Source organism: Aptenodytes patagonicus, chromosome 3 (assembly GCF_965638725.1).
Source record: "Aptenodytes patagonicus chromosome 3, bAptPat1.pri.cur, whole genome shotgun sequence".
Classification (NCBI taxonomy): Eukaryota; Metazoa; Chordata; class Aves; order Sphenisciformes; family Spheniscidae; genus Aptenodytes; species Aptenodytes patagonicus.
Window position 1 is genome coordinate 86,193,887 of NC_134951.1, and position 243,793 is coordinate 86,437,679.

The 243,793-nt window shown below is 40.8% G+C and overlaps 3 protein-coding genes across 3 annotated transcripts; 2 read left to right on the top strand and 1 right to left on the bottom strand.

Moving 5' to 3' along the window:
• The first annotated feature begins 8,910 nt into the window (after nt 1–8,910).
• NTPCR (nucleoside-triphosphatase, cancer-related) lies at nt 8,911–22,001 on the top strand. The gene is made up of 5 exons (XM_076334123.1): nt 8,911–9,012; nt 11,539–11,701; nt 12,790–12,886; nt 15,677–15,886; nt 20,680–22,001. Exons 1-5 carry the CDS (start codon nt 8,979–8,981, stop codon nt 20,746–20,748), a joined length of 573 nt encoding a protein of 190 aa, XP_076190238.1. The 5' UTR covers nt 8,911–8,978; the 3' UTR covers nt 20,749–22,001.
• Nucleotides 22,002–27,085: 5,084 nt separating this feature from the next.
• PCNX2 (pecanex 2) lies at nt 27,086–187,445 on the bottom strand. The gene is made up of 34 exons (XM_076334126.1): nt 187,293–187,445; nt 180,850–181,055; nt 178,117–178,234; nt 175,696–175,732; nt 173,524–174,813; nt 164,725–164,872; nt 164,411–164,556; nt 162,534–162,627; nt 149,441–149,576; nt 146,120–146,262; nt 144,638–144,791; nt 144,508–144,540; nt 136,708–136,879; nt 133,440–133,550; nt 131,840–131,931; nt 120,867–120,976; nt 118,550–118,646; nt 108,901–108,993; nt 108,220–108,370; nt 104,023–104,164; nt 99,145–99,322; nt 87,445–87,555; nt 82,623–82,750; nt 67,980–68,038; nt 65,382–65,597; nt 53,494–53,747; nt 48,987–49,220; nt 46,772–46,875; nt 39,111–39,255; nt 37,675–37,905; nt 37,051–37,325; nt 35,838–36,022; nt 30,805–31,253; nt 27,086–28,730 (listed from the first exon to the last, which is right to left on the bottom strand). The coding sequence occupies exons 1-34, from the start codon at nt 187,443–187,445 to the stop codon at nt 28,557–28,559; spliced, it is 6,369 nt and encodes a 2,122-aa protein (XP_076190241.1). The 3' UTR covers nt 27,086–28,556.
• Nucleotides 187,446–191,592: 4,147 nt separating this feature from the next.
• MAP3K21 (mitogen-activated protein kinase kinase kinase 21) lies at nt 191,593–242,797 on the top strand. Its single transcript, XM_076334122.1, has 11 exons — nt 191,593–192,331; nt 212,318–212,498; nt 217,543–217,691; nt 218,448–218,623; nt 230,053–230,293; nt 232,198–232,320; nt 234,974–235,090; nt 235,640–235,790; nt 236,865–236,959; nt 238,739–239,524; nt 240,590–242,797. The coding sequence occupies exons 1-11, from the start codon at nt 191,593–191,595 to the stop codon at nt 241,012–241,014; spliced, it is 3,183 nt and encodes a 1,060-aa protein (XP_076190237.1). The 3' UTR covers nt 241,015–242,797.
• Nucleotides 242,798–243,793: the final 996 nt, after the last annotated feature.

Here is a 243,793-nt window from a genome sequence, read left to right on the forward strand (position 1 = left end):
GGCCGGTCTTGTTTAATATCTTTATTGATGATCTGGATGAGGGCATTGAGTGCACCCTCAGTAAGTTTGCAGACGACACCAAGTTGGGTGGGAGTGTTGATCTGCTCGAGGGTAGGAAGGCTCTGCAGAGGGACCTGGACAGGCTGGATCGATGGGCCCAGGCCAACTGTATGAGGTTCAACAAGGCCAAGTGCCGGGTCCTGCACTTCGGCCACAACAACCCCATGCAGCGCTACAGGCTTGGGGAAGAGTGGCTGGAAAGCTGCCCAGCAGAGAAGGACCTGGGGGTGTTGGTCGACAGCCGGCTGAACATGAGCCGGCAGTGTGCCCAGGTGGCCAAGAAGGCCAATGGCATCCTGACCTGTGTCAGAAATAGTGTGGCCAGTAGGAGTAGGGAAGTGATCGTGCCCCTGTACTCGGCACTGGTGAGGCCGCACCTCGAATACTGTGTTCAGTTTTGGGCCCCTCACTACAAGAAGGACGTCGAGGTGCTGGAGCGTGTCCAGAGAAGGGCAACGAGGCTGGTGAGGGGTCTGGAGAACAAGTCTTATGAGGAGCGGCTGAGGGAACTGGGGTTGTTCAGCCTGGAGAAAAGGAGGCTGAGGGGAGACCTCATCGCTCCCTACAACTACCTGAAAGGAGGTTGTAGCGAGGTGGGTGTCGGTCTTTTCTCCGAAGTAACAAGCGATAGGACGAGAGGAAATGGCCTCAAGTTGCGGCAGGGGAGGTTTAGATTGGATGTAAGGAAAAATTTCTTTACTGAAAGAGTGGTGAAACATTGGAAGAGGCTGCCCAGGGAAGTGGTGGAGTCCCCATCCCTGGAGGTATTTAAAAGACGTGTAGATGAGGCGCTTAGGGACATGGTTTAGTGGGCATGGTGGTGTTGGGTTGACGGTTGGACTCGATGATCTTAGAGGTCTTTTCCAACCTCAATGATTCTATGATTCTATGATTCTATGATTCTACCCGCAAATCCAGCCACTGGGGCAGGACATTGGCTCCTTTTGCCCATTTATGAAAGACTGAAGTCAATTAACCCAGCAAGAGGTGGGATAGACTGTATTGCCTCCTGAAATGCTTTGTGGGGGCAGAAGAAAAGCTTGTCTGCTCACCTCATCTGTTCGGTTATGATTAAAGTCTTGTCTCCATGCACACAAAGGAGCACAGAGGCACGGTGGCAGGCAGGGGGACCCCAATAACCTCATCAGAGGCACCTGCCTCAGCTTCTCCAGAGCCATCACAGGAGGGGGATCAGGCCACAGCCAGAGTGTGGAACCCCTCAAGATGAGTCAATGGAAAACCTCTCCAGAACACCTTATAGACTGAGGGAGGTTACTGCCTGCAGGGGTATGAGACTCACCATGGGATGTAAGGGAAGAGCATTTTGGGATTGTACCAGCTTTATGGGATGTTCAGGGGATGAACCAAAGGTGGGGAAAAGGAGGGATCAAGGTGGTTTGGGGAGGAACAAGCATGGAAAAATAGAGGGATAAAAGGGGCCGGCTGTATGTAAACAGGTTGCTGGTCATCACTTTTATCTGTCCATGCCCTGCACCTGATCAGTGCAGTCTGTCCCATCTTCTTACTAAGCTCCATTTTAAAGTATTTTCTTGGGTGAAGGGACCCTCTATTCTGTGTGTCATTGTGTGAGTAAGGTCTAAGTGCCAGCAACTGGAGTCAGACTAGAGGTCATAGGGGCAACTGGAGAGACTGGAGGGAGTGAGGAGTCTAAGTTCCAGCAACTGGAGAGGGTACCATGAGTCATAAGGGCCACCGTCTCTAGGGTGCAAGCAATAGGAGAGATGGGAGCATATGGAGGTCTAATTGCCAGCAGCTGAAGTGAGGACCACAGGTCATAGTGACCTGTGTGTCTGGGGTGCCAGCAATCTCAGAGACCAGGGTGTGTGCATATTTTGTGGGTGCACATGTCAGTGTATGATCATTACTGAAGCTGGATTACCATGCAAGTAGGATAAAGAGGCTTGTGAACCGGATATCAAAGCAGCCACGAGTCTGGGCCAGATACTGGAAAGACCAGAGGGGCTGAAAGTTGGCTACTGGAGGAATCCGGTAGTCCAAGCCAGCTCCTGGAGAGACTGTGAAATCTGGGGGTCAGCTGAGAGACTCGTTTGCATTTATGTGTCTGTGCACAATGCAACTGGAAACAAGAGGATCCGGGGCCAGCTGCTGGACAGACTGAATGTCTACGGCCAGTTCCTGGAGGATCCATAGTGTGCCTGTCTGTGCGCACGCACGTGTGTGTGTGTGTGTACACAGGAGGGTCTGAGTAACAGCAACTGGAGTGGGGCTGCAAGCCTCACGGGCTTGTACATCCAGCTGCCAGCAACTGGGGAGAGTAGGAAATCCAGGAGCCAGCTACTGGATAGACTGAGTATCTAAGGCCAGCTTCTGGATGCATCCATATTGTATGTATGTGTGTATATGTATATAGGTATATTTTCTATTAAAGGGCTTTCACCCTGATCAGTCAGAAAGGGGAGCAGGATGAATCCATTGCTACTGTTTATGCTGTGTTTTCTGTTGGTGTTGATCTGCATGGCCAATCATTTGTGCATGTATATACATACACTGCGTGTGGGTGTGTGTCTATTGGGAATACGTGCTCAGTCTCACTACTGGTTGAATGGGGGAACACGGAGCAGCAGCAGCCTTTCCTCTCTCAAGCTACCAGATTCAGCAACTCCTAACAGCCTACATGACCGCTCCGTATTTGCCCTCTTCTGTGTGGATGCCAAAGAGACATGAAGGCCTTCCTGGAACATCTTTACACTTGTCCACCAGTATACTACAGGGCTTACCACTGCATCCTTTATGCATAAAAGCTGTTAATCAAAAAAGGAGCATCTCCAAGGAAAACAAATCTGAAAACTACATTCTTCTAAATACACATATATCTACAGCTTGTTGGACTGGCTTAGCTTTTCTTTGTATTCTCTTAACTATTCATGCCTGTTAACTTTGGATTTTTTTTGTTACTGCATTTAAGGAGATTAGGCCCCAGTGGGAGATAATTTGCTTCACTTTCCTGGGGTTTCTGTATTCACTTCATCCTGTGGTTTCTCTGATTGAACTGTCTTACAGGAATTACTGCTTGATGCACTTGTTCCAGTATAGCAGCTCATACCAAGCACTCTGCCAACTGTCACTCAAAGTAGTATAGAAATTCACTTATGTTCCTGCCTATGGAAACCAACAATCACAAGAATGACATTTTCTTGACAAAATTGTTACACCTTAAAAAACAGCAATTGAAAAATTTAGCAATACGATCAAATTTATCCTCTATTGCAATGAAGTTCTTCCTCAATTACAGGTTATTTCATTGACATCTAGCATGCAGCAGAATTCAGTTGAAATTTGAAATTTGCAGGTGAGTATCTATGTCAAAATAACAGATTAACATAGTAAATTTATTTTTATCATCCCATTACAAACCAAGCTGGATTTTTTTTTTTCAGAGTGAATGCTTCTTGTTATTTCTACTAAAAATATAAGAATACCATACAAAATGTCATGCAGTTTCAAGGACACTATTTTCTTTTTGAAGAAGCAGGAGGTGGGACATTACTGAAAAGAGCAAACGAGCAAGCTGTTTCATTGAGAATGGAAACAATGAAACCTGGTTTCGTATGGATCTATGCTATGGGTTGACCTCTATGTGGCTTCTCTCCTGCCTAATAAAGATTCTGTATATGCTGCATAATTTCCCTCAGACCATTAAAAGGGTCTTCCTCTTATATCCAGACGTGTGTGTTTAAAAAAATGTATAGCAACTTAGTAGATTTTTTACTTTTTCCTCTTTGCCAAACTGGCTGCGATTGCCCAGGAGGTTCAACATGCTATGCTGGTAGAGAGAGAGGACTACATTCTTTGAAGGTTGGTTGGTCTCTGTTTACAACAGTAAATTCAATTTCACAAATATTCTCCAACTTCCATATAGAGGGTATTTATAACATTTGATATAATTTATTTCTTATGTCTCTACTTCCAGGAAATACTTTCAGGAATTTCTTCTGTTCTGGGGAGCACAACCATTGAAGGATTTCTGCTGCATGAACCACACAGAAAAGATCCATAGATAAGTCACTGATAGAGGGAGTACCGCAGTTTTCATCTAGAGGAGGCCCTGCATGTAGCTAATGGCTTATCTCTCTGGGAAGTTTAAGATTAAAGACTGGCAGGCTGTAGATGCTCAATGCTTATTCTCAGACACCTGCTGACACCATGATTACTCCACAGGCAAAACAAAGTCAAGTCAGAAATACCATCACTAGTATCATTAGATGGCCAGTGGGATACAGCTAGGCCTACTATCTGTGAGTGGGAGCATTCTCTGCAAGTGAGAACAAGGACAAAATAAGGAACTCTCTAAAATTAAATCTCTTAAAAAACAAAGTGTATTTCCCTATCCTGACGTAAGCAAAATGCTGTACAAACTTGAGGTACCATGAATCAAAAAGGCAAGTTCTGTTGGAGAGCAAGAAAAGGGTTTCAACCTAACCATTCTCTCTCCCATGAGGGGAAAAAAAACCCCCAAACCTAACACCAGATAAACCAAGGGCTAAAACTGTAACAATGTGCTGAGCCTTCCTTGAGGCAGAGTGCTGAAATGTAAACTACTGCCCAGTTGAGGGTGCAGGTCAGAGATGGTAGATTACATTCTCATTCCTTCCAGTTTCTACTCTAGGGAATACCATAAATATCATAAATGACCTCGTTTCTTAGCCACTGGTCTGGAAACTTGCAGTTAATTAATTTTACGCCATTCAACATAAAGGTCTAGGACTCTACCCAAGTTTTTTTTTTTGTGAACATCCAGCAATAAATGCAGGCTTCCCCAGGCTTAGCTAACAGTTTGTAACAATGATTGGCAGCTCCTTCCAAGGTCTCCACAGGTCACTTAGAATCACAACCTGCCCCTGGTACTCCAGAGGGGGTCTTTTCCAGGCACCAGACTTTTGTAAATACCTCTTTCATGGCCCTGCCCAACCATACAGTTCAATTCAGCGTGAGTTGAATTTAACTGACCCTCACCTAGCAAAAACAGTGTAGGTAGTTGGACAGGAAAATATTGTGAGCTGGCAACCTTTTAGGAATAAATGACTACCAATTATTGGAAGAGGAAAAGCTGGATTTTTCTCTCCTCATCCTAAAAGGAGTAAACCCCATGTTGTCTATTTTCTTTTAGTTACCTACACTGCTAGGGTATGTGCTGTTTCTACTTATTTCAGCTAACCATCTTCAGCCAAGAATCCGAAAATCCCATGATCAGGAGAGCACACAGGCTGACTCCAAAGACTACTGGTTACAGCATACAGCTACAGAGAAGCCAACTTGCACGCTGCAGCTCATGCTTCTTGAACAATCTGCGTGTTCTGTGCAGTCACTAGATTACAGAATAAATACATCAAAGGGAACAAACCTAAATAGTAAATATTTGAAGAAATAAACATAAAACTTCCAATTCATTTAGCAAACATAAGGTCCTCTTAACAGCAAAACTCTACAAAAGCACAACTGGCATAACTACTTCCTGGTTTTGGTGCATTTAAATGGCTTCAACCTAGACAGAGCATCCAGAAGGAGATAACATTTCCTGGTACAAATTACAATGGAAATCAAAGTGGAATGCTAACTAATTTAAGCCCTGATGCTGCAACTGCTTTCCTAATACATTTGTTTGCAAGGCCAAGGTTTTAGCCACACAGTGAAATAACTGTCAGAGTCCTCTATCTGAAAACGGGATGAAATGGTTCTTAGACTACAGTACCAGAAGTCAGGCGTTCTGTCAAACAGTAGTGATAGCCCTAAAATTCTCCACATGCACTTCTGGAAATGAAAGGTTGATTTATAAAACCTAGTAAAACTCTATGTCGAACAAAACAACATTGTCTGGGTCTCTTTACGTGGCCTGCCTGGGCGACCAGCCAATAGACTGAAATAGTTTAATATTATATAGAAAACCTACCTGTAAAATCAATCACAGTAAGCTCTGCGCAGGAAGTTGAGGGCAAGGGTGAAGTAGCCAGTTATAAAGCATTGTTCTTGTGTTAATAGTCTAGTAAATATGTAGTTCTTCTCTGGTTCTTTCTTTAGATTAAAGATGCCTGACAAACATGCACGGGAAGCCGTAAGTTAACATCACAATTTCATTGCTCCTGAAAAAAATGCAAAACAAAGTACTGGAATGTAAACTATGAAAATGCAGTTTTCATTTTAGATGACGTTTAGATGACATAACAAAGACATAGCTGTCTTTGTTACCTCTCTACCCTCCTACCTCCCAAGAGGCATGACAGAGTTGTCAAGGTTTTTTTATTGAGTATTTAAGCATGAAACATGTTTCACAATACTCATGTGAAATGAGGAGTAAAAGTCATTATGTTTGAGAGAAAGGTAAATTAATTAAATGTGGTCATCGGTGAAAGCAGAGAATAGGCAAACAAGAATTTGGAGTCATGATCTCCCCTCCGAAATGACCTCTGGCCAGATCCAGTGAAGTAGTTAGGCCAAAGAAAGGTACAGATGTTCTAACCATGATACAAACAATCCCTGGTCTGCTCGTAAGTAACACTTAAAATTTGCTTCTGATGACTCCCCAAATTTTACGTAAAACAGAAGTGTACTGATCATATGTAATATATCCAGTGACTGTGCAATGCTGTTGAGGGCAGAAACTAGATCTTCCCTCTTCCCTCCTCTATATTAACATCTTAACTGTGCTCTGTCTGGCCGAATCAGCTTGAATTTGTGGCTGTGCCATGTCTCAGCCTTAACAGGAAAAGCCTGTGAATTTGGTTATAAGGATACTCTCCTGGCAAATGGACAATATGGATTTTAACTCCCTTAACTTGAGGCTGCAGTTGAAGAGGATACGTTTCCTACTACCTGACTAAATGGTAGCCTATTGCATAAAGCAGAAACGCTTCACCTGCAATTACAGAGCAGCTGTAAAAGCTTCTGGTTTATAAATCCCAGCTAAAGAGAAATACTCTACCATCCTGAAACATTGCACCAGATTTAGGGGTTGGGAGTGTTTCTAAGCATCTTCCCCAGGTTTCCTACTGGCAAGCTATACTAGTTCTGATCGCCTCTGTGAGACACCTTCCTTTCCCTCCATACTGTCTTGGGATCCTAGGCATCATCTCTGGTTCTGCATGCCACCCGAGGGACCAAATGCATAATTTATTAACCCCACCTCTTAACATCTCTTTGTTGCAAATTCTTCTTCTGAAAGTGGTGATGATAATTTCTACCTCACAAGCTGACCCTTAACTGGAGCGTAACTGGAGACTGAAAGAGACTTTTGCTTTCCTCAGAAGCCAGAAGCGCAGTGGTACAAGGTACTCTTATGCAGTGAAATAGCTGATTGCATCCCTCACACTTTTAGATGACCCACTGTTCTACACAGACCCTGCTACTAGCTGACCTGAAAGTATTGCGTATTTAAAGATGCAGAATCACTAAATAGAAGGTTGCTTTTCATCCTGCTAAGAATATAAAACAATACAAGCAAGAGTGGCCGTATGCGATGTACACATCAAGAACATTTCGTTCAATTTATGGAAATACCTGTCTATTGTGATGTACACACTACCTGCTGATCTACACATTTCATCTGGCTGAAAAGGATATTCATTATCTTTGTGAAAATGATTAATAACCTTTAAATCCATTGGGAATTACTGAAAATGAAAGCCAGACAAAGATGTGCTGAACCCGAAGAGAACCATTCTAGCTGAAGCAAGCAACAACCAGGATGCATCCCTTTCATAGCTCGGTATTTCTGGGTAACCATTTTGGTGCTTACGGCCAGGCAGGGACTGATACACCTCGGTGGCACCGCCTCACCCAGACTTCTGCCTGTGCACTGCAGCCCTCCACTCAAAAATCCTTTTCCCTGCTCTCTTACAGCTCTCCATCGCCCGAGTCTAAACAAATAAGGAGGCAACATGCATAAGGTATGTTGGGATGCGGAGAGATGTCTGTCAACGTCTTTGTTAAGCCTGCCAAACCTTTCATTTCTGACCCAATTCGCTCAGATTTGTAACAACCCCCTAGTTGTATATGAACCCCCTAGCTACATTTGCTGTCTGCATCGAGATGTCAGACAACCTGTTTGTCTTTTAATTGACTGGTTTGCTGCATCCTGGAGCACGTTGTTTACTGAAACGGGTAGAAAGCTCTAGGGAGAGCTTTCTTAACATACTCAAGAAATTAAATAGGCCAAGCTGACTGGACAAAGACAATGGTGACCCGCATTTAGGAAATTGTTTTTTCCCCTCTCCCCTAACCTTAAATAATGCCCATCTTCTGGGAAGTACCACGGCAGGGGCCCACCCCTGGGCCGCGCCTCCGAGGCCGCCACAGGCCGGGAAGGGCCCGTCCCTCGGCGTCAACCGCCCGAGCCCTCTGGCCGCAGGGGCTCCCGCCCTCGGGGCGGGAAGACCCCGGCCCGCCGCCGGACACCGGCTGCCCGGAGGGGCTTTGGAGAAATCCCCGCCCGGAGGTTTCCACGGGAGAAGCCGGGCTCCCCTCAGCAGCTGCCAGGGCTTGCGCGCCAACCCCCGCCTGGTTGCTGCCGCCGCCCGACACCCTTCCGGGACCGGCCGATTAAAATCGCGCGTCGGCCGCTGCGATTCAAGACCACAAGAACCGCCACGTCAGGCACCGCCGGACAGGGCCTCGGGGCGGGCACCTCCTGGGGCGCCGCTGTGAGGGGGGCCGGCGGCAGAGCTCCGCGCCGCTTTACCGCGGCTCCCTGCGAAGCACCGCGCCGCTGCCACCGCTCCCCCGCGGGCAGGAGGCGGAGGCGGAGGCGGAGGCGGTGCGGGGCCGGGCCAGGGGCGGAGCGAGGGGGCGTGGGGCGCGGCGTTCTCACCAGCCGCGCCGCGCCGCGTCGCGTCGCGTCGCGTCGGGTAGGGGAGAGGGCGGAGTGCGGTCTGTGGCCCCCCGCCATGTCCAAGCACGTTTTTCTCACGGGACCCCCAGGTAACGGGGGCAGGAGGAGCTTGGGGAGCGGGGCGAGGGGAGGCGGCGCGGCCGCTGGGGCCTGGCTCGGCCTGGCCTGGCCTAGGCAGCCGCCCTGCGCAGGGTCGGCGGGGCTGGGAAGCGCTTAGAGCCAGGGGAAGGCACCTGCTGGCGGGCCCCAGCGCCGGCCCAGGGTGTGAGGGAGCCCCGGGAGCATCTCCTGCTGCGGCCGTGCCCGGCAGCTGCCTGCGAGGTAACCCCGCTGCCGGCGTGCAGGCCTGTAGCTGCTCCCCGCCCCGGCTGTCGCCTGTTGAGGTCAGAGCTGCTGCGTTCATTAAATTGTTCCTAATGAAAGTCCATTTTAGCTCTCGGTCTAGTCCCATCTCATGTACGTTTCCAGACACTACTGCTTTGTCCCCGGCTCCTGCCCTGCAGTTCAGTGTTAGGGGAGTGGGGGTGGGGAAACTGGACAACTAATCCTGCTTCAGTTAAACTGCAGCCATTAATAATTTCTGAGTGCTCATCTTTTCTGTAACTTAATTGTAGTGATTTAGCACTTCCAACCTGAGTAATGTGCAGTTATAGGTAATAATTGGTATCCCAGATGGGCAGGCCTTGATTGAAGAAGCAGTGGAGTAGTTTATCATGGTAGGGGAATCTGATTATTGTGAAGGTAGAGTGGTGTAGAGTATGAGGGTTGAACTATAAGGTTGATAAAGAAATAAACCAGCTATGACTGCAAAGCTTTCTTTTGTGGTCTGGAAGTAAAGCGGTGGGCCTAATTCTCTTTTTTGTGAAACTTTTGCAGATACCTGTCTTGTCTGAAATTAATTTAAAATGCTACTGCTAGACTGAGATAGCAATACCTTCCACCCACTTCGTTCTGTCTTTCCATCCACTGAATAAAGGCAACCCTCTGGGAGATGCAGAGGTTAGGCCTGCTCAGGCCTTGTCTCTGCTCATTTAACTGAAATTGGGTGTACTGTTTTGATTAGCTAAATGTATAACTTTAAGCTTTCTTAAACTTAGTTTGAATTGTTTTAGTTTTCTTTGGCAATTTACTGAATGAAGGTAACCAAATTAGAGATAGTAAATCTACTTAGCCAAATTAGTATAAATTCACTTACAGAGACAAGGCCCTGGAAAGATGGTAGATATTGATGGTGCCACATTTGTCATTTTGTTGTTGTTCAAATGCCAGGAATCCCTTTGGCTTCAATTTTGAAAAGTTTGCTTAATAGTTTGACTAGGTGCCCTTGAAGCTATAGAGTATTTTGCCATTGATATTGACTGTTAAGAAAGTAGTTCCTCAATCTGCTTAAAATCGAAGGGAGGAATTTGGTATGTGCATGTTGAAATTATTTCTGTAGGCATCTTTAGGCACCTCGCATTTGGTCTGTATTCCTTGTCTCCAGGAATTTAAAGGTTTATTCTGCTGGATATTTTCTATTGTCTGATTTTCTTGACAACAATGATTAAAAATGAAATGATAACACTAAATTTTGTGAGAGGCAATAAAGTTGAGTTTAAAAGGAGATTGTCAAGGGATGTACTTGTACAATGGCAAAGGAGAAGAAATATCTCCTTTGTGGGAACTGAGAGGATGTCTGGAACATGGCCAACGTTCACATTGTAGAAAGTATATCAGACTGTGCTAGGAGACATCAGGTGGCGAGGGTTTTAAGGATCTGTCTTAGGGTAAGAAAATGGATTATAGGACCACAGGATAATTCATGTGAGAAGGGACTTCAGGAGGTGTAAAAGAGGGTCAGCTGTGAGGCCAGACCAGGTTGCTCAAGGCTTTATCCAGTCAGGTCTTGAAAACCTCAAAGGATGTGAAGGCTGTACAGCCTCTCTGGGCAACCTCTTCCAGGGCTTGCTTGTCCTCATGATAAAAAAACTTTTCCCTGTATCTAGTCAAAACCTCTCTTGCTTCAATTACCGTAAGAAGCGTGTTTCTGTTGTTGGAAACACTTTTTGCCATGTAAGACCTGATACCTCGGGGGCATTGAGTGCTTCCGATTTCTAGGACGTCAGTAGAAGTAGCGCGTCCTTTGTGCCAGTTAGGCTCCTCGTATTAGCAGTCAGTTTTGACCTTATGATCTAACAGGGGGATGAACTCAGCTCTGTTCTTAAAAAGTAGTGAATAGCAGTGGTAGAAAGGGAGATTCATCAGTCAGTCTTCTAGCTAGCTTGGGTATCAGTTGTGTAACAGTATGGCTCTCGTGTATTTACCTGTCTTGGGGCAAACTTTGTGGCCTGCATGCACACTCTCTAAGCTAACAAGTTTAGTGGTAGCCTGGGATATTTTTACCATTCTGTTGTGACTTCACTGTAGACATACTTCTTAAAGGCTAGTAAAACATTACAATGTTGGTCCAAGATGAACTTTCCTTTCCTACCATTTAAGAAAAAAAAAAAAAAATTTGCAAACTTAAAAAGTAATCAATGTTCCTGCTGAACCGAATCATTACTGCCGTTTTTAAAAATGGGCTTTTAGTAGAGAAGAAGATAATCCTGTGTGCTTTTTTCCCTCTTTATTTTTAGGGGTTGGAAAGACTACTTTGATCCAGAAAGTCACTCAAGCGCTAAAATCCTCGGGCATTCCCATTGATGGATTTTACACAGAGGAAGTTAGAGAAGGTGGCAGGAGAACAGGATTTGATGTTGTCACTTTGTCTGGAAAACGAGGACCTTTATCTAGAGTCAGGTACTGAGATTTTTAATAACTGCAAGTGGCTTATTGTTTTATGCTTCTGCTCCAGTCTGTCGGCATGTTAAATGCTCCTCCAGAAGGTGATTTCCAGCACACATATGGCTTTCATGGTCAGGTTCTTTGTTCAGTTCTCATGTCCTGGCTGAGACCTATATTATGTATGTAGACAGTGTCTCTATTGCGTAGTGAAGTATTGAAAATGTGCTAGAGAAGGGTGTTCTCTCTTACTGCCTATTTTATACCGGATAGAGAGGAAGCACTGCCGATCCTTTTATTGTGAGGCCAAGTCTCTTTGGGATACAGTAAGTAGCTTATTGTAGGCAGGGAGGAAGATTTTTTGTTTCCACCAGCTGATTTATGGAGACAGAAGTGGAAAATAAAAGGGAAATTGCATATAACATTGTTTTAAAGAGCCACTGACTGGCTCACAAAACCCACATGTGAATTTTAAGAAAAAGAGGGTTTTGGAGCCCCACTAAGAAGGGGAGCCTCTGAAGTGCAGTCTCTCCCAATTCACTAGACTTAGCTTTTCACGCATTGTGCAAAACTTAGTGTAGGTCCAGGTGTGACGTTAGCACCTCATTCAGACATAGTTGATCTGACTAAATAATTTGCATACTGCTAATAAAGGAGGTTCACCTAGGATAATGTGATGCAGCACATGCAAAATGAGTATTTTTCCAAGATTGTTTAAGGGTTTTGCAGCCCATACTGAGAATTGGGGTACTGCTGTCTGTAGTGTCGCATTACCAAACTCAAAGATCTGAACTGCAGGCATGTATTTTGATTTCAGTGTAAATACATCTGCTGGCTTTTAGATCCCATTGTCCTTCTGTACACTGTTCAAATTTGAGCTTACGTAGTTGTGAAGGTAGCTTATGGTATATTTATTATCTGAAAGTATGTTATCTACAATATGACTTAATGGATGGTTTACAGAGTTTCTTTCCTTTCCTTAGAAGAATTAAGGGGATTTGACTTATTAGGATAACTTCTCATAAATCCACTTGAAAAGACTGCAGTGAGTTCTCATTAAGCTCGTTACTTAGAAGGAATTGTGTATCTCTTTTTTTCAAATTCAGTTCTGATTCTTCTACTTCAAGACGTGAATATCGGGTCGGACAGTATGTTGTAGACCTTGTTTCATTTGAGCAGTTGGTTCTACCTATGCTGAGAAATGTGAGTATTCTGTGAAAGTTGCTGAAAAATGGATGCTTTATGTTAATGAGTGTTATTGGAAGGCCCTTCTAGAGCACTAGTTTTTGATATTAATAAATGGCCTGTTTCTTGGGTATCGCTGATTCTCACTGACTTTGGGATCAGGAAGCTGCAGTGGCAAATCTTGCTTGTTCTTTTGTGCTTACTGTGGTGTTGGAGAGATTGCAGTCCCCTCTTATTCTTGATCTGACATCGTCCTGTGAGCAGGACCTCCTTAGCCTGAGAGAGCCGATAGGAAGTTTCTTCCTACGTCACTGTCTTGCATATTGGAAGGCAAACAAAACGTATGAGTGGCTTACCGTGCAGAACTGAGTAGAGTCACTGGGTTGCTCCAAGAAAAAGGCTTTTGCTGCTGCTCTTCTTTACAGCCTTTTTTTCCCTCTTGCTCTGGTTCCCATCTTCTTCCAGTAGAAGCATTTGTTTCTTCAATCCAGTGGTTATTTTTGATTACAGCTGTATAAGTACCTGCAGGCTGCTAGGTTTTAACTGATAATAGCAGCCTGATAATTTGGGATTTAGCCTGCTGCACAAGGAGTGCTCTGATTGTGACAAGACTTTCCACACAGTCTTTTTCCTGTCCTCCTAACATTCTGTTACTGCCTTTTTCCTTCTCCTTCCTCCCTCCAACTCCAACCTTTCCCCTCTCCAAAATTGAACAAGCACACATCTGATATTGGCAATAACATATCACAAACAGTGTGCAGCAGCTGCTGAACTGTACTACTAAAAAAGTCCTATTGTGATTTTTCTACACTGCCAAAGCTCAAGGGGCCAAGGAAGAAGGGACTTCTTAATGAACTTCGAAAGAACAAAAAACCAAAGAGGTGCAAGGAGCAAAAATGAGATTGAGGGTCTGATTCTTGTTTTTGTCAAGGAACATTAAAGTCTGAGAGTAGGGAAGCAAAGATGTTGGTGGCGAGGGAGAAAGGAAGTATGAATAAAAAGGGACAATTTTTATATTTAATTTCACTGTAACTTGATTTACTATGTTAGTAAATAGAAGGATAGTTTAATGAAAAAGACTTCATTAAGCCAGTGCTGTACTCGGAATCCTTTTACTGCTGCATTAATGTGAAGTCCAGGAGAGATCTTGCTTGAAGGGTGTTAGCAGTGTTGAATTTTTCTGGTTGTTATATAGCTTTCTGCAAGTACAAGAGCATGAGGAGAAGAAGAAAAGGGGCCAGCAGGGTCGGACAGTGCATGACCCTGTTCTCATTGGAAGCACTGGTAATCAGTTTTGTGGGAATGTGGTCATGCATGTAGGTGGCACAAAATGGGAGAGGAGGAGAGTGCGGAAGATTATAGAACTGAAACAAGAAGAGACAAATGAAGAATGAGGGCAGGAGAGTCATAGGTATGGTCTGGTTTGATCAGAGCAGCATGGAGTAGGCATGTGCCCATTTAGTGTTGAGGACAGCTTCAGCTCTTAAGGCTTGGATCTTGTTCACTCCAGTGAGAACGGGGGTAGATCCTACAATGGATGATCTCTCTAGTTCTGGAAACTTTACCAGTCAGGACCGAGGATTTTTTTCAAAGCAAAATGCTCTGTTTCTCAATGTGTCACCTTGTGACTAGTATTGGCTTTTTAGCTCACTGATCTATAAAAGGATTTTAGATAAAATAGCTACTCAGCAGGGACGTAGTTTGAAAAGATTTTAGGATGCATGTTATACAGTTCTTCCACTTTCCCAGAAGCAAATACTTTGCCTTCACAAGGGAAAAGATTGCAATTTTTTTTCCTTTTTTTTTTTTAGGTTCTGTATAATATGGCTGGTATTGGTATATATTCATGGATCTACAGTGATGTTTTGACTTGAGCTGATTTCCTTCTCACTTCTATAAGTAATGGAGTACAGTTCTCAGTTACTTTTACCAAGAGAGAGTAGGCAGTGCGCTTCCTTTTCTCTTGAATAGTTCCTCTGCTTTCCGAGTTGCCTTTCCTTCCATGGCTCTCACCCATGTTCTCTCCTAGACTTCCCTGCTGCTGACGCCAGTCTGCAGCACGTTTACTGTTTGGCACAGTATTCATTTCATGAAAAAAGCAAAGAAACACAAATGTGGTTAATTGTTAGTGTGGTGCCTATCCTACGGTCCAGGGGGATGGCTAGGACTATAGAATAAGCTGTATCTTGACGAAGAAATGGAAGATGACTGTTCTGATGTGAAGGAGGCTTGGAAATGGCTTGGTTGTTATCCAGATAGTTTTGAAGATAGCTAGTTGTTCTGAGAGAAATGCTAGTTTTGACCCTCCTTTGACCCAGCTACAAGAGGAGGAACTTGCAAATCTAGATTTAATGCAAGTCTTTTTTTTAATACTTGTGTTGTGTGCATATTGATCTATTCTAAATGCATAATTTGATGGGAAGAATGAAGTTTTGAAAAACCGCTGTCCCTCAGATTGATTGAGAGCTGCTAGTAGGCAAAGTGCAGTTCTTAATTGTCAAATAGCTCATATGGGACCATTGTGAGAATTCTGCTTTGAAGGAAATATCCATAATATCCATTTTCCTATTGTAGTTGGTATTTATGCTGTATATATATTTTCATCTTTCCAAAAATCTGTGCTGAAATAGAAATGATAGATTTATAAGTCTGTCAGTTACCAGCAGCAGCTTTGACTCTCCCACTTTCCCCAGTATTACAATTGAATTGATTTCTTTTGGAGGTATTTCTTTTATTAGCATAGAAATTATTTCTGATGCTTGTTCTAAGTTCTGTGTTGTTTACGGCTCTTGATGCACTTTTCCACAGGTAAACCATGGCAGTGATGCAGACAAAAAAATTTGTGTCATAGATGAGATTGGTAAAATGGAACTCTTCAGCCAGGCTTTTATTCAAGCTGTTCGTCAAACGCTGACTGGCTCAGGGACTGTGGTGCTTGGAACTATTCCAATACCTAAGGGAAAGCCACTGGATCTTGTTGAAGAAATAAGAAGTAGGAAAGATGTTAAAGTGTTCAACGTGAGTAATATTTAATATCCTTAAAGAGCCTTCTGTTCTAGGTTGCTGGTTTGTATTTGGCTCTGTTTAAAAACTAATTGTTACTACCAATTGATAGCTGTGGGTAGCTTGTATGAAATAAGTTTTTTAGTTTCCATTTTATTCTTAATGGGCAGGTGTTCACCTTATTAAAAAAAAAAATCACATTTGGCACTTACTGTAGCAGTCTCGCACAGCTGGCTTTGCTTGTGAGGGGCTGTAGAAGTAATGATATAGTTGTTTTAAAAGGTTTTCTTGCTGTAGTATTATTGCCGTATAAGTATTCATTATTCCTAAGAGTTACATCTTTTAAAGTATGGTCAGATTTTTAATTTTTTTTTTCCAGACTGGCTTGCAGAAATAGTACCAGTAATCATATTCAAGGAAAAAAAGAGGCAGCAGTGGAGTTTGCAGAAATTATTTCTAGAAGACAGACACTTGTAAATGGAGTGTACTTTCTCTGGAGTCAGTGAACCAATTTTAGAATTCATTATGTTATTTTTACAGACATAATTTTCAGAATGTTAGGGCTTCAAAGTGCATTTCTGATCAGTTACAGGGAGGTTCTCAAAAATGTACCACAACAAAACATAGCCTGTTCACAGGAATACATGTGTGAGGTTTCCTTAACATCTGTAAGTGTCCTGGATGCTTCACAAAAACAAGCTAAATGCAGCCCCCGCTCCTTTGATTTCTTTTTCTGCTCAGTGGGTACTATTTGTAGTAGAGAATAAAGCTGTGTATCCAAAACTGAACTGTGCATCTCCATAAATTATAAATTCAGTAAGTGGGACGTAAACATCCTGGCTTACTAACAGGGGTAATATGCTATAGAGCAGTATACTGTTGCAGCCTGTTCTTTATCAGATGCACGTCACGGTGAGAATGCTTACTTTGTTTTCATCCAAGTGAATGAGGAAGGGAAAAAAACACTATCTCAACAACTTTATACTGAATGATCTTAATTACTGCAGAGAAAGCAAAGCCTCCATCTTCTTTTTTCCTCTTCAAAGTGAGATTAATAAAACTGCAGTGCTCAGAAAAGTTCCTCAGCTTTCTTTTAGTTGGCGAGCCCATCATCATCTTCAATTTCTGTTTTTTAAATTAAATGCCTGTTTAATTAAGTGCTAAAGCAATCCTAGGAGCAAAGATGAGAGAAGATTCCTTTCCTCACATAAGCATTCAACTCCTACTGTTCCTTTCAGAGATAAAACCCCAGGTTTCCCGCTGACAAGCTCATGTGTGTTAGTTGTCAGGCTACTGAACAGGGATGCGCGTGAATGTGAATTTTATGACTTGCTTTACAGTGGTAGGACTGGGGAAGAGGGAATGGAGAACGCCTCACTGAAAGTAACAGTCATTCAGTGCTTAGGCTGCAGTCACAGCAAGGCAATAGTGTGCGTTTGGTCCTCTCAGGAGGAAACAGAGGGCTAGAAAACAGCATTTGGCTTCTCAAGGAAGCTTTTGAGTCTTCCACTGTCTCTCTTTATCAGGTGATGTTCTGAGGGCATGTGCCACTCAGCCCCGGGTTGTTAGCTGTATCAGTCTGCTGATACATCTTTCTCTTAAGTACTGACTACAGCCACAAAAAGTCTTCCTGTAAATTTCAATGGAGCAGTGTTTTCTCTAGCTAAAAAAAACTTTACTAAAAAAATGAGCCATCCTGTTTATGCTGCTGAGATTAGGACATGCAGGTTTCTTTGTTTAAATAGAGTTCTCTGGTGAATCCGTTAGCCAAAAGCATGGGTGTGAAATGTTTGACAGACTGCAATAGTTCCCAGGTGGCAGAGACCTGCTATGCTAAAGTCTTGTGCAGGAGAGCATCTGTCTCGCTTGCTCCAGTGACATACTACGTGCTCTTTCCCAGCTAGTTAAAACGTGTGCATGAGCAGGAACAGAACCTGCCCATGGGGAGTCAGAGGTGTTACTAGCTGAAGTAAATACTGGATCACCAACTATGTTCTTCAAGGGCTGCGGCATGGGGAGAACCTGGAGTGCCCAAATAGCTCATGGTTAGTAATTTCTTACTAACTTTTATGGTGCCTGGAAGTGTGCAGAAGTAGGTGGCTACCTTCCAAAAAAGTTCTGCCTGCTTTGTCACTTAATATGGAGTTAGGCTGCATTCAAGTAACTCAGCAGAGTTTTCTCATCCTTCTCTTACTGTCGCAAGGACAGTTCTGATGTTTGACGCTAAGTGCATAGAGACAGCTGTTTCGGGTTTTACAGTCCCTTCTGTCTTGAAAGCATATTCAGTTGGTGTAAATGGGCCCAGATGCCCTAAAAGCAGTTGAGGACTTGTCTCAAATGTTTAATTTAGTATGTTTAGAGCACTTAATGATAGGAGCTCTGATATTTAACACGTTTCTTTCCATTGTTGCCCAATTCCATTTTGCTGAGAACTAAACTTTCCAGTGAAACTACAGAGGGTCTTTTTGCACCTGGGTCTGTGTAGTTTTGCAGACACGGTGTCATAAATAGGATCAGATTGTCCTTAGCAGCTGGCACACATTAATTTTCTCCCATTTTCCCATCTATTAATTTTGCTTCCATGAAACCTATTAGTGAAGTTTGGTTGCAATTGCCTTTTAAGAAAGAAAATAAATAGTTAAATGGATCAGAAGAAGAAAAGGTTCCATTTGAACAGACTGTACAAGAGGGGTTTCCTTGACAGTACCTTAACAGTTAGGGGAAGAAAGCTTTTGTCCTCTACTGTTGCCTGTGTGGAGTCTAGGTGTTAGTTTCCTCCAAATTGCCTAAATGCTTTGTATAAGCAGCATTTACAGTTATTTTCAACTCCCTGTCTAAAAATCTACCCATCTGTTTGTACATTCAGTACAGATACTGGGAGATTTGTTCTCTCTGGGAAAGCTGCCTGCACTGAATGTCTCCAGATCTTAAGACGAGACTTATATCTATCAAGCAGCCTTTGTAAAACAGTTGTGAAAATTTCCCAGCATTTGGCACTTTCTCTCTGCTGCTCTCACTGGACTTCTGGCATGTAGGTATGGATAACGGATAGATAAAACGTAGTATTGTTTTTGTTGGCTGTGAGACAGTGGGAAGAGCTATTAAATGTTCAGAAGGTCCTTTGAAAGTCAGGATATCAGGACACTTGCTGTGAGATTTAGAGTTTGGCTGATCTCTGCTCTGTGCCTTGTTTACCTTGGGGTCTCTCAATAGCCTTACTGAAGAGCAATTCCATTCTTTGTTGTCTTGCTCTCTTTGTTATTGTGGGGTTTTCTGTTTCTCTTATAATAGGCTTGGAATGATACTCAATAAAAACAGCAACATTTTCAGGCAGATCTTCCCTTTCTTTCCCTTTTTTTTTTTTTTAAAAGTAACTTTTTCATCAGTCCCATGTTTTGATCTGCTGTCTTGAATTCAAGTGGCATAGGTGAGACCACCGACTCTAGGTTTTACAGTGTTCGTTTCCAGCATTTGGATAGGATGTCTGTGACTGTAAATAGCAGTAGGCTCCTAGGGCCAAATTCTTCAGGTAGGACTGTCACCTATTTTAAAAAAAAAAAACAAAACAAAATACAAAACCCCAAAAAACCCGAACTTTCTCTGGTTCAGTATTGACTGTAGTACTGGAAGGGATACAAACCCTTGTGCTGAGATCTTAAATGCAGCTACAGGGAATGCAGTGAAACCTTGCTGGTAGAGAGTTTTATGCCATGCATAGTGTGGTGTCTCTCCTTCCTTGCCAAACAGCATTTCTCAAACTTTGTTAAAAATATGAATGCACTTACTTTTTTTTTTTTTTTTTTGGCCCATCTGTCTTTGCCTGATTTCTTCCTGCCCTCTCTGCAGGGATCTGAACAGTGGGGAAAATTTCTTCGGCTTTTTAAGATGAGGCTTTTGCTGACACTTCACAGTTGCTTGTTAACCCTTTCACCGCCTCAGCCATCTCCCCAGGTTTTGGTTGAGTTAGTAATGCATGGCACTGTGGGTCACTGGGCTCTGTATCAGGACCCAGTCTGTCAAGAAGGGGTAATTTACACCCCCCCACCCCCTGCCAGGTCTGTGCTTCATCATTGCTGCGCCTGGGAGCTGAGCTGACTAGCAAGTGCTAGCATTTGCTTGGCAGTTTACGGTAATCTGCACGTGCTGCAATGCAGATGGGCCCAGCAAAAGACAGGACACTGGTCTATATGGATTTTCACATGCACTGGTCTTAAAGCCCAGCATTTCCATGGACTGGTCAACCAAAGGCGTACCTCAGTGTGCTACAAAAGCCCCCCAGCTTTCTCAAGTAGTCTTATTTCTTTTTCAAGGTGTTTCTATCCTGCAATGCTAAGGTTTCTCAGAATATAGGCTTGCGCTGCTAAGCCTGTTTTAATTTTTTTCGTTGCAGATGTTTTTGACTAGGTCTGTCATCCTAATAAATACAGCCCTTTCAAGTACTGAAGGCATAAGAACTCCACTTTATAGTAGGAAAATTATATTTGGTAATTGAAAAGGATTTCTAGTAATGACAAAAGTACATGCTGGTTCTTCGAGTGATTCTTGTTAGTTATTTAAGCCCTGAATAGTACTGCAAAATACCACGGGTAATTAAATCAAAAAGATCACTGAATACTCAATTACAGATGCAGGTTTGTGGGTTTAGCTTATTGTGTTCTCAGCAGCAGCAGAAGGCAGGTGTTTGACACTCAACATTCCTTCACTGAGAAAGAAATGCATTTGAATTTCTGCTTTGTTTGTTTTTGAAGTAAACACTGATATAGAGGTTATTCATCAAATTACATCAGTTTTAATTTCTCTTTCTCTAGGTTAGTAAGGAAAACAGAAACAGCATTTTACAAGACATCTTGGCAGCTGTGGAATCCTGCAGAAAATGAAGACCTTTTCTTGCCTGTAAACACTAAAGCTTTTATTTTAACAAAACATTACAACATTTTGCGGATGTTTTAGAGTCTGTCCTTCCTGCTTTAGCCCCTGGAGGCTTTGCTGGAGCCTTCAGGGTAAGCAAGGTAAAGCTGGTAATACTCTAAAATGTGAAAACGAGATGGCAGAATTCTTGTTTATGTGGTTCACAAGCCAGTCCATTCAAAAAATTGAACGGATGCGTAGTTAACATCCAGTTCTAATCTGGGTATTTGGAAGTTAGGTGGTCTGACTCTGATCCTAGTTACACCATGTAAAAGCAATTAACTGTCAAATTTGTTTTGAGATCTTAGACCACGCCACACTCTGAAAGACTGCCTAGAGAGCAATTCAGTATCTGGAACTTAGCCCTGGTGTAACAGAACAGGACCCTGCCCAAAATCTATGTGTGCTCTACCTGGTTCACATAGAAATATCTTTGCTGTTGGTGAGCCAGCTTAGGTGTTTCCAGGTGTGTTTCAGCATGGCTGCTGATGATTCATGAGGTAGGAAGGAATAAGCAGATGCTCTTCCCCTAACCCCAGACACTCCTCTCTCCGGTTGCAGTATAAGAAGGGTTATCTAGAATTTCAAGGAAATTCCCTGTAGTCCCAAGTGATATTTACAGAATTCCACTTCAGGAGGAAAAATAACCAACTCTACCCTCTCCTAAGTGGCCCAGACAGTAGTTGATAAGAGGGCCATGTTTTGGGTTTATTTTCAAGTTTCTGATGGCAATCCTGCCTCGCACCCCCTTAAAAAGAATTATATATATAAATCTTCAAGTCCATGAAGTTCAGTCAAATCTTGACTTGTGTTTTTCATGCAGAGTTTATTAAGTCAGGATCTACTTAATACTGCATTTGTCTATATGGGTTTTACAATCTGTTATGTTTGTTGATACTTTTTGTTTGGGCGGGTTTTTCCCTTATTCAATTCTGTACGTGCTTAACGGTTAATGCTGAAATAAGAAGTGTTTGAGAGTATTAGACAATGTGTTTCCCTATGAGGTGTGCAAATGTATTCAGGAAAAGTGCTACCACTTAATCAGTTTTGCATGTTGTGAAAACAGAACTCCCTCCCAGGTACACACTTAGTTCATTGTATGATTTATAGTCATCTCTGGCTGTAAGAAGTTGCTAAGAATTCAGTCGTTTCTTAACTTTTTTCTGTTCAGTTCAACAACTGTTAAAATGAGCAAACTATTTAAAGGCATTTTCAAATATCATTTTAGTTATTTATTTCTGTAAAACTGACACCCAAAGTTGTCGGGGGCTGGATGGGGACAGGCATTTTTACAGGTGCCCTGAAAACCGCTGGGAGCATGGAGGGAATGTCCTTTCTCTTTCCTATATTCAGAACGAGGGTCTGGTACAAACATTGCCCCTCCACAGATGGTAGGAGGTACACGCCATGTTAAAGGATGCCGTGACTGTTCCCTGACTGCCCCGTTACGCTACCATTCTGCCCAAATCCATTTGGACGGTAGTATCGTCTTCATCATATTTGGGAAAAAGAGAATTCCTCTCAGGGTCCCCCTCCTTTGGGAACGTACAGCTCCTGGCTGCTTTTTGCAACGTAAGGCTGTGCCCTGAAGGTACCACTAATCCCTTAATTACCTCAGGCATCTTACTCAGACAAGGCACCTTATTAGAGGTGAAGGACTTGGGACCAAAGTAAACTTTTTCAGGGCGGTGTGCCATAGACTTTCGAACAGAAACCTCTCTGCACTTTTAAGTGTTGGATGTCCTACTGTTTCAATGTTAAGTCTCTTAAGCTGTAAAATACGCTGGAAAAGAATAGTTCTTTCAATGATTAAATAATTACCCGAAGTCTAGCAAGGTTTTAGTGGGAGTGCAGTTGAGTCTTAAATGAGGACTAGCCTTTAAAGCTAAATAAAATGGAGATATTTGACAGAAGCCGGGGAAGGGAGTTCCTTCAGGAGCGATGGCAGAGTTCAGTTTTCCAAATTCCAGTTCAGCCAGTATTGTCGGGAGTTCATCACTTAAAGCGGTATTTGTTCCTCATAGAAGTAGATACATTGCCCTGCATATAGTGCCATGATGCCTACTGTAGTCCCACCATTTAATAGACTGGAAAAAAAGAAAAAGGAATCATAACAACAAGCTTGGGGAACTTTAGACCAGTGCGCTTATAGTACTCTTAAGCGATTGTCTCATGGTGCAAGGAAGACCTTTTGTAGTGAGAGTAGTTAGTCACTGGAAGAACTTCCAAAATGGAGGTGGATTTTTCCTTCACTGGAACTGTGAGTGAAGTATCAGCCCTTTTAAATCAAAGGGTATTTTTACTGACATCAGTGGTTCTTGCTTTCTGCTACCTATCTCAACATTGGTGAGAGTCTTTAATTTGTTGTTCTTTTTTTAAGCCCATCTTCTCTCTGAGCTAGAGTGCTTTTCAAGAGAAATAAAGAGAAATTTTGTGGTCTGTGTTCAGCAGGAGATCCTAGATGACTGTAACAGTCATGTTTGGCCTTTAAATCTGAGACAGTCCTGAAGAAATGATTCACCTGTCTCAAATATACATTGAGTGAGAAAGTAATATTTCCAACTGAACTTAGTTTTTTATGACACCCTGTGTTTACTTTAGAGGTAAAAATTTATTGTCTGGTCTTGCAATAGTAAAATATTTGGAAGGGCTTGAGAGCACTGTAACAACAAACAGAGCATTCACAATTCCCCTGATAGGCTGATTTTACTAATAGCACACATTTGGTGAAAATAACCTCTGATATACCAGCAAGATTCCAGATGACAACATTAGTGCACCTGCAGGTTTTAATTGGTGCAAAAAAGGAGAGAATATGAGGTACTAGTTACTCTCTCAAAGCCTGAGAATCAAGGACGTTTTTGGCAGAGAGGCTTGTAATTCCAACATAAAATTGCGCACAGCATGGAATAAATAGGGCCTGCATTATTTATCATGCATTAGACAATTTTTGACTTGTAAAACTCTGATAAGGCTGAATGAGAGAGGTGAATCTTTAACACTGGACCTACTGCAAAGTTAATTATAAGTAATATGTCTGTGTTGCAGATTTAAGGATGTACAAGCACTAGTGAAACACTGTAATTAAATACCAGCTCCCAATCCAGGGAGTAATCTAAATATGGCAATTATTGGGTAGTTAAAAAATACGCATTGATGAGATGATTATTACGTGCTGGAGAATTTCACTGGTAATTCTTATCTTCTAAAATGAGCTGCACAAAATTCAGAATCTTTAACTTAAATTTCCCAGCAAGAGAAAGCAGTCAATTGGTGCGTTGGAGCCAAATGCAGATGACATTTCTTGCTTTATTCTAATAAATAGCTTTTAATAAAGCTGTGAGTGACATCGCAGAGACTCCTAAGAACTTAATAGTTTCAGAATGTCATTCGCAGATACTGAGAGTATCTGGCCGTCTTGTTGAGGGAAGAAGACTCGCACTGGTAAGTCCTTTTTGTTAACGTTTGCCTTAAATGCAGTGGATGCCAAGATTTTGTGTCTATGCAAATGAAGTGAGACTTTTCAACGAGAACTCCAGTTCCTCGCATAGAAGAAGTTTGTATGACACTTCAAAATGGAGGGAACAGCAGGACCTCCGGCATTTGTATTTTTGGATGAATGGAAACGAACTTCGTACATTGCGCCCGTGACTGTTTCCTACTTGCTTGCTGTGGTGGGAAACAGCTGGGCTGAAGGCCAGGCTGGGGGCTTGCCAGCGTACCTGGTGGATGCGAGCAGTTCAGCAGCCTCTGGCTGGCTTTGGTAAAATGTTACTAAAAGTCTTTTTACCAGATCTTCGGGCCACGTTTCACCCTTAGGAGTGTAGCACCTGGCTTTTACTGTATGATGTAAACAAGAGCCTATTAGTGAAAGGAAAGTTGAGGAAAACAAAATGGGAGGGGGGTAAGTATCCCACATCTAATGCAAGGGCTGAAGTACTGTGTGCTTGTCTTACCATATACTCATTATCCTCTTTCCTGTAGCCTGCTGTACTGTATGTGTTCCTCTCTGCTCTCTGGTTGTGAGGGCCCCGTTGAGCCAGTGTGGATAAAATCAATCCCGATGTTTCTTTTCAGCAATGGTGATGTTATCAGGGGTTAAGCTGGGGGGAGGCAGATAGGGCCTCCGTCTCTTCATCCCTTCTGACATTTCTGTGAAAGAACTGCATGTACCAAACGCTCTTGTGGATTGAGTGCTTGATTTCCTCAAAGGATGCATTCAGCTTGCTAGCGGGATGGGGGTGTCGCTGCTTTCAGGTTGTAGAAACAAGAAGGTTCTGGGCTGGCTGAACGAGCATCAGGCAGGCAGAAGCCTTCAGCCCCTGCTAAGTAAGTGGCCTCTGCAGCTCTGGAACAACTCAAGCGTAGCACCTGAATCTTCAAAACTGACACAAAATGGAACTGCATATAAAAGGTATTATGTGGTGGTGGTGGCCATCCTTCCTGCATCACAGCTGTGGTAAGAGATCAGACAGGTAATGTGGGCAAACTGTTCAGCCTGAGCAACTTCAGGGCCAAGTTTGAACAACAGCATTATGCATTGTGAAGCCTATCATCAGTGCCGCAGCTGGCTTAAAAGCGGTGAAAGTTGCTTTTGCTTTTCATTCAGACCCCAACAAGTGGGGTTCCTGAGGTGTCACAGGTACCTCCATCTTGCAGCTCTGAAGGACCTCGTGTGTGAGGTTAAGTATCAAGCTGGTTAGGTCTTTCAAGAGTAAAAGTATGGCTTAAAGCCTTTGTGTATCTGTAGGCACTGGTGCCGAGAATAGCATTCCTACAGACTCGGGTGCCTTTTGGTGCTCTGCAGAGCTGTTCTGAGCAGCTTACTGTTGAAATTAGGCCTTGTGTAAAGGTTAGGTACCTATTTGTTAGCTTTGTGTGCATCAGAGCCTTAAATGCATCTTCCGTCATGTACAGAGTAATTGGGTCTCTCTCTACCTCATGCAAAGATGGGGGGAGGTCTAAGATCTGTTCAATCAATACAACCTCATACGTAGTTCCAGGTTTTATTTCTAACCATCATGTCTAATTATTCTGTAGGATTGGTCCATATTTAAAAACACTGCATATAGCAGTAGTCTTATTAACAGCAGACTATCTCCAAAATTACGGAGAAATGTAACATGGGAGAGTTTGTGCTGTCATCTTCCATTTATTTTTTTTTTGTCTTTGTTACTGTTGTTAATGGTCACTCTTGGGTTTTTTCAACCTACTGTGCTGCAGTAACAACTTTAAGGCAAAATAAAACCTGCGTAAGACACGGCTGTGAAAAGGAACTCGTTTTTGAATCTTGCCTTGGCTGCTGCTCTGCCCTGCTTGTGCAAGATAGGACATGCCTTTTCTGGCAGCCACCCTGTGCAGCAGACGCCTGGGCTTCGTGGCACACTCCTGTCCTCAAGGAGTTATGCTCCGGGGGCCGGTGGCTTGAACTAAGTCAGGAACTGTGAGGCAGCTGCATTATCTTAGGGTGCAGTACCAGAGGCCATGGAGATGGTAGAGTCTCTTGCAGAAGATGCGGTGCTGCGGGAAGGTGGTGTTGCTGGGCCTCGGTCTGCGCTAAGCAGATACAGTGGCTTGCCGCTGGAAGGATTTGTGCAGCTGTTTCCCAATCTGGTTTAATATGCTTGAGTTGGATACATAGACTAATTTAGGTTGATTGGGACTACTGGAGTTACTTATTTTTGATGGAAATGAATTCAAACTTAAGTTAAAGATGTGAAAATTGGAGGCCTAAGTGAGGCTTAACTGAATACAGGAAAACTTAGTGGTTTCCGCTGCCGCCTGTTTGCCCTGTCTCTACACAAGGCAGGGTTTAGGAAGACAAAGCAGCGATGGTTTATCTTAGTAGACTACCATGCAAAAGCACCCAGGGCAAAAACGGGGCTGGTGGCTGTTAGTAAGAGCCCTCCACCTACCTGTATAACCTCCATCCTTCATTTGTAAGGAAGCACTTCATGAGCAGAGTGGTGGGAGGAGAGGTACAATCTGCCAGAAATGGTCAGAAGGGAGCAGCTGAATTCAGTTTCCTCTGCTGCATGACACCTGGATGCTGGAGGAGACATTAGTAGGGCCTAAACTGCACTGATGACCATGTGTCTCAGGGGGCTGTACATGAATACTCTGCTTGTGCCCTTGTGAACAAGAGCAGAATTTTGCCTAGGTTGTGCTGAGCTTTATAAATAATCAATTCATCAAGATCCGAAGTAAAAGAAAAACAGTAGCTTTCTCAATTTCAGAAGGCAGAAAGCAAGTGAAAACAATTCAAAAGAAAAAAAGAAAACCCAAAAACTGCTGCCACACAGAACATACTTGGATCATTTTATTTTCACTAGGTGTTATTTAGTTCTACTACTTATAATCTTAAGTGTGGCACAGTAGGAAGCTCAGAATGCAACTGTGTATCGCCTAACAGTAACGAGACTTAGCTACAGCATCTTGTTAAATCCTTCTTGTTAATTGGGACAGCCTGGCTGCACATTATTGTGTTGAGAATTAGAAACAATCTATGGTAGTTACAGTAAAGAGGAACAGCAAGACACTGATGGCTGCAATTTTTTTTAATTAAAAAAAAAAAATGAGCACACTGTGTGTGTGTGTGTTTAGATGCTATAGTAGAGGAAGGATTTGTTGTAGCCTTTTGGCTTCCAAAGTAGTCATGCATTCCTGTAAATCAGTGTTTCTCAAGCTTTGTGAAAGTGTGGCCTCTCTTTTCGCATCATCTGTCTTTATGCAACTGTTAAATTGGCAGCAGCTCGGTTTCTCTGGGGGAGGGAAATCAGAATGCTCTGTAATTACTGGCTACAAGCGTTTATGGTCACTGAGCTGTGTCCAGCAATTAAAGGTATTTAGCGGTTCCCTTCCTAATACAAACACTTCCAGACAATAATTGCAGCCTGCTTTGTACTTTCCTGTCCTCGAGGAGGATTCCCCTGCGCCCTTTTGCAACTCCCAAGGGGGCTGTTGCCTGGAATTGTAAACCAAACAGATAATACCTAAGAGCAGGTGTTTATGCAAAGCTGCTTTCTTTGCAAATAAATAGGATGCACCATATGCTTTGAAGGCTTTCCATGCACTGGATACTTTCTTTTCTCACACTTGACTTTTGTTAATCTGTGTAGCATGGCTTGTTCACACAGTATTTCAATATGGCTGCATGCAGTATATCAATCTGTGATGCTATGTTGCTATTCAGAATTACCACCTGCATAACATGTTAAATAAAAAAGAGATTTGCTGTTGGGGAAAAAAACCCACCCAGATTTAGCTCCAGTGTTACAGTACATGTTGTACTGTCCTTTTATGTATTCATCGCTTCTGTTCAAAGTTGCCTTTTGCTATATGTTACATATCAAATGCCAATTAGTTTGCATGCAATCAGCTGTTTGGTTATGGCAGGAAAGAGATGTCTTGTGTGCTTTTCATTGAGTTGTATTAATATTCCCACTGTATTCATTTGTGATTCCAACCATTCCAGGAGAAGGAACGTTAAACAGGTTGTATTCATTGTTCTAGATTTACAAGAACCTGAGATGAAGTGGCACTGTGTGTTTTGGTTGGTTTTTTTTTTTTTAGGACATCTTCCAACCCCTACCCATGCCAAGGCCTTTAGCTGAAGAACATCTGCCCCATGGTATTCTTGTGTAGAAGTTAGAAAAATAAACATTTGGAGGTTGCTTGTTACATTTGAAAGAACCTAAACCCACGTGCAGCTCCCTGACCTAACTCTGTCTTTATTTAATTGTAAGAAGCGCGTGGCCCTTGCACTAGGAATGCTCCTTTACTGCTCCTCAGACAGGCTTTGCTGAGAAGCGGTGTCTTCCAGGGCCATATCTTCTTGGCTGGCCCTTCTGCACTCCAGGTTCTGACTCATGAACATGGCATGGGCTGGACTTGCCTCTTGCCGCAGTCTAGGTTCTGTAGCATCGGTTGCTTCGCAGGTCTCGGTGAGTTGCTGGAAAGACAGAAGTCAACTAGTTTAGGAAATTTCTAAGTAACACTTCAGCTATTTTTTGAAGTGACAGGTGAAAAAAGTTAAAAATTGATTTAGGAATGTCATTCTGTGAAACTACATGGGATTCTTAACATGCATTATTCACAAGGGACTTCTGAAGAGGTACTTGTCACACTTTAACGCATAAATTTGGAAAGAAAAGCGGACCAGGAGCTAGAGGTTTAGTACCACAGATGTACATGTATAAAGAGCTGTAAAATAATTTGGACTGAAAAGGACTTCTGGAGGTCATCCAGCATCACTGCTGCTCCAGGCGGGGCTGACTTCTAAGAAGTTAAATGGGGTTGCTCTGGGGCTTGCTTTATACACCAAATTTTAAATCCAACTTACAAAGAAACCTTTTCATCAAAACCGGAATGCAGTTATCAGTCTGAAAATGTTATCTGCAGTGTCACCCCACTGTAAGGAATCCATTAGTATAAAAGCTTTCCAGAACTGTGCTGTGTTAACACTTAGCTAAAACACTTCCTCCTTACCACTTTCAATCAAATAGGCACCTGGACTCTGAGCAGTTACTTTGGCCAGGAGTCACCTCATCTAAATTTAAGCATGAAGTCTTAGTGTATCATCTAGGCTGTCAATGGTTGGCAGAGAGATAACCAGTGTCCTAGGGGAAGATTTCTTCCTGACAGCTGTAAGGATGAAGTGGATTGTCCTCTCCACTGAATCCAGAGGCCACACCAACAATCTCCCGAGACTTCATGCCCAAATTTTAGATGGCTTAAAGTTAGACGAGGTGAATCCTACCGTTAGTACTCAGTATTGCAGACTGGCTGAGTTCCTGCAAATTAGGCTATAAACTCTTGAGAGTTGGAATGATGCCTTGTCAATCAGCATGTTCAGCTGTACATGTAGTAATATTATTAATGCTCATTAGAGTAATGAAGCAGGATTGGACCCAGATGAGTAACGTTCAGTCAACTACTGTTGAAGTTCATGGCAAAACTCCAGGGAACTATACCATACATGGTATTTTTGGGTTGAGAACAAAATACACACAGGCTAAGGAGCTTTTTTCACTTGAGGTTTGGAGAATTCTTTGCAGATTAGGGAAGTTATACACAGCTCAGAATGATAGTAGCAGAAAAGTGTTTTGGACTTTCCGTATCCATAATCTTCCCCTGTTGCCAATTTGGTTTCCATTTTGACAGGCCAAATGCGAGTCTTTCTTAATTACGTTGTCACTCAACCTCTAGTTGCCGTCGCCATTTCTCTCTAGTCCATCTTCTCACGTTACTGCTCTGTAGTGCTGAGGTAAAAGTTCCAAAATTCAGGAAAGCAACTGATGGCAACCAAAGTTAAGTAAATATACTTAAGTAGACAATAAAACAATAACACTACTATGTGCATTGAATTTTCCAGGGAAGATGGGAATAGAACTGGGAGCCTACTGGGAAGAGGGCTGGAAGTTCTTTGTGTGTACTGTTTTGCTGTTAGAAAATGCTGAATCACAGGGCATGCAGGTTTCCTTTGGGAAATACTTCCTACAGACCTCCTTTGACTAGCCCTTTCAGCAACAAAGTTTTCAGGTCCTGGACTGAATTTCTGGTCAGAGAGAGGGACCGAACAAGCGCACTGTTCAGTGGGAACCGTTCCTCTTTGTACAAATAATTAAGTCCTGCATAAGCACGCAAGGAAGGAGCTATTTAGTCTCCTTATGATGGTACTCATCACCGGGGCTGCAGAAAATGGAGACCTAAGTCCCTGGTCTGAATGAAAGGAAGAGGGACTTTGCCCCACTTTGGGATTTCAGGTGCATGCTTAACAGGCAACCTGTCAATTACTTACAAATACATCACTCTCCTATCCCCACTAATAATAAACAGTCTCATTTTCATTGTGATGCAGCAAAATCCAAAACAAATACCAAAATCCTGACGTTGTTTTGGACAAGACTATTTTCTGACCGGTGGAGAAGGAAGAAACCAAACGGTGGTGAGGACAGTTCAGGAACCTGACAGGAGAGCAGTACAGTAGCTCACGCTTAGTACTGCTATTTTGGCTTCAGCCTTACCCGAGCTGCTTGACTTGCTGCTCTAGCAGATGGACCCATGGCAATATTCATACTGCTGGATGACTGCGTGTCACTGGTGTTACCTCCGTCTGCAGCTGAGAGCCCAGAAATCACCAAAGCGCTTGAAAAACTTCTCTTGCCGAACAGCAGGCTGAGAGTTGAGCTGGTAGAAGAGGCCAGGCTGGACCTGAGCATTGCTGCAGCTTGGTCCTGCACAGTCAGCTGGCCAGCAACAGGAACAGCAGGGGACTGGGAAAACACAGATGTTGCCGAGTTGTGGAATGACAGCTGACTACTAGAAAGCCTTTGGGCAATTTCGTGGGCAGATGTAGATGTTTGGATGAAAGGCTGGCGGCTTTCTACAATTGGTCCAGAGTGACTTGAAGCAGGGGGCCTTTGGTTTAAAGCAGTGTGTGCCTGGACGGACTGACTCCTGGGTTTTCTCCTGCCTTTAAAAGAAAGATTAATATACTTAAGTAAGTGGCATCCTGATGAACTCCATGCTATTGACAGTGTCCCAAGTGTACATATTACTATTGGCATATTACTACTGGTTTTATCAGCATAAGAATCCCAAGAACAACAGAAATAACAAATTGCCAAACCTATGAACCTTTCTGTGTTTTCCACTACAAGGGTTCTGGCTTTTGGTCAGAACAGCTCCAGTGGTTCTGCACTGAGTGAAAAGAGAGGAAAATGAGAAGACACCCCAAGGAAAGTGCTCTAATCACAGGCTCACACCTGTTCTCCCACATACATTTTAACCTGCCCAGTGAATGACTGAGCATAGTGTTGCTGTAACTCCACCCCCCTTTGACAACCACGCTAAAGTAGGGGATGTTGACTATCCACCTTAAATGGCTTGGTATAATTAAATGCAAAAATAAAACCAAAAAACCCCTGAGTGAAAACAATGGCACGTTAAAAAGAATTATTCCTGCATATGGGGAAAGAGAATTTGAGAATTCAACCAAGTGGAAGACTACAAGACAGTCAAGCCACAAGACAGTTTTTAAGGCTAATATTAAACTATATCTGAGCTCCAAGACTGATATTTACAGTGTATCACAGACTGAAAAGATGTGAACACCTCTAGGTAGGGTGGTCTATTGGAGGTCTGAATGAGACCCACACATAAAGCTCTTGCCCCGTTCTGTGAAGCGTCTCGATGCAGCCACTGTTGGATACACGGAGTAGATTAGATAAGCTATTCTGACGTGCCTAGACAACTTTTATCTTCCTGTATGTATACACCCACATTTTTAACATTTATATCAACCCCTTATGTCATTCAAACAAATAATTTCTGTATTTCTTATGCTGGCATATTTAAATAGGCATAGAATGAAAAATAAATCAACTTATTGGCCAGTGAACCCACCAGATACCTGCTTGCACCCAGGCACTCTGCAAATGGCATGCAGCGGGCTGGCACGCGCCACAGGCCCCGAAAGAGCTTACTGTTTCTGCAGACAGGCTCTAACCCAGGCTTATGCAGCAAATACCCAGTCACGCGAGTGCCTGCTTGGCTTTCTTGCTTTCCAGGAAACTCCAAACATTAACACAAGCTGGCATTTTGGTTTCCCAGCTATAGCTGTGGGGTAGAGAGTTGATGCCAGAAAATCTGTTGAGAGCCATCAACGCAGAAACAAGTTTTGCTGGTAGGCATTTCCAGGTTGTTGGTAATTTTTTTTGTTTTGTTTTTTTCCCCAATACCTGAACTATGGAGGGGAGAGAAGCACCGAAACTCCTCCAGATACTGAAATTTTGCAGACGTAAAGGAATATAAATCTCTTACTATCTTCTAGAAACATGACTGCTGAATTCATGAGGGTTCCAGCAATGCAGAATTTCGTATCCAAACTGTTTACATTATATAGCTGAAACACGCTGTTTTACATCCACAGACCTGCTTTCTCCAGAGGCTGGTTTCATTAGCCCCATTTTTCAGATGCTGAAGCAAAGAGAATGTAGGTAACTTGGCACGGAGTCAGATGGCAGAGCTGGGCCACAACCTAACTGGAGCTCTTTAGCTGGACTAAAACCTGGTTGGTTTGGCAAGCGCTGGACACTTTCGCACCCCACTTACAATGTATCTTTAGTTCTACTTTTATACTCCAAACAATAAAAAAATAATTTTCCTAAGCTGGCATGCAAAGCAGCATTCTCTGTAACAAGAGCCCCAGGATCTCTGCTTGAGAGCAGTGGGACAGATGCACGTGGCTCCTGTGTGCCACGTTGCCGGTGTCCTCTGCACTTCGGACGTGATCAATAGGGAGGGCACGCACCGTGATGGGGGTCAGGCCTGGCTGTCGCACCGGCAGCCGTGCGCACGTCTGGCCTCTGCAGGGATTCAGCTTCTTCAGACTCCGGGGTTTTGTTTAAGTGCTTTGGTTTCTACATCTGATGGTTATTTTAATGTGTTACCCTTTTTAAATAAAAGGGACTGACTGGAATTAAGAACAGAGGGGCTGTGGTGTGTTAAGTTTGCACAGGGGCTAACGTGGCCAAACATCTGTTTGTGATTTAAACTGCCAAGCTGACCCCTGTCCAAAAGTATTCTATATTCATCCCAAATGCAGTGGTTAGAGCATTGGACAGGAGACCACCCGTGTCTACACATAAATAACTCTGTCCTTGAAAACACTTAGGAAACAAAGGCTGTTCTATAAACTGCGTCATGAAATAAGGACACTTTGGGGGAGAACCCCACACATTTCCAACGCTCCCGATTTTGGTCGCACTTTTATATAGGGCTTTCATTGCATTTTGCAGACTCGGTGGCACCAGGCTGCAAAATGAAATATGAAAACATTAAATGCACTTGATTCATAGATTATGAGTCTGGAAGGGATTGCTGCGATCATCTAGTCTGCTGTGCTATATAGCATGGGCCACAGAACTTCCTGGAATTAATTCCTGTATGGTATTACTAATTACTGTGATTATTTTTAAGAAATGCATCCAATATCTCCAGTCACGGAGAATCCATCTTAACCCTTAGTCACTTGTTTCACTGTTTATTTACCCTCACTGTTAAAAATGTGCACTTGATTTAAAATCTGAATTTGTTTAGCTTTGGTATATCCAAGTCCGCTTGAATCAACTGTCTTTGGTCACCTTCTGTTGCCCAGGTAAGTACTTACAGACTATGATCAAAGCATCTTTTACAATATAAATTGTTTGAAAGCTCTTAATCTTTCGCTACAGGATGCATTTCCCAAATCTTTGATCATTTTTTGGCTCTTCTTTGAACTCCTTCCAAATTAAAAATGTCCTTTTTAAATTAGGGCACTAGGACTGTGCGTGGTAGGTCGACAGTGTCCTGAGCCAAAGTCAGATTGACAGACATGCATTACCCCGCTCACCCTATTCATTCCGCTTTTTTAACAACAGGCATAGCGTAAGTTCTTTCCCACTCCTCTGGTATTGCCTTAGCGTCCCGATACTTAACTGAAAATCAAACAGAGCTTGCTTTTTAACCAGCTCTCTTGAAGACCTTCCTGAATGAGAGTCATTTGGATTTGCTCAATTAAGCATATAGCTTTGATAGCCACTCTTTCATGTTCTTTGTAGCTGTTAGGATGGAAGAAACTACTTCATGATCCGATCATAGAAATAGATCATCTGCATTTTTCCCAATACAAACCAGACATTTCTTTTCTCATTTCTACATTATTGGCAACTCTGCCTTTCTATATAGTGAGGGATCGAGTCCACTGTTAGGATTTCTTTTGCTTCTAATACTCTTTAAAAATAAACAGCCACAAACCCACTTTCATCTTTTTGTCCCTAATGGTGCTAGCCAGAAACTTCTCCTTGTTTCATTCTCTTTCTCTCATCAACGGTCTCTCAGGACTGAATACTGATTTGCATTTGCTATTTTCCACTTCCTTGCATTTGTTGTGCATTTCTTCATTTAACCTCAAAGCCAGGTCGCTTTTCTTAACTAAGTGTGACCTTCTCTCTTGATTGTGGTTTTCTGGGCAGCCAATACGTTCTTTTAAACAACTCACAATTAACCTTCGTTCTTGTATGGCATGCTCAGGATCATTATTTTACAATTAAGTTTGCCATTCTGATTACTGCAGTGTCAAGTTATGAGTATGCACATGGGGATTCCTCTAACGCTAGACTCAATTAAAAGCAGCACTTATTTTATTCTTACAGCATGATTTACATTCAGGGCAAGATTTTCTCCAGCCCTGTCCATTACCTTTAATGATAGGTCAAAATGATCTAACGGGAAACAAACAAGTGTCGTACCCCTCTAGCTCTCTGCTTTAATTTATACAGTAATACCACAACTTGTTGAAAGGTTGAGTTAATTGGCTTTACATTACAAGTCCTGATCCCACAGCGATAGGTCTCACAGTGACCCGCTGCCAAACTTAACGTATATTTCCAATGTGAAGGCCAGTAGTTCTACCTTGTGAATATGTCTGAAGTACTGCTGCTGAATCCGTAATTTAGTATGAGAAGAGCTCAGCTGTTAGTTGACAGAATGATTGGCCACATTTAATTTTCTCCTGGTAACTGCTGTATGGACATAAGAAGTTACTTCCAATTTGTTTGTTCTCCACATGCGCTGCTGAACAGCCAAACCAATTCCTCAGATAAATTGTCATGGTCCTTCCATGATAATTAAGATTTTTGCATACTTTCACTTCTGCTGTTTCCTGCCAACAATAAGCGCAGGTTCATTGTGGTATGGGCTCCCTGCATCACACATGCAGACTCCCTCCCATCTGTATTTCTCATTCTGACATTGTTAGCGGCACCTCCAAAAGTTACACATTAAGGGGTTTGACAGTGGAACCTTTGGTGAATCACATTTGTCTTATGCCCTCCCAGTAAATACCTGGAACAATAGCAGGAAGCCATCTCCTACATGTGCTTGGTCATTAGGAAAGACAAAGCGCTCTCTTTCTAGAATTAGTTTTCCACTGTATATGAGCACGCCCCAAAAGTGTCTGCCTACGCGGCCCCTCAGGAGAAGACTACAGAAAAAGCCAAGTAAATTGTGCAAATACCTGCACGCTGGTGGACCTCTTGAGACGAAGCTTGCAACTGAGGAGTTCCATCTCTGGTGGGCTGCGAGCTACCGCTCTGACTTGAATTGCCTGTGGAATTGCTGCTAGACGAAGACCCCCCTCCACTATCCACCTCTTCAACATTACCTCTCTCGTGGTGAGCTGCATGGCAGTCCTTCCGCATTCTGTTTGCAGGAACAGATGCATGGTCAGCCATTTATTATGCATGAAAATTTGTGCCACCAATGTTAGGTGCCCTCAAAATGCATAATTGTACTCTCTCATACCACTGCAGATCTTTTGACATTTTATGAGATGACAAGGATGACGATGTGGTAAGCTTACTTGAAACAAAATTGTATACGACACAACCCAAATCTTTCCTTGCCTGTGTTAAGTGGTTTTGGAGCCCTGCAAGACCTGAGGACTCTCTATCTAATGTTACAGTGGTCTCTAAGGATCAACTTTTGCATGAGGTAACCAAGTAGCAAAGAAGAGGAATGGGCTGGAGGGAGCTCAGTGGGAATGAGCTGCATGGTGGGAAAGTAGCGTATTAAGCCATTAGATTTAATCTTGGCATTTTAGCATAGGTCTTAGCATGCAAGCTGGCTCCCGTAGTCTCTCCATGGTCCCCTGCCTCTCCTCAGCCACCGTGGCAATAGGGCAAGTGGAGGGAGTGAAACAAGTGAGTTATTGCTGTATGAACAGTGCATGTAGGAATGAGAGATGGAATGTGTCAGGTACTGATTATGCATACCTAGGGGAAGTCGGGCAGTGGATAGCAAGTACATTTTTAGATGTGTTTTGGTCAAGAACAATGACTTGGGGATGGTTATCTGTACTGCCAAAGCTTTAGAGCATAACCCACCAACACGTTTACTCATGTTCTGAGATGTCGCTGAGTTACAGAAAAGATACCCTTATTTACAAGGCATAAACAGTAAAATCCCCTGGAATAAGGGAAATGTCTGTAGTACTAACGGATTTGATAACGAATCTTGTTGAACGTGTAGAAAGCTTTGCGTAAAAGCCATGAATGAGTTAATGAATTTGCCTTCTGCTATATCTGTAGGGCTCTTTTGTATATTCGGAGTTATTTGCAATTAATTTTTTACTCATAGATAGCAGTATGGAATTACTCTCTTTTAACAGAAAATACAGTGGAGGTGAGACTGCAGGGTCTCTATCTGCGTAGCCAAAATTTAACACCTACCTTAACCATTTGGATCTGAACCACTTTTTAATGTTGTCCAAACTGACAGGTCCCCCCCAAATGTTCCTCAGTTGGCTGTGTGTCCCAAGGTACGAGGTGGTTAAAGGGGAAACGTACATTGGATATCCCAGTGGCTGATCACACGAAGAATTAATTAAGTTCCGCAAGACCTGTTTATTGTTCTGGATGCTTCCTCTCTCCGGGTTACGATTGCGTAAGAAAATCAGTTCCTGCTGCTGCCCCGCCCAGAGCCCTCTGACGCACTCCTTGTTGACCTACAGGTAGGTTAAAAACATGTGGATCGTGTGAAAACGTTTGCTACTTAAGATGCAGGACTACGTGATCTAGGTAGAACGGCAGTAGCTGCGTGTGCAAACACCTCATGTCTTTGCACCAACAGGTTTTATGAACTTTTGCAGCTACTCCCTGGTAAAGCCTGGAATGTTATTTCAGATACACAAACACATGGGTGCAAAATGGAAGTGAACTGAAGAGAGCTCTTTCAGCCTCCAATCCCTACTCCGATAACTACAATCAACCTCTCCTTTTGGCCAGATTACTCAGAAATAAGATTAGTTACCACAGCCCTAAATTAATGCAATAGTAGAAAGATGGTTTATGTACCTTGATAACCTTGAAGCTCAAGTAGCTTTTGTGGAGCATGATAACTTTATATTCATCTGCTCCTTCATCTACCACGTGTCTCAGGGTTAGCAGCTCCTCTCTGTTGGAGAGTACAGCGCTGCGCCAGGCTGGGTCCCCTTCGTGACAAATCACCACCTTTTCTTCAAAAGACTGGATTGCTTCATACAAAACTGCTGGGTCCTCATACTCATCTGGGCAGGTGAACTGGTCCTGGTAGTACAGGCAAAAGTATTGAAAAAGTCAGATATATTTGTGAAAACAGAAAAACTATTAACAATAAACAAAATCCTGTTTTTCAAACAGTTGCCAGCTGACCCCCCAAGTGACTTGCCATTTGATACAGCGTCTTTGGTGAGGTAGAACAATGAATTTAACAGTAATACAGAAAGGTAGGATTTTTGTTTTATTGTAACCTGTTCTGATCTCATGCCTCCACTGGACAAAGACGCTCGGAGAATGCCAGCTTATCTTTTTATAAAGTAGGAAACCACAGGAGGCAGAGCTTTTGGGTAAGCCGGAGGGAGATTGGAATCACCTGGGGCATTCCGCAGTTCTTGTGGAAATCCTTATTTTTATTCACGAAAAACCACGAACAAAAGCACAGACTGGGGATCCATCAGCAGATATCACAATATCACGTTACTACTTTAGCTGTCATGCAGCAACACGGCCAGCGATAACGTTCATAAAATTATTGTGTCAAATTATCAGATACTAATTCACAGCAGTTCCACTTCAGTTACATTCAGAACAATTATAAATATCATGTGTGATAAAAGCATATGATACTAAATCATAGTGTGCCAGAGCAAGAACAAAATCAACTCCAAGCTATACAGGGGTTGACCTGAAGAAATTGAAGCAACTTCAATGGAGGTGTGCCAGATTTTTACAACTGAAAACAGAACAGGGTCAGAAACCGCCTGACATAGTCAAACAAACAGCCGTGACACTAACTCTTCAAACCACTCCCCTCTCAGCTGTGTCTTTTAACGTATGGCAGCGTTACGTGTGTATTGCCATTCACGAAGGGATGGATAAATTAGCAATGAAATTAGTCTAATCAATGTATTTCTTTTCAATCTAGAAGCCATCTTTATAGTATCCACGCGAGTAAAACATGGCGTGACCGTCAGTTTTGTTTTGATGAAAAATGCAGGGTCAAGCTCTGCAATATGAATGGTTTCAAATGGGCAGCTAGGGGGTACAGAAAAGAAGATCAAGTGAATGCAAAATAAATAAGCGCCAAGCTTTTCCATTTTGGTTAAGGAAGTTTCTCAGAACAAGGCAACGAGTACTCCATTGCCTTCTCTTTTTTTTTTTTTCTTCGGACGGTTTCTAAGGTTTCCTGTGTTTCCCTAAGAAAACAGACGCAGTAGTAAAAGTTAAAAATAAAAATTAAAAAAAGACCCTACCTGGTGTAGCTTCAGAGACATTCGGATTGCCGGGGCAACAACCTTATGCAATAGATCCATGTCTGCAAAGACCCACTCATCTTTTGCCGCTATCCGAAAGTCTCCTTTGAACAGTGCATGGAGCCCATAAAGAAAAGAGTCCAAGCTGCAAGAGAAAGGCAGCAGTCACTCCCAGAAGTCATTCCCGTCTCACCAAGGCGGACCCCTGCCAGCCGCCGGCCACGTGCTGAGCTGCGCAGTGACGGGTGGCCCTCCGGTGCAGGGTGAGCTCCCGCGGTGGGTATAAAGCAGGGGTCGCATCGCGTCAGTCTAATGAGAAACCATTCCTCAGGGTAGGTGGTTCTCCTTCTGCTTGCACTGTAAACGACTGGCCACAAAACGAGTGTGGCACCTGGAACAAAGGATGTCCTAAGGATGGGTGGCTGGGTCACGGGGCGCCTCAGGGTGCTGCTTCTCTGCGGCTGTGCCAAAGAGACCAGGTCAAAGAGCGCCAGCCGCTCTGCAATCCCCGTGCAGGCAGCAGAAGCTGCTCCCTCATTTGAAAGTTTATTGATTGGCTCTGTTACTCTTAGCAGTTCTTCTTGCAAGGTAAAAATGAAAAAAAAACCAAAACAAAACCAGCTGTAAAAAATATTTTCAGCAAATCTGAGACTTTTGTCATGAAACTCAAGCCCAGATGTGAACATTAAACCAGATGTACTAAGAAGAATACTAAGTTTCAGGAACTGTTCAGCAAACCGGGTGAGAGCATGAATCAAATGAGAGGCATTTCATACTGAAGCAATGAGCCCTAAAGCAAATATGCACTGGGTTTCCTTTTTCTAATATAAGAAACTAGATGTAACCAGTTCTGCCTGACCTTGGATGATGGTTTGTCTGGACCTGAGATTTAAGCAAGAGGTAAAAGGTACAAAATTGAGTAGTTGTTAGGAAATGGTTGCACGAGGGCTTTGTGAAGGGAAACAACCAGCCTTCAGCTCCAACCTGCACCCCGAATCACGAGCTTCCCACAACGACACCACAACCACTTGTATAATGCTTATATACAGCAGGACTGCCGTCCTAATGCTGCTCTGAAGAAGCGATCTTGAAATTGAAGGAAACAGAACCATCTGTTAAAAACAGGCATCTCTTGCAAACCCACAGGACATGGTTTCAGCTACCTGCCAAGATTTTACTCACTCTTACAACAGTTGATTTTTTTCAGATTGTAAAGGCTCTGAGGAGAAGCTGCATTAAGATGTTAGCGGTTTTCATTACAACCCAGGCTTTCTCCAGAGAATGCATAATCTTTCCACATAACTGAGCTTTCTTAATTATTTTAGGAAAAGAAAAAAAATCTTTTGAATTTTTTCTCTTCTCCAAGAGAGGGAGAAGAGAGACTGGGAGACTGCTTGGCCTATCCTCAGCTCAGACACATTCTAATTTTGCCTTTGCTGGGTAGCATGTTTCAGAAATTAAAATGGAAAGATATATATGTTGTTACCAGAAAAACAGCTGGATACTAATTTTCTCCACGAAAGCACCGTGTAGTACAAATCAACTAATCAGTGGGACCAAGGCCAGTCAGGAAGGCAGGGCTGCTGTCGCTGTTGGGAACATGAAGAGCACGGGGAAGCTCTTGTGAATTCTTAACTGATTTGCATTTATTAGTACTAAGTTACATATTAAAACATGCCTATGTGAGACAGGCACTTACACTCAGATCTTCAAAACATTCAAGCACTGATTTCAATGGGAGTTATTATGTGTCTTCAAGGAGCGGGTCCTGATCCCCACTGACTTTCAATCATCTCCACAGTTTAGAAAACGGTAACATACCCAAATCCTGCTTAATAGCTAGGAAAGCCCTAGAATAAACCATTGGGGGGGGGGGGAAGGGGGGGAAATGGTGGGTGCAGCCAGTGTGGTGAAATATATGACTGTAATCTCCTTTGAAAAGGCTAGAAATCAGGGAGGGTCCTTCCACTCGCTCACCCACTAGACAACATCCAGCACACACAGCTAAATCCTTGCCCGGAAAAAACACTTCTGTATCTAAATATTCTTCCCAGGATGAAACTGAAAAAACTACCCTGAACTCTGCACTTAATGAGGATCTGTAGTATAGTATTTCCCCACGTAACACCCCCTGTATTTGCTCTGAAAAGTTGGCTGGGATGAAGGGAGGAGTAGGCAGGAGAGAGAACTGGTTTTTACATCATTAGAGGCCCTCAGAGCCAAACCCGAACACCAGAGCAGACAAAGAGTTTGCATTCACACCAGTGTCTTATAGACATCGGCACATGCTAAACAGGCTGCTGTGAACAGCAGTATCTGCTGAAAGCAAGGCCAGGGCTAGGAAAGCTATGCAAACTGCAGCTGAGCATCAGTGGAGGGAAGCACGTACAGCTCTCACTGTGCTTAGTTAGGGAAGACTCATCCGTTTCTCATCCCTCTGCATAATAAGTTCTCTAACCAGCATTTTTAAGATCATTTTTAAGACTGCTACAAGGAGCAAAGCAGTGGTGGCAGCAGTTGTGAGAAGCTGAGAGAGTCAATTATTTTATATATCGTATTTTCCACCAGAGAGGTCTGGAGGAGATTGCTGTATTCACAAAACCATGGATATCTTTTACTCTCCTGCCAATCGTAATGAGGCCTTTGGGTACATTCTGCCTATAATGTGACACTATCTCAAGCCATTACTTCTGTAACACGCAGCCCTTAATCCACATAAGATACAGCTGCTGTTATTCTTCCCATTGTTATGCTCTCTCCTGAAGACTCTAATGAGATTATAAGGAAGCTGTAAAGCCAACAGCTTTGATCTCAGGCCTGACTCAAGGTTGTCGCTGCTTTCTTGGCCCAGTTTTAACATACCTCAGTTAGTAATCTGCTGTAGTTACAGGCTCTTTCAAAATATTTTTAAAACTAGTTAAGGTAAATTCACATGCCAAAGAAACAACATTAATCAGGAGGAGACATAACTACTATTTCTGGCAACATTTCTAACCCTCTGAGCTAGGAACCCGAAAAGCTGCTGTCACAACTGCGAGCTATTTTAGAACAAGACTAGTAGGTGTGTGGGAACTGTCGGCCCCTCGAACGTGCAGAAAGGAGGGGATGAAGTAGCACCACAAATACCAGAGGGAGGGCAACAGAGCCAAAGCAAATACTCCCTCCTACTGCACTCCTTACGTTGCTCCAACAGCTGAAACTAAAAGCATTTGATGCAAGCCTGAAAACAGTACGGATGAAGACTAATGAGCTGGTGAATATATCTGTGTGTATTTTGCACACCAAACCCCATCCTCTGTCTGCAGTTTATTAAACCTTTCCCAATGTTAACTGTAGATTTGTTTAAGAAATAAAGAAACATGCATGCCTGTGAGCTGGTAGTGACCTGAATGTCATAGCTCACCTGAATGAAATATTTTCAATGGTAGCCCTTCAAAATTTGGTGTTTTAGATGATTGTTGTTGTGAGCTAAGAGTCAAACTTTTCTCTCCTGCTTCTACTCTGCTCTGGCAGACATAAAGCTGCACTATACGCTTGAACTCCCACTAGCAATGCAGCACCATCGGCAGCATTGTGGTGCCACGTCCCGTGCCCTCCACCCCTTTCCCCTCAGATGCGGGGCAGTGCGATGTGGTGCTCAGGAGGGAAGGGGCAAGCGGAGCCAGCTGCTTCCCTGGGCTTCAGTGTGAGCAGCGGTTCCTCCAGGCAGAGGCGTTCCTTGGAGTCACCCTCTGTCCACACTGAGTGATAACGCCCAGAGGGAGCTCAGGGGACCTGAGCATCCAGGCATGGTAGTGTTGGAACTATCTGATGAGAGATGCTTTATCAAGAGATTTTTCTGTTTTTCCAAATTTGAAATATATACTAAACATTTGTTTACTAGTAGGTCTAGTGGCTGGATAGGATTATTAAGTAATTTTTTACAAATACACACCTGAACACATCACTCTATTTGAATAAATGAATGGTAATGTCATGTCATTCTTCAAATTGCATTTTGTGCAGGATGCCTCCTAATGACAGTTTAAAAGAGCAAGTGATTTGCATAGCAATGTTCCGCCTTCTTAATGAATGCATTTATTGTGCAATCTAGTGTTAATGTTGGGTTTCTACTGACATTTACATGAACAGGTACACTGAATAATTATTTACATACATTATATAAGAGCATTTAAAGTCTTGGTTTACACAGTGACATTTACTGATTAATAGATTAGACAAAATCATGTGTAAATGAGTGCAAATTGATAGTTTACATACACAATGTAAACTTGAATCTCAATTCTGTAGTGCATAGCTCAGTGTAACATTACCTTTGCGTTACTATTTCTGCGCAGCAGTTGGATGACTGACACTCCTCCAGACACAGCAAGGGCTAGACTTAGTCCAGAAAGTTTCCTACTACCTGCACAGTTACCCCCGAAAACAAAACATGGACCACAGAGCACAGATTCTTGGCTAGTTTGCTCACGCTGGACATACCTGAAACCCTTCATAGAAATAAGCATGAGGAGGAGAAGACTACAATGCCTATCTGGCCATTACATCTCAAACTCATCATGAAACCTCTAGCAATGTTGTACACAAGATGCTTCGCAGCCAGAATTAACAGAAAGTCCTGAGATCAAGTTCAAGGTCATTTCTCAGTGCCTACCAGAGTAATCTAAGTCGTCTAAGTTTTTGTAGTCCAGCATTCGAGTGTGACAGAGCATGTGTTAGGAGCCCTGATCTCTTACAAAGCGAGCCAGCGCCCAACAGCCGGACATGCAGAACATCCCCCTCGTGCACACAGCTGGCTGTGGGATTGCCTGTTCTGACACCATCTCTGCAGAAAACTAAAACCCTCTTCAGCACCAGTAGGCTCCAGAAGGTGCCCAAAATATCATGACACCTTTTCAAGGGAAAGGACTGTGAGGCATCACCAATTCCTCCAGCTTCTGAGGACCTTAAGTACTTCTCCCCCATCTGACTGAATGCAGACCTGCAACAGCCTGAGAGCTGGGGGCGAGGACCAGCAAAAACGCTCTAAATCACCCTCCGTAAGAGCTGCTGTATCTCCATCAAACAGAGAGAGAGGGGAGGGAGACCTGCCTTCAGTGCCTAAAGTTAATCCTCAGGAACATCTCCTTCTGGCCTCAGCAGCGTTGCACGTGTTGGACAAAGTCGTCTTCCCCCTGGCATGCCATATAATTGCATTCCTATCGGAGTCTCGCTGACTTACTGCTTCTTTGTGTTTACCTAAGTTGTGAAGATCTGTGTGAAGCAGTAAACAATGTAGGTACAGTAAGAACTGCCCTCTGTGCTTGAAGTGAATGTATTTGGGGGATTTTTGTTGATAAAGGCCTTGATGTCAGGGGGTAGCGTACCCACCTTGCTCCTTAGTTAATAATTTCTACTAAACTGTTTTTGTCAATTAAAGTAAATGTATAAATTCTTTAAGACAAGAATAAATATGTTTCACCAAGCTAAAGTCATGTTTTGTAGCTGTAGCAATTTATCACTTGAATTGTGCTACTCAGATTCCTTCCCCCCCCCCCAAAAAAAAAATCTTTCTGACAGTTGAAATGTATTAAATGTAATTTAACCAGGTGGGTAAGTGACACAGTTTTTCCCAGTGAAACTTTTCTAGCAAAAGCTTTTGTGAAGTAGCACTGAAAAAGATACTGACAGAAGCTTCCACTTAATCCCTTTTATGTCACAAAATACATTTTAAAAAAATACAATGATTCAATACTGCCCTGGAGCACTTTCTTAATAAAAAGAAAATCGGGACTTAAAGATATAGGATTATACAGAATGGATTCAGAAAAACAGGGATAGAGCTGTGCAGTGCATATGACTACTGCATTTCTTCCCCTTCTACAGACCTTTTCTCCCCAAGAAAAGTATTTTTGAGTATGGAGCGTCCACTCCCCAAAAGAGAGAAACTAATTTGGTTCATTGGTAGTTTTCCAGATTTTAAAAAGACATGGTATAGCTGACTCCTGCAACTATTATTAAAATCTTTACAGAAGACTTTGCAAATAATTATTCTCAATATTCATACTTTCCATGTTAAGCTTTGGAAAGTCTCTGATAATATTATCTCTTTCCGTTAGCCACTGACCATGTAAGCCAATAAAAATAGGTGACATGTTATTGTATCTGTACTAGTGCCAAAACATTGTAATGAAGATTTTAAGATCCTGTGGAAAGTACATTCAATGTGATGACAGTTTTAGGAAGCCTTTGTGATATTTTTAGATGCATTTCTAATATTGCTGTGACATATCCATTGCAGCCCCACATCAAACTCACTTTAATCTTTTCTCAAAAAAAAAAAATCAACCATAAATGCACATCAACTTTTCTATCATGTCCCCAAACTCTAAAATTTGGATCATCAAAAAAATAGGGCAATTTTAGAAATATCGATGACTTACTAAACATCACACTAATTCAAGTGCATAGAAATAGAGGGAGAGGAAACTCAACCCAGAAGAATACTACAGGAAGGGAATGTGCAAAGACTAGCAGAAAAGAGATGATGAAAGAGACACTTTAGAAAGCAGAAAGAAGCAGCACACCAAGAAATAAGGCATGTGGGCCTTGAACATTTTGTGTGACTGAAAGAGGAAGACGTAAAAACAGACGTTACAAACGACTCAACAGATAACAAAGCTAGAATGAATATTTAAAGGACTGTTTTATCTTATAACAGAAAACGCATTCAAAATCGCACATACAGTCTTTGTTTGCTTGTTAGTAAGACAAATCCTCTCTAAGGACCGTGTTGATAGAGGGCTAGCTAGCTTTATTCACAGTTTTGTGCCAATACAGCAAGGTCACTTAGAGACTGTGTATTTACTAATCTTCTCTACTGTTACTAAACTCTTGTGAACACAGGGAGTTCAAATACATCTAATAAAAATCTAAAATTAGAAGAGAATTTAGACTTTAATAAAGTAAAGATTATTTCATTAATAAAATGCCTTATCTGTAAAATTAATTACTCAGGCTGAACACTTAGCACAGCATAAATGGTACTTGATAAGACCCAAACAACTCAGAACTCCTAGTGAAAATGGAAGAATCCTTAAGGAAAATGTAATGTGAAGAGCATATCCAGAAATAAACTTAACCAAGCATATTAAAATTAACCAGACTTTCTAGGAAGGACTGTTTTGAATGAATGAATGAATGAGTAAGGTAGACTGAGAACAGACAAAGCTGTGCTCTCAAGAGATGCCAGGTTCTCCCTTTCTCGATCACCAGAATGAAGTGGCACAAGGAACACGGAATACACCCCTGAGGAATACAGGACCCTTATGGATTTATTATTATTTAGCTAACTAGATATGAGAGTACTTAGAAGTTTCTTCCCCTTCTGGAGGAAGCCAGCATTACAGTAGCCAGGCCAGGCATGTGTGAACACAAGCAATAACTATTGGTGCCTATTCTTTCAATGCAAAATTCTGCTTTGCCCTATGAAATAAAGACTGATATTAGTTACTAAGCAAACTACCAAAGTAAAAGATGTCCAGGAATGGCAGAAAACAAGTTATTTTATGGAGGAAAGAGACTTTGTCTTTATCTACTCTTCTGCTGAGATTCCACGTGAAGTGAAAAAAGACAAACAGGTCTTTGCTTTAAAATGAGGAAAAAGAATTCCTAAAAATTACCTGATGGCCATATTGTGAGCTGCAGTTCCCAAAGCTCTTCGACCCAGTATGCACAAGGCAAAGGAAAGCGTCACTAGAGGAGAATCCTCATCGCTGTCCAGGTGCTACAAGGTTTTAAGAATAGCATGTTATTCCAGATGCAAATACCGCCTTTAAAAGCACTGCAATACTATAAATGGTAACATTCATAAAATTTGCTTGTAGCTGGACCTACACGCAAAAACATTCTTTGCAATTAAATAGAACAAGAGGAAGATCATTGCCATCAGAGGCTTTCTGCAAAGTGCAAGCTTATTTTGCCCACTGGCTAGAAACAGAACATTTCAATCTCAGGTGGCGAGATCCCAAGGGAGGGGAGCTTTTGTGGTGGTGGTGGGGTTGTGGGTTGGTTGGTTGGTTTGTTTGTTTTTCCAGATCTAACATTCTAAACCAGAGTGGATTCCTTATTGCTGAGACACACTGCAACTGGAGGCAGCCAAACCCCTTTTCATGGGACACAATGCATATGAAACTCCCCCCCAGATTCCAGAAGAACAATCTATTTGGAAAAATTGAGGGGAACACACTTTTAGTGAATAACAATATATATCTAAATTGTATACCATTGATGACACTGACCTCACGTTTTAACAAGCAGTCAAAACATTTCATTGACATTTACTAGCTCGGGAGAGTTTCTTTACTGAAGTTTTTGCAAAGAAAACCTTGCTATCAAGCAGGAGGAAAAACTGAAGCAACCCCTCATGAATGTGAATCTTTAGGGGAATACAGACTATTATTTCTGTCCATGCAACGGGTGATTTCTTACAGCCTTCTTTGACTCTAAAACTGAAGCCAATTATAATGGAGAATGTAGCTCTTTCTATAAAATACACTGATTTTCAGGGCTATGTGTACAGCAAAGCTTTTTTCACATCTCATCTCCCACATGAACTTTACCTCTATTAGTTAGTGAATTACAAAAACAGAGGTAAAAGAAGAAGATGTAAAAAATACACAAACGTGTGTGTGCACACTAGTGCAGGCCTTTTAAGTCTAACTCTGAAAAGTTTCAAGTCTATTGGTCATCCCTAAATCTATTATTCTATTTGAAAGTCTCAGCCACATAACAAGTGAAAAGGCATCATTTAACAGTGGCTTTCCCTGCACCGTGCAATTCTGTGTGTGTCAGAACTTGGGAGCTGAGACCTGGAGATGGGAAAGAGAAGAGATGAAATATTCCCAGTAGGAGGAGATAGTGGGGAAGGCTCAGAGGACAATTCAAGGAAAACAGTATCGATGTAATGATGTGCAGGGGAACTGGTGGAATGGTATTCAGGGTTAGAGACATGAGAAGGAACTGAAGTGGAGAAGAAACATTAAGATTCAGCGATGTTACGCCAGCTAAGGTCAGTGATAGCAAATGGGATGTGCACTCAGTGATCCTGAATGAAAAGTGCACAGATAACAGCGTGTGGTGGCCAGGAAAGATACACTTCTTGGTTTTTGCCATTATCAGCAATAATCAGAAAATTAAACCAAGGGAATATGCTCGTTTGAAACTGTATTCTCCCTCTGGGCTATTTTGAGCGTTCTATGGAAATACAGTAGTGCATTTCTGACAAATGATTGCTGACCATCAGTAATCTTAGTGGCTCAAAGCACGTGAATGCGTAGCTGTAAGCCTGCCCTTGACCTTCTAGAGCTGCGAGGTAATTTCACACAGTTTTGTGGCACGGTTCACACTTGAATTATGAGCTCTTAGAAGTGATGTATACTAGCACCGAGTTTGTTATGTACTTCTCTACCATTTGAAGACTGTACCCAAACACAGGCAAATGTTTGGAAAGGGTATCCAAACACTGGCAACACTGAAGGAATGATGACAGTCCCTGAACAGAGCCTGCTCCAGCATTACTTCTGCAAACACTTATTGTATCCATGCTTTTTAGACATGATGAAAATAACGGTATTGGAAGTGTGCACAATAAGGAATTGGTTCTGTGTTCAAAGACTAAACCTCCTTAAAACTTAGTTTTTGCACAAGGGTGGTCTCCAAAATACGTTTTTTCCATTCCACAAAACATATATTTTCCTTTTATGTTAAATCTGACTGCTTAAATGAAATAAATTTTATTGTATTAATCCTGAGCAAGCAAAAGAGTAACCATGCATCATTTAACTCCTATCCCAAGAATTAAAACTACTATTACTAAAAAAAAAAAAGCAAGCTTACCTCCACCCTTTTTCTAGCGCAGAACTGAATCCAGTCCAGATAAACACTGCAGAAACTAGCTCTTGTTATTCCTTGGAGACACGGAACATAATCTTCGTCTATGTTAATGTTAAACATTGCAAGGTCACGTTCAATATAATGCCACTTTGCATAAGGCTGCAGTATCTTTTGGATGGATTCATCTTTTATCCAGTCAAGGATTTTGGGAGAACTTGCTGTAAAGTATATTATACTCTGTTGACAAAAATGTGCAAACGTTAGTCACTGTCTCTGACTAAAGCAGATATGTTTTACACAGAAGAAAATAAATCAAATAGGACCACCCTAACTACCCATAATGGTATATATTTTTCCTCTTTTTTACAGCTTGGCATCATTGCTTCACAAAACTGTTCAAGTTATAAAGGCAATAATAATTGATATCTAAATAGCAGACAACAGAAAAAGAAGTAATATTTTTAATATCCTTCTGCCTTATAGGAAAATTAATACAAACAATAGACTATGATAAGAATACAGAGTTCCAGCATTCAAACAAGTTGATTACTGAATATTAGTGGGGTTCTAGAGTCTATCACCAAGAAGGTGATATCGATAAAAGTTCAGGCATATTTTGAGAAAATAGTAGTAGATGGTCACATGCTCAAAATAGGACTCTCTTTCCTCCGTGGACTTCCTTTTTCTGGGGGACGAAGCTTTCCTAATTCTTTAGCAAACAGTTCCACCACAATTTAACCACAAAGGTGACATGTGACAGATGTGTACAACACAAGTCTGAAACCCCCTGTTTTAATTGCTGTTTCTTCTCTGCATTTAGTAGCAACGCTATTTTTATTATTTGTCGATGAGGCCAGTAAAGAATAATGGATTATTTCTTATGTGTCAGGTTAAGAAGCTGATAACTGATGTAGCTGAGTTTGCGTTTAAAGCACTGAAGGAGGAGCAGCATTCAGCAGGAGCTCTTTTGCCAAATGCAGAAATACTAGAAAGCAGCAAGACTCGTATCTCATATCTGTGCCTTGGTTTCTAAGTTTAAGTTCTTCTAACTGTTGTGTCTGGAGCCATTAAAATAATAATAAATAAAATAAAATAATCTATCCGAACCAAATTTAGAGCATATTTGCAAAAGAATATGAAACTTAAGGAGAAGTTCCAGTGCTGCAAAGGAAAGTGGCATCAGCTGGAAAGTCCCATTATAATGTTTCATGATTATAATTTTTGTTTTAATAAAAGATATTCATTTAGAATTGAATTCCAAAGCAAACGAGGGGCAAGTGAACATGACTGAGGATGATGTAGCTCTACTTTACCCGTGCAATGGAAATATTATTAAGCAAATACATGTATAAAATGAGAATATGATGGATTAACAAAGACAGAAGCACCACCAGCCCTTTTAAAAATCCCAGATGCCCTCCACAGTTTATCTTTCAAATTGCCCAAAAATACACAAGCAAGAGGAAAAGTAAGCTCCAGAGGAAAAAGACAAGTCAGACAGATACAGACTAAGGATGGACCCTTAATTTCTTGGCATGTGGAGAACAATACACTCTTTAAAAAAGATTCACGCAGAAACAACAGAACTGAAAACACAGCACTCGGCGAATGCAGACTTCTTGAATACTAAGAGACGTTTAAATAAGAATATATTGAGAAGAGATGGAGGAGGCACAAGGGAAAAATATCACAGTAGTTGAGCAGGAAATGATTTCAAAACATATGCAGAAGGGCTACAGGAGCTGACCCACTTTATTTGTGGAGAATAAAAATCCTTTTATAAGAAGAAATATGGGCCTTTCTAGGCTGTCAATGAAACTGCAAATGAAATAAATACATTAGGAATAAGATGCTCAGTGCAACTCATTGTTTAAAAGACCAATATGGTAATTATTCTTGAAGGATAGGAGAACTGAAACAAAGCATACATTTTCTTTGTTGATCTTCAAAATACAATTTGCCTTTTTTGTTACTCTCACCTGTGTTTACAAAGAAGCAGATTCAGCTGGGGGAAAAAAAAATCAGACTCGCAATCAGACATAGAAACAGCAAAGACTTCTGCCACCTAATTAAATTCTGCTCTTAGCAGCTCTTCCTAGATATGTTTTGTGCACAAGTACATCCTCAGCTATATGGCAATTCAGAAATAATACCGTAAATATTTAAAATATTGTAAGCTACAAAGAATAAACTAGAAGCACTCCAAATGCTCAGTGCAATGGAAGCGCAGTTGCTGCCAAAACTCCAGTCTGTTTTCTGAGTTTGTGATTTCTGTGACCTGAATACTGCATTAGCTAGAGTTCTTCTTACAATTACTTTCCTACGCCATTAAAAAGAAAGTGGCAGGGCTTTAAAATGTTCACAGCGAAATTGCGCAGGGTCTGGACAGCTCACGATTCCCCCATAAGAAAGAGCTGGGGAAAGAATGAATTCTCACCTCTGCTTCTGATACTGTTTATCTGGAGGTAAGTACTAAATAAACAGGATGATAGCTGATCTGATACATAATAGAATCTTCTCACCTTCGGAGGCTGTAACTAAGGATTTTACCAAGTCTTATCAAAGCTCCTGTTTATGGAAGAAACTAATAGCTTGAAGAACAGGAGAAGAAAACCTCTATATAGCTTTCTTTTGGGAAGTGTCATTCTAAAGAAGGATCTCCTGAGCGTGCTCTCCCTTTGCTGAAGGGAGCCCCAGCCCAGGCTAATATCAAAGCTGCCAACAGGTATTATTATCTTCTGTTCATCCTTCCTGAAGAAGGGAAGTAGATTAAAGGACTGACACCTTTCTAAGAATGAAGATCTGTAAACGCAGCGTTACAGTACTCGCTCAACTAAATACAACCAAAGGGAGTTGATTTTCACACCTTCAAAGCCATAGGTGGTGGACATAACAAAGTCTGCATACTGTGGAGATGGAGCCACAGCATGCCTCAGTAGCATGGAGATCACTTAACCCACCTCCCTTTTACTCAAAACAGGATCAATTAACCACACCTGTATCATAGGGGACAAGCGCTTGTCTAAGCCACCTTACCTGTGTCAGCTGCTTCTCAGGTATGTCCAGAACCAGAAGCCCTAAACTACCTTTCAGTTAAGTTTTACTTCCCATGTGATGAACCTCACACGTTCCACAAGTCCTCTACATATTAGTTGACTTGAAGGCACTAAAAAAGTTCCAGTTTACAAAGCACATTCTTCACTGCTTTAAACTAATAAGCTGCTGATTTGATTGCAGCTTAGACTGGGATTTTTTTCAGTCTCATTTGCCATCAAAAGCTGAGTCATATATCAGCTTGCGTCAGTTCATGTTCAGGTGATTCAGGTTACCTTTTAAAGTAAAGTGAAGCAATTGTAGCAACATATTCACTTCAGTTTAAAGAAGGGGGTTTGGGGTTTTTTTAGTTTAGATACATTGCTTAGAAACAGTTTAATTTATAGCCACAAAACCCACTTCTAAAATGAAAAAGTCATGCTCACATGCAGTTTTGTTTCTAATTAGTTAATTAAACAAAGCAGGTTGGTTACCAGGCCCTACTGCCTGTAAAATTATTTATGAAATCCCAGTCTGCATTTTACAAAGTAATCGACTGCATGATCAAAGCAGCTTTGTGAGGCAATGATCTTGTTTTAACTGCATTGGCTCACTTGCAAAAAAAGGTGATTAATTTATTTACAACAGGTCTCTCTCTCAGGTTGACAGGATTTTTACAATTGCAGAGATGTAAGTAGAAAGGAGATGTCAGGGTGGTTAGGAGCTTTAGTGAGTGGCTTCATGGCAGTACCAATGGCACAGGAGGCAGCATTTGGTTCTTGTTGCTTCAGCAGAAGGCAATAAAGCTCAGCGATTTCTTAATTTGCTGGACTGGAAAGGCTTTGGCAAAGGATGAAGATGTCTTGCTAGACTATAAGGCTCAATTATTTTGACAAATTAATATCTGTGTGGTCATTGTGATCTTAGTAACAGTGCAAATATAGAAGTGATGCAAATGAATTGCTATTTAATCAATGGAATAAAACAACTTCAAATGTGTTGTAGTATATATGTAAAGCAGCAGGTAAGAAGGAGGTTTGCACTACTAAAAAAGTTTGAGAAACAGCTCTTCAGAGATTTCCCAAGAACTTTATGCTTGTTGATCTTTTTTTTTTGCCAGAAAAAACAGTGGAAAGGCCAAGTCAAGAAGAAATAACAAACTGTCAGTGAAGTTTTGCTTTGTAAGAATGCTTCCTCTGACTTTATTGCTAGAGGATGTTAACTCACCTTGATTTCTGCTTAAGCATGCCAGCAATTTTCTGTACTAACTGTAAGTATAAGTGGTCAGAATCAAATGTAGCAGAGGGAGATATGAATTAATCATCCCTATCTAACATCAAGTCAGTCTGACTGCCGGTAGTGCAAATAAATAAATATAAAGCCAAAAACTTCTAACACTATTTCTAATACACAGCCAGCATTCGTTCTTTTGGACAAACCTGCCTAGGAAAATAGTCCACTTTACCAAAGAGTTTACCTTTATATAGTATCTGATAAGTATTCTCCGCAGATCGAACACTTGCAGCATTGTTGCAGCGTTGTTATCAATGATGCTATATCCTTCCAGGATGTACTGGGTTCGTGTTATTTCCCATGTCAGCCATCGGAGGTTAAAGGCTGCATTACATGATAACAAGTGAGGCAAGTGCCCGGGCTTACAACAGCAGCAGCCTTCATTGTCTTCATCTCCTTCTGTTATAGCTTCCACTTCTCTCTGCTGGCAATATGTCCCTTGGCAGTGAGAAAAAGAGAGTATGCTGCCAGTTATTGGGGGAGGAGGAAACAAATTACTTCTTCCAAGCTGAAAAAGTATGATTGAAGGCTCTACGCACTTAGCAAAAATCTAATAGAAAGAGGTATGGCAACAAATTAGATGTGCCAATTGATCCACGCGCAGTAGCAAATAAAGAGCTGTACGTTATTTATTTACTATTACCTATAAAAGCCAAAAGGGCCCGATCTAACATTCTAGGCATTTGGTTCTGAGCTGAGCTAAACTACAGACCACAGCTTCTGCCTTAATAAAAACTCACCAGGAAGCAACACTAAAGAGTCTCGCTCCATCAGGCACATTAAGCAAATTGAACCAAGTCTCAGCCTGCTTCTTCAAATAACATACAGGATACAAACAAAGATTTTACAGTGTGTCAGACCACTTATAAAATCCGGGTTTTAGCAAACTACCTTGGAAGGCAGGTTCCAAAAATAATATCCAACGGGTTGTTCTCTCCCCCACCAGAGTAAAAGCTACTCCGGATCAAACATCTCTAATGAATATCATGAATCTCTAATGTATATCATGAGGACAGAACAGCTTTCTAATTAGCCTATTACACAGGCTTTAGATCAAAATAGAGTAAATCTTCCTGAAAAAGAGATGTTAACTCAAAAAGAAGTTATGAGGCAGATGCAGAAACAATAACATATCTGCTCTGCAGACTCTGCATTTCTGGCCTGTGCTGTGCACACCAGAAGGTCAAGCTGAGCCCTTCGGGATTTGGAATCTATGAAAATGTGATCTCTACACCATGTAGGGCACTACAAATCAAAACCAAGGTGGACACCCACGTGCTCCCCCCACTGTTCTCAAAATATATGAGTTATATATTCTTGATGCATGGATATTTTTAAAATTTACTCTCTGTGGGCTGTTGCTGAACTTACTCTCCACTGAATTTGTACATAAACCTTCTTTCAAGGCCATCATCTCCTATGATGCAAGTTACACATATGCCTCACATGGGCCTTCCGCCAGTGGTTCAGTATCACCCCACGAGAGAGCTGGCTCCATCAGCTTCCAAACGGAATCGATAGGAGAGGAAGGTGCTAGACACTGCGCTGCAGTTCAACAGCTATGAACCCCCCCTGCCAGGACCAACAGACCTGTTCCATTCTGTCACTGTAAATGGGAGAAGTTGGCTACGTTCATCATCTGAACATTGGACTGGGAAAGAATATAGCGTCAGCTCTAAACCCCCGCAGCTTGCCAGCACCCCGAAAGAGAGCCTGGAGCAAGGCAGCATCCCAAAGGCCTTTCTGTGGAGCGTCATGACAGTTGCTGTGCCCTCAGCTGACTACGCCAGTTCCATCACAACTGTCTGGTCAGCAAACTGAGGACCTTTAGCTTGTACCGATAGAAGTAGCACCCAGAATATTCCTCTCTCCACACCAAGAAAAGCCTTTCAAAATATAACAAAATATGTTAAAGTATTGGTTATCACCTTCTCTTTTTTTGCCTGTACACCTTCTAAAATTATCCAGCGAGCAAAAACATACAAGAAAAACAGATGAATAGAAAGATCTGAAGGAAACGTGTGAGAAAAAAAATGGGATTGTAGCCCTAAAAGATAGGGGGGAAAAAAGATCCAGTATATTCCAGTGTTCTCCGTTCAGTTTTCTGTAAGTGAAAACTTACACTGCGTACACCCAGTGTTGTTCACACACTGATGTGTGTTCCTCCTTGGACTTCAGCGATACACAATACGACAAATCATTAAATGTCTTCAAGTAACCCAAATATAAACATCTTTCCTTTCAAGACTGCCACAAAGTACAAAACATGACCTATCAAACTGACATTTCCAGTTGGACTGGACATGAACTGGACTGCTTCTGCTTCATATTTCACAGATTTCTACATGAATTAACACTTATTGCTCAACAGCAAAAAACCAGCAACTGCTCTGGGTCAGTGGATGCTTTTCCGAAGTCAAGTCAAAAGACATCGTACTCAAACTGAAGTAGGGAAAGGCAAATTCCTTTGTACATAGCTTGAAAAGAGTAAAATAACTACTCCATGCTGGTGCTGTTACTATTGCTATTATGTTTATTTTTTAAAGGTTAATGGTCTGTCAGTATTGAACTGAATTTAAGAGAAGATACCTCTTCATCCCAGGTGCTAAATTAAGTATTGCCAAATGTTTATAAGCGATGAAAAACACAAGCCTAACAAACAACTGCCACTGATCAACTTCCTTACAACTAAGGGAATTAAAGATGGCTTTGCTCAGTCTATGTAACTCTATTCTTAAATTATTTTTTTTCTCTTTTGGTATGGAAATATCACATTTCATTCCTATGGAATGCTGGCTATTTCTGTGTGCTTTCTGTATTATCTCTATTAATAAATATGAAATATTATTACTGGAGACTCTGTAATTACTAGTTTTCTTAAGCCATATATTTCGTAAAATATAGGGACTGAAGAGGCTGGCAAGGCAAGTAATAAGTGAATTCAAGAGACCCTCAATGTTTGAGGGAAGCTGTCATTGCATGCGTAACAAACAGAAGCAGCAGCCAGAACAACTATTTGCATTCTCAGCTAATTTGACAGGTAAAAATGTCTCCAAGTCATCTTTGCTAGGTAATTTTAATCAACTAAAGTGAAAATTATACTACAGTGGATGCAATCAACGTTGAACTTGGGGAGCGAGAGACATTCTAACTGGTATCATGTTATTACAAAAGCTCTGGGAACCAACCAAAGGAGCTCATGTGGTCATTTTGCAGATTTATTCCAAAGAATGAAATCAGGGCTATGCTCTGTCAACATCTGGCAAACATGCACTTACTTAACAAAAGCTGTTTGATGGACTCGGGTACTATCACCTTGAGGATTTGGTGTCTTGACAGCTTGCCGAGCCTCTGGGGTATCCCTGTTAAGTTTAAAGGTATAACTTGAGCCGTGGCAAGCGCTCTGACAGAACACCAAATCCCTATTCCTATCATCATGCTGCTGATTAATATTTCCAAATGACATCTAGTAAAGGCCTCAAGTCTGCACAGACAAAATGCAGGCTTGATGCTCAAGAACATGTTGGTTCCCCCCCAATTCTTGCAATCAGTTCTAGAACGGCTGCCAGTATTTTTCTCTCATCTTTAATTGAGTCTTACTTTAATCCATAATGCACTGGCTGGACTTCAATGCCACAGATTTGCATGTTACTGAGAAATTTCATATTACCAGTGCCTACATCAATCCTTTTTTGGTTCATTACTCTAGACACTGGTACTGCAAAGACTAAGACCATGTGCTCAGCTTTATGCATTGAGCCAAAAGGAACAAGTGACAGTAAATGAAGTTAAGCGTTTGTGTGCATCTTTTACAGAAGGGCGACCCTAAACTTTTGTGTCTATGTTATACGCTGATGATTAAAATGACAATTTTTATATTGCTTCTCAAAAAATTATCAAGTTCAAGCAACTCAGAATTATTCATAAAAACAAAGAGCAGGGAGCAGAGCGTGCACTTCAGTTCTGCAATATAATTAAGTGTAGTACCATTAAATATTAAAATCCAGGAAAATGTTTTCACTGGTAATTAGTCATTTTAAAATCTGAGGGAAAACAATTTTTTTTTCCCATTTCTTTCTGCGGTAGAAAGAAAATAAGTTCTCCCTCTTCGCTCAAGCTTAGTCATTCACTGTGACCTTTGCTAGTACAGATGAGACCGATTCATTTGTAAGATATCTAACACTGGATGGTTGCCAAAAATCCATCAATGCAAAAACACGTGCCAGCTGAACAAAGCAAGGTCAATCTACGAGAGCTCAGGAGAAAACCAGGGTGAGAACTTGGAGCTCTTTCTATATTCCTGATGCATCAGGATTTGAGGACTGACTTGTGCTCTGCCAGAGTGATTTGACATAAATGGAAATAAGAAAATTGAAACTGAAGACTGTAATCTCATTTCAAGAGGATAGATAAAATACACCTAAATTAATGACCACCCACCCTTCTAGAATTTAAGGCTGAAATCGAAGTGTGGTTTTGAATTTCATTTTGAAAACTCAGTGAGTGAAAAGAAAAGCATTTTTCAGTTCTGAAGGACCAGAAAGAAAATCCCGTAACACAACCACATACTTCTAGAAGCAGTTTTAATTTCCATAAAACACTTCAGTTTAACAGCACGTTCAGAATGGGAACTAATTATTGTGGCTGAAGATAGCGATACCTTTGAGCACTAAGGATTGCTGACATATAATAAGCAACTAGCGTGCAAATGTACATAGAAAGGGCTCACAGGGCTCATGCACTAACCCCACCCCAAAGACCTTAAGATGATCATAAATCACTCTCCTGCACTAGGCACTTCAAGCTTTAAACTCTGTGACCCCAACCACCAGTATTGGACTAGGGGATTTAACTAGGTGTTAAGTCTGAGAGATGGAGCTGGATATGGAGATGGGAGCCATGAAGATGGACTGAAGCCCAGGGTAACTCCTTTTGTAGGTCACGAGAGGTCTCTTCACTGACAGCTCCACAAACATGCCTGGTTGCTCACCATTTATTTGGCAAAATCATTCACATGAATATTTTACAAATAAATGCATTACAGTGGAAATATCTGACTCTGCTCCACCAAGCTCTGCTGCAAATCTGAGTATTCCCAAATTCTGATGGATAAGGCTCCTTCTCACCCGACCCACTTCTTTCCTGCTCAGGATAGCAGCTTAATAAGCAGCAAGTTATCATCCAGAAGCAGCACAAAGAGCATAATTATAGCCATTGAAAGGCCATCCTCTCCTGAAACAAGCATCAGCTATAGCTCTAGAAACACAGAAAAACAAATACTTCAAAAAGGAGTGAACTGAGCTCCCAAATGGAAATTCATGAACCCCAGAACTGGACACGTCCTGGAAACCAGCAACTGTTTTGGCTCCTTCCTGCTCTTTTCCTTGATGGAATTGGGATTAAGAACAGTAATTTATAGGCTCTGACAGTCTCAGGTTGTTTCAAAGAAAAATCTCAGGACTTAAAAAACAGTACCAATTCCTCAAACATCAAAGCTGTTAGTTATAAAACTGTGGTTTGGTTTTCAGCTGCTTCAGGCACTTATATGCCTGAAAAATAGTCTGGTTTTCAAACCAGATCAGTTGCTCTAATAACAGGCATCCCCTCTCCCCAGAAACCTTTCCTTTTCTTGGTCCACAGAGACACATTATGGAAGCCCAGGTGGAAGAAAGCGTTCTCTAAGGATGTTGGCTGTTAAACTTGCAGCTACCAAATACCACGAAAACCTCTCATGTCACCTCTTTTGGAATGCAATGCAAGACGCAACATTTTGTTTCTGGTAAAGACATTTTCTCAATAAAAAGGTTGCAGTGCATCTAACAACATTTTCCTTCCTTCCAGAAGTCTTCTCCAGTGTGCTCATCTATACATATAAAATTGTGGCAGGGAGGAAAGGGAAAAAAGACATCAAATACTTATTCTAGTCTGTGTTACAGAAACTATTTTAAGCCTATTTGAAATTCATAGATGGCTTCCACTGTTGGAGCATCACTGTACACCTATAAAGGCTTGTACATCACAGATTTCCTGCATTCAACATAAAGTAGCCTCTTCCCTGTTTCATGCCATTCTTCCCAATTAAATCACCAAGATTAAAGAAAACCCTTTGCATCCTTTCTGTTCATGCCTCTAATATTTCCGAGCAGTATGTGTCTCAGCCTTTGTTCTTTCCCACAAACAATGTACTTTTGGTTTTTAACCTTCTCTCCAAAGAGTTGTGTTAAAAATGGCTGCTTTTCTCTGAACTCCTTTTAATTTATCGATACCTTTTGATGGTCTGGTGCATGCACTGAGCATACCTCAAGTGTTGTCTCAGGAAAGACATGAAGGTGGGTGCTTCTATTTCCCAACAGCAAGAATTGATTTGTAAAAGCAAAAAGTGAAAGTTGCAACCACTTTTTAAATAAAGAATAATTCTTGCTAGTGCTACAGAGCCTTCAGACACAAAAATCAAACACCAATAAATATTTCTTACACTGGTAACGTACTTGCTACTGTAATAAAACTATACAGCGTACACACACACTGCAGAACTGAGTAACTGTCCTTATTTCTTAGACATCATTACTGTGCCTAAAGCTTATACCCTAAACTAGCAGCGTTCATACACCATTTTGTATGGGAAGTAAGCTAGCTAACACAGAGAAAGCCCCACGGGCGATCCCATGCTGCTGTCACAGCTGCCTTCCACTACGTACAATTACATCTGTGTCTGCTCTGTGCTTCTTTCCTTGATTCATCTAATGAAGTTCCAAGTGAAGTATGAATATTGCACGTGCAACATGCAGTAACAAAAAATCACAGCAGAGATTTAGAAGTTAATTACATGATTGAAGAATACCGGGCATGAGTTAGAAAACAGCTCCTCAAGATTTCAGCATCACCATCCATAAGTAATTTCTGCACATGTAATGCCTAACTGGATATTCTCCAAAAGACATTTTGTAGAAGCAGACTAAACAGGAAAATATTTTAAGTCTTCCTTGTTCTACAGGGAACACACGGGAGCTAGATATTTTGACATTCTTTCTGCTTGTTCCCTGATTGTGGGTTTTCCCTTGTCTCTTCCTTTCAAATTAAATGATACATTATGTATTTCTTCTGGCAGGCTGCTTTTAGCATATCGCTGTGGTCTAACACAGACAGTACAGTTCAGTTACCGAAGGGCTTGATTCCCCCACACCAACGTGCAGCTATCTGAAAGTTTTCACCTAGCCTGAGCTCATTACTATCCTCTCTTCGTTTTCGGTAAAGGAGGAGCTGAGCATCTCCTCTCAGTGCCTGGAGATATTGAGGCTCCCCCCTGCTTTACACACAGGATGAATGACACGATGGAGGCACATCCCCTCTCTGTCCATAGAAAGGGAGAGTGAAGAACTAATTCATACAAGGTACTTAATTTGAACAGGACTAAAGATGGATGAGAGGAATCCCAGCTTTGCTGTCTCTCTTCTTTCAGTCTGCTCAGTCTGTATCTTCTTACCCTGCCTGCAGGGGTTTGGTTGGTGGTTTGGTTTTTTTTTTCATTTAAAAGCTGAGCCAAATGCTTCTATTACATACAGTTAGAATGGCATCTGGATCAGTCATTTATAATGCCAACTATCTATGAGGCTGGACTGCAAACGGGAGTGGCAGTACCTCCCGCCCCCAGTACACTTAAATTCAGAAGACTCTTAACTCCTTCTTCGGGCACTACTGTGGCAGTATTGCCAGCACAGCTTTTCAGCTACCACAATGAGAAACACCCATAGGAAAATCCAGAGCTCCACGATGCAAATACTGGTTTTGGTTTACTCATAAACAGAAAACAGTCGCAGACACAGAGAACACTGTTGTGATTCACCCATTTCCAAAGCAAACATAGACTTCCTATTTAAGAAACAGCAGATTTTTAAGGCCCTCAATTAAAATTACTTGTTTGAAATTGAAGTCAAGCAGCCAAAGCTCAGAAATTACAGATTTCAAGTTCCTCCTCTAGCCCTTTTTTCCTCCTTGTGGGAAACCATTCTGTACAATGAAAGGAATCAGGGTCCCATGTGAAAAACCGTGCATGACCAGACAACTAAAAATAGGAATGTAAGATGCCCAAAGCAGAGAAAATGAGCCTAGTGCTTAACAACTGCCTCTTGACTTCGTAAACCACCAGGTTCTTCCAGGGCAGTTGCATACACTTTTGCCACTTATGCAGAAAAAAAATCCTCCTGTATTCAGCTGTACCCCACACCCGCCAGCTGCAAGATTTGAAATGGGGAAGAACGTGCCTAGCCCATGCAGGAGATGGCTCTTGGTGCTGCTGGGGGGCAGCCCGGTCTAACTTCCTGCCCTTGCAGGCAGCGATCCCGCTCAAAGGAAGGAGCAAAGAAAACCTTCCAAGGAAAAGTTTCAGCTCAGTCTCAGCTTTCACAGAGCTTTCTTGGGACAGCCCTTGGCCCGTCCCCTTATGCAGCTTCTGCCTTCAGGTCAGCCCTTCTGGCTCCTTTTACTCAGATTCAGTGTCCCAGTGCCTGGGCACCCTTGCGTAACCCCTATGGCCCCACCAGAGCTGGGCTCCTCGTTGACACAAGGATGAAACCTTTTACAGGAAGGGCATGATACTGCAGCACAGTTTATCTAAAGCACACCAGCCCTCATGGGTTACCTGGAGACATAAGCAACCCTCTGGCATCAGCACACCACCTCCGCAAGTCTCCGCTGGGCACACAGCAGACTATCTGCCCACACTTTGGAGTCCATGAAGCTTTTGTTATAGTCTGCATCAGGCAGATCCATCTTATCTGGCTTGCGCCTGGTTCCCTCTGGGCTCCTCTGTTCCTCCTACTCCATCCTTAAGGAGGCTTGTAATTCATGTGGTTTCTCTGGCACCCATTCTGCACGGTCCAGTGAGGTTCAACTCTCACATGGCACGTCAAATGCTACATGTTTGACCTGTTCTTTCCTCAGGTATGTTGCTTTATTCAATCCTACATGGCTTCTCTGTTCCACACCAAACAACGTAATAACAATACTCACACACTCCTATTTTCTCTTCCCGTAACATCTCCTCTACCCAGAGAAAATATTCTGAAAGCTGGAGAAACCTTCCTTATATACCATGTCTGTGAGGACACAAACTAACGACACATTTTCTCTTATTCTTGGAATGGCACCATCCAGTGGGTTCAAAGAGAACAGGGGGAGTCCATTTCCTTCCCATTTCCGTCCTTTCCCTCTCTTTCTAGTACTGGGGAGTCTCTTCTCCCAGTGATACTCTGAGGGTGAGGAGGAATAGGGGACCGGATTTGTACTGAAGATGAGATAATCTAGGTGAGATTCCAATTCCCATTTTCCCACTCCTCTCCTCCTCCTCCAGTACCTTGTGTGTGCTTTCCCAGTTCACAGTTTGCTGCCGCTCTCTTGGTCCAGGTCTTTTGAACACTCAGGTAAGTGTGCTGCTTTGCAGGCTGCCAGCCTCCTCCTGAGGAGCGTGAGAGACTGGGAAAGGGGATATTGGTGATGAGAACTCAGCTAGCTCTAAATGGCAACCCATGAAACACATGAGAGGCTGCTGGGCTCAGCCCCAGCTGAATTTGAAGACCTGCTGCAGCCAGCGGACATGTTGGATCTATTCACAAAGCGAACCAGCTACAGTACTAACACTGAACAGCGTTAGGCAATCTGCATGGAAAGGTCCCATTTAGTTACTTAAGCTGTGGTTTTAGGGAATACAGAGATGCCTTGACAGATGAAACACTGCAATTTTTGAGCTTTGCTCTCAGATCCAAATGCAAAATGGCACTCGCCTGGTAATGAACCATCCTGGCTTAAAGTCAAAGTAAGTCTTCCCAAACCACTTTGCAACAAAACTATCCAGTTGTTCACCATTCAACTTCCAATTCATTAAGCCTGTCTGCCAGGCCCCTGATCTTTTTATCCAGCTAGCACGTGGTTTGAGGATCCTCTCATATTTTTTCCTCTCTGTTTCCAAGATTTACTTTTCTTGAACTGCCTGGGGATGGTGATGATGGAGAGGGACCCAGCAGTAGGTGGCAACTGCATAAAGGAAAAAAACCACTCACAAAACTCATGTAATTTAAGCATGAAAGTGAGATTTCTTTCTTCTGTTTGTTTCAAATCCTAGAGAACTATTTTAACACAAAAGGATGATCAGCAAAGATAATTTTCCGAAATTAGAATGCAAGTTAATGGAAATGTACATGGTCCTGCTTACTCAAAATCCCAACAAATCTGAACAAAATGTCAACGTTGTCCATGATATGTCTCTTCTTTAACATACATAAATCCCTCCCAGAAGTCACTTTTCTTTTCAGATCTGCAGAAATGAATGAACTGTTTTTTGACTTCACAGAGTTCCATAAGGAATTATAACTGTGAGCAACCTAAGAGGAACCCAAAATGACAGGCTGACTAAAACTGTCCTCAGGGGGGAAAAAAAAAAAAAAAAGGCAATTATCTCAGCGATTTGCCAGCCTGTGAAACCAGTGATACTGTAACTAAGAGATTTGAACTGCCACAGTGTTTAACTGTTCTTGCAGAACAACATAAATCTGCATTTATGTGGCCCGGATTTGAAAGAAGTAATAGCAAATTCCAAATCTACCCAAAAAAAGCCTTCCACCTGTGGACTCTATAGGGTACTTAACCTCAGTACCTATCTCTGACACAGCAGCACCACTGCTTACCTTGGGGGCACACAAGGAGAAGAAAATACTTGCACAGATGTCTTTGAAGTTGAAGAAAGCCACACAGCCACGCATACATCATCATCATCAGGAACAACAAGAAATTATAAGGCTGATAAACAAATTCCTTCTCTTCCTTTCCAGTTGCTTTTTCTTACAATTTGCCTTTGTACTACCTTGAACAGGTATCTCTTCAGGTACAACAATACCGAGCTGTTTCAGGTATTTACTGTTTTCTACATAACTTTTCTTAAGATACAGGAGTGTTACCTTCATCCACACCATACAGGAAGGAAAATGAACATCAAGCATTTACCACAACCTGTTCAACATCCTACAGGGAGTCTGCCACAGAGTCGAGACTTGAGCCCACACATGTTATTTCCTAGTCTAATCCTCCCACACCTAAGTGCATTCAAAGAGCCGGTCTGTCTCCTATTTTCTCATACTCAAGTGTTGAAGAGTCGCCTTGATTATACAATCCTCTACACATTGCCCATTAGATGCTCAGCCCTTGAGCCTGGGAAGCTGTTTATTCTGGGATTTCAAAACCACCATCACCTGCAATTGCAAAGTGGTGTCTTTGAAAGGATACAAACCCAAACAATAAACCCAGGCAGCCAACATACGTAACATGTGGTTTTACTTTCATTTTTCTTCCCACTTTAGGGACAGCAACAGACAAAAGGACAGGAGTGTGACACTACAAGCAATGGGCCTCACAAAAGCCACACCACCGAGGAAAGGGATGCAATTGCCATTCCTTAAAAAGGAGTGTCCTGACAGAGGAATATACTGAACAGGAAGAAAGTGAGGTCCCTTCTTCAACTGAAGTCAGCACTTCCTAAATAAGAGAAATATGAAGCCCTGATCGACTTGCTTCTCCTCACCTGTTCTACTGTGATGGAGACCATCTCAGCACTGGCATCTTGCATTATCTGACACAGGATATTTTCCGTGGGAGGAGTCTTATGATATTTGGGTTGTTTTCCAAAGACAAGTTTTGGGGGTTTGAACAATTTCAAGAACAACTTTGGTTTTCATGGTTATGGAGGGAAAGAAATCATCTGAAAACATAACTAAGCATAACCTAAAAGATCTGTGAACCAAGCAAATAACTCAATATGCCTTCTTTCTGAGTCTTACGATACTGCAGAACATGACTCCAAATTTCTTAACAACTAGGTTTCAAAACATTGTCATTCAAATAATGATACAAAGAAGTACAGAGCTTTTAGACAGACAAAAAAATATCGGGGGGGGGGGGGGGGGGGGGGGGGGAGAGAGAGATATCCTTAAACTCTATGTCCTACTATAGAGTTGTGTTAGATTAAAAAGCCAGACAGGGTTTGTTGCTGTTTTTGTTGTTATTTAAATCATCAGGGATCCTTACCTCGAAATTCCAGCCCTCTGAGCTGAAAGGTGACAAGGCCATTTCCAATTTCGATCAAGTGCACAAAGGCATTTAAATAATCCGATGCCAGAATAAAACAGTCTCCTGTGTTGTAGTTTCCCCAGCGGCCCAGAATCAAATCTCCACAAAGAGACTCCTGCAGAGATCTTGTCAAATGCTCATAAAAAATGGAGTTGAGATTATTGTCATCATTTCCTACAACCAGAGCAGCACACATTTGTAAAGAATAAAATTTATAATACACTAAGCCATTCTGCATAAAATCCCATGTTCTTTTTTATTCCTGCATAAAGCTTCTTCCTCTAGCTGGATCATATCTTCCTGATACTTTATACGATCTACATTTCCTAGGTGGTTTTTAGCCCTTCAGAGATTCAGGCCTGAAACTTTTGTTTAATATGAACAATATTGTAAATAGAACATCAAATTAGTGATAACACATATTTCAGACTGAATCAAATCACCTCCATGTTTTACAACAGCAAGAATTTTTTGGCTCCACTGAAAGTCTCTGCAATGCTAAGCTAATGTCTATATATTGTTCTTAATTTTAAGAAACAAGAAATCATGATTGCTTCAGTATATAAGCTTAAATCTGAATATTATTTCTGAGATTTTTAAAGAACTCAGTCACACAGCTTCCAGTAATTTTGTTGGGATTTTTTTCTTTTAGTCCTCGATGAGGATACATATTTTAAAAGAATTCACTTAGTATATTGAGAAAGAATGAAACAAGGTTCATTCACCACTAGAATTGCTACCACTTCTTTAAAAATAGTAACTGTCCAATTACACACTGCTTGGACCAATCGTCCAGGTGAAAAACACCCCATCACAGTCTAAAAGCATCATCTCATAAAGGTCTATGGCATTTAACTGGATTAAAAGTAGCACTTTATGATGGTGATCTGTGAAAGGGAATGAACCTTTCACAAATGCTAACACAATGCCACATAATCCGACGTGGTGTTATCTTGTGCTTGTACCCTTTTACATAATACATGCTTGACATGAGAACTGCTTTTCTTTTCTATAATGCCTCAGTGTCTCACATTCAATACTTTTAAAATGCTGGTGCATGAATAGATATACATGTACAAACCAATATCTTGTAGGTGTATTTGTATACATGAGAGTGTATGTGGACACATATGTACAGTTACACATGCATATTTATGTATGTGTGTATTTAGGAGCAGATCTAACATGGAGAAAAAGAACCAGAGGATGACAGGCTATAGCTTCCCCTACAAATTGCTCCGCAATACAAGAGGAGTGGGCGTGTTACTACGCTGCTTTTCGTCACCATGGCCATTATGCATCCAGCCCTGGTACGTATGTATATGCAGGTGTGTAGACATATAGACATACTCAGCTATACACCTGCTGGAATATATTTGGTCAAAATCTAAATGAGTCATAAAATGAATCTTTTAAGCACACACACAAAAGGAATGTTTTGCTTGAGCTATGGGGTTTAAAACATAATTAACTTATTAGCATATATAATAATGCTAAAGGTTATTGCTATCAGGTGGCAGAACGGCCTTGGGAAACATCTTAACTCCCTGCCTTGAAATTATAAATAATGAAAGAGCACTATATATGCCTCAAACTGCTAATACCTCTCTCGCCTTCTTAGACACCATGGATTACACCCATTTCTGCTTGACGATGTGTATTTGTTCATGCTACTGATGTAATGGATAAAGATGGGGGGGGGAATAAAAATATAACAGCAATAATTACAATGCAAACTTATACCTCCACAATAGAAGCCCCTGACACCTCAGTGGCAAAATAAAATCAGCTGCAGAACACTTAAGCGGAAGAAACCCATATATGAAACCCTGGCCTCTCTCACTGGGACTGGGATTTGGCATGAAACACTGGTATCGGTTTCCCCTGGAAAGGGCTCTGTCCCCCCAGGTGCTGAAGAGCATCAGCTGAGGTACCACATGCTCTCCACGTCCACTGACTTGCCAAAAAATGCTCTCGCTTCCCAGTCTCACTGGAACCACTCGGTGCAGCCCAGGAAGGAACTTTACATTGCCATGGATCAGAGCTCATTTAATGCACCAATACCCAGAGGAGAAGCCCAACGTCTTTCCTACTTCTTTCTTTTACCTTCTCCTGCAAATTTCCCAATTTCCCTTCCCCCGCCCCCCTCCAAAAAGGTTTCTCTCCAGGGAAGAGGAGATACCTGTCGGCCCGAACTGCTCAGCAGTAGGGGCACTGTTAACCTGCTGCTTTTTTCCAAAACCTTTCCCTGCCCACAGCTGACCGTTGAGTCTAGCTAGGGTGTCTGCTGCATACTCCACACAAACAGCAATGTTCTCATTAACCAAGCAACTCGCAGCCCAGCAGCTATCTGATCAGCTACACATAACTGAAGAGCGAATTTACTTATCAAGTCACACGACTTAAACCGGTGCTCTGCTACATTTAAAACACTCTAGTTTGTTCACACAACGTTTAAACCCTTTGCATCTCTTCAGCTTCCCAGGCAAAACCTCAGCGGTGTAAATACATCACATTTTGCAAATCAAGAAAAACACCCAAACTCCGAGGCCATACCTGCATCCTTTTCGATCTGAATTGCCAGTCTGGTGTTGGAATGGTCCGATCTTTTGGTGCTGGAAATAAAGACATGTGGTACAGCCAATTCTTTTTTTAAAAAATAAGATTCTCTCAAAACCACATTTTTATTTTCTTTTTAACATATCTTCTCATTCTGTGTTTATATCATTATGCAGTTCACACTCTAATCCGTTCATCGGTTTACTTCAAGTAGACATATATAGTTATTTCAGTTCAGTTTTGCTATTGATATTGTAGCTTATCAGCACACAAAACAAAAGCGTCTGTGTCCCCTCCTCCTTTTCCTCAAACTCTTTCTTCCCCATTTTCCTTCTTGTGGGGCAGAGTCCATTCAAAATTTGGCATCTGATAATGCACAACACTACATACTTAAATAATTGAACTGGCTCCAGAAGCACAGCAGCCAGGTGCCACCAAAACAGTGAATAGAAAGAATATTAAATCAGTCTTTCTTCCCTTCTAAGCCTTAAGGGAAACAGCTGGATTCAAGGGGTTTTCTCTGTGTGAAAATATTTCTGTGGGTGTATAACACCGATGGAAAAACAACAACAAAAAGCCCCGCTTTACTTAGTTTCATATTTAGCTAGGCAGCAATGAGAGTGTCCCTGGTCATTCTTATTGCTTGAAAAAGAGTAAATTACAGGGTCTTAGGCCATACAGGCAGCAACCCTGTTGCCCTTAAGAATGACACATTCCCCACTCAGTATTTTCATTGTAGCAGTAGAATATAAATACCACAGGAAAAATGGAAAAATGGTCACAAAACAGAAAGCAACTAAAAGGTAGATTGGATTGAGCTTTATTCCTACCCGTAACAAAAGACACTAACAAAGTCTGAAAATAAGGAATGAGTAAATCACTGTGGGCAAGCACGTGTCCAACAGAAGGGAGTGGTTGTTGTGGTCACTAGGGATATTCAACCCCAGAAGTCCAAAGCATCTCCCAAGCACCCATCTCCCAAGCCTTCAGGGTACAAGTGAAAGCCTAACAGAAATCCTATAGTAAATGTAGATTTCCCTGAAATACTGCTCTGGCAGTGGTGCTTTAGGATTTCAGGACACTTCATTAAGAATATTGCCTCAAAAGTTTTGCCCTCAATCACTCGCCTTAGCAGAAGGTCTATCAATCAGATATGTAAATATTATAATTTCTTGGAAAATGGGGTTAAAGCAGAAAATGGGTAAAGACAAAGCTACTTGCCCCAAACGACAGTCAGCATAAGGTTACATGTGACAGTGGTGAAAGTCTCATCTCTTCAACAGCCTGCAAACGCAGGGGAAAAGTGCCAAGTTAATAGTCTCCTGGCACGGGAACCAAGGGAGACACCCAGGCATGGTCCTCATCATGTCCTTTGTCAAACTGTGATGAGGGCAGCATGGCCAGGTGGGATTGGCTTTGGTCTGGCTCATTAGGGTGGAGCACAGAGCATAGCGGAGATTTTGAACGGGCTGATGGTTGGCCAGTCAACTTAGCCTGAATTTAGCTACTCACTATGAGAACTTAGACACGCCCCGAGGAAGGCTGCGGCAAAGAGGGTATAAGTTATATGGGAGGCTTTCAAACAACTTAAATAACACTGAAAAAGGATGGTGTAAACCCAGGGTAACATTGTCTTTGAAGCACAGCAGAGACTCTCTGGGAGTCTGCATGTCCTCATCGCAGTATTGGCTCCCAGGATTCCGTGCGTCCATATACTTTATTTAAAAGGTTGGAAGTTTCTGAGCTGAAGCTATAAGCTCATGCTGAAGCCAACTGGGAGAAGGATGCCACTGACGTCCCTAACGTTAGAAAGCCTTTTCATCCACCCTCTACAGCCTCCCCAGAAAGCTATGGAAAACCAACCAACAGAAAAATTGCACACAGGCTTCCATGTAGTAGACAGAAGAGGAACAGAATTGCTTTACTTCTACTCCCTACCAGCAACTGACTTTTGCTTTAAAAAGGCATGTTCTATACTTTGCAAGAAATACAGTTGGAGGGAATATGAGTCTTAATTAGAATTATTTGTAATTAATATTAGTACATTATCTACATAGATTAACATTTTATTTGATGTATTATTTATCTTCCTGCCTCTGGTTGGCTCAGCTTATTGTAACCGCAATTTTCATTTCCTATGCAACAGAAAAAGGCAACAGGGGGGATGGCCTTCTAAGCAGTTCAGAATATAAAGAATGATTTTACTTCAAAAAGATTATCAGAATTCTTCTACCCTGATATACATCCACCTGCAATTGCAACATATGCAAGAGTAAGCATAAAGATTAGGTTATGGAATTCAATCAATTTTCTATTCTCAGCAGAGAAACGCTGCTGATTTCCAAATGCGTATCTTTTAAGATTATGAGACTCCTTATTAACTTTCAGTCCCTCTGAAATCAGTGTGGCAGTATGAGGTACAAGTCAAAACTATTCTTTACCCCAATTTTTTACCAACCTATAAAGTATTTCTGTTCTTCAGGCATATTGTGACCCATACAAATCAAGCCATACTTCAGAAAATTCTAATCTATAATAAGTAGGAAACCTTTTGCCCAGCATGCAGCTCTGGCTCCATTTCTCTCCCCCCCCCCCCCCTTTCTGAGAGAGAGAGAGAGAGAGAGAGAGAGAGAGAGAGAGAGAGAGAGAGAGAGAGAGAGAGATGCATGAAACAATCAGGGAAACTCAGGAGTGCTTCAGGACACTCAGACGGATAATGCAGCCTGACTGGGAATAAGGGAAGGAAACAGAACAGCTCTCACAAACAAAACAAAACCAGGCTCTGTTGCGGCTTTATCCTCCATTCCAAGCACGGTAACGATCGCTTAAGCAGCTAAAACACAGGCCTCAGGACGAGACAAGAAAGGATTTACCTTTTCAGACACTACCAGAAAAACTCAAATCTTTATACAGATACTTTGAAGTGCAATTTTTTTTTTTTTTTTTAAGACTGAGGGTAATAGATACAGTTTGTAAAGCAAACTTCTGTTCTGAAATTCAGTTCAATTGAACAAATTCCGTCAGGTAATCCATTTTGGACTTTAAAAATCTTCCACAATTATTAGTAACCAAAGCTATGTTTGTACTTTCTTGAAGGCAATGGCAATTTGCATGGCATTGAACTATAATACACTGTGCCTAAGAATCAAACCAGCGATGCCTTTACTTCTGGGCTTTTCGCTGTCAACTAGGACCTCTCAAGTGAACTACTGGGACTAATGGGTGATGTGGGCTTTCCTCCAGTGGTCTCGTGCTTTAAATTTGGTTGTTACCACTCATTCAAGGTGATAATTAGCTCAGTAATTGGATTTCTTCCTGAACTGCATTATTCTATGCAAAGCAAGTGCAGGTCCTTCGGCACTTGCCCTAGAGAGCAAGTGATTGTGTTTGAATGTCTTCAGTTAAGTCTTCGGCAATTTTAAAGTCAACATCCTGCTTAGTTCCTGAAATATCTCTCTCATGCTCTTTTAATCCAGCATTTACATGGGTACTGAGATAATCCACTGGTTTGCATAGCACTGTTCATGACATTAGAACTATCGCTTCCCTTTGCAAAAGGATGAAGTCACTTCCTATACGTCCCTTGTCCAAAAATACTGCCTTGTTTTTCAACCTGGAAAGACTTTCTTCTCCCACTTTACTCTCCCGATTTCCTTAGAAAGGTAGAAAAAAGACTGAGGGGGATTGAGGCAGCCTGGGGAACATACAGTGGATGGTAAGAATCAGGCAAATTGAGGGGGGGGCAGGGGGAGGGAGAAAGAAGATCATTGCTGTGCTTATTTCCAGAAGATGAAAATAAAATCGCAGCTGTTCTATCTGCCTTGCTGTTGCTGCGTTTTGCCCCAAAACACAAATTCAGGATTTCCAGGATTCCTGCTGTGAAGGAGGGGTCTCTACTTTGAAAGAGAACAAAACAAAGAAAAGCAGTTCCCCTCTGGGGGTGCAAGGGATGCCTTCCTAGGGTAGATGCAAAGTTCTTCTTTGTGTCCAATGAATTTTAATCCGTCTTTCCATGACATCTTACAGGCAACTCTAACAGAGAGAAACTTTACTGTGCTGCAGCCCTATGATTATTTATGGGAGTTTGGGGAAAAAAAAATCCTCAACATTTCTGTATGAAAGTCTTATGCTGCTGGCGCTATGAACGGAAGACTTAGCATTAAAAACACAGTAGTAGTAGGCTACGACAATGAAGCAGGAGGGAGGATGAGAAGATGGCAGAATAAGCAGGCATTCATGAATATTTGAAGGACACCAGAGGCAAAAACGATGGTGCTAATGGGAAGTGTGAGGATGCCCAAGTAGTTTTAAATCAATTTCATCTAAAATGCAGAATGATTTCAGTGCAGTTATAACAGCAAAGGCTGACAGCCCCTTTGTGCATAACCATGCCCAGGTTTTCTGGGCAGCTGCGTGGAAGACATGCCTTAGGTTTAACTCACGTTAATAAAGAAAGATCTCTTAAAAATGAAAACAATTTCTCCTTCCTGATCACTCGCTCCGATTTTTTATTTTTCATGCTTTCTTCCTCCCTTCCTTTCCTGACTGCTCCAGTGTTTCACCTAACAATAATAAAAAGTGGCTTTGATTGCATGCTAGGAAACTGAGGGAGGGCTAAGGTATAAAAAGTTCCAGTCGTTAAAGACAGTGCTGTTGAAGGATCCTTTTAAAACATAGGAAGATCTTATTATCAGTAATGTTTCTTTACTTTCTTAAAAAGGTTTTTATAATTCATTCTGAGAGCTTCTCGGGTTTGTTTTTTGGGGGGTTGTGGTTTGTTTGGTTTGGGGATTTTTTGTTTGTTTCTTTTTAGTTTGGTTTTTTTTGTTTTTTGTTTTTTTTTAAGTAGGTATAAAAATCAGAATTGCGGGCATTTGCTGAGATACTACTGAGCATGTTTATTTGGCATATTCTGAAGCCTTTCCTAAAGATGAGGTTTCTGTGCTCCTGCAGCAATAGGGATGCAAATGAAAGGTGTGAATTTGAGATCAAAAGCTGAGTGCCCAAACATGGATTAAATAGTCCACCTAAGTGCTCTGACATTCAAATGTTTAGCTGGGGAATTTACCTCTTATTTGTAAGCCAGGCCATTTAAGCATCTCTGTACTTTAAAACATTCACTAATGCTTTACCAAAATGTCATCGATATCCCCGCTTTTGTCTTACTTGCCTACCTTGCTACTTAATTTCTTTCCCCTTGTCTGAGTATGCCTTTTCTTTTACAAGGCATTCAGTCACTCTCTTTAGATATTTTATACTAAGCAATACAAGGAGCTTTATAAGTGGAAGGATTATGCCAACTGCAGAGAGATGTTCACGCTCACTCTTGTGTCGGTGAAAAAGGGCTGGGACCCTGACATTCCTGTAAGGATGGGGCTTAGCACAGGACCCGGCATCGCAGCTATACCTCACTGTCCGCAATTCATAGACATACTTTTAATTTAAAAGCAAAAGTGTTAATTGCGCACAAAAACACGCATCTGAAATACTGCAGGTGAGTGTTATTTTTCTGGTTTTCCCATCGTGAGCTAACGCAAACATTATAGGAAAGGTACTATGCTGTGCCCAGCTCTGGGTAAAGAGCTCTGCAGGACTAATTCACTTGGGCTCTGCACTGGCTGATGGGCCCATGAGTGAAGTGCCAAAAGCCTGAGAAACTGTAAGGACCTGGAGAGTAGAAAGGAGGTGATGAGAAATGTCCTGGTGAAGTTTTCACCAGAGAAAGAGAGCAAGATCAGACAGCAAAAAAAATTACCAAAATGTTGGGAGCTGCTTAAGCATATGATGCCAAGATGTTTACCTCCTTTACTCCACACAGAGAGATGAACCTTGTTTAAACATCATAAAAGGAGGAAAGGACAGCAAGGCATTTCAGAACTCATTCTTAATATTCTTTATTGCTGAGAACAAAGTGCTCTTATGCTTTTTCAGTGTGCAGTATTAAAATCACATATACTTAAGATATTTTAATTGTCACTTTTAGACTCAAGGTGACTACTTAAAAATTAAAATTAGGAGGTAGAGGATGGCAAGAAAGTATGAGGAAATACAAGAATAAGACAAAGACTGGTGAATGGTATCTTACAAAGAAAGCCTACATCAGAAATACTAGTTTAGTTCACTATAGGGTTTTTCCATATACATATTTCTCACCAAAAGATGAAGGAAGACAAAATGGAAGCTAACCAAGCGATTCCAGACTCGTAAACCTGTGAGTGCAGCATCAGTGATACTACACTGAAGAACAAGAAAAACCTGACTGCTACTGTGCAGTTGTACAAAATCCAATCTAAAACAGGAATAACTTTTAATACCTCTGTTTTTTACATTGCAAGGACTATTGAGTTTGTTAATCATTTACAGCAGTCATTATGGTAGTCTCTACAGTACTATTCAGACCGAAAAATTCTCCAACACATGGTTGAACTAGATGGTATTTTGAGAGCAAACACTGCTAGTCAAAGGATTAAAAAAAAAAAAAATCCCTCTAGCATTCATCCAGTATTTACCTTGTCCCAACTAGCACAAAGCTTCAGAGCCAATTCTCAGTGGCAATGGTGACATAATTCTGCATTTTGCATTACCTCAGAAGCGAGAGACATTTTACATTTTGCTCTTATAAGCCCTCAGGCAATTTGGGTCCAGTATATACCCTTGTACATCAGGAGACAATCAGGACTTGAGCAAGCTGTAGCATGAATTACTCCCTGCTGCTACCTGTATACAACTTATGTATCACCTCCATTAGAATGGTTACTCTTGCTGAATATCTCCTCTGTGATCTCAGCTTTCCCCCTGTCTTCACATCTTGACAAAAGTTGCTTGAGTAAGCATCTTCTTGAATGGAAGGTTTGAGTTTAGTGCTCCAAACCTCAGCTTGCCCCTAAAAGTTTGATTCAGTCATATCTAAAACAGGAGGTGATCTACATTATCCAAGAGAATGGGATGAAAGCTTGCTGAGAACACTTATTCTTATGGAAATTCAGTCAATCCATATCAACAGGTTTCCAATACTTGACATGACAGAAATTTCATGAGTTTACTTGATCTCATTAGATTTACATAATTTAGAAGCTAAGCATTAGACGAACAGCTTATAAAATTTTACTGCCACTGTATACCCACCCAAGCCCTCAAAATATTACATGCTTCCTATTTCTGATTTATGAGTCTGTTCTCATCCTTCTCTTATGTCCGGTTGCTGCCTTCCTTTCCAGATATCTTTAAAAGTCCTCTTCTATCATGCTCATGATTCTTTTCCTCTACAGGTCTGAGTTCCTGCTTATCGATGTCTGTTGCATTATCCTCTCAGATTTTTCACTGCACGCCTTTTCCTTTTGTGCCCATCCCTTTCCCTTTTCATTTATCCCGCTTGTGGTTTTGATCTCTGCTTGTGTTCCTGCCTGGCCTCAGCATGCATTCCCTCTCTGATGCCTCCCTTCTGTCCTCTTAGAATGATTCAGTGAATTGGAGTTGTGAATGCATCTTTAACTCGGCAGGGAACTACAGAGCACTGAATCAGAATGCACTCCCAATTAATTATCACACATATGGCTCCTATTCAATTAGCCTCAATTTGTTTTATTGACTGCCACAGGCAAAATTTGAGAAGAAGAGATGTTACCAGTTAAAAAGAGATACTGCCACACAGTTAAAATACATCTTTGAATTTTGTATAGCCTCCCTTGAGTGTGAAACTCTTGGCAACTCAGAAAACACTTATTTTAATATCAGATCTATTTGATTAAAGGTGCCTCGTTTTCCTCACCCATCCTTTCCCAGAAAGCCCTCACATTTTTCCAGTTCAGTGTGACTCCACACATGGAGTCAAGCGATGAGGTGAGGGCTGGGTTGGAGAGGAGACATGCATACCTCCGTGCTACAGCAAGTGGCCAAAGGGGCACACATGCACACAGGGTCACTTACTCCAGGAGAGATCACAGTTCAAGATGCTGAGGGAAATATAATTTCTAGTAGGGCTGCTTTTAGCCTGGGGCTTTACCTGACGCTACACCTCCGACACCTGAATGCTGTGGCTTTGTCACTCCTCAAAGCCCTACACACCTGCTGAAAGGGATTAAAGACTCCCAAACCAGGCAAGTGTTGCAGGTACAAGTCCATGGGCAGTACTGGTGGTGTGTGATGTGAAGATGTATAGCAGTTAGGTACTACAAGCAGGGAGGATACAGGGAATGGTCTTGAGAAGACAGTCAGATGAGTAAGTCTAATGAATAATATGTAACTTCAGAGGGTTCATGAAGAACTAAGGCTGAAGTACGGACAAAGATGTTCCTTGTTCTTCAAACTTTTTTTTTTGTTTTCTCTATTCTCTCCCCCAATACCAGAACTATGGCCACACATGCACCTGGAGAACAGGGTGCAACTTCCCAAAGACCAGTTTATACTCATTGTTTCAACAGAGGAGCATTTTTTTCCCAAAAAAATCACCTTTATTGGGAAATCTGCCAGTTATAAGAGAAGAGTGATCAAGGAAAAATAGCAGCAACTTGCTAACGTTTCAGCTTTTGCATCACTGCCAGCCAGGGAGTGCCACTACAGTCAGCAGGAATGCTGTACCCAAGGGCACCCAAGCCAGGCCTAAGCATCCCTCAGTCTAGGCTGGATGCTCAAGGATCTAAGTCCCTTTGAAGTCTCCAGAAAGACTCTCACCAAATTCCATGTGCTTTGTGAACAGGACCAGGCAGACCTCCTGATTTAGAGACAACACACCAAAAATTCAGACTAAAACCCATCCATTCATTGGTCCTATTCATTTTGACTTGTAAGTCCCAGGCACTAATAAGCGCCCATTTTGGTTTTGTCTACATGCTGATACTTATTTATACTATTTTGTTGAGTTCTAAATTAACTTAACACTCAATAAAAGCCTGGAGGAGCCCTGAGGCCAACTCAGTGAGGACTTCTCTTAAGAGAGCCAGGGTCATCAAAGGGGCTAGCATTCATAAAACTGAGTAATAGCTGATAACAAAGGAACTAGAACCTTCTAGAGAAACAGTTCAGAAGAAACTAAAACAATTGCAATGAACAGTAGAACTCATGGCTGCAATGTGGCTTTCATGCCAGGTGGCTGGAAGTATTCAGAAAAGTTTGAACCCTAAAGTAAGGAGAACCGGCAGTGACAGTAGTCAGAACATGACATTTCTGAAGTGATATGTGAGGAAATAAGGCAAACACTAACGCCTGTTGATTAGGGGAAAAAAGGTTCTCCTATGCTGAAGTTATGCTATAATTGTTGACGTCAGAGGTTAATGTACCTTTCTTTAAAGCATTCATTATAAATCAATGTCCAAGGCATTACCGAACTATAAACAGCTGCTGCAGCTGTTCCTCTGTAAACATCACCACTATGGAGGTCTAAGAACATGTGAAAAATCAAACATAGTAAAAAAAGCCTAAAAAAAGAAATCCAGCCCTAAAAAGGAGAACTTGAAAGGTCTGAACATGCAGCTCCCAAACAAGGCCCATGGACAGTTACGGCTGAATGACGTTTTGTGTTCGGAGCAGGGTTTTTAGCAGCTGTAACAGATAAGGACGCTCACAGGGAAACCAGATGCACTACGGTGTGTTAAAAATAAGCATTTAGAAGTGGAAGGCCTGTTATTTTATGAGAAAAAGGGAGGGAGCAGATGGGTACATTTCACAACTCCTTTTCCCACACACGTGCATAATGTGGGGTCAATCCGAATTACGTCTACACTGGGAAAACTCTTCCCATTCCACCTGCAGGCTGTCCATGACGGGCAGATTAAGTGAGCCGGTAGGAAAAGAGAAAATGCCAGCTGCACTAGATCTGAGGCAAGGCAGGTTTTCCTCACCCTCCGTTCCCAGCTGTATTAACCTTACGAGTGGCTATTTTCCAGACCACAATGACTGGAACAATAACACAGTGATACACTTTTTAAAAAGATGGAGAAAAGAAAGCCTTGCTCACATATTCTCAAACAGAGAGGTGTCCTGTAATGCCATTCTGAGATAACTGGCAATTTAATCACAGCCTCTTTAGAGACACCTAACAAATTCAGTTACACCACATAGTAATTCACTCCAGACCCTTCAAAGCAAATGCAAGCTGTGCCTTACCCAAAAATAGGCACTGAACCAGATGACCAAGAAAGAATAGAAACAAGGAGCAGGAGAGAGACGAGTGGCTTATAAGCAGTGAAATCTCCAGATTCCTGGTGGCAGTTTGCTGTTTGCGGGGACAAGTCACAGCTGCAGCAGAGAACAGGCTGCTCGATGTGATCCAGTGGTTAGACCCACTGGGGAATGAAAGTAAACTTCCTACTCTGTTCTGTCCATTGCTTTATCCAAGATACAAAGCAAGATAAGAGGAAGGGAGGAGGGGGGCAGAGTCAGGCTGCAGCGTGACAAAGTATTTAAGAAAACAAGCAAAGCAGAGGAACGGAACAACAGAGTTTGAACAAACACTTTATGCTTTAAAGTGCCTATACATTAAACAAGATTTACTGCTATTTCCTTTTCTCTCTCTGACATCTACAACCCAATCATTCCAACAGCTGTGAAAATAAAGACTAAAACAGGACTCTTCAAACTGGGAAGCAGGACCCAGGCTAATGGCAGGACAAAGCCAGTGTTGCATCAAACATTTTTTTTTTTTTTTTAAAAAAGAAAATTTCTCATAGTTGGACTCCCACGTGGCAACCAGCTTGTGAGCAGCAGGCCAGCTTTCTGATTTCACACCCCTCTCTTTTCAACAACGGCAGCAAAAGCTGTAAAAGAGTGGTTGCATGAGAAGTTGTTCTTTCTTACCTTCCTCATTGCCTTATTTTTTCTTCTTCTTAAAGTCACCCTTCCCTTTCCCCCCGAAAGATCCCTGACCTCAGTGATGTACTGGTGTACTAGACTCTGAAGGCAGTGAGTACCAAAGTGTACGCTATAAACAAACAGCATCTGATGATCGCAGGGAAGAACACCCGTGTTCTGTGCACACACTGCAAGAGCAAACAGGCACAGTATGATTCCAGAATTTTGAAGAGCTTGCTAGGAATTTCACAGTTTGCTTACTGTCAAAATGAATCTTTTTTTTTTTTTTTAACCCACTTGAGTTCCTCCATCTCCTTGAAAAAACAAACAAAACATCATCTTAATTTTCTAAGACTTTCAGCTCCAGCTCACATCATCTAGAGTGGCAGATGCCCAGTCAGAAACCTGAGGAATCAAACTCATCTTTAGCCAGCTGAAAAAGCGGGACTAAAAGAAACACTGGAAATGCAAGATGTGTATGTGCGCACTCAGGAAACCAGATAGAGACAACCAAACCGGCACTTTAAGGAACAGATGGAGCAGTTGCTCACCACTTGGGCTACTGGCCTAATAGCCCAGCTCTATTAATAAACGTGGTACTGTCTACTTACTGATGTCCAAAGCTTCAACTTTGGATTCACTTTACAGAAAATGAACCGGTTGGTTTTTCCCTCATCTAATTTCACACTGTTGGCCCAAATGAGTTTTCCTTAAGTGAAACAAAGAAAAAATGAAGTTTGCTTGACAGCAGTGAAGTGTGCATATACTGATGAACAGAAATGACACTCTAAGAAAGCAGCCTAATTTATGACTTGGAAGAAAAACAAAACCATGCTATTTTGGTATCTAGACTGCTTGTCAAAATTGTTTTTGGTTAGTCCAATTAAGAGGTTAAAGTATAAAAAATACAATCATGGAATTTACGACCTCTGTAATTTCATATAAACGTAAATGAGTTTTTGTGTAGCTAATATAAATGTGATAATTTAATGTAGTCATCAATGCAGTAAGGAAGTGTTTGAAAATGAATATGCAAAGCAGCCAAAACAAAAAAGCTATATAAAGCACACTGAAGGTAGCTTTCCCCTGGGCAAAAGTTCCTGTCAACAGGCAACGCGTATTGAAATAGCAAAAACATCTGCCAGTGCTTCTGTTTCATAGGAGTGTATCTCAGACTGCACTGTAGTGAACCTGTGACTTTCCATGAATACCCTGAGCTGAACTTAGCAAAAATAACTGTCAATGCACTCCAAAAAAGAAATCTACACCGACTTCTCCATCTGTTTGTTCTGTTTTGTCTTCCAGCACCTGAAAACTCAGTGCGTATCTGGCCATAGGGCACTGCAGCCCAAAAACAGTTCAGTGTAGGAGCCACAACAACTTTCCACTCCAGCTCAAGTTCCTGATCCTATTTAACTCCACAGCTCTGAAAGAAAGCAATCACGCCATCCCTTTGAATTTTTAGATGTTGAAGGGTCGAGATTTAAAGCAGTAAGGCAAGGCCCGTCTCACTTCATTCAATTATTTTAAGTATTTTGTAGAAAATTTCCCTGTTCTTAATACAAAATTACTCCCTTCCCTTGCATTTTTCTGTCATTTCACTGTGTCCCTTTAATGACTCATGAGTTTTTCAGTCCAATGCTCACTCGCTCTGCTCAGTTCTTCATGTGAGCAATGAAATACTGAAAAGGAAGCGAGGTAAAGGAGAATCAGAAGTGCTAGAGACAAAATGAATACAAATTTTAGCAGGAGTCATTACATGTGCATATTGTGGGATGCCACAGGTCCAGGCAAACATTTATTTCACTTTGATGACTATCTGAATCTTTTACAATGCTGTTTTCTACTTCTGAAAGGTTTTTGAGGGACAAGGTTGTGGGGTTTATGTTTTAAGAGAGAAGACCACAAAAGATTTTAGAATTTCTAACAAACAACAAAGCATGAATTTTTCACAAAGAGCCTAACTTGAGCATTCATGTTGAAGACAAAGTTGTAGTTGTAGTTACTGCTTATTTTCAAACCACCACCACTTATCCTTTCAAGTATTAAAAGGGTTAGATTTTTTGCACTCGGGGTTTTACAGTTTATGGATAAAATTATTAGTTTTGTTTTAAAGAGAAGTTGGTGCTAATCATTTTTTACTTCCCTTAGTGGGAGTCACAGATGGTCAGTACTGATGAAAACAAGATGCCCTTATTTAAGTATCACCCATCAAGCACCATCTTTTGACATTTCCTTTGAATATCTTCTGTTCATCTCGTCCCAAAAGCCTTTGACAAACCAAAAGCAAATGAAAATGGTCCCTCTATTTCCATCCGCAATAACCTACAGATACTACACTAACCTAGGTATATGGAAGTGATATGCCTACAGCTGAGTTTGATTCTCTAACCTGTACTTAGAAAAGAAGCCACATGCCTTCAAAATGCTCTGGTTGAAGAAAAATGCTGCAGATGTTCCATTCTCCACTTCCTACTTAATATGGTTCAAAGTTTCTGTCCAAAAATGAAATGCTCTCTATGGGATTAGTAGTAGCTTCCTGCCTTTCCACGACTCCCCTCAACTTCACTCCTATGAAATAATGAACCTGTTGACCCAGAAAAGATGTGAGAGAAAGAATTCTGTTAAGATCTGGCCCCAGCGTACAAAACTCAGCTACCCCCCCAAAAGGTTTCCACAAATTTCAGAAGCAAATACAAAGGCTCTTTATATGACTTGGCTTTGTTGGAGTAATTTCTTTATAGATGAGTACATATTCACTCACTGACACAAATCAAACTGAAACAAAAATAAAACTCTTCAAACTAATCACACCCTTTCTTCTAAAAGATGGAAAAATCAGTCACTGTAATTTCTAGTTTTGAATTCTTTTGAGGTGCCCAGATACATCAGTGGCACCGATACAAGAAGTGTGGTAAGTGTATAGCACTTCTCACCGGTCCAGCCAAGTCCTGATTTGGCCAATACAACTTTCACTTTGTGCCTCAAACCACTGTTCTGCAGCTGCAATAACTTACTCCAAGCCTGGTTACATTTTAGTAGGTGTTGAAGAGCTCACACTCTGCCCAGGGAACAGGGCTCAAAGGACCCCCCTTAGTCACTGAATCCAGCCCCTACAATTGCAGACCACTCATTCAACCCTTGCAAAACCTACCTCCATCTGGAAAGGGAAGTGTTTCCCTGTCTCCAGTACTCTTGTTGGGAGCCCATTAGATCCCAGCTACCAAGAGCTTTCAAATCCTACTGGGTAGAAGGAGCAGAAGCTCTTTATTGAATCTTTTCAATATTCTGCGTTTACGTCCTTGTCAAACTGAATGAATGGCAGCTAAAATCTGACAAAACCAACCAATTCTTAAGTCAAATTCCAAGATCAGATGTAGCAAGTAATGACAATGCACACTCATCATCACTTCACTATGAGAGTTACCTGCCACATCCCAAATGCTAACGTTTAATCAGGCTAGTATAAAATATATTAATGCAGCCTGACTTCTAGTACCAAAGGCTTCACAAATTTAGTTGCTAACACTAGCTAGCAAGACAAAAAAGGCTGACAACTGGGAGTTTTACTGATTTTTTTTTTTCCCCCCACAGCTTCATTACTGTATGTCTGTACAACAAATGCAACATGACACCTCATCTGTAACGTACCGATAATTGTTTAAATACATTTTCAGAAATAACCAAATAACCATGAAATAGTAAAACACCAGAATCAAGATTCAAAGATTAACCTCTCATGCCCTACAACAATTTAAGGATTATCTTCAGAAAGAAAAATACCTCCAGAAGTGAAACTAATGAGAGCAAAGCCTTTACAAATAGAAAGTGTAGAAAATTTTTGAATAGTCTTACTTGTAGTTTTTCTCCCAGAACTTGATCGGTCTTGCGTATGATGCGATAAAGATGACACTACCAAGAAATGGACTCAGCGGTGTAGAAAAGACTGAAGTGGCCAGAGTTTGAAAAAAAAGCATAGCAGAGTCTGAAAATTGTAAGTTAAGGTAACACAAATGATTTCTTCATACTTTTAAACCATTGTTGAGGCAGCTCTTCGAACTATGTATTTTTGCTTTTCTGTTGTTATTTATTTTACCAAAGAGGCAGTAAGGAAAGGAAAGGAAGGCAGGCAGTGCCAAATTGCCAATTACCAGCATGTAATTGGTGGCTCTTCAATGCTACACAGTTGTAATGGAGGTGACATGTCTGAACAGAGTGCGTTATTAGCAGGGTTACCCTGTGTAACCTCTGCCCAAGGACAGATCCTGAGCATAGGCAGAGCAGTAAGCGCCCTTTTCCAGCTACCTTAGTGTACCTTCTATAACACAAAGTGCCTTTCCAGAGTCTGACACACAGAGTTTAAAACACAAAAGTCCCAAAAAACTCACTTTCTTGGAAATTCTCAGTTCTCTCCACTGGAGTCTTGCTCCCAGTGTCCAGTATTTCATTCTGTGAGTTTCTGCTTATTTTGGAATGTTCTAGTATGTGGAGAAACAACTATGCCTCTATTAATCCAACCTGCTGGCTTAAAATCATGCTTTCATGTTAATTTTTACTGACAATTTAATACTCCATGCTGACTGAAAGGTAAAAAATGTTCAGCGTTTCATGCTTTTTGAAATATATAGGAAATTAGAAGGTGAGGACAGGGGAATAGTAAATATCACACAAACATCATAATGAATGCCTGAATCCATAGCTTACTTTAAATGTAAATTCATATTCCAGATTGCTGGAAAGCAAGTTAGGAGATAGACAAGGATACTGAAAAACATGCGAGTTGAAAGGAACATGATTAAAAAACCCAAGCAAATTAAATGTTAGGCTTTAATTCTTCATTAACTCATACCATGTCCATGAAATCTCAGGAAAAAAAGTTTCCAAGTTGGCATAAAAGAATAGTTGTCCTTCCTTACACCACTCTTAGGAGGAAGGTGCTAAATAAAGAAGTCATGGACTAAGGAGCAACTATCAAAGTACAACACTCAAGTGCATCCCAAACTAAAATTCAGGTCAAATCACCCAATAACCACAGTCCTTTAGCTTACCCTCTTACAATAATATCCTGTGTGTCCCACAGACTTTGAGGCTTCACAAAAACCCATTCTAACACATGTAGCATCATTCGTGGTACAGTATTTCCATAAAAAGGCCAGCTAGCCATGCTTTCAAAGCAATCTACAAAATCTAAAACCAAGTATTTGCCAAAAGATCTCTCTCAAATCCCTCAAACTTATTAAAAGAGAGTGATCTGGAACGGTGTCTTTGTGCATTAGTGAGCTTGCAAAATGAGCTGCCCTCAAGAGTCTCAAGTTCAAAAAGCAACAGAGAGGACAGAGCAGGAAGCAAGTGCATCAAAAAAAGTTAAACTGTCACATTACACTGTAGTCATAACCAGCACTGGCTGTGAAAGATGAACAAGTATTTACAAGTGTCAGATAAGGGAAGAAGGCATGGGAGCTGAGGAGACAAAGAGAACAAGGAGGACAGATAAGGACAGCAAATCAAGTTTTCTAAGGAGAGTTCTAATGTCATGACTGATTAAAAAATTGCCACCGCCATGAGTTAAGACATTTAGGACTCCACTGTGAACTGTTTGTGTCTAAGACATAATCAGTAGCAACAGTTTTATTTTTGCTAAAAGACATAATGTTCTACTATATGTACGCTGGAAGACATTTCCCATTTGACTTGCGAAGAGTGATTTTAATAAAGTGTTTCATATATGTAAGCGTGTCATGAGAGCAAATAACAGCACCCAACTCCCTTACATACACAGTTGATGTGTACAGTGGGCAATTATCTGTCATCAGGGTTTTTCTTTTATTTGATGTTACCTGATTTCCTTTTATTAGGTAATTTTTTGTTATACCAATGCTTTAATTATGTTTAAGTAGAAAATAAAAAAGAAGTACCAAAAACTTATAGGCATGTTTTCTTACTCTATGTCCCAAGCCAATTTGCCTGTGTACCACCTTTGTTAGGTTATACAGAGTAGAAGTGGAACTTGTTTCTCTGTGAATAACGGATTTTCTTTTTAATATGGCCTCAAAATTTGATTTTTAAGAAGAAATAACTAAAAACTATTCAACATGAAATAAAACATTTTATTTTGAGGACTAATGCTTGTAATTCAAAAATCTGTTTAAATTCCAACCAGTTTCAAAACAAGTAACTGACAGACTGACATTTTCAAAGTCTTCCATCCCCTTCTTTTAACACAAAACTATGCAGTAAGGCCAGTGCAAATCCTCTGTTTCCCAAAACCCACAGTTCTACTTGCAATTTCTATGGCCCAAAAACCATTTCTCCCAAGATGGGAGAACCGAGCATCACAGGGCTTCCTCTTCTGATAGATCTGTAACCCTGAAACAGCCAAAGCAGAAACTCTCATAAACAGGATAATCTGAACTACAAATGCTTTCTTTCCAAATCTCACTGTTCATTTATTACATAAAATCCTCCCTTGACTACAAACTACACTGACTTTCTCAGTGCACTGATAATTATAAACACATAACATTTTCTTACACATTTAAGCTCCGGGAAGTGAAGTTGCAGATCTCTCCTCAAGCCAGAAGCCCGTTCCCATTCCTCGTCTTTCTGGATTAGGAGGGACTTTGAGGGGTCACCTAGTCCATCTAGCAGCGACAAGGAAGGATCAGCTAAACCTATATGACTCCTGACAGATGTTTTTCTAAATTCCTGAAGATCTCTAATGGCGGAGGCTCTACAACCTCCCCCAGGCAAGGCTCCAAGCGTGTTGCCCTTCGTGCTCTGTGCACCGGAATCAAATACATTACAGCATGCAGAACTTCCCGTATCGCTGAGCTCTCTGGCGAAAGCTCACAGAGGCACTTTGAAATTTAAAAATTTATGTCTCGTTTGCAGAAGTGATTTAGGCAATTAAGAACCACAAATAATTAAACTCTCCAAAGAAATGGCAGGCTTAGTGCCTCTGCAAACTGCAACATGCATTCATCAGTACTGTTTGCAGGGTTATGGTAACAACAAATAAAAATACCATGCAGAAAGGCAAAGTTGTTGTTGTGGGAATAGTAACTTGGGCATTTAACCAGTATCTTAATTGCAACATTGCCTTAAAAGACAGATTTGCATTTACAAAGGATATTATAAATATAATAGAAAACTAGTCTAGATCGCTTTAGTAATAACTGTGTAAATAAACTAAATCCTGCTTAGTTAACTGCCTTCCATTTTGCAAAGCTTAATTGGTACTTTTACCAAGACTAAAGTTATCACTGCACAAAATATTCATGACCAAAGGGAAATCCGTTGAAATATAATCTCAGTTCTTAAGTGTTTTACTAAATAACCTTATATACACTTCTCCTGCAATTCATACCTACAACAGAGATGAAAATAATCTTTTATTGTGGAATTCTGTAATAATTTGCTACAAATCACCCAAAGTGCTCAGACAGATCACTATTTTCTTAATGTTTTCCTTTCATAAATAGACAATCTAAAGCTTTCCCTCAGGGAGTTATTTTGTCTGCAACTCCCTCTGTCCAAGGCTCTCATTTATACTTCCTATCTAGAAACATAAGCATAGTTAATCAATGCTGCATACGATCCAATATATCACAGTAAAGAGCAGAGGGAAGAAATCACTCAGGGGCTGGGGGGGAAACACTGTGGGATGAAAAGGACGAAGACTTCAGTGCATATATCTAACAAACAGTACAAAGTAAACTCTTCAGTAGGTCTGAACTAAAACCACTTTGTCAACTCTTCTTCCACAACTTTGGTTGGGAGGGAAGGAAGAAATGAAAAGTTAGTCTCTGAAAATGCTTTAGATGTCAATAAAGTTAAATTTGCTCAGCTAAAGTGGTTTATTTAATTTTTTATCTTTTTCCTGTATTAAATCAAGTTTCTAACTGAATTAGACTTTAAGCTGAAAAATTTTTGTTCCAAAAATCCAATATATATTTTTTAATCCTACAGACATTTGGCGGTCATTGCATTCTGTGTTTTACTCTCCATATCCACAAAACCAATGTTCACAGCCCTGGACCAGGCACTGAAACAGTCTGTTTCTGAAGGACTGCGAACATATATTGCTACTCATAAAACAGAGTAGAAATGTTAAAAAGGAGAATGCTTCTTAGCACCACAATGAAAAATGTACATTAAAATGTTAAAATCCAGCTGCTTCTGAAATGGAAAAAAATCAGGACAGTTGCAACAGAAACTGGCTCACTGAAACGAATTTGTATCTGAGATACCAACTAGAAGCAACTGAGAAAGGAACTAACATTTTAGAGCTCAGTCAGCCATATGTCCAGCACTTTACAAAACTAGCTTCTGCATACATAAAAGTCCACCCAAGTTGGAGCTAATATGTCAGTCACAATGTTTCTTTCTGGATGCACCAAAAGTCAGTGCTGAAGACCGTGGAAGTAAGCGATCTGCAGAATGTGGCTCGGTGGGAAGTCAGCAGGCATAAACAAACCAGTTTGAGTCAGAGTTTGGCTTCCCAGTTTCAGATCCCATGCAGCCAAGAAAGAGAGAAAACTGTATTTCTCAGGAGATGCTCCAAGCATTTTCACATTTTAAAATAAGTTACCTAGGAATTTTACACCTTGTTCAAACACTGTAAATAAATTACAGGAAGAGGAATTTAAGAATAAAGAAAAACAAATTTATAAAGGATATGAGGTATTGCAAAGAGCTGAGCAAAAACATGGAACGATGATCCCCAGGCAATCTGCCAGGGAGCAATGTATGTCATGATGAACTGCAACTTCTGCAGTAGGTCCCACAGCTGGAAAAAAAAAAAAAAAGAAAAACAAAAAACATGGTGACTTTTTAGGCACTGAGATAGTTTCAATACTAATATCTGAAACTGACACTTTTTAGAACTGTGCCCTGGAATGAAAGTGAGATAAATTATATTGTATTATTAGCTTTCATAGGCATTAAGACCTTACTTAATAAGGTACAAAAGTATATTCTTCATTTGAAATTCAAACTTGCAATGCGGTACGTTTTTAACCACCATACTGAGGTAGCTCCCAGATTACCTTTCTTCAAAAGTACGTCTGCTTTAATTAGAGAGTGGGGAAACGGGTTCTGATATTCGCTGCATATATCACACCGCCAGTCAGATGGTTACAGGAGAAGAGAGTCCAGGAGAAAGTGGATATAGTGAACAGAGGAAGCTCGATGTGTGACACATGTGGCTCTGCACATGGAAATCAGACTTATTTCTCAAGAGCACAACATTTTCATTTGTTGAATCAATGGGAGAAGCCATCACTATGTAAGCACATACTTGGCATTAACCATGTATTATAGCTGCATTTTCAAGATCAAACCATCCTACCATAAAAACGTTGCATTAATATGACTTTTTATTGTTGCGTGGTACAAATTGAAAAACACACTGAATTTACTTTTACCTCCTGTAAAATATGCTTGGTGCTGCAACTAGCAGTTTCTGATTCAAGAATGATGTGTACTTATTCCCTAGAATACATTTTTCTTCTGCCAGCTATCTTGGCATCAGGCCAAAACAGATCTTATGTCTCATCTGCATTGGGCCATCAGATTCATATTGCAGAGTAGGTTCCTGACAAACTGTCAGAAAAGATTTGGCCATCAACAGACATTAGTGCTCGACACACACACAAGCTGACAGTGAAACAGGAGTATATGAAATATTTCATGCTTATATAGCAAATATATGTTGAATTTCCTATAGTAAATTTTTTAATTGAGTTAATGAAAAATAAGACATTGCCAACATCCTGAAAGACACTGAGGCTATATCAATACTTGTACATGAAATGCCTCCAGGGAATGTTCCCAGGCACTGGTATTGTGTATGTTGCTAAATTGTTATAAAGGTCCCTAGGAAGGTTTTGGGTTAGCCCAGCTAGCACTCTTCCAAGCAATCCCCAGGCATCCTTTTGAATGAAAACCCTCCACGGTCCACTTCCAGGTGACAGTTCCATACCTCCACCCTGCCTACAGACTGGGAGAGTTTATTAGCATGGACACAAGCTTCCCCATGACAGCTGGCCTCAGGGACAGAGATGGTCCTAGGCACTCTTCATTTACTAGTATGTTGACAGTCAGAGAGGATGCACCTTCACTGGCTAACTCATTTCATCTGTCCTTAGGTTGCCACCCCCAAAGTAACACTTGGCCATCTGTATCCACATCAGCAATGCACCTAACAAGATGTTCCGTTGAGCTGCTGTATGAATTGCTGTAAATAACTGCAAATTAATTGGGAAGGAGGTAAGAATGACTGAGAGCGTTAATGTGTTTTGGCCTTTGTGCTACCAAACAATCGCGGAAGCAGCTGCTGTGTCATGCTAACTGCAGTTATAACTGATAAACCTTCCAGTTGAGATACAAGCAGTGCTTCACATGCTTTCTGTGCTCTGGCGTGACTCAAATTAGGAACAATACGCAAAATACAGATTATGTTAACTTTGCACAGGCATACTATTTAAAACCAGCAAAGCCCTGATAAAAACAAGCTGTTACGATCTCTTCAAGGCACAGCCTGGTTACCCCTACTTAGTTTAAGTATGAGAAATTCAGATCTTGTCAACTTTGTTTTCTCTCAAAAATACTACATGTGACTTGAAAACTACAACATTAGATTAAGTAAGCAAGTAAAACTGAACTGAAACTAGAACTGACTTTTATTTATTTGAACCCTGTTTAGCAGGCCGTGGGGTTGCTTTGTTTTGCTTAATTTTTATTTATCTGAAATGTCTGAATGAACAGCTGGAAGAAAAATTGTATCTGCTAAAAGATTTACGTGAAGGGCTGAAAAAGCTAATGACTCACATCTGAAACCTCAAAAATTCAAAACTGCAGCACAACCCAGCAAAGTTCTGCCTGTTACAGATTGAAATCACAAAGCCATAAATCACCCCAGCTGTGCTCAAAGCTCAGGGTTCATCAAAAGGTTTTCAAACCTCAAATAAAATTCAGGTTTTGCATTTGCTAGGAAACCAAATCCAGGAGGAGACCCTTCTGGCTTCTTGTTCCATTACATCGTTTTAATCATTCTTTAATATTTACATGTTCTTGCAAAACAGACCATGGAGCCCAAGTTCCCTGTTGCTTCTAACAAGTCCTACTACTTCTATGTTCACCACTGCTTGAACTTGCTGTTGTTTTTTTCAACACTTGCCCCTCGGCTAATGTTTCTACAAGACAAGCAATGGAACTTGTTTCCATTTGCAAGAACGTGAACGTAAGAAGAGCGCTCTAGTGAACCTCTCGGTTTTTGAGAGCCTTATGACACTGCACCTAAAGGCCTGGAAGTGTGTGATTTTCAAGCTACTGCTTTCATCAAGAGTTGTCAAGTGCCTCTATTACCTCTTAAATTACCGCTTCCAGGGCACATTCTGCAAAACATCTTAAGGGTAACGTACCATTAGCATTTTACATATCTAACTATACTTGTTAAAGGTGATGTCACCTAGCAACTACAATATAGAGATTTAGGAAAAGACGACTTGGCTTTACTTTTTCTCTTTTTTGTTTTGCTAGAAACATCTGAAAAAATATTGCTCCTTATGAGTTTTATTCAATTTACTACATACTTTCTCCTATATCTGACATAGGAACTCCAAGGATTCACAAAGCACTATTACTTTTCTCACAGAAAGAAACTGAAGCTGCTAAAAATTGCCTTCAGAAAAAGGAGGAAGCTGATCCTCAGAAACAGTCATGCTGTTTTTTCAACTACAACTAACTGCATTTCAGTCTTCAATGATCATAAGACACTAGCTTAAGAGGAAAACCTTCAACATCTTTTTTAAATTGTCAGAAACAATTAGGATGAGAAAGGGTTAGGAAAGACAAAGCCCATCTGTAGTTGAATCTGGTGAGGAAAGTGAAAGGCAACAGGAAGGACTTCTACAGGTATTATCAGCAGCAAAAGACAGACTGGGGAAAACACGGACCCGCTGCTGAATGGGGGCAGAGGACCTGGTGACAAAGGACATGGAGAAAGTCAAGGTACTCAATGCCTTCTTTGCCTTGGTCTTTACTGGTAAGACTTCAGGAATCGCAGGCCCTTGAGACCTGTGGGAAGGCACGGAGAAATGAAGACCCCCTAAGTAGCGAAGGGTTAATTAAGGGTACATTTAAGCAAACTAGACAAAAACCACTTCCATGGGACCTGATGGGACACCTCAGCCCTTCTGTGATTCTGTGAAATACACAGTTTATCCTCAGTAAAGTTTTGTTTGAATGAGGGTAATAACTTGTTCCTGAGGGTGTGAGGTATATTTTTTAACAGTGCTAGATACAAAGGAGGAACCTTCCCATCTAAAGTGAAAGCGTAAAAAAAAAAAACAAAAAACCCCCAAACCTGTGCTGAGTTTTAACCGTCTCTTTATAATGATTTCCTTAAACATGTATAAAAGATTAATTTTTCATTAAGACTTCTCCATCACAGTTTAGGATGATTTATAAAAGAGTATTTTTATTAAGCCTTCTTAGATCTTCAATGTTTTCTACAGCTCACTAAGCAGAAAAATGATATATTATTCAGGGGACATAAAGTTCTAATATTCCTAGATATTGTTACTCATGTGACAGTTTTGCACAGTAAACAGTTTTTAAGTCTTTGATAAAGAGTTTAAATTATCAGTATATTCAGTGAATTTAAACAAGCACATTCCCACTACTGTCAAGTGAAAGTGCAGAACATGCATCTTGCTGTCATCTTTATTTTATGTGGACACACACATTTTGTCATCTTAATCATCCTTAAGTCCTCTATGAGTTCTGAAGCCTCTACAGACCTCTGGCACATAAGCTAGTATTCTATATATCTGTAAACAAAGCAAAGGCAAAGACTTATCTTTTCAGGATTTCTTTTAAATCTGGTTATTCTTACTTAACCAAATTTAAGTAACACTACAAACTAGAAGTTAATGGAAATTAGTTAACATACATAAAAAAAAGATTTTGGAAGTCTGAAACATCACTAAAACGTGATCTCCTTTTCTCAGTTTGGTAGATTTCAATAAACTAGGCAGAGATTAACACCTGAATTTAAATGACACAATGTGAGATGGAGACTGCGTAATGCTTTCAGCTTTTGGCAGCCTTTCTATCTGTTTAGCATCTGTTGGGATTCTGTGTGGGCAGACTCCTTGGCAATACTGGGACTAAATAATGCATAAACATTAACATTTTCTTGCTAAGCTTGAATTTTGCTGTGTTTTAAAAAAGTATATCTACAAATTGGTTTTAAACAAAAATAACTGTCATATACATATGGCTAGATGCTCTACGTGCAACACAAAATTGAGAGATTAAGAAAGTTACATGCAGAAAGCAATTATTTCCCACTTTGAACAGGTATTTCTTTATATTCCTGTTTAGATCCTAAGAACTTGAGACAGATTTGAACTCAGACTCTCAGATGCTAGGTGGGTATTTAGTTTTTCACGTTAAGCTAATTCTGGTCAATTGGTAGCTCCAAGTCTTGGAAGTAAATTCTAATAGCTACTGGTAATTTCTTTTTTTTATATATCAATAAAAATTAAGATACATTAAGAGGTAAAAGTTGTGAGTATGTATGTGTTTATGGATATGAAATTAAACGTAGGTGGAATAATTTTATTCTAGTTCACGGCTTTGCTTTGCAAATCATTGACTTACTTTCTGGTTTTTATTTAATGCTATTGAAAACAAACTTCACCTATGAAATCCTACAAAACAAGATTTACTGGAAATATTAAAGCTTTTTAATGCTTATGTCTTAAGGCATTGTCACATTCTATTGGTGTATTTGAACAGCACTATGTTTGAATCTACAACAAATACTTTCCAGGCTGCCTTTATTTGCATCTGCTTACAGACATTTGAAGCCTTTATATTGTGGGATTTCAAGATCATTGTCTAATGCAACATATATAAGAGGATCAAAATACAATCAGTCCAAGGCTCTGATATCAAACCTCGGAGGAATACATTCCTGAAACACAGTGTTCAGCACTTAACATCGACAGTGTACAAAACAGGCACGTTTTAAACAATTTGAGTAACAAGCCTCAGAAGCCTTACATTTGAAATTAAATGTTAACCATCAGGCAGAAGTATGATGAGGATTATGACAATAAGATGATGATAAAACCTAATAGCCCTGGATCTGCTCATGGCAGAGGCTGCTTCTTCCAACACTGTTAGCTGACAGCAAGAGCCCAGGGAAGGAGCCTGTGGTACTGTAAGAAACGGTCTCCCATATCTCCCGAGGTGGGCAAAAAGGACAAGATCAGAGCTAATCAGCTTAATTTGCAGAGGGCCAGACAAGCAAAACAAATCAGCTGGAGCTGCACTGATCCAGCCTTTTCAGTGAAGCCTTCATAGGCATGGCTCCTGCCAAGACTGTATCTTCCCCAGCAATTTCCTTTACTAAAAGTGGACATAAAAAAATGCACAGAGTAAATTGTGTGCTGAAGTGCCAGATTCTCAAGATTTCTCTTTCAGTGCCTGCATCAACAGATACAGAACATGTCTCTATCAGCATGAAAGTACGTGAATATAGTCCTTAGTGCGTAGTGAGCCAGACTGAAGCCAGGGAGTGGGTGTACATCTCCCTGAGTGCATTTGTCCCATTCTAAAGGAAAAAACACACAAAAAAAGAGAGAAAATGCAATTTGGGAATAGTGTCAGGAATGAAATCTGACAAAGAGGTCAAAAGAGTTAAGGAGTCTATGGAAAATACCACTGGGATTATCCTGTCAAATATCAGATGTAGCCTTTGGTATTTTACTCAGCAGAAAGTGTCTTAACAGGGTTTATATGCCAAATATCAAAAGTTGAGGAAACAGCTGTGAGCCAAGAGGGTGCAGCTGATTAAGACATTGGATTTCAGTATGCACAAATGGCAAGAAATGGATTAAAATATGAATTAACGACTTAGTGCCAGAAGCTTTGAAGTGAAACATCAGATTTAGAGAAGGATGAAAAATCAGAAGGGGACAGGAAAAAGAATGAGGCTTTTGACTTATAAGTAGCACCTAAATCAATGGGACATGCCAACTAACCAAGAGTTTTATTGCCACAAAGGCAATAAAAAGATCCAATAGGTTAATTACTTGACTTCAACAAAGCACCAAGAAGGTCAATGCACTTGGTAGCACTTTCTCATAAAATGAAGGAAAATAAGATGACACGCATAATTTCTTTCCTGTCCAAGGGATTGTGTTGTGGATGTTGAAAGTTAAGCCTGATCAGCACAGGTCTGGCAGGTTGTTACAAACTGGCTGTCTCAGCTGGAGTTACTTTGACATAAATATCATCTTTCATAAATGTGTGACATTGGCTACTATGGCAGAAAGAAGTATACAGAAAGAGAAAAAAAAATCTTATAAGAAAATAAAAAATGCAGATTCCTTATTAGCTGGAAAATATATTCTGGGAAAGAAGAAAAAATATCAGAAAGGGAAATTGTATTCTTAAGTGAGCTCAGCAGGGGTAAGAGTACTTAGGCAAATGAATTCAGTGTTAATGAAGGCAAATTTAACAAGCTCTGCTTCTTTGATTATTTTTCCTCATGCATGAAGACAAATTCAGAACCCTCAGAGGACTTGACTATAAGAAAATATAAGGTGATTTCATATTTTAGTATTGCTAATTAGTTCATCCACACACACAAATTAAGAGGCCATTAAACTGCCTGCCAGTAGCATACAAGACACTGAAACAGACAAGAAGTTGTAGTCCTATACTTTAGAGGGTTAATGACACTGCGTCTTATCACTCCCATCAGGATCTTTGTAGTAGATAAGTGTGTAAGCTAGGGGTGGCTCTTTCTTTAGGGCTTAAAGGAAGCTACACAGATCTGGCAAAAATGCATATTCCAAAGCCAGTTATCACTTCTCAATTGAAAGAGTCGCTGGTAAAAGAACCAGTTTAACACAGTTTGGCATACAGGAATCTCCAACAGGCTGCTGGTTGCTCCCAGCATTGAAGAGACTGGCAAAAAAAAGCCACACCATTTTTTTTTTGTAGTAGCCAAGAGCACACTGCAGCCAGAAGCATCCACATTCGCACTACCAAGTTTTTTTGCTGTCTTTGCTCCTTCAGCTCAACATCAGCACCACCTGAGGTTCCAAAAGCAGTTCAGGGAGACACTATGACCCCTCTCCACCAGCAAGACTTAGAGGATGCCCATAGCACGGGAGGCAATGGAAAGCCACATCTTTAAGAGAACACAGAAAAAAAGCTGGGGACAAGCCTTGCCCTGAGCATCTTTGTTAACACTCAGCCAGTTCCAAACCGATATCCTCACTGTTTGAATGATTTGCATTGGTTTCTACTTCACACTTAACAATACCTGTTCATTCTTGACTCGAACAGTTGTTATTCCAGACATCCTTTAAAAGCAACTCACACATCTGCCAAGAAGGGCAGCGCTGGGCACATTCCTTTTTTTCTTTTTTTCTTTTTTTTTTTTTTTAATTGCACTGAAGAAAGATGGACTAGATGAGCTATGACATGCACTTAACCATCCATATGCTCTCCCTCTCATGTATGTGTTGTGTACATTGGGTTTTCCTCAGTTAAGTATTATGTCAGTAGACATCAGAAGGGTGGAAGAAAGGTCCATCTTTTCATCATTCCCAAATAGTTTACTCTTTCCATGCCCCCAAACTGGTTAATATTCCCACATTTTTTACCCTATTACAGAAAAAGTCTTAGAGTTTTTCCTACTGTTGGAAGTCTAGGAAGAAATCTCCTATGTCCTGTTATATATTCCATCTTTGTTGTGCCTATGAAGAATATGTTGTCAGTTATTTGTGGGTTTCCATTTTCAACGAATATGGACATTCTTATTAACCTTTGCACTGACACCATCTCCTAAAAAGTCCAGGGAGAACAACTGGCTCATTTGAAAAGTTTACACTGAGTCATGTAGACCAAGAAGACTGTCTCGATTATCCGGTTTGACTTCCTGTAAAGCATTACACCCACAATTTTTGAATGAGCAATCATATAATTTTAAAAGGCCACTCAGCTCTGATTTAAAGAATATAGACAATGGGAGTTTTGGACAAAAGAACCCCAGGCTGTAGCCAAGGAGACAAACTGGGCTGGCTACATGGAAAGTCTTCGCATAAGAAAGATGGAGAAGTCCTGTTCCGCTTGAACTGAAAGCTGCAATCATTCTTAAAAACAAGTAAGAAAGTCTTTCCTAAATGTTTATCTTGCTCCCTTCCCATGGCAATTTGAAAGACAAAACAGCACACTCTGCATATGCCTAACCAACTTCTAGCATTAAGTGTTCACATTCTGCAACTTGTCAAGATGTAAACAGCTAATGATTTTTTAAAAAGAAGTGAATTAACTGTGTCACATTAATAAGTCCTATGATGTTAAAAAGACCAAAAAATCCAGGTTGATTAAAAAAAACCGTCAGGAATAGAACTGAATAGACTCTCTTGTTCTCTGTGTTACCCCAGTGTGGGTGGCTTGGCTATTTGCAAACAGAGATAAAAATCCGTGAGCAGCGATTCGGACTTCCATGCCTCAACTTGTTCAGGGTGCAATATGCTCATTTGGAGCTTCTGATTTGACTAAATTACATTAAATCAACAGCACAATGGGGAAAATGAGGGAAGCACAATCAGTGAGATATTCAGAAATATTCTACCTAACATAATTAGCAAAGTTTTTTTCAACATAATCTGCTCCAAGAGTCACTAGTGCAGTTGTGAATGTCTGTTGAATTTAGATGCCTTCTTCCCCAGTGCCTGGCAGAAGAAAATAAATGCTTACTACGACAGTGCTTAGAGAGCATGCAAATATTTTTTTGTGGGGTAACCATGCTTAAAAATTACCATCACTATGACTAAGGCACAGCACTTCTAGTGTTCCCTAATTCAGATGGTGATAAGTTGACACTTTCAATGAGTAAGCAGAAATCAGCCATGACTGTGTAAGAAGTTCTACATAGCCAAAGGTGATGGTAATAAAAACAAAAACTGAAATAGTTTCTATTTTTAAAAATAGTTGCAAACATAAAAATGACTGAACTACAGACGGACAGAACCTGTGAAGACCCATAAAGCTTTTAGGAATAGAGGTGGATGCAGCTTGCTTAGGGCCTATAGTATGGAATAAACACACATCATCTTTATCCTCAAGTGACCATATCCTTTACTAAAGTTCCACAATATTGAGCTAATAAAAGCTGAGACCTTAATTAGGGTAAAGAAAACTTATGCCCTTTATGATTTGAAATTAATAGGACTTTAATTGATATCATCTGCAATACTGTTTTTCAGGTTGGCTTTAATAATCATTGTGTAACTGTGCATGTGATTTTGTAATATAAATGATTCAACCAATTAATTTCAATTTTTTAAAATGGAACAGGGACAAGTCCACTTGATAAACTAATGACCTGCAAAATTTCAGATATTATTAGATATGAAGGAGATGGAAGATCAATGCTAAAGCTACATTTTCAAAACATGTCTGTAGTACAAGCTTTCAGCCTAGCAGAGTAGTAGTTATTCTAGCAAACATCTCTACTTAATTTGGTATGCATCCTTCATTATCTCGGTCATATTGCAATCACTAGTCGTTCTACTGTAAACAGTAGCTTCAAACTAGCCAAGCAACTCCCCAAAAACACCACTGAAAAGCTTCTACATCTCTCTTCCAGAAACATGCAATAATCCACACCAGTATTTTGTGATACACTCACAAGGTCAACATCTTCAAAAGAGTTAATGAATAGCGAGACTTTCAATTCTGGGGTGCTAATTTTTTGATCCTGTAAAGAGATGTTTGGAGAATGAGTTTTAGGACTAAATAAGCCATTATCCAGACATAGGATGTCCACTGATGCACATCACTGACAATCTTCTCTGGAGATAGAAATGCACCCCTTACTCTAGGGAGCACAGTAATGCAACAAATACTGAAAACTACCACAGTGCTACCAACCTCTGCATCCGTTTCACTGCTCATCTTTCACTCCAAGGTAAGAAGCTTAAAAAATTACTCTAACCCTATTTTAGGATCACAGAGCATGGGGCGGGGGTTCCTTTTAAAGCAGGGCTTTCTGTCTCTTCTGCTCCTTTTCTTCTGCCCTCCCTCTCCAACCCTTGCCTCCTCACCCCAGCAGAGAGAAAGCAGAACAGGTCTGAGGGTTGAAGGCTTGAAGCAGGTGAAGCTCCTGCTGGAGTGTGGTCCAAGAGTTCAGAGAAAAGTGAGGGATCTCGGGCTCTTTCTGAGTAGGAGGGACCCTTACAGCAGCACAGAAATACACCAGGAAAAGCATTTACCTTCTGCTTCACTCTTTGCCTGAATGACTGGGAACTCCCAACACAGCACAAATGAACTGGGCCTTTCCTCAGGAAGCCTCAAACTTTCATGTCTTTCTCCTCTCAGAAATTAAGTGGTGCTAGCTGGGTCATATTCACACATGTAGTAGGAATATTTTAGAAAAAGAAACCGAGCAAATAAGCCTGACAAAAAAAAACCCAAAAAAACCCAAACACCACAAAAAAACCACCACCACAAACACACACCTCACCAGACTTACCACTGGACAAACTGAGACATATGTTATGGCAGTCAGGGACCAACAAGTTTAAAAACAAAACAAAATACAAAAGAATTAGTAAAAGCTTCAGGCAAGTCTTCAATACTTTCTCACGTTTTATCAAGGTATCAGTTAAACCTGCTTCTTTCAGTAGAACAGCATAGATAGCAAATCAAGACAGAATCTGATCTGACTGATACAGAAAGTTGTGGTGTTTTTGTTTTTTTTTAAAGCAAATTCAACTAGAGCACACTCCAAGAGTTAACAATGTAAAAGAGAGGAAGGAGCTCTGAGGTTAAGGTTAAGGGCAGCATCACAAGGATAACAGACTGAAAATAGGAAAAGAAAAATGTTAAGGCTGACATTAGGAAAACATTTATTATCAGGAGGATGATTAGATAATGGAATAATTTCCCAAAGGAAGTTGTTGAGTCAAACACTAGAGGCATTCAAAGGAAACCTAGATAAAAACACCAGGCGATTGATCTGGAGGGCAGTCCTGCACTAATGACCCAAGAGGCTCGCTCCAACTCATTGAGGATTCTTCTCTTGAAAACAACAATTCTGAACTTTCTATAGCAACACAAAGTAAATGCAAAACATTGCACAAAACCAGAGAAGACATTTACCTGGAACCTTGTTTTCAGCTCACAGATTTTTTCCTCTATAGTACCAATAATCTGTGTCTATATAGGCATTCATTACTTCCAGAAAATCCTACCACATATTGATCAGCACAGTGACACTGAGAAGATAAATAAAGCTATGAAACATATTTTCCAAAGAAATGGCATGAGCTATAAAACTTGCCTTATGAAACACGATGGACATCATGAAGAAATCCAGCAAGAAATTTTCTGAAATGTCTCTATAGTCAAATCGGAAGAAGATTACCGTAAAGCTCAAAGTAACAAACTGATTAATAGGATTACAGAATGAGGAGCGGAGGAGTTTCATCCCAGCAACTGTTATCAGGATAATATCACAGCTGTAAGAAAGGCAGAAAGAAAAACCTAATCAAGTCAAAGTCATAAAGCATTAAATTACGAAGCTGTTAAATACAAATAGCTGTACCAGATGTATTTTAGATTGCTATGTATATCTAAATCTACACATCTTATTGATTTCTGATATTAATCCTATGTTCTTTTAACAATCACATTTATTTGACCCATGTGCAACTTCATATTTTTCCTTTATCATTATCACACACTTGTAATCTGTAATAAAGAACGAACTCTGTATTAAAAACAGTAGCATTGACTATTAAAAACCAAGAATCTAGAAAGGATATTTTTATATCGCTCTTAAAATAAAATATCAATTTCGGAATTATCTTGGCACTTCCATTAATACATTACTGCAATTTGAAAAAAAGTCTTGAACCCACTCCAGATTTTTCTATTACTAGAAATTTCACTTGATGACAGAGTTTATAACTATTTTCCTGATTTCATTACACACAATGCCAAAATTCTGGATAGAAACACCCATAGACATGAAGTGCTTAAAATTCTTACCATTGATCTTGATTGGAAGGTCATCTATTCTATACAGTAATTACTTCATCAGATTAAAAGAAATTGTGTTGCATCTATGTGTTGTAAAATGCATGCAGTCTGCATTTTACACTCCCTTATTATATTCCAGAGCGTGAACTTAAGCTGAGAACTCTAAATAGTAAGTGACCACACAGAAAATAAAGAAGTCCAATCTTTAAAAATTAAAGTGCTTGCTGCTGTATCTCCAAGAAGATAACGTTCCTCTTTTAACTCTCCAGAAAACTACAGAGTTTTCTGTGTAAGAACAGAAAATACAGTTATATGAGAAGGAAAGATGGAGGTAACATGTTGGCACACCTTGAATTTAAAAAAAAACACTCCAGTCCCTGGATATATATCTGAAATTAGAGACTTGAGGTTGTTCACATTTTAAAGTTTTGTTTTTAAGATACTTTATAGAATTAGAAAGATGGTCTTGCTTGGACAGCAATTTTGATCTCTTGATAATACAGCCTCTTCTGGGGGTTAGGTCCTAGAAGGGTCTCAGACATTAATTTTTAGATCGCCTGGGTAAACGAGCACCTCCCTGAGATGCGACACAGTACTGGGCTGCAGACCATGAACACTTGCATGGTTCTGTATTTTATCCAACAACCACTAAAAAACACAGGAACAGGGTCAGGAGCAGGACTTGGAACACATGATTCCCCACTCCTATAAGAATTTCCTTACCACCAAAGCAGGAGGAATCAAGAGCAAACCTCCCATAGCCTCTGCCTTCCTGGTAAGTGCTTAACAGTTGGACTCTTGTTAAATGAAATGGGCAGCACTACCTTCTCCATCCAGGTTTTTAAAAGGAAGGAAATCAAAGCAGTATTTTGTGAAGTCAATCCTGATCACATACTGGGGATGCTGCAAAAACAGCTCTCAGGTCAAAACCTTTGGGTTTCTGGGTTCTAGTCAGGATAAGATAAGAAACAAGTGATTTATTCAGAAAGCTCTGGGCATGTTCAGAAGTATATCTCAAGCCTCCTAATGAACCTTCAGGTCAAATTCAGGAGTATTTAGTGATATTAGGTACCCTCAGGGTTTTCTGGCAGTTGAACAAGTATATTTGGAATGCAGTTTTGCACATTGACGCCCAAGAACCATACTGGATCTATTCCTGAAAAGACAACCCAAACCTAATAGACATGTACAAGTAACTCTGTTAATTGAGAGCCAGGTGACTTCTCGTAAGTAAATTAAGCACATTAACTTTTTGGGAGATGCATTGGTTTTTTGATGCAGGTGAAAATAGATGGGGACTTCAATGCATAATGAGTGACTCAAAGTAGGCCAGGTATTTGCAAAATGCATAGAAGGTTCTCTTCCATCCTGCTGCGAACCAGGAGAATACCCGCTGCTATGACTGACACTTGACAGGCCAGAAAGCTCTAAACAGGTTTTCATCATTCTAGCAAGGCTCATAAGTCAGTACCTTTCCAGGCTGATTTTATTTTATGTGGTATTTATTCAATATTGTGTATCTTCCATAATGCAGATGCAACATTATTTGAGTGCAGGTCATTCTGAAGGATCACCAGGACATCACTGTTGGAATAAAATGCCAAGCGGACCTTACTTCTCACCTTGTCAAAGCTGTTCTTTTCAATTTGCCCCAGATTTCTGAATGGAAAGCCTAGCGACTAAGCTAAATAGATTCTGAAGCCACTAGAAGCCGTCCCAGTGTGCCCTGTATGAACCGGTTGGATCTCACATTCTTCAGAAAGAAGAAAATTCTTGCAACATAGAGGAATTTTCACATGGAAAACTTACAGATCATAGAGCAAAAGGAAGACTTTTTCCTCACTGGATCTGTTAACATGTGGAAAATTTCACAAAAAATGACATTTTATAAAATAATGCTCTCAGGTGTAAAAAAAAATAATTTGCTCATTATCCCTCTTTTTTAAAGATACTGCCACAAAAGATGCTTTTCCTGGGGCCTTAACTCCCAGCAGAGAGAAAGCAAGAGAGAGAGAGAAGGGGGGCTTATTTCTGAAGCCTCTGTGGCAGGTAACACGGGCAGGCTTTTCAGCTTGTCAGCATGGGTCCCATTAATAGCCAGCACATCTGGGTCTGGAAAGCTCAAGCAAACTCCTGACTGTGAAGGAGCTGTTTTGCCTCCTTCAAGAAGCAAACCACTTCAGTCCTTTAAATCACAAAGCAAGATGAAGCTTCTTTAAAAAATACATTCAAATTGAGAAAAACTCCAAAATCAAATCACGCAAAACGTACCACCTCAGACACTTTCAGACACAGAGCGGGAAAGTGCCGCCTTCCCTTCTCTAAGGTACGATGTGGTCTGATCCTTGGGCGGTAAATAACTAAGGAATGTTCCAACAACAGAAAACGGATTTATGTATTAAAGCAGAGAAAGTACAACCCTCAGTAACACTGTATATGGAAGAAGCAAGGAGAATCCAGGATCCCTGACAGGCTTACAGAATTGAGGAGAAAGAGGTAGGATCTGAGGACGAGCGTTTTGCATATGGCATTTACATGGTAGCTGTAGAGGAAGCGTATTAAAGAGGAGTGCCAGAGAAGAAGGGATACTGCGAGTGTTGTGGATAGACCTCAATTACAAGAAAAAGGAGAAAACACAGGTTTTAAATCCAAGGTGATCACACAGACACAAGGGAGATGGGGAAGGAAAGGATTATCATGGTATTACCGTACAGGCCAAAAAATCCAAGGCAGACAAATGTAATTACTTTCTTTAATCTCAGGATTTCTGGGCGACTGACTCACTACTTCTGAACACCTGAGGAAGGTGATACTTCAAAGTGCAATCTATCTTGGAGGAATGACTATGTAAAACTAGCACCTTCCTAACCCTACATATTTGCTCTGTGGATGTATTCAGTCACGTCTGCTAACTAGTGACAAATGACGTTTTGATTACTTTTTAGTTCTTCCAGCCTTGCCGAACCAAATAGAGGGATGGGTGTGAACTCAGTTTCACCCTGGACAATACACCTAAACGCCTGAAGCACCTTGGCCTTAGCATCTCCCAAGTGCCTGGGGGAAACAGGTCAATGGGGAACTACACAGGCTATCTCTGAGTGACTGGTGAGAGTCTCTCTGGAAAAGTAGTTGCCTGAGAGGAACACGCAGAAAATTTGACTAACACCCTAGTCCTAGTTTCAGCCCCTAAAAGCAGGGACCACATTTTCCTTATAGTTGTGTAGTCCCTAAAGCCGTGTTGCTCTTCAAGAGAGATAAAATAATTAAAACAACATGCAATTTTTACATCAAAGTTCTTTAATATTTAAAGTTAAGAATCTAAATTATTATTAATACTGAGGAACTCCCCCCCTCCAGTAGTTTTTCCTGCTACTGGAACTTTCGTTCCTGAACACAGGCTGTTTCTTTGTTTTTATCATCTGCATCACTGTCATTCTGATAAAAAGACTGCAGAAACTCTGCTCACTGGGGATACTGCAGTCACTAAGCCTGCTGAATATCTGCAGTAGGCAAGTCACTGAACAAAATATTTACCATAAAAGGCTGTCTGCAAGGATCATACTGTGAAACCATGGATCAGCATCACCAGTTCTGCTTAACATCAGAGACATCAGACTTTGGAAAAACTTGTATCCCTACCTTTCTCAAACCACTCTTAATGCAGGACTACCCACCATTCTACACTGTTGAATATTTTATTCAGTCTTGCCTTAAAAGACTTGTGTGGTGAAGCTTCTGATAACTCCTTTGGGAGACTATGACATAGTCTTAAAAATCCTCAGTTAGGAAATGTTTCCTGATATCCAGCCTAGACTTCTCATTTTCATCTGATTAATTCTAGTTACCCCACTGTGTTCATGCCCATCAAACACCTGCAGCCTGGTATAGTGTGTCTTGCTTTTAATTGACATTTAGACATTCCATATGAATCTATATATAGCCCTTTAATCTTTTAATTTCTCTCTCTCTCACTGGAGTCATGTCTTAGAATGTGCTAAGGTAGTTTTGCTTTTTTCTTTCAGCAAAGCCAATGATTATTGTATACTGAACTAATAATGCACGAAAGCACACTGTGACAAGCAGACAGACTTATTTAAGAAACAAATTTCATTTCTCAATCTTCAGTCTAAAACCAAATATTCTACTAATCACATGCTTTGAGTTATAATCTACTTACTGTGTACCAAGCTTCTTGTATTTACTAATTGAGAAAGCATCAATGGTGAGGGCATTCAGTATTATAGCTGGATACAAAATGTATTTCTCAAAGCACTGAAGCCACACATAGAGCCTTTCAAACCACATCAAATGAGCAGCATCTGAAATAGAAATTCAGATAACAGATCATTTCATCAAATTATCAGCATTTTTTGCACTGCAATACCATAGAAGAAATGAGTTAGCTCACATTAATAAATATAATCAACCAACTAATTTATGAAACAATGGATAATTCTCTTGCAATAGAGAAATCATTCTGTTCTCTGAATTTAGAGAGTATCTGTTTTGCTGCTTATAACTGCACTCATGAGAAACGCTCAGAAACGATAAGAGATGGTACGTGCTAGATGGTAGTTTCTACATAATCCAATTACTAGTCACTATATTAAATAGCACTTTTAGTGATGTAATGACTCTGGAGAGGCCCTCTCTACCTCTGGCACTGACCTGGTGGATGACCTAGGGAACCCCATTTGAACTCTGTGCCTCTCCTTCCCCATCTTATAGTGACAAAACACTGTTCATTAGACTGCAAAACATCATTGACCTAATTGATAAATGAAATCTCCTTCGAGATCTAAAGACTGAAGAATCAACAGGAGCTAGAAACTGTCATAGAAGTTTTTCAAAACACTTAAACAGCCATTGTAAAAAGTATCTGCCAGGAACACGTCATTCACCAGTAAAGAATATCTTTTTTTGCAGTAGACTTTTTTAACAACATCACAGTGCTTAATATGAGTATTAAACAAGAACTGAATGCTCTGTGCAATTCAATTGCTATGAGAACTTAGGTGAACTGAGTGCAGAAATATTTGGGCACAGACAAAAATAATGTCTCTATTTTCAACTGAGCTCAGCTAGACAAGGTTATTGGAGAAACAGTGAATGCAAAAAGGCAGAACTTGGTATTGACTCAGAAATAACAATGCCAGCTACTGAATCTCCAATACTCTTCCCTGCAGAAATGAAAATAATTATGTATACACATCCCACCCTCCCACACACACCTTTTCAATGACAGGCAAAGACAACATGCTGAATCAACAGATTTGTATGTTCTACAGGCACAGTTGTATATTGTACAGGCTCAAAGAGAAAGATCTAAAAGCAATCCTTTCAAATTAGCTTTCAGTCATGCTTCACCAATACCTTAAGCTAAGGCAGAGCTCTTGCAAAAATCTGCTTTCAGAAAATATGATTAACTTCTGTTTCTTGTTATAATGTAAAAATATTTCCTCCTCTTATTACCTAAAGACCACCTCCTAAAAGTTCATACACGCAGCGAAATGTCCATGTTGGAACCTAGCTGTTATTCTCCGTTCCTCTCTCCTCCTCCTGAACTACAGATTGCTCTCAGAGCTCCACTCCAGAACTTCATCCAGCTGCCCAAAGCTGAGCTCTGTGTAAGAACTCAAGCTTGAATAAAGACATGTGCATATCAAGTAGACCAAAAAGAAGGTAGCTGCAGAAGCAGAGAGATGTGTGCAGACAATGCAGACAGAAGAAAAGAGCTCACATTCAGAGGGGGCGTAGGGAAAGATGTGGATGATTTGAAAATGGCTTACATGAATCTGTGGGGTATAAAAGCCATGGTGGGGAGGAAGGAGAAGAAAAAATAGTCTCTAGTGTTTCAGGGTTTCTTTCTCACTCAGTCCTGCCCTACTTTCTACATGTCCTACCATAAGCTCATACATCTTGACCTCAGCCTTTCTTCTTGCAGTCAGGTAAAACAATGACAAGTAATAAATGAGTTATCTAATAAATGAGTTATCTCATACAGGCATCATGAGAACTGGTCTGATAATTGCTATTCCGTGGAAGGCCTGAAAGTTTGAACAGCTCATCCAGAGTCTATGAAACAAAGCCAGGAATAAACTTGTGGAATTGTCACTACCGGCTGCTTGTCTAATTGCAAGCAATCATTTGTCTCCCCATAGCGCTACACTTGTCAAAAATTAGGAAGCTGAAAACGAAATTCTATGCAGTAAAAACGCCTCACAGACATCCTGTTTTGTGTACTTGTCCTTTCATTGTCCACGCCTGACAACTACAGGACACTGTCCTTTTCCAAGCTTCTCCTTCTATACAAACAGGGAACCTTTAAGTTCGGCTCCTACATTTTTCTTACAGGGTAGAAGAAAGAAGACAGCCTGTCAGACATATCTATCAAAGGGATTACATAACCTTTTCCTCAGCCTGTCTCATCTCAGAACATGATAAAAAGCCTCTGCAGCAGCCTAAGGGACTGAAAAATATATATACATATTTTTGACTCTTGTTTTCTAACACACAACACAGATACATTGCAATAATACTTAAGCCCCAAAGTGCGGAAATGGACTACATATAAAATGAGGACTGCAGAAGAAGGAAAAAGCCTGTTGCCTGCAGCAGGTAGCATGGGAAATGCAGCTGATCTCAATGCAGAAAGAAACCCATCTGTGGAGATCAGTCTGGCAGATCTCTACTCTCAACCTTTTCAAAAGCTGAATCATTGCATTTAGGAAAACAATGTTTTCTGACAAATGAAGACACACAATCAGGACAAGGGAAAGAAATCCTGCAGTAGTCTTTTATGATTAAGTGATGTAACGAACAATAAAACTTGGGTATTCATCAGAACTACTGATTATCAGGGGAAGGAAGCCCTGAACAATGTTTTCAGTCGGGCATGATCCTTAATAAGATTTATATTTCTACTACACTTTCCTTGGCGTATTGCAGTAAAAGTTAAAAGGCAACCTTCAATCAAGTCTCTTGGGTACTTTTTTCATACCCAAGCCTTGTTTGGAAAGTAATCATTGTGAAAAACATGATTTTTTTTTTAAAAAGATTTAAATCCTTAATGCATGGTTCTGCAGAGAGTGATCTGAACTCTTTTGTTGTCTAGTTGAAGAACAGACTAAAGTCCCTCAGCAGACTGTGTTCTGAACACTGTCTTCAAACACCTTAGGAACATATATTGAGAATGATTAAGGCACAGGCTCCATCAAGAAATGACAAGCAAGTTTTTGGCTGGTAGCAAAGGCAAGATGAGAGCTGGAGGGGGAAAAAAAAAAGCTATGCTTCTCAAAGTATACTGTCTGCTTGCAGAAATAACTGTTAGCAGAACAGGAAATCAGACCTCGACATAGTAAAATATTTACTGATACTCGCATGATTCAGGGCACTACCCGCTGAAGCCAGCGGACGTTAGCAAGAACAAATCTTCAAGAAAATTCCACAGTTCCTTTCAATTTTAATGTTTCTCTAAAAGTATTATGATGGAAATTAGAAAACTAGAAAAAAAGTAGAAAAGTAGTAAAAGTAGAAAAAATTTTGCCTCAATTTCATCAATCATTTAAGTTTTTAAATTATATTAAATGCCAATGTGTTAAGCATGAACTATAACATATCAAGCAACACAGCAAGTAACAGTACAGTAATGTAAAAGCAAAAGGCAGATCAGACAATGGCTTGTGAAAGGCCACTTAGGGCCAGTGAGATGATTAAGGGACAGGAGCATTTGACGTAGGAGGAGAGGCTGAGAGAGCTGGGATTGCTTAGCCTTGGGAAGAAAAGGCTCAGGGGGCATCTTATTAATTGGGGGCATTTTTGGGGTATAAATACCTGACGGGGAGGGTAAAGTTGATGGAGCCAGACTGTTCTCAGTAGTGCCCAGTGACAGGACAAAAGAAAAAACGGGCACAAACTGAAATTCCATTTCAACATAAGAAAAAAAAACCAACCAAACCCACCTTTCTTACTGTAAAGATGATCGAATGCTAGAACAGGTTGTCCAGAAGGGTTGTGGAGTCTCTATTCTTGAAGATATTCAAAACTGGAGACAGCCCTGCACAACCTGCTCTAGCTGACCCTGCTCTGAGCAGGGGCATTGGACTAGACAATCTCCAGAGGTGCCTGCCCAGCCTCAGCTCTTCTGTGCAGTGGTCTCAGGAGACAACTTCTACAGGTTCACAGATTTGCTGGTGACCGGGGGGAGGGAAAAATGGAAATGATGGGCTATGCATGCTATTCAAAAGAAGGAAATGTAAAGAATAATTTATTCTCCCTGCTCTGTTCCTTCTGGACTTTTTTTTTTTTTAAAAAAAAACCAAGACAAGCTGCAAATCATTGCATCCGTTGTTTAGAAAAGAATTTTATTACAAACCTCTCACTTCCCGTTGCTGGTGCTCTTTGCTTTTAAGTATGGGGTGGGAGATCCACAGCCAGGGGTGATGCTTGCGAAGCTGAGGAAGTATGTAATGTGTTACAAATCCCACAGTCCACGCTAAAGCAAACAAGACAATGCTGAGAAATGGCTGCGCCAAAAGAGAAAAAACAAAACATGGTTATAATTTGCAAACAACATTTTTATATAAAACTTTTTTTAACAGTTTTTAACAGTTCCTATAATTGTATTTTTGTGCAATTAATTTTTATTCCTATGTTCAAACTCTCTGACTCCACAGGTGGATATGGATTTTGAAATAAGTATTTTGCACACACAATTAACCAATTTTTTCCTCCCTAATTGGAAGGAAAAAGGCAAGTGATCAGGCTTATTCATTCTGTCACCCAGGTTCCAAATCATAAAAGAGCTGTGGATATGTAGAGGTTTAAGGAAAGAGATGTCAAATAAATAACACTGAAATTAATGCAAATATCCACAAACTAACTGCCTTGCACATAAAAAAAAAATGTTATCATGACCAGTAAATACATTTTCACTAAGTTCTCTTCCACAGTCTCTATTCTTTCCAGTTAAAGCACCCTGTGGTTTTGCATAAAAGAGATAATACCTTAGGGGGGAAAAAAAAAAAAGAAAAAAGAAAAAAGGACAGATACACACCCTTAATGATAGAAACACAGTACTGGCACTGACAGCAAATGACAGAACAGCAGCCACTGTGCAGACAATGAGATCCGATTTCAAGATTTCTTTCTGTGAAAATAATTATTTTATACAAAATTAGCAAGCCAATACTATTTTAACGAAGGTAAACGACTCTGTTCTCAATTACTCGCAGTCTGCATTGTGATAAGGCTAATCAGCACTCCATGATACAAAAGTATTTTCTCCACTCTGCTTTGGGAAATTATTTCTTCACAGTCTAGGTTCGTCAAAGTAATCACATTTAAATTCATCATGACTAATTTTAAATTACATTTTTAAATAATGTAGTTTTAGGATTGGAGAAATGAAAGCAATACATTTTCATACCGAGTCTGATTCTGTTTAAGGAATATAACTCTTTTACATTATGACTTTTTTATTTTTGGGAATCAAAATTCTGGTTCCGTTTCCTATTTGCAAGCATTAAGAATTCTTCAGATTCACTTTCTCTTGCATTACTGAAATGACTCATGCTTTTCTGTAATGTCTTCAGAGACACGAAGGTAATACATTTATTATGTTCTAAAGTGACATGTCCCATTCTCTGATTTTCTGTATCAGAAGCCAAATTTTGGCAAGATTTTATGGATTTCAGACAAGGCCTTTTTCTAGTGTCACTGAATGATAATGAAAGGACACATCTGCCTTTACATAAAGATCTATAACTAGGGTAGGAGTAATTTTGTTTCTAAAGATTGGAAAATATTAGTCTTTCCAGCCCATTTTTCTTGTGATTAAAATGTCATTCTCAGTAAACAAATAAACAAGATAGCTTGCAAGCTGTGTGATCTTCTGAATTGTTCTTCGGAGGTCACCCCAACGTCTTTGAGAGTAAATGAAAATCTTGTCTTAGATTTATGAGAGGGGCATTTAAGTTCAGCACTCAATACTACTGCTAAGTTATCAAATGAGTAACTATTTGAAGCTCTTGGTTTAGAAACTGACTTATGCTTCAATTCAAAGACATCTAGAAACAACATGTGAAATGCAACACTTTTGTTAGAATTGGAAGCTCATCTGCAATCTAGGGAGTCTTCATGTATCTCATCAGAGAAAAAAAAGAAAACTAAAATAATGATGGGATAGCAAACCTACGAATAAGGGAGATAAAAAGAAAGCAAGCAGAACAAATGAACAACAGAAGGGTTGCGAATTACAGGGGAAGCTAGTAGCAACCAGTTTATTTAGGCTGCCTATCACTCCCTGTTATGAAAGATGCTTCTTAGTAAAAGGTCATAAGCATCAGCACTTCCACTTACTGCAGCAGGCCTTTGAAATTCAGCAGGACTAAAAAGCCTTCAGGCTCAAGAAGTACTTTTGCTTTGTCCCAGGAAACTCCAATCTGGTTTAGCTGAATTCTCAAGCGATCACCACTGTTCTTCCCTTTCCCAGGCTGTTCAAGAGCACGTACCTCCAAAAGAACAGCACTCCCTCCCCTCCGAGAGCTGTGCCCTCTCCAGACAGCCCTGTACTCCGCATGGACTACAGGTAGGAAGGTGCAGGAGCAGAGCTAGGTCTTCCTAACTCTTCCCAACCATCTTTTTAAAACATAGCACTGCTGGCCTTGTTCCTTGCTTCTTGGCCACCATATACAACAGGAAACCTACAACATGAGGGTCCTCACAGGAAAGGCCTTCTCTTCCCTGAACAAACCTTTGATCCCTGCCTGTCCCCACAGGCCCCCTCTGTTCGGTTCAGACCTTCTCTCACTAGCAAGTTGTGTATCCATCTCTAACTCAAGTGGTTTTAGTATGTGGAGCAGTACTGAAAAATTGTAGTCAAAACCCTGATAAAGATTGATAAGGGAATTATTACCAATGCATGTAATAGAAATATATTTTTTTTAACTTTTCTAAATTTTTTAAAAGATGTTGCATACAAAATCTATGTAAAGCAGCAGTATTTAGCTTGTAAAATTCAGCATCTGAGAAAGTTAAGCAGTGCCAGATTTATATGGCACTATTTCAGCCTTTTTGTGAATACATACTATGAAAAGTCTTGATCAAGTATCATTTTCTGCACAGCTGAATCCAACTACTCAATAATCTAAAACAAGCTTATAAGAACAACAAACACACTCCAATCATATTTTCAAGCTCTTCTGTACATCCAGAAAGGATTACTATTAAAATGACTTATTTCTCTCACAGTCAGAAGAAGCTGCCATTTTAAGAACTACACCAAATATTAAGAATTTATCTGTGAAACCAGCAGAGGTCATAATAATGGACGTTTTGGAGAGAGGTGGCATCCTAACTTTCCATTCTGTGCCAGGTCGCCAAAGAGAATCTTTTCAAAAGATTACATTCAAAAGAGAATGTATTACACAGATTATATTGCACAGGACTGGTATTTCCAGTCACTAGAGATGAGCCTAGGGGTAGCATGCCGATGCTGAGGGCGAAATCAATAGCCCAGCCCAAGTGCATCTACCCCAATGCACGCAGCATGGGCGGCAAGCAGGAGGAGCTGGAAGCCATTGTGCAGCGGGAGAGATATGACTTAGTCGCCATCACAGAAACATGGTGGGGTGACTCTCACGACTGGAGTGCTGCAATGGATGGCTATAGACTCTTCAGAAGGGACAGGCGAGGAAGGAGAGGCGGTGGGGTGGCCCTGTATGTTAGGGAGTGTTTCGATTGCATAGAGCTCAACGACTGTGATGATGGTACGGTTGAGTGTTTATGGGTAAGGATGAGGGGGAAGGCCAACGAGGCAGATATCCTGCTGGGAGTCTGTTATAGACCACCCAACCAGGATGAAGGAGCGGATGAAGCGTTCTACAAGCGGCTGGCAGAAGTCTCTCAATCGCTAGCCCTTGTTCTCGTGGGGGACTTCAACTTCCCAGACGTCTGCTGGAAATACAACACGGCAGAGAGGAAGCAGTCTAGGAGGTTCCTGGAGCGTGTGGAAGACAACTTCCTGACACAGCTGGTAAGTGAGCCTACCAGGGGAGGTGCCTCGCTCGACCTGCTGTTTACTAACAGAGAAGGACTGGTGGGAGATGCGGTGGTCGGAGGCCGTCTTGGGCTTAGCGACCATGAAATGATAGAATTCTCGATCCTCAGTGAAGTAAGGAGGGGGGCCAGCAAAACCGCAACCATGGACTTCCGGAGGGAAGACTTTGGCCTGTTCAGGACGTTGGTTGAGAGAGTCCCTTGGGAGACGGTCCTGAAGGGCAAAGGGGTCCAGGAAGGCTGGACATTCTTCAAGAAGGAAGTCTTAAAGGCGCAGGAGCAGGCTGTCCCTGTACGCCGTAAGAAGAACGGGCGGGGAAGACGACCGGCCTGGCTGAACGGGGAGCTCTTGCTGGGACTCAGGAAAAAAAGGAGAGTTTACCGCTTGTGGAAGAAGGGGCAGGCGACTCAAGAAGAGTACAGGGATCTCGTTAGGTCGTGCAAAGAAGAAATGAGAAAGGCAAAAGCCCAGCTAGAACGCAATCTGGCCGCTGTCGTTAGAGACAACAAAAAATGTTTTTACAAATATATTAATGACAAGAAGAGAGCCAAGGAGAATCTCCATCCTTTATTGGATGCAGGGGGGAACATTGTCACCGAGGATGAGGAAAAGGCTGAGGTACTCAATGCCTTCTTTGCCTCAGTCTTTAACAGGCAGACCAGTTATCCTCAGGGTACTCGGCCCCCTGAGCTGGAAGACAGGGACGGCGAGCAGGATAAACCCCCCATAATCCAAGAGGAAGCAGTTAGTGACCTGCTATGCCACCTGGATGCTCACAAGTCTATGGGGCCAGATGGGATCCACCCGAGAGTGCTGAGAGAGCTGGTGGAGGAGCTCGCCAAGCCACTCTCCGTCATTTATCAGCAGTCCTGGTTAACGGGGGAGGTCCCAGACGACTGGAGGCTTGCCAATGTGACGCCCATCCACAGGAAGGGCCAGAAGGAGGATCCGGGGAACTACAGGCCTGTCAGCCTGACCTCGGTGCCGGGGAAGATTATGGAGCGGTTCATCTTGAGGGCGCTCACAAGGCATGTGTGGGACAACCAGGGGATCAGGCCCAGCCAGCACGGGTTCATGAGAGGCAGGTCCTGCTTGACCAACCTGATCTCCTTCTATGACCAGGTGACCCGCCTAGTGGATGAGGGAAAGGCTGTGGATGTGGTCTACCTGGACTTCAGTAGGGCCTTTGATACCGTCTCCCACAGCATTCTCCTAGAGAAGCTGGCGGCTCACGGCTTAGACAGGTGGACTCTGCGCTGGGTCAAAAACTGGCTGGATGGCCGGGCCCAGAGAGTTGTGGTGAATGGAGTTACATCCAGTTGATTTCACGAGCGGTGTTCCCCAGGGCTCAGTTTTGGGGCCGGTCTTGTTCAATATCTTTATCAATGATTTGGATGAGGGGATCGAGTGCTCCCTCAGTAAGTTTGCAGACGACACCAAGTTGGGCGGGAGTGTTGATCTGCTCGAGGGTAGGAAGGCTCTGCAGAGGGACCTGGACAGGCTGGATCGATGGGCCCAGGCCAACTGTATGAGGTTCAACAAGGACAAGTGCCGGGTCCTGCACTTCAGCCACAACAACCCCATGCAGCGCTACAGGCTTGGGGAAGAGTGGCTGGAAAGCTGCCCAGCAGAAAAGGACCTGGGGGTGCTGGTTGACAGCTGGCTGAACATGAGCTGGCAGTGTGCCCAGGCGGCCAAGAAGGCCAATGGCATCCTGGCCTGTGTCAGAAATAGTGTGGCCAGCGGGAGTAGGGAAGTGATCGTGCCCCTGTACTCGGCACTGGTGAGGCCGCACCTCGAATACTGTGTTCAGTTTTGGGCCCCTCACTACAAGAAGGACGTTGAGGTGCTGGAGCGTGTCCAGAGAAGGGCAACGAGGCTGGTGAGGGGTCTGGAGAACAAGTCTTATGAGGAGCGGCTGAGGGAACTGGGGTTGTTTAGCCTGGAGACAAGGAGGCTGAGGGGAGACCTCATCGCTCTCTACAACTACCTGAAAGGAGGTTGTAGCGAGGTGGGTGTCAGTCTCTTCTCCCAGGTAACAAGCGATAGGACAAGAGGAAATGGCCTCAAGTTGCGCCAGGGGAGGTTTAGATTGGATGTGAGGAAAAATTTCTTTACTGCAAGAGTGGTGAAACATTGGAACAGGCTGCCCAGGGAAGTGGTTGATTCCCCATCCCTGGAGGTATTTAAAAGACGTGTAGATGAGGCGCTTAGGGACATGGTTTAGTGGGCATGGTGGTGTTGGGTTGACGGTTAGACTCGATGATCTTAGAGGTCTTTTCCAACCTCAATGATTCTATGATTCTATGATTCCCACCTTTCCCATCTTTGAGTTTGCAAGTGTTCTTTTTAGGGTGCTCTCACTGCTTTTGACACATTAACAATCCCATACAGAAAAGGCCTATGTTTTTAAAGCAATGATTGTTATTCAGGTATTTAAAGACAAATCTGACAATTGCATTCCAACTCTGGCAACATCTAGAGTGTTTAAAATACCATATACGCCCAGGCTTGCCCTTTTGCCCTTGCACAGAACTGCTTCAAAATGTAAATGTAAATCCTCAGCTGCTGACTTGCGCAGCGGTCCCCACAGGAGCTCCTTCTTGATGTGGCAGACACTTTCAAACTTCTCAGGAAATTTGGGTTTTTCCTCTTCTAAAATAAAGCTGAGCAGTAGTTGCTTTTGTTTCATGTCATGGCATAGTGCTCAGGGCCCCCCAGGAAACAGCTGACCCTGGGCAGTTCTCTCTCTGACTGAGGGGGATTCAGAGCTGCCTTCCAGGAGAAAACCTTGGGTGTCCACCTACAGGCTGCTGTGGGTGGATCTGCGGCTTCCACCCTTCCTGCATAAGGCATCTAGCTCCTACAAAGCACATGCCTACCTTGGACACAACTCTGTTCCTCGTCCTGCATTTAGACCAAACTGTCTAAAGCAGGATTTTGGATTCCATTCCCAAGGCCAGGCACTTATGAACTGAATGTTGAATAGCCCTACAATGTGATGCTTGAGTCCTTCATTGCAATTGGTCCAATGTGGAAAAGTTAAGCTCTGATCACAGTTAAAATCTCTGCAGTAAGAGATAATCACTGTTAAGTTTGGGCTGAAAGCAGGTGCTCTTTTTTCTCCATTTTACACTCAAGGAAAAAAAAGAAACCCCAAACCAACATCGCTACATCTGATGCCTCGGAGATTTTAGAAGCAGAATATACTATAGTGGCACTTTTTTTTAATTATTATTTTCAATTATGCTTTTGGAGCTTTGTACAAATCCTTTTGCTAGCTATCTAAATGTTTGTATTAAAGGCCAGGAAGGAAGCTGAGTTTGAATGTAACACATTAGCACCCTCAGGCCACTGGTTAATCTAGTAATCAGCCATGTGGATGCCTATAGAAATTAATTATAATGGTAGGAAGCTCCATTCTCAAAGTTGAATGGTCAATTATCCATCACAGCTGCTTTATAATTCAGGCTTCCAAAGCTGGCAATTTTTACACAGCTATTCAAGCAAAGGAAAATAGAAAAGGTCATGTAACTAAACATTAGAGATGCTGTACTTATTATTCCTAACATCAATGCAAAGCCACTTCAGAATACAACACATCAATTTTCAGTATTAACTTCGTTTGATTTCAGCTCCTTGAGGAGGTGATTTGGTTCTGTACATCTCAGGATTTCTGATTAAAACTGGTCTTACTTAAACGGCATGTTATGTAGACCATATGTCTGTATATAGTCCAGGGCAAGGCTGGCTGTTGTGTCACATCCTGCCATCTCTTGCCACTGACAGGGAGTTAGGAATACCCTCCTCGCAGAGGACCACTCCAAGAGGAAAAAAAAAGAACTGCCACCATGAAATCTCCTTCAAATACTGACATATTGTTTCACCCAGTTTCTGAACTGTTTGAAGATCCCCTTGCAGAAGTTCTGGAAGCTATTTAAAATTGGCTTTTAAGAGTCAGCTGAGTCCTACATCCTAAACATGATTGCTGTTACTGAAGCAAGTCAGCTGAAACTGTGGCTTGATTGTGCTTCTCAAACTTGAGGCACATGCATTTTCTCCTGCCTCAATTCTTCCCTACTTGCTCTATTACCACTGCACTGTAAGATAGCAGTGGGAGTCTCCTGACAAACTGGTTAGTGTTTAATTGAGACAGAGGCACCAGATAACACAGGGGTTAGACAAAGAGCCTGCGTTAATCAGAAATTGCCCTCTTTCTTCAAGAGATCTCCCAGTGTGGAAGAATTAGCACTGCTAACTGACATTGTAAGCAAACACATTTGCTTATAGTTTTTATAGATTGAGGGAAGCCCGGACAGAGGGGGAAAAAAAAAAATGAAGGCAAAGAACTAGCAAGCTCCAGCAACACTGAAGGAAAGCAGCCTCTGTCTAAAAGCAGCAGCATGGAGTATCAAATGTACAGAGCAGAAAAGTGCCAATCCCCAAAACCAGGTACAACCTCGAAAGCAAAAGGTGCCAGGAATCCTACTTAATTAAATGCAAAAAAACACTGGCAAAACATGACAGGAATGAGACATGATGAAGAGAAGAACTGAAGTCCTATGTCTGGCCAGTCCCACCACAGTCCTCCCTGCGCTTCTGCATCTTCCGCCCCAGTGGCTCAAGGGCCTAAGTGCAGTTGAACCACATCGTAATTGTGTTAGTATAAGACATCAGATCACTGTCCACATTACTGACACAAAAATAGGTCGAGAGTCTGCAGCATGACTCCGTTTTGAAAATATAGCCAGGATTTTAGATATGAATTTGTTCATTCTTTTGTTTATTTTCAACATATTGAAGCCTTACTCAAGGTTTCCCTCTGCACTGTGAAGTGAAACCAGTTAAGTGGACAGCCGCAGTAACTGCTTCAGTCCCCTGGCAAGGCTCCATCTGCAGAACAGATGAGATCAGACTCTGTATTGCTCTAAGGGCACTATCAGCAAAAGGTACAAGTGGGATATAAATACAGGAGAATGAGAAGCTTTCCGTTACATCTGCCATACAGCGCCCATGTACAAGAATGGACTGACAATGAACTGTGGCAATAACCTACACACCAGAAATACCACAGAATATATCAAAACTTTAACATTTTGTTTTTCACTCTGTTACTAGCTGGACATTCATATTGCAGTGTGACCCTGTTGCAAACAGTTTAGTTTGCAAGAAACTGTAGCTCAATACAAGCAACAAGAAAGACATATTACTTAATCTTATGCGGGCCTTATTAGAGTAAGCAGTTTAAAATAACATTATACATGGTAGAAAATAATAATCTAAGCAGCAGCTTAGCAAAGAAAAGTAGAAAACATTGGTAGTGTGGGATCAACTCATGTGCTGAATGTAGGCTGTGTAACACCTTACAAAATCCTCAACAAATATGATAGAAGATGTACAGGAGAGATGCATCCCTTTGAAGGGACATCTGGAGGCCAGGCTAGCTACTGCACTAGCAACCTGTACCACGAGGCACCATGGACTCTCAGGTCATGTCTAAGGGTCAAAAAAAGGCAGTCTGTCTTCCAGGCACTCTCTGAACGCTCCTTGCTTCTGCAAGCATTCAGGAATTTAGGAATAATTGCCTAGATTGCAAATGCTCAGATGCAGGCATTAGGGATGTGATCAGGAAGAAGGGCTGTCTGACAGCCGGGAAGCAGGACAGTTCACGACTCTAAGAAATATCGAACACCCTTAATACTTTTGGAAACTTGATGATCTTCCACATGAACTCTTTATAAGATCAACCTCCCCTGAGTAACAGTTAGTGAGGTTTTTTTTATAGAAAAAGACACAAAAAAGAAGACGGGTCACTTTGGACCTTTAAGCTGAAGTGGGAAATAAGCTGACACAAACTTAGAGCTAAGTGCCAGACAGTAGAAAATAAACAGCCTGCCAAGCAAAGAGAGGATGAGACGGCAATGCTTGGCACCAGGCATGTACCTCCCTCTCTCATACTAGTCAAGTTTCACATGCTTCTTCCATCTCTAGGTGTCAAGTTTGGTCTGTGCTCCACCTGGCTTGGCTGGGGTGGAGGGCATACAATCAAGAGTACTTCCTGGCACAGAAAAAGGCATTCCTGAAAACCAGATCAACTCCTAGCCCTAGGAAAAAAAAAAAAAATTAATAAGGGCTGTTTTAAACACATTTAATTCTGTGGACCAAATCCTGTCCCCACCCAACAGAGACAGGGAGTTTGGCAGGACTGCTCACCTTTTTGAATCCTTGTTAAACAATCCAGCCTACCTTGTACACACACACCAGGTTGCCAGGCTGTTAAGTCTATGCATAGAACCTGCATTAGCTCTCTGAGTACCAGGATGAGATGCCTCATTCCCCAAGCTCTAAGAGTGCATTTCCTGTCAACCATATTAAGGAATCAATGTTGCCAAGTCCTTCAAAGGAACCCTTCAGAAAGGAAAATTGCAATATCCCCCTTCTCCCTTCCAGCCTCACTGGAAAGAGGATCTAGAATAACTTCTCTCAGTTTCCACCTGTGGATTTAAAGGAACAGAACAGAGATCCTCCCATTTTCTGTGCTTTTAGTAATTTAAATTACTAAATGAGAATATTTAAAATGTTCCTCAGTAGGTAAAATGGATGGGAGAAAGCTTTGAACAGAAAGTAGTGAAAGAAAAGGTTTTACCACTGATTCTCTCATCTTTTCTGGGAGTGGATCTGCTGATGAATCTTCAAATTGTTGACGTAGAAAGTGAGGGACATATTTGCATTGAATAAGGGACCTGTTTAAAAAAAAAAATCCTCGTTAGGATACTTCTGAACATGTCAAACAGATATGAATATTCCTGGGGGACAGAGGAGGAAAAACAGCCTCAGATTTCCTTCCTCATGTATGCGGTAGCTATCTTATCTCTGTATAGCTGGAGATTGACACAAACCAGCTCTACCTGCTATCAGGATAGAACTTCCTCGTCAAAATGTTAAGGAGTCTCAGCAGTCCGATCAATGTGACTCAGTCATTTAGAGGAATGAGCAGAGAGGGTACTGTTCCATTCATGCCCTTTATTAATGTTTCAGCTAAGCTGAAACCAATATGGGAGCTGTTTAGACCCACATTAGAAAGGCCAAAGAGCTATTTCTGTACAAACTGTACATTAATCCTCAGTTCAAGATTTATGCGCTACCTCCTCCTCCATCTTGAAGTTTATGCCACAGGCCATCCCTCAAATACTGTTTCCAATCTCCTTAACCTCCTTGAATTAAGTTCAGAGCTGTTTAAAAAAAATCTTAAACCTCTTTAAGGATTATGCATTTTTATCATGATTGCACAATAAACATTTGATGATGTTGTACACATATTCTTAATCTTAGGTTATTTAACAATAATTTCAGCTGCTGAAGATTCAATTAAGAAAGTTATGAAATCGGTAGCTAGATTTAAAAGTTAAGATGGATTTAATGGTTAAAGATAACTTCCTTAAAAAAAAAGTTTTAAGGAAAGACAAGTTTGTTTTATTAAAGAAATTAATGAACTGGTGTGTCCTTTCTGGGGAGTGGGAGAGAAGAATACATTTAAATTACTTCAAAATTGAAAGAGCTCACTCTTCCAAGCTGATTTGCAATTTACCTGTGTATATTTTACTCCAAGGCTGAACAAATCTCCCTAATACAGCACACAGCTTCACTTCCTTCCATACCCGAGTTCCATACTGTAACGGTCATTGAACTACACACTACCTGCACAAAGCTTGATCCAGGTCTAATTGACATCAGTGCCAGACACAGTAGGCTTTGGATAAAGTTCACGGCAATAAATATAAGCAGTTCTTGTTGCTTTGCCACATCAGAACCTAGTAATGTATAAATATCAGATTCCCTGAATCTTCTGGATGGTAAAGAAGGAATTTTTCAACTCTTTAGTAAGATTTACCGGGATGCCCATTTTCTACTAGTGGCCTATATCCTTTCCTTCTTCATCAGAATTTTTCTCCTTTTCCCAAGTTTCTCTCCTCAGATATAATCTTGAATGGCCTAAAAAGCCCTCCACGTCCCCCCTCTCTCCCCTGCATTACAGAATTGTGCGTCCAACCACCCTGTTACCATATGCCTATTACAATCTTCATGCACTGAAGAGCTTCACCTCAAGACATGCACAACACACCTCATGAATCAAAGGAGAACCCCTGGGTTTCCTCACAGGCCCTCTGCACTGTTCTAGGATAAGACTGAGCTGTCTGAAGCAGAATCCCAGATGGTATGGTGATACCAGCTGCACAAAACCTGTTTGCTTGCTTAATCCCACAGCACATACACAGATGCTCAGCTGCTTGTGGACCACCACAGGCCCCATGACTGCCATATAGCACAGTTCCCACACAGGAAAACTCACGTCTGCCACCTCTGAACTATGGATCTACAGGCCTCTCTCGCGTCACCTCAACCTGCAGATCACAACGTTGGGGACTTCTCCCCTGGACCTCCCTTGTTCTCAATGGCAGCTCTTAATACACACTACCTTTCCTCAGCTACCTTTAGCAGACTGTGTCAGAGCAGAAAAGGAAGGAATTGATCTCAAACAGAGGCATAGTCTACTGACAGTGACCCTCAGCAAGAGCTGGAATTGAGCCATCTTCCCAGCACATCAAATGCCCTTTCTCCTTGCCACGGTGCTACCCAAAGCACATTCTGCAACTCCAGTAGCCTGAGAGCCCCCTCAACTAAATTGCTATCCTCCAACATGGCAAGCACACAATTTCCCAGAGGGTGAAATCTGCTTCAGAGAATTTGGATAGTGCCGTTTAAAGAGCACCAGCCTTACTGGTAATCTGACTGCAGCATTTCATTTATTTACAGGACTGATACCAACCAGGCAGACATGGCGAGGAATTTCCACCTCACCACAGCACTTTCAGGAGACAGTCCCTGTGGTTCTGAAACCCAGGCATCACTCTGGTTGTGTGCTGTACACTGTAAGCAATAAATAACATTTGCAGCCAACTTACATCAGTACAGATGGGTCACTGCTTTGTCTGCTGAGGTGATAAGAAAGTGCAACTAGCAGACCACAGAAAGCAGAGAACAGCGCTGGAATGTGTTGTGTATCCCAGGGTTCCTGAACAGGAGGACAAAGCAGAGTATTTGTAAGTTAGGAATGGAAAACTTAATTTTCTTATTTTTCTCTCTCTCTCTTTTCTTTTTTTTTTTTTTAAAGTAAGCTAAGCCATACATGCAGTGTTAAACACATCTAAATTTGTACACTATCTACCAAGGACTGAAAATCCTTTTTCATATCAAAGTCTATTATTGTGAGAAAGACTGAGATTGGAGGCATGTTTTGTGATCTTATTATATAATTCCGCTATAATCAGCAATTAGCTAGGAAACCACATGAAAGGCAGGTTTTCTTTCCTCTTTAATGAAACACTAGAGGCAAATTCTCATTAAAATGAGATGCGAGTGAAATGAACTGCACTGTATTTGTCTAAACTCTAAATTGATATGTAGTTACTTGACCTGTAGCCAGATCACATACAACAAATGCCAACATCACCTAAATCAGGCAGTGGGGTACAGTTCTGGCACCTCGCTCCGAAATCTTTCTGCTGTTTTGTACATTACATCCAGGCCCTGCCTGGATAACGCAGTGGAGAGGGAGAGCTCGCCAATGTACATGACATCCCCAAGTAGGGAAAGAAGAGACAATTTACACTCTTGCCAGCACACTCTGGGTATAACCAAGATGAGAAACTGTCTCTGGGGGACTCAAACAGCTCAAATTGGCTAGAAATAATAAGAGAAAGAACATGAAGCTTAAGGAGCACTTATCAAGACCAGCTTCATCTGTGGAGTCCTCAGCTACAAATTAGGGATCCTAACACATACTTGCGAGTCCTGGCTGTAAAAGGACACAAATTTTGGCTGTGAAGGACACAGAAACTCAGTGGATCAGATCCATAGCCATTTCACTTATTAGGTTTGTTCAAAGCCTCCACACAACTTCTACCTGATCAAGTGAATGTGAGGTTACCAGATCCTGACATCAGAGTACTTTCTGGGTAGGTTTTGAGAGACAATGCTCGTAGGACCTGTGAAACTTTAAGCCTTGTTCATAGTATGAACAAGGCATTTTCTGCAGTATTTCGCTTGAAAAACTTCACAACTTGTACAGGACCAATATTTTCACAGAATAAAGTGGGTTTATTCATCTTATTTTGCCCAGTGATACGCGTGATTTCTTAGCAAAGCTGATTCACATTAAGAAAGATTTCATTTCTTTCAGGCGCCATGAATACCTGGGTAAAACAAACTAGTTTGCTGTTAAGGGACAAACCACCAGCTGCAATGTGAGGTTTCTTTGGAATTTAATGATGAAATTCCCATTATCCTAAGAACTGGTACACAGAAATGAAACTTTCATTCCAAGAATCACCTTCTCCTCATCATGCTACTAAACATCACAAAGATGAAAGAAAGAAGTGTCTAGTTCTATCAAACAATCCTACTTAAAACAGTCATTACCAACAAAAGAGAGAGTTACATGGTATTACTGAAAGAATCCAGCACCATGTTTGACAAGTTAAATGTTGCCATCCAATTCCACTCTTCATTTTGTTGTTCCTAGTTTTGGGGCCACATACATTTTGGGTTAACTTTTCCCATGCTTAGCCTCAGGTAAGAAATTCATAGTCTTCAAAATACTGAAGAAAACTAACTGGAGTCAAAATGTTCTGAAAATGGCTGAACCACAGCCCATCCAAATATCCATTGCATTTCCAGGGCAATACAACTGCGTACAGATCCACCCAGCAGCTTCTAGTGCGTGACTGCCCCTTTGCCCTGCAACTTATTTCAAAAGCAAAATACTATAAAGAGCCCAGCAATATACCTGAGTATTGAAATGTATCAGTAGCCAGTTTGAGAAATCATTTTGCCCTATTTCTACCGTAAAACTGCACATGGCTGATTCCTCATATTAATGTCTCAGGAACTCTTCCATATTTTCTGTATATTACACAGAGCTTCTGCATTTGGCTGGCCTGTGCTCCAGTTCCTAAGTGTCATTGTCCCCTCAAAGCTCAGCTGTCTGGGAGCCAGGAAGGCAGGCAGGACAGGCATCGATATTTGCTATGTGCCTAGAGAACAGGATTTTCCAGAATAATGCTACACAATGTTGCACAAAAGATGAGAATGAACAAAGGTGTCATTTCTCCAGCATCAGTGTGATGTACCCTGCTCCATTTTGTCATTTTCCTCCCCCACTAATGATGCCTGGTAGAGCTTTAAATTAAAAAGATGAAAAAAACCAATATAGCTGATAATTGGACAATGATTCTTCTCAGTGGGAAAACAGAAATGACAGGTTTTAGTCTTGGAAGCTGGTATTATCTGTCATACTAGACAGGGAGTTTGACTTCCTACTTTACCTCATTTGGTTGAGGTGACATGTAGTGCTTTCATATATAGTTTTGACTTTGATGCAGACACTCAAGTAGTCATTTTTAAAACAAGTGAAATGGACTTACAGGGTTAAGGATGAAAGTGATGAGTTACAACAGACCCAGTGGTCTGGGTGGTGGTGTTCCATTTCAACCACAGAATCGCCTAATCCCCAAACAACCCACTAAAAAGAAAGATAAAGGTGTCTTTGAACTTACAAGCCTTTTACCACTGGTAAAGGTGGGGAGGTAAATGTATTTTTAAAAAGTGGCGATGCTAGTTTTCTGTCCTACATTATTTATACTTTTTGCTTCTTTCTTCCTTTAAAAAAAAAAGCATGTAGCAAACTCTTATCTTTCAAAGATATGCTAAAATAAATCATATGTCCTACTCCAGAGACAAAAAGTGCTCTGAACACTGGTGTTTTGAAGGTGTTTGCATACTGACTGGCTTTTTAAATATGGAGACAAACTCCAGTTGTTCTTCACAAAGAACAGACATCATATAATTTTCCACTCTCTTGTGATTTCATCATTATTCAACCAATTTTTTTTTTTGGGGGGGGTCTTTCTCCTTACTTCCACTCCCCAGCTTCATCATGGATCTATGCTATTGCTCATATCAAACAATATGCAGGACAGCTGTTGACGGTCAGCCATTTCACATGTGTGATGGTAAATGGAAAGAACTACTATCATCCTATTTCTGAACATACAAAAACTTTCTGAATGAGACTGTAAAAGGGAATCCTTGTCCCGCCCCCAAAGGTATGAGAAAATGGTAACAACGACCTGTCCTCCACAAGGTTAACTATAAACTTAACTGTATTACCATGGATACTCATTTTCAGTGAACACTAACAACCAAGAAATGTGAATTACTCACGGGCTTCGCGTTACACTGGTTAGAGACAAATTCTAGGGAGAGATGCCCACCAGCCTTATCTTCCCATCATCCATGGAAAACAAAACATTACCTTCCTAGAAGAGCTCCAAAAACCTGACAAATGATAAGCTACCAGGATACAGATATCACTACCCATTCTGAGCAATGTTGTCTCTGTTTCTCTGCACTCCCAACTGTTATCTGTGACCATATTTTCATTGCTGAAATTTAAAATCCACAAGGATGGGACTGATGCAGGGGTATGCATGTGTGCGTGCACACCCCCTTACACAACAGGGTCCTGGTCTGTGATTAGAATTCCTTGGCTAGAGACTAAGATGAGCAACAACTTCAGGCATCGATTCTCATGTTTCACATAATGGTGAGTTTATCCTAAACAAGAAGTGCAGATTTCTACATTCCTATACAGTGACATACTTCTGTAAGAGTAACCCTGGGCCATATCAGATTCTGCAGACATAATTTACTTTTTCTGTTATATCTTGACAATAAGTTCATATTTTACACGCAGAAAACTAAGAGCATAACTATTGAAGTTATGACTAAAGTGCGAGTCTGACTATGGCTGCAAACCACTCACAGAAACATATGATATCTGACAATCCTCTCCAAAATTAACACTCCTAGCAGCTCTTGCTTGAACCTCAGGGGTCTCTAAATTGGAAAGTACATAAAATTGATGAGCTTTGTCTTCAAAACCTCCAACAGGGCTGGAAGTATTTTATGCGGTAGAAACAAAGCTGTCTAATAATCCTATACTTCAATTTTTCATCACTTACACGTCCGGGAATTCTGTCTATACACATGGGCCCATTCAGTGCTGTTTAGAAATTTATTTGGGCAGTCTTAGCAGATTGAGGGAGATGTATACTTGCAATTCCTTCCCATTATAAAACCTTAAGACAAATATTTCAAAATTATTAGTACACAGATGAAGCCTGCATTGTTAAAAACAGGAATCAAGAAGCATTGTTATTCTGATTAATGAGTTTAAAACTCATTAAACAACAAACCAAACTACATCAATGTGAGCTGAGAATGGTTTAAAATACACACAGGATTTTTAGAAACTGTCCATTGAATCAATAAATAAGTTACCAGAAAATACTTTCTTCAGGTATAAGGTAATGGAAACTATATAGCTTTCATTTAAAAAAATACGCACTTACACAGAGCTGGAGGAGGCAGCTGTGCCACATACGAACACATTCACATCAGTTCAACTTTTCTGACCCAAGTCCAAAATCTGAAATTTTTCCAGGCTGATTAAGATAAACCACAAGTTCCTTAAGCAGTTAAAAAAAAAAAAACACCAAAACCCACAACCAACACACAAACAAAAAAGCTGGATGACAAATAATTAACTGGTTCTGGATAAGTTTCAAGTCCAAACCAGCTGATTGGAACAGAAGGCAGAAGACGACTGACTGATTCCAGAAACCTTCGGGTATGTGCTCTTCTGCCCCACAGCAAAACATTGATGTGCTGGAATGCTAAAGACTGATATCAAGACAGCTAAATTCCAGACTGAATATTTGTGGAAGAAGTAGGAGGGCATACCTGGCTTTTTTTTTTAATATCTGTTAAATATTTGGGCACAGACCACAAAACAGATGGAGTGGGAGACAAAAATCAGCACATCAGGCAATTCTAGTCAAGTGAAAAAGATGGCATAGAAGTTGCCATGTCTCCAATCTAATGGATGTAATATCTGAAAATAAAAACACCTCCTCCAGAAAAAAAAAAGAGATAACCTTTTCATATATCAAAGCTAAGGTAGCTATTAGAGCTGCCAATTTCTGTTCAAGATTACAGGACTGAAGCTGAGATCAGAAGTAAAGCCAGGCTGAAATGAACACAGATAATTTTAAACTAAACTGTTACCCAATAGCTTCAAAAAAGTAGCTAGCTGAAAAATTGCTGCTATTAGATGTAACAATCCAAGGAACGACCAAGAGAGGTGATAAAACCATGTTTAGGATTTAGAGCTTTTTATTAAACAAAAGTAAATGAAATTCATAGAGGACCTGGAAAGAACTGGAATAAGGAGTGATGATATCATGGAACAGAGGTCTGGGAGATAAAGAAAATCTCAAAGCAAGCAGGAGAAACTCAGGTCTTTGTGCTTCAGAAGCTAAGACATTTATCTTCTCTCTTGTCTGAAATCAAGTTCACAGTATTGTTGTATGTAAGGCTGGATAAGCAGCTGCTGTCATATCACTCATGACAGGGATGTGTCATGGGACAAGATGTATGAAGAGATGTCTTACAGCACCTGAAAGCTGTAGCCAAACCACCTTTGCATCACTGGGATAACACGACCGTAAAACAAAAATCTATCCAGGTGACTTCACATCATTACCAGAGGGAACGACTTCTGTTCACCAGCTATGTCAGACAGCAACTTGAAAACCTGCTCCACTCACAATACGCTCCTTTGACTGACAACAGTAATGAACAGTGTCTTGTCCATCAGTCCTCAAGGCCTCAAACACACGGATGGAGACCTGGAATTCCAGCTATTTTGTGTTATGCAGTTTTCTGGAGAAATTATCTGTTATAATTTTAGATGCAATACCCTGTACTTTCTACTGTGAACAATTTTGGGTTTTCTTTTTTAATTTGACAACTTTAAACAAAAAGAAAACTGATCAGTCAGCAGTAGCACCACCAGAGGAGGTCCCAACAAACTGCAGACCCACAGTTCCTCCACACAAACAGCAAGCAAGGGCAAAGCTGCTGAGGAGCACTCTGAAGAGGGGAGCAGATCGCTTGGCCACAGCAGGTGGGACCCCTTCTCTTCTCAGTCGCCTCCAAACAACGTGTCCCTGTTCCTCCTCCAAGTGTCTGAGCCACACAACTCGAACACAGACCTCCCCATCATGCGATGAGTTTGTGCCTGGCTGCCTAACAGACCGACCCTTATTTTAGTTGTGTGGAAAGTGCATGTTTGGTCACACAACACCCTGCGTCTGCCAGGTGAGCTGTATGCAGCCACCCCGCAAAACACATCGTATGCTTCTGATCAAGTCCTGTGATGGGACATATAAGCAGCCTGCCTGCACGTTCACTGTTAGCACAAGACTAGAGATCTGTCCATCCTCTTCTAGGTGGTATGTGCATTTTAGCCGTGAGAGAGAAACATTGCTGATGGCAAAGATGCTGCAAGGTCATTCAGAAAGAGTGGCAGGGCCAGATGAACTCATTGGGCACGCCAAATTTTGTCTGCAGATCATAGGATGAACTCTCAAGCGAGAATACTGTACAATAATTTTCCTCAGGCAACTTATCTGAACAAAAATCAATTACAATTATTAAGTTAAACTAATGATAGGTCTATACCGCAGCTGCTTTTTCATAGAGACTCTCAGGTGGTTTTGTACAACATAATTCAACAGCAGAATCAGTCTGGACAAGTCACAGGATTTCAGCACAGGTCTATTTGTCTCAATTCTCAGAGCTTATATACAGATGTTGAAAGTTAACTTGAGTACTTACACTGTTTTGTGGACACCTCAAAACAATTGCTCAATTCTTACTTTTTAATTTTTCTAAAATTGGAGTTCTAGAGCAAAGAATTAATTGCTGTGAATTTGCTATTCTAAAATAATTTCAAAATTTGACTGCAACTAAATCAAACTATTGTACATACATATATAGTTCCTGTTCTAAAAATGAACAAGAAAAACTCACTTAAGAACACAGATCTATTATAAAATGAACATTGTTTATTTACTTTAACAAAAAAGAAAATCGTGGTAAATTAATTATTCTTCTAATGAACTCCTTCAGGAATATTATCTTTCCTTTTGGAATAATTAACATACACAGAGAAATGAGGCTAGACTATTTCACCCTGCAAGATAATAATTAGAACACAAGAACCACTTAAGGAAGGAGAGGCTCAAGCCTGATACCGCTGGAATGGGTCTTCAGCTTGGGCATTTGATGTGAGCAATTGTTCACCAGTAAAAAGCACACAACCACTTAGAGATCCATTCTCCCCTGCAATTTATTTCAGGAAATAGAAGTCTGCTAGTTACACCTGCTGAGCTCTAAGATGTTCTGCCAATAAACAAAGTTTACATTTGAGGATGCTACATTTCAGCCAAGAAATAAGCTTTGCAACCCAGAAATCCTGTGCCAGAGAGAGTCTACCATGTTTCCCTGCCCTGAATCTTTTTGATTGTGATGATTTTTTGACCTCCATAAATACTGAAAATTTTGCTCTGTTGGTTTTGCCAAACTGACTAAAATTGAAAAGAGTAAAATAAAAATAACAAATGAAAAATAGCTGTAGAGTGCAAGTGTGGAAGAGATGCCATTTCTATCTTACAGAAAACCGTGTACCTATCACCGTTGTGCAAACACCTCAATGAAACAGACTACAGCATTTGCTCAGTTTTGAGTTAAACTGCAATTTCTAGTGCACCAAAAATCCAAACCTTCATTTGATTAGGATCAGAAGTTGTTGCTCAATACATATCAAAACAGTTCTAGTTTCTTAGAGGAGTATTAGACCACCTTTCACAGTGGTCCCTATTCAGGATCAGATTCTTCTCTTACATTTAAGCCAATTCCTTACTCCTCCACCAACCAAAGAATAAGTCTGACAGAATCATTCTCTTGCAATGTTATAGACAACAGTCCAAAAGGGAAAAAAATCTCTGGACCTGACTGAAGAACAAGGAGGATTAACACAAGTGCTTATTTCATAACTTCTAGAAGAGAAAATGTATGAAATTTCAAGCACCCCAGTAGACTGAGATTATGAGCTGAAGCAAGTGGAATCATCTTTACATGCTTTAAATCAACCTCCTCAGAAGTGCCTTCACAAGAACAGTGCCATAAAAATTCAAATTAGCTGTAATTTCTGTGTGAACAGAAAGTCTGCACTTAATATTGGTAATTTACAACAGATATCTTGTAAATCTTCCACAGCACTCTACAACTTCAGGGTAGCATTAAAAGCATATTTCTAAGCAGTTTAAATTCTAATCCACAAGGAGATTGCTTATCTACAAAGACACCTGCGTGCTGTAATTTAAAGTATTATGCTGAGAAAGGAGTCTGTAGAATATTTTAAGAGGCTTTTCTTTAATACTGTTTATAAAACTATTTTTTAAAGTATCCATCACACAACTTCCCTACCCTTAACTAGTGAATCACCCTCTGCTAACCTTAGGGGAAAAAATGATCATTTCCCCAGATATTTGCCTGTTGAACAGTGGTTTAACTCAATTCCTTCCTTCCATATAGCTCTTTCCATTTTTCTCATTGTTTCTCCCCCGTTATAGATTTTTCTCACTCTGTTCATCCTTACAGAGAGCCACCTTCTCCATCCCAGGTGCAGTTTCCAAATCATTAACACAGCCGGAAAATAGTAGCAGGAATACTAGCTACTTTAGGAAACTGCATAAGAAGCAGTTAAGCTTTCTAGCATCACACAGCTAGGTCAGGCCAAACCAGTATAACTGATGGTATAACTGATAGTATAACTAAAGGGGGGTAGATTTAGACTAGATATAAGGAAGAAATTTTTTACACTGAGGGTGGTGAAACACTGGCACAGGTTGCCCAGAGAGGTGGTGGATGCCCCATCCCTGGAAACATTCAAGGTCAGGTTGGCCGGGGCTCTGAGCAACCTGCTCTAGTTAAAGACGTCCCTGCCCACAGCAGGCGGGTTGGACTAGATGACGTTTAGAGGTCCCTTCCAACCCAAACTATTCTATGATTCTATGATATACTGGGTGAGCCTGGTGACAGGAGATTCCCTGGGAGCACACCACATGTTCAAAGACTTTTAAAGTGTCTTAATGCAGCACTGCTCAGCAGCTGAGTTGCCATAATTTATCGTGTATGGACTCAAGCCACCCAGGGGCAAGATAAAATGGTGGCTTAACATTTTACCTTACTACTGGGAGTGGTTAAAAACACACACACAGCCAGCTCTGATCATCTGTGAGAGATCATTAAGGCATTATAATTGACCTTTTTTGATTTAAGGCTCCTATTCAAAATTTTAAGTGGAAAGTTGTTAAAAGCCATTATAGAAATGCTTATGTTCCTTAAAGATTCCCTCAAAGAAACATCTGATCACCCCTCTCATCTGTGTAAATCGCCAGCCTGGGTGTTGACAGGATACATCCTTGGCTGTTGTAGAACCTCATATTGGGATCTCTGTGTGTGCTATGCATGTGTAGCACCATAAAGCATCCTCTCACGTATGCCCGCAAGATGTCAAGAGCAGCTTGTAAATCACTGCACATCCTGGTGCACTCCTGCATGGGCACTGACAGCATCTAGCCTGTAATGAAACACTGTCCCTTAAAGGATAAATTTTATTACAAGTCTAAGATGAAATTCTGGTCTTGCTGTGGTCACTGAGAATTTTGCAGCAGACTTGAAGGCAGCCAAAATTTCATTGCTATTTTTTAAATAAAACAAAAAATGCAGAGGACATATATATTAACGGCAAAAAAATAAATGCTTTAGATTGAATATGGCTCAAAACGCAGCATCTGCCAAAAAACCAATATTGGGCATCCAAGGCAGCCAATCATTTTGCCAGCATATAGAGCCATGGCACACCCACATCCTGAGCACCATACGCAACTTACTCTCCATATCTGAAGGTCATAACGGAGTAAGAGAAGGCACAGAGTAGGGCGACTAACTTAGCTACTCCTGAGAGAGCAGCTGCTTTACAAGGAGACACTAGAAAGGCTGGGACTCTTCAGTTTAAAGAGAAGATGGCTGGGCGGGATATGACTGACGCCTACAAAACTGCGAAGGCAGCGGGTACGGCGAATGCAGAACAGTTCTTCCACAAGTCCTGCAATACTAGGCATAGGGAAGGCTTGGTGAAATTAGCAGATCAGTTTAAAACCAATGAAGGACAGCACTGCTTTGCACAGAGCACAGTGAACATGTGGAATTTGTTGGCACAAAGTTGTGGAGACAGACAGGACCAGAACATTCAGGAAGGAACTTGGCAAATTCATAGACAACAAGTCCACAGATACCAAATGAAATAATCAGGGACACACTTTCCGACATCCCTAATCCAACAATTGTGGATACTGGTGGAATATTAGGGAAAATAGTGGCAGTCATCTGGCTTGCATTAAATTCCTAAATTGCATTTCCGTGTGGATGCAGACACATTACTGGGTCAGATGGTCCACTGGTCTGCCCAGGCTGGACATTTAAGTTCTTAGGCATACTGTTATGAAGCAGCAACAAATTCCTTTATTTTTTTCCTTTGGAAATATGAACCTTACTAGGAATTTTGACCAAATTCAGCCTGGCTTATACAGGCCAATAGGAGTTGCAGCTTTTTAAGCCAAGGCTGCTGTTAGTCTTTGCAGGGGAAATTAAACGGATCATTTCAGACTGGTACATTTAAGAAGCAAACAGTCACAGGTATTAGACACACGTTTACTCCAGTATTTCTACTACAGTTTCAATATATTTCAGTGTAGCTAATAGGCAGAACCTGAAGCATGGCTTGTAAAGCTTATCTTGATAAACAACAATGACAACGTAGCACCAAACAATGCTGGTCTCCCTAGATTATATGAATTTTGAGCTTCAAATTTTGATTTTTTGCAGTGTTGTTTTTCTGGCTTACCTTCACTGCACTGAAGCAGAAAGCATATAGGACAATCAGAACCACAAAGCTTCGGGAAATGCTGTATAGCGCAGATATGAACCCAGCAGCAGCTAAAATACAGACATTACATGTTAGTTAATTTCTTCCTAAATGAGAACGTGCAATCAAAAGAAAAAAATGAAACAGCTCTTGCATCACAAGAGGTATAGAGATTAAAATCAGATATCACAAAACTGGTTGTTGAGAGAACACCTTCAGTGCCCCAAATAAGCTTACAAAACTGTTTACAGCTAAGACCGAAAGCCCGATGCCACTGTACTCCATGTGTTTTCCATTGGCCTGAGGTCCCACACTACTGCTTTTCGCACTGAACATTGTTTTGCCAAAATATCAGTATGCCTCTTCATGTTGCTACCAAGGAGGAATGAAGTGATCTACAAAACTGGCAATTTTCTAGTCAAACTCCATGTGGAATCTTCCTCCTTCCCTTTGCTCCTGAAACACAGGCTCTGGTATCATCCAAAAGCATCCTAACTTGCTCGGTCAACCATGATTTGCACCACATTAAGATACATGTATGAACTTAAAGGGAGAGAGAAGGATGCCAGCTGATCTCTTGCTATAACCTCCTTTGAGAGCTTCCAGAAGCAGGGTAGGAAAAACTGTCAGACAGAGTTAGGAGTTCAGCAGTATCAACAATGGAGACACAGGGGCTGCAAAACCATGCTCTAATTAGGGTTCAACATACACTGGAATCATCATTATTGACAGGATGAGGACTTTATCCATCACATTATTTCCTCCAGGTCTGCTATGGCATTTATGAGACAAAATCCAAAGAACACCCATATCATCTGTACTAGTTTTAACCACTTGCCAAAGGCTACACCTACAGTAGCAAGCAGAACTATACACTAAGCGTGGGTTTGTGGAATGAGAAGTGCTGAGGATCCATGATATACATGTTTGAAATGCCTTACTGCAGACTATCTCTAGTCTGGTCCTACAGACTGTATGCTCATTAGTGTTTGGAGTAAAAAAAGGAGGAAGTTTGTTTCTGATCCAAACTAAGATGACAGTGTAGATGCATCCCAATCTTCTCTGTTACTTAAGCTATAATGAGAAACAAAAACCACCACTACCAACAAAAAAAACGATGCATTGTCTCCCATGGGCCTTGTTTAATCTCTGACTGAAATAACACCAAAAAAAAAAAAAAAAAAAAAATCACACATCCAGTATCTTGTGAATATGCCTTACTACGGAACAATGCAAACATTTTTTAATTTTTATTTTTCAAATGGAGTTTTAACAGAATTTTTTTTTTTAAGTTTTTCTTTTTTATAAATATAGTAAAGATTCACATTGGACATGCCAGGAACGAGTTCTTTGATGCCAACCACATTCTGCAGCCTATAGCACAACTTGTATGCAACTTTTCAAAAGAAGAAAGAAATCTAATCAAGGGGGTCTTATTAGTATTCACCCCACTGTTATATGAATAACATTAGTTGTTTGAGCTTTAACACACAGTGTGCTTTAAAACATGCAATAATATACTCTAATCTAAGGTTATAAGCCCAGAAAGGGATAGCTCAGGCTGCAACTGGCTACTTACCAGAACCGCCAAAAAGCAGCATGTCTATTTGCTCCAAAAGATATATACAGAAGGTGTTGATTTGAGGGAAAAGACCAAGAAGAGAAATTGCAGGAAAGCAATATAAAAACACTAAAGAAAAAAAAAAAGGTATGTTAGAACACAGTCATACATCGCAATGTATGGAGAACAGAGAAACATGCATCATACCAGAATAAGAAATTTTTGCAATAAATTCTGAAGATTACTCAAGTGAGCATACCTTAACAATTACACTTAACAACGATTACACTTTCCTTCTCATGTATTCAAAATAAATTATGCTATTTTACATGTAAGAAACTATAAAGCTCAGGGGTTAACTTTAAGCTTTATTCTGGATAAAAGCAGCAGTAGAAAAAAACAGCATTATGTAGCCTCCTTACTGCTTCTCAAATACTTTCAAAGTTATATTTGTTCTATTTAAAGTACAGAAATTTTAATTTGCAGACTCCGGAACTTCCTCCTTGAATCTGAGATGGTTCAAGCACAATTTTTGACTTGGAAACTTTGGGTCTTTTGAGAAATGTAGAATGGTAACTCAGTGGCAATGTCACTGCAAGCATTTTGGAAGTTTAGAAAACTATTATTTTTTTAAAAATGATATATCTGAGTACTAGTCCATTTGCTGCGTAATAATACATACTTTTTCACAGGGAAAAGAAATATGCGTTATTTCAGTGAGAAATAGTCTTTTTGTTCTCCCCCTCCTGAACATAGCAGAGGATAACATTCACAGAGGCTTTCTTCCCCCGACAGAAGCTCAGTCATTGCTGAAAAGCAGGAGGCAGAGGACTTGCTATCACAAAATTTTGCCACCACCTGATATTTACTCTTCTGAGATGTCTGCCAAATAATGTCACTCACCTGTCTAATGCTTAAATGGTTTCATCACAAAAACTATCATACATTAAGTGTGTAACTACTTTTGTCACTAACCACACCTGTAGCACCTAATGACTGCAGTTGGCTCTGTCTGTGCATTTACTTGCACTATGTATGTTAATCTAGCAAAAAGGTCCGCTGAAATAAGGAATTCCAGATGAAAACCATAGTTAGAATGAATTAAAGCCATGATCCCCCAACTAATATGAATCAATAACAGAACCACCATCAATTTAAAATAAAAGAGAATCAGATCCTAAATAGATTGTTTGCAAAGAAATGGACCTGTCAAAAGCCACATTTCTTAAGTAATTAGGTTACGCATCTAACAAATTTCCACTGATTTTCTTTTATAACCTTGTTTCAAGACTTTTATGACAGTATGCTATGCAGCATCACACTAGTTCCTCGGTAAGTCCTTTCTATGATTTCCATCACTTTAGCTTCTTACCATAGTGAACATCTGAAACAGAAAAAACTTTTCCTTTCCTTGGTATTTGTAGTGTGTAGTCAAAAATCCCTCAATCTCCCAACATATCAACTCTGAATACTACAATAAATTATGAGTAAAATATAAATTAAAAAGTCACACTATGATGACAAACCAATAAAAAGTTATCAAAAATACCTAGCAAATGGGCAAAACCACAAAACAATAGCAACACTTCATTGGTATTCATCAGGGCCAACTTCCCTCCCAAAACAAATACTGCCCAAAACAATTCTATACCTTCAGTGCCTAAGGGAATCTGTACTCAAAGTGCAGCAAAATGCTGGAGGATGCCGACTGCCATGGCTTAGGGAAGTAGCTGCACTGTAAACACTTGCAAGGATTGACGGCAGCCAGAAGCTGGGACTCCCATAGAGACAAAGCAAGGAATTGCCAGAGCGCGGCACCACACATCACTTGAATACACCCACAGATGTGCCAGCTCCCACAGCTGGCAAAATAAGAACAGGGGACAAGCAGAGGGAAATGGTTTCTTCTCCCTCTCTGGTTAAACAGATGCCAAGTGGGGAGATGAGCCTGTATTTCCTCTCACCCCCACCCCCTCCAGGCTGTTTCAAGAACCTGCTCCACCATCTCTTTTGAGGCCAGCCAAAATTAGCACATTTATAACCACACTTTTTTTCTTATACTGGTTGCTATAGTTTTTCATTTCTCTCTATCCCAAGAGTCATTTAAGATTCTTGTTGAATTATTTATCAGCATTTTTACTGTTCACCTTTGACAGGCAGAGAAAATAAGATGTAAGAAGAAACTTTAATGAGACCAAAGGAAAGTAATGAAAGAAGCTAATGAAAATAAGTGAGATGCAGGTCTTCATTATTCCCCTGTTTCTAGTGAGAAGGAATGGGAGTCAATGAACCCATATAAAGGACCAGAAGGCTTTCCTAAAAATAGTATGCCTTTCAGGCAGCAATAGCCTGACTTGAGTATAGCAAAAAGCAAGTACAACGACTGCAGGTGAACAAAGACCTCAAAGGTCATACACTCTATATCACAATTTTTTCCTCTACTGCAGTAGGTTTTCCTGGTTCTAAATTCACAAACCAATGGGTTGCCTTTGGTACGCTACAACACAGCTCTTGGGAAGTTTTCACAACTTTTACAGTAACCTTTAACTTTTCTACTTCATACCTAACAGTGTTGCACTACTTGACTTGAGTCCAGTTTAGCACTTATATCTGTGACACAACTAGAGCAGCATCAGAGTTACGGACTGCAAGTGTGTAACAGGAATAAGTGTCCTGACAGAACAGGGTGTTTCCAGCTGTGGCCACTCCAAATTAGTGCCAAAGGACTATCAGTCCTGTTTTGGGGCAATACCTGAATGTCCTCAGCCACCTCAGGACATGATTCCAGAAGGAAACAGGTTGGAAGAGCTACTGCAGAGTGGCTGCTCCACACTAACTCATCACATGGACAGCAAGATTAAACTAAACCAAGAAAAAGCATGTTCTTCATGAGCGGAAGAATGTCCATCTGAGGGCTTGGCACAAATTAGCTTCCAGGCATTAAATTTAAAACTCAGCTTATTCTGCAGTAAGTGCTCCGCACAGACAAGCTCTTACAAAGATTAACTGCATTTCACAGATGATGTCTTTTGCTAATAACATCAGTGACTGTGAGTTTTCTATAGAGACTTTTCTACGAGCCTCATTTCATTAAGAACTCCTTTTACGTGAGGGAAGGTTGCCAGCTGCCCCCCACCCCCACCTTAAGTCATTCCAAATGTTTCTATCAATTTGACTTAGAGTTGTGCCTCCATAACATGCATTTGATTGCCAACATGGGAAAACAGAGACTTCCCTGGCTAACGCTTAATTCATTTCTACAGTCCTAGGAAAAATATTGACTCACCTATTGCATGGTCTCTGGCTGACTGGAGAGATCTAGGCGAAAAGAGCTTCAAGCCATACATGGTATAAACTGGAGGATTTGTGTCTTTAGATCCAGCATCTAGCAGCAAAATAAGGCCACACAATATACAAAAATATACAGGTCTGCTGTAGGTTATGATTTTATTGTGCCCCTGGGAAAAAAAGAAAAAAAAGAAAAAAAGTGGTATTTTATCTTCTCCAGAGATTTTCAAAAGGCACAAAAAGCAGTTAAGACTAACTCCAGCAATCATTTATGCTTTTGAAAATCTAACCTTCTGGACCTTTGAAAACACACTAATTGCACAAGTCGTCATTTTCTGTGGAGGGAAAAAAACCCTCAATCTGAACCTTTCTTTTCAATACAAAAAGATTTTTTTCTCTGTATTACTTTTATTTTAATGAATGTCTGCTTCAGGTAGCTTGGCTGTTTTTTTTTTTTACTTTATGAAATATAAAATTAATTTTTAATTGCATCCTGGAAGTAAAAAAAAAAAATAGTAGAGCACCTCCTACGTGCAGTGTGAGGCATGGAGATTGATTTTTTGCGCCAATACAATTCAATTTTTTTGGTTGATTTGAACCACTTGACAGCAAATCAGTGTCCCTCCTGGAAGGGTTGACACTCATCAGCAGTTTCTGGACTCTCTCTCTCATGCAGCAGTTTGAAATTATGATCCAAAGGAATTAATATGTGGAAGGATCCTTATCTTATGTCTTTCATACACATCTCTCACAAGATTGATTTGCACTAATCCTACAAAACACTGCTGTGGGGCTGTGGGCCAGGGAGAATAACAGACGCTTAAGAAAAATCTTGATAGTTCTCCTGGTAGCAAGCTTAAGGGTAAATAAGACATTCTAAGTGCTGGTAAGTCAAAAGATTCCTTTGTGTGTGAAAAGCCAGGAGCAAAGTGACAAGGATTCAAGTTTGCCTTGCATAAAGCTGCTGTGAAACTGTTCTTATTTGTAAAATGTAATTTAAGTGAGTAAAATAAAAGATCATTTCTTTTTTGAGTCTACTCACTAATTTGAAACAGTGGCCATATTTGTTTGGCTGCCAGCCAAGCTCGTATGTTAGCATTGCTATTAACTGATCTGTACTGTCTTTTGGGATCAATCAGTTAACAACGTGGCAGATTGCAGGGAACTAGTGGTCTTATATTGCACCTCACATCTATGGAATATGAATCAAGTCAGACTCACAAATCCTAGCTGTTCAATCAGAGTTTCAATTTTACTAATGCCTTTTTTTCTTTTTAAAATAGGACACATGCCCGTGAAAAAAAAATCAAAGGAGAATTAGAAAGATAAAAATCTGACTTAAAAAAAGATTCACTTAAAATACTACTTTCTGGCTGTTTTTAAACTTCAGTTCATTTATCTTAAATACGAGCTGTGCCTTAGGAAAAGAAACCAGTAAATATTGCATCTAAACAATTGCTTAATGATTTACATCCTGCTGTGCACTCCAGACCAAAGTCTATTTTATCGTGATGTTACATTCTTGACTTACCTCTTGAATTATGGAACCCAGGTTTTATCTTTGCATGATAATTATTTGAAGGCAGTTGGGTAAGACTGAGTCAATGACTGGAAGTCCAGACGTTTAGCTCCACATACCTTTCAGTTCCAAGCAGAACACTGACATACTCAATTAGGTTCACAGTGTATATTTAACTCTTACTTCTGAAGTAGTTCACAGTGTACTAGTTGAAGAACTGGCTGAAGGGTGGGGCTCAAAGGGTAGTAGCGAACAGGCCTACATCTGGCTGGCGACCAGTCACCAGCAGTGTTCCTCAGGGTTCAATTCTAGGGCCAGTTCTGGTCAATGTATTTATCGATGATCTGGATGCAGCAGTTGAATGCACCGTTAGCAAGTTTGCTGAGGATACCAAACTGGGAGGTGCTGTTGACTCTCTTGAGGGACAAGATGCCTTGCAGAGAGATCTAGATAGATTGCAGCATCGGGCTGTGATTAATGGGATGAAAATTAACAAGTCCAAATGCCGGATTCTGCACCTGGGACAGAGCAATGCCAAGCACAAGTATAAACTGGGAGAGGGGTGGCTGGAGAGCAGCCCTGCAGAAGGGGATCTGGGGGTGCTGGTCGACAGCAGGCTCAACGTGAGTCAGCAGTGTGCCCCGGCAGCCAAGAGGGCAAACAGCATCCTGGGGTGCATCAAACACAGCATAACCAGCCGGTCAAGAGAGGTGATTATCCCACTGTACTCAGCATTGGTGCGGCCTCATCTGGAGTGCTGTGTGCAGTTCTGGGCCCCACAATTTGAAAGGCATGTGAAGGTCCTTGAATGCATCCAGAGGAGGGCAACAACGCTGGTGAAAGGGCTGGAAGGAATGTCCTGTGAGGAGCAGCTAAGGACTTTGGGCTTCTCTAGTTTGGAGAGGAGGTGGCTGAGGGGCAACCTCATTGCTCTCTACAGCTTCCTGAGGAGGGGACGTGGAGAGGGAGCTGAGCTGAGCTCTTCTCCCTGGTACCCAGTGATAGGACACGTGGGAATGGTTCAAAGCTGCACCGGGGAAGGTTTAGACTGGACATTAGGAAGCATTTCTTTACCGAGAGGGTGGTCAAACCCTGGAACTTTGGTCAAACACTCTCTAGGCTTCCTAGAGAGGTGGTCGATGCCCCAAGCCTGTCAGCGTTTCAGAGGCATTGGGACAATGCCCTTGATAACATGCTTTAACTTTTGGTCAGCCCTGAAACAGTCAGGCAGTTGGACTAGATGATCGTCACAGGTCCCTTCCAACCGAAACAGTCTATTCTACTCTATTCTAAATAAATCACTCTTACCATGCTAGCAACAATAATGCTAGTTAGGATTGAGGAAGCAGCTTTCAAAGGCTGTCTGAGCAGCCTGCAAAACGTGAGCCAATACTACCTTCCCTATTCTTCAGGTGGCGGTGGTGTTCTGGTTTAACCCAGCAGGCAGCTAAACACCACACAGCCGTTCGCTCACTCCCCCCCGCAGTGGGATGGGGGACAGAATCGGGGAAAAAAGTAAAATTCCTGGGTTGAGATAAAGACAGTTTAATAGGACAGAAAAGGAAGGGGAAATAATAATAATAATAATGATAAAAGAATATACAAAGCAAGTGATGCACAATGCAATTGCTCACCACCAGCCAACCAATGCCCAGCCAGTCCCCGAGCAGCAGTCACCGTCCCCCGGCCAACTCCCCCCAGTTTATATACTGAGCATGATGTCACATGGTATGGAATATCCCTTTGGCCAGTTTGGGTCAGCTGTCCTGGCTGTGCCCCCTCCCAGCTTCTTGCTGGCAGGGCATGGGAAGCTGAAAAGTCCTTGACTAGTGTAAGCACTGCTCAGCAACAACTAAGACATCAGTGTGTTATCAACATTATTCTCATCCTAAATCCAAACCACAGCACTGTACCAGCTACTCGAAAGAAAATTAACTCCATCCCAGCCGAAACCAGGACAGGTGGGGAATGAGACAGAATCCCGAAAAGGAAATCTTGCCTACTATCGGATTGACAGGAGCAAAGCAATGCAGCAGTGATGCACTCGGAAGGACACTGGCTGCACAGCTGTTGCACCGTTTGGGATGTGCTCGAGCTGAATGAGCTTCCCAGAGCACAACAGAGACTCCAGTCCCCACATCTGGGGAACAGGTAACACAAGAAAGGAACTGCTGCGAGCGTTAGTGCTGTATTTCACTGTCATTTACATCCTTTGTGTGAGGGACATTATTTGGAACAGGATTGGTTTGAGGACAACAGCAGACACCTTCTAGGAGAGAGATCACTGGGACAGTGCATCACCTCATGAAAGCCACAGCCAGGGAATGGACATTACGTTTCCTCTTTTCAAGGTTTTTAAAACAAACAAAAAAAAGGGGCGAAGCCCTCTTGTGCCTGCCACTGACAGGCCAAGCTAGGCAGCCCTTCACCAAAATGGGCATGTGGCAGTGCAACTTATCAACAAGATATTTTAGATATTAAGGGCTCATTTTGTTCTACTAGACAAACTCATCAAATTTTGGCATGCAAAACTACTCCACTCTGCATTCTCCTTCAGAAGAATTTAAATAATGAAGCAGGAATCCTTTTGTATTTTACATCTCATTTGTTGAACAATCATTTTTTTCTCCACTGATAAAAATTTCAGTGAAAACTCTTCCTCTCCCTAAGTCTGCCAAAAAACATCACTGACTTTCAGGTCCATGTTTCTCATTAATATGTTTCAGAAACATATTCACATCCTACAAACACAGTACTGGTACATCTTGTATTTTGATAAAAATATTAAAATTTTCAACAAAGCTAGAATAATTTCACAAACACTTCCATTTAGTAAAATAGCACTTTTGGACTGCAAAGCATTTTGATGGGGAAATTTCAGAAAGATCTAATGATTTTTTTATTTGTGGGTGCACACATGCAAGAGGAAAAAGACAGAAGGCTTTATATAAAAAGAAAAGTGTGTGTGCTCAGTTCTACAGAAAAGCTCACAGGGACAAATTAAAAATACTTTTTAAGTGCCTTATGGGATTTATGAAACTGCCTATGGTAGCTACCCAACTGACTTAGCTATCTGCTTTGGCAGGTAATGGGACCGAGACAATGAAGTTATGCAAGCAATTCTGTAAATCTTAAGAGCATGACTGCAATCTTTCAAAGCTCAAATGCCTTTGTAAACGTGAGCTAGATCCTGAGCTATACAGGTGTCTTATGAGGGACTTAGAGAGAAGCTTTCATGATCCTTCAATATAGCCATTTACTACAGACACAGTCTTTATTGCCCAATCTGCTGCTGCCTCTAACCAGTATCAAGAAACTCTGCAGTCAAAGCCACTTGTCTAAAACCTTGAAATGCACACAATAAGGATCTCTTGGATCTCTGAATTTAATACCCCACAGTCACTGGCACCTCACTTATATTCTGCTGTTAATAAACTGATACAACTCACACTTGGGATGAACTTTATTTTCTTCTCCCCACCACTCCAGTGAGGAGGCTGTTCCCAAATTTCACCATCCTAGAACCACGTACCCCTGTATGAACAGCAACTAAAGGCCACCAGCCCCCAATGGACCAGAACTGGAAAGGCTAAAACACAGTCTGACAGGAAAATTAGGCTCTCATCTTGTAGCAGGCAACAGTACTAAACCTGCAGCTACGATAAACACCAGTAGCCAGCGTTAGCTGTAGAACCTGGGAAGTTCCAACTTAAACACCAAAGCTGAACAAAACAGAGCTATTATCACAATTCAATAAAATTAGTATAAATGAATATAAAATTCAAAACATTAGCTGAGTTAGATAGGTTCTTTATATATTGAAATTCATCCCTTACCACAATAACAGTATACAGACAATAGACAGTGTTCAACTCGGAGACCCTAGCTGTCACAGCACGGTATGGGGCAAGAAATAATCTTCTCTCCAATGAAATTGTACCAGACTACCAGACTTTATAGGATTTAGTCAGCAAGCTCTTCCTCAACACCAGGAAGTGAATACATTGGCATTCGGAAGGAATTCAGAACAAAAGCTTTCTGCATCCCCAGGCACTGTGTTTTCTGAATTCACTGGATGGTATTTTAAAACAGAGTCTTTCGAAATGCTATAGGCTAGAGATGACAAAGTCACATCAAACAGTAACAAAGTCTGCATGTGAGAGATAGGGAAGAAGTTTGGAACCTCCTTGGCAGGCATGGATAACATAAGGCGTTAGCGGCTACTCATGGATCCAAGAATAGAAATTAATTCAGTGTGCAAATCTGTGGCTCGCAATGGTTTGTTTCACACTGAAAAATCTCATCTGCATTTTCATTCATGGACATGGTACTGATCATTCTTTAGTCCCTCTGCTGTTCTGCATCCTTACATTAACATCAAGAGATGTTATTCTCTTTAATTTTAATGTAGTGACATGAATTATGAAACAGTACATAGAGTATCTTTTCTTGCCTTCTTGTTGTCTTATTTTTCATGGTGCTTCTTAGCTCAAGCAAGCCTTCACAAACACCTATGTGTTTAAAAAGATATAATGTAGAAATAGCTAATCTTCTAGTTTAACTTTAATGCCTCCCACCTTTAAAACCCTCTGTGGAAAAACTCTCTACATTTTATTTCCATTGGAGTTCGTATGGTGCACCACAGAGTTTGCAAGAAAATGTCCCTGATAAACAAAGTTTTAGGAAAGCATAGGGAAGGAAGATGGGAATACACCTATTGTTACTTTGCTACACTACTGCATGACACACAGAATACAACATGGTGAATAATACTTGTAACAGTATTGTGGGACTCTGAAATGCAAACCTGGATTCTGCACAAAAAATGTTCTATTTAAACTTCATTAGCTACTTTGTCTTTATTACTATAAAAAATATGGGCTAGATAGGTTTATAATGAAGTTTTGATTAAACTGTTTGCTACACACTTTAAACAAATGTACATGTTACTAATGTCTGAATAAGCACAAACTTTGATTACAGTTCACATTATTATGTCTAGACACGTGCTAGTTGAACTGATAAATAATATTATTTTAGTCCCCAAAAAACCAACTTTTTACTGAGGTAGGAGTATTTCTTTAGTGTACTGAAAATATTACCCTGCAATGCGTAAGTTGCTGTTTATTTGCCTTCCCTACTTCTTACACAGACAGGTATTTCCTGTGAATGCATTATAACTGACAATACCGTAAGTTCACCCCGTAATAACTGGCGTGGAAAAGAAACTAAGAATCTTCTGAAATCCATCTCAGTGAAATGTCTAGCATACACTTGTAAATAACCTCAATTTCAAGTTCAGCCTGTATTTCTAGCCTCTAAACTGACAAAAATAATTGCTCCCTGCCAAAGGGAAATAAATCAGCAGACCTGCAGTTTTCAACATGCTGTTTTTGAACCCTGAGGGAAGAGAGGGCGTCCTCAAAAACATTCAAAGAGCTAAATAAAAAATGTGAGCAACTAAGTAGTCGGTGTAAAAGCAAGCAAGGGACCTTGTGACCACTGAAACGTCTTCCAAGATCCGCAAATCAAGAACGCAGAGACACTGCGACAGATGGAGGGGTCAGGTTGCAGTTGTAGGATGATGCTCCTAAACCAGTCCTATAATGAGGACAGACTTGGGTGAGGAACTGTTTCTCTGCAAGGTGGTTGTCACTGTCAGAGTTCAGTTTCTTGGATATACTCAACAGACAAATAGCAACCAGCAAAGATCCTTACAGCCTGCGTTCACCCACAGATTTGGCCATTTCTACAGGACACAAGCACAGAAACTGTGACCATATTATAACAAAAGCAAAACACCTGTGCCATCTGATGAGCTAATAATACTGTTGAGAAATACATCTGCAATACCAGATTTAAAAAAAAAAAAAAAAAATCAATCCCCAATCTCAAAAAAAAAGATTTAAAGCCCCAACTGACCAATGACTGAAGTGCTAATCTGGAACTTCTGCCATTTTCAGTCACTATTTCTAGAAAGAAAAAGGTTGTCTGATGCCACAGGATTGAATTTCAGCAAACTAGTCCAGATGCATTTGTTTTTACTGCATATTTTAGCTTAAAGAAAAAGCACTTTTCTAATAGCAGTGATAAATAATTAGCTTCAAATTCATTAAACGTAGTACAAAGTCTCAAAATCACAGACATCATCTTCCTTATTTTCATAAATCACCTAGAACAGCAAACTACTTATACCTGTGTTTCACTGAACAGCCAACTGTTTCACAGTACACAAGTGATAATAAAGGAGAAAGACTTGTTATACTGGCCGAGACTTACATGTATTGGTGAAGCAGGATCAGGCTGAACACTCTAAAAACAGAACAGAAAAAAAAAGTTTGCTTACAGAATTTTGCCTTCGTAGAAGTTAGAAGACAATTCAGCAATTGGATATGAACTTGTGCCCTACCTTTAGGAGAGAATACTGGCAGCTGGCCATCACGAGACAGAACAACAGAACCCAAATGTCTTTACAGAAGCCTTGATTCAGAGTCAGGAATCCAAGAAGTGAAACGAGAACGACTAGCAGGACAGCAAATACATTCTCCTTTATATCTTCTGTCCTATGTGAATAAAAGTGTTAAGAGAAGTACAAATATTTATATATTCATTAGGGGTCCATTTGCAGCTGGTATGAACTGTCAGTGCTGGAGCTACCAGAATTTACAGAATCTGAGGTTTTGCTCCCAGAACTACCTTTCCATGTTCAACGGTACTTCACCCCCATGCCAAAGACCTTCCCCACTGTGATAGCTAAAATGTATAGAAAAGAGGCATGTGCACTGAAGTCCAGCACCCTCCAATCTCGCTTCCCAAATAGAATTCCACAGTGGAGCCGATTTGAATATAGGCAAGTGTATGTTTATAAAAAACAAACAAATAAAAACCCCAAACACTTTTAAATGAGGAAATAAGGCATTCATTTAATGAAAAATGTATGTCTGACAACAAAGAATTAGATGAAAGACCAAATTTGCATCTGATGTTTTATTCGTTTTATCTGTTCTATTAGAACATGGAAGCTGAGATAAAAACCAATGTTAATATTCAGGCTATAACAAAAGAGTTTATCAGCAGACACTTTCCATGCAATTGAAACACAGAGATAAGACACCACAGATAAGTATCTGCTCTGGACCTAAGCTCTCTGACTATACAGCCTGATTTCTGCAGCATGTAAAACTGTCATCTGACATTTCTGTTGTGGAGCCCGTATTAACATATATGGCATAGCACCCACCCATAAGCAGAGATAGGAGAGCCAGCAGCCATTAGGTATGTAGGCTAACATCTTTGAAGCTCCTAGTAGTCTGGCAGATTACCACATGAGGTCTAATAGCAAAGGGCACTGCCTGAAGAGTCGATGCCAAATGAAACTGAGGGACTAGAAAAAGGAGAGATGCCAAGACAAGAAATTTTCTCTAAACAAATAAAACTGAACTGGAACAGAGGGAGCAGCTGAAAGATCCCCTCCTGAATATTCACTCTATAATTATTATTTTTTTTTTTTTTAAAAAGATTGGAGTACTTGGCTTACAATACCCCGGGACCCTTCCACTTCTGTATTTTTGCTCAAAAGACTGATTTTCTCATCAGAAAGCTCAGAACCATTGGATCCAACAGCTGAGAGTCAAATTAAAGACTATCCTACAGGCCTGGTGCTCACACGAATGAAAGTCTCTGCTTGAAGATGAATGGTAGTGAGAACCACCAAAACTAACTCTGAAGAAAAACATTTTCTTCTACTTAAAGCAAACAAGCATCTGTCTACTCAACTAAGACACTAATACAATGCTCAATTTTTCCTTCTCTAGTCATCTGCATTGCTTTATACATGTGGAGCCACACACTGTAACACTACTACATGGAGTTGCGTTTTAAAACAGCTTACCTGTCCAACAATGCCAACAAGGTAAGCCGATCATACCAGATTTTAATCCATTTGCCAGGGAATATAACAAATCTGTAAAACTGCCTGTTCAGTTTCCGCTGTGCTGAAGAACATGAAGAATCCTCAGGGTCCTGGCTAGGTTGCTTTAAAAACAAACAAACCAGAAATATACAAAACACACATTCACATTGACATATGGCTGCCAGCAAAACAGGTGTTTAAAAGGCCAAATTTACATGAAGTTTCAGATTATTATTTTTTTCTAAAAGGGATAGAGGGAGAATTTTTCTTCTTCATTTTAAATTAGAAACAGATATCACACCAGCTTAATTATTGCAGATGGACAGAAGCTATATCAATTGTGGAGCTCAACAGTTATAATATGCTTTAAACATAAATATTCATTAAAAAAATAATTATTTTTAGTCCCAATCCACTTCTTGCCTAAAGTTTCTTTTTGAAGATTTTTCCATGCGTCAGGCTAATTACAGCACAACACAAAACCACACATGATAGGACAAATCCTTGTTTTTAATCAAAATATCAAGTAGGCTTCAAGGCCTAGAGGCATGACTTAACAACTCTCCTTCCAGAACACAGCTTTGTTTATCTTTCCTGAGATGCTTCTAATACCACATCAGGTGTGCATCCTCAAGAACAGCAAGAGGAGGAAAAAAAAATTTGCAAACAAGCATAAACGTCACTAGTTTAAGAGTCTCTAATCTTACCATCACAATCATAAATCCTTCCTTTTGAATATTGCTTTTGTCAGATTCTAAGGACTTTTCCTCTTGCTTGTGTTTGAACAACAGCATTTCAGTTCTCCTCCAAATCTACACCTGCACTCCTTCACCAACACTTGTGGGGAGGGAGGCTTATCTACAGACCATCAGCCAAAGTCTGCAAAGCTAGACAACAGAACCAAAAAACCTCTGCAAAGCAGTGATTTCTTTCCAAAGTACACCAATAATTGATTTGGGGGGTGGGGGATATTTTTCTTTCAAGAAGAATTTGTCTGATATTTCTAATCAGTGTAAAGCCTAGTGGTTTTCAACCTCCTTCTACCCCCCCCCCCCATTGTTAAAGATAATTGATCAATATTAGATAATATATCTATTATGGAACTCTAGGCAATGTTTACATTAGAATTATTTGTGTTTGATTAACGTTCCTAGTCAGAGAAGGGGCTTTCTGTGTGAAATAACTGATCACCTTTTTGAATTGTAACTGTCAGAAAAACACAGATTTTTAAACAACCTGTCCACCTGCACAAAGGAATTGTTAAATTTTCTCTCAAATTATTGGCATAATTTCTAATCTTCACTTTCCAGGAAAAGGAATTTTACACATAATTTACATGTGACTTAATGTATTGCTGCATGTCAGCTGGGAACCAACTCATTGATATCCTCAGTCTGCTGGCCAACATAAGGTAAACCAGGCTAGCTTAAGCTTTGGAGAAAGAAATTCAAGTTTATGCATTTTAACTCATGTCTCTGATTGACTAAGAGCGTACAGCCACACAAGTGCCGGGTAGCTCAGCCACTATCAGCACAGGACAGTAACTCACTCATGTTTCTGAGCATTCAAACATGCCAGGGGATGCTGGGCTGTTCGGCATTCTTTCATTTGTTAACAATTCCAAGTAATTTAAAAGCTGTGAGACTGATTGCAATCCTTTCACCATGCTGATTGTAAAATCTAAAAGTAGTTTAGGTACTCCAAATTTTAATATTTCTATTACCACTGTAAAAAGTCGCTTAATTATGGAGTTGGGGCATTTTTAAAGAAAAAAATGTATTTTAAAATATTACAGTTGCTAATACTGGCATAGTTTTGTTTCTCTTGGGTCCTATTTCCCAACAGAAAGTAATGTGAAACTCAATCAACTGCAATCATTAAATTCACTCATCTAATCTAGATTGCTCACTATAACTAAATAAAAAAATCAAAATGGTGGCAAAGAGTCCATTAAAAACACCTAAGGATCTGATTGTTCAGTCCTCAGAACAGCTTAATATGTATTTAACTGAGCGCATAAGTGAACATTTTGGCTCCTGAGGAACTGTAACGTTTGGATGAAGTCCATTACATGAAGCTTGCAGTACTTGGGCTGGAGTCAGATTTTGGAGCTGCATTTGGGAAACTCCCTGACTAGCCCTGAGCAAGTCACTAAGTTTAATTGTGCCTCCTATCAAAAAAGGGCTTATAAAAATTCACTTCATAAGTTTATATGGTGTCAGAGACAGCCTGAAACCCTAGCTTCACTGAAATCAATGACAAAACTTTTCCTGACTTACATAGGCTCAGAATTTCACGTTTAATAAAAAAAAAAAAAAAAAAAAAAAAACAAAAAAACCCAGAAACCAGGAAGTTCTGAAATTACTGCCCAGCCTTGTTACAAACTTGCTATGTGATCTTGAGCAATATATCATACTTCTTAATGGTGCAGTTTTCCCGGAAAAGGAAAAAAAAGAGCATGATAATTGTTCTCTGATTTACAGGCAGTTTACAAGATTATAAATATCTGGAAAACATCTGAGCCTTTAGATGGAAGTCTCTGTCCAAATCTGAAATACACAATTCAGGACAATTTCCTGATTTTTAATTTAAAATAGTTCCTTTATACAAGTTGCTTCTAGCTTTAAGTTCCTGTGCAAAATCTAAGATGAGAGATAATTAACTGGCATTTTAAGCTTATTCATAAATATCAAACTAGAATTTGCCACAGAAAAAAAGAAAAGGTTGAAGTTATTACAAAAGGAATTGTAAAAACAGATTACAGCCTTAAGCCATTGGTCACAGACCCCCAAACACTGTAAAGTTCAAGTACGTCTACATATTACCATACAAACTGAACTCTGAGGGCCTTTTTCTTTTACCAGCTGCATTGAGGAGGTGGCTTTGACATTCCACAACAGACATCCAGAAGTCAGGTTGCCTGATTCAGAAAAGTGAAACCAGACATGAGGTTTTAGGATAGTAATGAATCTGGAATAAACACTTTATACTACTAAAATCTGGTGCTGTGTCTAAAATCCTAACAGCTGTGTCCTCTTTCTTGCAAATGAAATAAGACCGAAGATAGAAGATCAACTTTTTAGGTGATGGAGTCTTTAAGTACTCCCCTAGGACACTACTCAGTGTCAGCAGAAAGCAGCTGAATTGCATCCATCAACATAAAATACATCTTCTCCCACACGAGCAATACCAGGAAAAGTAGTATAGAAAAATCAATGAAACTGTCTCAGGAACAAGCCTGCAGCATTTGTTTATAAAGCAGTTTATCAAAATGCTAGAAACTGAGATATTACAATGTACCCGTGGGCTTTCTGAAAGGGTCCTTCGTGCCACCATCAGTAGGAGCTGCTGCTGAAGCGCGCTTGCTGCTTGATCCCCGGAAGACGGTTCTTGGCTCTCTGAAGTGGTAGTACTAGAGGAGCTGAACTGTATTTCACTGCGCAGAGAGGGGAGAAAGGAAAGAGACTGTTTTAAGAAGCAGTATTTTCCTAGTATCTCCGAAACATTACAGGAGGAAGCCTGTAATTACATTACCAGTTGGCTCACAGGACATGGAGCCTTCCACCTCCATACCTGAAACCTAGCCCAGGCCCACAAAGCAGTTACCACCCAAATTCAGATACACATGGTCTACTACATCCGCTGCAGAGAAACAGATACTTCTGTATCATAATTTTTCTCATCCTGAGATGAACACCTACAATGAATCACACTTCAGAAGTGCCTTTTTCTGTCCACTGACAATAATTCAGGTCAAGAGCTGCATATCTACAGAGCAAAACTGCAGGGTAGCTACTGCAGAGATCCTGGATTAGCTTTCAAACAAGCTCATTTAGGTACCAAGCTAGTCTGGCCTCACCTGCACTGAACTCAGTGAGTACTAATTTACCCTACTGAGAATTCAGGCTACAAGAACTTCCTTCTGCCCTAGCAAGATGACAACAATACATGAGCTAATTTACATACGGCTAGCTCAGGTATCCCCCGTACTAAGCATAAACTCACCCTGGGAGAGCCCTGAACAAGATGCTGGCTTTTTTTCCCCCCCGTGTTTACTGCTTTACGTGGTAGATACAGCACTGAAACAGTTTGCTTGAGGAAATCTTCTGGACTTACAGCAGTAATACCTGTTGGGTTGCAGAAATGGTGTGCTACCATGACATGACTGACTGGGTCTCAGCAAGAACTATACTGAAATGAAATAATTGTTATTTGGGCAAAAGACCTATTTTGAATACTTCTTGCTTATTCTCTTCCAAATAGGGTTTATACATCAGGCACCCCGCTCTGAGCTCATCACCCCCCTGCCTCTGGGTGCCTGCCTTGGGCCCTTATTACTTTCATATCTGCATGAGGTGGAAGCACCTCAGTGCTCATGCAAGGTAGCCAATACCTATTGTTCCTGTTTTCCATGAAGGAAAGACAAGCAGGAAGAAACTAGAGCGATCTGCCTACAGTCAGCCAGGAAGCCTGTGGCAGGGCAAAGAATAAAACTCTCATCTTGCATACCCTATGCTTGCCCCCAAGCTACCTTATTAATTTTAGTCAACTCAACCTTTCTTGCCTTTAAGTGCCAATTCCCAAAGCCTGTCATGTAACCCTTGTTAAGCTCAGCAAAAGGGGCTTTAAAATTGTAGCTGTCCTGCACATAACTGGCTCTTAACTTAAGCTGCAGTGGCTAGCGCTGTGCTGGGATAAGGTTCAATGTCTGGATTACTTAGAAGCAGGACTGAAGAGTCACACAAACAGCTTGAAAGGTGCACACTCTCTCCTTCTCCCCTCCAGGACTTGCTAGCTCTGCCTGGACCAACAGGAACACCAGCAGCCTCAGGATGTCACCAGAGGAGCCATCCTGCCTCTGATCTCTAGTTTAGTTTTTTCAAAGCCTTGACTACCATCAGGCTTGGATCCCAGACCTGATATTCACCATCTGCCACTCCGGCAGAGCTGAGTAGAAATGACAGCGCCCCACATTCCTGAGCCTAATGGCTTCCCCTGCACTCCCCACTCCTCCTGCTACAGGCAGAAGCATGATCTGCTCCACAGAGTCAGGACAGCTGACATGTTCCCTTTGGACAGTACTAAGAAATGAGGACTTGGTCCAACACAACCCACTTGATGTCCCAGCCACAAGGCAGCCCTCTGTAAGAACGTATCTCCTTTGTGGGTCTTGTTTAGCACCTTGTCAGCAGTCAATAACAAAAGAGTACAGAAGGGATGGGAACTGATCCAAATCCTGGATCTCAACCAAAAGATTTAGGCAGGAGGAAAGGGGAGGAAGCCTAGAGGCATGCCTCCCAGGAGGAAGATTCCCACAGATATGGCCATGCCTTTTGCATATTTTGAAGTGCCCTACTCAAGGGTGACCTTGTCCAGCTTGAAGGAAAGCAATGGATTTTTGTTTCCTCAGGATGAGCTGTCCTGTTCCTTGTCATTGTGGGTGCAAACCTGGGACTCCCTGTTCACAGCAGGAAAAAGGCAAATGTAGCCCAGGTTATGCAGGAACACTACCCCGGGAATTCCTGCCCAAAAGGCGACCCAACAAAACAGTAGGGGAATAGAACAGTGGCTGCTCATGCCTTCCTAAACGAAGAGCTAATCTCCAATAACTTTCTGCATCTTCAGCTGTCTTTTTACAAAAGCCAAGTGGAGTCAAGAGTATTTCTAGATTGGACCATGTCTTTTACCCCACATTTACCAAGAACGGAAATGGCAGAAGGACAGACAGATAGGCCAAGATATTCCCCTGGTACTCTGCTCTATCAGTTCTCAGAAATCAAAATTCTTTTACTCATAAGACTTCTTCCAAGAATAAACTTAAGAGATCAAATCATCTCCCACCAGACTTGAAGATAATCAAAAAGCCAAGAGAGCCCATAGCCTGTTTTCTGTTTATAGAAAAAATTCACAGCTCCACCTATCAGCAACTGGCAGAAGAGTCCGCAAGCAGCTGTGACACTGACTGTGGGAAAAAGTCAGAAACTTCATGGGCCTGAAAAGGCAATTAGGGCAGAGAAGTTGGGAAGGCAGAGCTAGCAAAGCAACAATTCCAAAATCAGAAGCCGTCATCTGGCCTTCATCTGCCTCCTATGCCTTTTATTCATCAGCCTCATCTCTCTGTATCTTCTTACTTTCCTCATCTTCCGTTCCCCTCAGCTTCTGTTTGCTAGTTTTTTCCTCTTTATCCCTATTTTCCACACAACCTCCTTCTGACATTCACTTGCTACCCCCCAATGCTGAACTGCTTGCACAGCTACTTAGAAGCTGTATGTCTCATCTGATGACATCATTATCACACTGACAGCATATACCAGTAAGAAATGCGATGGTGGTGTTTGTGTTTTTGTAAGCCTATAAACTAGATTCCATAAATTTATTACCATATATAAATAGGAGCAAACACTCTCTAATCATAAAATCATTATAACAGAGCTGATCGCAGTATAACATGGAATCTTACTAAATAGAAAATCTATTCATTTGCAGAATCAAATTAATGTTATCAAGATCTACTACAGTAAACCACACTCCTAATGTAAGCAAAGGTATAATTGAACTAAATTTTGAATAATAAATTATTAACTAAAAATATCTTTGATAAACATACAACCTATGCAGATTAAATGCAAAAGCTACACAGCACCCTCTACTGATAACTGGTCATAAAGTCAGGAATTTTTTTCTGGCTCTTAATTCAGTTTTGTAAGAACACTGAGTAAACATAAGCTAGTTGAGCAATCACATAACACTGAGAATGTTTTAGTATAACCACATAGCACTGGAAAAATCTTCCTTCTCCCTTCCTGATTAGTCTGTAACAGTTGCCGTATACCACTGACAATTTGGCCCAAGCCATTCAAATACAACCCAGCCTAAGTCATGCCCTTTGTTAAGGGATGACTCCTCTTCATGTTTTTTTCCCCATGTTTGCTATGATCGGGTTTGTCACATAATTATCCAGTCTTAACGCAGCTATCACTTTTGCATATTTCAATTTTCTTACATACTTTAAGTTGCTTTTTAGTTTAAGTCTTGTTATTTGGTAGTACAAAGGGGAACTGTAAATCATCTGCTGCTTAAAAAAAGCAGTATCCACAATTAGTGGGTTTAATCTCAGTCCTGAATTGTGCAATACTCTGGTCGGATTAGTGCTGGCAGCTTTGTAGTGGAGACCTAGTGAGCAATGAGTAGAGATGTAGCAAGAGGCCTGTATGATGAGGTGTAAAAGTGATTGGGACATGAAATGGCAGGGAGGCCATTTTAGGTGAGAAGCTGCTGAGGCAGCAGTAGGTAGCAGGTAGACATCATCTTTCAATAAGAATACAATTAATCCAGAATACATATTTTAACCTTCCTTAGTGGTTACTTTTAAGCTAAAGATCTCTCTTAAATCTTGTTCGCATTTTGCTACTCATGCAACAGGATTTGGAGAGGATTTTTGGCATTTGTTTTAACTAGCAATAACAACACCCCTAATGATAATAAGATAGAATACCCAGGTTTACAGAATGGGAAAGCTGGATGTACTGATTTACTGACATAATAGACAGAAAAGGATATAAGATCACTGTTAAAGTTTTGCAAGACTACAAAATGAGCAGTGGTTCCTATTACATTCATTAAGTCGGATACTACATATGGACAGAAAGGCCTTGTAAAGCGTGTTACCAGTAGTGTTGTGGGCAATATGAAGGCAGAAAGTTATGAATGCCTTCTTACTCAGGTGTAAGAATGGGATCCACTCGGTACACTCTTACTTCTCAGTATTCAGATTTTTTTATTTTGATAACAAGCACGTAAATTGATCATTTGTAAGCCTATTACATTTCAGAGCAAAGACAAATGTACTAACAACTTCAAAAACAAACAGCATGTACTAGCCAATAAACTAGAGGATGCATTTTGAGAAGATGCAGCTTTACTAGAATTAATGCATTAACAGCACGCACGGTTCCATTATCTCCAGAGTCTTAAAACATCCCTTTTCGCTCTCCTTATGAAAGGGTGAGGGGAGAGAAGAGAAGCCAGTCCCAAAAGCTAAAGGACTACCGAAGCTCCTAGTCCTGAGCAGGATTTTGCTGCCATCATGTGGCATTCTGTTGAACACACTCACTTCCCTGCCCTGTGTTCACAGACTGAAAGAGAGGCTAAAAAGCCCTACAAATGCAGGAAAGGATTTTAACTGGCCAAGTTAGCACAAGGGTTTTCTCCTGTCCCTAGCAAGCCAGCAGGAAAATGCTACTGAGTTTGCAAAGAATACTCTTCAGAAAAATCAATGGCTTCCTTATAATTCAAACACTACCAGTTTCAGCACGCACATGCACACACCACGCTCATTTAGGTGTTCAAGCAGCACTACGCTCAGGTGACCAGCTCATCTGAAATAACTGAATCCCAAAAGGAACTATATAATATTTGTCTTATCCATTTCAAAATGTGCACGGCTGCAAAACTGCACAACCTGCCAAGCAGCTTTAAAAAATCTTTACAAGTCAGCAGCCTATTACTAAAGCAATGGGCGATCTTTGTTATTTGGGTCACCTTGCTGAGAAATATAAATAAGCTTTAGTGATACAGTATTTTGTCATTCTAAAATGGCATTATGAAACACTAAAAATAATTTTTAAAAAATCTGCTTATAAGTCTACTTTCTCCTATGAGGAATAAACCTCAAAGGTTCAGGGAATTTTCCAGAAATGAACATGCTAAAGTATTAATGGATTTATACAGGAGACATACAGTACTGCTAAGGCATTCAGATACTTTCATATAGTATAATGCACTCAAGCAGCTTATTCAGGGATGTGAATGTAAATCAAATACATTAACTCATTGATTTGAAGTTCTCTCTTTTGCCTGGGGCCAGAAACACTAGCACTCCACAGCTGTACTGGCAGGTAACTTAAATTACTTTCTTAGTACTTGTTAGTCACTATTTTGCTGCAACTACTTCTTTTTAACCTATTGGCCTTGCTGTTGCCAAAAAAAAAAATATATTCTCAAAACAAACAAAAAAATTTAAGCAAAAATTTTTTTCTTAATGGAGTTCTCTATCTGTACTGCAAAGCATTTTAGACTCAAACTATTATATAGCTTCTTAGAAGCCTGGTTTTAGTGTCAGAGCCTCATCTAAAAAAGTGAGGAGTTTAGAAAACCAATTGCTCAGAAGATGCAAAGTGCAATATGAATGCATGAATTGTACTGGTATGGGTGACCCATGTGTAATAATAAAACATACATAAATACAATTATATACATACATAAAATCATATTATTTTAATAATTATATACATAAATTAAAAAATATACATGACCAAGAAAGCAGGAGAAGGCTCAAACTAAAATAATTATTTTAAAGGTATACAGCAAGTTAGGTGTATATATACAATCAATTTCAAGTGAAAGCCCAAGTGTCACTTAGGCAGGAAGGAGAATCTGCAGCTGAGATAGAAAGATTTTTTTTTTTCCTCAGGGCTGGGCAATCATTCTTTCTGCTCCAGTTCTCAAATATTTCAGCTGCATGCCATACATCCATTTCTGTGGCCTTACATATTTATTTTAAACTCCAGCTTCTATTACACATAGGCAGCACAGTAGCCTCCTGATGCAATTTATGGCTACTGCTGACTGTTGCCAGACACATTAAGGGATAAACTGCAGCAAGAGGTCCAGCACTTAAATATACATGCATTTGAATGAATCAAGTACTTTTGCATCACAAAGTTGAATCGCTGTTGGTAAAAACTTGGACTGTTCTGAAGAGACACCAACTCTCTCTCTTGAAAATCAATACGTGCATATAATGATACCATCCTGCACAGAATTGGGAGTTTCAATATGGTTTTCTTCTCAGGAGTTTAACACAGGAGAGAAGGAAATGGGCTCAAGAATACAAGCAGTATTCTTATAAATTGCATTCGCTAAAACCCAGAGTATTTCTTGAAAAAATATAATTGGCCAAATGCTTCCACAGCTTGTGCGCGCACAACTCCAGTTGGCTTTAGAAGATCTAATACTTGATTTGAGAGACAGAATTGGCCTATCGTCAAAAAGCAGCCCTTAGCTTTTTTCCTACTCAAGAAAAAAAACTCCACAAAAAACATTTTTCCTTGGAGCTACACACATTTCAGTTTTTTAGCTAACACAGAGAGCATTCCCTGGTTGGCATGGACATATCCACATCAGGATTTTGTGTATGGACCACCTTCTGTATTTTCTGAAATGTAGTTAACCATAGCACTTACGTGTCTGCACACACAAAGAAAGCTCTCTGCTTTAAATGGAAAAAATTGCAAGGATGCAGAGAAAAGTGCTCAAACACCCATAAATACTATTGGGTATCTAGCATGACCCTACACTGGCACGCTCTTCAGGGATGTTTAATGGTCTGTTCTCATCTCAGATCTGAATACCCATGAACACGTCAGAGATGGACGGCAATATACCTGAGCAAAACAGCATAGGAAAAATGCAAAGCATTTTTTGGAAATAAATCCAGCCCTTCTTGAAATTAAATTTGTTCACATTAGCTAGCAAAATGCTATGCTGAAATAAAAATCATGGTGATAGATAATCAGTAAAACTTATGGAGGAAAACATCTGAGTCTCACAGTGCTATCATGCCTGTGAACTGCTTCAGGCAGTACCATGGAAGTTTTGGATAGTTTATTCCTGATTGGGAATATTTGCAAAATTATTTGAAGCAGAAAAGCAGAAAGAACAAATAATTTGAATGCATAATCATTACAGCATTTCACAGATTATCATATGAATATAGCCAGTTATTTAACAACTTTATACCTAGCAGTATTATATTTTGATATTGGATGTTGTGTTCAAGGTTTCTCCAAACACTATTCCTTTCATTACTAAGAACACAATTTTACACACGGTAAAAAAATTAGAATACATTTCTGGTAGGAGCAAAAATACATAGAAACTATCAAAATAGTAGTGTTACATTAGTGCCCTCAAGTTTATTGGAAGCTTACCTTTTCTGTCTTTCACAACATAAGCGAAAGCAGCAGATACAGGCTATACACTCAGGCAGTGTATCATTTTAGTACTTGATACTTGAGAAAAGAAACTGCAACAGTTTACATTAGTTGAACAGAGTTTTTCCATAGATGTGAAATCAGGAATGACAACATACCTATAGATCAACCTCTTATATCCACATAATTTAGAAAGACAGAGCAGTATTTCATACACATGCTGAGGACAGCTACATTACTGAGAGGTATCAAATACTGACACGTTTTTCTTCACTGTGTATGTACACACACACTGAAGGTGCTCAACCTTCTAAACAAGGGCCCCAGTATGCAAAGAAAGCACATTTAGAAAAAAATAAACATTTAAAAATATATTAGCCTTGTACAGCAAGTATGCACAGAATATATGATTGCTGTTAAATTTCTATATTGGCATTGATATATATTTTATGGCCCTGTTAGCTTCTGTACTGGGGACAGATCATGCAACTCACGCAAAAATCATTAATTCTACTATTGTAATTACTGTAATTTTAGGGGCTTATGCTTTCACTGATATTCATAAGCCACTTTACATGTAATGCCTAGATAGCATGATAGCTCACATTTATCTTTTTGACTGCTTATCAAAACTGACTCAGTTATTTAATTACAAGAGACATTCAAGGTAATTAAAGAAATTCCTGGGAAACGTCTGCTTTCTGTCACAGAGTGGGAGAAAAGGTGTGTCAGAGTGACACCTCCTTATTTGCAAGACATTTATTAACTCTGACTTGTTTCTCCTGACCCCAGAAAACAGCTATACACCTCTAACAATACTTTAATGTATACATTCTTTCAGCTCATTTTTTTTAAGGATGTATTCTTGTTAATGATTGTGGGTTTTACTTTGTATCACCAAACTAATGGGAAGAATTTTAACTTGAAATTGTAACTGTTCTATACGGGTAAGGTGTAAACCTAGTGGCCATCTGGTGAGAAGTCAAACTAACCATGCAAAAAGGCAGTTCATGCTTATACGAGGCATCCGTTTTACACAAATGTGAACTTTCTCATCCTTATCTGCCTTTGCAGAAGCCAAGCACCTACTCAAAACACACAGCATAGGAACATTAAGGATTCACTGTAAAAGAGACAAAGGCCGGTAAAGAACTTACTGCAACGGGGCAGAAGAATGGTTTTCAGGATGAGAAAGCTGTTTCCGATTTCTCACTCCAAAACAGACTCAAATGGTCTTTCTGTAACTAGTTTCTAACATAATCCATGAGCTGAGAATCCAGTTTACACTTTGTCTTGTCAAAACCTGTCACAAAGCAATCTATGGCTAGAGGTGAAGTTGGCAAGGTAATGGGAGCATCAAATTTAGAGGCAATTAGCTCAGCAGAGAACCTATTCCACAGGGACTGCTGGCAAGAGGTGTTGCTGGCAAGATAACAGACAAAAGTGGAGTCAGGGTAATTACATGGACAATAATTGGGGAATTGATTAGCTACCTGCCAATGTTTAAATAACTTACCAAACTCAGTAACAAGAATCACCTGCCAAAGTGAGGGTTAAGATGGAAAAGGAATTATCTTTTTTTGGCGATCATTACAACATAAAAACCTCCTTTAACTTTAACTTGGCTAACTTCAGTTTTTAAATATTTTAAAAGCTGGACTCCTGGACCGGTGAGAAACAATTTGGTGAGGGACAAATATGGAGACAATTTGAAACAATTCTAATTCTCAGTAACCTTTGGCAGAATTAAGGGATAATTTTAGAAATTATTAATAAGAGACTGTTTATGCTACATTTGAGCAGCTCTGAAAGTTTCCAGGACAAGGACTGCAGGTACAGGTAGTATCTTTCATTAGGACAACTACTATAGTTGAAAATGCAAACAATAAAACTAAAAAATAAAAAAAGAAGAAAAATTAGAATCTGGTGGAATATATATTAACATTGGTAAACTGGAGAATACTCCAAAGATCATCTCACAACACTGCAGAGCCAAAAAAGAGGTGATGGACTGCTGATACTTGACAAGACAAAGTGTAAATTCCCTCAAACAGTATTGCTTCCAATGTCAAGGAGTCTCTGAAGGAAGAAAGCACAGACTCCTTCAAACTTGGACATCTGCTTTTTCTGGCACATTGTAATCCATGGTTGTCCACCTAGCCCTTTACAAGCAAAGGAAGAGCAGCAAGCACGCAGAAGTGAAGAACAAAAAAAAAAACCCATAACAGCATCACTTCTGTGACAGAGCGGCATTGTTAAAATCTTGCATTATTTGTGAGAAATGGATTTCAGAAGCCATGCCAAGAAGATAAAAATGTTTACAGGCCGTAGAAATGCTACTTTAATTTCAGTTCCTAATAATCTGTTGTGAAATGCCAGACCGGTTAAGACTTTACTACTGGAGCAGACAATGGTAGGACTCAATAGACTGAAATAGCAAGTTATAATTTGAATTTAAGATCGTTAAACATTAGTCTGCCTCAAGGCTTTCTTTAATGGCTTCTTTTGAGTAATATTTAAATACCTTCTCCAGTTTTGCATAACTTAGTTACAAGGTATTTACCTATGGCCAATTCATAAGGCAATTACACTATTCTTGACAAACCGGCCAGAGTTCCTACCATCCCCACTGAAAGTTGCCTCCCCCTTCACCAGCTGCAGTGTTACCCAGAAGAGCCCATGGCTCCTAGCAAGCCAGCGCCTCTGATCTGCTGCTTCTCCCAACAACACCCCCAAAGCAAGAGGCCTCTTGCCATCACCTGGTCTGGGCCCATTCTCCTCCTCATAGAGGAGCACATCAGGACATGGTCCATGCACATCCACATAGTTACTCCACTGGCTCAACTCAGTTTGACATTTTCCCCTTTAGGAGCAGCTTAATCTTAACACTATAAAGCAAGCATGATTGGTGAAAAGCATTTTAAGAGCTTATACACATCTACTTCAGTCCTATCTATTGTTCTCCATAAGCTTATTCTAGAGTCCGAAATCTGGGCTCCCCAAGATCAAAACCCTATCCCTCCTATTCAAGGACGATGCCACCTCTTATGTCCAGGCATTAATTTTCTCCTGCATCCTTTGACCTCAAAATCTATTTTGGATGGCTCATTAATGGATTCAGACACCAAGCCTAAAGCTGTTGTTTCTGCACTGTCTCAAGTACTCATGAAGAAGCACTGTCACAGTCATCATCTTCTCCTTAGTTAACTTTCTGATGGGCTGGGAGATAAGACAGGGACACCTCAGAGGTGCTTTCCGTGTCTTTCTCCTAATATCCTTTCGTACCAGCAGCATCTCCTGTTGGTATGGACTACTCGCACAACGAACATCTCCACCAGAGGAAGGTCCACCCTCAAGGGAATAATTTCCGTCAAGAGCTCTCCACAGACAGACATACAGAAGAGACTGTAACTGAAGTGATCATTGATTATGCCTTGTGCTTTATTTTATTCTATTTGCCTTTTTCTTCAGTAATAAATCATCAGTTAATAACTGTGATTATGTGGCTTATCTTTAACCATGGATAAGAAACTAACCTGACATAAGTGATGTGCAAAAGCCTGCAGGCGGGGATAGGGGAAAGCGGGAAGGAAAGATGCCTCATTCCTGAACTGTCTTTAAAGCAGATTTGCCCCTCTGTTTTCTATATGCTGCAAGTGTTCCATATTGTCTAAATACAAAGTTACTTGATGGTGAACACATGAAGAAAAAACAAAACCCCTTCCCATGCTACCCTTCAATCTATGCACACATGGTAGGAACTGCCCATTGAACAAACAGCTCTCACTAACCTCTCTGGCCTAAACATATTACAAACTGCCCTTGCAAAAACCAGCTTGAGCACACTTCATGCTCCCTTGTCCCCTTTCCTTATTTTTCATGTGAACTTCTGCTTTGTACTTTCCTTCACGCTGCTCTGTTCTTGGAAAAGCTCTTGTGTTCTGTCTTCCCACTGACTCCCATACAGAAACAGTCCTGGGAACCCACTCCTCTGCTGATTTGTTCCGTTCCCCAGTCTGAACTGCCACTGTACTCCAAGATTTCCAGCAAAGGTGCTGATCTTTAGAAATCAAATGCATGTAAATGGCTGCAAAGAATATCTGAACTTGCTTTTGTTAACAATGTTTAGCAGACCCCTTAAAAATAATTCACATCCCTAGAGGTCTGCAAACCATAAACTAAAAAACAGCACTTAACATAGTACAGGAAGACACAGATGTCACATAAGCATCTAGCAAAGACAGATTCAGAAGGACTTCTTATATGAGAAGGAAGATTGTTCTTCTTTTGATAAAAAACAGATTAACTGACAAATGTCAGGGGACTGTAAACTATTTCTGAATTTAGGACAGATTCAAGTTCATAGTTATATGATGGAGGAGGAGGGGAGTATTCTGTGCAAGGTGAAACAAAGTTGCAAGAGCTAAATAGCCCCAAAGTAAAATGTTTGATTTTAGGTCAAAACCGAGCTCTACCAGGTTGGGTTGTTTTTTTTTTTTTTTGCTAAAGACAGACAGAACATTTCTACTGCAGATGAACTCAAATTTTTTTTTTTTGATCTTTGCCCACTGACTGTTAAAAAGCATTATTCTCATGTCTCTCATCCTAAAATGCTAACACTGTTCTTAACGTGGTCCCAAGCTTTTCAAAAGTCTCCATTGAAAGCCAAACACTTGAAGAACAATATTTACTATTAACAATGACCCGTCTCACCCCCTCACTCAACTTTTCCAAATGTTGTATAACAGTATGAAAAACAAAGTTATTTAATAAGAATACTTATGAATAGTTAAAATTCTTTACAGATATGCAAACAACAGAACACATACGAGAGTGTGGAAACCACAGTAACGAATATGGGATTTACGTGGATCACTATGAAAAGACCTTTGAAAAAAGAAAATTGTTTGGATACCTTTTCAGAGAGGCAAACTATCATTAGAGATTTCATGCAAGGTGAAAGGCTCTGCTGCTAGAATCCACAGGAAGCAGTGTCACTGGCTGATACCGACACAGCACTAAAAATCTACAGAGGACCCAACAAGCATGGGAAGCAAGCAAGACAAGGTTGAGAGAATAGCTAGTAACAGTCCCACTTACTTTGTTTTATTTACAATCTTATTTATAATCGCCACGCTTGACTTTGGCTATTCCCAGAAAGTAATGAAAGCACACTGGACAGTTCTGGTTTTCTTTTTCACTTTTCCTTATCAATATTCTTACAAAGCAGTCACTGTTTTAACAGAAAAAAAAAATGCATGCTTTGACATCTCTAGAAGAGGTTAACACATTTATTCTCCAGTACTCCTCTTCACATGCATCTTTCACAGCTACCATCAATTTCATAGCTTCTAGCAATAAAAACTTTTAACATTTCTAAAAAATAAGGGCTTACTTACTGAGCATTTGAAATACAATCACAATTTGATAGCTGATGTCGAAAATTTCCTTCCTTCTGACAGCCAGCCTTTAAATAACAGGATCTAATTTCCCCTTTAGAAAATAGAGGAAAAAAATCAGTTCACCGATATGATCATTTGTTTTACACACAAAGTTTACAAAAAATACATTTTAGGTCAGGCACATTTATAAATATAGTCTTCAGTCTGTGCACTAGGCTTATTTTAGACTTCAGAAAGCAAATTAACATTTGAACAACTGAAAACCTGAGACAAATCAAAACACAGAAGTTACAGTGAAAATTTAAAAGGTATGTAAAGTAAACGCAAAGCCCATCTATCAATATAAGTTCGCTGTAAAATGTGAAATCATCAGATTTTTTTCTTTCAGTTCACAAAGGTGAGGTCAGGAGGTACAAAGCAGGGAAAAATTCTGCTAAAAGTGTAGCCACTGCTACTCCCTCCTTGCATATGCAGCAAAAAGTGAAGGGCCACTGCTCATTGATCCAGAGGTCGTGCCATCTGCCTGACTCACAGCTGCTGCTCTTAGCCCACGGCACACCAGGAGCTGCAGGGCTGCAAGCAGGGCCAGAAGGAATTGGCAGGAAACCAAAGCATCTCAGGGGTCACGAACCCAGCTACCATGAGCACTCATTCCACACTGGTTTTGAAGGCAGCTTTAAGGGCTTTAAGCCTTTAAGGCTTTTGGGACAGCTGCCTTTCAGAGGTATGGGCCAGTACCTCACAGGGCACTACACAGAGCTCAAACAAACCACCACCAAGTATACTACAGCTTCAGCCTCTAGGAATAGCTGCAGAGCAGCAGCATACCAAGCACAAGCATGGGGCAAGACTAGGTCACTCATTAATTCTCTTGAAAGGGGTAACAGACCACAACTCCGAACAACAACCACCACCACTTTATCAGAGAGAATTCAGTCTGAGCCAGCTGAAGAACAAAACAGTAAAAAGGAGGAACGTTTTGCCCAGCCAGGCCAGTGCAAAACTCACAAGGCAGAAAACACCAGGGTTTCTTCTGCAAAGAAAGTAGTCATCTTCTGGCCTAGCCAGCTGTCCTGGTTTCAGCTGAGATAGAGTTAATTTTCTTCCTAGTAGCTGGTATAGTGCTGTGTTTTGAATTCAGGATGAAAATAATGTTGATAACACACTGATGTCTTAGTTGTTGCTGAGCAGTGCTTACACTAAGTCAAGGACTTTGCAGCTTCCCATACTGCTCTGTCGGTGAGGAGGCTGGAAGTGCAGAAGAAGCTGGGAGGGGACACAGCCAGGACAGTTGACCCAAACTGGCCAAAGGGACATTCCATACCGTATGACATCATGCTGAAGAAAAAACTGGGGGGAGTTGGCTGGGAGGGGGCGGGGCCACTGCTCAGGGACTGGCTGGGCATCAGTCACCAGGTGGTGAGCAATTGCATTGTGCATCACTTATTTTGTATATTTTTATCATTATTATTATTTTCCCTTCCTTTTCTGTCCTATTAAATTGTCTTTATCTCAACCCACGAGTTTTACCTTTTCCTGATTCTCTCCCCCATCCCACTGGGGGAGGGTGAGCAAACGGCTGTGTGGTGTCTAGCTGCCTGCCAGATTAAAACACGACACCAGCATTTTTTGAGGATGATGTTTGGAAGACAAACTTCATGCACTGTGTAAGCCTCAGGTCTGTGATGGTCACTGGTGGATTTTGAAAACTCTAGTTACTGCTGATCTGACTTTAAATTACTAAACCTTTTTCTTTCATGCACACAGAAAAACATGCAATCGGTAACAGACAAGAGAAATATCCTTCCAGGTCATCTAAAGTTCCTAAAGAAATTTCTGCACACATTGTAATTATTCCAACTACAGAAACTCACCATTTTCATCTATGAACACGTGCATTGCATCCACAGATAGCTCATCTTGCACAGATGCCTCAGGTCCACTTATTACTTGCAAGACAGAACTGTCTTGCTGAGAAGTTACTCGGTAGATTATCTGCCTTTGCCTGTTGCCCTGGTAACTTGACACAAAAATGTTTCAAAACTACTATGAGGAACTTTTTTCTTGTTCTCAATAAAACAAAAAGAAAGAGAGGTTAATTAAAAGTTTATGTCATTTCTACTCAGTGAAACAAAACAGCTTACATCATATCTTTGAAGTATAAAATTGTAAAGTAAACTGGCCTTACAGTGCTGCAAATTTGGCAGACTCTGGTAGCACCGGACTAGTACTAGCACGATCTTGGCTTTGTACATCTGATCTTTCCTGTTTAGGAAGTTGCTCACAGTGCTTTTCTGTTCCCACCATTTCTTCTTTTCTCTCCATCATCTGGCTATCTGGAAAACAGGACAGTGAAGTGGAGCCACTCTCCGCAGATGACTGTCAAGAGTTTTGTTCATTAACTACTGAACAAGAACATCTGAAAAAGAAAAGCTAAAACACTGCAGTAATTACTAGTTTTATGAAAAACATTAAAACTACTTAAAACAATACAGTCACAGAATCTGGATGAGGAAATACTCTGACTCGGAGGCTGCGTGAATGGGTCGTTTCAAGAACGGGCTGTGTGAAGCAAAGGACAAACGAGAGAGAATTTCTGCTTTGCTTCTCCTATTGTTTCAGAGGGAAGCAATCTGTCCCTAACCTAGAATGGTAAGAGACTGTTTCCCTGGGGGCTGTAATTTGTTCCCAGGTTGTGTATACTGGCAGAGGAAAAGCAGAAGCACTGGTCCATTCCCCTTTTACAAGAGGGAAAGCAGCACCTTCAAAGGAAATAGAGCTCTTGGACAGGAAAGCAGGTAGCTGCCTAATCCCTTTTCCCCACCGGCCACACACCTGATGCAGGACAAAGAACAAACTGGCTAAACAACTTCACAGTAGATTTTCCTATGCTTGGAAAATACACAACTATAGATTTTAAAATCTATGTGATAGACTCGTCCGATTTCTATGACTTTGAATACCAATTTGAATACCAATTATATTTATATTACCTCTCTACACATCATTTATTTATATATACATATACAACTTCCAAGCAATAGTCTCTTTTAGTTACTAACATTCACATTGAATAGTGAAACATTTTGCAACTGTGCTTTGACTGTAAACTAAAAAAAAAATATATCTGTCAGGATTTTAAAGTGCAACTAAGACAGTGATTTCATCACCACCATATGCACACTTAATGCTTTAAATGAAAAAAAAAAAACACAAGAAATGTTTTTTGTGGTGCTTGTTGGAGATGCTTCAGTGAGTCCCATAGCTTCTTGCACTGAGGAAGGTGTATTGAAATGTACTTACCCAGGCTTCTTGCAGTACCTGCTGTTTAAACACCTTAGAAATTTAATCATCAAAAAAACCCCACAGAAACTTCCCCCACAAAAAATTCCATTTGTTAAACCATATTTCCTATCGATACAATTACCATCCTAACCTGCAAGAGTCACCAGTCAAGAAATAGCGGTGTCATAGTTAAGATGGTCTAAGGATAAAACAGATTCAAGGCTTGTAGAGAAACGTAGTATCTTTTATTAGGCCAACTGATATAACTGAAAAAAACAAACAAGCTTTTGGATATGCAGACCCTTCAGATCACGTCTTGTTTTCCTCCAACCATATCAGCTGATCTAATAACACATTACTTCTACAAACAAACCTACTTTCAGAAGTTAAGACATCTCTACACCTGCTTCAATTCACAGGACACACCCCTCTAATACCCTAAAGCCTCAGACACTCACACATTACCACTTTTCACTGCAGACACTTCACATTTACTTTGGGGAGGGGAGGGGGGGAGAAGCGCCAGGGGCAGGGGGGATCCAGAAGCGTAAGAACAGCTTTACTTGTACCACCACATCTCGTTCCAGCAGGTCTCAGCCCTTGGTGCTTGTTGTGCTTCACATTAAGTCTGAAGAGTCTCAGTGGGTCCCCAGATGCTCACCAGCCAGGGTACCAGAAGCGAGAGGGAATGGGCAGTAGAGATAAAGACACTGTGTAACTCTTGCTTGGAACAGCAGTGTTCCTTCAGCCTCCACAAGAAGAAAAAAAAAAAAAAAAAAAAAAAAAGAATCTCACTACAACACTGCCAATGCTCCGAGTCTCCTGCTCTCTTTGTAGCACACGATGACCAAGGATCCTGACTTCTTGTGCAATAAATACAATGAGCATAAGTTTGGTTTAGGGAAATGTTTTCTATCTGTTGTGCATGGAGACAGAATTCAGTAAGTCTTCCAGACCTACTGTCTTCTACTTAGGAAAAAGAAATGTGGGGAGGGGAGCAGACAACACTTTCTCCCTTTCCTAATTAAAGATTTAAACTCAATTTTAAGCAGAAACTGTGCCTTATTTAACTGTGGCATTACTGAAGCATCCCCTTAATGATGTAATTGTACCTGAGGGAGGTGACAGAGCCACAGACACCTAATCGAAATTACCTTCCTAAAGGCTTAGGCTGTTCAAGCTCTAAGAATAATTTGATAGAGATCAGAAACTGTGGTTTTAATAATCTAATTGGTCCCATATTGCCCAAAACTAGCTCTAGGGCTGGAACAATTAAAAAGATTTTTTAATTTGATTATCTAGTGGTTTTAGAAAATGGCGCTCTCTCTTCCATTCTAAACCACAAGCCTTGCAGACTTCTTTTACCTGCAGTGGTAAAGAGTCATAATAATAAAAACATAAATGTACTGCTTCTTACAGGCTTTATATGCCAATCAGAGAACACCATGGTGATGAGTACTTCCACCACTGGAAAGGTTGGCCATGATGGGTTTGTGACTGGTTTTCATGATTATTACTCATTTTCTTCTGAGTGACTTACACCTTCAGCATTCAAGTGGAGATAGAGGTGTCTAGACTAGGAGTGTTCTGCCAGGATACGTAATCGGCTCTACTCACCAAACGCTCTTTGCATGGAAATTGTGCTGGCAAAGCTCAAGTTACTAGGAAAAACCCTCTCCAAGAGTAAGAGAAGAATAAAAAGCACAGCATGGCAGCGTACCTGTACCTTCCCTGTGGCCTCCTACCAGAGCTGTCTACCCCGAGCCACCGCTCCACACATCTCTGGCACACACATGACTGGGCTAGCAGAAGCCCCAAGCTTAGACCCAGGCTCTGCAAGTAACTTCATAATTTATCTGGAAATTATATGCCACATGACTCAGATATGTGAGGCATAACTATTAGGATTCATTGCTAAGTCAGGCTTGGGGAGGGGTGATTCAGAAGAGTCCTGCACAAACAACCAGTTTTAGTCTGTACACAATTTTTGTATTTTGGTTGAGCACAAGATACATCCTTTAGTTACCCTGGTAAAATCCTTACCAAGATAAACATTTCTCATATGTCCCATATGGGTATAAGATACTTCCTGTAAACATTTTTATCTGAACTAAAGAGATGTAACAGCATAGCAACATTACTTAAAAATATAACATCCCAACACTGACAAATGAGCTCCTAATTCAAATGCAGTTACACTACCAAAATTTCCTTTGCCATGTAACTTTTTCATTTGTGGAACAGATTTTAGGTATGCCAAATCATCTTTGCAGATAAGCCTTTGCTCCACACTGAGAGGAGGCTGAAAACAGTTTCACAGTTGAAATGGAGCAGCCTTTGTACATATAGTAATCTTGATAACCAGCTGTCAGTGTATCTCAACTTTAAAGTTGCCTTATTATTAGGTAATTAGAATGAATTTTTATTGCTCTGTAACATTTCTCCAAAATATTTCTACTATTTTGTGCCCTCTCTCCAGAGTCTCCCAGAACTTTTTCCCTCATCTTTTACTTCTATATCCCTATCCCAACCTCCACAACTCACTCCTGTAAGTTAAAATGCCACTGTTGTCATAATTTCAAATGCCATCTGGTTTGAAATCTGGTCAAGCAGACTTAAGCTAATTAAGCCTGAGTCTCTTCTGTTCATTAATTGCTCTGCTACAGAATCTACTTCCTTCCACAACACTATGCTCCAAAATAGAGAGTTTCACTTTAAAATATATTTGTTGTCCATTCAGCCACAGAGATAATTGATTTCAAATCACTGTGCTTTTGTTAGTACCAGCATGAAACAAAAGCTCTACTAGTCATGAGCTGTCCCATTCATATCTTGGAGAATATATCCTAAGGACATTCCCAACCCTTTCTTCACTGACTGCTTTAGCAGAAACATCTAGCTTATCTACTTTATTCTTCAACCCAAATTTGCCTATTATGCCACAAATACATTAAAAGAAAAATCTGACATTAAAACTGGTCACCCACCAAACAAACAGGAGTGCCCAGGGAATCTGACACAGTCCAAGAACTGCTATAGAAGTTCAACATGGGCACTGAAGAAGCACATGGGATTATCCATTAATCAGGATTACCACATTAATCCTGAAGCAATAAGCAAAACTAGCGTTACCCACTGCACCTGTTGCAGGACAGGGAGACTTAAGCTGGGAATAAAATCAAGGTTTTTGAGGTCCCAGGTAAGTAGTCTAATCATTATACCTAACAATTATGTCAGAATACAGATCTCTGAAATAACCTCATAGTTTCTTTACAGGTGTCAGCCTTGTCATCAAACATACTATTACCTCTTTGATTTAAAGACTGAAATTTTAAAATCTCAACCCATCACGCCTCACACATCGAGTATCAGATTTAGAGAACCGAGTTCTGCACCCCATTTCCTCCCCATCCAAAGAGGGGCATCAAATGCTACGTGGTCCCTCTCTGGCATGAGAGTCAGGGATGACACACAGCTGCTCTGAGAGAGGAGCTAGCACCCAGCAGGGCTTTGTGTCCTAGGTGCTGCCTGCCTGCCAGCAAACTTCCCTGCTGTCACCTCCTACCACGGCTGTCATTTGGCCTGGTGACTCAATGCACAAGATCCTTCTTCCCCATGATTATAAGGCAGGCAATAGCCCTCTTTCTCACATGCAGGGGAAAAAACTGAGGAGTCTAAAAATATCCACAGGAGTATGGTTTAGCTTTTTATAGGAGAAGGGCAATTGCTTGGGATCCAGAAGAACTCACTTGATGTTGTGGTTTGTGCACTGCCCAGAATGATGAGTACCTTTTCTAAAAAGAACCTGCAAAACATCTAAATTCAGGCCACACAGTCCTGGTTTAGGTTCTCCCGTGCTGGTCCCCACCACTCCCATGGTGGGCTTTGCTCCCTGGGTGATAACATTGCCTGTCCTAGATTACAAGCCAGCTGTGCCAGAAGGAACATACATGAGTTTTTGCCCTCCATAAGCCTGATGCACAGCTGCTCTTACTCAGCTCCAGACATGTCAGAGGGACCCAAAGCAACCAATAAACCCAGCTTTCCTTATGCTTCTCAAAGACTGAAGAAAATTTGCAGTTGCCCTTCAACAGGCTTTCATTACGTGGGTGGTGCAGGTTTGATACAAAACTGAAAGGACACTGGCCTGAAAGTAATTTTTAGCAACGGTGTTAGTGGTACTTTCTCACCATCTAGAAGAGGTGGGGTGGCAACAGAACAGCTCTTAGACAGCTTTATGTCCTGCGTTTTAACACATTAAATCTGGCATCCTTGGTAGCATAAAGCAAGGCTTTAGTTTTCTCGTACTGCATTTTACTGAGCTGTCTACTGGCGAAGGCTTAAGTGGTCAGGACGGTATCTCTTCCGTTTCCACAGAACTCACAAGTTCTGTGAAGGAGCACCCATAACAAAGACCCATCCATGACATTCACTCACTTGCACGACTGTTCTGATGAACACATTTCCCCGCCTTCTCCAAATTAATGCCAAATGTCAGCTTTCTTACACACAGCTCTGAATATCCAGCTTTCCAGGCATTTGCCAAGTTTCTCACATTGCCTAATAAACACCTTTGTGGGGTGCATTTCATACTCGTTTGGACCAGGCATCTATTATTAGCTTTTGCCAATTAGGCGATTTGCAAGGTTAAAAGAACAAAAACCAAACACAACCAACCTCCTCCCTCAAAACAACTGGTGCATAGCTTGACTTGCTTTGTATTCCACACACATACCCTTTTTTTTTTTAACAACCACTTTAATGGGGGAATAATGTTTATTCAGATCTGTTCTAAGATGCTATTTTGTTAAAGCATATTTGTAATCGCAAGGCTGCAAACAGATTAGAGGTTCTCATTCCTAAAATCCAGTCTTACTGTGGGGAAGCTGCCAGTAATGACAGTAATTTATTTTAGCAAACAGCACGTTCTGACTAGGCTAGAAAACAAAGCCTACTTGCTCTTATAAATAACTGCCTTTGAACTACCTCTCCCTAGCTTAAAGAGTTCAGATTGAATCTCCTTTTTCCCCACAGTGCCGGTCCAAGGTGCAGGAGACACTTCACAGCCACCATCCCCGCTCCTGCAGGGCACCCCTCTTCCCAGCCCCGCTCCTTTCCCAGGGTGACACTTGGTGGGCCCACGCCAGACAAGCAGCGCCACTTAATTATATGCGTATGCAGCTCAACTTCACTGTCTCACAGACATAAGGACTTAAGAAAATAGTAAAGTAGGAAATTCAGTTTAGGTCACTTTAAGTAACAGCTTGGTTTAAGGGAAGACAGAATCCTCCTATTTCCTCAGGATCTTGGATACCAATAAGAATCTTGTTTGCTAGATCTAAAGCACAATAACTACACATACATTAATAAAGTTTTGGTTTGTTGGGTTTTTTGTCACTGTGGAATCTGAGTCTGATTGATCACCCATTGCTTTCTTTTACGCAGCAGTCTTCCCCATTCATATTATCTCAGGGTACCTGTCTGAAAGCCCTTTGCAGATTAGCTGCGCTTTTTTTTTTTTAAAAAAAAAACCTTACCTCTGATATTTTTATCTTTTCTCTTTTCCAGCTAAGTCACACCACACAGAAGTCAAATTCTTGTGTAAATACTCCTTTTTATGGCTGAGGAGTAGCAAAGATCACAATCCACTTGCCGCAACCCTCGTTTCATTGCGTGCTGCTGCACAGCGAGGTGACCCTGCACCCGACCCCCTGCACCCTGGGGACCCGGCAGGGCTCTTTGGGCTCAGCAGGCTCCAGTGAAAAGCAGGGCTTGCTCAGCATACGTCTTAAGAAACCAGGGAGTATGGACTGGAGCCAGCTGGGCAGGCTGATAAACTCGATAGAGCAGGACAGAAACTGCTCTGCAGAACAAACAGTCTGAGAAGGCGGGAGAGATGGGTAAGACAGACCAGAAGAGAGGCACCAGGCCTAGGAGGAGCAAAATTTGACTAGGGAATGGAGAGGAGGGTAAGTACAGAAGTGAATGCAAGCCCTGGGGAAGCAACAGCTTTAGGCGAGCTCAAGAGAGCGGGAAAGGCTAGAAAAGCAAGTGTGGATTGCTAGGAAGAACAGAGGGAAAGATGAGAGAGAAGCAGTATGAAGAGGAAGGCAAATAAGGAGGTCGCACAGGAGGGACGTGGAGTGGCTAAACTGAAAAGAGATGAACAGAGGAAGAGAAGGCACAGAATTAGAAATATAAGGTGGGAGGAAAAAAGGACACAAGTGAAAGATGGAATGAGATCTGGGTCTAGTGTAATTGATAGGACAGATACGAGGAAAGAGTTAGGAAAGGCAGAGTGAAAGGTAAACAGAATCTACAGTTAGATGACACATTGAGAAAATAAAACTACTTAAATTTTTTTAAACAAGATAAAAACATGAATTTCACATTTGTTTTTAAACAAGCTGACAAACTTTGAAATCAGCCGTGTGTTTTTCACGTAACAGAAGGTTCTTGCAGGAACGAGCCGGGGGAGCAGAGACTCCCTAGAGTCTGTCTATGGACAGGGATACCATCGCAAAACAGGAGTGCCAAGCTGTTCTGCTGAGCGCCATTAAGTTTCTTACCTTCCATGCAAAACAGGTATTGAGATTGCATCCTTAGGCTGTCTTAGAACAGCTTATTATAGGATCTAAGGTAAAGCAAACATTTCAGAGAAGGGGAAGATACAAGTTGTTTTATTTCACTTTGGCCCATATCTTCTAAACTGATTGCACCGATCACTTGGCAAGTACCCTGAGATTGCACCTGCCTTCACTGCACCGTGTGTCACATCCTCACGAAACAGTCCTGCTAGTTTTGCCTAGAGAGCTGCTAAAGACACTACAAACAATATTCCTTCCTAACAGAAAGAGGTCACAGAGTTAGGTGACAGCAATGAGAATGCTGATTAAAACCAGGTATTTCTATATAAGAACTATAAATTGGATTGCATATAGGTTTTAAAATTAGCCGATTGAGGGTTTTTTATTTTAAATAATAGCCCTTTTGATTTAAATGGGAACTTGCATGGGAAGATACCCTTTTTCATTAAAATACTGGGGGCTTTCATTGAAAACAACCACCAAACTTTCCTCCTTAAAACCCAAGAATTTTAGTTTTAAGCAACTAAAAATCAAACCTCTTACCTATTGAGAACAAATACATTATTTTTTCTTTTTTTAATTATAAACCAACCCACAACTGCGCAGGAAGTTTAGGAATGTGTGTGTGCACGCACACGTGTTAGCTAAAAGTTGAACCATCACCAGTGACAATTCCAGCTTTCTACGTACTTACAGGAACACACAGACAACTCTTCAATGTGCACCTGGTAAGATAGACAAGGGCAGGTGTAATGCTATAGCTATACACATTTTTGTAAGATATTTCTGGTATTCCAACAATCCAGGCCTGCCACATGTATGCCATTCTAGTACAGAATACTAGATACATACCAGACACCTACCGAGGTTAGTGTTAGGTTTTCTAAAGGAAAATCTTTAAGAAAATAAAAATATTCAAAGAACTGCAGCTGACACTATCACACTTTCACTAAATCTCCTTGCCCCACCAAGCCCAGCCCTTCCCTGACCCTATTAGCAAAACCAGTACTCCTCTGGGAATTTGCACTACTGCAGATCTCAGGCTAAGCTGCTATAAATAATGTAACTAGTCGCAACTTCTTTATTCCAAAGGAGTTGTAAACCATGCATCATACCTCCAACAAGCCCATTTTCCTTTGTCGTCTCCATTTTGACAGTGGATTGATTAGATGCCTTCATCTTTGAGGTATTAATGGATTCCAGGAGGGAGACAAACTCTAGAAAGTTAGATTCATTAGGCACCTGTCCTTCTTTAGCTTCTAGATCCGATTTAGAAGTTGGTAAGGTCTTTTCTTTGTCAGATATCTCCATGAAATTCTTACTTAAAAGCACATCTGTCCCGCTGTCTACGCTCAGCACCCGCATGTGCCTCTTTTCATGAGCAGTTATACAGGACTGTGGGTCTAGGTTCTGCAGGTCTTCCTTAGAAGTTAAATCCATGGTCTGCACATTTTCAGAAGCATTCTCCCGATTTGGATCTGAACAAGTGTTGGTTTCTAAAGGAGTATTTGCTGGGTTGCTGTGTTCCTTCACTGCATCACCCGATTCATAGCCAGAGCATTGGTTGGACGACAGCTCTGCCTTTAAAGTTTCTGGAGTTCTTTCGCTTTCACTAACTTCTGGGCAGGCCTTACCTTTACTATCATCAGACAAGTCAAAAGTGATAACGGGGATTCTGAGCTGTTCATTAGTTTGCTGGCTTGGCCAACCTGCTGTAACTATACCAGACTCGAGGGCTGAGCTCGTTCTCTCAGTTCCCAGAGCCTTTAGGTGGATAGAGCCCGCTAGGTCACTGAGGGTGGTGTTTGGTGTAGTACTCATTGTGATGACAATTTTAATGGGCTCACATAGCTGGTCTCCAGGAAGAGAGTTGTCCACAACTGCAACAGCAGTCTCACTGTCCGAGCAATCAAGGTCCTCGTGGGTATTAGCAGCATTGCAATAACTTTCCACGTGCTCGGGATCTTCGTTTGCAATGGCATTGCACTGTGGGCAGTTACTGCTAAAGCCCGTCTGTGGTGACCCATCTGCCAATTTCTCTCTTTTGTAGCTTTTAGGATTACTCAAATGGTCTGAAGTAACTGAATTTTCACTGTCCCATGGCTCTGAAGAAACTCCAGTCCTTAAAATATCACCTTGTGATGAAGAAATATTGGAGAAGTTTTTAGCTACATCTCTGTCCACAAGAATATCTTGGGATCCATGCTGTCCATAAGGCTGTCCGTTCCCACCTTTTTCATTTATTCCGTTACCAGAAAGTGCTTCCATAGCAGCTGGTTTTGTCACTGTTGCTGATGTGGTGGCACCTGAAGTGGAGGCTGTAGAAACAGGTAATGTATCTGCTTTGATACAGGGTGAGGTAGATGAAACTGGTGGTGCAGCCTGGTCTTCTAATACCATAACACCTAATAAAAAACATATGGGAGTTAGGTCTCAAACATGAACACTGTGCATTATTGAAGTATGATCTTTAGCTAGCAAAATCTAATCCAGAGCAGAGCAAAGGAAGCACAGATGATGTAGCTGATTAAAACAGTTCCTATGCAAGGATCTTTTTTGTTAGCTACTTGAGAAATACTATAAAAGCAAGCTGGAGTCCTTCTGGGTCAAGACAGGTGTAGCAGCATATCTATTTAATTTAAATAGTCAAAATACCTCAAGAAACAGCTAATATCAAAACTAAAATGTTTTACAGAATTATCCCCACTTAGGGAGAGATGAAAGAAAGAATAAGCCAGTGCGGCAGAAGTTTTTTACATCACTTTGTGCAAATCCTAAATGGTCCCATAGGATATGGCAATCAACCTTAACAAAAAGGACATAAACTGAAATATATTGAGACATCTCAAGCACTGGAACTGTAGGCAAAGCAAGGTGTGCTGGAGTATACACTACCAAGCTAAAGGTCAATCGCAACAGGAGTCTACAGTCAGAAGATGTTCAAGGGCTTTAAGATGCAATCTGAGAGTTGGCTTCCTGGTTTAATGCTTTCCAGAGGCACAGAGCTTCCCCACAATGTGGGGGGAAGGCTCTTTCATCTCCCCGTGTCAAAATGGGGAGAGCTACTTGCATGCTCACCAAAAGGCTGCATCCCAAACAGCTTGGCTGACAGCGGAGAAAGCTTAGTCTGTTAGAATTCCCTTGAGATTTTATTCTCTTGAGCTTTTCCATTCAGCTCCTAACATGAGGCACAACAGAACCTGCCATGGGATCCTCTGTGCCCTTTTTTTTGTGGCAGGCAATGATTAAGCAAAGGTTTAAAGGGATTTATAAAGCCTTTAAGATACCTCTGAGATCTTCAATAGTTTCCCGTGTTGGCAGCTCCTAAAAATAAAAAGAAACGCACAAAATTAGCATGGGCATTTATTAAATTCTGTTGGAAAAAACATCTATCAATGCAACAGCTATCTAATCAAAGGTTAATTACAGCATTGTTAAGTTGCTTAACATCACTGAAATTTGGACATGTACCTTGCACAAAATGCAAGGGATGGGTGAGGGAGATGGTTATAGAACAGTCATGCTCCAAATTGCATCATTGCAATTGTGTGTGATGTTCAGGGAGGGGAAAAAAAAAAGTATCTAAGATTTTTTTTTTTAAAAAACATTTTGCAGTGCCTAGTCCAGACTTTTTTTTTTTAATCATTAAGGAATAGAATGTGTTCATCTGTTCCGCTTTTCCAGCTATGTTTCCAAAGTACTAAAATGAAAAGTTTGGTGTCCAGTACTTGGTAACAATTTCTCAATGGAAAACTTGAGGACAGAGCCGTTAAATTATCATAGACTCATTTAGATTGCAAGGAAGCTTTGGAGGTCGTTTAGTTCAAATCCCCTCCGCCATACACACACACTCAAAGCAGGTACAGTTAGAGCAGGTTGCTCAGGGCCATCTTCAGCAGAGCTTTGAATATCTCCAAAGATGGAGATTTCACAATCTCTCCGGACAACCTCTTCCAGTATTTGACCACCCTCTTGGTAGGGGAACACACACCCCCAAAAAAACCCCCAACACGCCCCCCCCCCAAAAAAAAAAAAACCACACAAAAAAACCACCTTTAAATCAAATTGATCTAATTGTAGTTTTCCACGACTGCAAGCTGCAGCCACTGCCTCTTATCCTGTCACTGGGCACCTCTGAGAAGAGTGTGCTCAATCTTCTCTATATCTTTCCATAGGAAGCTGAAGACAGCAGTAAGCTCTTCTTCTAGTCTTACAAAAGATTTTAGCCTCACAAAGGCTAAAACATCCCATCTGCCTGTCCTCATATATTACGTACCTCATTCCTCAATCCCCTTAGTGGCCTCTGCTGGATTCTCATCAGCAGGTCAATGTCTGTGGGAACTCACTGGGGAGCTCAAAACTAAACACAATACTCCAGAGGAATACTTCAAGAATCTAAATTCAACAGCCTAAGTGCATAACTAGTAAAAAAGTTATTGGGAAAAATCAACGTGGCTCTCTTCTGGCTGACAGGCACCAAAAACAAGAGGACATAATTATCATCTCCTAAAATTTCACGGTGGTATCCTGGCAGCAAGAACAGGAGACTAGGTTTGATAAGACCCAACCTACATATTTGGAAGTGGGAGACTTGGACAAGATCCCAGGAGGAAATGGGTTTGCACAATGGACAAATACCAGAATACTGGGGACTAGGACAGAAACAAGGTGAAAAATATTTTACCTCATAAAAGAAAACTATTAATGTCTGTGAATCATACAGATGCTACAAAAAGGTAAAAACACTCCAGGAAATGAGGAAATAGTTCCGATTCAGACCAGGATTTGAACAGTTTGCAGTAAATAGGGACACGGGGTGGGGGTGGAGGGATATGGAGACAAAATGAAGTATCAAATAGCTACTTATTCAGAGATCACTAACCATCCTCTGCACTGACTGAGGCAGGAGTCCTGTAGAAAAAATAGCATGGGATCACATAATTAAAGATTTTATCACAGTATACATGGGGAGTAGCTTAAGATTACACAGACAGCATTCATTCTGTTTCTTAATTTTTAGATACTTAACTCTTCAACCTTCTCATGGATGTCTCCTATTTTTTCTTTAATAACAACATCTACATACATCCCCTTCATCACTTCATACACTATTGATTTAGAAAGCATGGCCAATGGCATGGAATGCACATACATGTATTTTTAACCTCATGTAGACATCTCCTAGATTTAAATAATATTCTTTATGCTTTGTTTAAATACTCGAGATGTGCTGGGTTCATTTTATAACCAAAAGTCTAGTTACACAAAACCAAATTATTAATGCTCCAGGAGTAGATCCCTTCTGAGGCAATGAGAGGTTGCTCTGATTGCATTAGCCTCTTGTCGTGGTTTAACCTCAGTCAGAGGTTAACCTGCTGAAACCAGGACACCTCTCCCTTCTCTCAAAGCAGCCATGAAAACTAGTTGCTCTTGGCAAGATTTACAAAGGCCATTTGGTATTTACAGAGCAGACAGACCCCTCCTAAGAAGTGCAGAATTATGTATACCAGCTTCAGCTTTGCAAACCCAAACCTTTAGGACAAGGCTGACCGACAGCAGTGGTATACCTAGTAGATCCACGGAGCGACCCTTCCTCCTCAGGGCAGACCTACGCTTCAAGCGATCAGTACCCGGCAATGCAAAACTCCATGCGGTAAGCTGTGTACTGCATGAAGTGAAGACACTATTACAGAAAACCACGTACTAACCATTACTCCAGGTGAGTTCTGCGAGTGCAGAGCCCGTACCCTTGAACTGTCGTGAATTGTCTGGGTAGAGTCATTTTGGTTGGTCTCACCGATGACACCATTATCCCCGGTGTTATTGCTGAAAAAGAAGCAAACAAAAAATAAAGCAATGCTTCTTACCACAGAGGATCACAGTGAGTTTTGGGAAGAAACTGAGGAATAACAGAACGGGAAGAAGCAGCACAGCACAATGAAGCAACAGCACGTTTTTCCCCTCCAATGCTAAAAGCACAAGGCTGAAAAATACTGTAACCCCTTTTTGCACCTCCTTCCTCTCCAAGACAACTTGCTAAAAATAAACAAATAAAAATCCCTCAATATAAAGTGATTCTGGTGTCTTAGGAAGTAAAGCATCGCTATGAGAAATACAATGACATCTCTTCAAACTCCCTATGCGTATATAATGTCATTTAGCCTGCCTGACACGCACACGGCTTTATTGGCACAAAAGGCTGTTTGGGGCTTCTCATTAGACTTGTAACAGTCAAATGCTACTCCTTTCACAATTTTTGCTTTTTACGTCCTTTGACTGTACTCTTGTGTACATATTGCTTCTCTAACTGCCTGTTTATTTACAAGCCTCCCATCAAACAACTATTTGAAATGCAATACATAACATGTATTAATATAATCATTAGACCACAAAATAAAGTTGTTCCTCTGGTTTTAGCCAAGGCAAACACATATCCATTACTAACTTCATATGTTATAGGCAACTTGTTGATCACTTCCTTTGCGCATTCAACTACCCACTAACTCTTTTTACACATATTTTCTACTAGCTTTTCCATGAATATAAGCAAGTATTTTTGGACAAGGTTTACTAATGACAACCAACACACGTTCTCTTTCTTGGGTGTAACAGAACAAAAATTCAGTTAAAAAAAAAAAATCGACACTACAGTGAAACATCAAAAAGTGTGGGTTTGGGCTTTTTTTTTTGTTTGTTCATGAGGTGTTTTTTTTTTTCCCCCAAAAAAAACCCTTATTTTTAAAACCCTACAGCTGTACGTAAGCTATAAAATTATTTACCTGGGGGTCTCAGTCACTTTTCCACAGGTTTTTCTGTAGTTAGCTGGCTTCAAAAGCTTGTTCAAGCAAGCTGCCAACTACCAGGGCCTGTTTAAAAACTTCTGTCATCCATCTAGTCAAAATTTTAAGTTCTTTATTTTTTGATCAAGTACTAAATAATGGACTGTTGTGCCTATGACCTCCTAGGAGGCATAGTTATGTGATTTAAAACACGAGTTTTAAGTGATTCTACCTCTACTTCTTAGCCACAATAAAGGCAGGATAATGAAAGGTTGCATTCATTTAATTAGCCAGTGAACAGGAAAACACTGAGGTTCTGTTTAAATTTCAACCAGCCTAGAACAACTGAGAAGCCTCTTAAATTACTGTATCAGACATCTGTAAATGGGAAACAGCTTTGTGGGCTGGCGAGAACTAAAGAGGAATAGAGCCTGAAAGGCATCACCCAATCTAAAATAAAAACCTTGTATGGTTAGTGACACATATAAGAGGCATTTCTCAGGAGAGTCTCGATGCAGGCAGACCTTGACACTCCCAGCAATGTCACTGCCAGGAGTGTAGCGCAGCCGTACAGAAGTACAGTAGCATAGAGGTACACAATCGTGACACTACTTAGCTTGCGCAGAGCTAGCAGTAGTGACTGCAAATGCACCAAAAAATACCCAAAGTAAGTTCTTTTATACAGAGCTCTCTGCTGAAGCTTGACAGGTAACTGAAACGAACCTACTCTGTTTAAGCTTCGTTTGGACATTTCTATGCTGCTGTCATTATTGGATGTACCTTGTTTCAGCATTTTTCACATCTGTCATAATGCTTGGGAACACTGGAAGCTGCTTGCCAGCTCCATTTGTTTGTATGACTCAAGCTTGGAAAACCAGCAAGAGATGTCTTCATTTATTCTGAAAAGTTTACAGTGGAATATTCTACATATACACAAAGCTGGAAAAAGTCAGTACTAGTCTTTAGCCCGATACTATTTTTAGCTTTAATACCATCTCAACCTGGAAGCAGCCTTTTTGACTTTGATTGTTTATTTGCAGCAAAGACGTAGTACTCGGCTCCTCAGTAAAGCGACTGCAAATACCTACCAAATGCCCCTGAGAAATAAAAGTGGTTCTAGCTTTCCTCGTGAACAGGACCAGAGAAGCATCATAGGCAGTCACAATAAAAGGTAAGAGGGAAAAGTAACTTACACATCCAGGCTTGATCTGAGAGGGAAGTTACTATAAGCACACAAAGGCAATATAAGCTCAGGCTTTCAAAGCCGTGATATTAAAGCATTTTCTTTGCCAACGGGTGCAGGCCACTTCCTCTCCTCTTCCCCCGCAGCAGGAAGAGGAAAGAGCAAGCATTGAAGGCTTCCCCAGAAAACTTCCCCCAGCTCTTCTCCAGGATCTTTTAGCACCTCCCAGGCAGGTCTCTGCGTTCATCGTGCCCAGCTGCTGCCCCACCCTCTGGATCAGGTGCAGCTCTGCCTGCTTCACCACAAGCACACTGCAGCCACCGAAACAAAAAGCACTAAGCAGGTTTTTAAAAGTGCCATTCCTCACACAACTGTAAATAGTTTTCCTACAGTCAACAGGCATTTCTGCTATGCAGGACCACGGTACAAACTCGATCCATTTTACAGAACGTACCAGCAATCTGCAATGAAAACCTTACCTACGATTTGAGGGCTGAACTGCGTTTCCTTTTCGAACCTCTGTATCTCTACGTTGCCTTCCATTTTTTCTTGAGAGCTTTTGTTGAATTACTTCGCCTTTGTCAAACATAAGGTGCAGACGGTAACTGATCACCTTTATTACTGTGAAGAACACTGTCACCGAGCTGCAGTACACAAAAACCGTAACTGCATTTGCTGGAAAAGCCTACAGAAAGAAATAATAAAGACATAATCGTAACAGTTTATTTTGAGAAGATGCTACTAAAATTTTTAAAGTAATTTTCAAACTCTTTATTCCTTATTGTCTATTATTTGTACCTCTTGTGGTTGCAAAACTCAGTAGAAGTAGTGCATCTTCACACAGTATACTTGAGTCCCGCTTACAAAAAAGGTCTAAGGATTTGTTCAAACTTCAAACCATTTTACAAGATTTATTCTTCTTGTGATTAGCTGCGGATATTATTTATTTCTTAACAAAATCAGTAAAATCTCACAATTGACAAACATCGTAAACCCTCTTAAAATACTGCATTCCCAGGATAATGCAGCTGCAGCCTTTCCTAAACTATGAACTTATAAAAAACCAGACACAAAATGAAACATTAGTTATCTACAAACAGGAAACCCCTTCTGAAAAATTCCGTCATCTTACCCTGCTTCTCAGTTATGATTGAACAGTAAAACGCTGTAGGTTGATCTCATTTTTCTAACACTTCACAACATGTTCCCAAGTATCTTTACCACTGAAGAGTTTTAAATAATTAATCAGGACTAGTCAAAACAAATGAATAAAATGCATTTGGAGAGGCAGCCTCTTTGAATTCTTTTTCTAAAGTTGATAATTGTTAATTTGCAGCTGTCTGTGATCTGTTTGCTGATCTGTGATGAGCACCACATTTCTTAGTCATTAAAATTAATTATAGTTCAACTACAGTCTGTAAAGTTCTTTCATACATGACATACTAACAACATTTTTATATGTAAATACTTTCTTACAGTAAAGGGCAAATCATAGCAATGGACACTTGCAGTTATAATTGAAGAGCCAAAGCCTTTATCATCATAGCCACAGAACACCCTTATGTATTGTTATCACGCAGTTGCAGCCTCACAATGAGTTTAATCTCTTCTCAGGTTTTTGGTTTTTAAACAGAGCATTACCATATCCCTGCACAGTTTGTAGTGGGGAGCAAGGATGGAAGGAAGATTTTTTTAATGGTCCGGATTTGCTAAAAGCCTACTGAAGTTAATTTTTAAGAATGGTCTTTACTTTGGGCCTACATCTATCATTTTAAGTATCAGCATTGCAGGTCAAGGAGCACTTGGATGTAAGAGATTAGAATTCTTTTCAGATTCATAAATAAACCATACTGACCACACAGGTGAAGGGAAGGGAACAAGACACACTTACTTCATCTCTAAAACAAGTCACCACATTTACCTTGATGTTGAAATGAATATGTTGAATCATTTCTCTGTTATCACAAGCAAGTGGGTTGCTACTCTGCTGCTGCTTTTGGCTTAGCGAGACTTCATACCTTCAAGATGTACATGTGAAAATTTTCAGGCAAATCCTTTCTTATGACTGTTCTGATTCATATACAAAGAATCTATTGCACAAAAGTGGAGAAGCTATTTAGCATGTAGGTACTACTAGTGATCCCTAATAAGAAAGACATTGCTTTCTACAAGCTGAGGCTTAGTCTGTTAAGAGTACTTTGCAGTACTACGTATATACCAAAACTGAGCATACCCTTCAGTTGTTTAGGGAATGCGGGCCAGAAAGAGGATCAGTTTGCAAGGCCATGCTCTCAGGGTATAAGGTTTGGTGGATGAGGTTGAAAAGAATGTGTGTTTTACGACTAACGTATTTGCAAAACACAAGTTAAAAATTGCTTGGTTTCACAAAGAATGACAGCCAAGTATCTGTAATGATTTGCTTAAGAGAGATTTGTTCACTTTCCAAGGAATCTCTTCAACTATACACTAAAAAGCACAGGCTGATCGCTCATTATTAAGTAACAGCTCAGAATGAGCCACTAGAAAAGAAATGCTCTATAGGTGACGTTCGTAAAGCTTAATAAATATTATATGAATAATGTCAAGAGGACACAACAAAAATAGACTTCCAGTCATGCAGTTTATGGGTGCATAGAGCACGCTACAAGAGAATCAAAGGAAGCTCCTAGATGTCTAAGTGGAAAAGAGGGCCAGTTTTAGCAAATGCTGAGTGCTGCATGTCCTCATCCCTGCCTTGTGACCAGACCTACCGGAGCTGCGCCCTGAGCCTGCCTGTGGTCTCCCTGCCCATCCGCCCAAGATATACAGCGCTTCCCCCCTGCATATGTGCCATGCATGCTCGCAGTCCCAAGCCTGCCCATGTGCCATAAGGCCAGTGCATCCTTAATATTCTGAATCTTGGGGCAAGCTAAGTAGTACAAGCCAGCAGCTTGCTCCCTGCCCACATGAGGAATTAGGAGAAGGATGAAGCTGAGAATGGAAAGCCCTCGATTTTCTGAATCAGGCCTCTTGCATAAGGGTACAAGTGTCATACATCCGCAGTTGGTGTTCCCAGGTACGGACAGGTGAAAGCTATCAAATCTGCTGGAGCTAAGGAGGAATTAAGTTATAGACCACTGAGGAATTATATGATAGGTTCACTTTTGATGCACCATAGTTATAATTAGCCCGGTTTCCTATGGAAACGAGGTTTTATAATCACACCATGTGTCTGTGTATTCATCATCTCTCTCCATCCCCTCTGCTGACTAACTTTTTAATTCTTTGGCTACTTTCAACTAACTTTGAGAAGAATACACCCCACTGGGACAAGGTCACAGCAGCACACCTCCTGCGTTAATGAAAGGAACCCACACAGCTCCCTGGCCTCTTGAATGCCACCTCAGTGACAGGAAAAGCTTCAATTGAGCTGACATCTTATTAGAAGCTAGAAAAAAAAAAATCCACAAATACAAATTCATTAGAAAGCAGGCTTCATGACATCCCACAGGTTTCTGCGGAAGCTGTAGCTCTAGCTTTCTTTGCTCTTGCCCAATTAAAAACTCTACCATAATGTACTTTTTGTTTTCCAGTAGCTTCTGTTGTTATACCCTGCACCAGAACAGCATGGGGTCACAAGCAGAAATGCAGGCTGGCGCGTTCCAAATGTCGCCTGACTTACTACCGCAAATGCAACAGAGTTGACCTGCCCATGCGTGGAGGGCCTTTGCCTGGGGCTTCTGCCCACCCAGAGATTGCTCCCAGAGGAATGGGCAAGTTCTTCTTCACATGTCCACTAACATTATTTGAGTGGCACAAAGGCAGAGGTGACTGAGGTATATACTTTCCAATATAAAGGTGTGTAACCTTTGAACAAAATACCACACCTTGTAAATTGGACTGAATGATTAATGTTGATTAGACCCAGACATATGCCACCTGATGCTTGAGCACCTGAGGCATCTAAAGCAAGATGGTGCTACACCTGGGCCTCGCTGTCTTGGTGTGCTACAGAACACAAATGAGGGAACTGCCAAATACGCAGTCAGCCACTTCCATCAGGCTTGCAGAGGTATGAGCGGGAGACATAATATTGGAGCCAAAGATAAATATTTTGATGTTAATTTAGCTGAATTAATAATTAAGAGATGCCCATCACAGTATAAAACATGGGAAAACAGGTAGCAAATAAAATTCCAGGGATGTACACTCAGTTGCAAGTGTGCATCCTACCACACAATAAATACAGCAAGTACAGTGTAGCTTACCTCTCTTTTGTGGAGGTACATGTATCCTTACTTTTACAGAGAGATAAAGTGGGGTAGAGTGTGGTGAAATGGGACTGGAAGCAGCTGACACTGCAACTTTTATTACAGTTTACCTCTGAGTAATTTAGGTGCCCACACCCTTATACCACCACATTGTACTTCTCCTGTCACAGCATGATTTGAAAGTCTAATGCATAAGAAGTAACAATCCTGTAAGTTCAAGGGCTTCCTGTCCAATAAAAGGCAGAAGAAACACTCTCTAAGCTATTCTGGGAACTCACCAAAATGTGGATGCGCATTCTTTCATGGCTTCTAAAATAAGCTATAGTACAAGCATTCCCAAAGTTGCATCTCTGTGTCACTGGTGTTTCACTGGGGCTGAACTCAGCCCAGTGGCTTTGTATAACAAGTACCACTATTTTCACGCACAAGACACCTGGGAACCCTGGACTGTTTGGTGGAATAAGATAACTTTAATTCTTAATCTACTATGAGAGTCGACACGGCAAAGTTAGAAGAAATCTCATTACAATTTTGAAAGTTGATTTTAACAGAATGATGCTCCAAATAATATCCAACGTAAATTTTAATTGTATATTTACTGCTACAAAGGATAAATGAGAAAGAAAAAGAAGAGATGGAAACACAGATCTGCATTTTCAGGGGTGGGGAAGCTAATAACAGAACCATTAGTACCAAAGTAAGCTATGCTGACAAAGCTAGAGAATAAAATCCTCAATCCACACGACAGAAACAACTTGATACTATAAGCTTCCCGACGCTACTGTCAGCACATCTCTGCTGAGCCAGCGTGAAAAAAAGCTAAAAACAGCTGGATGAGTTTTGCCATCCCATTCAAATCAAACTATTTCAGAGAGACTTTCTGACTTTGACAAGTGTGATTAAGATTATCCCAAGCAAAGGAAAATTTTAAGAAGTAGTACTCTGATTTGTTTTGACTTTGCCATTTCAAGAAATGCCAGTGACTGCTTTAGCTGAATCCAAAACTATTGGTGTCAAGTGTGTAACATAAATATCACCCGAAACATTACTGAACATAATATTACAAATAAAATTCCCCAAAGAAAACCTTTAGTTAAAAACCAGGTTCAAGTTTCTAAGTGGCAAGAATATGTCTTGCACAAAGTTTACAAAGCCCAACCACTTAAAAGCAAGAAAACAAATACTTAAGGACATCAATACTCTCAAGCAGCCAGCATAATAAATACATTATTCTTATCAAGGATAAAGAATTCCCATAGCAATACATTAGCTCAAGAACACAAGTCCTGCATTTAACCAGATGATTCATCAGAAAGTCAGCCACAGTCCACAGAAAAAGCAAGTCCATCTAGACAGGCAAAGACGAAGCCCGAGAGAAAGTCCAGTAGGTAAGTTAGGTTTTCTCCCCTTCTCTTTAAATGATGTCTTTTTTTACCTTAGCTCTGACCTACAATCTTTGTATCTGGTGTTCTTTTGTGCGGCCCTGCATGACTTCTTCCATGCTATTAGTTCAGAAGTTTCCCACAAGGAAATATTCTTTCAGATACATACTTAAATCAACTGGAAAAAAGTTAACCTTTACTTTTTTCTTTTCTTTTTAATCACACATACCACTTTGACAGTAAATCCTACAATGTAAGACTTGCTGATTTGCATATGAAATAGACCCTATCAATCAGAAGAAAGCATATTGTTATCTTGGTTCATTAACTCCATGAGCCATGCTTACAGGAATTCACTTCAATCCATGCCACAAAATACAGTATACCAATTGATTTTTAAAAATACAAGATTTGCTTTTCACTGGGATTGCAGAGGGATTTGTGAATGCTTTTTGCTTTTGAAAATCAGGCCAATACCTGACCATGTAAGGTGAAGAGACCTATTTAGAAATTTTATGCAAGAAAAAAAAATTCTACAGAACTTTTTAGTTGAGTCACTGTGAGAACCAAAGGGATGGAAATCGTTTCCGATGGAAGCAATATTAAGCTACAATCACTGAAGAATACACCAACGAATAGATGCAATGATCCAGCAAACCATACTTTTAAGCTTTTCTCACGCAGTAGGAAAACACACAAAAATAGAGCAAAAGTTTCAAGTTTTCAAAGAAAATCATTTCAAAGTCTGGCAAACAAACCCTAGTTATTAAAATTATTCATTTGCCATGTTTAAATTTCAGCACAAAGGGAGCTGCATGTCACGAAAAGCCATGTGACTCACCAATGACATTCAGCAAGGCATATTAATTACGTGGTATTTGGATTTTTCCATTTATTTACCCTTCTCAGCAGGTAAGAGTGGAGCAGACGTGAAAAGAAAAGGTGTCTCTAAAAGAGATTTTTTTGAACAAACGTCCCCACGGCCATTCGGCATTTGCAGAGGCCAGCACCGCACCCCTTCCCCAGTAACCCTACCCGACAGCTTCAAGCAGGGCTAAGAGGTCCGGCCCCAGACTAACGCGCCCCGCGTACTCACCCCGTTAACCTTTAGACACAAAACTCTCACGTAAACCCCAGTACGCCTATTTTGTAACCCCCCCAGAGGTCAGTTTGTTCTCCGTCCCGCTCACGCCCTTGCCGCTGCTGCCTCCAGGCCGGGGTCCGCGGCAGCCCCCACGCCCCCGCTCAGCCCCGTCGCCCCCCGCCTCCGCGCCCCGGGCCGGGTCTCACCAGGTGCAGGGCCATGGGCAGCGTCAGCAGGAAGAGCCACAGATAGAGGTGGCAGCTGTTGGCGAAGGCGCCCTGCTCCGGGTCGTGGTACCAGCCCCCGGTCAGCGCCGCCCACACGCCCTGCCCCACCAGCCGCGCCGCCGGCGACACCATGGCCGCCCCCCGCCGCCGCCACCGCCGCCGCCGCCGCCCCTCAGCCGCCCGCCGCCGCCATGCCGGGCGCCCGCGGATTCTCCCATGGTGCCCCGCGACGCCGAGCATCCCGCCCAGCCCCACCCCGAGCGCCGCCACCGCCGGGAGGGCGCCGCCACGGGCCGCCCCCCACCCCGGGCTCAGCGCCCCGCTCGTCTCCGCCGCGGTGCGGGGGGCCGCGCCCGGCTGCCGGTAGCGGGCGACGGCACAGGGAGGCCGCAGGGCGGAGAGGGGCCGGGCCGAGTCGAGCCGCGGCGGGGGTGGGGGGGCAGTTCTGGCGCGGAAGCGTCCGTCACCGCGGCGTCCCGCCCGGAGCGGCCGCGAGGTTGGTTGACAGGTGCGAAAAATGCGCGGCAAAGGGGCAGCACCGGCGTCAGCCAGCTGGGCTGCTCTCCTCATCGGTCACACCCCCCACCGCCTTGTTTGCACTGCCAGTTACTAATTTTGCCTGGTACATCACGAGTTTCTGAGCTTCGAGCTCTGCCCAACTTCAGCGCTGACCTTTCTGCATTGCTTTGAGCTGTATTTTGGGCAGGCAGGTGAGGAAATTCTGTGAAAACCTATTCGGTTTCTTTCAAGAATGAGTTTAGGGTAAAACAGTCTGCCTTGCGTTAAAGAATTTCATGGCAGCTGACCTCAAATTAGCAGTCAAGAGGTACGTGAGGGGTGGGGCGAGCACAGGTGTGTGAAGCAGGAGGGCGTGGAGCTGAAATGGAGGATGGAGCCGTTGAGCAGGGAGGCCAAAAGCAGCAAAGGATGGGGGGCATATCCCAATGGGATACCCTTGAAGGAAAGGGTGTAAGGCTGGGCCGTGAACACCAGAGCTGATCATACACAGCACTCCCTCCCTCTCACCCTCTGCCATCAGAAAATAGCTGTGAACTTCAATTGCATGTCTCTCATCAACCCCTTCTTGGGACTTCTCTGCATGTAGAGACTTTTCTTGCAGTCAGTTTTGTGAAGGATGCATGTATGAGATGGAGGCAGCCAAGCAGCTTGCACATTTCTTGACCAAATTCACCCTACTTTCATTGTTCCTGACTGTGACTACAGTTTCATGGACTAAACACGCTGTTCCAGCGTGCTTTGTATGGATTTTCTTAGGCAAAGGTAAGAGGCCGAAGATGCTATTAAACAACTGTATTTGTGAGCTAATGCACCACATCGCAGCTCCCTTCCTGAAGCAGCAGGCGACGTGGCCGCGCTGGACGCTTGTGTTGGCTTGGCGGGAGGGATGACACAGCAGTATGAACAAGCGGCTGGGAGCAGGGGAGGAATGGCACCGTTTCCTTCAGCGGTGCTGGCACCCTCAGATGTCTGTGTATCTGTAGCCACGGGGCTTGAGTACTTGCTTGGTGTGTCCTTGGTAAGCAGCGAAGTCTCTCGATCTGTATGAAGGAGGCCCGGTCCCAGCAGTGCCTCCTGTGCTACTCCTGTACCTGAATCTCTCCCTTGTTGAGTGGAAATTTTTTTTTTACCCTCTGCAGATTCTTGCCAAGCTCGTTAACACAAATGTAATGATTGAATCATGCGCAATAGCCGGCTATGAATAATACTTTTGATGCGTGATAATTAAAAATGTTAATTTTTCAGAAACTACTGAAGTTGTTTTCCATAGGCATACTGGCAAATAAGCACATTGACATGCCCAGCTCCAAAAAAGAGAGGTGGACAAGCAAAGGTGGAAATGAAAAGCTTCTTCAAAACCTCCTCTCTCCTGTTTTTTGAGACCTCTAACTCAGGTAGGTTATTACTTGGAGGCCCCAGGCGGTGAAGGCTTCATTGGGGTTGATATAACATTGGGTCTTACTCGGGTGACTTGCCTGCCCATCACTCAAATCTTTCAACTCTTCCTCATCTTTGGATAATATTGACACTAAGCCTTTTTTGGTATAGTGGTACTTGCAGGAATGAAGGGTTCCTGTAATTTCCAGCTCAGGGTACGTGTTCTGGACACGATGTAGATCCACAGTACTGTATCTACAGTTGCAGGAGTGCCAAAGACGAAAAACGCGACCACTTTTCTCTCGAGAGAAGCCAATGACAAGCTGAGCTGAAAGCTTTGCCTTCTGTACGCTGTCCTTCTCAACGGTAACTCCACCAGGTGGTGCCACCAGAAAAGTTGCAGGCGCTTCACGGTGTTCTCTGCAACATTACGTCCATTATTAGAACTCCTAGGAACAGCAGTTATACACCAAGATCCTAGAGTGCTAGGTGCTGCAGAAACACTGAACAAAGAATAACCCGAGCATAGCAATTGCTAGTGCATAATGGTACTTGAGAGAGCAAATTTTGGAATAATAGCTTTAAACAAATATTTAAACTTTTCACTGTACTGCAACCAATACCTTGTCTGACCCAAAACATTCCACACTTAATTAGTTCCTGCAGATTCCTTTAGATAACAGATAAAGTTCAAGGTGGAATTTGTGTGGCAGAATGCTTGTATTACAACATACTTTATGGCTTTTATTATAAAGCAAATATGCAGATAAGGAAAAGGCTTATAATTATCTCTCTGAATAGCTGCAAGGCATTCTGTTATATTAAAGGAAATGGGAAAAAACTCAATAGACATGCTGGTTCTGCATTCTTTCTTTTTGGTTAACAGGGTTCAGTAAGTCACTTTCTGCGTAATTTTACTTTTGCCTTGTGTGTACAACTATACACAGTTTAGACTGTGGGATAAACAAGAATTTATGATTTTTGGATACAGTAATTTTAATTACTGTCTTTATGTCGGAACCTTAGTCCTGTGATATCCCGTTGCAAATTTTGTGTTTATGTGGGGATGTACAGTGCTCTGGATGTGGGTTTTTGCGCGAAAAGTTGAAAGGCATTCATCACGCCAGCTTATTCTACCCGGCAGTGCGGTTTGACACCTTCCCCAGGCCTTTTCTATCCACCCCAGGGCTTCTGCTGGCAGCAGCCGCCTCCAGAACCGCCGGTGCCGCAGCACGAAGCGATCAACTCCGAGGACGAAAACCCATCTCCTTCCACTTTGAACCACGCTTCCCACAGCGTTGACGAGAAGCGCGTACGTCCCCAGCCCACACGCTTCCCTCTAACTTCCAACTGAACGACTACTGTAGTTTAGAAAGTGGTAACGATTTTTCCACCTAAAACCAGGTAAACCTTTATCCAGAAATAGCACATACACACCATTTGCTATTTCCAGGCAACCGCCTAACGAAAGGATCGTGCGATCGCGCCAGACAGAGCCGGGACCCTCTCCAGGTGAAGGCGGGTGGAAGAGGAAACACGAACTGAGGAAGCATGGTTTCTTCAGAAACTGCTTCAGTTTTATTCTGGTGAAGTCCCAAGACCGCACAACGAAGGAGAGGGGAAGCTGCCGGCGGAGGCACGAACCGCTCGACCTGCTCTGCCGCCCCCGAGGGACAAAGCGGGCCGGGGCGGGCGCCCGAGGGCGGCCCGCACCGAGTCGCCGCTGCCGCCTCACCGAGCGCCGCGGCCCACCCGAGGGCCACGGGCTCCCCCCGACACCCTCCCCGGCTCCGCGTGGGGCCAGACCGGGCCACTTCTGCCCCAGCCCCCGCGACGACGGCCCGCGGCGGGGTGCGCCCGGCGGCGCCGTTACACCGCCCCCTCCCCTGCCCGGGCGGGACCGCTGCGAGCGCCTCAGCCGCGCGCGCGCCGGCGCTCCGCCCCCCGCGGCGGCCGGAGCCTGCCAGTCTGCGCGCGTGGGAGGGCGGGCGCGGGCACCTACCTGCCTACGCACCCGCCCACTCCCACCATCGCCCCCCCAACCCCCGCCGCCAGCGCTCGGCCCCACGTGACGGCCGGCGGCCAATCCCCGAGGGCAGGGCGCGGAGGCGGGAGGGAGGTCGCGGGGCACCGCCACTCCCCTCCCCGCCTTCCCCGCGCGCGCTTGCGCCTTACCTGCCGGAGCCCGGCGGCGGCGGCGGCGGCGACCGGGCCGGGCGGGCCCCGCCCCTTCCCCGGCCCCGCCCCTTCCCCCTGCCTGGCGCCCCCGCCCCTCCCCCTCCCGCGGCTCCCGCTCGGCGGCGGCGGCGGCAGGTGAGGATGCGGCTGGGCGGGCGCCCCCGCGTCGGCGGCGCTGGCGGCCGCCGGGGCTGAGGTCGCTGCCATGGCTCTGCCGGGCGCCGGGGCGGCGGCCGCCGGCGGGGGTCCGTGCCCGCTGTGGACGGCGCTGTACGACTATGAGGCGAGCGGCGAGGACGAGCTGAGCCTGCGGCGGGGGGACGTGGTGGAGGTGCTGTCGCAGGACGCGGCCGTGTCCGGCGACGACGGCTGGTGGGCGGGGAAGATCCGCCACCGCCTCGGCATCTTCCCCGCCAACTACGTGACCCGCCAGCCCCGCGGCGGGGCGGCGGCGGGAGGCGGCGGCGGCGGGCGGGGGGACCCCGCCGGGAGCCTGACGGAGATCGACTTCCAGCACCTGGAGCTGCAGGAGATCATCGGTGTGGGGGGCTTCGGGAAGGTGTACCGGGCCACCTGGCGTGGCCGCGAGGTGGCCGTGAAGGCGGCGCGGCAGGACCCCGACGAGGACATCACGGCCACGGCGGAGAGCGTGCGGCAGGAGGCCAAGCTCTTCTCCATGCTGAGGCACCCCAACATCATCGCCCTGCACGGGGTCTGCCTGCGGGAGCCCAACCTCTGCCTCGTCATGGAGTTCGCCCGCGGCGGCTCCCTCAACAGGGCCCTGGCCGCCGCCGCCGCCCCCGGAGCCGGGGCCGCCCGCGGGGGCCGCCGCATCCCCCCGCACATCCTGGTGAACTGGGCGGTGCAGATCGCCCGCGGCATGCTCTACCTGCACGACGAGGCCATCGTCCCCATCCTGCACCGGGACCTCAAGTCGAGCAACAGTGAGTCCCGACCCGGGGGGGAGGCTGGGGGGTGAGGAGGGGCCTTCGGGCCGCCGCGGGCGGTGGGACGGCAGCGAGGGGGTCCCCGGCCCTCTGCTGCGGCCGGGCTGCAGCGCGGCGCCGGCCCCTCGTCTGAGGCTGCCCGGCGAGGGCGCCCGGCGTGGCCGCGGCCGTTGCCGTGGCCGCGGCGCGGAGGCGGCCCGCTCAGGAAACGGGCGGCCAGGCCTGGACGGGCACGGTGCGGGAGTCCTGTTTCACCGGGAGATGGGTGTCGCAACTTGGGCGCTTGGGCACTCTCTGCCAGAAGCTTGGGCTGGCGGCAGGTTAGGTGCCGTGGCTGTGAGCTGGTTACGGACTCGCGAAAAGGTAGGGAGAAGAGGGTTTACCTGCAACGCACGCAGAGCAAAGTCCTGTCCTCTCGGACGGGAGCTCACTTAAAAGCCAAGCGGGATAAAATCCTGTGCACAGCCGCAACTGCAAATCCACGAGACTTCTTTTACTCTGATGCGTTGCGTAGTCCTAGCTTTTAGAAGTTACAGTAAACCAAGCGCCTTGTAAAGGAAAGGTTTAATAAGGGTATCACCTATGTTTCACTGTCAAACAATCGTATATGTTTCTGTTTTTCATTGCGTGCATTTAGTATTGCTAAAATTCCCCCACTTAGCGAATATTGTGACAGAAAAGACAGTAGAAACTCTTGTGCAGTTGCCAGATTTGCTTTCAGGCGTTGGCATGGACAAAAGCACCTGAAAGAGTGAGGGAGTTGCTCCATTTGTGCTCAGTGGATCCTTGGTCCATCTGTCGAAACCAGAGCATCTAAGATTTTGGCAGCTGTGGTGTTGGAAGGCTGGCTTACTAGAATAGAGGTGTTTAAGACTTGCTGTTATAGTTGTGTTTTGAATTGGTGAACTGAAAGTGGAAATCTATGAGCTTCCATAAATGTCAGAAGCTATCTCTGCTCTCTTTTCTTTTTGTTCTGAATGGGCCAAATGCACAGCAATATGTTACTCTTTTTTTCCAGTTAGGTGCCCTTAAGTAGTCCAGTAGAAATAAAAAAGCTTCATTCAAGTTTGAAGCACTTTGTTTAAAAGGCCTTTGCAGTGTGTCTTGAAGGTCATCATGCATGGGTTGTTAAGACAAGGCTCAGTCATGGGACTGTTCCTGAGAATACTTTCACTATGTGTTTGATAAAGGAAGGACCTAGCTCAGCTACATTTGTGGTTCTGTTGGTAGCACAAGATGATGAACTCTTGGAACTTACCTTTAGGGTCATGGCCAACGCCTTAATTTCTAGCAAGTTGTCTGTAGGCAGCTCATGCCCTCCTAGTTTGCTGCTCTGTTCGGAGTGAGCTGCTGTACCTTGAGTATTTAGTGGCTTTCCTTAGACAAGGTGGGTTGCTGCATGCTAGCTTCCTAAGGTGACAATGGCAAAGTCCGTATCTGAAATGAATTCATAACCCTGTGGTTTAGCATAGCACATAGGGCTGAGTTGGTGACTGCTGTGAACTGATTACCGTTATCATCTCTGTGTATGTGGATAATGGCAGAGCATTTTAAAAATATGCTTTTGATTATAACCTCAGCATATGTGCCTATTCACTGCTTTCATTACTAACTCCTGCTGCACATGCGCTTAACTTTAGCTACTTAGTTTTCTCACCTATATTTCTTAATCTTAGTGAAGCTTGAAGACAGTATTGAATATGCTAAATAGACTTATGTCTCTTGATCATCCAACTAAATGATAACGTTGGAAGACAATGGTGCGCTAGTGGTACAATATGCTATAGTAATTCAGTTCAACAACGTGAATTTAGTATGACTGCAAATCGTGACAGTATCCCCTGTTCTGTTAACTCATCTGTTCATCAAAGATTTCACTTCATTCTTTTACTATAGTCTTTTCCAGTCTTACACACTGGGAGCGGAAAGTTGCCGGGGTTGACTGATCGATAGTAACAGTTCAGCAGTGGCTGTAGCTGCAGACAGGGATCTGGCAGCACCCGTTCCTCAGCTGCTCATCGCTGCTTTCCATGGACTGCTATCGGTGGTGGTTCAGTGCTTTCCATTAAGCAGCTCTAGGTAGTATACCAATGTATCGGTTTTGTGCTAGCTTAGTTATTTTCGTTAAGAAGGAATTTTTCTTCCTTGGACAACAAATAGGGAAAATGACTGCCCTTAACATGGCGTGGTAAGGAATGCTCCCCAAACTATTTCCCTAGCAAACAGGCAGGAACTAATTTTTGCAGCCAGGGGAAGGGAGCCCCTTCCACCAGTATATGTGATCAAGAAAGGATATATGTCTGGGCTTGTGGTTGGCAGGGGATAGACAAAGCAAGCATCTCAAAGGCAAGTGTGTTATTTCTCTCCAAGCAATTTTATGGAGTTGGGGTCTATAGAACAGCATATCTAGTGCCGTTTTGCTGATGCCAAATTGATGTGACTGGAGAGAAGGTGCCACAAAGAGAAAAGCCATGAGAGCAGCAGGGTTTTATTAACAGCAATGACTATCTAGGTTTGTATGCACAAGTTTCCTTGGGCTCCTTTTGGGAGGTGGGAAAAGGTTTTTGTTTCTGCCAAAGCAAGAAAAGGGAAATAAATAGATATGCAAATGTTTTCTATATTGGGAAGAAAAACTAACAAACTTGGTTGTGAGGGCTGAACAAGGAAGTAAGGGGTAACTCTCGAGTTTTGTTGGTAGCAGAGTTTCTCCAATTCTGGAGTCCATGTAAAATAAACTTGATATTTAAAGATTATTCAGAAGTAGACAAACAAAGATGTAAAGAACACTTTTAGCTTTAGGTATGTGTAATAAAATGAAACGTAGTAACCATGGCCTCTAATGTTGATTTGCAAATTGTGGATGCTTTGTAAAACCTTGTGCAGGTGACATGGTGAGAAGTTTCTCTGAAAAAGAACATGGTCTGTTTTGAGAATGTCTTCCTCATAAGCAGTTCTCATGTTCTTAGATACACTTCTTAGATTAAGGAGATAATCTAAAATTAAGGGTTAAGAGGTGGACTTTACCTACCTAAAATCTGAAGAAAAAATTTGAAAGAAAATTTGATGTTTTTCAAACCTTCATGGATAGTCAAGGAATTCTGAATTAAATGATACTTTGACTGAAAAGCAGATATCTTAAAAATTGTGAAAACACTTGAACATTCTTAACTGTATCTGCTGGATACAAACTTAGTCTTGATTAAGCGTGCCAGCTGATTATGCAAAAGTTAAGTTTTGCTGAAAATAAAAAACATGAATTCATCTACAAGACTAGACACTAATAGTTACATGTGTCTTTTTAGCACATCTCGGCTGTTTTGCTGACTCTTTGAAAGGGCAACTTTTTTTCTCTGGGGGAATCAAATTGCTTTCTTCTGGGCAAGGACACCCCATTAGTTACGAGACCTGTGGTTGTTTAGGGGCTCAGTGCAGATTTTCCTGATTCTTTTTTAGTATTCTGAAGAAAGCTAGTAATGTGTTCAGATAGAGTATGCAAGGTTTTTACTTTCTGAAGTCTAGTGTAGAGAAAGCAGAGGTTCGTGTTTCTGGGATTGATTTCAGACTGTGCAGTACTCCTGCCTTAGAAAAATAAATGCCCTTTATCTCTAGTGCAGCAGCTTTGCGTACTTGTAGGAAACGTTACAAAAAGTTCAGAATATCTTGCTTACGGCATAGACCCATCCATGAATACGAAGTAAAGCATAAAGTTGATTCTGTGCAGATTATGTGTACTAACACAATACTGATAAAGTACTCTGTACTCATTTGTTGTAGATGGATATGCGAGTAGGGTTCAGTTTGCTATGGCTTTCACCAGCTCCTCTGACATCACAGGATCCTTTGCAGCCCTCAGCTCTCTGAAGCGTGTTGAATTTATATTACTTTTTGAAATCGTCAAGGACAGCTTGAGTTTCAAGGATTGTTGAATAAGGCCATGGTTGTGACAATGCTAATGAGAGCAATACTTGAAATCTGAAGGAATCAAGCATACAAGAGAACAGTGAAACTGCAGTTGGACAATCTACTTTCATGTGACGTTCTTCAAACTAGCCTCATGAAGAACAGTCAGAAAATAGAAATTATTTGGTTTTAAAACCTCAAAAAGAAGTGTGATGTGGTTTGACAGAACTGTTGAATCAGTTGCTTTTGATGAGGGAAGGTGTCCTGGAGTTTGAGAAAAGCAAGAACAAATTATCTCTGGTTCTTTGCTCTTACAAGTTATTTGCAACAGAATTGCTCAAGGTATGCTGTTATCCATCTTATTGTAAAGGTGTTCGGGTTTTCAAGACCTCATAAAAACTACTTTCCCTCTAACTTCTCCACCTAGCAACTTTAGGCTAGCTGTTTGGGGAGAGGAAGAGAAAGAAACTAGAGTTAAGCCGATCTGCCATCTTCTGAACTGATTTTATTTATTCTGAAATCTCTGGGGTGCATAATTTGTCTCTTGGCTCTGTTTGGAAGAGGGAAGACTTGCTCACATCACAAGTAGAGCTGTAAGGATTGCTTAGATGTTACTAAATGCTTGAAAATTCAGTATCTTCTAATGTACAGTTACCAAGAAAATTAAAAATGAAATTATATTACAATTGTCTTTGGTAGTTTTGAGGGAGAAGAGAGATGGCTTTTCAGCAGATTTGAGCTTCAACCTACCTTTTCTTTGTCTGGAAGTAAAGTTCCAATGGCAGTGAAACTTGGAGTTGTTTCTGTCAATAGCACTGTGCCAATTACTGCTCAGCTGTTATACTGTAACAAAACTAAAAAACCTGATTGTCTACGGGTATGTACTCTGCATCTCCCTCTCCTCCTTGTGGCACTCTCATTCGTGGAACTTCTGCTCTTCTGTTCCCTTCCACATCCCCAGTGTCCCTACTGGGCTAAGCCTGGCTGTCCCAGGGTGCCCACCTCCAGTACTGGGTGACTCCTGCCACCTCCTATAGCAGGCTGCATATCAAAACTCACTTGTATTGCCTGGCTAGCTGCTAAGCTCCTCCTGGCTGGCCTCTCAGAGGTCTGGAGAGGAATGAACATTTTCTGTGGCAGAACTAACTGCAGTTCCTCTTCCGTAAGGCAGCTGACTTTGGTGAAACCCATAGGAACCATATCTCTGAGAACGTGGTATCACTTTGACTAATGTCAGTCAGATAAAATAGTGGGGCCAGAAGTTATTTAGCAGTTTAAAATACTTATGCTGTAGTTTTCTATGCTGTGTTCATATAGGAAGTCATGGCACTTAAATGCTTTGCCCTATTCTTAATTACTTAAATTGCATAAAGCTAGAAACTCTTCCAGGTACACCAGCTTCCTATCCCATCTCTATGTAGCCCTGCCCCGTGCTTTGCTGTAAAGATAATGCTGCTGCATTACAACATAAGAACTGGTCATACATCCCGAAGCATCTAGAAAAGTCTAGCAGGAAGGAGCTCTAGTTTTAATAACCTTGTCCACTTAGTATTCTAAAAAATACCAAAAATCAAAAATCAAAATCAAACCACCCTCGTGCAAACTGTGGTAGGATTGCAGATTTTCGTCAGTGGTCTATTACAAACTAGCATGCCATTGAATTCTAATAAGTTTTTCTTTTGAATATAATTATGTCACTTGAAAACGTTCTACTTTGTTTCATAAAACATTGCTCCCAGTAATTTGTTTCATTATTTGATGTGTGCTCAGACTATGTAGATAGGGATTTTATTTTTTTTAGAGACCCTGAAGGCCGGTTGGATTCTGTGGGAGCAGCAAATGCTTAGCAGCCTTGAGCTATAGTGTATCTTTTTCCAGTTCATCAAAGGAAATGTTTTGTGTTATGCTCATTTTATATTCACTTGATGTATTTACTTGCTGGATATAAATGTGTTGTATATTTTGCGTTCAGAAAGGGATGCTGGAATTCAAGAAAGAACGATTTTGAGTAACTGATTGCTGCGGTTGTCTCAATCTGCAGTAGAAATAACTAGCGCTAAAATGTCGTAGAGGCTAATTTCCAGTTGAAGGATGTGTTTCAGCATTTAAAATCAATATTCAGGAACTTAATGATTTTAATACAGTATCTGTCAAATGAAATTTTGTGTACTGCTACTCTGTAGCACAATATTCATTTGTACAGTCTGTAGGGTTCCAGAGGAGGAGTAACATCCAGCAGTTATTTTATTTGTAGATGAAGACTTAACTGCAATAGCCATGTATTTGACCTTGATCTTCTGTCTTCTAAATTTGCTACCGTTTGATGTTTCTCTGTATCTCAAGTCTGGACATTAACAGGGGGAAAAGAAATGCTCGTTAATTTAGAACAAATTCCCTCAAAGTTAACAAGGCTCAAGTATGTTTACATATAGTCCTTAATGCTGAAAATAAGATTCTAGGCTGAAACACTAGCTAAATGTAATATAATTAATTTAAAACCCATGAACTTTTAATACCCCTATTTATAACTCATTTTTAATACAGACTTTCATTTTAATGTTTCCCCAACTATGTCCATTGACAAGTGTAGAGTTGTTCCTTATTTGGTGTTGAAACTCTCTGCATCTTTAACAAATAGGATTATTAATTCAAGAATAATGTTACTTTGATCTTTTTCTGGATCTTACTTGGTTCTTCGTGTCTCTCACTGTTTTTGTTCTCTCTCTCATTGTAAGACACCAAGTGATCTGGTTTACAGCTGTTGAAAGTTTTTTTTTCTTTTTTCCTGCTCCATGTTGGACTCTTTCCTAGCAGGTTTCTGCAAGAGGCTCGTTTGCACCAAGGTTTCTGGTGACCTCTTCATCTCCAACATGGGGAGTCACATTCTAGTCTGTCACATTTGCTGACCATTTGTTCTGAAAAAGAGTTATGTTTTGGGGTAGCGTTATAAATTGAAGTGTAGGACTTTGATTTAGAGTGTAATATTTGTATATTAAAGAAGACTTCATGCATTACTTGGCTCGATTTTTTTTTTTTTTTTTTTAAAAGCTGGTGCCCTAAGGATATGGTCACATACCTACCTGCCTCTGAAAACTGCACTGAGCGAGCAACCCATTTCCATAGAAGTCAATGGAAAAACAGGCAGCTAAACACCTCCCGTTAGCTGTTAAAATACTTACACAATTTTGTTCGTTCCCCTGAACAGTGGGAAATAAGTTTAACTGCTGACCATAACACTTGTGAAATGAGGTATTGTACTTAAACAGAATGCAAAGTGAGGTTGGGATTTGGGCATTGATGGTGTTAGCCTAGCATCAGAAAAAATTGAGATATAACTGAGTTTTCAGTTAGAGATTCTTTTTTTCCCCCTATTGGGACTGCAAGCACAGCACATGCCTTTGGACCCTCTTACCAAATATTAAAAGTTCCATTAAAAAGTTATGTTCTGCAACCTCAAAAGAATAGGGAAATAACATCATTGAACTGTATTTGGATGTTGAATGCTGTTTTGTGGTTTCTTTGACCTTAGAAGAGAATGGCTTTTTGTTTGCAGTCTGTAAGTTTTCTTATCATCAAGTATAAACTTTCTTCTAAACATGCTTCAGTGTTTCAAATTCTGAAACACGATGGCCTTGGACAATGAAAATTTGCAAGGAGTGTTTGTGGCATGGGTGATTTCTGTCCTTGAATTTTTATTTCTGATGACCTCTTAAAATTTAAAGCATTGAAATTCATCCCAATGACCTTCAGTAATAATGCTTCTAAAAAGTGCAGTGATTTTTTTTTTTTTATTTTTATTTTTGAGCTTTGGGGTTTAGGGGTTTTTTTTGTTAGAGGCGAAATTACGGCATTGAAGTCAACAAAAATATAGATAGTATATGTAGATAAAAATAGATAAAATATATTAAATACCAAATGACTTGGCTGTCTATAGTAGCAGTACTAAAATAACAACTGGTTCATAAATTTGCATTCCTGGATTGACAGTTTAAAACTATTTTCACCATTTTTACCTTGCTTGACCATGTTACTGAGAGCTTACCTCAGATCAGTAACTGAAAGTAGGTGGATGTTTAAATTTGACCCACTTACTGCATCTTAAAGTCATGGGTTATATATGGTAAGGTAGAAAAGTTACGTATTTGTATAATGTCACCACAGAAATATTCTTCCTTCTTGGAGCTTCCTGCCAAATTTAACCTTTTTTTTTTTTTTTTTGTGTATGGGGTCATAGCTCCAGTTAAATCAGTCCTAGACATGCCGGTGTTGGCTATATAATCATGCTTTGTTCTCTTCATAATGACTAAAATCTGTGTTTTGGCAGGTGTGCTATTAACTTGGAGCTGATAAGCTGGCCCTCCCTCTCAAAAATGCAGTAGTAACTGCTTCATTGCTGTGGTTCATTATGGGACAAATTAACCCTTGGAACTGGTTATATTTTAGTTCTAAATGTTTAGGCAGTTTTGTGATTTTCTTTTCCTTTAGGATTAGATGCCACTGTTCTTCCTGAAACTAATTGTGTTTATTTCTTCATGTGTTATGTAAAAAGGAAAAAATTGTACTTTTTAACTCATTACTGAATGTTACGCTAATTATTGAGTCAAAAGAGCAGGTTTTCCCTTCCATTTTCTCCTCCCAGGAGAAAGAGAGCGCTGCCAAGTTTGCAGAGTTCTTGTTTCAAAATAAGTGTTTTGCCTTTGCTGTTAAAGAAGATTAGAGTTCTTGGAAATGCATAGTCCTGAGGGGCTTCAGCTACTGAAGAAACTGCAAGGATGGAACACAGGGATCTTCCTTAATAGATTAAAAATTTTGATTCCCTCCCCCAAGTTTTGCATTTTTTTTTTTTTTTTTAAAAAAAAAAGGTGGGCTCAAAAATTCAGACTGCTTTTTTTTCTGCTTTGTTTTGGAACAGGTTGTTTGGCAAAAATTGTTTTAAAGCAATAGGACTCTTTCAAATATTCTGTATAAAAGAAACTGACCACCTAAGTCAGAATTCTTTATGGAGTGTAACCTATTAAAATTCCTCATAGAAATGATATTACAAGAGTTTCATGTTAACTGATGAGGTTCTAAGGGAACTCAATGACTAAACTTGACTAAGTATCTACAACCAGAGTTTGTTTGGATTCATAGCAGTAGGTATCTTCAAAGGGACGGAGAAAACTTTTTTTGTCTTCAGTTTATTCAACTGGTTCTTTTCAATAGTACATTTCATCAAAGATGATTTTATAATGGAAAAAAGTAGCAAAGCTGGGTTCTATCTTTACATCTCTGACTAAAACTAGATGTAAGGCTTAGATCTACTAATTCTGAAATGTTGCTTGACTTCTCACTTACTACAGCAGGTGATGTGTGGCTTCACTTAGCAGCTAGTGGCACGAGGAGGCTTCCCCACCCACCTCCAGGCACAGGTTCTCCCCCCTCCCATGTGTCAGCAGAATCTACTCATCTCTGCCTGCACGGTCAGTAGGTCTGGGTTAAATCAGCTGAAGGATCCAGCAGAAAACTACTCTAAGCTGTTTAATTTGCAGACTTAATTTTCTGCTGAGCTATCTGGCTAGTTGAGTCTCCCAAGACTACCCAGTTGCTAGACTCAGTGCAGGGGAAAAAAAGCTGTGAGGATGAGGGACTGTAACTGGAGAGGAGATTAAGATAAGTATTTTAGTGACAGCAAGCTCTTATGGTCTTGGTTGCGACATCAGCCTACAGCCTTATACTTCAGTTTGGTTAGTATGTCACCTTTAAAGGTAGAATGTGTTTTTAATTTTTTTATGTATGTATCTATATTAAACTTTTCTAAGCTTTATTTAATTTTGAAGTTATATTTTTGTGCATTAGATATTCTAATTTCAACACATCAAATGCAACATGATATAGATCACAAAAATATAAAGCAATAAGGAAGTAAGTAATTGCTGAGTGTAGTAAGTTATGATCAGGAAAAGTATGCCAACAATGTAAATACTTGCGTGTCTTCAGAAGCCGTGTATTCTCCTGATTAGCTTGAAGTATCAAATTGCATCGTCACGTTCTATTTACTTAAAAAAACCCCAACTATATAAATCCAAAACAAATTTGAATTAAATATTCTTGTTTTTTAAATTAGATCTTGAAAAAGTGATTTGACTAATGATAGATAAGTTAAATTGTTAGTTCTGAAGGAAGGTAACCTGTCAGCTCTTGCCCCTGGATGCCATTTTTGAGATTATAAACCGCAGCTGTTGTTGCCCTGGTGAATTCTGTATGTTGCATGGCATATATTGATTTACTTTGTTTTGAAGGGAATGGCCAGGTCTTGAATTTGGGGTAAGGGAGGCGATTAATATGTTTTCTGAAAGTTTCTGTTGGAGGAAATTGTACCTGATGCATTATGTATTGGCTAAGACTCCTTTTGCAGTTTGAGTATAATAGCTTTAGTTGCCTTGTGTTTTGGTTTTTTTTAGGAATAGGAAGAAGTTCCTTAATAAATAAATCACTATTTCATAACAAAGGTGTTGTTCTTTAAGGAATGGCTACACAGCCACTTTGTTCCGTAGAGTTTGAAACTAGAAAAATATCTTAGTCAGGAATGACTGATTTACCACCTAACTATTATTACTAGTTGTTCTTAGCATTTCTTTCTAATCTACCTGCATTTTGGTCACTGTTTTTATTGCATAGCTGCCTTTTAAAAACTAATAGCAAGCAAAGAAGAAAGAGCTTAAAAGAAAGTAATTGCTGTTTCAAATAAATATGGAAGTTCCTGGTAGGTGCCGCATAACTTGAGTGGTTTGAGTTTTAATGACTGATTTCCATGTAATTGTAAAATCATGGAGGAATTGCTGTAATGAGGTAACTTTTCTTAAATGTAGTATTTAAATAGGAGATCTAAGGTTAATATTTTATTAAACAGAGAACTTGAGAATGTTTAGTGTACAATCTGCTTTTGATTTTTTTTGCTGATGCAATATCCAAATCCTGCATTTTCAGAATTTACTGTTTATAATTAGACATTCAAATAATCATTGTTTAAACGCTTGTTACTTCTGGTATTTCTTCTTATGGCACAATAGAAATTTCTGTTTTGCATTACAGAACTATCTGAACAGCAAGTGAAGCACAGATGGCAGGCAGTGAAGTAACTTGCAGCGTCTGCGTCCTGTGCCAATAACTTGTTAAAACTGCTGCTTTCTCTCAAGTTTCCATTTGCCCAAAGTTGCCTTAATAATGGTTATTAAAGAAGTGAAGGGGAAGCAAAAAATGGTGATGTAAGGTGTGTTGAAGCTGTTGAAATCTCTCATCCCTTTTTCTCTCTATTCTTTTCCCTTAGTTTCCTCCAGATAGCCAGGTGACTCTCTGTCATTCTCATGCTTTGGTGGTTTTCTTGTGTCGCATGTCCTGCTATGGGATGTGTTTTTCTTATGGGGTTGGTGTGTATTTGTCAATTAGTGCTGTCAAGGACTTTGTCAAGTCTTGTCTTGTTTTGGCTTTCCAATTGGGAACACTTCGTTCAGGATTTTTTTTTTAATATACGTTGGCTCCTTTGAGGTAGGATTCTCTTTCTTTTTTTTTTAAGCTAGATGTTTTTAGACAAATACATTTAAGAACAAACTGTTGTTGAGTTGTTTTAAATTTAGTGTGAAAATTAAGAAGTGGTTATATGCCTGCTGTAAAGGGACGTAGATGATTTCTATAATATATTCCTATAATAAAAAGTAGAGAAATGCCTCCTGCATATGTAATCAGTGTTTAAAGGATGAAATTACCTTGCTGATGGTGAGCTCTAAACTTAATCTAGTGAGATAATTGCAGTCTGACAGGTACTGGCTACAGAGATGAGGATAACAGTTGTTATCGTGAGAACCCATAGGAGAAAAGCACGGTATTTAAGAAGCAGTGCTGTATAGGCAAATACATCATCTTTTGTATGTATTGAAGATGTCCAGATCAGTTAATGTTTTCACTGTGATAGTTAATTTGTGGTTTAAATGCTTAATGTTTTCACTGTGATAGTTAATTTGCAGTTTAAAAACTGGGCATGGCTTCTATAAGCAGTGTTGAAATTTTGATTTCTAATTACAATCGGAACCAAACAACAGCTCCAAATAATGGCGGTAGGCCTCTTAATATTGACTAGGTATTGTGTTTCATTAACTGAATATGCAACGTTTAATAAGGTTTCTTTTCTGCCTGTTAGTTCCCAGGTAAAGATACAAGGTTGCCCTGCTGGTTTTGTTGCGTGTTGATTTAGTGAATTAACAGGAACCAGATTCACTTGCAAACAGTTGGAGAGGGAACTGACTGGGTGCGGGGGGAACGGACAACAGTAGCAGCATTGTCTGGACAATATCTGTTTGCAAGTAGAGGTATAGAGTATAACATCTTTCTTTTCTTTCTGGTATTCTCTAAGAATGACTTTATCAGTGGTGGTAAATGTAGCGTGCATGTAGGCAGTCTTGCTTATAATCATAGCAACTTAAATAGCTATGCTATTAAATAGCTTATATTTGCAAAAAAACGTGATAGTCAGCTATTTAGCAAACTGTAGGTAAGGTAGCAAGAAGCAGTTGGTGGAAAATAACTAACTTGAGAAAATAAGGTTGCTTAACATTTTATTTTTAGTAGTAACAAAATACAGAATATAAAGAGGGTATAGTAGAAGGTATAAAGAGGATAGGAGGGATAGAAAGGACTTGAGTATTTCAGGATGATTTTTTTTAAGTTTAAGCATTAAAAGGTAGTTTGAATTCAGTGCATCTAAACTATTAAAAAGGTGTTCAATCCTTTGACTTGGCTTCTCTCAGAATACCTTGTTTACTTAATTGGTTTAAAAGGCTAGGAACTGAAAATGGTTACCTGAAAGTGCTGGAATGCATTATGAAATAAAACTGATTTTAACTGCATAAAGTCTTTGGATGTCAAGAAACTTGTTAAATGAAATATTGTATTAAATGAGGACTTTGAGATAGGTAAAGCTGGAGAAATGTAATCTATATGTATTTAGTAATAAAAAGAAAATGAAGACTGTAGGAAATAACGTGCATTGAAGAGCTTAGTGCCAGGTGGAGGTTTCCTGGGTAAGCTGCCAACTAAATGGTCTGTCCAGGCTTCCCTCAGGCTTGCTGTAAATACTGTTTCTTAAGCTACATGAAATTTAAGAAATAAAAAGGAGAGAAGCTGAGGCAAGAACGTGAGCCTTTTATTTAAAATTATGCTTTAAACAAAATGCTTGCAGTTTAAACAAATACATTCAGTTCCTCTCTAGACTTTCAGCTTAGTCCTGAAAGCAGTGGGGGTGTAGTTCTGGACCTCTCTGAATTTGGTAGAGCAGGCATGCACCCCAGGAATTTGATTTGTCTAAATGTGCTCTTTTCTATTATTTCTTGACCAGTTACAGCCTATCTTCCCATATCCTGCCTCTTACTTCATTCTCCCCCCACCCCCCAATAAAATTTCAACCCAGCTCACAAGGAAAGAGAATGGAGCAGAGAAGGCAGCTCTTACCCAAATCTGGCCAGACTTGGACTGCCACTTCATGCATCTCTAACCTGAGCTGCTGCAGTTGATCTCTTACCTTTTGCTCTCAGTAGCTCAAAGCAAGTCTTACTGCCAGAGGGGAGAGTTTGGAGATGGAGTGGTGGAAAGGGAATGGTACAGGAAAAGGAGGGGGGACTGGGAGCATTTGAGTGGGATTTTACTGGGACTTCTGCCTCCTTTTGAAGCCTAAATTCTGTGCCTTTCCTGACAGCTTGTATGGGAACAGTAGTGGCTCAGCGGAGAGATGTTGTCGGTTCTAATTAGAGGAACATAGATTTGGGAAGTACTGGCTAGCTCAGCAGGTCCAGTTCCATTGCAGTCTTGGGCAACTGTGTGATAGATTTTAGTTTTTAAAAGTGTGTAGAACATCTTATCTGCATACTGTTACACCATAAAATACTTGTAATGTGCCATAAGATTAGTAGAAAAAGACTTCAGCTGGAACTATGATAATGCAGAAAGAAAGCAGGAAAGATTAATGGCATCGCTATTTCAGGAACCATTAGGTTTAACAGGAGTGTATGTTGGATCTTGTGACTTTTTTGAGGAGTAAACTGTGCTTTACACTGTAGAGGAGAGCTAAAAGGGGTGGTGGGAAAAAAGAGGCAGTATCTTGAAATCTGATATGACTCTCCCCCCACCCTGCTAGCTCCAGATCTAGAACTGAGTTTAATCACGAGCATGCCATTAAAAGATGGATCAACCAGGGCACCTAGGAGAATATTTTATCGGTAAGAGCACCAGGGCTGTAGGTCTGCATCCTGTTTCTAGATATGGCTTACTTCTGTTCTCATAACTGTTCTCAACATTTGTTTAGCCTAGCAGAAAGGACAAGCTCTTCTGATTTATCTAAGTAAAAGACATTACAGGTTCCTAACTATTCTACTTCTATTTTCTGTGTCTGCTCCAGTTTAATTTCCTGTTGTTGAACACACGTGCAGTTCTAGTCATCCAGTATTTCATATGAGGTTTTATGCTTTGTACAATTCTATTGATACTTCCTTGTTTCTACTAAAAAAAGCCTTTATAGTGCCTTTTAAAATTTCATGAGCTAGTTGCACAACTGTGTAGCTGCTGTTTTGGTTTTCCTTCTGTTAGCCAGAATAGCCAGCCGCCTTCCTTCGCCTCTGCTTTATAGCTGTAGGTTTTATGATTGATCCCTTACAGCTTTGCATATTTACTAGTGTGATGATCTTGTTGTCTTCAGAGTGGGCAGTATTTTCTGACTTTGCTGTCAGTTCTTGAAACACACCTTGTATTTTTGATTGCAAATCAGCATGTGAAGCAAACATGCTTCCTAGTGACAATTCCTTTTTATCCTGATAACTTGTCTCTTAAGATTTTCCTTCATACAACTGCTCTACAGAATTCTTTGATTAATCCTTATTTTGTTTGTATGATTAAACTTCCTAAAAGGTACTCACATCTGTTCAAGTCTGCTACCTTATCCCTTTCTAAGAAACCATCTATCGGGATAAAATGGGATTACTGTGACATGAGCTATTTGTAATGTAACTCTGCTATAATTTTGCTGCTTTTTCTATGCCTTGATGTCCCTAATTACTGTCCTTAATTAGTTTTCTTCAAAATCTATTCTAAGATGACATTTAAGTTAAATTTATGTCTGTAGTTGAGTGAGTACTATTCAATTGTTTTGAATATAGATGTTTACTTTTATTCTGTTACAGTGCCGTAACTTTACAGATTCATACAAATATTTGATAGTAGATTTACACTTTTTACAACATTAGTCCTGCTGGGGGGGGAGGGGGGGGTTGACATCCTGAGGTCTGTTCCAACCTAAATTATTTCATAATTCTATGAGCTACTTCCTTCAGTGAGCTAGGATGAGTAGTAGTTGGATTTCCACGTTCTTTTTAGTTACATTAGACAACTTAAGAGTGTAAGGTTTTTTCATCTGTATGGTTAAATAGCAGTATCTTTGTTAGGGATGCTGTTAGAATCCTCATGTACACTTGCTGCACTGTCAAAAGTGTCTTTAATTTTTAGGACGTGTGCAAAATCATATCCACCAATTTCAATACCACTTTACCACACAGCATTTGTGTTTCTTCATTTTTATCTCTAAGTTAAGGATTTTTTGGCTTTTATCTTCAACCTATTGATTTCTATTTCATGGCATTATTGAAAATAACATGCAATAACACCTTTTTGTTCCCCAGCTGTAAATGGTTCTGGGCATGTGCTGTCTCTTACAGTCAAAGAGTACCTGGTATATGGCACCCTAAGCTCTGCTGCTATGATGTTAATAAATTTACTTATTCAGCCCCCTGAGCTGGAAGACAGGGACGGCGAGCAGGATAAACCCCCCCATAATCCAAGAGGAAGCAGTTAACGACCTGCTACACCACCTGGATGCTCACAAGTCTATGGGGCCGGATGGGATCTGCCTGAGAGTGCTGAGGGAGCTGGTGGAGGAGCTCGCCAAGCCACTCTCCATCACTTATCAGCAGTCCTGGCTAATGGGGGAGGTCCCGGACGACTGGAGGCTTGCCAATGTGACGCCCATCTACAAGAAGGGCCGGAAGGAGGATCCGGGGAAGATGATGGAGCGGTTCATCTTGAGGGTGCTCACAAGGCATGAGCGGGACAACCAGGGGATCAGGCCCAGCCAGCACGGGTTCATGAGAGGCAGGTCCTGCTTGACCAACCTGATCTCCTTCTATGACCAGGTGACCCGCCTAGTGGATGAGGGAAAGGCTGTGGATGTGGTCTACCTGGACTTCAGCAAGGCCTTTGACACCGTCTCCCACAGCATTCTCCTAGAGAAGCTGGCGGCTCACGGCTTAGACAGGTGTACTCTTCGCTGGGTCAAAAACTGGCTGGATGGCCGGGCCCAGAGAGTTGTGGTGAATGGAGTTACATCCAGTTGGCGGCCGGTCATGAGCGGTGCTCCCCAGGGCTCAGTACTGGGGCCGGTCTTGTTCAATATCTTTATCAATGATCTGGATGAGGGGATCGAGTGTACCCTCAGTAAGTTTGCAGACGACACCAAGTTGGGCGGGAGTGTTGATCTGCTCGAGGGTAGGAAGGCTCTGCAGAGGGACCTGGACAGGTTGGATCGATGGGCCGAGGCCAACTGTATGAGATTCAACAAGGCCAAGTGCTGGGTCCTGCACTTCAGCCACAACAACCCCATGCAGCGCTACAGGCTTGGGGAAGAGTGGCTGGAAAGCTGCCCAGCAGAAAAGGACCTGGGGGTACTGATTCACAGCTGGCTGAACATGAGCCAGCAGTGTGCCCAGGTGGCCAAGAAGGCCAATGGCATCCTGGCCTGTATCAGAAATAGTGTGGCCAGCAGGAGTAGGGAAGTGATCGTGCCCCTGTACTCGGCACTGGTGAGGCCGCACCTTGAATACTGTGTTCAGTTTTGGGCCCCTCACTACAAGAAGGACGTCGAGGTGCTGGAGCGTGTCCAGAGAAGGGCAATGAGGCTGGTGAGGGGTCTGGAGAACAAGTCTTATGAGGAGCGGCTGAGGGAACTGGGGTTGTTTAGCCTGGAGAAAAGGAGGCTGAGGGGAGACCTCATCGCTCTCTACAACTACCTGAAAGGAGGTTGTAGCGAGGTGGGTGTCAGCCTCTTTTCCCAAGTAACTAGTGATAGGACGAGAGGAAATGGCCTCAAGTTGTGCCAGGGGAGGTTTAGATTGGACGTGAGGGAAAATGTCTTTAGTGAAAGAGTGGTGAAACGTTGGAAGAGGCTGCCCAGGGAAGTGGTTGAGTCCCCATCCCTGGAGGTATTTAAAAGACGTGTAGATGAGGTGCTTAGGGACATGTTTTAGTGGACATGGTGGTGTTGGGTCGACGGTTGGACTCGATGATCTTAGAGGTCTTTTCCAACCTCAATGATTCTATGATTCTACTTTCCCCTTGATCTCATTGCAGAAAGGTCACAAAGAGTGTTGAAAATGGTGTAACCGGTAGGAAACATATGCGGCCTTAAAATAGTCAAATGTTTATTTCTGGCTGTAGTATATGCAAAGTTTGAATAACAGTCCAAGATGAAGTTTTATGCTAGTTTGCACAAAGTAGTCTTCTCACATCCAACTTAGTCTCCTTCTCTTAGATTTTGAATCATTCAGAAATAGTCACAGTCTCTGGTTTTGCTTATGTCAAAATAAATGAGGTGGACGTAGGATTTTTCCTGCACTTCAGCATTCCTAATCTAATTCCACTTTTTTGGTAGGTTTGAATTCATTTTCAAATGGGCTTTGTACTTTTAAATATTTCTAGGCTGTGTTTGTCAGAACGATGGCAGTAATGTAAGTATGAACTTTACTCTTTGGAAAATAAAAAGTCTGAAAAATGTTAAAGTAAACCAGAAGGTGCTGAACTGACTCTTACCCAACTTAATATTGCAGATGTATTGGAGTCTGAAAAGACAATTTAAAGGATTTGATAAAGAAACAAGTGGGGGCTGAGTGAACAGGGTAAGCAAAAGATTGTAAAAGTGACTTCTCACAGGTTAGCAGCCAGCAAGGGCCGGGAAGCTGTGGAAGTGGCAGAAGGATGCTATAGTAAAGGTTGCTAGGCTACTGCATGGGAAGCACTTACGGAGCACTACTCAGCTCTGCTGAGCATTTTTACTACCTAGCTGCTAAGTAATCTGTGTATAGTATTGCTGTTTTCCTGGCTACTGGCCGGAAAGGGAAGTTTGAACCGCTAAGAAACATTGTCCCTTTGTAGGATGAAACTTGGCCATGTGCCAGTTACTACCTTTTGCAAGACTGACTGTTTTTGGTTTCGGTCACATTGACTGACAAGGAATGCCAGGAATTCTGCTGAACATGTTTGAAATGGAATAGCAAACAATAGGTCTTTGATTCAAGTATAAAAGTATAAAAACTCTTGCATGAATTTAACTTGTTCTGGTGGTGCTGACTGGTGAGCTCTTGGTTTGTCTATACCGTTTTGGCCTTCATTTCTGTGTTAAGAAGAAAATTACTGAAAATGGAATGTGGGTTCTCTGTTTTTCATATGGATTTGATGTCATTTTTGAAATATTTATAAGACTGCAGTTAATCCATACCAGTAAAAATGATTTCTGGCAATTGCAAATGCAAGGTCTTCAGTTTTTCCCCTGTAAGGGAACGTAATTCTTCGTCTGCTTTTTTATTAATGGGTTCCCTGTACTGTGTTTTTCTGTACATATAGTTCGAAAACACATGCGTTTATGATTCTTCTTATTTGTGATTTAACCTTTGATCTTTGGCCCAGGAGATCATTTTAACAAAAAGTTAAAGCTAACAGTTACTACCGCAGGCAGTGACAGAGGAACCGAATGCAGAATTAAAACTCTGGTGTGTTGTTAATGATTCCTTTGCACCTGTTGTCTTTCTCCTTGTGAGCTCTGACACAATAAGCCAGCTCCATTTCTTTTAACAGTATTTTGCGAAGGTGTATTACAACTCTGCCAATACTGTTGTGTTATGACCAAGTCAGACGCTGAATACACACTGTAGGATGCAACAGCAAAAAAAAGATAATTTACTCTTTAACATCCATGAAGGTGCAGTGGATATAATGTAATACGGATTTGATCCAAGTCCAGTGTCCTGTTGCCAGTTGGGGACTCCCAAGGCAAGCTAACTCCCCTGGTATATAGTCTCCCAACTTGTACTGATTTGTGGCCCGGGGATTTCTTGAACTTAAATCTACTTTTTTGATGTAAATGCTCTTTATGGAGTTGTCTTCTGTGAATTTGTGTAGGTGCTTTTTAAATCTATGTAAAATAATAGCATTCACATACTATGCCAAGAATTCCAAAGTTCATCTAAGTGTGTGTTGTATGAACAACTGCCATGTGTTTGATTCTTACCTGCTAATTTTGCTCAATGATGTCCGCTTCTTGTGTTGAGAAACCGTGAACAATTGTTACCTATAGCTTTCTTAGTTATAGATTCTGTTCTCAGCTGTTTCTTTTCCTGGGAGAAGACTCCTTGGCTATTAACCATTCCTTGTAGCTGTGGATATGCTGTTCTGAGCACCCTGGTTGTGTCCTTCTCTGTGCCTCTTTCAGTTGTTATATACTTTTTGAGATGAGTAGGAGCCAGGATTGGGTGCAATATTAAGGATGGATTTTATACAGTGGCGTAATGTGTCTTGCTTTCTTTTCTAAGTCTTTTATAAGAATTCTTAACACTTCTTTTTGTTTTACTACTACTGCTATTTTTATTACTTCAGAATCTGTTCCAAAGTAAATACCTTTTTCACAGCCTGTCATCATCTGTGGGATGTTAGGTTTCCGGGCTTTCTTAAACTTACGTGCTTTACTTTACATCTCTTTACAGTGGATTTCTTGTGCTAGTTTAATACCTACTCACACAGTTGCATAAAGAACTCATGACACTGTAGGTATTTCTCACTTTTATAGCTTAGAATAGCTTAGAATTATCAAAAACCTTTCATGTTTATAAAAATTGCAATAATATTTTCACATTTAAAGTATACAATTATCTGTGCAGTACAAGTTGTATGTGAAGTTAATAACAGGACTGGATATTTTGATTTGATTCCCATTGCATTAATTTACAAAATCTTTTGCAGTTTTGTTGCTAGAGAAGATGGAACATGGTGACATTTGTCATAAAACTCTGAAGATTACAGACTTTGGTCTGGCTAGAGAGTGGCACAGAACAACCAAAATGAGTGCAGCAGGGACATATGCGTGGATGGCTCCAGAAGTTATCAAGTCCTCCATGTTTTCTAAAGGAAGTGATATTTGGAGGTAAGAAGTTTGTCTGCTGAAGACCGTGTTCAGTAGAATTATGTTGAGGTTTTTGAATGAATTTTTATTTGGATTTTTTTGGTGGTTTCTCAGGTTATTGTCTCAGCATATGGCAAGTATAGCTATTCTAAGAAACATATTCATTTCTCCCTGTCTAGTTCATGTGATCTACCTTTAGTTATTCATGACTTACAAATTGGGGGAGGGAGAGGGAAAACAACAGGAAAACTTTTTTTTTTAAGAAAGCAAGATCTCATTAAGAGAAGCCTTTAAAATATCTATTGGTTAAGATACTTAAGTACTTTATCTGGAGTCTTAATATAAACAGCCATATGCTTGATACATTAACATATGATTGATCTCGTATTGGTATGTTTACTTTGTATCAGATGTCTGAAAAGTCTCGTTCTGCGTGAAGAAATGGGACCAGCCACTTATTACCTTATATGTCTGATAAATAAAAATAAGCTGCAAACTAGAACTTTGCCAAATGTTAACTTAAATTAGTGCTGGTTTTTAGGAATCTAGAATGCCATCATGTGTAAAAGTGAACATCAGATCTAAGCTTTTATATTTATAGAGATTTTGCTTCCAGTAGCTGGAGTGAGGACAGTGTGTTCAGCACAAAATTGTTTTAACTTGCTCTCTAATTTTAAAGGTGGGGAACTCCCTATGTTAAATTTGTGAATTTCTCGTTAAAGACATTATTGTGGATCATATAAATAATATGGCTTTCAATACTGATGCTATTTTTGAGTGGTGTAGTGTGGGATACATGTGTTGTAGAAAGGTAATTTAAACTTTAGTTTTAATTTAGTTCTGTTTTGTGAGTGGGGAAAAGCAGTGATTGCACAATAGGCTCTAAAAGCTGCTGTGCCTCACCCTGAAAAGTCTACGTTTCCTTTCTTTTTGAAATGTTTTCTCTCTGAAGGATCCAAGGTAGCTATTTGGGAAAGGAGGGGAGGACTTTAATCTGTTTTATCATGCCTTCTTATGCATGTTCTGTGTTGTATAATTCTTAAATAGGGTCCTATCTTGCTTAGATGCCTGATATTCTACAGCATGAAGTAATACTTTTGGTATTCTCAGGATGATTCTATATCTGCACTACTGTTTTGTGACACCCATTTGTCTTGTGTCTGGAACTGATTTTCAGCATTTTGTTTACATCAGTCTGAGTTGATGCCCAGTTGAGAAACATCTTTGGCTTCATTCTTTTTTTTCCATTCTTTCTTCCTTTTTTCTTTAATTTTTTTTTTTCTTTTGCGGGGTGGAGGTTGGGTGTAGGCGTTTCCCTAATCAGCTGTATTCCATGCTTAATTACAGGTCCTGTCCAGTCTTGTTGCTGTGATTTTAGGTATCTGAGGGGGTATGCTTTGGTGCAATTATTTTATATTCTGCTGCAACATTAGTTTACATTTTTGGAACCTACAGTATTTCTCTTCTTCGCCTTCTCTCCTGCACGCCTCTCTTGTAAAAATGTAAGTATTTAGCTCAATGCTGGACATCTAACAGGAGAGGTTTTTGAGTAGAAAGGCTGTGTTGTACAGTATAGTTTAGACCTTCTTGGCTTCTAAAGATTTCCTGCTTACTGCACCTTGATCTATTCTGTTGCTTATCTTTACTCTTTCTTTACAAGAAAAGCAAATAAAGAATACCCTGGTTATGGGAGTGTTTTTTGTTTTAAAAAGCATTCAGGTTACAAATTTAAGTATGGGTCTCTCTAAGACAAGAACACAATTATATGTCAGAAAAGTTCTAAACTTCATTTACACGTACTGAGTCTCCAAAAGAAGTCTGCAGACCTCTTATTAAAAAGAAAAAAAAAGAAAAAAAAAAAGCAGTTGAGGAAGGTCGAGTATAGTCACATTTGCAGCTAGTCTTCCAGAATCAGCCAGTGCTCGGAAGTGTTGTGGGAGTATTTTCATGCAGAGCCTTCCAGGCTGCATGTTCTCAGGTGTCATCCTAGATAGCAGAAGTGGTACTTTCTAGGCCCTGCATGTGTATCCTTTTGCTTCCCAAACCAGAGTTATAACTACTGCATTTATTAGTCTTTGGCATATGCTTCCAAATTCCCAAACAAGAATTGCAATCTTTCAGTCCTACCCTTCCATCAGTCACCACACATTTCTTAGTGGTATGTCAGTCTTGGTTTTGTGTATGGAGCCTGAAAGTGCAAATATGCCCACAGATTTCCAAGCGCTGGTGGTGTGCTTCAGCAGTGGTCTTCACAGTAAGGCGTGCCTCCCTTGTACAAGCTCTTGGCAAAGCTAGGAAGCACTTATTGTACAGCAGAATTGGCAGCTGCTTTTGCCTGGCACATTCATATAATTTTGAAGTGATTCATGTAGCAATGCTTAGTAACCTCTGCTTTAGAAGATGGATTGTAGAGTAAAATAAACTTTGAGAACTTTAGTTACCTTCATTTTGATCAGCTTTTAAAATATGTAAAAACAGCAAGTTATTGCTGGTATGAGATATAGTAAGGCTTAAATCACATTTGACGGCAGGAGAATAATTTTTAATAATGAAAATACTTAAAAGGACATCTTTTTGAAAGTGTATTAGTTTTCGTGGTTTAAAAATGTATAATTCAAGCATGTTATGCCTGTATTTTTGGCCTTTTGCTGAAGATGGAAAAGGAGATGGCTTTTGCTCTTTTAAAAAAAAGCTGTTTCTTAGAAGCTCTGACTGTATACATAGGACAACTGTACATGGGCTGGTGAAATTTAATGCACAAAATAACTCTCTCAACTACAGAATTAGCTAATAAGCGGTTGTCCTAGATAATGATAGATTAATAACTCCCAAAAACTCCAGCGTGGCAGGACTAGAATGTCTTTAGGGTTCCTCCCCACAGTTTTACCCCCGCACAGTGCTGGCTCTTGGTACTTGATATTAAGACTGCTGTCGTTAAAAGAGACACTTCAGGCTATTACTGTGTTGGTCTGTTTAAAATTTTACAACCACCTTCTTGGCACTGTTGAAAACTACTTAGGATTAAAGGCTTGAATTGTAAATATAACTAAAGCTAATGTGTGACACAACATTTTATAAAAAATGATTTCTTTTTAGTTAAATTTATCATTCTGCTTAACTTCAGAGTTCATGCTAAAATATGTATGGAATAGTCTGAACAAGAGAATTCCTTGAATTAAGAACAGTCTACGCTTGCTGAGAGAGCATGACATTATTTTTACGTTTTCTCTAAGCACACAGATGAGGTGTAGTTCAGTAGAATTCCTCCATCACACATGAAATGTGTATGTACCGCAGGAGGTGTTGTACTCATTATTGTCAGAAGTACCACTGATTTAAAACAAAATTGGAATTCATTATTTTATCCTTCTTTGAGTATACAAGCAAGTGCAGAGGTTAGATTGGGAAAAAATTGGGAGGAAATTATTAAGAAGCCCAAGACTTTTCTTTTTTTTTCTGTTTTGTATTTTTTAGGAATAGGCCGAATTCGACTGTATTCATCAGCTTTTGATTAACTGTTAACACTATAAATTCATTAGTTTTCTAAGATTTTATGGTAGGCAAAACTTCCTAGATAAACAGAATGTAGATAAACAAAACACTGCTGATATTTGTGCTGATACTGCGTAGTTTGCTTTTTTATTATTTATTAAAGTTATGTTGTAAGGTCTTGCATAATGCTGAATGACTTTTTCTCATTAAGGAGGGAGTGATGGAAAAACCTAACTAGTGTGTGTTCTTCTCCCTGTCACATCTGCTGTAGTTGAGGTGGTATTTCTAGTACTAAGGGGTACATAGTAAGGGAAGGGGTATATAGGCCTTACCTCCCCAGTGCTGTATGTATTTTTCCTCATGTAGGAGAGTTCAGTCCAGTCCTGCAAAACTTGCAGGTAGTTTCTTCACACACCTGGAGAGAAAGGGCAAGAGCAATACTTTGTATTGTTTTTTCCCTTTGTCTGCTCACTTTACTATTCAAAAGCAGCAATAGGTTGTGCTTTGTATCCTTGTTCTACAGATAGTGGTTCCCTGGCAGGGAGAGAAGGGGGGTGGGGGAGCCAAACTCAGTCATAAAGTCCACTTTAGGCTTATGTTCTAAAAGGAGTAATTCCTGCTTCCACAAAAATGACTGTGAAAGCTTTCCATTTCAGTGGTGGTGGAATAGGAGCTCTAGAGCAACAGCAGCGAGCGTGCTGTCCCAGCCCTTTGTAGGGGCTTGGGTCATTTGAGCAAGCCACACAGACACAAAGAATGTAAAAGCAACACCCAGCTTTTCTAGAGTGGAGGGCATAGCAGAAATTCTTAGGATTAATGTTGCTGCGACAGGAGTTCCTATGATTCTTGATTTCTGTATCTGACACTGGGAAAAGATCTCTTCATGCCACCACCTTTCACTGGAAACAATGTTGTTTTGTTTGGTGGTTGTTTTTTTTTTTTTTTTCCTAGTATGGAGAAATTGGGCGGGGGGGTATAATCATTTCTCAATCTTGTTGCATCTTCTGTGGGAAGTGAAAAGTTGACAGGCCTTTATGTAACACACAAGAGATTAGAAATGCAAACTTCCAAACACAGCTGGGGCTTTTCTGGTTTTTTTTTATTACTATTATTTTTTTAAAAATCAGTGCGTACATCTAGGTAAATTGTTGTGAAATGTTTGGAAAGGGGAATGGTCTGAATGCTCTTCTGAGGGTTTTTTTTTTTGTTTTTTGGGTTTTTTTTGTTTTGATTGGTTGGTTTTTGGCGGGGAGAAGGTTGCTTGTTTTCCTGTCAGTCAGACTTCTGATTGTAAGTGAGATTTACATGATACTAGCATTTCTATAAAAGTGACTTCAGGCTACGTTTTGAATAGGAGTGTGAGCCAGTCTGAGAGTCGCATCCAATTTGGTTAATTGCTGTTAGTGGAAGGGTGCAAGATGATTAAAGTAGAGCTGACTCTTAAAGATATTCACTTTTGACATGGGAAATCCTTGTGAATTTCAGTGCATGGTTGGACAGATACTTGTTTGTTCTTGAGTAAACAGTGTGTCAGTATTCAGAAAATAACTGTTTAAAAAATTACATTTTGTAGTTATGGAGTGTTGCTGTGGGAACTGCTTACAGGAGAAGTTCCTTACCGTGGCATTGATGGCCTTGCTGTGGCTTACGGAGTTGCTGTCAATAAGCTTACTTTGCCCATTCCATCCACCTGCCCTGAACCATTTGCAAAATTAATGAAAGGTATCTATGTTGTTTCTTCCTATGTATTTAAATAGTTATGTTCTGGGGGTATGTATCCTTGCCTGTAATAGTCATGGGGTTGCAAAATAAACACCTTGTTTGATAATGTGCTGTGTACAAAGTATTTTGTTTTTCTTTAGACAGCAGTCTGCTGTTACAGACAGTTGAATGTGTTTTTGAGCAAGTCATACAGTATTACTGTGTACCACATAAGTTCTTCAGTAGTGACAGAGTACATTTTTTGCTCCAGTTTTACTGATTTCCTTTTACACTCAAATTGCATTAATTTTCATAAACTACAGGATATACTACAGATCAATACAAGATCAAGATAAAAATCCAAAGGGGAAGAACTGCAAATGCCCATTTTTTCCCCTCATTGTTTCTTCCTGTGTGTCAAAAATGTTTGGAAGTACTTTAGAGAGACGTAAATATTCCTTGCTAATGGCTATTTCCTTGTGTTTAATGAATTTCTTTACCTTTCATATATATCCCTTCTGTGCAGTACTGCTAGTTTTGCTATTTCAGATCCTAAAGATAGAGATGAAAAAAAATTGACTATTAATACGAAAACAGTCCTCTGAGTACAGGTAGGTAGATGTCACTTCTGTAAATGGACAAGGAACTAGGGAAGCCTTGCAGATAAAGGGAACACATTAGAACTTGAAGTACAGTAGCAAGTAACTTGAAATTCATGTAGTTCTTCAAAAAGTTCTGTGTACTATTAAAAACTGATGGGATTTTGATAAATTCTAGAATGCTGGGAGCAGGACCCTCATATCCGACCATCGTTTGCCTTAATTCTTGAACAGCTTACTGCCATCGAAGAGGCAGTTATGACTGAAATGCCTCAAGAGTCTTTCCATTCCATGCAAGATGACTGGAAATTGGAAATTCAGCAGATATTCAATGAATTGAGGACCAAGGAAAAAGTAAGTTGATTTTTCCAATTGCATGGCAGTGAAGGAAGGGTATGTGTGTATGTGTGTTTGTGATACAGCAGTTTTGAACTTTTGAATTGTGGCTTACCAATATAATACTAGAAACCTGATTTAGTAGAGGAGATACACTTGAGAGGTTAAACTACTTGGAAGAGAGGATTTACTCTCTAATTAAAACATTAATTTAAGTTGCCTATTCTTCTTGGTGGATGTACTATTCTTAAATTCCATTAATATGTTTCTGGATAGTTGTCCTGGTTTCAGCTGGGATAGAGTTAACTTTCTTCCTAGTAGCTGCATAGTGCTGTTTTGGATTTAGCATGAGAATGTTGATAACGCACTGATGTTTTAGTTGTCCCTAAGCAGTGTTTATACTAAGTCAGGGACTTTTCAGCTTCCCATACTCCGCCAGCGAAGAGGTGCACAGGAAGCTGGGTGGCAGTATAGCCAGGACGGCTGACCCAAACTGGCCAAAGGGATATTCCATACCATATGACATCATGCTCAGTACATAAGCTGGGGGGAGTTGGCCGGGGGGCGGTGACTGCTGCTTGGGGACTGGCTGGGCATCGGTCAGCAAGTGGTGAGCAATTGCATTGTGCATCAAGTGCTTTGTATATTCTTCTACTGTTGTTGTTGTTATTATTATTATTACTATTTTACTTTATTTCAATTATTAAACTGTTCTTAACCCACCAGTTTTCTCACTTTTACTCTTCCGATTCTCTCCCCCGTCCCACCCGGGCTGGGGGGGTGAGCGAGCGGCTGTGTGGTGCTCAGTTGCCGGCTGAGGTTAAACCACGACAGTCCTTTTCGGCACCCCACGTGGGGCTCGAATGGTTTGAGATAGTAACAGATTGACCAGAGCGTATTAGAAGGGATTTATATCTGTTAACAGTTGCGGGTCACAATATTGATTCATCTGTTCTCGATATTAGTTTATCTGATCTGCACCATGCTCTTTTTTTTGCTGTACATGTTAAAGACAGATTAGTGTTGGCTTTTGCAGTTTGCTGTGCTCTGTAGTGATTAGTGATGTTTTGCCTGGGAGATTTGTTATTGAAACACTGGCCTTGAGCTTCATCTGGTATTTGGGCTTTGTACTGAAGCCATTACTGTACTTCAGGTACTACCTCGTGGAGACAATTTGCAATTATATTTCTTCCTCTGAGAGGTTTTTTTACAGAGGAAATACAGAATGGCAGCTTCGCTACCTTCTTCTATGATGTTTCTTCCTTCATTACAGTAACTTTTCAGTATCTTGAACATCCTTGGGTAGTTAAGATACTTCTATTGGTATTTCTTGGGAATATTGTTTCAGTTTTGTTTAAGTTTAATAAGCAATTTAGAATATCATCCAGAGATCTGCCCCAAGGCTGGATAGTTATGAGTGGCAGGGTGTGTGGGATAGCATGGGTGAATATGTAGGCCAGTGGGCACCCCCAGTGTTTTGGAACTTCATCCCTGGGCAAGTGCAGAATCCTGAAAAATGAGTAGAATATTTGGAAAAAGTATGCTGTCACCCTGGCAACTCCAGAGAGAGACAGATCACTGCAACATGCTGGGGCCTGCCCCATGCCTACTGAGCCCTGCTCAACACTATTCAGTACCCTCAAGGGGAAGAGAAGGTCTCTGGATCTGATGACAAAACAACAGGCACTGCAGCCGCTCCAACCCCAGCGACAGGCACTGCGTCTGAACCAAAGAACCAACCCATGCTGCTATTGGTCAACCCTATACACAAGAAGTCGGCTCATTTAGTAAGGGATCAAGAACCTTCTTCAAAGAGGGAGCAGGAGGAAGAAGTGGACGGGGCAGACTACCCTGGAGAAGGGCCATCACGAAAACAGGAAGAGGAGAGCTGACCGCTGCTTGGGGAGGAAGAAGAGGAAGAACTCATAAACGAGGCAGTAACCACCCGATCTCTATCCCTGAGTGAGCTGCAAGATACACGAAAAGATTTCAGCTGTCGTCCAGGCGAGCATATTGTCACCTGGCTGCTCCGATGCTGGGATAATGGGGCCAGTAGCCTGGAATTAGAGGGTAAAGAAGCCAAGCAGCTGGGATCCCTTTCTAGGGAAGGGGGCATTGACAAAGCGATTGGAAAAGAGGCAGAAGCCCTCAGCCTCTGGAGGCGCGACTCCTGTCAGGCATGAAGGAAAGGTATCCCTTCAAGGAAGATGTTACATGTCACCCAGGCAAGTGGACCACCATGGAGAGAGCTATCCAGTACCTGAGGGAATTAGCCGTGCTGGAGGTGATTTATGATGACAACAAGCAGCTATCCAAAGATCCAGATGAAGTCAGGTGCATACGACCCATGTGGTGGAAGTTTGTACGGAGTGCACCATCGTCACATGCCAACTCATTGGCAGTGATGACCTGGAAAGATGAAGAGGAACAAACAGTGGATGAATTGGCTGGCCAACTCTGGCAATACGAAGTCTCTCTTCCTCCCTCATCTCTGCTGTGGAGAAACTGTCCCGGAAGGTCCAGCAACTCTAAGAGGATAGGTCCTACTCCCCACCTGTACGGACCAGTATCTCAGCTATTAGGATTCAGCGTTCTTTTGCTCAAGAGCGAGGATATAAAGGGTACACACCATGGGGCACCCTATGGTTTTACCTGCGTGACCACGGAGAGGACATGAGGAAATGGGATGGGAAATCTACCTCGACCCTAGAGGCGTGGGTATGTGAGTTGCAAGAAAAACAATCACAAATAAGTGTTCTTCCAGGAAAGTTGCTGCTCCAGTTTCCAGTGGGCAGTTCCCCAGACTGATCTTACTTCCGATCTTAATGAAGAGACATCTGACTCGTATTTACAAGAAATGAGTAACGAATACTATGACGAGGACTAGAGGGGCCCTGCCTCCAGCCAGGTGCAGGAAAAGGACAACCGGGTTTACTGGACTGTGTGGTTTCGATGGCCTGGCACGTTGGACCCACGGGAGTATAAGGCTCTAGTGGACACTGGTGCACAGTGTACCCTAATGCCATCAAGCTACAAAGGGGCAGAACCCATCTGTATTTCTGGAGTGACAAGGGGATCCCAACAGCTAATGGTATTGGAAGCCGAAGTGAGCCTAACTGGGAATGAGTGGCAGAAGCACCCCATTGTGACTGGCCCAGAGGCTCCGTGCATCCTTGGTGTAGACTACCTCAGGAGAGGGTATTTCAAGGACCCAAAAGGGTACCAGTGGGCTTTTGGTCTAGCTGCCTTGGAGATGGAAGAAATTAAACAGCTGTCCACCCTGCCTGGTCTCTCAGGGGACCCTTCTGTTATGGGGTTGCTGGAGGTGAAAGAACAACAGGTGCCGATCGCTACCACAACAGTGCACCAGCGGCAATATCGCACCAAGCAAGACTCCCTGATTCCCATCCATGAGCTGATTCGTCAACGGGAGAGCCAAGGAGTGATCAGCAAGACCCGCTCACCCTTTAACAGTCCCATATGGCCAGTGTGAAAGTCTAATGGAGAGTGGAGACTAACAGTAGACTATCGTGGCCTGAACAAAGTCACACCACCAGCTGAGTGCTGCCGTGCCAGATGTGCTAGAACTTCAATAGGAACTGGAGTCAAAGGCAGCCAAGTGGTATGCCGCAATTGATATCACTAATGCATTTTTCTCAGTCCCTTTGGCAGCAGAGTGCAGGCCACAGTTTGCTTTCACTTGGAGGGGCGTCCAGTACACCTGGAACCGACTGCCCCAGGGGTGGAAACACAGCCCCACCATTTGCTATGGACTGATCCAGACTGCACTGGAACAGGGTGAAGCTCCAGATCACCTGCACTACATTGATGGCATCATTGCATGGGGCAACACAGCAGGAGAAGTTTTTGAAAAAGGGAAGGAAATAGTCCAAATCCTGCTGAAAGCCAGTTTTGCCATAAAACAAAGTCAAGTCAAGGGACCTGCACAGGAGATCCAGTTTTTAGGAATAAAATGGCAAGATGGACGTCGTCAGATCCCAATGGATGTGATCAACAAATAACAACCATGTCTCCACCAACTACCAAAAAGGAAACACAAGCTTTCTTAGGCGTTGTGGGTTTTTGGAGAACGCATATTCCAAATTACAGTCTGATTGTAAACCCTCTATATCAAGTGACCTGGAAGAAGAACGATTTCAAATGGGGCCCTGAGCAACAACAAGCTGTTGAATAAATTAAAGAGGAGATAGTTCACGCAGTAGCCCTGGGGCCAGTCTGGGCAGGGCAAGATGTAAAAAATGTGCTCTACACCGCAGCCGGGGAGAGTGGCCCTACCTGGAGCCTCTGGCAGAAAGCACCAGGGGAGACTCGAGGTCGACCCCTAGGGTTTTGGAGTCAGGGATACAGAGGATCCGAGGCCCACTATACTCCAACTGAAGAAGAGATATTGGCAGCATATGAAGGGGTTCAAGCCACTTCAGAAGTGATCAGCACTGAAGCACAGCTCCTCCTGGCACCCCGACTGCCGGTGCTGGGCTGGATGTTCAAAGGGAGGATCCCCTGTATACATCATGCAACTGATGCTATGTGGAGTAAATGGGTCGCACTGATGACACAACTGGCTCAAATAGGAAACCCCAGTTGCCCAGGAATCCTGGAAGTGATCATGGACTGGCCAGAAGGCAGAGATTTTGGAATATCACCAGAGGAGGAGGTGACATGCTGAGGAGGCTCCAATGTATAATAAACTACCAGAAAATGAGAAACAATATGCCCTGTTCACTGCTGGGTCATGTCGTCTTGTGGGAAAGCATCGGAGGTGGAAAGCTGCTGTATGGAGTCCCATGCGACAAGTTGCAGGAACTGCTGAAGGAGAAGGTGAATCGAGCCAATTTGCAGAAGTAAAGGCCATCCAGCTGGCTTTAGACATTGCTGACCGAGAAAAGTGGCCAGTGCTCTATCTCTATACTGACTCATGGATGGTGGCAAATGCCCCGTGGGGGTCATTACAGCGATGGAAGTGGAGCAATTGGCAGCGCAGAGGCAAACCCATCTGGGCTGCCGCATTGTGGCAAGATATTGCTGCCTGGGTAGAGAACCTGGTTGTAAAAGTCCGTCACGTAGATGGTCACGTACCCAAGAGTCAGGCCACTGAAGAACATCAAAACAACCAGCAGGTGGGTCAGGCTGCTAAGATTGAAGTGGCTCAGGTGGATCTGGACTGGCAACATAAGGGTGAATTATTTCTAGCTCGGTGGGCCCATGACACCTCAGGCCACCAAGGAAGAGATACAACATATAGATGGGCTCATGATCGAGGAGTGGACTTGACCATGGACACTATTGCACAGGTTATCCATGAATGTGAAACGTGCTGCAATGAAGCAAGCCAAGCGGTTAAAGCCTGGTATGGAGGACGATGGCTGAAATATAAATATGGGGAGGCCTGGCAGATTGATTATATCACACTCCCACAAAGCCGCCAAGGCAAGCGCCATGTGCTTACAATGGTGGAGGCAACCACCGGATGGCTGGAAACATATCCCGTGCCCTATGCCACTGCCCGGAACACTATCCTGGGCCTTGAAAAGCAAGTCTCATGGCGACATGGCACCCCAGAAAGAATTGAGTCAGACAACAGAACTCATTTCCAAAACAGCCTCATAGACACCTGGGCCAAGGAGCACGGCATTGAGTGGGTGTATCACATCCCCGATCATGCACCAGCCTCCGGGAAAATTGAACGATACAATGGACTGTTAAAGACTCCACTGTGAGCAATGGGTGGTGGGACGTTCAAACGTTGGGACACACATTTAGCAAAAGCCACCTGGTTAGTCAACACTAGGGGATCTGCCAATCGAGCTGGCCCCACCCAGTCAGAACTTTTACGTACTGTAGAAGGGGATAAAGTCTCTGTAGTGCACATAAAAAGTATGTTGGGGAAGACAGTCTGGTTTATTCCTGCCTTGGTCAAAGGCAGACCCATCCGTGGGATTGCTTTTACTCAAGGAGCTGGGTGTACTTGGTGGGTGATGTGGGAGGATGTCCGGGAGATCCAAGGTGTACCTCAAGGGGATTTGATTTTGGGTGAAAATAACTAATGAATTAAGTTGTATGATGTTAATTGCTATGTAATATTATATGCCATATCAATAGTATTACAATAAGAATCACCCAGATTAATGAAGAATGAACTTCGATGAAACTGAGCAAAGTGCAGTGATGATGGAACCAGAACTGACTTCAACATGAAACAATCCAACACCGCATACCATCTCCATCTCTCCTGCCCTGAAAGACTATTATGACAGATGGAACTCAAAATCATGGACTAAATGAACCCAACAGACATTTTAGAGGGATGGCCCATAGACTAAGGGAATGATATCTGTGTGTGTATATATGAAAAGACAAGAAAAGTGGTGGCGATTAAGTAAAACGTATTGGAAGGTGTGGAACCTGGGCATGACGTAGATGGTACAGAATGAGGGGTGGATACTGTCCTGGTTTCGGCTGGGATAGAGTTAATTTTCTTCCTAGTAGCTGCATAGTGCTGTGTTTTGGATTTAGCATGAGAATAATGTTGCTAACATGCTGATGTTTTAGTTGTTGCTAAGCAGTGCTTATACTAAGTCAGGGACTTTTCAGCTTCCCATACTCTGCCAGCGAAGAGGTGCACAAGGAGTTGGGAGGGGGCACAGCCAGGACAGCTGACCCAAACTGGCCACAGGGATATTCCATACCATGTGATCGTCATGCTCAGTACATAAACTGGGGGGAGCTGGCCGGGGGGCAGCGACTGCTGCTTGGGGACTGGCTGGGCATCGGTCAGCGAGTGGTGAGCAATTGCATCATGCATCACTTTGTATATTTTTCTGTTGTTGTTGTTATTATTACTGTTTTACTTTATTTCAATTATTAAACTGTTCTTATCTCAACCCACCAGTTTTCTCACTTTTACTCTTCCGATTCTCTCCCCCGTCCCACCCGGGCTGGGGGGGTGAGCGAGCGGCTGTGTGGTGCTCAGTTGCCGGCTAAGGTTAAACCATGACAACAGTATTTTAAGATAACCCTGTAACTGTCTTGTAAGCAAACTTACTTTAGAAAAAAGGTTTGAATACTGGTTTTCTCAAATTTCAGACAATATTGCTTTTCCCTTTTCTTCCTCAACAAAAACAATAAACAGTTCTGTATGCTGAAACTACAGCTACAGGTATTTCAGTTGAAGTGAAATGTTATGTTTGATAGGAAGTGTAATCTTACTGTTGTGAGTGAGGGTTATCGTATGAATGGCTCATTTAGGAAGTACAGGCGGTTGAAAAAGAAACATATCCACATCTGTTTCCCTAAAGAAAACAGGTTGTAGATCTGTAAATGTGGCACGTAGGCTCTTTTTAAAATGTGTTACATTTTTCTTGGATATTTGAATGCATCATTTAACAAACAAACCAGAGTTTATTTACCCTTTAGATAATCTTTATAAACACTGCAAATTTTTAGCTGCCACTGAACATTCTCCTCAGCTATAGGAATGAAAAGCTTTTCATCCTGTTACGTGACTGTATCATGTGGCTTCTTTTCCAAAAATGAAACAGTGCTTTTGTCTCTCTCCTTCCTGAACCAGACTAATAATATTGATCTCTTTCAGTGTTGCAGTTTTGGAAATCTTCTTGCCAGATATTAATAAGATCGATTAGGTCAAACTTGTATTCATGAATCAGCAAATCCAGTTTCTCTTGTTTATTATCCAGATTCGTGTCACTGATCTTCTTTCCATAATCTCGTATCATTATATGTTTGTGCTAAATGAGCGCTCACTGTTAATTCTCTTTGCCCTCTCTTTTATTTACTTGAACTAGTTTTTAATCACCCGGAGGTTTATATTTTCCTTTAGACAACTTGATAAAGGTAACAGTTGGTATAGGCCAGGTGTGTCCTCTTGAGTCCCTGTTAGAGATGCTTCTGGTAGAAACAGATTCCTCCTTTGCAGGTCTTTCTTGCAATATAATTATTACCCAGTATATATTTGTTGTTATTTTTCATGAAGTGGTAATAGATGAGGAAGAAGAGAATTGAGATGCGCTGGCTTGTGAAGAAATCTTTATAAAAGACGTAGTCACTTAACTTTGACAAAAGCAAAAACTAAACTCTCGCCTTGCAAGTCACTGTCAGTAGCCTTTGTCCCTCACTACTTCTCATCAAGTGTCACAAATGGCTGTTTGTGGACTATTGGCTGGTGATGGGTGTGACATGATGGATCTACTGTAATATCAGCATATGTGGTATCAGAATTTATTGATCACCACTAAGATTGCAGTATCGTCAGTAATAATCTTACGTACTTCCTATCTGCCTTTTTTCCCACCCCCTGCTTTTCCCTCTTCCATTTTGGTTCACGGAACTAGGTAAGTGTTGTCTGTGTAGTCTCTGCCCTGCCTGCAGTGGGCATACAGGTTGCTAGAGCTGGGCTGTGTGCCTCTTCAGTTGTCAGATCTCTTCCTTTCCAGATGGGTTATAGTCCCTCTACAGAGAGTAGAGACTTTCCTTTTTACTTGCCGTGGGGTCACCAGCCACTGCGTTTACTTGCAACAACCTGCCATAGGGCATAACTCTCTTTTCTGCTCCTCCAGCAACTGCTGAACCAGCCATCTTCCCCTTTTTACTCTGGGAGCAATTGTAACAGGCATTACCATTCAGGTTTTTGGTTGTTTTTTTTTTTTTTTTTTTAATTTTCTGGAGGCATTAGTCCAGTATGAGATTTCCTATTGAAGAAAAAGCTGAATAAATCAAGTTTAGAACTAAATAAGTCGGCGCAAAGCTTTGGGAGAAGAGTCATATTTTTGGTGTAAAAGTGAGTTAAGCTTAATTAGGGAGGGGAAAAGATAAAATGAAATTTACTTCTCGTATGCCAAAGTAAATACATCTCCAAAGGCATCTGCCCTAATGAGGTAAACCTGTTTAAGAATGAAAGCGTGTAAATTTGACTTAGACTAGGTTTTCATATGTGCAGGCTTATTTAATTTGGCACATTATCAATTTTACTGACAGGTACTAGGGGAAAGTAATGTCTATGAAGTATTTATATTATTATAATAATAATACAAAAAAAAACCCTGCATGGAGTCTCATGCCCTGTAAAAGAGGAACTTCTGTAGCTGGAAGAATTTCCTCAAGGGCTTGCTGTAAATGAGTGATGGTGACGCCCACTCCAAGAGAAGATCACAATCTTCTTTTGACAAACGTTCTTGAGCAACTTAAATATAGAATTCTTTCATAGCTTCCTTACAATGGGTGTTTTAATTGTAGAGTGGTGTAAAAACATTGCATAAGTAATTGCAGTAAGTCTGGTTTTAATTAGTTTATTTGGAAAAGAGTAAATACTTAATCTCTCAGTGAGGAAACACTATTACTTTTTCTAAACTGTCAACCTTTTCAATACGGGCCCTCAATTTTTGCGTAGTTACTGAGCTTTATGGAATCTGGATTTGAAGACAACACAAGACAGATAATCAACAGTGTCTCATAATACATCTTTATTACAGTATTAATACAGTAAAAAACATCTTTTCTATTTCAGTGCTAAAGTACCTTTATTGTAAATTTGGATTCTTGCAGCTTCTGCTTCCAACCCTTGTTTTAGGTTGTCCAGTTTTGACCGGACGGGCGGAAGAGGAAAGTGAGAATTTGCAGCAATCTCTAAATTAAGTGATTAAATATCTTTAAAAAAAAACCAAAGAAAACAAAACCCCAAAACCTTACTTGCTGGTGTGAAGACAGGCTCCTTTGAATTTCCAAGAGGCAGAATTGCCTTTTACGAAACTGTGTATGTTAAGCAGAGTGGATTAAAAAAAAAAAAAAAAATTAAATATTACGTTGAAACAAGCTCACTCAAGATTAGCAAACCATATGAAATTTGTCAATCATTTCAATTAAATTTGAAAACAATGATAAGCAGTGTGTGTATGCTATAGTTGTAAAGAAAAAACAAGTATCTTTCTGAGGAACAGATACTTTTCACTTCAGTGTTAACCTGTCATTTGACATCCATAGTCTTTTTGGCAAGAACAGAGAGGGTCTTTCCCCCTCATTTGAAAACACCAAAGTAGTATAGTTCAGGAACTAATTTATTCAAGACAAAGTGGGAGTTAAAAAGAGCAGAAAATTTGGTTTTTTGCTTTCACTGTATGTGATAAGAAATTGTGCTGGCATACAACATTGTTGGATACTGATGAGCAGAAGTAGGCAGTCTGCTCTGGGGGGAAAAAAAAAAACCACCACCGCAATTACAAGATTGTACAGTGACAAAATGGATGAATTTTAAGTAGGAATAAGTTTCTTAAATATCCAGCACTTTTAGCATAGCTTAATTTCAAATGCTGGTTTTCTATTTTGAATTGAATTTTAATTTCTATCCAGGTAGAATTTACACAATCATACGTAAATATGAAAAAAATTATGTAGTGATAAACATACAGTGTTAGTCACATCATAGCGTCTCCTTTTCCTGTAGTCTTTTATTAGCAGTACTGACTACAACACTTCTGGGTAGGTCTGGTTCTTTTATAACAACAGGACAGCCCCATACTATGAAGGGAGGTCTACTTAAATTTCAGATATATTTTAACAGATTTTGGAAGCTGAAGATTAAGATAATTTTAAGATTGTAGGTTTACAGCTGTTTAGCCTTGGGAATTCATTTACTCTGAAAAATTAACTAGCTTCCTCACTAAAGCTAAAAATAAAAAAGAAAATTTTTTATTTCTCCAAAATAAAAATTTTTATTTCTCCAAAATAAAAAAGAAAAAAGGGAAAATAACTATTCTATGGGATTCATGGTTGGAGAGTCTTTATGGTGCAATTCAGTGGTTAGTAGCTGTTTGATGTTATACAGATACCTGCTAGATTTTAATTAAGAAACAGCTGTCTTCTGTCTTATGACTTGTTTTATCCTATTACACTAATCCTCATTCTGTGTAATACTGATTGCTTTTCTAGATAGAAAAGTGCTACTTAATACATGGCTGAAAAACAGGAAAGGTTAGAAAATTTAAGATAAAGGCATTCATTTGTGCATTTGTCAGGTCACTGATTTTATGTTAGTGCATAGGAGCTATCTAAGAGCAGCCCTCATGCTGTGAAAGAGTCTCTGATGTGAAGTACTTAGAGCACATTTTCTGCTAGGCTGTAAGCTGGTAATCTTTGATTGGATGTGTTGTCCCCATTGCCAGTGCTTACCTACCTTAAGTAAAGTGACTCAAGTTAAATGGTTAAAAAGAAATCTGTATAATGCTTGATTGCATCCAGATACAGAATCTTGGCTTATGCAGAATGGAGGAGTGTCAGAAGGTTGTATGCGCATTTTACATCTATATAGTCTCTCATGAAAATAGATAAGGAAATACAACCTGCTGTGCACTTTATATATCCTTTAATACAACCTTCACATTATTATTTAGTTTCACTTGTGTGAATCTTGTCTTCAGGAGCTTCGATCACGAGAAGAGGAGTTGACAAGAGCAGCTCTTCAGCAAAAATCTCAAGAAGAATTACTTAAGCGCCGTGAGCAACAGTTAGCAGAACGTGAGATCGATGTACTGGAGCGTGAGCTGAATATCATGATATTCCAGTTAAATCAAGAGAAACCCAATGTAAAGAAGAGGAAGGGCAAATTTAAAAGAAGCCGGTTAAAACTTAAAGATGGACACAGAATTAGTTTGCCTTCAGGTTTGCAGTTTTTTTGAAGTTCACAATATATGTTACGATTAAACGTGCAGGCTTCAGCTCCACGGGTAATATTTTCAGTATTGGCTACTATTTTAATTCGTTGCTAGGTCCTTCTACCCTAGCAGTGCAAAAGGATATAGTAAGAATTGTATCCCCCCCCCCCCCCTTTTTTTCCCTTCTTTTTTAAAAAAACAACTTTCACATATCATTCTTGTGGAGTAGTCCTCATTTCAGCTGGAAGAATCTTTCACCTGATTCAGCTAGAAGTCCATTGTATCTGGAGAGAAAGGTTACTAGCATGGGAGCCAAATTATTTAAGGCTGGTTTGAAGTTCAGATTTTTGGTATCGTTCTTTTTGTGCAGATAGAAAAGTACCTTTTTATCACATCCCAGAGCTTTCTAACATGATCAAATATTAGTGCTGTTTGCCCTAAACTTGCAAATACATAATAGAAGAACAGCACTTTGTAAAGGCTGGAGGTACAGGTGTGGTGGGTCCAAATTGCATGCTTATTGCAGTCGCAAAATACAGCACAGCAGTTACAGTCCTTGGTGCCTTACTTCTTACAAGAAAACACTGTAATAGCAACAGAAGATATTATTTCAGAGTACAAATGCAATATAATTTGAATGTTAGAGCATTTAATTCCACCATGAATACATTAAAATGCCCCCTTTGCAAAGGAGGTGTGTTTGTAGAGAGTCGGGGTTTTTTTAGTGTCAAGGACTGGTTTAGTGGTGCCTTTTTAATGTTGCCACGAGATGGCACTATGGAAACTCAAGGTTATGCCAATGGTTGGAAAGCCTTCAAAAGTGGTAACAGCATCCTGGTGTTGATGGGCTTCCTTTTAGTGGCTTCCAGGTCAAGTCTGTCAGTTTATTACTAATGCAGTAAGAACTTAATGCCACACTAACGCGGGTCTGACCAAATCGTAGCTGTCTGGTAGTTGGAAAGAGACAAAGAGGGCAGTAATACTTAGAGTACCGTTTCAGCACTAGTGAAATAAGCTTATTTTTCCTTACTTTAAAAATAATAATGACAGTAAATACAATAAAAATCACACTACAGCCTCCCAGACAAGCATGTTAGATTGGTTTATGCTGGATCACAAGCTTAAACTAAATATTTGGTCTTTTGTTTCCAGTTCTGCTCATATTTAACTTCAAAAAGTGATAAAATAAACAGTTTTACTCAGAATACCACTTAGCTCTTTGTTGTCAAGAATCATCCAGATGAACTTGTCCTTGAGACAATTCTGTTGTAAGAATAGCATACAATCTCATTGCACTGATGAAGGGGATTAGAGAGGAGGATATCGTCAAATTTTATTTCACAAAATTTTTCCTACTTGCCCATATTTGTTGTTGTTCTTTTTTTACTACACTGCTCTAAATATTTGTAATTCTGTAGTTTGGTGTGTTGCTTTTCTGACGTGTTGATAGATGTGACTTCTTTGTTAATGCTACTTTTTATGTTGTATATGAATTACATGTTAAAAAAAATAAGGCAAATATGATTGCCATGAATATTGATTGATTTGAGATGAAATACTGAGATTTTTTTTCTTTCCCTCTGTGACAACCAAGACGACTGAATAACAGCTTGTGATGTGGATGTGTCTCAGTTTGGGTCCGCTTGGACCTACCTGTTTTTGTTGATGTTACTGCAAACCTATCATATAGTCTCTATGAAGGTGCAAAATCCTGCCTGTTTGACTCAATATCTAAATTGTTACATTAAGAGTTAGAGTTTGTCAGTGTTTTTAATATGAACGTCTCTTACGCTGTCAAATCTAATTCCTTACATAGCCTTAATTGTTTTAAGAAGTACAGCAGTATAATCTCATGAAGATTTTTTTTTTTAATTTAGAACATTAAAACTGATTTGTTTTACCCTCTTACAGATTTCCAGCACAAAATAACAGTGCAGGCATCCCCCAATCTTGATAAGAGGAGGAGTTTAAACAGTAACAGCTCTAGTCCATCAAGTAGCCCCACAATAATTCCTCGTCTTCGAGCTATACAGTGTAAGTCTCCACCATTTCTATTTCTTCATTTGGTCAATAGAGACTGTTTTTTCCATATACCCACTGAAACACTGGTAGTAGTATCAGATTCCACACAGATTTCTGTCTGATTTCCAGGTCCCTTAACTTGTTCTAACATTTGCAACTTGTTCTTTGATGGGAGGGATAATCTTGCTAAAATGCTAACTGATTTTCAGTAATTCAAAATGATTGTGAATGCTTTAAATCATATCTTTCCTTAATAACTTCAGGAACTCATTTGTAAACTGACAGGGATAAAATAATGAAGAATCAAAATTTATAATGGCAAAAGGCAAAGCATCATGTTTAGAACCCATGTAAGATGGAAAACAAGTTTCTATTAGGTATTGGAGTTGATAAAGGAAGTCAGTTATGGACTATCAAAAAAAAAGGGGGGGGGGGGGGAGAGAAAGATTCAGAGAATAAGGGAGTCATATGAGATGGAAAGCCCAAAGAATCAGCCAGCAACCCAGCTTGCTTATGTCAAAAGAGAAGCAAGCTTTAAGCAAATACAAAACCAGAAGAAAATAAAGAAGAGAGCTCGCTTTAGGTTTTTTTTGAAAACAAGAGAAAGAAACAAAAATAAAATTGTGGGTACGCTTGTAGGCCTACATTATTCCATGTATACTGATGACAGAAGGGAAGTTGTGTTCATGCTCATGTAATGGAGGTACCATGAATATGGAAGAAAACCAATCATTTATATCTGATCATTTCCGCATTTATATGATAGATAGAAAACAGTTCCTACAGGATTCACTGCTTGCATTTGTACTGTCTGATCTGTTGTGCAAAGTAGATTGTCTAATTGTCCATACTTAGCGTGTAATGCTATGTGAGATGAGGCCTCAGGTTTCTCTATGAAATCAGTAGAACCTGTTCCAGCTGATTGCTTATGGACGGTGACTATCTTCTCTTGCAAGGGTAGTCACCTCTGAAGGAAATTACTTTGGAATCTGGCTTTATCAGATGTAAATAAGGAGGAGGGGAAATCAAAATGCATGGGGATTTTTTTTCTGCATACTGTTCTGTAGCAAGTGTTTTTTGTTTTTGTGTTTTTTTTAACCAACCTGAAACTTTGTTTAAAGTTTGGATAGAAACCAGATCTCTCATCTCCTTTGGAATACCTCTGCCTTATGAAATCCTTTTCATTATTAATGTCTAAAGGAGAAGTGGTGTCTTTTCTGGCAGTAACTTTATTATTTGTTTGAACCATAACTGATACAGTTCCCTGGGCAAAGACCATTACTACCCATGTGTTGTGGATAAAGGAGAGAGGTGGGCAAACCCTGTCTTAATGAAAATTTTAGATGGAAGGAAAATTACGTAAAGTCCTTTTCAGAAGTTAGCTGACACAGTATCTGTGTTAGTAATGGTTTCCCAACCTCAAACGGTGTGGTGGGGTTTTTTTGGTTGGTTATTTTTTTACTGCAGAAAGGTAAGAAAGGTTTTTCTTAGTAAAATGTCTTAATTACATATGAACAAGACTGTCTCATTTTATCTTTGATTCTCCTTGCTCTGTATGGAAATGCTTGGAAATGAAGCAGATGTCAGGTATTGGCATGATTCCGAAAGCCTGAGTGTTTTTGTTTTTTTTTTTTTTTAAATGCATAGCCTTATGTAAGCTATAGCAGTGCCACTCCTTGCATGTGTGCTAAGTGTCACCGAGTATTTTTCTTTCCTTTTTTTTTTTTATTCAAGCAGGCATTTGTATTTGTAGGACTAGAACATACAGGACAACATAAAGGCTCTCCTTTAAAAGAAGTACTCTTCTGTTTCTGAGTTTGGATCCCTAGGCTTTACCTAGAAACTTATCAGATCTCTCAGGAGTATCTAGCTGAAACAATTCAGCTTCCACACCCATCTGCACCTGTGCAAAATAAATTCTCTTTCCCACAATAATGTTTTATCTTGATTTAACTTCAAAGTGTCTTTGTTTCAAGAAGACTTGCTCAAATACAGGTGATTTGAACAGGCGTATCTAACAGTTGGTTACTTGATTGCTTCACTTTGTCATGAGCGAGACTGGCTTCCAAATCTAAAAGTTTATTAAGTTAAAATAAAAATCTAGTTAATTGTAAATCTTGTTATGAAAACAAATCCAGCTGATTTTGAAAGGTGTTTTAAAGGGAGGCAGAAAACCAGTAAGATATATATTACATAGGTCCTGGAACACAGTTGAAAATGGGGAGTGTAAAGAAGGCAAGTAGAGTGCCCTACTACAGGGGAAGCTGAGCTGGCGAGAAGGTGTACGGTGAGGCAGGAGGAGAGTGCTGTGCAGTGCCAGAAGTGGCAGAACCACAGACGTGTAAATGCCACCTGATTTATCATGCTGTTATAGCTGGCTTTGTTGTTTTTCTCTTAGGTCTCTCCATCATAGCTGTAAGCATGCTAAGTTGATAGCAAGTTACTTTTCCAGTTAGTCAGTCGTATACAAAAATCTACTTGCCTGGGTCTGGTCCTAGAAAGAGGACCCTCTAAACCCTCCAGTAAAAACCCTCTATCAAAAGATGCTTAGTGGTTTTATAGATCTGGGCTTTATGACCCAAAGATAAAAATACAAGGGAAACAGTTCCATTTCTGAAATCAGCTTGACTAAGATCTCTACTACATTCTCTTAATTTTTCCTCAGTGATTCCCAAAACAGATACACACACAACTAATGGCCGAAGAAACAGTGTATATGTGTACCAGCAAGATGTAGATATCACAAGTGAATATGAACTTCCCAGTGGGGTTATGAAAAAAGGCAAGATTTCATTATGTTTCAAAGGTGCTGGTTCTGTTTAATTTAACAGTTGAGACAGTGACAGACTAAGCATTTAATGAAGGTTAGACACTTTAAAAGTATAATTTGTTTTGGTGTAGTGAGAAAGAAAACATTAATCATTGTCACAATTGGAATATTCTGTTTCATTTGATACCAAGTGTTCCACAGCATATATTTTCTTCATTGGAATTTAAGTGCTCAGTCTAACTCACTTGTCTGAATTACCTAAATATAAGGTTCTCAGTTAAAGGAAGCATGGAAAATACGATTGTTTTGCTGTTTTATCTTTAATTTGGGTCTCTTGTCAGTTCATAAATTATTTTTCTTGCTTGCTCATCTTTTGGGATCAGTGCAGTTTGCGTGGTGGTTTTTGTAAAAGAGAAAAATCTCAGATTTTGTCTACTCCTCGTTGTGTTACTGTGTCAAAATGGTTTTGCAGTGGAGAAAATATTGTCAAAATATTTTGGTTTTAGAAATACTATTTATGTGTGGGGTTTTTTTGTTTGTGTTTTTAAATCCAATCTCTAGTAACTTCAGATGAAAGCAACAGAACTTGGGGAAGGAGCACAACTTATCACCAAGAAGAGTTTGAAGATGTGAAGAGAAGTTTTAAAAAGAGAGGTTGTACATGGGGACCAAGTTCGGTTCAAACAAAGGATCGTGCAGATTGTAAGGACAAGTATGTCTACTACATTTTGTTTGTTTGATAATACTAAGCGTTCTTGGTAACTGAATCACTAACATAGGTAGTGAGTGAGAGTGAGAGAAGTTCTGCAGTCTCTAGTTACAGCTAAAACTCAGTCCTACCTTTTAATTAATTTAGGAATTACATCAATAATGAGTAGCTCTCCCACATAGCCTTGAGGATAAAACGTTTACTTAACTTAAGGTTTTAGTGGCTCTTATCTATTACCCTTTATCTCTGGTTTTTGAGACTTGGAACGTACTGGGATGCTGAGCTACTAATGCGTACCAGACATTCATGGCCTGTCTATCTTTCTTGCCCTTCCTCAGATTGACTTGAGGAACTGCAAGCATGGCCCCCCGTGGGCACTTCCAGTACGAGAAAATAAGACTGACTGACTTGGCATACATGAAGCACAATTCACACCAGCAACATCATTTACATTGACAAACACAGGGTGGAAGGGTTCTGAAAATCAGTTGGACACCTTCACTTTCAGATTATTTCTTCTGATTGCTCAAAACTGGAGATTAGCAGTTTTTCTGAAGCAAGAGATCCTTTTCCTTGTCTCTTCTAGTATATATAATTATTTATAGCACCTTTTTTTTTTTTCTTGGTAGAGACATCCACTCATTTACCTGTGGCAGTAGTTGGTTCCAGACCATCTATTGAAACTGGCTTTATGATATTTTTGTTTGTTTTAAAGTCACTGTTTAATAAATTTCCAATATCCACATAATTTCTTTGACAGAGTGAAACTGTTGTCCAGGTTTTCACCTACTTTTGTTCTTCAATAGGTAGTCAAGGCCCATTTTTCATTGGCTTTCTTTTTAGGCCTGAAATTTTCATCTTATAAGGAATACCTGATATAAGGCATGTATCAATTTGTAATCATATGACTCTGTGCTATTATATACAATTTTTTTTTACCTTTGGAAAGCTTTACTGTTTTCAAGTTATGTACTGCATGTTTATAGTTTCAAAAGAGAGATGTTTTAGTAATTTTCTGTCAAAGTGTATATAAGCGTGGTATCCTCTATAATATCAAAATAACTATTGTTATTTCAGAGTAAGACCCCTTTCAGATGGCAGCAACCCTTGGTCAACCCTTTTAATGAAAAATCAGAAGGGTGTTCCCTTAGCTTCACTATTTGTGGATCAAGGTAAGAGCTATTTTTGAAAAAGTGAAAAGTTGCCATATAATGGCATTAAGTCTACATCCAGTGTTATAAATTGTATTGCTTGAATTCCTCAAGGATTATGCAGATTATTAGAAGAGTAGTCATGCTACAAATCATTTTCCTGTGCAAAAAACCTATCTATAAAAAAATGCAAGTGTTAACATCTTCACATTTCCAGCATTAGCAGCTAAGAAATATACATGGTGTGTGAGCAGTAACGCATAGAGATTTTTTTCCGTGTTTTTGAGTTGCAGGCTGATCTGTATATGAGAACTACAGTCAACGCTTTTTAGCTTCTTTTAAAAAGAAATATCTAAATCAGTAATTGTCTTGACGTTTAAATGATCATTAATGACTTTTATTGTTAGTGGGCTCTGCATAGTTGTTTAAAAAAGATGCATAGTTGTTTAAAAACCTGTAAGCCCTGATGTATTGCCAGATATTGGTTTCCTGTTTTTTAAATGAGACTTACTCTCTAAATTTTCAAGAAAAAACATGTAGATTTCAAATCTTAAAGTTCTTTAGGCAACACTTTGGGATTTACAGGTAAATCACAAGTTAAAACATACTTAATCCTCTTAGGATCAGGAACATAATAGCTGTATGTTGCTTTTTATGTCCGTTACTATAACGTGCTGTGGCTATACAATATTTATAATAATTTTCAAATTTGCAGACACCTTCTATACTACAGATTCTGTTATCTGAGAAAATTTAAGTTACCAGTGTCAGGAAAAAAAACTGTGATATAACTTGGTGTCCATACCAGCGGCTAGATTTATGCCAGCTGGAAGAGGAAATGGTAAGCTGCTTGGACACTGCTTCTTTTTTTTCCCCTAGGAAAAAGGCATTTTCATCTTTGTATATACTGATAGGAGTATAAATCAAGGCTTCGCAAATAGGAATTTTATAGATTTATTAGCTTACTGCTAAACCCCTACATACAGAGAAGATTATACAAGTTTACATATTTGCATTTAAAATATTTGTGTTTATTCTGTAGCATCCAGTAGTTTATAGTAGAATAACTCATGTAAGTCAAATTATACCTTCCATTTTATTTGTCATTAGGTGCGAGATGTCAGATTTTACTTTTTCCTCCAGACCACCGTGGCCTAATGAATTAATTGGAAAACTTTCTAGTAACTCACTGGATTTTGGAACGCGGCTTAATTGAAAGTGTTCTAAAGAATGTGTTCCAGATCTTACCTGGTAGTTTGTGTATAGTAAATTACTTCACTGTAATCCCTACACAGAAATATTTTCCATGTTATTTGAAAAGCACTACCAAAGTGTTGCAAATCCTCAAATATCACAGAAAATGCAAAGACAATATCTGCTCTTCAGCTGTGTTGAGTGCATAAAGTTCGGGAGATACATTATGCCTCTCTTAAAATAAAGTCTTTCAGATGTGGAAAACATAATTTGTTTACAGTTAATTTATATACTCAGGAAGATTGATCTGCAAGTTGCTTCTAATAGAGTTTGCTTTTGAGTTGCTAAAAAGATGAAATTGTAGCAAAATGGTACTTCTGCTATTTTAAACACTATCAAGAGAACATGAAGAGGCTTAGGCTTAGGATGTGTTTCTGAATCTTACAATGTGAGTCTCTGAGCTTCTGACCGCATCTAAAGGGTGCGTACGGCATACCTCAAGATTAATACTTGTGCAAGTGAAAGGAAATAATGGTGTACATATGCAGACATGCAATAGCAAAACAGCTGAATTGCAATCTTGAAGTACACTGTAATGTTTTACAGGTGTCTGTACTGATAAGAAACTTCTCCCTGAAGGTTTGGACAGTAAAAGACCAAAGCCAATTAAGTTGCCAAATCAGGCCTATATTAATCTACCTCTTTGGAAAGATGATCAGGGAGAGAGTACAGTAGAACATGAGAGCTTTGAAGAAGGAACTTCTGCTAGTTCTACAAATAGTACTCCTCAAATGACACCTACAAACAGTCTGAGCAGGACGCTGCAGAAAAAGAAGACTGATTCAGTGCTGTATGGGTGTGCTGTCCTCCTTGCATCTGTTGCCCTGGGCTTAGACATCAGAGAGCTGAACAAGTCACAGGGTCCAGATGAACTCTTGCCTAAAGATGAGAAGAAGAAGCGTGATGGAATATTTCAGCGTGCTTCAAAATTTCGTAGGAGTGCCAGCCCTACAAGACTGCAGTCCAAGAAAGAGGAAACAAGTATTCCATCCCTAAATCCAGCTGCAAATACTGTGAATCTTCTCTCTATGCCCTCCATTTCCACAAAATGCCTACTTCAGTCTGACAGTGAAGATGCATTTGTAAGCACTGTGCTTGGTGACTGTGGTCCATGTAGTTCCACTGATGACTTTTCATCTGAAACTTCTGAAAGTAAGAGAGAACAGAGGATACAGCTGGCTCCTAACACAGTTTCTACACGATTAAGAAATCAGCCTTTTAATCTTTGTCTGAAACAAGAATCTCAAAATGTGCCAAATGATTCCTCGACAAAGTTAAGTGTGTTGGGTCACAGACGAACCTTATCAGATGGGAACAATTTTCAGGCCACAGGTGGGTAATTAAGAACTTAAAATGTAGGGGATTTTTAAGTGTAGAAACAGAAAATGTAGGGAAACTAATGAGTTGCTAAGATTTTTGTTACACTGTTATGTGTTAGCTGAGCCGCCATAACTGTATGTGGGTAAGCCGTCTGCCTGAACCCTGAATAAACTACCTCCACTTGGAATAGTATCCTGTTCGGAGTGTGGGTATGGAGATTTAAGGGGAAGAGGTGGTTCATTTTAAGGTGGTATCTGTTTTTCACAGGTATTGCAAAAGTAGGTTTCCCTGGTCTTTTCATGTCGGCGAGAACCTGCTTTTTGTGAAATGTACAATATTAGCATTATGCCTGAAATAAACTGAGACTGTTTCAGGTGCATGCATTATATAGTAGTGGACTTTCTGAGACTGAGAGTACGCTTGTTTAATATAGTTTCACAGTCCGCATAGGTGAGTGATTGAGCATCATTTTAGTACTGCACATTTATTAACTCCAAGAAGAACAAGTCTGGTAAGATTTGATTTGCTTGCTTGACCTAGAAGTTATGTCACATGTTCCACGAATCCTTAAGTTAAGCTGTTGATAAAAATTTAAGCTGAAAAAAAGGTCTTTAAATCTGGTTTCCATGTAAATGGATAAGTTCGTGATTAATGAGTTTTTGAAAAGAAGTTCTAAATTTCAATACTGGTGTTCTATGGTGGCTTAAATGTAATATTCTTCATGGTGCTCTATGCATATGCAATTACTCATAATAACTGGACAAATTTGTGGGGCTTTATTCCAGTATTAATATTAATCCAGTTACCGGGTGGTTAACACTTTCTCTATATATCTCTTTTGTAGCAACAAAAAATAAATTGTTATGGCCTCTGGCAGAGAGTATAGATGCAAAATGTTATTTGAGCACAGCTGGTCCTCTCTTAGGAGATTCCCCACAAATGTATAAGCCTCTTAATTTTTCTGTTGGAAGAAAACCCACTAGTGTTTATGGCAACCCAGTTTTACAAATGGCAAAGAAATCAAGAAGTCACAAGGTTTAAATTGTCTCTTTTTGTTTGGCCCTTCCTTTCCCCTAGCTAATGGATTTGCTTCAACCAATGATGTCTCCACGTTACCAGTTCTATCAGTTACTGGAACTCTGCACTCTCCGTCTGTTCAACAAAGAAGCAATCACAGTGGTGTTTCAACTGAAAAGCAAAGCGCTGTCAATATTATATCAAGGCCTCGACCTTCTTCTCTAAGAAGTAAAATTGATGCATGGCAGATTATTCCACGTATTGTTAAACCAAACTCTAAAGACTCTGAATACTTAGAGGGCAGTGTAGATCCAGATGTTAACTTCTTGCCAGATACGGAGGAAAGAACTAACTGCCACATGCCCTCGTTACTTGATATTGATGTGGAAGGTCAAAACAGAGACTGTACTGTGCCTTTATGTAGAATGAAGAGCAAAACTTGTCGGCCATCTATATATGAACTGGAGAGAGAGTTTCTGTCGTGAGTGCCTTTCATTTTAAACGTTTGCTTTTTAAAGGGGAACAAATACAAAATTCTTGTCCATCTAATGCTTTGTGCTGCTGTTTTCTGATGTACTGTGACAAATAGTACCAAAATTATTAAAATGGGCAGCTAATTAAGAAAGTGTAGTAGGTGCCTTTTTCAAATGTTCCTTGGAATTCCAGCTAGTAACTAAAAGCACAATGCTGCAAAATAGTATTCTAGGTGAACTTTATAAGCATATTTTGAATGACTGAAATAACATGCCCACCTCCCTCTGCAGTGTCACAGAAGTTTTCTTTAGGTTTGAGGGGTTTTGCTAGAAGTTTAATTTTTGCACGTTGAAAAAATGAATGACATACAGTAAGGTCGTGTTCCGTCAAGAAGAGTTTCGCCTGAGAAGCGGTTGTCTGCAGCTTGCCTCTGTGGCCTGTAGAATTAGGGAACGGGGCAGGGGATTTAAGGTGCTGGTGCAGGAGGCTTTGTTCACTCCTCGTTAAGTAGCTGGTTACTTTTTGGCATTTGATACTGAAATTGGTTGAGGACCAGCAGCTCAATTTGCAGTCTTTGCCCTTGGTTTTTGTGAGAACTTTCAACTGTGTGCATTAGTTTCTCCAGAAAGTTACACAGCTTGTATAAACACTTAGGTTTCAGCCACCATATCGATTTGAGAGGGTAAACTTTAGTATTGCGATTGGATTAAAGGTATTTGACATACTTTATAATGTGAAGCAACATTCCTTGTAGGTAAGGATACACTGGAACGTAAATATTTGTACTCCTAACCTTTTGAAGACTACAGTGTTTGCACTGAAAACAATATTCTTGGTTTGGGATTTTTTGTTTGTGGTGGAGCGGTTTGCCCGCCTTGTTTTTTAAACTCTGCTGCACCTTGTATTGAGGGAAGATGATGGGTTTTAAGGATGACTGGTTTTAAGTGAGCCAACAGTGCATTTTACTGCACTCAAATTTTAAAACTGCGATAATTTAATATTAAATCTTTCAGTATAATCCCTGCAGCTTTTCTTCCTAAAGTTACTACTGAGTGCCAAGCTATTCATATTTAGGAATTAAAGAACAGAAACAGATATGCTTGACTGGTTTTCAGTGATGGAAAGGTTCCAGAAAATTCCAAGTAGTTAACTGTGGGGGAAGGAACATTTAATCTTGATAACACTGATAGTTTAATTTTTTACAGTATCACTAAGTGATTAAATAAAACCAAATGTACAGTATGATTTCCCTGATGGAAACACTTCTAGAATTAAAAGAACATCCCTCATATTCCAGTATTTGAAGTCCTAATTTTCATATAATTTGACATTTAAATAGTCTTCATAAATAAAATTAGATAATGTTAGAATAAAACTACTGTGTTTTCATCAGAACACTGTTTTGTTGATACCTTTGTTTTAAATGTTTTCTTCTCCTTTGCTCTGGGGTCTGGGAGTTCAGTTGTTAAATAGGACATGCAATTGCTTAAGGCTTCAAAACCAAGGGATTAAAAAAGAAAGTTTCTGTTCTAAGACTGGTATGCAGTACAGTGGCTACCTTGGGGTAGCCAGATAATTATACATACAAAATCATGAAGTCTTAATCACACAGAGCAGAACACAGAAAATGCAACTTCCCAGCTCTCAAAGTGAAAATAGAAAAGGATTTCCTTAAAGTATTAGTTTACCAAAAGTAGACATAACCACTAGTTGTCTGTAAAACTAAATGTCTGCATAGCAGATTATTAAGTTATTACATTTTGTTCAAACCTGTTTCTATTTCAGTATTCTTAGTTCTTTGCCAACATGATTCAAGTTGCATATTTTTCTTTGTCTTTTCTTTGAACTTAATTTCATCAGAACACTTTAATAGATGAAGTCTATTCCAGTTTTAATACAAAATGTTTTCATAAAATAAAGTCAGTTAGGTAATGCACATGGATCAAATTTTAAGTATAGCTTGATACCAGATTTATCTTCAAGGCTTAATTAGAATTTTGGAGCATTATGTAAATTTCAACTTTCTTGATCAATTATTCCTATGTAATACCGAGAGAAAAGGAGTTGATTGTATTACATGTTTCTGAAGAAAGTATCTCTGTTTGGCTTTCTACAGGAAAATCTCAGGTGCTGAAGTATTTTGACTTGTAAGCTTCTGTTAAGTTCTGTTCTGTACTTTTAAGGTTTATATAATTTTAAATGTTGAATTTTGCACCCTATGTTTTGTAATCAATAGTATCGGCGTAAAAAGCCCTTTGTGAGCTATATTGTTTTCACTTATCAGTGGCTTATCTCTCTTGTAATTAAACAAAGATTTCTATTCCTGTTCAGTGGATAATTTCCAGTGGGACATATGATATGACCAGCCCAGTGCATTGTAACTAATTTAGGAGTTTGTATTCCACCTCTTATTCTGAGACAGTTTAGGTAAGCCATCTCAAATATTTCTCTTATGTGATGCAGGGTTTTTTTAAGCTATAGTCTGTAGTGCTTTATCATTGTTTTTATAGTTTAAAATTATAGGCCAGTCTTCACTGAAATTAAAAAGAGAAAAAGAAAAAATTACTGCAATCGTGGTTTCACCGTCTGTATTTCACTTGTCACCAGAGAAACTTTCTATAAAGGTATGGTAACCTGGTATGCATTAAGTGATCTGTCTTGGTTAAAAGTATATTTATTTCAATGTAGGTTAATGGCCTGACCAAATAATAAATTATGTTGATTGTTTTAGCACAAAACTGAAGGTGCTTACACTACAAAGATTAAGATGAACACTTGATATGCTGTTTT

What these genes read in the sequence shown, in the direction of transcription:
- NTPCR (XM_076334123.1), top strand. Translation starts at nt 8,979, where the DNA reads ATGTCCAAGCACGTTTTTCTCACGGGACCCCCAG. An exon ending in TTCTACCTATGCTGAGAAAT is followed by an intron (nt 12,887 to 15,676) that starts GTGAGTATTCTG and finishes ACTTTTCCACAG; the next exon opens with GTAAACCATGGCAGTGATGC. An exon ending in AAGATGTTAAAGTGTTCAAC is followed by an intron (nt 15,887 to 20,679) that starts GTGAGTAATATT and finishes CTCTTTCTCTAG; the next exon opens with GTTAGTAAGGAAAACAGAAA.
- PCNX2 (XM_076334126.1), bottom strand. Translation starts at nt 187,445, where the DNA reads ATGGTGTCGCCGGCGGCGCGGCTGGTGGGGCAGGGCGTGTGGGCGGCG. An exon ending in TTGTTGGCATTGTTGGACAG is followed by an intron (nt 144,792 to 146,119) that starts GTAAGCTGTTTT and finishes TTATTCACATAG; the next exon opens with GACAGAAGATATAAAGGAGA. An exon ending in AGCCAGAGACCATGCAATAG is followed by an intron (nt 133,551 to 136,707) that starts GTGAGTCAATAT and finishes TTTTTTCTTTAG; the next exon opens with TGTTTTTATATTGCTTTCCT.
- MAP3K21 (XM_076334122.1), top strand. Translation starts at nt 191,593, where the DNA reads ATGGCTCTGCCGGGCGCCGGGGCGGCGGCCGCCGGCGGGGGTCCGTGC. An exon ending in CGTGCAGATTGTAAGGACAA is followed by an intron (nt 235,791 to 236,864) that starts GTATGTCTACTA and finishes TTGTTATTTCAG; the next exon opens with AGTAAGACCCCTTTCAGATG. An exon ending in GAACAATTTTCAGGCCACAG is followed by an intron (nt 239,525 to 240,589) that starts GTGGGTAATTAA and finishes CCTTTCCCCTAG; the next exon opens with CTAATGGATTTGCTTCAACC.